We start from the raw sequence: 288,358 nt of genomic DNA, 5'->3' as shown, positions 1-288,358 counted from the left end.
TTGGTTCGACGGCCGGACAAACCCACCTCAGCGGCAGCCCAGTAACAGATGCGGGCCCGGGGAAGGGGCAGCGGCTGGTCAGAGGGCGAAGCGCCAGGCGCCGCGGGCCCGCTCCCGCCTCAGGTGCGCTCCGGCCGCGCCCGCGCCGCCACCTGCCACCGCCCCGCCCCCGCCTTTCCGGCCGGGCCGCGCCTGCGCAGTGGTCGGTGGCGCGGGGCGGGCGGCGCGGGGGGTGTCGCTGCCGCCGGCCGGTGCTCGGAGCGCGGTCCCGACGGGCGGCGGCGCTGGGCGAGCCGGGGAGCGGCGCGCCCGCCGAGCAGCGTGCGGCGATGAACTCGCGCAAAGGTACCGTGCTGTGCTGTACCGTACCGTGCCGGGCGGCGGGGCGGGAGCGGGGGCTGCGCGGCCGCCGCTCACGCCGGCTCCCGGCTGTTCTCTTCTCCCCGGCAGTGCTGGCCCTGCAGGCCCGTAGGCGGCGGCCCAAGCAGTCCGCGGCGGCCGGCAGGAGGGACAAGCACCCGCCGCCCCACAAAAAGTGAGTACGGGGCTCCGCGACCCGCTGGGACGGAGCGTCCCCCCAGGACAGCTTCGCTGTCTGTCCTTCCGCACGCGTACCTTGCCGCCGCCCGCAGCGTCTGTCAGGGCAGCCCCGCGGCCCGGCCCCCCAGCCCTGCGCTGTCCCGGCCCTACTGCCGGCGTTGGCGGGGGAGCTGCCCCGCCGCCGGGACAGACGGCACCTCCCCGGCAGAGCGGAGCACCCCCCGGCAGAGCGGAGCACCCCCCGGCAGAGCGGAGCACCCCCCGGCAGAGCAGAGCACCCCCGGCTCCTCGCACCGCGCCAGGGCCGGGCCCTCCCATGGGGGTGTCGCCACGTCTCCCCGGGGACCGTCCCCATCTCTGGCCCGGGCTCAGCCTCCTCCGGGCAGGGCCTCTCTCCCCTGCGGAACCCGCTCTGGGCTTGTACCGGGCATCGCTGCGGCTCTTGTCTCGGAGAAACAAACCTCTGTTTGTCGGCGGTCCACACTACTTGGTCTTTGCAGCCCTCGTGTCCTGTTTGATTCACCTTCCAATTCTCTCATCCTCACGATCTTCTTTCTCTCATTGATTTCTTTCTGGTGGCACTGTCCCATCTATAGGCGGTCCTTTTGCTTGCCCTTCTAACAGCCTGATACACTCATCTTGCTCTCTGCCTCCTGCTTGCTGCCGTCAGCTTATTTCACGTTCCCAGATGTGTCAATTTGCCAGCAATGCTAGTACCGGTATTTGTTTTTTGTTAAAATCACTGTTCTTCTTGCTGAAATGGACAGAAATCACAGCCTGTTTGTTGTTTTTTTTCCCCATCTTCTGCTAACCCTTCGTGTTCTTGTCACTGTCCAGTTCACTTTTTTCTCATTCTCATGATACCTCTTTTCACTGAACCATGTAGGAGCATTCTTCCATCTCTATAGTGTTCCCACTTGTAACTCCTCTTTCGTAGGATAATGTGGTTTTGGACTCCTCCCTATTTTTTTTTTTTTTCTCATAGGATTATGTGCTTCTCTCACTAACTTTTACTGTATATTGTTCAGTGAGATTTTATTGGTGACTCATTGAGTCACCAGTAGCCTCTTTGTTTTTGTTGCTTGGGGATCCAGCATGCTTACATTGTTCTGTCAGGGAAACGTACATCCTGATATTCCTCATCTTTTTCTCCTTCTACTTGGTCAGTGTTTAGAACTGGGAAGCAGGGTATGGTGGATGGATGGATTTATATGTGATGGGGTAAAGATGTTACTATGTGCTATAGTAAATGATTCAAGGGGCAAGGTCTTTTCCATTCTAGTTTCTATAGAAGTAAATAATAATGCAACCCTGATCCTGGAGGTTTGTTGTTTGTGGTGTTTTGTTTTTTTTTTCTTCTTAGTTATGATGAATGGGCTTTTTTTCCACTTTGAGATGTGTAAAACCAATGTAGGATGAAATGCTAATGTTGTGGTTGTCAGGCTTTGATAGCTAACTTTTTGTTCACATCCTGTTCTGCTGCTGCTGTTTCCTCCAATGTTGCAGGAAAGCTGCATGATGCTTTCAGTTGTGTGAATTTGGAGTTACTGCAATGGAAACAAATTTTATGTGTAAGATACGCACTCTGATTGGATTGGTGTCCTTGTTTCCCAAAACCTTTTGGAAAGTCAGTTTGTAACATTACATGGATTTGTTTTGCCACTTTGAAAACAAAATTAGCTTAAATTTTATTGTAACTCTAGGTTAGGAATTGTTTTTGTAGCTTTCAGTTGCGTCTTAACCACAAGGTTATTAATAAACTTGTCTTCTACTTGGATGATACAACGTTTAGTAAACCTCTTAACAGGGCTTCCTCGGGATGTCCTGCTGAATGAGTTTGTCAGAAATTTGCTTTCAGGATACCTAGTAAGTGCAGAACTGGCACTGGTTTTGAGTTTGCTGAAGAAACTGGCTACTGTGGCGTCAGGGCGCACAGTCAGTAGCTGGCCTCTTGCCACACTGAGTAGGCATTTCCAGATGCAATGGTCCAATGTGTTCAGTTGCCTCGGGAAACAGTGGTTTTGCTGCGGTAGACAACAGAGCCATCGTTTCTTCTCTGCTACATATGTTTTCTTTTTTCTTCTAACCACTTTTATGCTATGGAGACCTCCTATTCTGTTTTATGCTTCCTTATGAAAGGGAGACTCCTTTCAAGTTTTTAAGTCTCCTTCCGTATGGCTAAATAGTTTAGGCCCCCAAAGTAAAGCCAGCGTCAGACATTATTTCAGAAGCCAATCTCAACAAGAGTATCTGTTTTGTCCTGTTCCTAGCCTTGCTTTAAATTGAACTGCTACAGCATGTACTGCTGTGTTAGAGCCCTACAGTATCTGTGATACACATCAAATGCACAGTAGCTGCAAATGAAAATGTTGATTTGAGGGCTGGAAATTCTATACCATAAGTTCCCTGTAGTGAACTTGTTCACTACATTAAAATTATGATTTGGTTTTGAATCCAAAGCTATTTTTTTGAACTGTGGTTCTTAGGAAGGCTCTCCTCTGTTGGGTCATAGCTTTATGAAGCAGCTTCCATTGTTGCTGGTAACAATACACTTCAAAGGAACTGCAGGATTCCTCTTCTAGAATTGGCTAGGACAGTTATATCGCATTGTAGTTTACTTGCAGGCTTTTGTTTGAAGAGTATTAAGATGATGACACAAGAAGAAGAAAAAATTACAGTGTTCTTTAACTCTGAATAGCTTTTTGTCTGTTTTGACCTTAATTGCCATGGAAGGCTGTGAGATCGGTCCTGTAACTGCTCAGTATTGACCCCTTAAATCAATGGTGAGAACTGGTGGAGGTGAATCCCTATTTTTTTATATAATAGGGTGGAAAAATAAGGAAGTAGAAGCTAAGTAGCTCATGAGATAAAATCTACTTGATATACCCTTATTTTGAATTCAATCATGAAAGCTACTGAAAAAGAATAGTATCTCACTATTTTAAGATAACAGTTATGACTTGATTTTGGTTATAATGCATGGACTTGCATGCAGTGTGTGCAGACTGTCCTGTTTCTGTCAAATATTCAGATTTCATCAAGTTACCCATACAGCAGGGCTGTAACTTTCTGTCTTGGTTACTTGTCCACCTAGTGTATGTGGGCTTCAGGTGCTTAACATTGTGCCTTCTTAAAGAATACAATATACAGAAAGGTTAATCTGAAAGAAAATTGGTTTTACTTGTCTAGATATAATAGTAATAATGCTTCTGTAAGGAAGTAAATAATTGCATGTATTAAGATTATAGATATTCAGTTTAAGTAAGGTGTGATGATATGTTTGATCTTGAATACCCGAGTCAGTCCAATGTTCACCTTTGTGATGTGATAATGAAACACATATCAAAGACTTTTTTGTGGGATCCAATGGAATCTAAAGTAAATTTCAGTGTAAAGTAGCACATGTGTTCGTCTTTCTGTTTTGAGCTCTGTGTCATGTAGTAAGAAAACATCCTGCAGGTCTGATAAACTTAATTTCTGAAATGGGTATGGCTCCAGAATTTCCAATATTCTGTAGAGGTCTAGTTGTAGATTTGTATAATGAAAGTAGTTATTGTCCTGTAGGTATCAGGACACCTGTTCTCAAAGAATTATCTGATCATACAAATTTGTCAAGATTAATGCCATTTTCATAGAACAAAATCATAGAATAGCCCAGATTGGAAGTGACCTTAAAAGACCATCTTGTCCAGCCTTTAGTGGGAAAGGGAGCCTGTGTGTCGTTGTCTTGCACCTTGTCCAGCCACATCTTGAAAACCTCTAGCGTGGAGGCTCCACTATGTCCTTGGGGACATTGTTGCGGTGATCGATTGTTCTCACTGCAAAAAGTTTCTTTCTTATATCAAGATAAAACATGTTCCAGTGCAACTTTTACCAGTTGTCCCTTGTCCTTTTAGTGTGGCTCCTTGTGAAAAGACTCATCCTCTTTGTAGTCCGTTAAGTAGCAGAATATTGTGATGAGGTCCCCGCTGAGCCATCTCTTCTCTGGGGAGAAGAGGCCTAGCTCCTTCAGTCTTTCCTCAGAGGGTTCTCCAGCCCTTTGAGCATCTTCATGGCCCTCCTTGGGGCCCTCTCCAGTCTGTCTGTGGATTGTGGAGACCAGAACTGGACCAGAACTCCAGGTGTGACCCGAGAAGTGAGTGATGCTTACATCTCTACCTCTGCCATGGATGCAGCCCAGGATTGGATTTTCCGGCGTTGCTCCAGCGCTGTGGTGCTGACTGCTGTTCAATGTTGTTGTCACCAGGATCGCCCGGTCCTGTCACCAGGATCGCCCGGTCCTGTCAGCAGGGCTGGGCCACAGCCACCCACGTCCTGGCCTGTGCTGGGCTCCGTGAGTATGTCAGGTTTTGAACAGGCAATGAAGAGACGTGTCATCCTGGGACCTTAATTTCATTTGTAATGATTATATTTGCTGAAATAATGTTGGCATTAGTGTGGTGATTGTTTTATTAAGGACAATACTCTGGTTTGGCACAGTTATGTTAAACAAGAATACCTTGGTTGAGTAGGGAAAATTATTGCTTTTCCTGTTTCAGATAATAGTGACTTGAGCTGTTGGGGTGTAATGTTTATGATGACCAGGCCACTTGTTCTGCAGTGTGTTTTAATTTTTTTAACTCTTTATTTACTGTAGCTACAGAGTAGGATAATAAACTTTTTGGACAAGGGCTGGATATGGATTTTGAAATATAAACATCTCTCTCTCTCTTCCTTTTGTTATCAAGATGATGGTGGACTGTAGAAGCTATTGACTTTATTTTTTCAAAACTACAATGTATATGACAATCTTTACTGAATAAATAAGAATGTCAGGTTGTATAACAAATGTAATTTGTTTTAATGAAGACTAGGCCACATCAAATTATTTTTAGTTTTGGACAACTTCACTGAATTCCCACACATTAACTTGAAGGAAAGAATTCCTTTATTACTTGGTTTCTTGATGGTGTCCTAAAAGTGCTTTGTGACCATTTCAATGATTTAGTGTGCGTGAAAAAACAAGATTGGAAGGCATGCACACAATCTTTTTTGGTGACCGTAGATTATCTAGTCATAGGGCAAAAGTAAAACCTGAAAGAAAACCTCTTCTTCTCATGGAACTTTTTAATTGCTGCCTTACAGCATGAATCTTCTGGAATAAAATTTGTGTTAAATCTTTAGCATTTTCTGGAGCAGTAAGAGTTGTAGAAGTAAATGTGTCTAGCTAAGCTAGAAATTCTTAAAAAAAAATAGAAGTGTGCAACAATGAGAAAATATCAGAAAGTTGCATTGGATTAAACTCTCCCCATTTCCTCATTTAGAGGAGAACTGCTGGTCCTGTTGAGGAACAGAGACAAGACGTTTGTTTTACTAATTTACTCCTAAGAGACAAGGATTTTGTATTTAAAACCCAATTTTTTCTTTTAAATTCCATTCATGTTTATCAAGGGTTACATTATTTAAGGATTGTCGTCTTTTCACCCAGAAAGCTAGAGGCAAAGGTTGGCACAGACTGTTTCCACGTTAACTAGTGGACCATAAAGCAGTAGTGGAAACCGCACATGCTTCTTGTGAGCATACCTGCACTTGGACTGGATTCACTGATTGCTGATCCATTTGGCATCTTAATATCTGTAATAAAAGAGTAAATTTATATCAGTAATGAAAACTGTTTTCGTTTGATCTCTGGCTGTGATTGCATAAGACAATGAGCTTTAGATAATAAGCCTTATTGAGCTTCCTTTTCCTGTCTTCTCATGTGAAAATGCTACTAGATTTGCTGCTACACACAAAAACATAAACACACACATATGTATACATAATAATGTATGTAGAAGTGAAAAATCATTTTAATCCTTGTTTGAAGGAAGCCTGAATCTAGGTATAGATGAGGAAGACCAGAAAGTTAATTGGTGACCAGGAAATTGCGGAAGTCTTTCAGTGCTTCCTCAAGGGTTTGTTATGCTCAGACAAAATAGTTATTTTGCATTGTGACAAGCTGTTTTTCTTAAAAGCTGCATCTGTTAGGTAGTTGCTGTGCCCGTGGGTGTTTGCTAGATGGGTTCTGTTCACTGATCAAAGGCTACAGGTGTGCCACTGGGCTCCCTAAGTGAGAATGACTGTGAACTCTCACAGTCTGAGGTGGTCTGGTATCTGCCTCTCAATTGTAACGCATGCGGGGTGATTGTTGTGTGCTTTTTTTGTTGTTGTTTTTGTTTGTTCTTGGGATGATTTACTGAAGAATGTCAGAGAAGCTAATGTTAATTTTTTTAAGAACCTTTTACAGAAGAGGACTAGGAAAGACTTAGGATAGTACCCAAAGTTATGTCAATATCTAATGGAAGCAAATGAGGTGACCACAGTTCACTACAGAAGAAAGGGATAGGACTGTTAAAAATGAAAACATAACTATATAGCAATTTTGTTCATAATTGTTCCCTTTTCTTATTGATTACTGCTGTAATTCTGCCCAACTCTTGCCTTTGTAATCTAGCCTGTATTTTAATAGTCAATAGTTAATTTGCTTCTAATTGCCTATGGGGACTTAGGGACTGGGCCCAATTTTGCTAGGCTGTTGTTAAAAGAAAGAAAAAATATTTAAAAATTATTTTTATTAATATTTATTGTCTTTCTACCCATCATTACGATTTCCAATATTGTAAAGGACAGGGTTCTTTTGAAAGGTGGCAGAACTTTGGCAGCAGTCTTACTCTTCTGCCCCTCTTTCTACCCCAGTAATACACCATTTAGGATGAGCTCTGCTTTTGGGAGCTGCTGTGTTTGAATGGAACCCTGACCATGTGTAGAAGGTATGTGGAGAAATGGCTAGGAAGATAAATGTGGTGTAATAATGCATATTACTGCGCAGAACTGCAGCAGTGTGTACCTGAGCTTAAAATAACCATAGAAGTTTTGTATTTAACAGAAGACACTATGAACAAGCTTTTTATCTGAAAAAGGTGGTCTAAGTAAGTTTCAAAGTGAATGTCTGTAAAGGTAGTAACTTTTTTTGAGGTATGTATGTACTTTCTTTAATTTAGCCTACACATTTGGAAATCCTGTGATTAAAATAGTGCATATGTCTAAATACTACATATTCTGGTTTTGTTCAGCAAAGCAGCTGGTGGATTTTTGACTTTTATATCAAGGTCCTGGATAATGAAATAATATTCTACTAAGGAGTCTCTTTGAGTGTTAATGCTAGAGGAATCTTATCTTGAACTTGTTGGTTAAAGGCAAATCACTGGTGCCTTACTGTTTTTTCCTCAACTGAAGTTAGTCAATGGAAAGTCAATAATTTGAATGTTGTTGAAGACTAAAATAATCAAGGGCTTCAGTTGCCTTGAGCTATTGTCAATGCTTAGTTTGCAGTTTTCTAAAATGAATGAGAGAATTCCATAGTTAAAGGTTAATTATATTTTCCTATCCCTGAGGAAAAAAGTGAATACCTCTGTTGTTCTTGTTGCAGCGATAAAGGTCAGAGCTATCTAGGTACAATACTGGTACCTTAAATTCTGTTACTAAAATAAATAGTTTACTAAATTTCAAATTGTACTGAAATTATACTGTTCTTGTATTCATGGTTCTAAAGAAAATTCTCTCTTGGAATGTCTTTTTTTTTTTTCTTCCCATTGACCAGTCTCTTCTGTTGTCCCCTGTCACCCCAGTAATTTCTGTTTAATAGTTGTCTCCCACTCACTACCCTCCTGCCACTGCTCACCAATATGTGCTGTTATTCCTTCTTCACAGACTGAGATACATCTGTTTGTATAACATGATTGAGCTGTATCTTCAAGAGGGAAGGTACAGTCTGCAGAGAAGGGCCACTCCTCCCTCTTCCAGAGTGATTAGGAAAGAAGCAACTCCAGATTCCTTTCCAGGACCTTCAGAAGGTTGGGCTTTGGTTGGGGTTGGTCATGCTGAGCTGTGGGCGGCTGCGCCTGCTCCGTTGTGCTACACGAGGCTGTGGGAGCACATTCAAGCAGCTGGTTTTATTCCTTTCTCCTGCCAAAGTGGTCACTTAGCAGTTTTGGTGAGGAACGGGAGGGCAGTTTGAGATCAGGAATCCTGCAGAAGCAAAACAGTAGAATGCTGACCCCTATAAACAAGTAAGGAGTATGTTATCAAAATCCAAGTAGAAAGTAATTAAAAGAATGCCAGTTAAGTGCAACTAAGGCTGTAGTTAAGTACTGTCAAGGGTTTTGATTGCGGGGTGACAATAAAACCCTGGCAGATGTATTGTTAACCCCCTCTCCTCTCCTCCTTCCCCTTTCAGCACCTCCCTCTCCTCTCTTCCCACTCAGGACAGGCGATCGGGAGGGAAAGAAGGACAGAGAGAAGAGAGTTGGAAAAATTAAAAATGTTTTACTAATGGTACTGATAAGAATAGAGAAAATAATACAAAATATACAAAACCAATCTTGAAAGTCTCAGCAACTGCAGAGCTGGCACCCGAAGTCCTGGATTGGACTCTGCAGCCAACCGGAGCTGGATTCAGTCTGTCACTAGGCCTCAGTTTGCAGGGACGACTAGCAAGGTCCTCTCCTAATGTCGGCCATAAGCAAAAGGGGCGAAAAAGGGATGAGATCCTTGTGATCTCCCACTTTTATATGAAGTATTCACGTGAATGGAATGTTATACACAGTTGGTCAGTTTCTTGGTCACCTGTTTCTCGTCGCCCCTCTTGTGAGATGTCCATCCACGCTTATCAATAACTTCACATTTCATTGCTATGTTTACCAAAACATGTATCTGGTTCTCCAGGAAAATACAGCTAATATAACAGTTTTAACTGACAGGCAAATTCACTAAAAGAGAAACTCATTTTTCACAAAACCAGGACAAGTACACAGAGAAAACAACTTTGTTTAAACCAGATATTTAGTGGCTATTTTCATGTTTGAAAACTAATTATAAAATATTTTAAAATAAGTTCTGCTTCTCTATAATTTTTGGTTTGATATGTGCTCACATTACATGGTTCACATCCTACCACCTCAAAAAAGATGATGTAGAACTAGAAATTGCTCCAAGAAGGAGGTAGTAAATGTGATTGAGGGTATTGGGCAGCTTTATTTGTGGCTAGTGCTTTTCAGATCTGTAAAGGTGGTTAAGGAGCATTTTGATGTGCCTGGAGAATCATAACTGGTATAGAAAGGGAGGAAAAAATAACTTGCCTTTTTCATTACAAATCAATGCTATCCAAAGAGTGACTTTAATGCAAAAAAATTACTACTTTTTATACAGTACAAATTGCAGAATGTGGCTTTGCAGTATGTTGTAGAGGCCAAATTGTAAAAAGGCTTAAGGATAAGACTGAACACTAGAACAGCCAGTGCAATTTGACTTTCCAAGCTAGTATTTGCTGAAGCCTTGTCATGTTTGTCCTAATATACAGTGATCTACTTGTACACTCATATCTAAACGTATGTTTCTGGCGCCTAGTGGTACAATACTGGCCGAGGTATGCATTTGATCTAAATTAGTGTGGCAGCTCTTGGATTGGTAAGGCCACCTCAGTAGATCACTTGCAACGTCTGATTTTATGTGTGAGCCTGATGGTAGCTGTGAACGTGGATCCAAACAGGCTCGAGTGATCTGATGTGTGGCCCTCCTGTATTTGGCTGAGGAAGGAGCCGGGAAACCCGGGACAGCTACTAAATGCAAGTCTACAGTGACTCAGTAGAGGTGTGTGTTTGAGAAAAGCTCAGCAAGGACAGTAAGGTAATGAAGAAGGGATGGGGAAGGGACATGCCAAGAAGCGCAAAACAGTGAAGGAATGGGCGTGCCTGAAATGCTACTTTTCCTGCAGACTTTGATGCCATCTGCAGGTCTGAGTTTGATGCCAAAATGAGCCTGGGATTTCAAGTCATGAATTGAAGAATTTGGGTTACTTCCTCTGTTGCTGTGAATGCCTAGTTTTGTTTTGAAGTTTCAGTTCTTATGCTAATGTAGTAGCTTAATAATTCACCCGCCTGTGAAATAAGAGTTAGATGCCTGAGGAATTTCAAGGTTATGATTTCAATGTGCCATGTACAAGTGTGAGTCTCAGGATTATAGGCTTTGGTGTGTAAGGGACAGCCAGTAGCTTTACATCTCTTCCGTGGAGTAATGAAAAACAACAGACTGATGGAGCTAGAAGAAAAGTGACACACTGCTATCAAGTTTCACTAATACACAGGTATTGGCATGCTGGTTGCCTGCAGCCAAGTAACTGAGTTACAAAACAAACACATACGTTGATTTGGTCAGAATGAGGCCATCTGGGTGATTAAAGTGATTTTTCTTTTTAGCATAGCAGTCACAATTCAGCATTTTTATGAAAGAGGGAGCCCTGAGGAGATCAAAGGCTTAAACTTTCTTTCAAGTTCCCTTTCCTGGTGTCACAAGGCACAGTATAACAGATCCCTGTGCCAGAATTTGTTCCCAGGTGAATGTTTTAAAATTTTAGCAGCGTCAGGGAGATTTGGAAAAGACCAGGTACTTCATTATACTATTGTGAGTTCTAGCTCAAAATAATAGGAATCTTCTTTACCAGATAATAGTGAGGTACTTGTAACCCTGGGTCTCTGTCACACTCTGTCACTCTCTAGTCCTCTGCAGTTATTCCATGTCTTCACCCTTTTATGTTGCTTTTTATTCCAGCATATTAAATAGTTCACTTTACACAGAGTAATTGATTGCTCTGTTAGTTCCAGATGTACCTATAACAATATGTGCTATACTGCACAACCGTACAAAGCTAAGCAATCGCTAAAACAAAGTAGGTAATAGTCATTTGATCCATAGACTGTTGCTGCTGAATGCTAAAACAATTCCCTAGGCAGGCCACGACTTGTTCAGGCAAAGCCCAGTAAGTCCTGAGACTGGTGTTATGAGCTTCGCATAAAGCCTGTGGCCCCTCACAAACAATGGCAACACCATATATATGGGCTACAGAGTCTTGCTTCGTGTGGTCTGTGGTGAGGATTGATCACTGCTCTTCATTCAGGTAACCTGGATGCAGATCTGCTGAATTCATGAAGTTGCTGCCATGCTCTGAACCTGACTGCTGCTGCTCGGCTGATTTCAGAGCCTGCGGAGGCAGATGGGCAGCGACAAGGCATAAATGTAGTGCAGTGATGCTGAAGTGAAATGGCTTTCTGGACCTTTTGCCAGGAAAATGGATGGTGTTGGAATTCAAAAGTGGTACAGCACATCTGAGGGCGTATTTGCAAGTAGCTCATTAGCAGAATTTATATCAGAGGAAAAGGCTCTTTCTGTACATTTGACAAATTTTAAGGGGATTAGTTTTGAGTTAAAATTCAAATACAGTCTACTTTGTTTTTGCAGAAAGTCTATATGGCCTTTAACTATTTTATTAACATTTTAAAATTATTTCTGTGCTGCAAGTGCAGTGGTAGATAGTGGGGAAATCCTGGCTAGTGGGATTTTATTTGCAAATTGGCTTTGTAAAGACCTCTTGAGGTTGAATCTTAAAAAAATCTTGAGGTAGTATCTTAAAACAGTGGTAGTTTGCAGAATAGCTTTTGGTTTTATTTACATTTAACATGCAGTTATTCAACACTTCATTAGAAAACTGTTATTTCTTTTCTCAAAAGAACCTTTGCACCTGCTGTCATGAAAGAAGCTCTAGGAGCTTTTTATGTATAAGTGGACAAAGCTACTAGCATTGTGTATTGAATAGGCATTTAAGCTAAAATAGTTGAAAGGGCTTGAATGCATTTTCAGGGTATGATCTTTCTTCATTATAGAAATACTCTATGTGTTCTAAAGTAGATGGAAAATGTACCAGGAAATAATGGAGAGATCTTTTGACTATTTCAGAGAATGATGCCATAAGCAGAAGACCTGGTCTATATATTTCTTCACCTATGACATCAGTAGCATTTTTATATGAAATGTGTTTAAAAAAAAAGGTGCAGTAATAATAACTAATCCCTATATTATGTATATGTGTGTGTAAATACATATGTTTATGAGATATGATATAATAACACCAAATAGATAATGGTTAAAGCAGGTAATACTGATAAAGGAAAGTGAATGTAAAGTGGATAATTCAGTGCTATTACAAATTTCAGTGCTGCATAAGTTAGAGAATCTGTATTAGAGATTTTGTTTCTGTGTGCATTTATATCCCACATCACCTGTAGGTCGCCGCCACAAAGGCCTTGGCTCTCTTCTGCATGTGCTCTGGATGCTCTTCTCTATTCTCCACCACCAGTCCCAAATGTTTTCACAAATGCCCACTAAGTCGAGCCTCAGGGCCTTTGCTCTCTCCCGTTCTTCAGCGGGCTCCTTTCAACAAACAGCCGTTCCTTATCTCTTCAGCCGAGCGAGTCCTGTACCGAACCTCCCTTAGTGAGGGCGATGGCCACCCGCATGGGGATCTGCGCTTCTCATGGAGCTACTGCTCAGCTTTAAAAGCAGATTTAGTAATGAAACTTTTTCTCTGAAATTATGTGTTTGGATGATTGTTCAATATTGGATTATTACATAACATAAAATTATTTGATTATATTGTTTTATTCTGCCCATAGTACATTTTCTTTAAAATAGAATTATTTCTACCTTATGCTTAATTGTATAAGTAGTCCTTGACCATTTCCTTTATTTTGGTGAAGAGCAGTATTACATTTTTCTGTATTGGTGGAAAAAATATCTGATGGGTTTTCTTAAGGTAGACATTGATGTTCTCCTGCTGGCTTTTATGATTATTTAATATTGTTGAAACAAACCACTAGGTGGCAATATCAATTAAAAAAATTCCAAGAAGTGCAATTAAAGTTGTCATCTAAAATGGCACACTAAACAGGAGATTTGACTAAAGTGAAAACATTAAACTTCGTTGTATGTAAAATCGTTCTGGTCTAGAGAGATGTGAGTGATTAGTGACTGAGGACAGGTAGGTGTATTTGCTTGGATAGAGAGGAAATGCTGTTTTCACTTTCATATGTTTGCAACATATATTATGCATTTGAAGAAGTAAATTATTATCATACTACTCGATGAAACTCTTTTTAGCCTGCCAGTTAGAAAGAATTCTGTCAGTGCTACTTGAAAAACAAATCCTCACTGGTGTGAATTTAACACCTTAAAACTAGTCAACGTAAAATCAATATGAATTTACTCATGGCTGTGGATGAACTTATGAAATATCAAATGTGTCTGTTACAAATAGACACTTGTTAATGGATGTGGTTATTAGATATTATTTGGTGTAGGTGCCACAGCACAGGACACAAGCTGGGTTTGCATGTGAGATAGAAGACTGAAGAGACTTGTCATTAAGTGTCTTGTGAACACTGTTTGCTTCCTGCACAGCTTAGCATACATGGAAACCGTGTCCTTATGTCAGAGGACCTGTCTTACCAGAGGTCTCTTGTCCTTTTATTTAGATATGTATAGCCTTTTTCAGCACATTTATTGAACATGCTGCTGCTAATGTTCCTGCTTAGGAACTGTTTAAGTTTATATCACCATTGTGTTTGGGTTATTACTTTGGGAATACATATAATGAAATTCTTGGTGTGCCCTGATAGTGGCATTTCTACTTGCTTGTGGTTTTACTGGAGCTCCTGTCTGCCTGCTCCATCCCACCTGCACCACTCCACATGCATTTTTGAGCCATCGGTGTAGTGTGCTGCTCTTTTGTGAGGTTTAATTGGAGTGTGGTAGACTTTCCCTCTTCCTGGGAGCTTTAGTTCTTGGGGGGTTATCCCCATGCTTTGTGCTGTCACTAATGGGTAGGTCTCTAACCCTGCTGCGGTTCTGAGGTGTTTTTTAGAAGGTAGTGCTTTCCCTTGCTTTAGCATGTAGTATTTATTTTGTGAGGTTTTATAATGATTTCATCAGGCAGTGGCCAGAGGAGCTAATTTATCTTGGCGTGATTTATATTTTGCCTTTCTGTGTTCTTTTGTTTTTCCTTGTCTGCTGTGTATTAAATTGTTGCCGTGACTTTGCTTCTCAGTCCCTGTGCTGTGCTATTTCTCCTAACCTATTTCTGGGGTGGATGATGCAGCAGCAGCATTCCCTTGAAGTACTGTTTTTCAAGTGGAGTAGAAATGCTTAATTTGACGGGTTTTGTGCCCAGTTGACTTGTAGACCAGACTGAACTGCTTGTTAGACAGGTTGAGTGGTGCTTCTTAAAATAAGTGGTTGTGTTCCCATAGGTTGCTGTCTAGGTATGTGAGGTCTCGGCAAATAAGAATCACACATGTTTTGAGGTTGTTTGTTTTACAGGTTTGATTAACTTCAACTCTATGTTTTTTTAAACGTATTTACCTCATACACGGTGATATTACCATTGTAACTTGATTCTGTGCATGCAGTACCTCTCTAAGTGCAGACAGCTGCATCTTACCATATCACAATAGGCATTTAAACACTACTGGGGAAGAAGGAAAAGATTTCCAGAACTTTATTCTATGCTAAGATCTATGTCTGTAGAGTCTGCTGCTATTAAGATTCTTATTAAGTTTAATAATTCATCATTTATGTACTGTATTCTCAGAGGATGTATAGAAAGTGCTTCATGATTCTGGGCTGTCTTAGGCGTGAGGAGCAATAGAGCCACATCAATACTGTATCTGGGATAACTGAGGAGGGAATGTAAATGCTAAAATTCATTCAAGAGGGGAACATGAGGCAAAATGAGTTGGGAAATGCTGTTGAAGGTTTTTAGACTCTAACCCAGAGTTCAGTGCTGACTTTCTTGCCCTGTTTTTCTCGTATTGGTATTCATTGTTGCATGTTCCTACAGATGAAGTATGCTGCTTATGTTTCAGGTGGTCTGTGTTAGTGCAAGGCATAAACTTGCCCGTATTATATATTAGGAAGTAGTTTTCTGTCATTGTATCAATTTTGAATCCTAGTGGTATTTATTCTTCTATTTTAAAGAAACACCTGTAATTCTCTTAGCCATCCTTTCTCTTGGGGCATATTGTAGCCAAAAATATTAATAATGCTGTGTCATTTCTGCTAAACAGCTTTTCTTCTAGGTGTGGCAAGTACTTTGCACAGTGGGTGTCTGTGCCCTCACGGCATTCTTGTTCTGAATGCTTTGCTCTCTGTGACAGCATGGTGTCTGTGTTACCACACACTTTCTGTGTCTGAGCCTTTCCAAATGCTTCTCCTTTAACACTTTTCTGACACTTTTCTCTAATTTGTCTTGCTGATGCTCTCTTGCCTCTTGAGGAAGCTCCTGGTTCTGTAAGGACCAGGACAGATAAGACACGAACTTAACATTCCTAGTGATTCAGTGTCCATTGTGCTTTTCTTGTACTGACTTTTTTCCCCGATGTTTGAACAGTCCTTAATTTTTAAAATTTTTTTTCCCTGGGGATCCCATTAAGAAAGAGTCCTGAATGCCATTGTTCCTGTAAAAGCTGGATATTCTGCTACTGACTTAGTCACTGAGCAGGTCCTCGATCACATTCCTATCAGGGAGAGAATTGTTTTCTTTGGAAACAAGAGTCCTTGAATATGTTGAAAAAACCCACAACAACAAACCAACAGATGGGCTGCTTGAACTACCTGCCTCAGCAAGTATCCCGTCAGGATTAGCGCTCTGTAGATAGGCCCGCGTTTTTGTCCAAGGCACATCAGAAAGTGGGAGGTTTCGTGGGATGTCTGGTTTTTTTTTTATATCTCCCTCACATGTTGCAAATGTTAGCTCTGTTAGCTCCTGCCATTTAATCTAATGTTTTTTTGCTGTGCTTTCCAATTTAAAGCTTATAGACTGCACATCCTTTCAATATTCTTTTCCGTGCAAACAACAAGTTTTTTTATTTTCCCTTCTGTTTCTTGAAGCTAAAGTAAATTCTGTTTATATGTACTTGGTTTATGTCTCCCAGGGATCCAGCAGAACAGTAATGTGGTTGTGTGCCTGGCAGCAGTGCTGCCCTGGGGAGCAGGGTCTGCCGGCTGCTTCTGTGGTGAGGGAGATGGGGGCTTCTGAAGAGGAGAGCCTCTAAAGCAGTAGAGGTTCAACACTCCCTCTCCAAGCAAATTGATCCATTTCTTCTTTAAAATCACCAGAAGTGCTTAAAATAGTTTATTGCTTCTTCCTGTACCGTATTATTTGTGCTGCCAGTATGTGTGTGTTTGTAGACGCCGGTAAATACAAAGACTTTGTGGTTCATCTGTATTCCAGTGACTCCTTGAGCGTGACCTGGCAGGCCGGGAAAAACGATTTGCAGTGACTTTGCAGAACTACAAGAAGTACAAAGCTGACAGGACGTGTTGGTGGCTGGCTGAGAAATTTTGAAAGATGGCAGTGGTCTGGGCATCAAAATCTCCTGAGTCCCTCTGCTGCCTGTGTGGATTTTCATTCTTCAGTACTGCATGCTTTTGAGAAACGGGATCAGCAAAGCCCGGATCTATTTTTGGCAGCTGCAATACAAAAACATTCCTTTGTGTGTAGTAGAGCTATTTTCCTTACTTGCTTTTTCTTTTAAAAAGAAGAGCAAATGCAATGCAGTTTGGCTGCAGGGAATTATATGACTCATTTAGTAAATAGTGAATACAAAGAAAAATAGTGTGTCTATTGTATTGCAGTTTTCTGCTGTATGTTTCTGTTGTTTCAGATTCTAATAAGGAAATTATCCAAGTAGCATAGGCCCACAGTATTGTTTTGAAAAATAACTAAGTCACATGCTACAAAATCAAGGTGTTCCCATTAAGTTAAAATGTCTTTCCATTTGTGTTCAAGTACTTCACAGAATCACAGAATGTCAGGGATGGGAAGGGACCTCGAAAGATCATCCAGTACAATCCCCCTGCTGGAGCAGGAACACCCAGATGAGGTTACACAGGAAGGAGTCCAGGCGGGTTTGAATGTCTGCAGAGAAGGAGACTCCACAACCTCCCTGGGCAGTTTGTTTACAGGATACATGTTGAATTTTACTTAATTTCTACTTCAACAAAAGGTGACTTCTCTGTAGAACATTAATGAAGTTCAAAATATAAAGAGCTGTGTAAATGGTAGGCAATGTCTACAGGGTTAAAATTGAAATTTTACTTGGCAAAACAGCCAGTTATCTGTATGCTATGAATAATTTGAACATAAAGAAACACTCAAATAGTTAAGAGGAGTCAGTTCCAGCCCCTTGCCCCACAGCTGCTTCTTTCTGTACTCTTTAGTATGTTTTTTAAATGTTGGTTTTTTTCTTTCCTGTTTAATCTTTCCACAGAGGTTTGGGAGTCCTGTGGCAGCAAGTGGGACGTTGCCCATCGGTTACCATTGAGTCTCAGCTGCACACTTGGCTTGACTTTTTTGCCTGCTTCTCTTTGCATTGCATGGTCAATAAAATCAGTCAGAAATGCAATGTTGAAAATGCTTCACAGAGGTAGATTTTATTATTTGATATTAGGATCATGGGGAGTATACAAAAAATGAAAGCAACTGTCCTTTTAACTGTCATGATATCGTATCCAGTCTGATTTTTCTCACTTGAAGAATGAGAAACTTAAGTATATTCCACTCTGAAATGGGTGGGGGATTGCAACTATTGTCCTTTTCAGGTTTTCTGTGAGTTCTGCCCCCTTCTACAGTCAGGTTTTCTTTGATTTATTCTTCAGTATATCAATTAAATTTTGTTTTGGTGGATTTAAGTGCTGAGAGCACGTTGGCTTACGTTTTTGTTTAAAATAGTCTGTCAAATAGAAGAGAACTCATTTCTTCATGCTGTGGTATATTCAAAATTCTATTCTAATTTGCTTTAAACTGTATTAGCTAATGAAACTAATCTCCATGTTAGCATGTTGAGGGCCTAAGATGAGCTTTATGTGTTAATAAATCCCCCGGCGTGCGTATGAATCAGGCATAGATAAAAATAGCAGTATGCACTAAAATATATGTTTTATGTAACTACAAGTTACAGGTAGTATTCCAGAGATGTCAAGAGAGCTTCAGGGTCTTCCAGGGACCTGACAGGCTTTGCAAGAAACTACCTTTTTTTGGCTACAGCCCTCAAACAGAACCAGAAAGAGATGCAGGTATCACAGACAAACCTTCAGGAAGATGCTGGGGAATGGTGGGCTGGGCAGGGACTGGTGGGCTGCGCAGCCCTGGTTTGGGCACAGCACCGGGTTTTGCCCTCCTGTGTCAAGAAGGAATATCAGAGATGTATTGGAGAAGCTTGCAGTAACTGCAGTAAGAAAGTCATGGGGAAAACATTCAAGCCATAGGAAACTGGGATCTGTTAACGATGCGATTCATTTGTGACAACTTTCAAATTATTTATGCAAGTATTTCTACCCATTTCAATTTATTTTGGGAATGTACCTGGAATGAAAAAACTTAATTGAAACATTACACTATTTTAATAAATACTATTAATTGTGAAAAGTAGTAAGGGAAGGACAGGGAAAACCGGTGCTTTTCTCTCCTTATTTGAATTGTGGGCATGGTTAAATAAAAAATTGTCCTAAAATCAGCATAAATATTAACCAGAATTGTCATTGGGAGAAAAGCACTCCTGGATGACCTTGTCGTCCCTTTTCCCGCTGAAAATGTGTTTTGTGCATGACATGTTGTGCTTCCTTGTACTTCTGAAATAATGAGGAAAATTGCGGAATTATCTTTCATAGTGTCGAAGGTTTAGATTGCAGAGTGACAATAAAAACCCTGGCAGATGTATTATTAACCTCCTCTTCCCTCCCACTTCCCCCTTTTGCCCCTCCCTCTCCCCTTTACCCACTCAGGACAGGCGATTAGGAGGGAAAGAGGGACAGGGAGAAGAGAGTTGGAAAAATTAACAATGTTTTACTAATACTACTAATAAGAATAGAGAAAATAATACAAAATATACAAACCCAATCTTGAAAGTCTCAGCAACTGCAGAGCTGGCACCCGAAGTCCTGGACTGGACTCTGCAGCCAACCGGAGCTGGATTCAGTCTCTCACTAGGCCTCAGTTTGCAGGGATGACTGGCAAGGTCCTCTCCTAATGTCGGCCATAAGCAGAAGGGAAAAGGCAAAAAAGGGAAAAGGGATGAGATCCTCATGATCTCCCACTTTTATATGAAGTATTAATGTGAATACATGTTATACACAGTTATACACAGTTGGTCAGTTTCTTGGTCACTTGTTTCTCATCGCCCCTCTTGTGAGATGTCCATCTGTGCTTATCAATAACTTCGCATTCCTTTGCTAGGTTTACCAAAACATGCGTCTGGTTCTCCAGGAAAATGCAGCTAATATGAAGCCTTTAGCTGACAGGCAAAATTCACTGAAAGAGAAACTTGTTTTTTAACAAAACCAGGACACATAGCAAGAGTAGATTCCCTGTATTACAGTGCTCTTTATAGTCCTGGTATTGAATTTCTACATTTCAGTTAGGAGATGTGGAAGCTTTTTCATAATATAAATACATAGCTTGAGTATTTGACTGAGCTTTACTGGAATATGAGATTTTTATGATTTTCGTGTTCCTCTAAGCATGAAGGCGATTGAATTGTGCCCAGGCTTTTGTCTCGTAGAACTGCTTTGTGCGTGTAACTGTGTGTGTTAATATTGTTTGGAGAATTTCACAGGCTTTTTTCCTTCCATTTTCAATCTAAAGGGAATTCAGGTGGTGGCTCCTTTAGGCTGCAAGACTTTCCCTAAATTTAGGGCTACCTTGAGGTGCCACCATTTGATTTGCATTTGTTTGCTATTTCATAAACAGAAGCATTTTTTTAGTAATGCACCTATACTACTATGCATTCTTTTAATGGAGAATTTGAATTTAACTTCTACAGAACTGTGGAAGAGAGCTGATTTTGATCAATAGAGGTGGGTCTGCTTGTTGCAGTTTGCACTCAGTTAATTTTTGACCCGGAGTTTTGCAGTCTGGTTGTAGTACAGCTTTGACTCAGCTGTGCTGTAGATTTGCTTTGTGCTTGAAAGGGAGCCATGGATATTATTCTTGAGCTGTACTTGAGATGTGCTCCTTTGGAAAATGTGCTTTTGTGTTCTGCAAACCTGGAATTTCTGTCTGACAGGGATTTGTGACTGCATTTGTGACCCACTATTGGGCTATGGTGGGATGGCTGTAGAAAGAAAAGCTTATGGAAACTCTCATCACGGTGTTTTTAAAACTAAAGCTTAAAGCAAGTATTAGTTATTCCCATACTGCTTTATTTTTGGCTATAGACTACGAGTCTCTCGGAGTATCTCAGTTGCAGTGTTCAGGAGTGTGGATTTGGCTTTATAGACGTGATGTTTCAGGGCTGCAATACATGGTCTGCTGGGGTTATCATTTCAAAGAGAGAACCATAGGTACCAATTTTATGCTGTTCTTTAGCTCGTGCAGTAGTATTTAACAATGCATATAGAAATTACTAGTGTGAGTGAAGCTAATATTGTGTTATTTAATTTTTTGAACACTGTTAGGATGATGTCATTGCCTTAGATGTGGCATTTTGCACTTGCACTGAGATGAGAAGTACGGAGTGGGCAGAAGTGGTTGAAAGGCTCATCTTCAGTTGTGTGAGAAGAGCAATCAAAGTGCTAGTCTTAGTATATCAAATTAAACCACCGAAAAATACAATGGGACACAGCTTAATTTTAATACCAGAAGAACAGGGAGAGAAAGCTAATTTTACTTTAAATAAATTAGATCACTGAGGAGGCTGCTTGGGAATTATTTAAAAAAAGTAATCATAGAAATTGGCATATTAAATTTTTCTGGGTCAGATTTGGGGAGTGAAGTTTTAAACCAGGCATTAGGGAATTTATAAATATTATTTGTGAAGACCTCTATGGAGATATAAAACCAAAGCAACTAGGAATACTTCACTACTTATTTAGGCAATGATTGGGGAAAAGAAATAATCTTGGACTTGTAAAGGAAAACCTTACAGTAGTTTGTAGTGGGCTGAAACATCCATAATTAAAATATTAAGTCATGATGGATTATTCCAGTATGAGCCTACTTCTGAATTTGCTTCGTTATTTGATTGTGATGGTGCTGGTGATGAACTGAAATCAAGACCTTTGGTAATTTAATAAATTCAATATAAGGAGATGAATATGATTAGATTTATAATCTCAGTGTTGTTGTACTGATTTTTAGGTACTTGCAGCAATGCATATATTTGAATCAAGTGTTCTTGAATCACTGTTTTAAAGATATCAGTAAACCAGACTGTTTTCTTTTCCATGAGACCTACATTTTATTTTGGTTTAGATATTTCATGCTGCTCACTTTTTATGTTACTTGTAGCACATTGATATTCTAAATTGAACAAACCATTTTTTGTAATAACACACTAGGTAAATTCCAAACCTTTAGAAAAGGTCACATAGGAATATAACCTCAGATTTACGAAAGCTTTAGGTTCCTACTTTCAATTTAAGTGACATGTCAGAGGTCACATAGAAAAGCGTCTTTTAGGTAGACAAAGGAGACCTTTCATTCCCATCTCAGACCTCAGCTGGTGGGGATCTCAAAACAAATTATTTGTTTATGTGCATCTCATTTACAGTTATTAAATTACCAAATGAAAGTGAAATGCTTAAGCACTCAGAAAATGTGTACAGTCAGATTCTCCATCAGAGAAGGAAACAGTTGTCAGATCTAAATCAGATCAAAATTAAGGGGATGGTTTTAACTTTATCACTTGTGGTGTTTTAAACAGACCCAATATATATATTTTTTTTTATCCCTTCAAGTGGTGTATCTGTGTACTACAGAATTTCCAAAAGTAGAATTGTTTGTCAGACTTATTTGTGGACTGACACATCTTTTATGTATCTTTTATTATATGTTTTAGAAATTATTTGCCTATTTTGCCTACTCTAGATACTTATGTTAGAGATGAATGAGATGATAGAAGTTCTTCTATGCAGCAGTATCGTAACTGTGTAGTTATAGACCTGGAACCCTAATACATCACAGATGAAAGCAATCTTTGGTAAGAAAAAATTAGCTAAGTAATAGGCTACAATTAAAGGGAAAAGATGAATTCCTATAAATGTTCTCAAGATGTTTAAATGTGGAGGAATATTTGATAATTAGTCTGCCTTCCAGGAGAAAAAATATTGTTTTGAGCCTCATTACTTCCAAGTTTTTATCTGAATGATTTCTCTGATATCAGCCTCACCTCCATCCCTGGGAAGGTGATGGAACAACTTATTGTTGGTGCCATCTCAAGGCATATCCAGGATAAGGGGGTCATTAGGGGCAGTCAACATGGCTTCACCAAGGGGAAGTCATGCTTAACCAACCTCATTGACTTTTATGAGGACATAACCAGGTGGATAGATGATGGCAGAGTGGTGGACGTGATCTACCTTGACTTGAGTAAGGCATTTGACACAGTCTCCCACAGCATCCTTACAGCTAAACTGAGGGAGTGTGGTCTGGACAATTGGGTAGTGAGGTGGACTGTGAACTGACTGAAGGGAAGAAGCCAGAGAGTCGTGGTTGATGGGACAGAGTCTAGTTGGAGGCCTGTATCTAGTGGAGTGCCTCAAGGGTCAGTACTGGGACCGGTACTATTCAATATATTGATTAATGACTTGGATGAGAGAATAGAGTGTAGTATCAGCAAGTTTGCTGATGACGCCGAGCTGGGAGGAGTGGCTGACACACCAGAAGGCTGTGCTGCCATCCAGCGAGACCTGGACAGGCTGGAGAGTTGGGTGGGGAAAAATTTAATGAAATATAACAAGGGAAAGTGTAGAGTATTGCATCTGGGTAGGAACAACCCCAGGTTCCAGTATAAGTTGGGGAATGACCTATTAGAGAGCAGCGTAGGGGAAAGGGACCTGGGGGTCCTGGTGGACAGCAGGATGACCATGAGCCAGCACTGTGCCCTTGTGGCCAGGAAGGCCAATGGCATCCTGGGGTGTATTAGAAGGGGGGTGGTTAGTAGGTCGAGAGAGGTTCTCCTGCCCCTCTACTCTGCCCTGGTGAGACCACACCTGGAATATTGTGTCCAGTTCTGAGCCCCTCAGTTCCAGAAGGACAGGGAACTGCTGGAGAGAGTGCAGCGCAGGGCAACGAAGGTGCTGAAGGGAGTGGAGCCTCTCCCTTATGAGGAAAGGCTGAGGGAGCTGTGTCTCTTTAGCTTGGAGAAGAGGAGACTGAGGGGTGACCTCATTAATGTTTATAAATATGTAAAGGGTGAGTGTCAGGAGGATGAAGCCAGGCTCTTCTTGGTGACAATCAAAGATAGGACAAGGGGCAGTAAGTACAAACTGGAACACAGGAGGTTCCACTTATATATGAGAAGAAACTTCTTCACAGTGAGGGTGACAGAGCCTGGAACAGGCTGCCCAGGGGGGTTGTGGAGTCTCCTTCTCTGGAGACATTGAAAAGCTGCCTGGACACATACCTGTGTAACCTCATCTAAGTGTTCCTGCTCTGGCGGGGGGAACGGACTGGATGATCTTTTGAGGTCTCTTCCAACCCCTGACATTCTGTGATTCTGTGATTGATAGCAGCTTTTGGAACACAGGCCGCTAGTACAAGGAAGACTCAGTTGTGCAAGGATTGTGTGTTGTTACACATGCACCTGTAATTCCTTTGGCAAACGGTTATGATGTGTGTTAGTGCTGCTGCATTTTTATCTGCTCTTAACTTCCTCATGCCCCATATTGTGCAATGGCAAAAAAATATGAAAACCAAAAGCCAAAGTAATTCTTAACTGAATTAGCAGGTAGCACTGCAAAGTTGTGTGCACTCTTAGAAATTCTTCATCCTGCTTGTGGCTGAATTGTGAATTGTTCACACTGTGACACTACTGAATGGTGTCTGCAGGCTGGTATTGACTTGACAATTCCTAAGCACAGTTGTAATGATTTGGCCAGGGAACCTTTGAGACTCAGTGTCTTGTCTAGGGACTTTCCTTTCTGCTTCAATCCTTGACTGGTTTCTAGCTTTGTCAAAATCTGTATTGTCATCTTTAAAAACAAACCAAACCAAACAAACCCAAAACAAACAAGAAGAAAAAAAAAATAAGCATGTTCCCAGTTAAGAGATGCATTAAGCTGTTGTACTGTGCATTGTATATATGTTCTTTGTTTTAGCTTTGAGGGTGAGGCCTGTTTTTGTTTCATTTTTCTTCCTATACATGTATTTCATTTTGCAGGAGTTTAAACCTGATGTAGTGACTTATCTTTTAGATCATGATAAGCTCTGTAATTATTTTCTGTAAATAATACAGAACATTGTGATAGCTTATCATCTGCCAGCTCTCCAACAGAGAAAAATACTTTGCATTCTCTTAAATTACCCTCTTAGTAGACTTTATATTATTTTCATTTGCCTCCTCCTGGAAAGTAATTTCGAGCTGGGGGCTCTGGAGGCCCTGTTGGACATTCCTCAGTCATGAACTCCCTCATGAGTAACAGCGGCACTGAATTTAGAGACACGTCTTTCCCACATGGAAAACTACCTTGAGCACAAAGCCAAGTCTAGGGATGGCTTTCTTCAAAGAGAATTATAATTCTTCTACATTATTGTATTCTTTGCTTGTAATGATTAAATGTACAATAGTCCACTTATTTTTAAGGAAAGCAATAGGTGTTGCTTTGAAAATGAATGACGTTAAGAGTGGCCCTGCATGTTTTGATTAGTGATCTACAAATATTAAAGCATTGTCCTGTGAAATCCTGTCTCATTAGGTTTCAGAAGTTATATTTCTGCCTTTTAGTTACCTTCTTTATTTCTAATGGGGTATAGATCAAATACACTGTTCAGTTAAAGAGCTCACTGAAGAGGTAAGACATTCTAAGATTCAGACTCGCATGCAGACTACAAATGAACACAAAGCCAGCAGAACCTGCATAAACTTTTTGAAATAAATATTGCAGGTGTCCCTAAAACTTGGGATATCTCTGGCAGCTGCAGTTAAAATGTAGAGGTTTGAATAATTTCGCTCTACATTGTTTTTCTCACTTCTCGATTTAGTTTTGTGGAACTTGATTTAATTGGTTGCCTTAGTGCTAGAAAAGCAAATGACTTGAACTGTATTGTCCTGATGACAAGGTGAGTTGGAGCCGTCTCATCCCTCTGTTGATGACTATTACAATTTCAAGTCTTCCGAGACGTGTCTCAGTGAGCAGGTAGTGCTTATGACAGTGATAATGCTACAAGATCATTACAGTCAATTAACGTAATTTGATTTAATTTTAAAAAGGGTTTTCTTCTCAAAAATGAGAAAAGAAGCAACTGAGAGACAAAAAAGGTTTTGATCTTTGTTGCTTATTAGCTGGTGTTTGTTTACAGAAAACCATTAGGTGTATGCCCTCTGATTTTTACACACACATATATATGAAAAGCTGCTGTTTACCCTCCTGTCTCTCACATGAATTGGCAAGCCACATGCAGTTAGAAATTATGCATGCTAAGCTTGTCCTTGAAGTGGTGCTTAGAGACCTCTTAGCTTAGGTAGAGGAGTTTATTTTAAAATTGGATGTTGAGAGTAGATTCAGAGTGAAAGCTGTAGTGGGTAAAGGCTACTTTGATTCCTCTTGTCATCAAAGAATCCAGAGAAGAGACCTGTGGCCATCTCTTGGAGAACGCGTTCAGTAACATAGTATCTTTGTGGTTTGGGGAAAGGAAATGTTGACTGGTCGTGTGACATTGTTGATAATTATTAGCAGTCAGTGACACTGCAGTTATTTCATGAAGCAGAAATGTCTCAGTCAAGAAAGATGTTAGAATATAAACATACTGTCACTGTCTCTCCATATTGCTGCATACTTAAGCAAAAAGCAGATATAGGCAGCGTTAACTACATGCACTGGTGTTTTAAAGGTTAATAAAACTGAGATACTGCTAGTAACCTACTATTCAGACATACAGCTCAGTAAATACACAATTAAATTGAGATTTAGAAGAAAATTTATTTAAGAGATCAATGGAGTTTTGCCATGATAATGTCATGCAACAACTAGGAGGAAGGTATTTTAATGTGTATGGTTCTAGAAGACACAGTCATTTAATTCATAATATTTTTCATGTTCCTGCTCTCTGAGGCATCACAGCAAGGAGATTACCAGTCCCTATTCCTTCAAGGTTCTATATTTTGCATAGTATTAGTCCCATATGTTAAAGAACACTGTGCTGCCAAAGATACCATCTTGCAGATGAAATTGTGTTAGACTACCAGTTCATTTTATGTGTAGTTAGTATGGAATCATTAAAGCTCTTCCAAAAAAAAAAAAAGCTAGAGTGCTTGATGTTGTGCTATCTCTTAAAATACAGAATGCAGAACGGCATCTTAATTGAGACTGGGAGCAATAAAATATATTTATATGCTAAAAGGCAGCCTCTCAAGTGGGTAGGACCAATTTATGCAAGAAAGAAAATATGCATGCCTTATCCACCAACTTGGTTACTGTGGGATCATCCCTTCAAGTCCTACTGAGAAGCATGTGGAATATATTCTGTTCCTTATTTTGACCAAAGTATCCTTTTAAAATGTCTTCATCGCATTGGCTGTTAAGCTGATCCAGCTTATTTTTTTTATTATTATCTGCACTTGCCCACTGTGTTCCTCCCTCATGTGCAAATCTGATTGCATCGTCTGTCTCTTCACATCTGTCAACATTGTAAGCCTTGCCCACTCATTCCTTATCTCCTGTAAGTGCTCCATTCTTTCTCTCCTTTTCCTATAAATACCCTCCATCACCAACATTTGTAGCTGCTGCACTCTTCTTTTTCGACCTCCTTAGCCATTTCTGCCATCATACTCTTAAGGAGCTGAAGGGATGATGGATATGGTTGGCAATTGCATTACTCTAATTATAAACATTGTCTGCGTAGATGCATTTATAAACGCTTTCACCTCCCCATGCCTCCCTTCTCTTCCCCCACGGTTATACTCCTTGTATTCCTAGTCTGTAAATTCTTCATTCAGGGAAACAGTCTTCTCCCTCATTTTATATGGAACAACATGTTCTAACCCTAACTGAGGCTAATGTAATGTAAACATTGTATAAGAATACTTTTTATTATGTAAGATGTTCTGGCTGGTGTAAATAGGAGCCTTGGCATTTGGTGTGAACAGAGTGTTGGAGCTGGAATATGGAAAACTGGAGTCTTAGGAGGCTTTGAGGTCTGTCACAAATGCTCCATGGCTACAATGCTGAAGGAGATAAAAATAAGGACTTGGCATGGAAGTGTGTCTTAAAACAGCTTTAATACCATATCGTGGATATGTATTTGGAGCATACTTATCCCTGCATTTCTTTGTAAAGCTATAAAAAATACATACAAAGGAAAAAATCTATGTGATTTTAATTGGAAGGCAATATAACAGTCCTCAAAAGGGTGACTTAGTGTTGGGGTATCTCCGTGACAGTTGACACTCTCCATAGTCTCCGGAAAAAAAATACATTTTGTATTTTGAATGAACTTTTGCTACAATGCTATGTCAATAAAACACAAATGTATATTGATTGGGCATGATCAGAGTTTTCTGAGGAACTGCACACAGTACAGCCGTCTCTGAGGTGAGAGGAAAGCCATGGTTCAACAGCATCTGCACTGCCAAGTGTCCTCTACAGCATTTTGCTTACAAAGAGAGAGAAGGCAGTATTATAATCAGTCTGCCTTGAGCAATGCTGGATGAAAAAGATGATTAATGATATTTTTTTTTTTTTAACAGTGAAGCAAACTGTTAAGTAACAGGGATTACTAGAGGGGTTTAGTGTTAAACATGGATGCAATAAAATATTGATTTCAATGCTTTTTCCACCCCACCATACTACTGAAAGTTTTAATCAAGGGTTAACAGGTACTTTGTCAAGATGAGTCTTACAGGGCAGAACTTAGGTCAGCAATAAACATGTCGTCCTCTTTCAGAGAGCCGATCTAGATCTCTTGGCATAACAAGGCTGAAATGCTTCTTGTCTCAGCATTGGAAAGCTGTGATGAAACCTGCTATGAGACCTTCAAACCTGCAAAACACTGAACCAAGCAAGAGGGTCAGATGCATTGAGATGAATAATACTTAATCAGTAGCAATCTTTTCAGGTAGTTGTGTATGGCTTTGTGTTTAAAAATGGAAAGCACAACTATTTGCCATGTTTATTTTCCCAGTTACTACATGATCATTCACATATTCCTTTCAAATTAGGTAGGTTGCTGGTTTTTGAGCCAGTCCCAGCAATGCCACAGGATAACAAAGCTGTTTGAGAAAATGAACTCAGCCTGGTAGAAGTTGCCATCTGAAAAAAAAAAAAAAAGCTTTGTTTTTAATCACAGAACCATAGAATATCCTGAGTTGAAAGGGACCCACAAGGATCATCAAGTCCAACTCCTGTCCATGCATATGACAACCCCACAGTTCACACCATGTGTCTGAAGGTGTTGTCCAGTCTCTTCTTGAACACTGTCAGGCTTGGGGCTGTGACACCTCCCTGGGGAGCCTGTTCCAGTGCTCCAGCACCCTCTAGGGGAAGAACCTTTTCCTAATGTCCAACCTAAACCTCCCCTGGCACGTCTTCATGCCGTTTGTTCAGGTTCTGTCACTGGCCACCAGAGAGAAGAGATCAGCACCTGTCCCCTCTCCTCCCTTTGTGAGGAAGCTGTAAATGTCATGAGGTCTCCCCTTGGTCTCTTCTCCAAGGTAACAAACCAAGTGACTTTAGCCACTCTTATGGCTTCCTCCCCAAACCCTTCACCAACTTCGTAGCCTTAATCCGTATTTATGATTTTTTTTTCCCAGACTTTACTAAAAGGTTGATCTTCTTCTCTGGTGTCCATATTCAGATTTTGGCAGAAGTGTTTTTATAACTTGATGCTGCTGTCCCTATGTAATCTGTACTGTCTTTGAGGAAAGAAAACATCCTTTAAAAATTCTTTTATTAGTGTTCCCACACAATATAAAGGAGACTAGTAGTCTAAAACATGTTTTCTCTGAGCACGTTCTCTCTGACTGGATCTCAAGAGGTTAACGTGCAGCTTAAAATTTATAGGTAGTCTATCTGGTGTACAAAAATAGCCTAAGGACAAGGAAAAAAAAAAAGGAATCCTTGACATGATTTAAGAACATGTACTCACAACTGAGTAAGGAAAGATGAGTAAAGGCCCTGGAGGGCTTACACCAGGACTCTGGCTAATAACATCACATGTGAGTAATACATGCAGATCACAGGTTTGCTTTTGGTGTGTGTTAGCAGCTAATGATGTGCGTGGTTTTATCTGTCCTTGTGTGCCCTAAGTGTGGTTACATTTTACAGTCTCATATCTGTGTTAGTTTTAGCCTTGCCAGAAATCCTTTAACTAGCAAAGAGGGCCCAATCTTGGCTGTAAACTTTTGAACCTTTAAAGCAAAATTTGTGAAATTAGCATCAGCCTGGAATACTTGATTTTGATGAGTGTTCCAAGGGCACAAAGGAGGAGGAAGGTCCTCTTCAAAGCGTACCAACAAAAGGCAGAGCTTTGTGTGACAAGCGGTATTGAAAAACAGTTGAAGTCAAAAGCTCTCACTTGAGGAGGTACCTTAAAAGAAAAGAAGTATAACTCTAAACAGTTATGGAAAAAATGCCGGTATTGCCCTGGCTTTCAAACAAAGTAATCAATAAAGGAAATCCTCCCAATAAGAGGGGGAAATATAAACTCTGCCCCAGTTGCTTGTACAGTCAGACTGTACAAGTAGGGCAAAATAGTCAAGGTTAACACCTAATCGTCAAGCTTTACACTATGTTGCACTTCTGGTGTTTTATACCCTTGTGATGGTGAAGAATCCCACACCTGTGTGAACCCTCTGGTATACCAGTCCATTTTACAAAGTGCTGATATCCCCATCTCAGAGGAGAAGTTAAAAGCAAAAAAGTGAAGTAGAGGAAGACAAATCTTCTTCCATTTGAGTGTTTTTTGTGGGTGTTGTGCCAGAAATGCACAGAAAGTAGTTGGGGTATGGTTGTATTATATGTGTTTATTTATTTATTTTAAAAGTCCGACTAACAGTATCTCATGCAGCTGTACTTGCTTGGACACTCGGTATGCAGATACAGTTGTCAGGAGTGTAATGCAAAGGTATTTAAGTTTGTGTTGGTACCCAACTGTATATGCATGGCAGTATGCAAGACATGAGCCTGCCCTCCCTGGTGCCATCTCTACACGACCTCTGGTTAGCTGCTTTAAAGATATTTAGGTGTTCTGACACTATAGGTTAATTGACAGAATAAAATAATTTCTACTTTGGACATGGTTTAGTAGTAAAAGCTGCCTACAATTTAGGCAATATTTTCACTTTAATGATCACACTTTGGGCTTGAATTTTAATGATGTATTATCTATATTTTAAACCATCCGCATAACTTATTTCAGTATAAACATTTATAATAGAAGTGATAGGTCAGAATGGAAAGATACCATATCAGCAGTCTGATATAGCACCTTTTGCTGTGTGGCAAAATCTTTGTTCATTGACCTGTTTCAGTTTTGCCTTTTTTTTGGGTTGTGGAAGATTAATTTTTATTCCATCATTCAGCCACCTCCTAGTAGACTTGTTTCAATGAATGGTTACAGGACTAAATTTTCTATCGTTTAACTGTTCAGTCATTTTTCACTTGCTGTTTGCTAAACTGTGCCCTACTGTAACATACTTAAATCTTTCCAGTGAGTAGCAATTTGGGGATCCTGTTTCTCAAACCTTCTGTATGTCTACTGGCATTAATTCACACATTCATACATTTGACTCAATGTGGTATTAGCTTCAAAGTTTACAAAATAAATAAATAAATTATATATATATTTATATATAAAATGTACAACTGAGTTGGAAAGGGTCACTAATGTTTGCTGTAACTGTGGCAATATCCATATTATCTCGGAGACTGGCCCAGGCTACAGAACACAGACCCAACTGTACCCGCTTTGGAGCACTTGGGCTCTGGGAACAAAGTAGTGGCTACATTGGCAGCTCTTTGGTTGTGCTGCCGACAATGACAATATATTTATCCCCACTGAAATTTTAAATTCTCTAAGGCAGTAAATAAAAATACCAATTCTGCCGTGGAGCGTAGTGTATCTATCTATTCCAGGTTTTAAGAGGTTGGTTTGGTAACCAGAAGTTTTATATGTATAGAGATTTGGAGCAATATAGGGCTGAAAATGTTCTTCTAGTCCTGTATGTATCTCTTAATCAACAAATATAACTGCTCAGACTTATAATATGCAACTTTATCAGCCTGAGTGGAGTTACATCGCTACTTAAACTACCCTGTGCTGTTGTGTACTTCATGGTGTATTTTGCCTTAATACTTTTAATTTTTTTTTGTCTGTATTACTTTATACAAACATGGATATAGGAATGAATAAAGGAAATACAGCAGAAGTTTGTTTGTTTTTCCCTTTAAAAAAAAGTACTTTTCTCAGCTGATATGCCTGGGCACTCTTCTTCCAGATTTGGGGTTTTTTTTAAACTTTTATAAGGTAGTCTCCCTGATGTGTTGATCCTTTCCTGTCGTCAAAATTTGTCAGATCTGTGTTCTTTTTCAAGGAAGAATAAATGTTAATATGGTTGATGACTTGCCTCTATATAGGGAGATTTATGTGCTAAGGTAGCCGAATTAGCACCTGTTCCTAACCTATATCATATGTGGATTGCAATGATAATAGCAATTAAAAAACATTTTTGAACATCCGAGTGAATCCACTGTAAAACAAACAAAACTATCAAAGCCATAGCCTTCCTTTCCTGTTTATACTTTATGGAAGGAAAGTGAGCTGGTGTAATTAATACACTAAGAAAGATGACATATGGTATTTTAATCCCACCTTAAATCACAACAGGAATTGGTAAATATATAGGTGAAGATTATATACCTGGATCCAGCTACACAAATCTATAGAGTAAGGATGGGATTCACTGGACCTCACGTATCTGTCTGCAGTGTCAGCATCTACATCCCACCTGCTACCCAGACTTCCTTATCATTGGTGGAGAGACACTGGCACCTGGGGAGATTCATCCTGATTGGGATTAGATTAACCAACTAATGAGGTGAGCTCTGTCCTGAATGTCCCGGTTCCCCATCTCTGGCAACAGGAGCCTCCCGTAACTCAGAGGTGGATACTGACAGGTAGAATTCATGTAATTAATTGTCATCGTGCCTCTTCAGTCAGTGGAACAAGTTACCGCAGGAAGGAAGTTTCTTATCTCTTTAAAAATAATGCTGGTATCCTCAATGATGTCCATAGTATACCGGGGATTTATACAATACAAATGCTGGATCTGGTAGCTTTTGAAAGTGTTCCAGCTAGATATTTAAGAGGATGTTTCATTGTAATGAAATGTAATGTAAAATAACTTAATTTACACTTCTTCTGGATCTGGCCTTTTATTTATCTAGTCACTTTGTGTGCTTTCTGAAGCAGGTTAAAAAAGGAACAAAATAATAGTAATAATTATCTTTGCGGGATAAAGCAAGTCTGAATATTTTATCACATTCAGTCACTTTTCCTGTTGATATTTCTCAGTGAAAATAAACCAGGGTGATGTTAAGTCTTGCCATCTTTTTATTCTTGTTGGCAGAGTGGTTTGATAACTCATGTTGATTGGGAGTCTTTCCAATTTTAACATAGCAATTGGGGGTGTAGCAGATTTTTAAAAAATAAAAAAGCAAGCTCTTCTCAGTCTTCTAGTAATAAGCATGAAAAATAACAGCAAAAATAAACAAAAGTCTGAAAAAAATCCAGTTTTTAAATTCATGATTTACTTTCTCTGTCCATGATATCACTCTACTGACTTATTTTTTATGTGCAAAAGTTCAATTTCTGATGTAAAAGAACCAGATGCTACAGGTGTTCTGAATGTACTTTGTACTTACTTAAAATAGATATAAATTGTACTCAATATATCCTATTTTCCAGCACATAGGAACCTCCAGAACATGGTTTTAAATGCCAGGTGCTGTGTACAACTCCAGACCTGGCACTTCTGCAGCTGCTCTTGTCATTGCTGAGTTGCCTGTTGGAGCAGGGGGAGCAGTGACCTGCTTACTGCTGTGTCCCTTTTTTGGGAGGAAAAGAAGGAAGTATGATTTTCCAGTACATATTCTGGTGGATTGTGTAGACAGTACGTAGAAGAGCACATGTTGATCTTCCTTAAAATGTTCAAAGTGCTCTTGCCCTTTTTCTCCTAAAAAGGCTCATTTAAGTTGGGCACATTTGCTGCATTAGGTGTTTTCCCTTGCAAGATTTAGTCCTCATCTTTTTTTAGTTTGCATTTCTTCCTGCACTCTGCTGAGCTTTCTCATCCTTCTTCTCATCCTGTCTTCAGTTATCTATTCTTGCCTTGGCAACATTCCTTTTCTCTCTCTCCATGTTCTTCCCTTCTCCTTCTCCCAGAATTTTTGCTTAATTTTTCTCGTGCTTGATTTTATTCTGCTCGCAGTAATTTCTGCTGATTTTATTTTGCTCCCTATGTCTCCCCAGCAGTCTCTGCACTCTTTCACATCTCTTTTCCTTCATCTCTAGTTCTTAATTAGCATTTGAAGGTAAATTGGTGATTCTTACAACTGAACAAAATTTCATTATTTAGAATCACCTTGTGAAGTTGGCTCTTCTGTCTCTTATTACTTTTCCTTTTTATGCATGTATAAAGGTGTCTCATGGGTGTTAAATACCAGGAGCAAATAAAGACTATATAAATCTGTGTCTATTCTAGGTTTCCTGTAAGTAGGGTGAAGTAGTAGTGGCCTTTAAAAATACATATACTCTTTGAAGTGTGTTTCTTTCACTGTCAGGGAGCCAGGATGATCATTGTTATGCTTTGTCTGAGCTACACTTGCCAGTCCTGTTGAAACTTGAACGATCTGATTTTCAAGCACTTATCTTATATGACTGTAAACTTAGATATGTTAGGGAATGGTGAAAATGATAATGAAACTGGGAGAGAATCTGGATAACTTAAGTTTCAGTGTTCTTTCATGAGTTTCTAAAATTTTATTTAGCATAGTTTTAAATTTTTCCCATGTTTATAAAAAGGGAAATGCTCCAAGGATGAACCCTTTTTCTGAGCCCTCAGTGAAAGCTAAAGTAGTATGTAGAGGATTACCTGCCAATCTGCCTTTTTTCCCAGTTTTATTTTTCCTTTTGATGTTATTACCTGCATTGGTCTTTTTTTAAAGTAAGTTTCTTCTACCTTCAGTGGGGTTTTATTTTTGTGAAAGACATAATTGACACTTGGCATTATGTTCAACATTGTACATTGTTTGTGTTGCTCTAACAACGGTCAAAATTAGGACTATGTTGTTGAAAACCTAAATTAATAGATGCTTCTTGCCAACAGTCAACTCAAGGTGTCTTGCTCTGCTCATGTATGCAGGAAAAGCCTGAAATGCACAGGATTTCTGACTTGATGGTTTGAAGAAGCAACTGTCTGGGTACAGATGTGTAAATGCTGTTGTCTGCTGACTCATTAGATGCTGCCACCAGGGCTGGGACCTGCAGAGGAGCCGGTGGGGCTGCAGGGGAGGAGGAGGCTGAATGACACGCTTCACTTTTGGCAGCATCACTCAATAAAATCCGCTCCATACAGTGTAGGAGAAGACAGGAGGTAACAAAGGACCATGACTAGCTACTGAGTGATGTCACCACACATTCGCAGAGTGGATGGTGGTGACTTGCCACCTACATCACTGTGTCTTCACTGCAGAAGAAACTATTTGTAGCCAGCTTTTAGACAAGGCAATACCAGGTTTCTCATGTGATTGCTGAATAAGTGATGGAGAAGTCAGATGGAGAAGGGGAGAGGGTGTGAAAAGAAAAAAGGTAGAGCTAAAAAAACCCACCACCTTGGAAGTCTTAATGTTCAAGAGGTGGGCTTACAGACCAGCAAAGCACGCTCTGAATTTTTCACTAGCAATAGCTGATTATGATAGAATTTAGATGAGACATCAATTTAAAAAAAAAAAAGGCAGCAGACATGTAAACAGCTTTACTGATTGCAAGATCAAATCTCATGTCTGGACAGACCTCTGCTTTATATAAATACCTCTGTTATTGTGGTTACATTTAACTCCTTCTTTTCCTCTGGAAATATTTTGTCTCTAGCAGCCACACTTTTTTTCTGATAAGATATATTTTTTAAATTTTTTCTTACACTTCTTTCTTTTCTCAAATCTTGGAGTAAAAGTTTGTAGATATTTTTCCAGATGCCTTTCTAATCAGTTCTTGTTGTTGCGTATGTATACTGTTGCTTTAAAAAAAAAATCGACGTCTCATTTCTTTGAAGAACAGAGCAAAAGCAAAGCAAGGGAGTATTTTGACAGGTATTTGCATGTGTCTGTTGTACATTTTATTTATAAAATTTAAAAAAATATTCCTAATGTGAGTCCTTTAGGACTAGAAGACTTTCATAGCACTCCCTTAACTGCAAGTACCTCACATCTTTTCTTTCCATTTTTGTGACTATAGTCTGTTCATTTCCTACATAGTCAATACTAGATATTCAGTACATGTATGCATTATACTGTAGTTACATTCAGACTTTACAAAGAAAGGCATCTGAAGATTTAAAGGTATTTCTGTTCCTTGCAAAAAAAGGAAGTGTAAGTAGAAGAATGAAGATTTTGGCCGAGTGCGAAGTTAATGGTGTTAAGGTGTTTAACATTTGTATCCGTTTAAATAAACAGAAAAATCCCCAGTATCTTTTCATGTTGCTACATAAATCCAGGGCACTGGCAATTAAAGACTGAAAATGGTATATTTGAGAAACAAACTTGAAAGATGATTAGAAGGTTCCTCCTTTCGTGGGCACTGCATGCATGTTGAAAATTTGTCATCAGTACAGTTTTATCTCTGGTAATAATTTTCAAATTTAGTTTTTCATATAGCTTTACTAGAAATACTGTTTCTAAAAGCTTAAACTTGATTGAGATGCAATTTAAGGATAGGTAGATCTATTTAGTTAGCAAAAATAATATTTTAAAATGAGAGAAAGATGCCATATTAATAGGGAATCATACTTGTTCTCAGGTGTGATTGTTACTGCTTTGTTGCTACTGGTTGTCCATTACAACAGACAAAGATTTCCTTCTGTGCCATGTAACTTATTTGTTCTTTCATTGGCAGTGGTTACGATAGCAGGAGGGCAGACCCAGATGTGAGACACAGATATTATTACAGTTAGCACATGTGCCTTTCAGATGACCAGAAAGTGGTGATGGTTTCACGTTGTTTGTTCTGCCAGCTGTGTGTGCGTCACCCCAGAGATGGCAAAGGCATCGTGTGCTGGTGCCATGGTCCAAAGCCTTCTCCTTGCAGTAACTGATATTGGTCTGACAGGGGTGTTCAGTGTCCTTCGAGAGTTCGTATGGGCCCTTCAGTTGTCTTTTCAACAAGAAAGAAGCTGCAGAGAGCATGCTGAAGGATGGCAAACTGGTCAGATATGGAATTCCGAGGTGTGTTGTAATGTTGGGAAGGTTGCTGTGAGATAAAGCCACAGATTCCCAGAACCTGGACTGCACAGTGGACATGGACAGGCTTATTTACACAGCAGTTGTACAGTGTCCAAATGAAGGAACCATCAGTAAAACCAGCAGGAGAACTGGATGTTACGTGGTGAGTGTTGCATAGTTCAGCTGACATCAGTGTCTTGGTTTGGGCAGTTTTAACGGCCGCCGGGGATGCTTCTCCTGCTGTTGTTCACAGACGCTCTCATTCCTTCTTTATGTAAAAACACTACTTTGTTTCTCTCTTTTTCCCCTTGTCTCCTTCTTTATAAATGCTAAGGAACATCTTAACTGAAGTTTGACAGAGACGACTCTGTAACCTGCCCAGTGTTCCTGAAGAGTTAGGCTTTGGTAAGATGACCACCACGTGGACCCGTGTCCCACCAGGGCACAACTGACCGCTCAAGTGGGGAGGTTTCTGACTTGCTTTGTGCTCAGGATAACATGTACTTTTCTGATGGAGCTTTTTCTGAGAACTGTTAGTCTTCTCATGAGGCCAGAAAAGGTGAAACAAGTCCTGTCTCGCGTTCTAGAGAGACAGAGCTGAGAATGTCCTCTTTAGAGCTGAGAATCCAAGGAATATAGCAGCCTTATGATCTGCTGGATAAGAAATGTTGAAAACCTTGAAGAATATTTGGAAAAGCCGGTTATGTATATGCCATGGTGATGATCACAATATAAAAACTTTGACAGAACATCCTGAAAAACATCCTGTGAATATCCTTTCAAAATATCTCAATTTATAAATATTTCTACTATCAGGATTTCTAACTGTAAAATTTGTAATAAAAAGTAAAAACATAAAGCTTTTTAGAACAGTGAATGATAATAAAAAGTAAGACTAAGGAGAAATTCTAACCTGGAGTTTTAAGATTATAACATGTATTCAATAATTGTGACCCAGTTTAATCCTTTTGGGTAAATCATGTAGCTTTATCTCCTAGGAGAGAGACAGGAATTAGTGTGTGCAAGATTTTATGAGTCATTGCTTTAGACTTTAGAAGGTAACATATGCTTGACTCATTTTGGATGAATAGAAACCTGTTTTTTCATAAGATTGGAATTTAATTTGTCGTTCTGCAACATTAAAGCAATTTTTTTTTTCTTGAATTTTAAGGAAAAAGCACATAACAAATGACTGGAAAAATCATAGTATTTGAACAGCACATGAGGTATTTAGGCAAATTGTAGACCTGAAAGAAAATATTATCAGAAGAATCCCAACACAGTAACAATTGTATGGTAGATTGTAAAATGAATAAATTAGAAATATTTCAGATTAGCAATTGGAAATTATCCATTCTGTCTAGTGAGTTAAGACAGTAAATATACTAGAAGTGATGTGGTTTAAGGGTGTGAAAAAAATTAACACCCTGTTATTATACCAGAGGTTGAATTTCTCTCAGCTTTGGCAGAAAAGCTGCCACCCACACCCAGCCAGCCATTCACCTCGCTCTAGACAAGGTTTAAAAACTGCAGCTGATCACTTATTGTGTTTCAACTAACATAACTTCTTAAATCACTCTGTCTCTAACTGCACAGATGTTCCTCTATGAAAATGTTTTTTACCTAATAAGAGGAAACAATTGGCAGCCGACTTTAAAGGTCAGGAGGATACATTTTAACATACTTGTGTGGCTTTTGTTTTGTTTTGTTTGTTTGTTTTGTTTTCCCCAGAATGGATAAACTTGTAGGAATAAGATTTCAGTTTTCCAGCAACTCTGAGAAATGTTCTCAACTCTGTCCCTCTTCCCTCGATAGAAAACCTTCCTCATGAAGGTTAAATGCATGTAAATAATAAAGTTAATACAATATAAATAATATAAACAATATAAGCCATGTTATACATATAAATAATGTTAAAGACATAAATAATTAGAAAATGACAAGCACAGTCATATTTGGGGTTAATAATGTTTTCTTTGGTGTGCTTTACTGGTACTTAATCTGCCAAGTAGTTATGCAAAAAGAAGTTTAAATTCTGTATTTTTTTTTCTTTGAAGAATGGCTTTTTGTACAACCACAGATTTTCAAACATACGTCGGGCAGAGTTGGTTGTTGGGCTGAGATGCAGGAGAGAGGGAAAAACAACAACTTGGTTCTGGGAGTGCATCTGGGCCAGCAAATGCTGCCAAACCCAGGAGAACTACCAGAGTGAAGAACTTCTCTTAATGTCACCTTTGTGTTTCAGTAAGCACTTCATTAATGAATGCCACAGCCTGGCAAAAGATCAAATGCCTGATTATGTCAACAAGGCTTAGTTAAAGTTACGTAGGTGACTTAAAAGAAATTCAAATGCACAGTTGTATTTAACTGCACTTCTCATTCCCTGCTTATAATGGGTTTATAATGGGCCATTTTTAGAGTAATTGTAGCATATCTTAATGATTTTCTTCTTATATACCTAATACTTCCTCAACTTTATCCACAATCTTCCCTTCAAAAATTTCCATATATAAACATAAACAAGAAGTTTGAGAATTTGGCTGTATTAAAAATTCCTCCAAGGTATTAATTATGTGACTTGGGCTGAATACTTATATATTTGGAAACTAAATATTTAAACAAGTAAAAGGCAAACTCATCTATGTATTTTGTATGTTTTTTTCCCTTTGGGTTTCCCTTTGGTGGAAACCAGAAGCTTGAGAGTGTCCATCATACAGTCAAAGTTTGTTTCTGCTTCTCCAAAAGGTCTCTGCAGTGCGTGTTCCCTTCCTACCATGTTTCATTCCTTTCTGCATCCCGTGCTTTTCTGTGTCCTCCTTATGGTGAAGATTCAGTTAAATTAAGTTTTAAAATTATAGTACTAGTGTTGCTATTTTTCTTGAGTACAAAAACACTGTTCAGTAAGTTCTCAATGAATGGTCTTTCATTTTCCTCTGCAAAAATAAGGTAGCGGCTGCCATTAGAGGTATACACTGTCTTTTAGATTGGCTTTGGCTTCCATAGTGGCAGTGCCATCTGGATGAAAGATGTCTGTCTGTCAGCATTAGAATTGACTTATCTCTTGGGTACTGATGGGGGCCTGGTGACCATTTTGAAGGCAGAATATTTTGTAAAAGTATGGTTTTTCAGCCTCAGCTCAGGTATGGAAAACTTGGCTTGGAAGGATAACTGTTGTATGTGCAAAGCTGCACATGAGTAGGACCCAGCTTTACTTGGTGCTTATGTGTGGACTTGTACAGCTCATACAAATAAGGGATCTGTGCTTCCCTTTGTATCTTTTACATTCAGAGCAATAACATGACTCTTACATAAATGTTTAAAATTCTGTGCTTTTGGTACTACAGACTTTTTTTTGTACACACTTTTAGGAAAGGCAGGGGTTAGCTTTATCAATTTGAAGTAAACAGGTTTTTAAAATGATGATTTTAATATTTCAAGTATGGCATATGATTGTAATTTCCTCATGCCCTGAGCAAAAATATTATTTATGATGCTGAAGAGGAATAATACTAAAAATATTAATGTAATCTCCCCAACAGGAGATTGCAAACAGCTGTTCTTCTGTCACTTGTTCTTCAGTGAGTCAGTCACTGGCTTATGGATCAGCATTGCTGGGAATGTTATGCGTAAGAGACCTGCAGAAGTCCATAGAGCTACTGTTTGTTTTTCTCACTCCAAAGCTTAGTAACATCTGGAAGAACAATTTATTTTAATATTCACATGTTGATCAAATTTAGGCTGGCTCTGCCTTTGTGCCATTTTGAAACCCCTGGTGCCAGAGCCTGTGATTCCAGCAGTGCACTTCATAGAACTGTTTCTTATTTTAAAAGTACTTAATCTAAAAGAGGTCAAGGAGTAAACCTCTGAAGTTGTGTGTAAATCGTTGAATTGTAGAATGGTTTGGGTTGGAAAGGACCTTAAAGATCATCCAGTTCTAACCCCTGCCATGGGCAGGGACACCTTCCACTGGACCAGGTTGCTCAAAGCCCCATCCAGCCTGCCCTTGAACACGGCCAGGGATGCGGCATCCACAGCTTCTCTGGGCAGCCTGTTCCAGTGCCCCACCACCCTCAGGGTGAAAAACCTTTTCCTTACATCTAATCCAAATCTACCCTTTCAGTTTAAAGCCATTCCCCCTTGTCCTATCACTACATGCCCTTGTAAAAAGTCCCTCTCCAGCTTTCTTGTTGGTCCCTTTTAGGTATTGGAAGGCTGGTATATGGTCTCTCCAGAGCCTTCTCCAGGCTGAACAACCCCAACTCTCTCAGCCTGTCTTCATAGGAGGGCTGTTCCATCCCTTTGATCATCTTCATGGTCCTCCTCTGGACTTGCTTCAACAGGTCCATATTCCTCCTGTGTTGGAGGCCCCAGAGCTGGGTGCAGGACTCCAGGTGCATTCTCACCAGAGCAGAGTAGAGGGGGAGAATTGCCTCCCTCAACCTGCTGGTGACACTTCTGATGCAGCTTAGATATGGTTGGCTTTCTGGGCTGTGAGCTCACATCGCTGGGTCATATGGAGCCTCTCATCAACCAACAGCCCCAAATCCTTCTCCTCAGGGCTGCTCTGAATCCATTCTCCACCTAGCCTGTATTTGTGCTTGGGATTGCCCCTGCCCATGTGCAGGACCTTGCCCTTGGCCTTTTGAACTTCATGAAGTTTGCACAGGCCACCTCTCAAGCATGTCAAGGTCCCTCTGGATGGCATCTCTTCCCTCCAGCATGTTGACCCCACCACACAGCTTGGTGTTGTCAGCAAACTTGCTGAGGATGCACTCAGCCCCACTGTCCATGTCGCTGACAAAGACATTAATAGCGCAGGTCCCTATACCGACCCCTGAGGAACGCCCCTTGTCGCTGGTCTCCACTTGGACATTGAGCCATTGACCGCAACTCTTTGGGTGTGGCAATCCAGCCAGTGCCTTGTCCACCAAGTGGTCCATCTGTTAAAGCCATGTCTCTCCAATTTAGAGACAAGGATGTTGTGCGGGACAGTGTCAAATGCTCTGCACAAGTACAGGTAGATATTATAGATATTGATGGGGAAGGAGATGTTTAAATATACTGTAGAAGAAAGGTTAAAAGCATCTTGAGCTTGTGTCCTAATGTATATGCTGCACAGAAAACTGAAGAAAAGCACTGAACCTACTAGATAATGATCAGGCTAAATTAACAATACATGTGGTTGAGCCTACTTATTAGTTTAAAACTGAGTATATTTTTCTTGCATATGTTTAGTATCATGTTTATTTTAGAAAGGGTGTATGGAATTTTGTATGGTGGGGATTTACATCGCAACAAATTGAAGGGAGTATGTTTACCTGCCACTCTGTCTCTTCCCTTGCTCCCAAAAGGCAAACAAACCAGCTGTATTAGTTGAGTTTTGTAACAGTGGTTCTCTGCCCTGGATAAATTGAATACATGCATTGTCAGTAAGATATTTTAATCTTGACTGATGAACGTGTTGTAGACCACTGAGATAATCTGTTTGCAATAGACACGATTAAGTTTTTAGTGAAACAGTGACTTCCCTCAGTTGACTTTAGTGGTGACTCTGTTATCTACCCATATGTCATAGGGAACAGTTTGTGCAGTGTTGAATACCTTGTCCACACTTTTCCATATGTACTTAAGCAGCAGCTAGGGTGTTTTTTTTTCTTTTGTTGTGGAGAACTCTTTTTTTTTGTATTGGCAAAAACAAATAAACAAAACTCCAGGATAGAAGTATTCTCCTGTTCCTTTTTTTTTCCAGATTCTGTGTATATTCCTCAGAATTTCCTAATTCCCATGGCAGATTTTTGTTCCCCTTCTTTCACATTATTGACATAAAATAGCTTAACTTCTTTGGCTTGTCTGGAGAGTTTATTCTTTTATCCTTTCTGAGGTAGTTTGTTCTAGATTCATTATGGAAACTTCAGGTTTCTTGCAGCCTTTGGCATGAAACTGTCCTACAAATTCCCTTTGAATTTAGAAACTGCCAGCCTCTCTTCTCCATTTTTCCAAGCCTGTCGTCTCCTCTTTTTTGGCAGAACAAGTGATTTTTCTCTAAAAGGAGATTCCTTTCCATTTTAACTTTATCTGATGCATTTTTCTCTGACCTGACCCACAATCTACACCTGAACATCTCGGAGGAGGCAGCAACTGGGCAAAAAAGCAAAGTCTGAGCAGAGATTCCTGTAAATACTTTGTCTCTGCTTTGCTTTGGTTAAAAAAAACAAACCAAACCAAGCCATGATGGTTATGAAGCCATGTTGCGCAGTGCAGAGCCTTTCTGAGCTTGTTTTTTGTTTTCATTCAATCACAGCTTGAATAGTATGGCTTTAAAGACTTAGTGTATCTGCTTTGCTCAGGTCTTGGATGGGAGCCAGTTGTCTGCCACTTGATCTGTACACAACATAAAATTACTCAAAGTGGGCTGAAAAAGTGCATGGAATGACTGAGGAGTTGGTTACAATGATACTGCTGCCCATACCTGAATTTATTGTTATTTTGTAGCTTGGGAAATGTATTGTATTAGCTGCTGCTTTGGGATTTGCTGGCATTAATTTTCATTAATTTTCCTATTTTTTCAGCCAGAGTGTTATGATCTATTTCTCTGTATGCGGTTCTACTTATAGTGCCATCTTTTTGTTGCCTCTGAAATTAGGATAGTCCAAAAATCTTCAGTGTGAATATAAGTGCTTGCTTGCTAAGCAGAGTTTCACTGTACAGCTGTGCATTGATCAATATACAGTTATCTAATAAACTCATACAAGCCATTAAAGGTGTTGTTCTTTGCATCTCTAAAGGGTGTTGGTCCTGAATAGCCCAGCATTTACGTCTGTGCCACAGCACTTGAGGTCAACCCAAAGTTGAAGTGTTAGTTCTCTGTGTCAGGTTGGAGAGGATTGAACCAAGAGGCCTTCAGGAAGAGCTGCTCGGCTGTAAAACTTTTCTTCTTTTTTTTTTTTTTTTAAATTAAACTTGAATTTATTACTCCAATTTGCATTCTTTTGGGCTGCGAAGGCTGAATTAGTGGGTGGAAAGGTAACCACCATTTGGAGGGGTTTTTTCTTTTTTATTTAGACTTTGGATACAATTTGTGTGTTCTAATTATTTCTGTAAGGGAGCCCAGATTTCTGGATATGTCATTTATAAATAATCAAAATAAACAAGTGATAACATTGCTGTTTCTGCAGCTGTTTTTCTCTTATGGTTTAAAAGGCACTAAGTGTAAAACTCATCTGTCTTATTTTGGGGATATTATTTCCATGGTGAGTTTTGTATCAGAAGTGATAATGGTGGTATCAGTGTGACCTTGGGAGTGAAGTAGGGATGTGTAAAGCTACAGATTTGCTTTTAAACATGAAGAAAATGGGTCCACTTGCAAAAATCTCAGATAACAGAGGCAAAATATAGGTAAATCCCAAGTAAGAAAATATGTCAGATTAACAGGAGAGAAGCAAAGAAGGGAAAGCAAGAAAAACCCCAAAATGTTGTGGTGGAAGTTTTATCAGCTTGTGGAATGAAACACTCATTAATGATGCTAGATTTTTTTTTTTTCTGGGAAGTCTCATTTTATTTAAATTTTTCCTACCACTGTATTAAATAAATCGTTATTGTGAAACTAAATTATGTGCTGGAGTGCCATTAGGGAGAAATGTCTTTGTGTACCTCTTAGAACATGCAGATTTCACATTTGCAGTGAAGTAACTTATATTTTGGATTTTATTTTTAAAATCTTGTGGTGTGGTGTTAGCGTTATTCTCCTGGAGAATCTGGCAGCTCATGGCCTGGGTGGGTGTGCTCTTTGCTGGGGAAAGAACTGGCTGGAGGGCTGGACCCAAAGAGTTGTGGTGAACGGAGCCAAATTCAGTTGGCAGCTGGTCACGAGTGGTGTTCCCCAGGGCTCAGTATTGGGGCCAGTTTTGTTTAATCTCTTTATCAAAGATCTGGATAAGGGGATTGAGTGCACCCCTAGTAAGTTTGCAGATGTCAACAAGTTGGGTGGAAGTGTTGATCTGCTGGAGGGTAGGAAGGTCATACAGAGGGATCTGGACTGGCTGGATCATTGGGCTGAGGCCAACTGTATGAGGTTCAACAAGGCCAAGTGCTGGGTCCTGCACTTGGGTCACAACAACCCCAGGCAGCGCTACAGGCTCGGGGAACAGTGGCTGGAAACTGCCTGGGGGAAAAGGACCTGGGGGTGTTGATTGACAGCAGCTGAACATGAGCCAGCAGTGTGCCCAGGTGGCCAAGAAGGCCAACAGCATCCTGGCTTGTATCAGGAATAGTGTGGCCAGCAGGAACAGAGAAGTGATTGTCCCCCTGGACTCAGCGTTGGCGAGGCCTCACCTGGAATCCTGGGGTCAGTTTTGGGTCCCTCATGACAAAAAAGACATTGAGGTGCTGGAGAGAGTTCAGAGAAGGGCAACAAAGCTGGGGAGGGGTCTGGAGCTCAAGTGTGATGAGGAGTGGCTGAGGGAACTCAGGTTGTTTGGCCCGGAGAAGGGAGACTTTACCAGTCTCTGCAGTTACCTGAAAGGAGGTTGTACTGAAATGGGTGTCAGTCTCTGTTTGCAGGTAACAAGTGATAGGACAAGAAGAAATGGCCTCAAGTTGCACTGGAGGAGGTTCAGAATGGATATTAGGAACACTTTCTTCACAGAAAGAGTTGTCAGACATTGGAACAGGCTGCCCAGGGAAGTGGTGGAGTCACCATCCTTGGAGGTGTTTAAAAGACACGTAGATGTGGTGCTTAGGGACATGGTTTGGAGGTGGGCTTGGCAGTGTCAGGTTAACGGTTGTACTTGATGATCTTAAAGGTCTTTTCCAACGTAAATGATTTTACAATTCTATAATTCTATATGAAATTAGAAAAAAAAAAAAAGTTGGATTTTGAGATTGAGGAATGTAGTCAGTGTCAAGGATCTGTGGTAGAGGACATGAACTTGGTTTGCACCTCCAAATTGTCAATTCTGTCTCTGTCCAAAAGTGAGGGTAAGCAACTGAGAGAGCTGCTTTCCAACATTCCTTCATACAGAAGGAAAAAAAAAAAAAAAAGAGTAGAGTACTAAAGGGGTAAGTTTTCTCCACAAAATTGTCCAAACCTCTAGTCTACTCCATTCCACAAAAATTTCTGTGGTGTAGCTTTTGTAGCTTTTAGCATTTAGTACTGACAACATAAATGTGTCATCAGAATGTGTAATGAAGCATCCTGTTCTTGTTGAACCATATTGGGTCAGAGGATGAAGAGACAATCCATAAGGAATTGTGGGTGAGCTGGTCCTTAAAAAAACCCCACATATATTTTCTTTTAACCTATATTATATGAAATAGTCTATATTCAGAGACCTCTCAAAGTGATTTTTTTTTTCTGAATGTTGTTAAAGGCCATCTCTTCAGATAAATATTTTTGCAGTGTTCTGAATACCTGATTAAGTGCTGCAGTAGAAGTTTTTGATCTTGCCATGCTACTGGTCTTTGATCTGTTTGATCTTTTGCACTGCCTTCAGACAGTTTAAATGTACATGTGTTGGAAAATACTGTGTTATGCAAACACTAATATTACAGGGTTAGCCTTCCTCCACTTGTTTAAAATAATCTTTTAAATCAGTAACAATGTATGCAGTGCATTGCATAATTTGTATGATCAACACCAATGTCAAATGTTGCACTGAAAATCTGTTATAAAATAACTGTGTGATCGTATAGTTGGAAATGAAGAGCTATTAAAACTGTTCATGGAGCCTTTATGCAGTGCAACATTGTTGTCAGAATTATTTTTTACTATAATATGACTGGACCTTTCAGTGATCAGGTGGATATTTGGTGTTTCAAGTTCTTAGCCACTGTGCAGTTCTAAGTCTTACTTAATAGCTATTTTTCGAAGCTGTAATAGCCATTTTCAAGACCTGGGATGGGCAATATTAAAAGAAGTTTTACATGGGCCTTGTAGTTGTGTGTTGGAGGCAGTTGTGGTCATATGAACATTTCAAAGACACCTCTTGAAAGCTCTGAGGAGCATGTACTTTGGATGCAAGAATGGATATTCTTCTTGTCGGCTTCTCTGGTCTGCATGTTTTGGGAAGAACAAGTCGCATACGCCTAACCAGGTGATGATCGCTGCTAACTTGTAGCCCTTCCACAGGAACGTGAGGGGTGTAAACCCATTCATGTATTAGGAACGATTTTATAACTTATGTGAAAAAAAAATCTGGTTTCTCCTCTTGTGTTTTTAGAAGTTTCTGAGGTTTTTATCTGGAATACATGTAAAAAAAAAAAAGAAAAAGAAGTCAGGTTGAAGCTCTTCTGTTGTGGAATGGTTAATCTCAAAGAGTTGAAGTTTATGTTGGTTGTAAACAAGTGGACATAGTCTTAATGTTGTGCACGGTTTAGTGGTATTTCCACAAGTGGCACTACGGTCTCCGGTGAGGATGTCACATTTGTGACATTATTCTTTGATTTTTTGGGGGTTCGAATGTCTTGATTTCAGAGCTTCTGGTGAATTAATTTTTTGGCAGTGTCTCTATTCTTCTTGGATGGGATCTTATGAGACGAGGGACGGGCGGCATCTGCCCTGGTCCGGGTGTCCATGCGGGGCTGTGCTGGGACCGCAGTGATGGGGAATCAGCCCGGGTTGGGCTGGTGGCTGCTTACACTTGGTCCTTATGAGTGCTAGACTGGTAATTAATATATATTTAAAAAAAATTAAATATTACTTTTCTAAGTATATTTGGAGGAGATTGGAGATAGGGCACTGAAAAATAAAATCCAGGTGTGTGTAGCGCTTCCCATGCCTGATTTCTAACCCATGTGTGAAAGTAGTGATTTAATACTTCATTCTTTGTGACAAGAATGATTCAAAGAGCCATATTTTTGAGGGCTTTTGATCTGAAGGTTTCCGAGGGTGCCCATTGCGGCTCAGACAACTAACCGTGAGAATAATCCGTTACATAAATCCTTTGTTTGGCGCTTTCCCCCCCGCTTAGAAACTCACCTCCGCGCACCCGCGGGCAGCGCTGGCGCTGGGACTCGCCCGGTAACCGCGTCGGCTCCGGCTGGGGAGAGGCGCCCCCCCCCCACCGCCCGCGGAATGGTTCCGCCCGCCGCCGTGCCCGGTCATGTGCGCGGGCCGGCCCGGCCCCGCCGCCTCCCGCCTCGTCCCCTCAGAGCGCGGCTGGGCCGGCCCTCGCACCCGCACCCAGGCTGCTGCGGCCTCCTCCCGAACAAAAGGGCTGAGGGAAACCAAATCCTCCGCTTAATAAGACTTTGGAGAGCGAGGGCCGGGCGGTCTCGGTTGTGAATATTCTCTGATTTTTCCAGAAATCAAGCAGAAGATTGAGCTGCTGATGTCAGTTAACTCTGAGAAGTCGTCCTCTTCAGAAAGGTACGGCTGCATCTCCCGCATGAACGCCAGCAGCGGCGCAGGGCTGCCTCATTTTCCGTGTCAAGTTTGCTGGTATCCTTCACCTATTGCATGCTGGTTATTGTACCGCATCCATTGGCTCTTTTCGGTTAAGCTTTGTGCGTTTTTGCAGAGATTTATTGATTTATTTTAATTTTTTTTTAATGGAAGCCTGCTGGGCTGCAGCATGCACATCACCCTAGAGCAGGCTGCTGGTTTGTGTGTGCTGATGTTGCCAACCCTGCTCCTTTTCACTGTCACGCCAACAGCATCTCGGAATTTTTGAAGAACTCGCGTTTTTTTGTTGTGTTGCAGGAAACCGTTCCGCGGTTGCAAAGGGTTCCTTTCAGTTTAGATGCATAGGAAATATAATAACTTGGTGAAGCGCTTCATGTCCTGTTATGTGGAAAGGGAGTGTCCTTTGCAAAGTAGCTCCTTTGCAAAATCCTCCGATTAGTCACATTCTGTAAGATAGATGTGATCCGTGTTCAAGTCTGTGCTAGGAAATGGAGCAGTCACTGCATGCAGTAATGGTTCATGCCTGCAGGTAAGGACGAAATGACTCAGAAGTGTTTTTAAAGCAATTATTTTATCTGTCAATCAGATTATCACAATTTCCAGTAGCTGTTTCGTTTTAAAGAAGTATTTCGAGGTACTAAATGCACTTTAAGTTTTCTGTGGTGAAATATCACCTTCTGGTGATTATTTTGATGATTTTAAATGGTCCAGCCCTGCACACTTCTGTTTTGCTTGCAAGTGGGTTTTGAGGGAGATTTTTATTTTAAAAATTCCCTAAATCCAGAGCAACATAATATCATGTTTTTGCTTCCAAATTATTTGCAGGAATCATTTTGTCTGCATGCAAACGACCATCTGAATGTTCTGTTTTGCCATTTTAATATTGGATGTTGGGAAAAAAAAATATAATTATTAATTTTAAGCACTAAAACTGTATGCTTAGTTTAAATTATTATCTAAAGTACATTTTATTGCATGGCTTAGCATAGAAAGACATGATAATGTACTGAAAGCTGTCTAAGGGAAACAGACTAAAAGGCATTTTTTCAGAATGAAGAAGTGCTTGTGTGGCATGCATGGTTTTAAAAACCGAAATGAACAGTTTATTTTGATTTATATGTGTAAGATGTAGAAGCAGAATGCATTGCCTTTCACCAGCTGTATAACAAAATATCAACAATGAGAGATACAGAAAATGGTGGGGGGGAATGGGTTGTTAAGTCACCTTTCCAAAATGGAGAAATATAAGAAGAGCTGTGAGATATATTTATTTATATATTCAAAATTAAGAATCATGAAAGAAAATGTTAATGTTTATTTCTTTATCTCTATCCTACCCTGATGCCTGAAATTTTTGAACACAATACTAATAAAATGGTGGTAATAACAGAGGGGATGATGTGGTGAAAATAGTAAAGGAAACAGGTGTTCACTTGGTTTTTTGGAGGGCTTTTGTTGGCATTGCTGTGGGGGAATTAATTATATAATATAGGTATTTATTTTATCTATTTTATGCAGTATGGTAAAGCTGATCAGTCTGGTTTTGAGCAAAACATGCTCATAGTTGAACTGATGGTAGTCCTTAGATGAATACATCCCTGTAAAGGATTATAACATGTAACTGGAAAAGCATCATTTGTCTGAGATACATTCAAATGCTTTTCATTAAAAAGTAACATTTCATAACAGCATGATGTGTTATCTTGCAATAAAGATTAAAATGTGAATGTTGTATATGCATATAGATTTCTTTTGAGGATTTAAATATATGGTACTGTTCACCTGGAGATTGATTTGACACATCAGCTGCACAATGTACGTGGCCAGTTATAAATGGAAACAACTTTATATATTATCTGAGATTTTGTTTTTTTAAATAACCACATTCTTTTTGTCTGTCTAAAAATAGACTGAATTTTTTTTGCAAGCTATTATGAAACAGTGCTGTCTATCCTATTAGATGCCAGTTCCTTTCAAGACCCTTCCAAAATTACTGTACAAGACGTTTTTAAGGAAAAAAAAATATAGTATTGAGTGTTTGAACTGCAAAACTGTCCTCAATCTGCTGCATAGCAAAACTGCAGTGTGTGTTCATACCATGCAGACATGAAAGTATGCATGTTTTTGACAAACACATAAAGGGAATAATCCACACTTGCATATTTTTTTATTATCTGTTTCTACCCTTGCTCCTAGTGGTTGGACTTTTGACAAGCTTGAGTGCTCCGGGTGGAAGTACTGGGTGGAAGATCTGAAAGTGTCCATGTCTTGTTCCTTGTTTTCCACGCTAGCAGAGGCTGCCAGACAGCACTTGCACAGCGGGAAGGGAGGGGAGAGGAGAGGAGAGGAGGTGCTCCCTGCATTTACAGAAACTAGTGAAACGGGAATAGAGGAGGAACAAGAGAGAAGCCCATCACTTGCCTCTTTCTTTGGTCGGTCTTTGTTTTTACAAGAGAGTTCAGTGTTTGTAGGTTTTCCTGCTCACTTGCCAAGTCCAACATGTTGTCCTATTCTAGTGGAAATAAAAAAAGAGAAGTGATCTGAAATATAATGGATGGTTTGGCTTTTATGGAAGCTCAACATTGTAGAAATCATACAGCATTCTCTTAGGATAGTTGGTTGTTATGTTTTTAAGAGGCTTTTAGGAGATGTTGGCAAGAAAGTGAGACATGAACCTTTTTGTTGAGGATCCTCTGAGATGGTAGAGACATTGCCACCTTGAAAAGTAGATCAGCACAAACCTGAAACATTTTTTGTGTAGTGAGATTCATCGTTCCTTTCTCCTCACCTGCCCCCTAGAAAGACTGTAACTGCAGATGGAGGGATAAGATAACAGTGTTTTGGTGTGTTACGGGATATTTAATTAAGCAGACCCAGACAGCATCTGTAAGTCCGAAATTCCTGAGTGGTGAGCGCTGCCTGTGCAGTGCAAGCGTTAGCAGCCTGTGACAAAGTCGTTCCCTGTTGATAAGGTAGCCCGGGTAACGACGATGCACGTGTGCACGTGGAGGTTACGGTGGATCAGGTAACTGACTGGAGCCTGTTACACTGAATTGATTTGTTTGGATGTCTGAGCTTTAGGTATACCGTGGAAACGTCTTCCTCCAACATGCTTATGATGTGACACACGCCTGGTTTCTTTATCTAATAAGCAGTAATTTAACTACCGTGTATCCCTGCGTTCTTTATGTTCCAGGGAAGGCTGCATGAGGTTACTTGTCCAAACCCTGCCATGTCATTAGAAAGCGCGAGTAGCAGCAGCCAGATGGAGGAGGATGATCTTTCAAGACCCCTAAGAAAGCAAAAATATTTTAATTTCTGTTGTATGAGTTACACGCTCTTCTCATATACAGTACAGTCAACCCTTTGAGCTGTACAGATTTTTTTTTTTTTTTTAATTAAAGTTTTTAAGGGCTTTGTGGTTCATTTGTTTTGAGAAAAGTTAGTTCTTCCTCCTGGATCACTTTTTACTTCTTAGACTGCAAACCTAATGTATACAGTATTTTTCTTTTCCGTACTTTAGGACAAAGAAATTGGTATTTTTTTTTAGCTTTGCTTTTGGGTTCTAAATTTATAATATGTCATCTTAGCAATGCAGTTTGACCACAGGATATTTACTGGTAAAGCTTACTAGCAAGGCTGAAAAGTCTGAAGTATCTGATGTGCTCTTTTCCTCTCTTTTTGTAACAGCTGCAAATGCACGTTTCTTTAAAATGAATTTCTGCTTCAGTGTTTTTTTCAAAAAAATAATAGCAGTCACTCATGAGCAGTCTTAAAGTAGATCAGTGATGTGTATATAATTCAATTTTCATGATTTTGAGGGCTTTTATAAATAGCAGTAAAGGGAAGATACTTTCAATAGACAGTAGGACAGCAAAGTTTGTGTTATTCAATGTGTAGAAGTATTTGGGGTGGGGTGGTGCGAGCAAGGTTTAAGGACAGTTGTTATTTTATTTTTTTTTAGCCTTGGGCTATGTATACCTCTCTTTCTTTGTAATTTATCTTTATAGAGCAAATTAATGTATTTTTCAATGCTTTTACATGGTTTCCTCATCAGGTCATTCCAAGAATGCAGTCAGGGTTAAAGGAGAAAGAAATCTAAAATAATGAGGAGGAAGAAAAAAGATGGAGACCGGGTACCCTCTGCTTCATTTTCTAAGAGATCTAATGTTAGTTGATACGAGGCATTGTGAAACAGGTTGTGATGCTGAAAGATTCCATCAGGTTTGAGAATGCAGGGGTTTTTTTCCTGGTGTTGTGTGTTTGTTGTGGGTTTTGTGTGTGTGCGCGCACATGTTTTTTTAATTTTAATTGTGGATGCTCTACTTCTCCCAAAACAGAAATGTCACTTGTAACGAATTACAGAAATGAAACACATGTTTAAAAGTAGACAAACCATCAGCTCACAACATTCAGTATGAGCTGATATTGCTGTGTGTAAGATAAATGTTTTGGAATAATTACTAGATAATAGGGCATTGTAAGATAACAATTCTATTGTTACTTATGTAACGAACATTGAAGCAAAAAATCATTACAAGAGTAATTTCATCATTTCCACTAACTTTTAAACGTATTTTAAAAATATCATCTTGATCTGTCTTCCCTCGTGTCGTTTTTATGGGTGGTGGTGTTTTCTTTTTTTTCTTCTTTTTAGTGTAAAATAAATCTTGCCTAACTTCCATTTCAGGACAGTTCACATTTATTTTTACTAGTCATACAACTTTAGGTTTTTGGTTTTGTTTAAAGTAATACATGTTAACAATGAACTGTGTATGATTTTTTCCTTTTTTTTATTTTTCCCAAATTTCAAGCTAATACTGCTATTTGTTGTATTTTATCTGGGAAATAGGGAGGAAATAATCCTGTCTTAAAGTGGGTCCTGAGATATTTTTCCGAAGAAAGACTTCATTCCACTACCAAACTCTGGTGACAATGTGCATATTTAGCTATCTTAGACTAAATACTTAATTCTAGATTACTAAAGTGGGAACAAAACAAATCCTATGTTTTGTGTATTTTTTGTATTGAAAGTTTCACAAGCTCATTGTTTTAGTGTGCAAAGCCTTTAAGTGAAGTGTGAAAGGGATGTGGAGACAAGGTATGCTGCAAGTTCCTGTTGTGCTTGTGTAGAAGGAAAGAAGGAAAAAATATGGAAATAGTGGATGCAGAAGCAGCCACTTGTGGAGCAGCTTTTTCACTCAAGGTGATGTTTTTAGGGGACACTTTCTTTTTTTTTAGAGCTGGTGGTGTCTGTATCAGTTTATCAGCAGGCTTTGAACAGATTAGAATTTGGAGTGTATTTTATTTTTTAGTGATAGATTTTGTCTGGTTTTGTGTCTGCCTGGAATTTCTGCTATGTGTAAAAAAATAAGGTACTTTGATATTTAATCACATAACTTGAAACTTTTTGCCTAATCGCCGTCTTAATCATTTCTTTGTTAAAATGCCCACTCCAGGCCCCTAGACGGATAGTGAGGGAACATTACCTGATAAATTGCATAAAACAGTATGAACCTATGTTGAGTGACTGCATTTCTTTTGCTGTGCTGTGTTACAGGATAATTTCCATTGTGGTTTTCTTCATCTTCGCATTCTATACTTACAGATGAGTAACAAAATATTTAGACGTTCATGTAAGTCAGCAAACTTACTGTGATGTGAAATGTGTATTTTAGTTGGTCCGCAATTGAGGTAGTTACCAAGAGATGCTAAGCAACAGGTTAAGAAAATGCATACCAATATAAGCATTCCATTTTGTTGCATATTTTCTGCATTATAAGCATATTAGCAGGAATTTGTAGCATCTCTTAGCTTGTGAGTTGCAGTGAATCCTGCCATACGGTTTGGAGGATATCTGTCAGTCTTTCTGTTTGATTAAAAAATACATTTTCTGTCCAAAGGGTGTTGTGACCAGAAGGTCTTTTACTCGTTCTGTTTGTAGGAATTTTACGCTGCTGAGCCAGGATCTGCCCCAGGTGCTTCTGTATTTTCTTCAAGACACTCACCCTTAGGCTTAGGTAAACTCTCTGACAAAATGCAGTCACTGTTACCTTAAAAACAACTATCCAAGTCATCTCATCTAGGATGCCTAACTCATGCTGCTGACTAGATGGGTAGTGAATAGCTGTTTTCTTTTGCTTTGCTTTTTTTCATTTCTTTTTATTCTTTAAAGCTCCAATTACAAACAAATGTGTGCAGCTGCAAGCTCTGCCGTTTATATATGCTACAAACAAAGAAGTGCCAGTTCTTTACCAAGTTTGTCTACACAGCTTTCCTCCTCTGATTATAACTTTAGGTCAGTTAGGCTGGTTGATTGCTTCTCTTACGTGACTGGAGAATGTTGGAGACTAGAACCACATCCCATGTAGATGTTACATTTGTATGAAATTTTGACTGTTGTTTTTAATAAGATGCTCAGAAGGCACTTGAAATAACCTCTCTGTACTGATAAATGTGTCCTAATTCTAACTTTATCTTGTCTTCTGGAACAACAAATTACTGTAAATTGGTGATAGCTCATTTACTAAAAGATCATATTTTCTTCTCTTGAAAGCTTGTGAAACATCTGTATTTTGATGTTGTGCTAGTTAATCTTGAAGACTTTTTTTCTAAAACTTGGAGCAGCATGATTCCATGGAAGAGAATTTCTTAAAGCTAATTCTTATTTGGCAAAATATCATTGGAGTAACATGAAACATTTTAAGAACTCAGTGCTTTGTTTTCATGAAACAACTTCCTGTGCCTCAAATCTACTGGGCTGTTCACAGCCTTACTGAGAAGGGAAGGACGTGTCCTCACTTCTGTTGCTTGGTATTACTGGGCATGAGGATAGAGTGTATCTTATTTATCTTTTTTAGGGGCAAAGAAGGCCCTATGAGTGCAGAAACTCTTCTTAAGCTACATGTTTGTTCTGTATTGTCAAAACTTAAATATTAGCAGTAGTTCTGGCAGAAACTGAGAGAACTGTTTTTGTCATTAACACTACTATCAAGAGACGGTATTATTTAATTTTGGTAACCTCTTTATCAGAATATCCAGCAGTGGGATTATTTTTGTGTGTGTGGAGGTGGAAAAGGGATCTGAAATTTCTACGTGTTTCAGAGGACAGCTGTTTTTTTATTCTGTATCCGGCATCAGGACCTGCATGTTCTTGTTGTCTGTCATCTTCAGCTGCTATGGCCAATGTCCACAGAAGCGTTCAGTTCCTGCTATGCCCACATACCTAACAGACTATCAACCTCTGTTTATTCCATGCCATAAACTAGAATGGAAGATGTTTGGAATTAGCTCTGTTCTTTATGAGTCCTTCTATAAAAGGATTACTTTACCCATAGGAGACCACGTGTAGTGGTTTCCTCAGAGTGGTGCTTTGTCATCCCCAGTATGACAGTGTAAAGCCTTTCTGACAGCTCCTGTTGCGTATGTGACAAGAATCAGGAATTTCCACTGCTGCCTGGTGTCTTAGCTGTGAGTGGTGTCTGCTTCTGAGAAGGCTGTAATACAGCTTTGGACCGGGACTTCTCTACGAGATATGAAAAAGATGGTCAGCCACAATGATTCTGAAGTACATTTTTATCAATTAAAAAATTTAATTCTAATGTAATATAAATAAGAGTGCAAACAGTCTTTATATACTTAGTTTGAAGTCTCACTTGGCTCCTTCCCAAGTAATGAATGTTTCATTATTAGTCTAGAAAGCCAAATAAAAAAAGACACAATCTTCCTCTGAATGCAATAGAAGCAAAAGAATGTAGAACTCACAAAGAAATTATTGGTTATCTTGCAGAGAAATTCTTGGTGATCAAGGAAGAAAAGTCTTCCTTTCTCACAAGTACTCATGATATCTGTGGGTGGATTACTGAGATGATGAATTAATGTAGACCCCATTCCTTGGGCTCCCTGGTGGTAGTGTACTGCTAGAGAACGCATGATACTTTGTGCAGACCACTAGTATTTAAAGGGGCTGTTGCTCTTCATTGGAAATCTGTTTACAAGTTTCTCCAAGGCAAACTTAGTAAATGTGTTCCTGTAATTTAATTTACATCTACTTTGTTTCATCTGTGTTTTTACTTTATTTGTGTTACTCTTCTGTATAACATTACTGTTGTAACGGTGTGCACTTGAGTCCTGACTTGAAAACATGTAGGAAAGAACCAGTTGAGATTCCTTTCAAATGTGTTTAGCACATAGGAATTTCAAGGGCTATTAAAAGAACCACAGGACATCCAATTGAAGTAGAATGGTGCCTGAGAATGCTAATACATTTTTTTGCTATCATATAAATACTCAGTGGCTTACAAAATGCCTTAGCGAAACACAGGCATAGACTACCCCAAACTCAAACGTAAGGCAGCTTTTTACACTTCACCTTCAAAGTGTTACTGGTAGCTTTGCTAAGAAACGTGCTAAAGGTGTGTGTCCTTTTAGCCACGCCAGTTGTCAGAGGTAACCAGATGCAGAGGGCGCTGGGTCCCAGGGGTGTCTCTCCTGTCCCAGCTAAATAGGTGAGTGCAAGGCGGCTGCGGTTCTGTGTCCCGAGGGCCAGCCACTAATGAGACCGAGTGCTTATTCCCTATAGGTGTGCGTGCATGTACACACGCTCCCATGGAGAAAATGAGTACGCAGCTGGCCACACTGATCAACAGAGACTCAAAACAGTGCTTTTATTAGCACCCACATAAACGTACGCAGAACACTCAACTGCACGGACAGCCTAGTCTGGTTCCTAGTTTCCAGCTCCGCAGCATGGAAGTCCACAAGTGGAATTTTCAACACAAACTCACACACACACTATATGGGTCTCCCCAGTAGCCGATTTTAAATGGTCTGTGTAGTTGATGAAGCCTTGACCCATTGGTGTCGCCCAGTTGTTGGCAGCTAGACTTGTGAGCCCCTGGGGTTTGTCTGCTCACTCTAGTTGCTAGTATTAATATTTAGACCTCTTATCTACTTGCTGGACAGTCTAGCTTGAAGTTGGCTTGAGTTCATACATACACAGAATAGAAAGTGTATTCACAAAGAAGGCAGAAATAGGGTTAAAAACAATACAGGATAGACCGTTGTGATCAAGGGCAGGGCTCCAACAAGTGCACTGATCATCCACCCATTTGCGCTTGACCTACTCCATTTATTCTCTTTCGCTGCTGTTTTCCCATGCTTGTTTCTCCCTTATCCACTTTTATCTCTGTCTTTCTCTGCCTCTACTGCCTTCCCCTAAACATTTCATAATGTTTTGTGTATTCTTACAATCCCATGTTAAGTTTTACATAATCACAAAATGTTCTTCCTCTGTGCATCCCATAATAAGTCCTGTACTCCTAAGGCAGTAACCTTTAGTTTTCAAGGTATTTCCTGCTTAACTCTTCTTGGTGGGTTTCACAGTAAGGGAATATGATCTAATTGATGGTTTTGAGGGAAGTTGATTCAGGTGCTCCATTTTCACTGATTAGTTTGTTAGGGTTTCTCTACCTGATGTTTTTCTGCTGATCCTCGCTGGATCTATTTCTATTATGATTAGCCTTTAATCAGATAACCTAACACTGGTCTCCCAGGGGCCTAATAGCACCTGTCAAAACTGGATCTAGGTCTGTTTGGGTTTTTGACGTCTGACAAGGGCATCCAAAAGATTGAGATCAGCGGAGAATACAAAACGTGCAGTTCCTTTACTACTGCTTCTCAGTCTCATAGAAATTTAGCAATGCTGAGTTTTGCCTGCTACTTAACTCCTATTCAGTTTATAGACTTATATTTCTGGAAAGGAAAACTGAGGTATCTTCTTACAATGTGTTAAATTTATACTCTATGCTTTAGACCTACACCTGCTGGAGATGTTAGGCTCATACATCTAATGAAGGCAAAGCTGAGCAGTGACTGCAAGCAAGTAGCGCTACTTACTCTGCTGAACTTGTCCTCTGTGCTTGTTGCAAAACCCATTTGAGGTGAGAAGCACAGGGATGCATAATAATAGTAGGGAGTTCTGGAGCATGAACCAACTCAGACTACAAATCCTGCCTCTGTGCATTCCGGTCTGATAATAGCAATAAAAAGTAGTTCTTGGGCCTGTTTAAGAAAAACGAGAAGCGATTGTATATCCTTGTTTAGAAGGGGAGTGATGTCTCAAGGTGGATAGGAGGGCCAGTTGTTAATTTGATCTGCCAGCATCAAGAGATTGCTCAATTCCTTTGCAAGGTAGCTGAGCAGGCAAAAAACACAGACCCACAATGTATTAGCCAATATTTGGCTGACATCTGTATTCAGAAAATCTGGCGTGTATTATTTCTATTGTAAGAGCCCACAAGCTAGCTAGTACTTGAGGCTTTGCCAAGTTGCTTCTCTCAGGAAGAGAAATAGATTATGTGATTTGAGGGTTGTGAGACTTTTTTGTGTATGTGCAGTCCTGTTTATTTACAAAGAATGTAAACAGAGCTCTGTTTGCATGAGCAGAGTAGAAACAAAGTCCAACAAGCAGCTATTTTGCTGATGTTTTCAAGTCTGCCTGTCTAGCAGGCACTGTACTAAAAAAAAACCAAACCAAAACCCAGTACCCAAAAAACTTCCACACAACTCTTGTTCATGAGGCCGTAGGCACAGCATTTTTGCTCTTTTTTTTCCTGCTTAAAACACAGAGGCATATGTGACTGCAACCATTTTCCCTAACACCTTTAATTTCATAATTGTTATTTATAAGATTCTTAATTCTTCACATGCTTTACAGTTTGACTGACTGGATTTGATTTGTCAGTGCTTTGGACAGTGTGGTTTTGTTTTGGTTTGTGGTGGGGTTTTTTTGTTTTGGTTTTTTGTTTTTTTTTACAGCTGTTGTGTGAAAGACCTAATGTTCCTTTTTTACTTGGACTAAAAGGAGGGTATTCAGTCCAACCGTCAGCCTCGATTGCAGCCAAATACAGAATTCTTCAGAGAGCAGCCTGACCACAGACATTATTTTTTTAGGACAACAATGCCATACCTAAAATATAACTTGGAAAAAAAAAGTCTTTATGCACATTATAACAACTTTATTCGTTTTCTGGGCTCTGCAGTTTTTTCCCAGGTCGCATTGCCTGGCATCTGAAGACTCCTGCCCTTTACTGCAAATAGCTCTGGTCGGGCCTTTCCCTTGGACAGGTGTGAGTTGCTTTAGGATCTGTCTTCCCAGGCTCCTGCCAGCTCCTCACTGGACTTCTCAAGGGCAAGAGTGTTCAGATATGGTCCATCCTCTTTTATTCTCTTCCCCCCCCACCGCCCTCGTCTTCTATATGATTACTTTTCTGTATTACTTCACATGTGACCTAAAATAAGATTTGGATTGGTTGGGTTGTTTACTTATTTATTTATGGTAAATTCATAGCCTTAATTGTGACAAATAAAGCTTTTTACTGAATTATTTAATGATGTGATAATCTTGTCGTGTGCCAAGTAATATCGAAACTTTCCCTTTCCTTGGGCAGTCTCATCTTTATTCATTGCTAACAAAACCATCATTTTGGTTTGTGCAGAAACTGCTGTGAGATAATAACTGGGAAAACTTGAACAGTTTCTCCATAGTTAAACACCTGGAAAGTTATTTTTACTTTTGACTTGTATGTTTTAAGCTGGTACCAGCCCATTCTAAATAATAGAATGCAAACCATAGATACTCAGAATTACAGAAAAAAAATGGAACAATTGACTTATCGAGTAGCTCATTGATAGGAGTTTGGCAATGAAAATTTTTTACAAAAAACAAGGAGGATATGGATTAAGTATTTAAAGTGTTATGTATTTAAAGGAAATGAGAACTATCGTATTTTAATGTAAATAGAGATGGGTAAAAACTAATTCTGAGTTTAATGCAGTTAACTGTCAGCATGGATATCGGGACACAAGGATTTTATTGCAAAACACGTTGCACTGCATTTTTGTTAGGATAGACAAATCATGATAATTAGTGGGCTACAGCTATTTTTATACAGATGTAAACCTCACTGTTTACTGGCATACTGCAAGTGTTCAGTACTATCAACCGGAATGTTTTCTCCATCCATTTTAGCCCCACCTGAATATATTTTGTGTTTCCTGTTGATTTGTTTCTTGCATTAATTGGATAGGAGGATCACAGGCTATAGTACTTCAATTTATGCTGCAGCTTTTCAAGTAGTTCTGGTAGCCTACTGTATGACCCAGATACTGAAGAATCAGTAGGCAATGAAAAAAGAAAGTAATTCGTGCTAAATAAAAGTGATTTTTCTGGAAGCAGGATTATGCAGAATTCTTAGAGAAAGGTATCAACAGGATTTTCATACTCAGTCTGTTGACAGAGTTCAGTCACAGACTGCTTTGGAGGATTATGAAAAGTAGTTTGTATTTTCACTGTAATAAAATGTATGTTGTTTAAAAATAGCTTTGCGATGGTAAACTAAAAATTATATTCTCTAACATACTTTTGCACTAAGGATTTGTTAAAGCCAAATGTAAATGGATCACAGTGAGTGGTTTAATTAATCAGAGAAGGAAGGTATTGATACTTTTTATTTTCCCCCAAATAATGTAGTCCTTTTTAAATCAAGTCTTCCTGATTTTTGAGTCCGAAGTTTCATAATTTAAAGTGTGAAGATTGAAAGTCTTAAAGTTTCTTTATAGTTGGTGGTTTTTTTGGCATGTTTGTCACTGTTGTTAGCCTTCAATCCTGTAATTTCATAGTAATGCAGAAGTCTACTCTCAATTACAGTGTTATTTCACAGCATTTTAATAGAAATTGCTAGAACTTCAGTGAAATACAGACTGGCTTTCTTGTGCCAGATTGGAGGATTTAAATTGCTGTTGTGTAGAGGTGGGGGTGATGTTGATCTAGTGTCAGTGGCGGTGACTGATTTGGAGTGAATCAATTAACTGGATAGGAAGGTGAAAACTTGAGAGTTTGTAAGTCAGCTTTTATTTTATATGTTGACTTGACTTCAAATGCACATCTTAAGAGACAATTGCTGGAAATCATGAAATGCACTATTTATGTTAAATTTAAGGGACAAAACATGTTACGAAATACAAGAAAAAGAGAGTAATAGTATTGTAATAAGTATATCCTCTGTCAGTGTCTTTTTTCTTAGTTTTGTAGGCCTCACACTAGTTACGTTTGGCAGATACATCTAGATATTGCTAAAGACTGTTGCAATGTTGCTGAAATTACTAGTTTAATTTTTCAGAAATCTCTTGAATATACCGTGTTTTGCTTAAGTCGTATTTTGCATTGCTTAGGGTTTGTTGGTTTGTGGTGGGGTTTTTTTGTTTGTTTCTACAAAACAGTTTTAGTTGATTGGACATAATGTATCTGTGCACTTTGGAACAGTCCAAGCTCGTGTTCAACTGGAATCCATAAACATAATTAAAATGGCAGTGCTGGTATGTAATTATGTTTGTTAATGATATAAACACAAAAGGAAAATGTTTTATTCACAGGAGATGCCAATATCTTTTTGATGGTATAATTCTGATTTGTCTATTTAAAAGTTTTCTTTCAAGTGATTTGATTTTTCTTAAAGACTGGCATTGTCAGTGTGAAAGATGTATATATGTTTCTTCTCAACAAAGATGACTAGTGGAAAGACATGACATAAATACCATCTGAAGAGAATGATTTCTGCACCAGGGAAATGAGAATGAGACTTCAGTTTGGAAAAATTATCTTTATTGGTTTCCTGAAAAGCATAAATATAAAGTCAGGCGTAAATGCAATATATCTTGAAAAATTTGTTACATAATTAACTTAGTTGAGTATTTCTTATTTTTTTCGAACAGAAGATACTGAATTTCAAAATTCACCTGGACTTCTCTGGCACTTGCTTTAAGTCAGTCTTAACACTTCAGCATTTTTTTGTTGACTTTTTGGATGGTATTCCCTCCTGTTGCAGTTTGCAAACATTGAAGCACTCACTAAAAGAAACAGGTACTGAATGAAGCTGGTGAAACTTTGATTTCAATGAGCTGTATTAATTTGTACCCAGATTGATTGTAAATACCTGTCTCCATCCTGTACTCCTGTTTCTAGCTCACTTTTACCCAGGCTGATGACGGCAACATCCTTGCCTGAGGAAAGCTTGCTGCATCTCCCTCCAGGGCTCATCAGTAGCTGCATTTGAATTGTCCTCAGGGTTTTCGGCAGAGCACCAGAAGTCGTTGCTCTCCCTCAGGGTCTGATTGTGCTGTGTCTGAAATGATGCCAGCCTGTGACAGTCAGAGCAAAAAGCCTGTGTTTGATTATCAAATGCTGTATATTCATTCTTCTTTAACTTCTAGGCCATTTTGTTCATTCTTGCAACTGGTGTCATTTTTATTTCTGCATGTTGTGTATGAGTTTATGGATCAGAGAGGAACTAAGGCATGGATGTGATGATTCTTTGCTATTTTTCAACATACTTTAATTCATCTTTTTGTGTAGCTTGTGCTTTCTTGCAAATTTTTGATGTTACAGTGGGAAATAGCTGTTGTTCTCAAGCTCCTAGCAGGTGGTGGCATTGTGCATCTGCACACCTGTAATGAGCTGGGCAGGTGAGTGTGGGGGGCTCAGTTAGTGGCAGTGCTGCTGCCCTGCTTGGGTCTGTGTGGGCTTAGTAGGGAATTGCTCTCAGGCAGCACCTCGATTAAAGAGCGATTACTTTTGGGTATGATATTAGTTGAACACATCTCTATTCACTTTCCTACAGGAAAGCAGCTTCCTGGCACAGAAACAAGTATTTAGAGAGCTAGTGATACCTTATGTTGCCCCAGCTGCCTTCTAGGTGGATATTTCCTGCTGGCAAATTCTGTAACAGGATTTTGGGACTGGTGATATGATAAGCTTACCCAGGTTCCTTATGCTTCTCGCTGAACCGCATGGGATAAATACCTCTTGTGTATGGTTCTGTGAGAAGGGCTGACCTCAGCCCAAGAGTTTTGCAGCTGAAACGAGTGGTCCTGCCACAGTTTTTTCACTTGTTCCGGTCTTCTTTATTTTATGCAGTAAGAATATGGCATGTCTTTCAATATACACAGTAATCAAATGGCTAATAGAGTTAATGCATAATTCCATAACTAAATTATTTACTAATTCTTCTAATGTCTAGCTGCCACCTAGGCAGACATTTCTTTCCTCTTGACAATTAGTGAAATTTTTGAGACTAGCATACTGCTTAATTATTTGGGGCTTAATGTATATTAAAATTAAACAATAATAGGAAAAAGTCATCAAGTATTTTTTGGGTATATGGTTGCCACTCAAAAATTAGAGTCAGTCATTACTTGAAGGTCAATGTGGAAGAAGAGCTCATGTACAAAGCACAGACTCCTTTGCTCTTGTAGAGCCTGATCACCCAACTCCTTCCAGTTTGAGATGATGAAAGTTGAGATATTGGGGATTTTTTGCTGGATCCTGGATGTCTGACAAGAACATCATAAGCATGACATTTTATCACCTGTCCTTAAAAGTAGCTAGGGTAGCTGACTATCCTTGCATTTTGACAGTTTCTGATTTTACAGTCTTGAGCATTAATTAGTCCAACATCTTTCTTATCTTCTATTTCACAAATCAACAGTAACGATTAATCTGTGGAGTATAAGGCGTTTAATTTCTTGTCTCAGAAGTTCTTACTAACAGCAGTGGAACTGTATGGCTTTTAAAGCATTCTGGTTGTTTGACAAAGAATGAGAATGTGGGCATTGATATTTTAAAAACCAGTGCAACAGTGCCATCACTGTTTGGGGACACATCGTGTATTTGGGGAACAATAATTATTAATCCTCCAGAGTAGGGACTTCATTCTTGAAAGGGGAAGTGGGGAAGCAGGCTGATGGTAACATCCGTGATCCCATGTTGGCTGTGGAATTTAAATGAGATTTCCAGTGGTATTTAGTTTAACTGTAGGTTAGTTACTAGCGTAGCATTTTAACCTATGAAGATTGCACATGCAGCATACCTTCTGTCGTGCATTGCCTCTGTATTTCTAAAAACGAAAATACTGCTCAGGCACGGCATTGGCAGTCCTGTTAGAATTCATGTCAAGTAATGATGTGTTCCCATTCTAACATCCTGCTTAGTGTATTATGCATGGCAACAAATAGTTACTTGTGGAATGTGAAAAGGTGTTATCTGTAATCAATACCACAGCTTCCTTAGACCAATCCTGGAATGGAAAATTCTTGCAAATACTAGCCCTAGTTCAACAGTAACATTTTAGGAAAAGTTTTCTGAATTGAAAGGAGAAGACAAAACACCAAAAAAACCCTAGAAACTTATCTTAGTGTTTGATTGCCCATTTCAGTGATCTGGGTACATTGGCTGGGAGCTAGAGGTCTAAATGCCATCAAAGACTCATTTGAAACATGAAAGAACCCATTATTGACCATAATAAATGTTTCAGTTTCACCCTGCCTAAAACCTGTTATGTTTTTGTTGCAGGAAAGATTTTTAAGCTTTCAAGTTAGAACAGTACGTAACTACATCATGCTAGTAGGAAAAGACATTTGATCTAAGGATTAGTAACCCCAGGAGGCCTGGCTGCCTTATTGATAGTCCTGTTTGGAGGTAGGAAGAGTATTTGCAATTCGAGTTTTTGACGAGGTGACTTAGGGAGGGTGATGGCATTTGCTTTCTCTGGAACAGTTTAAAAGAAGGAGAGACCTGAGAAATTATAGTTCAAATATCAGTGGCTAAAAATATTGCACGATTCAGTTTCATTCTGAGAAGAAAGGCAACACCTGGCAGAGGAACTCTGTTAATACAGTAAAAACGAGTGAGCTTTCTACCTCTGGCAAACTATCTCAACTCAAAATAGAGATAATACCTATATTTTTAAAATTTTCACTTATTTATAGATTCTCTACATTAATTAAGTCAACATCTGTTCAAAAATGCTTCGTTTCTTTATCATAAGAATGTCAAATTAATCAGGTCAGTCAGGCTTAGTTAAGATGATGCTGAAACCTACATAGAATAGCAATGGTTTTTCAGTACAAGGCCAACAGTACTGCACAGACTGAGAGTATAAAATGATTCGTGTTTGTATGTGTATATATATATTTCAGTATCATTACAGGATAAATGTTGGGGTGCATAACCCAGCCTTATGGTAACCTCAGAGTTTTATTCTTTGTGAAGAGTCCACAACGAACCACGTGTATTTATCCTTTAAGCCCTTTGTGCTATATGTGTTGCTGCATGGTTTTTAAGGTGCTGTGTGAAATTTCCTGGAGGAGATGCTTCATGTTGAAGATACACATCAAGCGCTGAATTTCGCAGTTGGCTTAAGCCTACGTTTAAAATGTCATCCCCAGTACTTGCTTCTGCTGTTCTCTAACGCTGGGACTGGTGCTTTTGATGCAGTCAGTTGGATGAAGGTTTGATCAGCCTGAAAATTGCCAGAGAGGATGGAGGGAGGTTTTCAGCTGGATTAGGGATACGTGGGATAGCAGTGTGAGCACAAATGCAGGCAGAAGAAATGCCTGAATATAAGCAGAAGGCAGGACAGTCCCTTGCACTGGAAACATCAACTTGGATCAGCCTAAGTCAGTTGTAAAGCTTCACTCTGACAGTTTCTAAAGAGATAATTCTAATAAAAATCACTCAGAAGATATATTGAATAATAGCAAGCCCAAGAGCTCATTACCATTGAAATAACTGAGTGATATTCTGTGCTGTCTTGTCTGCACCATCATGCATTTGGCACTGGAGTCTTCTCTTTACTGATGGATGACAGAACCTGAGGGAATGGCAGGAAGATGTGCTGGGGGTGTTTAGGTTGGACGTTTGGAAAATGTTCTTCACCCAGAGGGTGCTGGAGCTCTGGAACAGGCTCCCCAGGGAGGTGTCACGGCCCCAAGCCTGACAGTGTTCACAAAGAGACTGGACAACATCCTCAGACACATGGTATGAACTGTGGGGTTGTCATACGCAGGGACAGGAGTTGGACTCGATGGTCCTTGTGGTTCCCTTCCAACTGAGGACATTCTATGATTCTGTGATTATCCCTGCATTTGCACTTAGTTTGCAATGTGCCTGTTAGGCTTCGGCTTGTTGGAACAAACTCCTGAAGAAGTGAATAAACGAGTGAGAGAGCTGGTAGAAAGGAGAGGGCAGGACTATGTGACCGTGACTATGAGAGAGAAGAGCAGGACTGACTCACAGCGACAGGGAGCCATCAAGTTGACTGTACATATGAGTGAACCACAGATCCACGTGTAGCCCCAGGAAAGGGAGATGCAGGAAGATCTGCCACCAAAAAAAAAAAAGGAAAGAAGGGAAGGTAGTGATTTATTCCTTCTTCTGCTGTGCATATTCTTCTGCTGTTTATTCCGTGCCCTATCTTGCATCAGTGGTATCACTTGTGGCTCTTCTGTGCACTACTTTTAACTGGTGAAACAAAAACATTAACCAGTTTGATCTGCTTTAGGGATTTTGTTTTTTCCTGAATTTAGCAAGAGAGTGGTGTGCAGCTGGAGGCAGGTGACAAAAAATTGGAGAGGGTGAGCTCCTGCTTTTGTAATGTTAATACTGATCATACTGATTTGTTCTTGATAGTAAAATGGAGGGATTACTGAAAACTTACGGAAGAAACTCTACAAGAGGGAGATAATGTACATAAAAGTATAATAAATGTAAAATGAAGCTCATGGGGGAAAAACCTTTACATCTAGTGATGGGATCTAGTGCAATTGTCAGTATTGCAGGAGCAGTGGATCCATGAATGTCTCAGCTCAGTGCTGTAATAGGACTGTAAGTAGGATGTCAGGGGACTACCAGGAAAGGAATTGTGATCAGTGGATAAATACGCAGTGTCTTGTGCCTTAAATATAGCACTCTGCCTGCTCATCATCTCAGAAAGAATGTAAGAAAAGATTGAGAGGATTGACATGGGATTTGTGAAATTGTGAGTGACATGAAAAAAAGCAAATAAATTTTTTTTCACTGTTTCTTCCAATACAGGGAGCTTGCAGACAGTTTCTAAAACCAAACAAGGAAATTATTCTTCAAACATGGGCAGTTAAGTGTGTGGGAGTCTTTACTACAGGATGTTAATGTTAAATTTTCATCGGTTCTAGAGGTGACTGAACAAGTTCTTAGAAAAATACTTCACTGAAGAGCGTTGAATACAAAGATCCCATTTGTGGCCCAGGAAGCCCCTATGGCAAGTTGTTGCAGACTGGGCTGGTGTTTGGATCTTGTTGCATGTTTGATCATTCCTGTGCTTTTCCCAAGGTGTCCACCTCCAGCCACCATCAGAAATAGGACAACGAACTAGACGCAACCTTGATTTGACTTGTGTCACTGTTCTGCTAGCAGAGCTCAAAGTAGTTCCCTCTATTTCAAGATAAGTTTTATTTTTGAGAAGATTAAGTTGTAATATGAAAATGGCCCAAGTAGATCTGGACTTTTTATTACTGAGTACTCATGGGTCATTCTTGACACTGATAGTTTCTGAACTCTTCAGGTTAAGAAAAATATTTTTTTGAAGATAAAAATATGCAACTGCTGGTTATTGTTTCTTTACAGGTAGAAAACCAGTTCTGTTCTTCTGTATTACAAATGCAGGACTTTGGTTCAATTGCATATACAAGTTTGGGGTGTTGAAATTTCATAGGATGTTTTTAAAGAACTTGGTCAATGTAGATCGCTGAATAAAGTCTCGGGTCTGTAGATATGAAAAAATGAATGTGTGTGGGTTTGGAAGTGATTAGTAGTATATAGTAAAAATCACAAACTCAATATTGTTCTAGAAATAATTCTGTAATTGTCCTTTATTGTGAAGGCTCTTTTGAAATGGTGACTAGTAAGTTGTTGAAGCCATTTCAGGTGCTCAGAAGAAGACCATGACTATTTCCTTTCTATTTATTATAATTTTGAATATGCCATGCACAGAATAAAGAAGTAGTAAACTTCCTTATTTTTGAAACGTATACAGAAGTTATGAAGGTGTTCTGGACTGTTCCCTTCCCACTCTCCAACATGTTTTTGATAATCTCATCCAGCTTTTTACATCTTTTAAGTAGAATTTATGGTCTGGTATCTTCCCTGTTTTGCTGGAGGTTTTTTGCGTGAGTCAGATGTGCATTAGTAGTTCTCACTGTTTTAATTAAAGTGACAGAGTTGTTGAATCCTTGTAGAGTCAGACTGGGGTGGAGGGGACAAAATGAAATAAAACCTCATATCTCTTCTTGATTCTTAGGTCAATGATCCAGTGTGTCTCTGAAATCATAACCACATAATTCTTTTAGCCATCTAAAACATCTTCTAACATAGATTGTTGTTTAATGTCTGAAGTAAGAAAAATATGTAAATTCCAAAAGGTGTGGTGCTGGGGTATTTTTTTGTGTGTGTGTTTTTTGTTTTGTTTTGTTTGTCTGTTTTTGTTTTGGTGACAGCAGCAAGGTAATTACAGTGTAACTGAGAAAGATGCAAGGTCATGGGGTTCACACAAAACTGGACAAACCTTTTCAGTATTTACCTGTTTTTGCGGTTGCTTAATGTATGCATGGTATAAATTTTATGTGTATTTTTATAGAAACAGAAGGACTGGATGTATATACAGAAACAATGAAGTCATGGCAGTGTTTTGAAGTCTCCTTTTACTGTGTAAGAGGAACCAAAGCCAGAACTTTTTCTCCTAATAAGATTATTAGTTCTGGGAAGATTTCAGTTCTGTTGTCCTCCTAATTTAACAGTTACTGAATTAACCTCAGGGCTTAATATTAGTGGCTTTAGGTTGCAATCCTGATTTTGAGTTGTTTTAAAAATCAAAAAACTTTAGCGATTCTCTTCTACTCTTAATTCAGTGTTTTGCTTCTGTTACAGTTGAGAAGTTTCAAACTATTGTATAGCCTGTTTCTGCAGATAAATGGCATTCACTTTTAATTTAAATAGATTCAGCTGCTGCCTTTCTGTTTTCTTAACTGGTCCATAAATTCCATTCTCTGGTGCTTACATGTGGTAGCTGGCATCACATCCACCTTCCTGTTTGTGTGTGCTTCGGATCTCTGTGATGATTTCCTATGCTAGTTACCATCTCACAGCCATTAGACCCAAGTCTTATATGTTAACTTCAGTCTTCATTTGCCATAGTACTATCATAAAAATTTACAGCCACACACTAATTTAATTACTGAAAGCTACAAGGCTTGTTCAGTGATATTCTGTTTAGCTAGAGCTTTGGAAATAGTTTAAAGTGCTGAAAAACACCCTTGTATAAAAATAAGTTACACCTCTCCCTTTTATGTAGCAAAATGAGGAGGCACTTTTAGAAGGTTAGTCATGAAATTTTGACACAGTTCAGATTAGTGACAGTCTAATAATATTTTCCATGGAAAATGCTGGTTTATTCTACTTGCTCATCTTTTTTGAATTCCTCAAAAAGTTTATTAAAAAAACACATGATTGCTGTAAACTTAAGGAAATGAAAGATTCTTTAAAATCTTCTTTGCAAGTTTTTAATGCTCTTGATACTTTCTTTTTTTTAAAAAAACCCATGGTGTTAATGCAGTCCATTTTATGGTCTGTAAAGGCAAAACCATATCTCAAAAAATTAGGAAGTTGTGACTTTATTAATGCTTTCTTGAATCAAGTCTTGTTTGGGAATATGGGTTTAAAAGACGTATAAATGAAATGTAGTGTAGCTAACTAACAGAAGGCCTCTGTGAGATTGTGTGGAAACTGCCATGCAAAGCTTTGCTATTTGGCATGTCGACTTGGGAAATTGTGTGAATGCCAGCTGTGCCTCTTGCACTCTTTCTCCACACTTAATAGGTACATAGATTATTTGCTTCCTTTTTTTTTTTCCCCGTTCTTTTGGAAAGGGAAGTAAAAGTATAATAAAAGTGCAAAAATCAATTGTAATTAGAAACTAGGAATAAATATTAAGCAAATCTTTGTCTTGTGTGTCACTTCCATTTTTCTCAAGTCTGGATTTTTAGAGATGTTAATAGTTCCTTATAGTCTGCTAAGAATTAGAGTTCCATTTCACCACTATGTACATGTAGCACATGCTGCCTAGAATATGACACCCACTTGTCAGTCTAATTCTTGTATTTTTTTACATCTGAATGACATTTCATGAGCGGTGCTCAAGAGTAAGGCTGTACTTGGCCAGACCAGTTTGCAGTTTTGAAGGCAGGTGGTGTGACTTTGGATTTAGGGTACTCTATAAGTTGTGTAACTCTGGACTGCAGTTTGTTCCTTCTGCCAGAAGGGAGGAAAAAAAATCCTCATAAAAATGTGGGTTAATAAATTGTTTCACTAGACTATTTTTCTCACAAAATTCAAGTTTATTTTTAGCTCAGTTTTTACAAACTGTTCTACAGTGTTGTTACAAAGAGCCTCTTCTCTAAGTCAGCCAGTTGACTGTCAGGCCCTGCAAGTGATGCTCTATTTTAACAAGAACTCTCTTGATTTTGGAGAGAGTACGATATATTGGTAAGTGACTTAAGCTCCAGGCTTTATTGGATATCAGTGTACAGACATACAGTAACTGTGGCCAGAAAATGCAGTGATCTTTTTTCTTATGAGAACATTTCTTTCATCTAAGTACAAAATGAGAGTCTAAATTAGATGCCTTCACATTGTATTTGAGTAATTTTCTTTGCTACAGTAGTTTCTCTCCCCTCATTTCTTAATTTAAGAAAGGCAAAGAATCTGTAATGCAAGCAGTAGGTCCTTCAGAACTGCTCAGCTTTTTATGTTCAAAGGTGTCATCTCCACTTTTCTGCTAAAGCTACCTGGTTAAGCTGACAAGGCTACGACATCTGTGATGGTTTGACCTCACCGCATGGGCAAGGGTGTCATGACAAGAACTCAGAGGGACTCAGCGTGCAGTGAGTTGCGCCCTTACTGTGCTCTCGGTGTGTAGCCCATGCGGGCTGTGCCATCACACCCAAGGACAGCTGTGCCTGCAGCTGGCTGCGCTTGTCAGTGTCTACCCGCTCTGGGCACTTCCACGCATACCATGCTCTTCCAGACTTCCTGGGACCCAGTGCCAGAGGGAGTACAGAGGTCTCACCATGCAGGTAGCTAGGGGCCGTGTTGGTGAGCAGGAAATGAAGCGAAGCCCGAGGGCAGCGGCAGAAGCGAGGCAGCCAGCCTGCTGGAGTGCTCTTCTGGAGAGACGTGGTGCGATTTTGCCGAGGCGGTTGTCACTGAGGAAGTGCTGAAGGGCACCTAATGTGGAAACAGAGATGAAGCCAAATCCCATGAGTCTTGATCTGAATATTTCTGCATTGTGTGTGTGCAGCTCAGTCCGTCATCTGGGCGGATACAGGGTTATCTACAGGGTGATTTTCTGAAATAATTTTGCTATGCAAACAGTCAACATTGCTGAATACCTTATGCTTTTCTTAGACCAAACCAGCTAGAAAAAGTTAACATGTCTTTGGACTTGGAGCATTTTGCTCAGCTCTAACAGGAACCAGCTTATTGTCAGTCTTGATGAAGAACTCTGAGCCTCAATGCTAGTCTGCTCTTCCTTGCCAGTATCAAAACCTCTTTATTAAAAGATTGTTGCTGTTCTTGGTAAGCCTTATTTCCTTATGTCTTTAGGCCTTTACAGTTTTTAAAACCACCATGATGCACTTGGCAGTGAAGGCTGAGCCCTAAAACAAATGCTGGGGGATTTAGATGATTTAGATGTGTTTGGTTCGCAGTGGGGTTTTTCTCATTTTTTGTGGGTTTTTTGTTTTTTTTGACATTTGAGTATCCATTTGAAATTTTTATAATCCTACCATTCAGGATGACTTGTCCTGTTTTAACTAACTAATTATTCGCAACGTTTCTAAAGTACCAAAAATTAGGTGGGAAAAGTAAAGGTTCAGAGCTGTTTGTGTTACAATTTAGATTTAAGTCTTCTTGAAGCATGGCCTACTGTGGCCTTTGAAGTTGAGTTGGCAGAGTAGTGTGCCCACATCTATAAGCTTTCGATCTGGATTAGACCCTGTATTCAGACATGTCTTAACTACAGTCCCTATCCTGGAAGGATTGAGGGCACATTCTGCTGGTTTGAAAGCAACTTGCAAAACTGTCACTTGCTGTTCTATTCATACACTTTTGCAGCAGTAGTTTTCAAAATTTACTGTCCTTTTTGCATGCTTATTTTAGACTCGTTCTGCAAAACATGGCCTCCTTTGGTTTGGGCTGGTTATTGAGCTGTAAAAATGTGATCTGCAGAGTGTATTTTTAAGAAAAGATTTTTTTGGTAGTTGCTGTTTTCAATTTTATTTTATTTTTTTATATTCCTCCAAAGACCTACATTCCAGTTCTACTTTCAGTATCTTGATTTAGAGGGAAAATATTGAAGAACACTTTGTTTGTAGCCACATTGTGTCTTTTTGACCTTTCCTATTTAACTTCTTGCAGGGTAGTTTGTCTAGACTTTGTAGTCACTTATGTAACAATATACTTAATGACACAATTATTAACTGTTCTTTTCGTTTCCATTAGGATGATTTTTAGAGTGTAGAAGAAGATGAAATTACTAGTTTTACTCAAGCTCGTGCAAGTATACGCTAAAGAAAAAAATGCAATAAAAATTCTGTGAAGTTTTAGATTTAGCAAATTTATGTGGGTCATTTGGATGTTCATAATCATTACTTGGTCCTAGGCAGAGGCAGGAAGCAGACAGAAGAACTGTTATTTTATTTCTAGCCATAGGCTAAATAAAATTACTGTGTTTCCATTACCTGTGCTGTTTAGGTAGGTTTCTTGTTAAATTTTGGGGCTTTAGCAAGGATTTTAACAGTTTAGGCAGTCTGTTTATTTTTAGAATTAATTCTTTCCATGAGTGAATTTCTTCCAGTCTCTTTCAAAGAGCAGAGTAATTTAAGTTTTAAAAAAATACAAAACAACAAAACCAAAACATCAGAACATTTCAGGCATTGCAGGGATTTCTCTAAGTCTATATCCATAAAACATTTTTAGGCATGGAATCATATGCTCAGTTTTTTAGCCTTGCAGAACTGTCACAAGCTGAGAAAAAAAAAGAATTCTAGGAACTCATTGAACATATGTTGCTATTCTCCTCTGCATTAAAAAACTCCAAACCAGCGGTTTGGCTTTGCAGGCCGTAGCCCTTCCCTTGCTTCTGTCCTGGCTTTTCTGCCACTGGGGATGGCAATGGGGCAGTTCTGCACCTGCCTTTCAGCTGGTAACTCAGTTTGCAATGCACATATGAGAGGAGAATGCTATAGTTTGAGCTCGCTCTGGGATGTAGTCAAATGGAGCACTATACATGCATTTAAGTTCTGATTTTCTGTAAAGAATTAAAAAAAAAAAACAACTCTAAAAGAACTAATAAAGCTACAGTAAGTAGAGCATGGGAAGTAACAGTGTAACAAGCACTGTGTCAAATTTGGTTTTTGAAATGGAAAAAAAAAAATACCCAAATTCTGTATGTTTTGAAGCATCTGTGTGGTTTCATGTGTGTGCATGCTCCATTGCTTATATACGTGTGTATTCTAACATTTTCGTTTCATTACCGTACTTGGAGTGATACTGTATTCTGATCCTTCCTTTACACATTGTTGATGAAGCTTTTAAGAACTGCATTTTGCAAATTAATTTTCCGTAAGCCATTGTTGAGAAATAATAAGTAAATAAAATGATAAAGGCCAGGTCTGCTATGCACTCACTGTTGTGTTGAATGCAATGGATAGTGCCAAAGTTCAGGAAATGTTTCCTGAAACATTTTATCCATGTTTAGAGTTTACTGACTTCTCATTTGAAGAACTTTGAACCTAATACATGCCACTTACTGTTTTGATTTCTTTTTGATTTCCTGCTCTGATGCAAATGCAAGGAGTGTCTGTGGTGAGGTGACATAGACACAAGCATTAACCTGAGCAAAAAAAGTAGGAGATGGAATCCTGCAAGGGGAAATGCCTCGGCTGTCTTAGGATCTACAAGTCCATTCTCTAGCTATTAAATAGCAGCATCACAGTGAAGGTACTTAGAGAATCCATAATGCTGTAGAGGTTGCCAAAGGAGAACCTCTGCCTGTGGTGACTGTGGCACTGGCTGCTCCCATGTGGTCCTGCTCACAGCCATGTACCTTTGCTTCTGTTGTTTCACTGTCTGAACTTGCAGTAATTGCAACGTGGATGAATTAATGTCAAATTCCATAAGAATAACTTTGTGTGCAATATAACACTGTTCAACAAACCAAACATTCGTATGATTTAAGCAGCCTATACCTTGCAAAAGGGGAGGGAGCGCTTAATTTTTGTCTACTGCTGACACTCCTTTGATAGGAAGATTGTGGTTTACTTTCATAGGGATAATGTGTCACATAACTAAGTATTAAACACTTGACAGAAATAAATGCCTGAAATAAATAGCAAAAAAAGGGGAAGAGGCAAAACAATTTAGGTTTTTTTTGCGTCTCAACCGAGGCAAAATCTTTGGACTTATTATTTGCTTCTTTTGCTGTGATCTCCACTTTTGAACCAAAAGCCTCTCTTTGGGCGGAGGCTGCAGTTCTCATGGCAATTCAAAACCTGGCAGGAAAACATGAGCTAAGTCACATTTCTGACGTCTCTGTTTTCCTTTAATTGATCTTAATACTTTTCTTAGCGGAGTCAGAAAATATACAGGAAATAAATGAATGTATCTTCCTGTTTATATTTCATGACTGTTTTCTGCTCTCATGAGGGTAGGTCAACTGAAGGCTGTGTGTGGAGAGGCTGGAGTTGTCAGTGAGCAAAGCCTTGAAGATGAACAGGAAAGTTTTCCCCTCAGCTCTCTTTCTCCCAGCTTAGCTTTGTATTTTACTCTGCAGATTGAAAAAACACAAACAAACAAAGGACAAAACCAAAACAAACAAACCCACAAAAAACCCCAAAACAAACCACAGGGCTTAAACCACATTTTTTAATAATAATTTTTCTTCTGGTCGTTGAAGATCTGATTATTAAGCAGTACCTTTGGAAACCATTTCAACTACATGTAATTCAGTGCATGTTAGCATGTAAGATAGTATGGTGCTGTTTCCAGGGGATCCCGACAGGCAGAAAAATAAAGGAAAGTGAGAGCAAATTGCTTGAAGTTTACCATGAAATTAAAGTGCAAACTAATATTTTATAGTTAAAAAGCGGTTTTTACTTAAGGATTAATTCCTGTTTATTTTGTTGGATTTATGTATTTATTACAGTTATCTCAGTCTTTTGCTGAGTTGATCTTAAAATTCCTAATACTGTGGAGAAACATGTGTGTTGTCTGTGTGCAGTGGGAGATGCACCTTCTGTGGAAGGTTACAGCTGAGAATCCTGCTGAACGTCAGACTAGCTGAGCAAAGATTGCTCTAGTAGCAGAATTCTTATGTGCTTAAATGAGCAGCTGCTTCCAATCTAGATTTGTTTCATTATTCTTTTTTATATATATCTTAATGATTTGGAGAGATATTTTACTTACTACTTATTTAATGATAGACATAGGTAAATAAGAGGCATCTCTGAGAAGAGCAGTTTGTCTGTACGGAAGTAGCTGAAGGGAAAATGACTTTATGTTACTGGGTTAAGTTACAGCCTGCTACTGTTTCGTAGAGTCTTTATTATATTATTTTTGGTTGAAAAATAATAAATAAATAACATTATAAAGGCCAGATCTCCTATGTGATTGTAATAATGAAATGAAAATGAAACATACTACACTAAAAAATTTAATAAACATTTCAATGTATTGTCTTGCTACAAACATATGGAAGGTTTCTACCAATTTATAAACTGCCTGAAGGAACTACGATCTTCCCTAGGCTGCTTAGCCAAAATCTGCTTTAAGCTTGGAGCTCCTTGGCCTGCAGTGGCTGAGCTGATCTCAGCTTTTGCAAATAGGTAACAATGAAGCCCATGCAATTAATTTTAAAATTATTATAATTTACCTTTACCTGTTGTCGCTACGATATTTTTAGAGCAGGTGTTTCCAGAGAAGCATTGTTTTTCTGATCGAAATTTAATTTTGTAATACACTCAGTTTGTTTTATTCATGTTCTGGGAATGTAAACATTTAGTTATCGCTGAAATTCAAATAGCTCCATCTGTCAATTGTAATCTCCTCCCCTACTGATAAAAAGTAAAATGATTTAAATAAAGTTTATTCGTTTATTAGTATAGCACTCATTCATTTGAAATGAAATACCTGTTGTTACTACATACCTAATGTGTGAATGTGTGCCCCTTTTTTCTGCCATTGCTGTAGGGGGAGTTGAAGTCAACTTAGGTTTCTAATAGTCTCCTCACCTTTCTAAATTAGGTAGGTATGTTTTATCTTCCTACCATATGGCCTCAGAATTGTAATGATGAACACTCTTCTCTTGTAGTTCAGTCTGTACTATCTAGCATTTTCATATTTCTTCCTGTCAATGACAATTATTTCTTCTTCATACTTGAATTTCTATGGGTGGGATGACTATTTTGAAGTCCCAGGTTGTATTGATAAATTGCGTATATTCTTTTCAAGAGAGGTGACACCTGGGTCTATCACATCTTTGAGACAGACCATGTCTTCTCTGCATTATTTTGCAAAGTATATGTTTTATGAAGCTGTCTGGTGTTAACTAAAGCAAAGCAAGAGTCTTTGTGCATGACTTTGGTAAATATTTTTAATTTCAGGTCTCTTCACAATTCTAAAATCTCATTTACTTAGATTTCATGAGATAATTATTTTTATGTAAAATGATATTTTAAAAGGAAATGTCATTTCCTTTTAGAGCTACTGATTAATCCACTTCTATTCAAAGATGTAATAACTCATAGCATAATCACGCTCACATTAGAAAATAATTAGGCAGTTGTGGGGAGTTGCAGTTATATTCACTAGTCATAGGATGTTAAGAAAAACCTGCAATCAAAGCTAGTTCTTTGTTTTCCAGAAGATACAAAGAAGCTTATTTGGTTATATTACCTGTGGAAGCATATGAATTTCTTCTTTTTATTTTTATCTTGGTGATTCTTGGTCAAAAAACTACATCAAGCATTTTGGATGTCAAAACAATAAGAGAGATTCAGCCTAGATAGATGTTAAAGTGATACCCATTGAAAAGCAATCATAACTTTTCATATAAAATAATGGATTCTGAGCTGATAATCATTATTTAGGGAACAACTATTGGAATATGTGTTTCATAAAAGCATCCGCTTTGTGTGCAGTAGTTATTAGAAAGAGGCAAATACATGATTAGGAGTAAAAAAGGAGACAACACAGTAGAAAATCCAACATAGAAATCCATCACGCATCACCTATGGAATACTGCATACAAAGGGTGTGGTGTGCCAGGGTTTGGGGAAGGGGAAAGGGAAGGATCTTGCATTATGGAGCAGCTTCCTTGTGAGGAAGTACAACATTGAGCAGGACTCTTCAAGGCTGGAAAACAGATGGTAGAGGGGATACAGGAGATGTGTATTAACTTCACAGGCACTTTTGATACAAGAGTCAGAGGATACCAGTTGAAGCCATCAGGTGACAGATGCAGGATGAATGCAAGATGATGCTTTGGAAAAAGTGTCAGTATGCTGTGGAATTTCATGTTGTAGTATGTGGATGTTAGAAGTTTCCATGTGCTCAAGGGGAAACCAGATAGATTTGTGGAATTAATATCAGGTGGAGGTTATTGTGCTAAATACACAGGAATCCCATTTGGTGGCCTCTGAGCTGCGATTTGTTGGAGACCAGGAGACTGGTTGGGGAAGAGGGGTCCCTGTGTGCTTAGCTTGCTCTTATACTTTTTCCAGACATTTGCGTATGGGTTCTTGGGTCGGCTCCTTTTCCATGGGATTTCTGTTTCAAGAAAGATAATTTGTTCTAGTTAATGTTTGTAACTTAAAACATTTTGTTTGGAAGTAAGGTTATGTAGGTGAGAAGGAGGGGAGGACTTTTGGGTATAGCCTTATGGCAGAGGAAAGAACTACGGATACTTGAGGTAAAAATTATGTCTCAGATCATGCAGATCAGGAATTTGAACCTGACTTTGAGAGTCTTTCCCAGGCTGTTTACATGTGGAGTGTGTGTGTCTGTGTCTCCCACTCTCTTATTTCTAGCCAGAAATTCTTCCAGACAAAAAAGAAAATACTTAAATAAGTAGTTATTTTCAAAACACGCTACCTTTGAAAGAGTGTTCTGAGAAAGTCTGACAGAGGTGAGGGAAATCAGACTTGAATTTTATCTTCTATGTTTAAGAGTCTTTGCAGCATTTACCACCCCTTTAAATAGACTCAAAAGGTATTATCCATTTTACAGTAAATAAAGTTGGTTTGTTGTTGAAAGCATTTTGGGGGCATTAACCAGTGGGTTGCTTGCACTTCAGGAGTTTGAATGTGTCTCATGATCTCATGCTTGATGTTGAAATCTGAGCACTGGCATGAGTTGGTTGCCCAGAGAGGTGGTAGAATCTCCATCCTTGGAGGTACTCGAAAGAAGCCATCTGGACACAGTCCTGGGCAGCTGGCTCTAGGTGGCCCTGCTGAAGCAAGGGGGTTGGACCAGACGACCTCCAGAGGTCCCTGCCAACTTCAACCCCCCTGTGATTCAGTGAAGGCTGTGTGGGCACACACAGCTTGTGTTCAGAAAACAAACAAACCAAAAAACAATCAAAACCCACCACCAACAAAACTATACACACACAAAACCCCAAGCAAAAACAAAACAAAAACAAGCCCAAACAAATCCCCAAACCAACCAACCGAAACCAACACCCTCACCCCCCACCCCAAAACCCACCAGAATTGCAGGGCAGTATTTTTACTGCAATATTTTTATTGCAGGAAATTTATTTGAAGGGGATGGGGGGAAGAGAAAAAAGACATGCCATGCTATTAAAAGAAGGGCAATACTGAGGGTTAAGCTTGCTTGCTTTTGTTACAAAATCTGTTACAAAAAAATCATCTGTGGTCTTCTATCATGGCTTTTTGAGAATGAGGCAAAGGGGTTATCTTGCTCTTACAGGAACAAATTAAGTTCTAGTTTTTTCACGCTACAATTCAAAACATATTTTATTTACAAACTACGGGGTTTGGCTTTTTGATTGAACACAAGTTGAAGAAAAGAATGCATGGAATTCCACATATGTATTTCCTGTGCTTTGAGGCTGGTAAAATATTACTAATAAATGCTAATAAATATACTTTAAATGTCTGGTAGAAACAGTGTGAGAATTTCTTAAGTCACTTCAGCCAGTCTACAGGCCTCCAGTGAGATAATAAACCTTATATATACGTTCTCTGTTGCATATTATATAAATATTGCTTAAGCTCTTTTCCTGCTTACACAGAACCTATATTGGCAGTAGAAATCGGGGCCAGTTTCCATGGCAACGTGGTGGCACTGGGAGAAAGGCTGATGCTGTGCAGTGGTTGGTATTTTTATGCAAGGGAAGGAAGAGATGCAGACCTACATTTTTAGATAGGAAATGTATTTCAAGGCACTAAAACATCAAAAATTTTTAATATCTCTCTTCAAGAAGCAGATTTGTGTAACAGTGGAAATTGAAACTTGCTGTTTGCAATAGAAAATTAATTTTTATTTTTATCTAACATTACAGAACAGCACTGTTAAATATATACACAATGATTACAGCTATATTTGCATGGAAACAGCAAGGAGTGTTGTGTACTGAGGACAAAGGAAGTTTTGTACTGGGGCGAAACAGGGGTGAAATAGACTGGGTTTTGGCTTAGTCTCATAGCCCTTTCAGTCTAGTTTTCACCTTCTGAACTCCTCAAATCATTTTCACAGAGGTCTTTGAGGAGTTCCAGAAAAATCTTAGTGTGGTGGTGTGTGTGGGTTTGTTTGGGTTTTTTTTTGGGGCAATCCTGTCCCTCTGGTTTGCTGTAGTTTCTCTGGGTTTCATTATTTGTTTGTTCTTTCAGCCCTCTGTGAGCAGTACTTACTATAGCTTTTTCTGCTTTTTATAAGATCATAGGGATGGGGAGAGCTCTGACACTAACTCCTGTACTCCTGTATTTTTAATTCTTCTCACCCTCCTTCTTCCCGCCCCCCCCCCCCCCCCCCCCCATCATCATGTACTACGTGTCATCATTAGTTGTTCCAGAACTGATTGTAGGCAATAAATGGTTGTAGCTGATACACAGATACCTAAGGGGAGTTCAGATGGAATTGTAAGAACTGTGGACATTTTTTTTACAAGCTATCTTCCATGTACTTGTGAAGATTACTGATAGGGATAGGCTGGTACATCAGGTGATGTGTGGTGAGGTGGAGAAGGTGAAAGTTTTGTTTTAAGATAAATAAAAAAGGCTGCTTCTTAGGCTTCCCTAGAAGTTATATTTCTGGAGATTTAGATCTACATTGATGAGGTCTTTATTTTCCTTTGTTACTAATGAAAAAGTTAGGAAGACATAATTTAAAGGTGTTGGGGGGCTTTCTAGAAATGCTACATTTTCTTTTGAGTACCAGGAGTCATTAAAGGAAGAGATTTTTTAAAGCTTGCAGTTTCTTTTTTTTGTCTTTAATGGGATTAAGGTGAAGCTTTGCTCATCTCTTTGCATTTCTCTGTGCCTCCTACACTGCAAAGTACTTGCTCCGCCTCGGTAAAGTGGGATGTTCTTAGAAGTCAGAACCTTCTGGGAAGAAGAACCTGGCTGTTAGCAGTAGTCTTCATAAGTACGAAGGGCTCAGTTCATCTCAGTGACGCATCATCTTTCTTGCCCAACCCTGGCACTCTGCAGCTAGTCTGTATCTGGTGTTGCCTAGCAGAAGTTTGTCAGATATCTAAAGGGAACTGATTGATCCTAACTGGGACTCTTGTAGAAATCCAAGTAGATAAAGAGTTCACAGAGGAATATTAGCCTGTTCCTTTTGTCTGGCACCCACACTTATCAATCAGGATTAAGCTCGCAGACTTGGCTGCCTTGTCATGCTGATGATTTAAACATGCTTCACTTTATAGTGGAATATCTCCATCCCATCCTGCAACCAGCATGTGTTTCAGTTGCCATCTTTTCAGAGGCTTAGCGAATCAAAGCTCTCAGTGATATCCCATGTGCGCAGTGGCACAGACTGCGTATACACATCTTCATTCAGGAGCAGAAAAACAACTTCACTTCTGAGGTAACTGTAGGTACGTAAGGTGAGATGAGCCCAGTACACTTTCAGTTCCTCTCAGCCTTGTCTCTTGAAACACAGTGGTTCAGCTCTAAGTTTCCTTCAGCTCTGTTCCATCCATTGTTGCTCATAGTCTACATAACTTCTTGAAGACTTCTCAAGGGCTTGTCAGATAACTGAGCAAATGCCAGTGTAGACTTCAGCTGGCTTTGGCAGTGACTCAGCAAAAGTCAAGGCAATACATTGCAAACATATGTAGTGTGTCTTAGTTTTAGCACCAGTCAGATCAGAAGCTTTGCCACCACCATAACACTGTAACATTTCCATTTTCAGCAGCAGTAAACTTAAAATGTTCCTTGCACCTCAGTTTCTGCTTGTAGTATGTCATGGGTTTGAACGTCAGTGTCCTTTAATGTCATTAGGATTCAGCAGCAGAGTGCTTCTGACCTTTACTGTGCCATGGCAATTACCCCAGACATCGGACTTTTGAAAGCTGAAATCATAAAGTTCTTCATTTTTGCAGGCAGCTCTGTGTAGTGATCTGGTTGAGACACCATTGTCCTTCCCTAAGAAATCTTCAGATGGGGTTACTCATGGAAAAGAGGTGAAGAACTTGTAAAGAACTTCAGAATTTACAAGATGAGCCTCCTTTCCTGAGGTGTACAGTGTATTGACCTGTTATAGGAAGCTTCAGTTAGAACATTCAGGTATCAAAGCATAGGATATGGAAAGATCTCACTCTAGGAGGCTGATGCACCCTTACAATTGCATCTTCTCTACAAGGGAGAACATTAATCTGGGATACCATGACAGCTGGGATTCCTTGAGTGCTTTTTCACCAGAGATGAGAATCTCTCTTAATGTTAGAAATAGGATTATTCCAACAAGTGAGTCATCCAGCATCCATGCTGTGAGGTAAAGCACGCCAAGGCTGGCATGAGTCAGTTGGTCTGATAACCGTTATTCTTAGACTTACTGACATGAAAGAGTTTCTGAAAACCTCATCAGGAATTGTCACAATATTTAGTGTCTAAAACTGCCTCATCCAAGCCAGCTGAACCAGTTGGACAGGGCTCTAAAATACTGAAGTGACTTCCCTGACTCTCCTGAGTTGGCTGCTGCTTGTTGGATATCCAGTCAAATGAAAGGACCTTCACTTGCAAGCTTCAAACAAAGTGGAGAGCTCCAAAATGGGCTCAGCAACCCACAAGACAAATGCTTGATTGGAATACAGCATTGAAAGGCATTTCCCTGGGAATGTTGAATAAGCAACATGTGCATGGGGGAATCTTACAGGCTGAGGAATAATGACCTCTGCACTGAGGGAACGTGTAACAGGAGAGGACGCTGAATGCAGTGGCTTTTGGAAACATATGTTATGAAATTTTCATTAAATAAATAAAAGATGCCGTGTTCTATAATGTGGTTGGGCAAGAGATCAGCTGTAGATTTTGCTTTAAAAAGTATGCAAAGTGAAGTGAAAAAATACTGAGAGATCTAGGCACTTTAAAAAAAGTTACTTTTTATTCCCTCAGGAACCAAAGTTACTGCTTTATTCTAGATCAATTTATCAAACAATTATCCAAATAAAGAGTGCTTCCATGTCTCTGAACAGTGATAATTGCTACCACCTCTATGAAGACAAGAAGATGGAAAGACCAAATAAAGGGTCATGAATCGCATGGTGTATTACCCGAGAGGACAAAGAAGGCCTCATTGAGTCAGTTTTAATTACAGTACAAAAATCCTCATACTAGAGATGAAAAGCCAGTCTCTTCTGGACTGTAATTCAGAGCTAAGAAGTGGTGATGTTCTTGATTACTTTTCACGTCTATGGAACTCCTGCTCCAAAACGCAGGAAAGCTCAGCAAAGCTGCAGGGCAAATCTAAGCAAACCGGCAAGATAATGCCATGTTTGTGCTTACTGGCAGCCCATTTCTTGGTCCTGGCTTAGCTATGGTCACTGTCCAGGTTTCAAAATTATGTTCTTGCTTATGATAATACCAGATATAGAAGAATGGATGCTAAAATTTTGTTCTCGTCCAGGTATAGGTGCAGCCCTCAAAGTATTTGGGGCCATATTTTAATACAACGCATATTTAAAACCAGCTGCTCACTATTTAGCTGTATTTGGGTGAGAATGAGTTTTCCCGAAAAACACGTGTCTGTAATTTTGCCATTTTCTTGCTTTTGGTGCTGGACTTTGCAATCTGTTTGCTTCTTTTATCTATTTCTGTTACGAAAACGGATGCTTAAATTAACACGAACAGAGAGACAATCAAAGCAGGCATTTCATGTATTGTACTTGTGGCACATGTACCCCAAATGGAAGAATTTTCCTAACTTTTGAACACCAGCAAAATGTTTTTGAATAATACATGTATTTGCAACTTATGCCTAATATTTAAGGAAAAAAGTTTTAAGTTACTCTTGTTCAGCTTTTTATTATTTACTGATACTGCAGTGCAAGCACAGGTGCTTTCATAAAATGTTAGTAGGAGCTGTGAAGACATTTGGTAAAATTGCTGTGAAGTTGTAAAGAGGAGATGTTACTAGCATTTTGAATTTTGGGAGGGGGTGTGTGTTTTTTAGAAGGATCAAGGTCAGTCCATTTTGAAAGAGTCTGTTAGTGAAAAGGAGTGGCAATTGTTAATGTAAGGAGTTCATGTAAAAGGAACTGTGAAACAGTTCATGTGGAACTTCATATGAAATGTTCCAGCTTCTCGAAAGCAAGATTAACAAGATGAAGTTTGGTTTCAATAGAGTTCCAACTGTGGCATTCAGAATTTATTGCTGCAGTGATGCTTTGTATTTGCTGCAGACAGTGAGTTCTTCTAATTGCTGACTTAGTCATGCAAACTTGTTCCTTCAGGCTCTTTTTTTCCTCCTGCCAGTGAAGTCCCCCAGTGTTTGTCCCATCCAAAATGCTTGTCTGCTTACCCTTTTCTCATTGCCCTGTAGAATTCAGTTCCCAGACATAATCCAGAGCATGATTCATTTGCACTAATAGGATGAATGGGTCTTCCAAATGTAACTAAGCATGGAGATGAAAAATGCTTTTTTGCATTGAGGTGATAATGTGAAGTCAGGATTACATTTTAACAGAGTGTCTTGGAGGGAAAATAAAAAAACGAGAGGTGCTCTGCTGCTGACTGCATTTGATATTAAATGCGGGGTCACAATTTCACTGTTCCTATGAAATCTTTTCTACTAGGCTGTTAAATAGATAAGAAGGGGCCATGAAACACTGCAGTTGTTGATTGACTCCTGCTCATTTTGCTTAAGATTATCACAGTTATTTTCATATGGTTTCTAATGCAGAAATGGAATATATACTTCCTTGCAGTGTTTGTATATTTATATTAACTCTAAGGAAGTTATTGGCTTGTACTGATAAAGACTAAATCCCATGTTTCAAAATTGAGTTATGAATTCATATTTTAGTCCATCTTTGACTTCAAAGGGTTGTTGACTTAGTGGATTTTGATGCCAAATTAAGTTAAATCTACTAACTTTTCCAGGGCAGATAGCACTGGTGGAGAGCAGAGGGTGCTGCTTCTTCCGCCCCTTCAAAACTTGCAAATTTGTTGCTATTGGCAACTTTAAGATACCGAAGAAACAACAACATGTTTTCTGATTATATCTTATTAATGGAAAGACTAGAAACACTGTAATTTAACATGCCAAAGAGGAAGTCAGAAATTAAATACTGCAATGTAAGAAGGCCAAAAAGAAGGTAAAAAAACCTAATTTCCATTTTTACACTGTTAGAAGTAATCCAAAAAAGGGAAAAAAGAAGCCAAGGCAAATAGTGGTTTCATCCATTGCTGCGTGCCAGTGGTTCCTGTTGGATTTTCTGAGCGGACGGCACTGGGCCTGCATACACAGGAGACAGAAGAAGGAGTATGCAGCCTGAGAAAGGACTCTGTGCAAGAGGATGTGGAGAACGTGAAGCTTCATATGTGGTTTATGAGACTGGCTTCTTTTTCAGCTAGGTTTTTATCATTGCATTCCTTATCTGACCTACTTCAGGTAGAGGTTTCATTTTGGCATGTTAGGATGCGTATATAAGAAACTTTGTATTCTCTATTGATCAGTACATATTCCACGGGGTTATGACAGCTGTGTTTCTACCCTTTGGGTTTTAGGAATTCGTGCCTTTTTTTCTTCTAGTAACTTTCTCAGCATTCACAACACTGTACTGGTGACTAGAAATATGGGCGAAGTGCAAACTACTGAGTATACATCTCAGTGTTTCCTTTTTGTGTCATCAGCTGGATCCATTGTTTATTTTTAACTGTTGACTTTTTTCCTCTGGAAGTCTGTAATGGATGACTGGTCTGGAAGGTAGAAATCTGCAAGGAAAAACATATTCGAGGAGGAAAACCTAATACCTTGGCAAGTTTGGTTAAGATTGAGGCTTCCTGGATAGATTTGGCTTCTGGTTTGCTGTCTTAAGAACTTTTCAACAGAATTGCTTGTGTTTGAGAACAAAATTTAATTTGGGACTGAATTTCAGAGCTTGAAATCAATTACTTCTGTGAACTTGGTGTTGCTCTGTGTCAGAGAAGGACCAAAAGAGATACCTCCTGGAATGGCTACAGACCCAGCAGACCTCACTGCTTCATGTTCCATGTGATTTGACACACTGGTAGGCGGCTGCTGCTGCTGCTTCCTCCCAGCCATGCGCTTGGTGGTGTGTTCCTTCTGCTTGCCTCACCTCTAATGTGGCTGCAGTGTGAAGGATTCATGGATTCCTTGTCCATCACGGCCGTGTAGTCGGTAGGTCCAGCACAGAGGTGAGGGAGCAGCTCTGTGCTGAGGAGCAGCCCAGAAGGATCTGTCTGCACTAGCGCTCTGCTGCTGGGCTGGGGTGCTGGCCTGGTCAGATGGCAGCACAAGCTGCTTGAAACAGTATTTATTTCTAGTACCCATTGTTTTGAATGAAGAAGGCAGAGTTCCTTGGCATTTGACTTTGACTTTGGGTACACACTGAAGCCCAAGGTTGCCTTCAAAAGACTGGTAGGCAAGGTGGGAATGAAGAATTCATTCTCTGTCTTCTGTTTGAGGTTACAGAAGCTGCTGTGTCTCAGCCTGCTCCGTTCAGGAGGGGTTGCTACTGGTGCTGTGATTGCTGTTTGGTGGTGTATTTCGAAGAAATGTTAACAGTTCCAGGAAGAATGATAATTTTGTTTGATAATGACCAGATGTAGAACATTTTTCATGCTTGTGACATGCCAGTAGTCTCTCTTTTTATGCATGGATTTTCTAGAATTGGAAATTATAGTATGGTTCTGCACTAGTATAAGAACAGAAATGAAGCTTTTCATTTAAAGCCAAGCAGTCTCTGGATGTTCACAATAACAATTGTTTGGAGTTAGCACAAGGAGACATGTCTTTAACTATGTTTACTTCTGGATTTATAGACTTTGTTTCTAAAACAGTTAAGATTAATTCTGGCATAATTAAAATAATTATAATATTAAATGACAAATAATTTATCATAAAAATATTCAAATTAAGCATTATTCAGAATTATAACAGATTTAAACTCAAAATAGGCAACAGAATTGTGTTCCTTCAGCAAGAACTTTGAGGTTGTTTGTTCTTTCTTGTGTTTTTGTTGCGTATTGTATGTGTGTGGATTTATTTAGAAAGCTTTCATTTAAAGCTGCCTACAGTTTGAAGAGCTCACTGTTAGAAGGTACCTGCCTCATTAAATTAAATCTGCATTTGGGAAAAAGAACAGGAAAGAGTCCAATGAGAAAAGCAGACACCATTTGGACAAATGAAAAAGAGATCCAAGTAATTGAGTCCCTAAGCAATCAGTATCAGCTGGAAGAAACTTGTGTGTTGTGGAGATTTTAGACTTTAAGCTCTCTCATACCTGAGAGATCCCCGGGACTATCAAAGATTTGGACTTGTGGAGATGGAGCCACACCCACTCCTGCATTTCTTAAGGCTCACATCTTGGTGTTAGGAGGCTTACAGCACATTTCTTCTGATGTTTACCTTTCCCTGCCTCTCCCCCCCAGCCCCGCTCCCTTTTCAATTCGAAATTCCCCAAAGAGCTTCTATGGACATGACGGGAGGTTTGTAACATTGTTAGAATACAGTTTATTCCAAATTTTATTTTATTAAATACATGAAGGAAACATTTAGCTTCCTTTTAATTGCATTTTCTATTAGCAAGAAAATTCTCTGCATGTATTCAGCTGAAAACGTTAAGGACAGTTTTGTTTTCCCTTCAGAGTCTGCCTGTTCCCAAATTCTTTTCATTTGACTCAGTCTGTTTCCTTTCTGAGACAATGCTCTCCTAAGGGTAGGAGAATCAGGTGCAAGTTTTAGCTACATTCAAGGTAAAGTTCTGTTTATCTAAAAGTAGTCTTTTAACAAATTCAGTCGTTCATCCTGCCTACAGGACATAGAGAGGAACTCCTGTTACATGCCTGATCCCCATGGAGAGCAACAGGAGGATTTCTTCAAGTAATCCTGTTGTAAAGCAGTCTTGCCTGCAGTGCATTCTTATCCATTACTTGATAATAACTATAAAAACATATTTCTTTTTTGTCTTTGAGTATTTTGGTTAAAGATCCCCAGAGTCTGTTTTGGGTTTTAGTAATGGAAGTTATAAATTTGTTGAGGAAAAGGAAGGAATGCCTGAAGAGGCAGTGCCTACACGACATCCATCTGTGCTCCCTCTGCCCAGGAGCAGTTGCCTGGCAGAAGCACAGGGTTGGACCTCAATGTGCTGGACACTTCACCAAATCCACCAATCTCAGGCTGATGGGCTTCATGAGTCAGTGGCAGTTTTGTATTCACTATCAGTTTATTTCCTCCACGAGTTTTTCTGAGCCCTCTTTGAACTTAAGTAAGTTCTCTTACCCATAATGCCCAAGAAAAAAAGGTAACTTTAGTTTTTAACATCATGTTGTATGAGTAATTTTTTTTTTTTTGGTCAGCCTGGCTCAATTTGTGTGGGGAGAGGCACTGAACAGTCATTTCCTATTCGCTTTTTCTGTGTCTCTCAAGATTTCATGGATCTCCGCTGTCTGTTTTCCTGGCTGAACAGTTCTGGTATGTTCAGATGCTTCCCATATGGAAGGCATTTCATGTTTTTAATCACCCTTGCTACTCTTGTTTTACCTTTTCCAAAACAGAAGAATAGCAAACAACCCCACAACATCAACAACAAAAAACCCGAACAGCCCTTCCTGAATTTCTCATGGTATAATTTTCCCAGCATTTTCAGGTTTCACTGTTATGGAGATTGCTTTTATTGTTGGCTGTTCCCCAGTTGGAACATGGAGCAACATGTCCATGACGGAGAGGAGGAAAATTAAGTTGTCAGTAATTTTACTTTTCTTAAAGCGGGCAATTGATTTTCTATAAGACTCCATGTGGTGTTCTGACGTATTGTGCTTCAAGTTCACTGTAGAGGAGAAATGCTTCAGCTGTTGTCTTTTACTATGCATTACCTCTAAGAGCTGGTTTAAAATAGGATTTCATTGTATTTTGATTGGATTTTGGTGTAAATTTGTTTTTGTCTGTTTAATAGAGAGTAATTAAAAAATAAAACATCTTGGCTAGTGTTTATTAATTGATTGTAATGCTACAGTTATAAGGTTTGTTGTTGTAGCCTGTGGGGATGGTCATTTCTCTGGATACATACTGACAGGATACTGCAAGTCTAGAAATGGTGTGTCATCTTCTTTTAATTAAGAGTTTATGCTTAGGTGGTGATGAATAAACTAGTAGTGGTAGACCATAGAGTTCCAAGGTATTACTTCAGAAAAACAAAGAAAAGTAGGTTTAGTATATGCCTCTGCATGCGTGTGTTACCTAATGCATATCATTACATATAACGTTTTAGGAAACGAGGAAGAGTAATAATTTGAAATAATCCAGCTGTTGAATAGCTTGTTATGTTTCTGAAAAGGAAATGGAGGTTAGCATACATGTTTATTACTCAAAGCTTTCTCAATGGCTGGATTTTTAATGCCAAAGGATGCTTTAAAGGCCACTTTGAAGGAAGAATAATTCCCATTTTTACAAACTGTATATTAGAGAAAGTAAATCTAATCTGAGTGAAGTATATTTTCATGCCATACATTGAAAAGGAAGATGTTGTGGGAACATTCATCATAGCTTGTCTTTCCAATTCAATGAAAAGGCTACTAAGAAATAGAAAAACTGGAGTTCTCTCATTGACTGATGTCCCACCTAACACTGTGGCATTGTGTATTGGCAGAAGAGCAAGCACCAGCGATGCCAGGATGAGTTAATCAACTTGTGGGCAGAATTTAAGCAGCCAAGTCAAATGCTGAAGACTTGATCTTAATATGTATGCCAGAAATGTAAAAGCAAACGAAAGTAAAGAACAATGCTAAGAATCCCTTGCTAAGAATCCCAAACTGGAGCAAAATAAAGGGCAAGATAAGCCAATAATGCAGAATTAGCGGTCAGACTGGTGTAACTCAGCAGCCTTCACCCTTCTTCATGTACTAATATTTGCATATAAAAGGTGTAAGGAAAGCTAAAAGGGCAAATCAAAGATCTTCTCCTGTTTAAGTCAGAGTTTTGTTATTTGCAGATAAAATTATAAATAACTCCAGAAGGAAATAAAATAATACCTTTCCTTCCTTTGTGGTCCCCACAAAGGACAGTGAAATAACACTCCTGAATACCATATCCAACTAGAACTGGAGACAGGAAAAAAATAACCCTGTTCAAAATCAAAAATAGTAGCTTGAGAAAGACTCAGAGGCAGCTCTTTTTTCTTTATTTCCCTAGGAATAAATTTAAATATTGTGGTTTTTTTGAAATCTGAGTTGTATACTTTCCTACCTCTCTTGGAGGGAGATTCTTGATATTCGTTGATGTTTATTCCAAAATGAGTACCAAAATGTGTGAATCTCAATTCAAGAAATCCTTCCAGTTCTCTTTAAAGTATTATCTTTAGCATGTGAAGAAATAGAGCAAATAGTTGTTATTTTAAAAGATAAAATCGGCACAACTTTACTGTATTTTTGAACTTACGGCGCCTGTACCTGCACGTCGCCCAAAAACAATGCAGAAACTAGTGGTCGTAATTAAATAAAATGCTGGTACTGTCCAAAAGGAGTCCAAGCACTAAGGGATGTGCCCGTGTTACCTGGCACGCTGCTTTCAGACCTATTGATGAAGTGCAGGCTGTTTTACTGTGCTTTATTTGTCTTGCTCATCATTAGCATTACTAATTTTCTGAGTGTTCATAGTTTTGATCTGTGCATCCCAAATGGTCTCGTGCTCAGCAGAGGTTTCAGGGTTTGCCGTGTAGATCCTTACACTGATTTATTTGATTAAAGCTTTCTGCCAACATCAGAGCCGGCGTGGGGCAGTCAGCTGGCTGGCACCATGAACTGAGCTACTGAAGAGCCATAAATCTAATGTGTAGTAAGATTAACTGCTCAGAGAATGTGCTCTACCTTCCATTCACTGTATCGGTTTGCTCTCCTTGCGGTGTGAAATATAGAGATATCTGTTGGAAACAAAAGATAAAGGCAAAAAAAAAGCGTAAGTTATGTAAGTAGGAGCATATGGAAACATACTTGTTTACAGAATCACAGAATCATTTCGGTTGGAAGAGACCCTCAGGATTATTGAGTCCAACCATAACCTAACTAGCACCAAACCATGTCCCTAAGAACTTTGTCTATGCGCCTTTTAACCTCCTCCAGGGATGGTGACTCCAGCACTCCCCTGGGCAGCCTGTTCCAATGCCTGACAATCCTTTCCATGAATAATTTTTTCCTAACAACATTTATCCAGCAAAAAAATCCCTTATCTCTCTTATATTCTGTCCTACGCGTTATGTGGTTAAAAATTACATATATGTATTTATTCAATTAGTTTTCTTATAATAACTTAAACCATTAATGAAGTAGTTCAAAATATTCCTTTTAAAATCCGACCATTTACTGAATGACTAGAAGAATGTTATTATCTGGAAGGGGTAGCAGGCAGATAAATTTGGTATGTGTGCAGTTTCAGTGATGTCCTTTAAAGCAGAGAAGCAGCTGCTGTGCAGGCGGTGCCTGTTGCCAGTGGAATGTATTTCTGACCAACTGCGTACTCCTCAACTCCAAATGCTCTGTCTGTCTGGAACAATGGCAGTGTGGAAAAAGAAAAAGTGGTGGAGGGATTTATAAGGAGGAGGACTATAGGAATAGGATAAATAAATATAGTTTTTACTCATAATCAAGGCAGTATTTGAATCTACATTTTAGGAGCTGAAAAATTAGCAGATTACAGATTTGTATTTTTTTATTGTATGAATCACAAAATACTGTTAATATGGTGTTTTTCACATATCTTAGATTTGAAGTAGATATAAATGCAAATTATAGTAGCTTTTGGTGGTGCAAATGTTTTAAGTTACTTTGCAAACGTATTTTGCAAATATATTATTTGGCAAGTATACATTTTTTTATTTCTACGAGTATGAATATAAAAAATAACTATGTTTGGAGAAGGCTTTCTTAATTATTTAACAAACAGATATGCTTCAAACCTGCATTTCAGTTTTTAAGTGTATTGAAAATACGCAGAATTTTGAAATGTAATTTGTAGGTGTTCAGAAATACCAGGTACAGCCTTTCTCAGAATAGGGTATAATTCTTTTTATTTTTTTTTTTCTCCTAAACTGGAGATGCAAAACAGTCAGAAAAACATCTCTTAGTTGGCGGCGGTGTTGGGCTTTGGTGGTTTTGTTTGTGTGTGGTTTGTGGTTGGTTGTTTTGTTTTGTTGTGGTTTTTGTTTGTTTGTTTTGTTTTTGTTTGGTGTTTGTGTGTATGTGTTGTTCTTGTTTGGTTTTGGTGTGATTTTGTTGTTGTTTGTTTGTTTTGGTTTTTGTTTGTTTATTTGTTTTGTGGAGGGGTTTTTTTGGTTGTTTTTTTTCCCCAGTTAGTGCATATTGCAGCATGCTGTGTGTGTTCTGGGAGTGCATCATAGTCTACCTAGGAAGTTTAATTTTTCTCTCTTGCTAATAGCTGTTTTCAGTATTTTGTATATTGATACAGCTTTCCATAGTCTTGGTAGGAGCTACAGATGATAAGTGGATTAAGTCATCTGGTGCGGGCCAGTGTTGCTAGAAGAGTGTTTCTTGCTGTGTGCTAATGAGACCTTTATTCCTTCAGCTGGCAGACAGGAGCTTTCGAATAACTTGATATTCTCTGAAAGATATTTCTTCCCAGTCATGCTCAATGAGATAGTTCTAACATCTCATTTACTCATCAGGAAGTCTAGAAGCTTTTCCTCATCTGCTTGTATACTTCATATATCTTTTACAAGCTGTTCCAGCGAGTAAGTCAAGCCCAAATTCACTTGAGACCTGCTTTTGGTCTGGCATCTCTGTCTGTGCCTCCCTGGGGTCCCCAGGTGGTCTGGAACATGACAGTGAGAACATAAGTGAGACATGCTTCACTTCTTTGTTTCCCGAGATGTTTTTTCCCCCACTCCAAAGGTCTGGGTTTCCCCGTATTACTAAATGTGCTCTCTCTTTCATTTTCAGGCCAGAGCCTCAACAGAAAGCTCCTTCTGCACCTCCACCTCCGCCCCCGCCCCCACCTCCGCCCCTGCCGGAGCCGACCCCGCCAGAGCCAGAGGAGGAGATTTTAGGGTCCGACGATGAGGAGCAAGAGGATCCCGCAGATTACTGTAAAGGTTAGTGCAGTTCAGCACTGCCAATGAGGGTGAACATTACTGTGCAAGTCTTAAGTCTGGTTCTTGGGAGGTTTTTAAAGACCTGATCTTTAATTGCGGAATTTATTTATACAAGAATTATGAACTGCTCGTTTCAGGTCCAGATGCGTAGTTGTCTTCAGCTTTATTTTTTCACTTAGCCATAGCTTATTTATACATTTTGCAATAAATATGCAAATATTCTATCCCTGTTTTCTTCCTGATGTCCTGGTTATAAGAGCAGAGAAAAAACTTTTTGTGGTTGATGTTAGTTGCAAGAGAAACAAAAACATCCAAAACAAAGCAAACAAGCCCTCCCACACTCCAAAAGGTTCTAAAATACCTTGATGCCTTTGACAACGTCAACTATATTTATTTTTTAATCTGTATCTTTTTTTCCTTTCCTTGTCTCACCTGCATCAGCCCAAGGTGTTACACGCTTCTTTTTTGCATTTTGTCTTTCATAGCCCTCAGCATTGTTTGAGGCTCTTCTGCATCTTTGTTTTAGCTCTTGATTTCCTTTATTTTTGTGATTATTGATATTAATTTTTAAAATACCATTAAATGCATAAAAACACATGACTGCAGTACAATGGTATCAATACGTAAGTTTGTTTTAATGTCACTGCTAAAGTTCTGAATCTGATCCCATTAGGTTAAAACGTACACTGTACTTACATGAAAACTCATATAGGTCTATCAACTTTGGATTATCTATCATAGTAGATTTCAAGGGTGTGAGTTTTAGGAAAGGTCAAAGTTCTATCACTTCAGATTAATGTTTTTGAACAGCCTAAAAGCACTGTATCCACACTATCTGGTATTCTGTATTCCTCATATCAAGAAACAGCTTCTGTGTCAAATATGATGGTGTCATATAATCAGAAGTTTCTGTGTAAGCCTGGAGATGTGCTTTTTTAAGAATTCTTTCTCTCAGCCTGGAATGAGTTGTTTTGCATTTTCAGATTTAACAATTGAGAGGGCCTATTATTTCATTTTGGTGTAAGAAGTTTTGTTAGTATGTGATATTTGAAATGTTTAAGTGGCTTACAGCTACCAGTAGTGAAAACGAAACAGTAAACTCAAACTAAATGTTGAAGTCTGCAGCAAAGAAGAACATGGCACTAAAGCATCTTTGTATTTTCTTAAAATTGTTTGTTACAACAGATTCATTCCTTAAGATAACTCTTTTGGTATCTGTAACATCTTCCATCAGTGAGTAAGGATTTGTTGTTTAAACATCTGTTTACTTGTAAACATCTGTATTTCCTTGAGGTTAAGCGTTTCAGGGCCCTCACTTAATTCTTCCCTAAAGTAAGGGCTGCATTTAATTTCAAATAATCCATTGTTGTCTGTGTTCCAGTATCTCTTCCAAAATGTCACCATCTGGAGAAGCTAGATCAGAAAACACACAAAGAATAGTGTAAGTTTATAGCCTGCTTCTAAGTTACCTGTGTAACTAGAGTCTCTGTGACTATAGCAAGTCAGTAGTAGGATCTGTATGCTTTTAAAATTAACTACATGTTACACTAACAATACTTGCAGGTTTTCTGAAAAATCAAAGGGAACTTCTGTTCTTCTCAGTTCTTGTGGTCTTGAAGCTCCGAATCGATGGAAGTTTATGGAAGATGGTTCAAGCTTTGGTTCATTTATATGTCATCTCCCAGGATTTTTGAGTGAGGCACAGAGCATACTTCATCTATTCTCAACCCCAATCTGAAATTTCACAGGAGGGCAATTTTGATGAGGGAGTATATAATTAGTTTTTAAAATTCATTCAATATTCTACCTGTTAATGGTACTTCCATTGCAAGGGCATTTTTGTTGTTATTTTTATTTTTTTATTTTTGAGCATATGTGGCTATGTGCTGGGCTCACATCTTCACTACGTTACATGGTGGTTAATAAATAGTCATAATAGTATTATTAATCAGGAAATAGGATTAGTTTGAATTAGCACCTGATGTGAAAGAGACCATAGGAGCCCTCAGTGTGAAGCAGCCTGACCTCTGTTCCCTGGGGGTTTCCTCCAGGGCCTGTTCATAGCTGTGAAATGACTTCACTTGGTGTCTCTGGATTTACATTCAGTTCTCTCCAAATCTTTATTTGTTTAAGGAATGGAGATACTGAAAGTTCAACTACGTGATTTTTTTCAGGGGTACTTAGACAACAAAGCTAATTTCTTCTTATTTTCTGAAAAGCCTTGAAACACTTGGAGATTTTTTTCAAGAGCCTGTTGTGTCATGGATATAATGGGAATTCTTTGCTTCTCTGATCATCTTCTTTTCTCCCTGGAGATGTCTCCCATTCATCCCGTTCACAAAGAGAATAATTCCCTATACAAACATAGAACTAGCCAGCTACAATTACCAATACATTCAGGAGATATTTAGGAATAATGATCTCATTTTTCTGACCCTCTTTCTTGAGTGCATGGAGCTAGCTGGCTGTGAGAGAGACCTTTTCTCTGTGTGTGATGCAGTAAACAGCACGACAGGTTTTTTTTTGTTACATTATCAGCAGTGCCACTTATACATTGTATATTTTCAAATACCAGTATTGTTTTTCCAAAAGTACATAACTTGTCTGAACCAGCTAATTTTGCAAGGATGCTTTCTTGTTACTACTATTTAAAAATACTTTCTGTATCATGAGGAACTTAAGTAATTACATTCATCATGTAACTACATCAGTTTTAAAAATGCATTTAACTAAGCGTGTTGCTACCCAGTTGTCCACAACCTGTAAATGAGTACGTTGCTGACATGAATCATTGGAGAGTAATGTGTACAGGAATGGTAACTGATCGTTTCCAAAGTTGCTTCTGTTGTGGCTTAGGACAGTAGAAAGTACCTTCTGAGGTATAGATACTCAGAGAATGTGCAACCACTGTTGCTATTTGTAACATATGCTGGTGTATTGCTATAATTAGTTATGACGGTGCTGTAGGGAACAAAATAAGATGGCTTTTACATATATAGTATTGTTATTCTTGCATTATGTAGATTTTACTAAAATAACTTCTCAGCCTCCAGTTTATTAACTTGACTTCGGTGTCTTTGGCTGATTTCCTCTGTAGAGTGTTCTCTTTCTTATCTGTGAGTGGAAGAAACTATCCCAAGGTTTTGATTATTTTTGACCCTTTGAAGCACAAGTATGCCAAAAGCTGCCTGCAGAGAGGCAGACTTATATGTCACTTCTTTACCTAAACCATTGTTAGCAACATATGTTTACCTCTCTTTAAATTCTTCGTCTTTCAATGTTATGCTGTTAACGTGTCAAAAAAGCAAATATTCTGTTTAGTGCAAAAAAATGACTTCTGGACATTGTTTGGTACATTTGAAGGCCCGCTTGTATCTTTCTGGCAGTGCAAAAGGCTGCACAAATTACGAGTGTTTTCATATACATCTGGAGCCATGTAACTTCTAAGGAAAGATTTAATAGGACTAGATACTTAGGAAAATTGTAAAACATTCCAGAAATTTTTGTATTGTTGAATTTTAAAATCTGTTTTGCAAATCATAGAGAGGTGTTCAAAGTAGGTGTTAAGTATTTTTCCATTTTTCTAATTACATTTGTTTGCAAAAGGAGTAATGATTATGCAGAGAATGAAGTTTCATACTTCTCTCTGTTTTCATGCAATGGTACATGCAGGACAAAAATAAGAAGAAATGATGCTATGCTAGTGAATTATGTGCAAGTGTTTTACATAATTCTTGCTTTCAGATCAGCAGACTTGAGTCATTTCACAAATGCAAACCTTTTCAGTTATGGAAAGGTAAAGTTGCTGTATGTTCTCTTAATCTTCCAGTCACATCTATCACATCATTGTCCTGGACAGAGTTTTATGGAAAGAATTAACCAGAGAGTAATAATTTTTTGTTTGGTTGTTTTTTTTTAATCAGTCAATACCCATCTTAAAATGGTTATATTTGTTCAGATTTTTAAATATTTTCACCAGCTGTTACTGCAGGGATAGTTTATAGAAAAATTAAAATTTTGTCTTTAATGTTTCTATCCGTATGGATTTGTAAATATGAGTTTATTCAGCAAAACTTCTGTAATAATGAAGCTGCAATAGACTTGTGCTTCATATGTGACTGATACCATCTCTTTTTGCAAATGAAGCAGACAGCATAATAGTCAACACTTACTCTAAGTAAGTCAGTGTCCCCCTGCCTTTCCTGGAGCGTAAATCCCATCAGGTGTTCCAAAACTGATCTGTTTTTTCTTTGAAAAGTAAGGAGTTCCCTCTGGCGATGTTGCACGTTGTTGCTGAGGCTGATACAATTCAGCAGTGGAAACGAGGGGAGCTTTTTAGGGTGGTAGATGAGTTGTCCTGGCAGCTTGTCATGAACATTCCCTTCCCTGTGATGGAGGGGAGGGCAGGTCTCCCCCAAGCAGGGTCCTGGCCTGGTTCCATGTGTCTCAGTCCTGTAATGCCCTGTTATGACTCCTGAACCAGGGCCTTCTTTTTCCTTTGCTCTTTTTAATCTGGAAACATTGGTGTCCACATACCCAATGATTTGTGAAATGAAATATTGCGTGTGATAGTCAGTATACAGTTTTCACAGGTTAAAAGTTTAAAGATTGTTCTTGTATCTGGGTTTTCATAGATTTGTGCAAAGTTTTTGTGGAAAAGGTGAAACTTGGACACCTTACTGCGAGACTAGGGGAGCAGAGACTGAGCTCCGTGTGTCTGTCTGTGCAGCTCAGACTTGTTGCTGTGCCCAGTGAACACAGACTCATTTCTTGACACTCTGCGGTGGTGTAAATCGGGACATGGGGGGTGCGTGAAGCCAGTGCTGCATAACCAGGACTTGTGCTGCCCATCTGAAGTTGTTCTGTCACTGTCACTTGGTTCAGACTGGGCTGGCCGAGGCGAATACTTGTGGAGTTTGGCTTCCCTGGTGCCCAGGTCCAAGCAGATCCAGGCTCTGCCCGCGCAGCCTGGGCAGCTGCGGCCGTGCCTGGTGGGTCGGATTTTGGTTGAGGCTATGAGCAAACCAGCAAGTGCCTGAACTTACACCTTAAAAATGTTGAAGCTATGTGTGTGGTTTTGGAGTTTCACTTTAGACATACCGACATCTAAAGCAATACAGTGGTTAAGCTTTATCATTACATTGAATAGGTGATCTTCATAGTTCTGTCATGTAATTGTGTTAAAATTATTAATCTGCTCTGGAAGCATTTGAGAAAAGTTAGCAAATTGTTGAAATTTCTGCTAAGGCAAAAGATGTTATTAGCAAAGAAATGATGCAAATATATCCAGAATTGATGTTGCTGTTCCACAGATAAAAAGGAGATAAGAGATAGGTCCCTGTTTTAAATCCAAATAATTAAGTGATAAGTTCACATTGTTGTCTTAACTGTGCACCAGTTCTAACAAGACTTTCAGGGGATTTCAAGACAATTATAGCAACTTAGAGAAAATAGTCTGAGGTTTTCCTTATTTTGAGTGGAATAGTCAGTAACTGAGGATCCTGCCAAAGGACAGTGGGGCATGACATTGTGAAGGACGAGAAAGAGCAGAAGAGACAATTCCTTGATAGCTGCTCTGAGGCTGCTGCTGGTGGTGTCCTGGGGGGTTGCACGGTGTAGCTCTATTATTTATTTGCAATTTAGGCAAAATTGTGGATGTTATTATTACTTTGTTAAGATCTAAATAATAATCTTGTGTGGTCACTGTCTTCCCTGGTTTGACTGGGAGGAAGAATGCCTCTTAAAATACAAAGGAAGTAAAAAATTCATTATACCTCCTCACACCACCTAGAAACCTGAGCTGCAGGCTGCTCTGTCCTGTTGGCCTTTCTGCCTAATGGGGCTTTTGAGGACCTGTGTAGTGGTGTGAGGACCACAGACTTTGGTAATTAAAAAGCACTTCAGACAAAGCCCATAGCTACCTGCTGTCTCTTCTTCCTCACTGTGAAAACCCCAGACATGACAAAAATGCGTTGCTGCTGTGGGTCGGGAGCCGAGCAGAAGAGCATCAGTTGAGCCTGTGTAGTTCTTAAGGTTTTCTCAAGAAGTATTTCACTGCTGCCTTTATTACTAGAAAGCAAATGAGAATTAAAACAATCTCTGTTGAGATTCTGCAATCATCAAAAATATGTTGACGGGAGAAGCTTCACATAAGATAAAGAAATAATGTAGATCTTTCCTGTACTCTCTGAAGTGGAAGATAAGCCTGGGGAAATAGCAGATGGTAGTATTACCACAGATAAAAGCCATAAGAGAGAAGGGTGAATAAACTCTACAGTAGTTACAGGACATGAGTGTTTTCCCTCCAGGCCAAGCAAGGCACAATTTTTAACACTGGAGTAAAATTTGCTTTAAATTTCCTATTTATAGTACAGGACAATTTGAAGAGGAAAATTTATACTATAAGAGTTACTTGAAAACCTGGGAATTATTGTTTGTTTGCTGAATGTTCTTTTTGTACTTGTTTTGTTTTATGAAAGGAGGCTATCATCCAGTGAAAATTGGTGATCTTTTCAATGGCCGGTATCATGTTATTAGAAAGTTAGGATGGGGACACTTCTCTACGGTCTGGCTATGCTGGGATATGCAGTAAGACAACCATTTATTTCCATTCTCTTTTTTCTTAATATGTTATTTTGTTTGCAGTAACTTTTGTTACACATGCATGATAAAGTTATGTAAATGTTTGCTATATTATATGTGGAAAGATATCTGCAGGGTTTTTTTTTTGCTCCTGGCTAAGGATGTAGTTTAGAAAAGCTCTCAGAACTAAGCATAAATCTGTTTTCTTTGACAAATTAGCTTTGCTTATTGAATTTGCATGTTGCCTTGAACATACAAGAGTAAGCTCATGTTTTTATTTCTGTTGTGTCTTTAATGAAAAAAATATAATTGTACCTTGACTGAACAATAAAACATGTAACCAGGTTCCTCTTTTAAAGACATTAGCATCATGAAGACAAAATATTCAATAAATCAGGCTGTTAACTGTTAAAAGTTGGTTTTAAGTGTAATTTCAGTGTTTTCTGTCAGAATACATTAGGTTATGAAATATTCTATTTAAAATGTACCAACCTGCAAAGTATGCCTGTTTTAGCTCAGAGCACGTGTTGAAAATGTTTCTGCTCTTTTCAAGGGGGAAAAGGTTTGTTGCAATGAAGGTTGTAAAAAGTGCCCAGCATTATACAGAGACAGCCTTGGATGAAATAAAGTTGCTCAAATGTGTAAGTATCAGTCGTGCAAAACAGTGCTCAATACCAATAATAATAGTAATAATGAATTTTAAAAAAAGGAGTGGAATATTATTTTTAAACTTCTCTTACATTTTTTTTTCTATTATAGATAGCTGGCTTATTATGTGTAACCATGATGTCTGAAGCTCCAAAATATTGTGTAGCTTCATGTGGAAAGCTAACTAATTAGTATTTTAAAGTGATTTTTTTTTTCCTAAAATGTCAATCTTTACATTCACTGTTTAGGTTCGTGAAAGTGACCCTAATGATCCCAACAAGGATATGGTTGTACAGCTAATTGATGACTTCAAAATTTCTGGAATGAATGGAATTCGTATCCTTTTGAAAACGTGGCATCTTCATTAAAAATGACCTACTAAGATAAGTAAGCATTTAGTTCTGGCTTTTTTCTGGTTAGTCTTACTTTAAATAAGTAACATAGAAACACCAGAATAAATGTAGATGCAAAGAGCAATCCAGTGTGTACTGGAGTGAGAGTAGCTTAGCTTTTCTAAACACAATGCAAAAAACCAAAACAAACCCAACAACACCACCACCAGAACAAACCAACCAACCAACCCCAAAACAAAAACAAAACCCAAAAAACTGTTATGAATCCTGTTGTGGTCTGCTAGAACTAGGGATAGTTAGTTTACTTAAGAACTGGAGTTTTACTGAATAATTTATAACAACCAAGGCTTACAGGAAATATGTTTTGCTTTGGACTATTAAAGAGAAAGAAAGCATCAGTGTCATGAAGAAGCTGGTTTCTGTTTTATTGTGGGAAGTGTGAGGTTATGGAGGTTCTTCTCTTGTTTACGTGATCCTCTTTTGACCAGGTGTTAACCTCTTTTTTGGTGAAGGTTTTAAAGCTTTATCTTTAGGTGCTGCCCTTAAACAACAAAAGGAAACAGGGAGAGAGACAAAGTAGAATATGAATGGATATTGTTCTCAAGCAAAATTTTGGGTCTAAGAGTATATTTGATTTTACAAGTTGAGCTAAAATGAGTTATCTTTGCTAATTAGATTTTTTTAGCAGCTTACTCTATTACTATGCTTTCATTTACTCTTACAACTGGTATTTATGTGTGTGCTTATTGTGATTGGAGCCCTAATAGCAGATCTCCTTGTTCGTGGTGTCGTAGTACCAGAGAGTTAAGCTCTGGAGAGCCGAACACTTAAGTTGCTGTTGGTGATGTGGCCTCAGTGTTGAGCAGCTCAGGTTAACATGCCCTTCACAGGCTCTGGTCCTCCAGGAGAGCAGACGAGGAGGTGACTGTGGGGAAATCTGAATGCCCACTGCGCAGTGTGCTTTCAGGGAGAAGTGTGCAAGCCATTTTCATCCCATCCATTTGCCTCTTGACATTAGTTATGAAGCCTTTGGGTTTGTGATAAGTGAGAATGAGAGTGTGAGGACAAGTATTTTCAGTAACAGAACGGCATCTTAACAGCTTTCTCTTTGTCCCGTTTTGATTTGTTTCCTGTTGCTTCAGTGGTCGGCTACCATGGTAGAAAGCTGCTTGAATGTAGGTGAAGTTACCATAGCCTGCTTTTTTCTAGGTTTTATCATCCAATTGAAATTAATTTCAACCCCAATATAAATGGTTTGTGATCAAGGAAATCACTTGACACAAAGAAGCAAAGAACCCTGTTAAGGGTTTCTTGGTGCTGCTGTTGTGCTGAAAAAAAATAGATTTTATTTTATGAGTTGATCTGCTTGTTAAGTATTTTGTAAATATCTCTATTGTCTAAGTATGTTCACAAAAAAAATAACGTGACCAAAGCACTTCACGTCTTCAGCTGACAGCTGTACAATTGAAGAATAATTAAAATTATTTTTAGAAATCGGGAATTTTGACTTACTGTTTTCATTGTAAAACACTGATATGAAATAGAGAATATGAAAATGCATTCATAACTATACACAGAAATAACTCTTACCTGCTTAACAGAGCAGTTTCCCAGTAACGTTCTTAAATTATTGCAAAGATGTACATGTATGTAAACATCTGTATTAAAGGTGGAAGCCGTTTTGAAGCGCAAAGAGTAAATTTCGTTAGTGATAATATTTTGAGAGCATATTCAAACTTTATCTATTTGAAATACAGCACTTAAGTAGACAAAGCCAAGAGAGACCACGTACTAGTGAAAAATAAGGGTTCAGCTAGCTTTGTATTGGGAGATTGAAACTGGACAGCTGATACTGATTTATTCCAGCTTTACCTTCGTGTTGAACTCTGCCAGTACAGAGTTATTTTATGTGGAAGGTGAATGTTCCTGCCTTACTGCAAGTGCAGCTTTCAGAAAGGTGCAGTAGTCAGGATGGGCTGATGCTGGACTTAAATTTAAATTACAGTTGGAAGTCTGTCAAAGTCCTAACCGCCAGCGAGAATACGATATCAGGTATCTTATGCTTTGAGTTTTCTTGTGAACAGGTTGTGCATCCTAATTTGCGTTGCTTGTTTGAGCAGTGTCTGGTTGCATTGATTATTTTATCAACTCCTTTTTATCTTCTAGAAAAAAATAATCTTCGGTGGAGGTTTTGGGAGGGAGCAGGTAACTGATTTTAATGGTTTGCTGCTATTTGTTTCCATTGTAAAAATGCCATGTTAGTGCTATGTTAGTGTTACTGAGTTTAACAGGCTGAGAGAAACACAGTAACTAGAGAGTTTTTCCATGCTCTGCTGTTTTCAGCTTCCTTTGGGCAAGTCACTAAATATCTGTTCCTTGACTGGAAATTAAAACAACATATGCTTCATAGAGGCTTGCTTATTGGTTATGGAATACATTTTAAAGTTAAAGCAAGACAGAAGAGGGGTGGGTGAATCCTCTGGATGTCTTAATATCACAAAATGTCATGGAGCTTCCAAACAGGGAAACTTGTCAAGAGCCATGTAGCAAAGAGCTGGGAATGTGCAGAGTTGTTGGCCTGCACTGCATGTCTGAAAACAGTATTCTTTCTCCCAAGAGCTGTAATAAGTGTGTATATACACAAGGGTTTTAACATTGTGTGCTATGCCACACTAGACTGATAATTTTTAACTACTTCTACATTTTTAAAAGGTTGCAATTATTATTTTTTCAGGAAATAACAGAATACCTGAACTTGAGCACTTCGGTGTTTTCAGTAAGTGTAGATGATGTTTATCTGCACTGGATATTTATTAGAGCCTTAATACATGTTTATTTGAATGCAGCATTTTTAGTAAAAGATTCAGATAAGCACATAATGAAAGAAGTGTTTGGAAAGACAAGTAAAAAAATAAAGAAGAAACGTTCCTGACACAATCAGACATTATAATGATTGTAATAAATTTATGTCCAAAGAATATATGGCATTAATTAAATACCATAGAGCCTAAATGCTGCCAATCCAGAAGCGACTGAGAAACATCCAGAAGTTAGTACCAGAGCCTTGTTTCATTTAGCTTAACTAGCCCTTAACCTTAATCAGATTTCTAAATGCTCCTGTAACGTGTGTTTGTAGGTACATAGATAGTTATATGTAGGATTTTAGTCAAGACAAACAGTTTTAAGTACTGAAGCCTGTCAGCTGATTAATATTGTGTTATGTTTGCTCTCACTTTTGCTTCTCCGTTCAGTTTCCCCCTTTCAGACATTTCCCAAACTGTTTTGAAGAATGTTACCTGTCGTGTCTGCTGGGTGGGCTTCAGGTTTAGTTTTGCTGGAGGACTTTTTGGATGTGCTCAGCTGTGAGGGTGTTAGTCCTGTAGGAAGATCCTGAGGCTTGCAAGGCTGGTTTCCTAACAGTTAATGCACAGCTTTACCCAAACTTTTTGTTGTGGCCAGTCTGGCTTACAGGTAGTTTCCCAGTTCAGGATAGTAAATAAGACAATAGTCCCACTTTCACATACCTACTCCAAACACTGAGCTTCCTGTATGTCTTCTCGCCATCCCAGTTGCCTCCCCAATACTGAACACACTTAGAGTTTCTCCAAGTCCTCCCAGAAAAACATTGCAATCTTTTTCAGGTAGCCATCGCTTCTCTTGGCCTTCCCTGTCTTTGCCTCTGTCATTCCTCCTTGCGCTGCCTTCTCAGTGCTCTCCCCTTCCTTGCTTCTCAGCTATTCTGGTTACTGGCAAGGCTTAATGCTCCTGTAAGTGCAAGGAATGGCAGGAATGTGAATCAGAGAGTCTGCAGCAGCAGTGGTCTGAAGAACTGTGGGCGAGTGTCCTAAATTTCTTTTCTGAATGCTGCAGTGTGTTGCCTTTCTGCAATCTGTGTTGCTGTAATGTTGCAATTTCACTGCGTGGGCTCAGTTAATAAGCCCTGCAGAGCTAATGTGCTCTGCTCATCCTTTTTGATGGCTGCGTGCTTTACTAGTGACTTCTGTTCGTTGGATGGTTGTGTGGTACAGTAACCAAGACTATTTCCTCTTCTGAATGGAACAGAGTTTTATAACATTCTGAGTAGACTTGATTGATATGGTTGGGAAATGACTGTTCACTGTCTCCTCTAATACAGGAATTAAGGAACATGAAGTGAGATGAACAGGTAGCAGCAATCAAAATGTTATGGTTCTTCACAGTGTGCTCTGGACTAGTCTTGAGACCTTTTGAATTTGACCAGTCTTGAGACTGTTTAACTTTGGTCTAACTCCAGCCTAGGGGAGGTAATTTTAAAACTTCAGTTAGTTTTCTGCATATAGACATGTACTTGAGAAGAATATGGATGGTGGACCCATAGACAAAGGTAAGTCTCATTTTGACACAAGACAGTGACTCTAAGATCATTGCTAAGGCTCTAGATAATAAAACTTAGAGAAGGTGGGTAAGATTTCTCCCCTAACAGTGTAGTTCCCTATGAATGATCTCTGAGATACACAGACTGTCTAATTTAATCCACTCAGATTTTCCTGCAGTATCTGTCAATTAATTCATTTTCTATTATTTGTATTTCATTATCCTTTGCAAGGTTATAGTATCATGTAGTTAAGATTTTAACATTCTTTCTGATTTCCAGGGACATTAAGGTCGTTCCAAGCTCATGTCTGAGGATTAATTCAGTATAATCTAATTGTATAATTTCTTGTCAGAATGTTGTGGGTGGTAAAACTTACAATTAGCTTGAATATCTGAATGTTTTCTCAATAGAAAGACAACCTACCCAGGTATATTAAGTGTAGAATCTCTAACTTAGAAAGCCCCTGAACCATAAATCACTGGAAGTTCCAACATCTTGTTTTTTTCCTAATACTCTTCCCTGATCCTCTACTGTTGGCCTCTTTTGGTGGCCAATAATAGGTGCTGTGTAAAATTAAACTTTTTGGCCTTGTGTTTTTTGCATGTTGCTTCCGAGTTCTGCATTTTTGTTGTTTCTGAGTTCTTTGGTGATTACCGTAATTCTCTGTAGTTAAAACAGTAGATGGTAAGAGATCCATTCTGTTACTACTTCAGTCTTTGTTGGCAAATTATTCTTAATTGAACCTAATAAAAAAGATATTTATGATGGTTTATTTTCTAGAACACTGTTATTGCAGTCTTTTGTTGTTAAAACCTTCTATTCATTTAATTTAAAATAGATTAGAAAGTAGAGATGATAGACTAAATCAATACTTCTGTTTCGAAGAAAGAGAAAATAAATTTGTTACTTTTTTACAATTACTTATTTCATTGTCCACCGTAATACTATTGTTAATATTTAGAAGTAACTGACAAAATTTGCATAGTTAATTTTTTAAATTTTAATTTGTTCTACGTTTGCTCACTGTGGTTTTGTATGTGTTTATATGTAATTGAAATGTAGTACCAAAGCATATACTAAGTTTTCCTCGTTTAAGGGGAAACTGTTTTCCCTCTAAACAGGGTGATGATTGCTATAGCCAGTATAAAAACATTTGTGTTGATCTCACCAACAATTTTACTCGGAAATTATCCTTAATTAAATCCCAGATGTCTGTATGGTCTTCGAAGTACTTGGACATCATCTCCTAAAATGGATAATCAAGTCCAATTATCAAGGCCTTCCCATTCGTTGTGTAAAAAGTATAATTCGACAGGTAAGATGTATTAACGTTTTCATTAGGTTTTTTCACCATTGATAACAGTTTGAAGCTTAGAACGACGATATTTCAGCTGAATTCTTACTAACAAATATCTTCAGATATGATCATTTTACTGGTAACCCCAGGGCAGAGTTGTAAGAGCATCTTTCTGGATAGCCTGCATTTCTGAATGCTGGGTTGTTTGGCTGTTTGTTTCTTTTTTATAAAGATTTCCCACTGATGAGGGAGTTTCTTGATCTGCTTTAGAAAATAAAAACTGGAAGCAATGAGTTTTTTTGTAGCTGTAAGGATATTCATATTCAATTGCAGTTTTGGTTGATGTGTCATGCTTTTTAATAAGATCTTCTGGAAAATAAAACATCAGAACAGTGGGTAATAATATATTCTTATAAAACTGAAGAAAAATTGTGTCTCTGAAAAACAGGTTCTCAAGGAAAAAATTGTTCTTTGAAAATTATTGTCTATCTGTATTTAAGTCTTTATGGAGTCAGAGATGAAACCGTTCAAAACATTTCACTGGGCATGTTCTTTCAAAATATATTCTTTAGCTATACTATGAAAATCAAATTGCTGAGAGATGATCTTAAGGAGAAGTAGTGTCTCAGCAGGAAAAATCATCCCTGTCTCTGATTTTGTATGTGCTATTAACTGCACATAGATTAATACCTACAGGTGATGAATAAAATATTGTGGTGCTTAGGTAACTTGTATTGCCTTTCATCAACATTACCTCTGTTTTATTAATAAGTAATCTGTTAATGTAGTTACTTTCTTTGTTAGCGTACAGTTGAAATTTTAGGTCCATTAGTTTCTATACAAGTAGATGGCTCAGATACCAGAAATTAGGAGCTGCAGTAAGGCCGTGCTCCAGCTGAACCGAGCTGCCTACCAAGTAATGGGAATCTGTGTATCAGTATTATCCGTGCATATAAATATCCACTGTTTCCAGTAAGTGTTGCCTTTTTTGTTTGTTTGTTTGGAATAGTTTCACTTTGGTTGCAACATTGTCCTGGAGTTTAGCCAAAACCTGAGAAATTATGATGTAGTTTTTTGATACACTGGGTTTAGCCGCAGAGCCAGGTTTAGGAGCTCCCTGCTGCCGTTCGATCTTACCTCAGTTACGCTGCCTGTTGGCAGAAACAGGCTGGGAGCCAGAGCGCTGAATGTATCCAAGCTGAACACAAGTCCTTTTTGGAAGGAAGATGAGAACTTCTGAACCCAGCTTTCCAGCGTCTTGGCCAACAGGCTCCTGTAACCTAGCAGAGGAGGAATTCCAGGTGGGATCTTCAGGAATGATGACCACAACTCCATGAGAAAGTGGGGTCAGCAAAGGACAGGGGGCTGAAGGACAGAATTAGGGGGAGGCTTTCTCTGATCATTGTGACTGGGAGACCTGACTCAAATGGCATATACAAATACATACAGCATGGGGAGCAAAGAGCAGGAACTGTAAGTCCATACAACCTCATTGTGATAGGAAAGGTGTGGTGAGATAGATGCCTGGGGAGCAGCAGTAGCCTGATAAAGGCACTTGAGAAAGGATGACCAGGGAAAAGGAATTGAGCTTAAATGTTTGAGTCTTTGCTGTAGGGTGAAGTCAGAGGGGAGACCAACAAGGGTGACATCATGCTAGGTATGTGTCTGTTACAGACTGCTGATTTCAGAAATAGATTAAAAGCACCTTTGTTTGACAACTGGAAAAAGCTGGGAGACTTTCAACCATCTTGATAGTTGCTCTGATGAGGCACATGCAGTCAAGACAATTTCTGGAGTGTGTTGAGAACAATTTTTCAGCATGGGGTGAGGTGTGTCTCAGCAAGGAGACAAGTTGGAGCTGCACTTTGCCAGGCTGGTTATGAATAAGGAAGAACTAATTGAAAATGTGAAGGTTGATGACAGGCTTGGCACAAAGGGTCCTGGTAGACAAGCTGAACGTGAGTCAGTGGTGGATCCTGTTGCTGAAGCAAACCACGTAGCAGGCCACATTAGCCAAGGGCATAGGGAGCAGAATGAGGGCTCTGGTTTATTCCTTCAGGACTTCCTACAGTTCTGAACTTCCAAGTGCAAGAGTTGCTTGCTTGCTGAAGTGAGTCCAGTGAAAGGCCACGAAGAGGATGAGGGAGCTGCAGCATATGGTGGATAAGGGGTTTTGGGAGAACTGATTTGTTTGTTTTTAAGAAGAAAAGGCTAATAAAGGGGGAAACTTTTGATCTCTTCAGCACAAAGAGAGAAAATGGAGCTAGACTCCACTTGCAAATACACAGAAATGAGACAAGAAGCAACGTACATGAATTACAAAATGAGAAATTCTGGTTACATATTAGGAAAAATTCTTTGTAGTGAGGGTGGTCAGGCACTTGAACAGGTTATCTACAGTGTTAGGCGGTGTTATGGAGTCATCTTCTTAGGAGACAGAAATCACCTGCGTAAAGGCTCTTTTGGCATTAGGTACAACTTGGAAGCTGGTATGACTTAGAGGGGGCGGTTTGAATCACACAGTCATCCAACCTAAATTACTCTTTGAATGTAAGCAAAGGTAAAAATTTCAAGTAATGAAAACACTTGATACCTGAAAAAAAAAAGTAACGGATTAGTCCTGAAAGTTTAAAAAGGTTTAACTTTTGGAATGAACTGTTTGGACTAGTGAGAGTGGCATTAACTGGTGAGACTTCCATGTTGTTAATCTCATTGAATGTAATACAGATCCTTATTCTTCTACTCAGACAAAACTTGTGCTACACGTTTTAAGAACTTATTTATGAAACTTGAATACGAAACCATTCAATTATTGCACTGGTGTTACTGTACAGCAAACCATTTTGTTTCAGAAAGTACTGTAACTCTATGCTACAGTTGAAAAGGAAATTTTTATGTTCTGATTAGGAAAATATATTTTCAATTTTTGAGTACTTTTGAGTGTTGGAACAACATTAGGTTTATTTTAAAATGCAGCTGAGAGTTGAGTTTCTTAATAAGAAATTTCATTTTGTTTTCAAGCAGTTTTTTCCCCCCTGGGGTAGAGTTATATGACTGTCATGCAAGAGAAGACCTTGTGGAACTGAAAAAAGGACTAGTTGCTGCAGTTCCTTTTTTGCAGTGGAAATGATTGGAAATGTCCATTTATTTAATTCTGGAATCCTTACTTTGGGTTGTAAAATGTGTAGCATCAGTCTCTTTTCAAAAGTTCATTGTCTGAAACTGAGGCAGAAATCGTGTCGATGGCCAATGGAAATTTTAACTGTTATTTTGATCTACAGTACAGTAAATAATCTGTTTCATGGGTCAATGCAGTGTGTCTCCTTGAATGAAAAAGAAAGAAAAATAAGTTAATATTAATTAGAAACTGCAAATTATGAGTTTCTTTATGTGAAGCTGTGTGACATTTACGAGGGAAAAAATACAGCCTTCTGATTTACATTTTTCATTGTGGTAACAGGATGTTTTAATTTTTCAGTCACAATACATTACCCATGTCAATTATTTTCCTTTTTCAGTGGACAAATAAATAAAAACTAGGAGTGTTTTCCCTGTTCTCCATCATCTCAGAGCACAATGCAAAGCATGTCCCTATAGTATACATTTCCTTACTTGGTTAGTGGTGTAATATACCACTATAATGTTTTCAGGATGAAGCAGTCTGATACATATTTTAAGACAGCTAACACCATTCTTTCTAATGATAAAGTTCTAGCAGAATGGTCTTTATGTAAGTCATAGAACTAATTTGGATTCTAAAATGTGTTCTATTTCCTATTATTTTCTTTGAAAAAAGACTCGTCAGCCAAATTAAAAACAAAGCTGGCTCCCTGGCGCTGTTACTTAAAAGGGGGAGAGGCTACCTTTTTGAAGTGGAAGATATCAAATGTACTTTCATGTTAATTCCACTTCTACATATCCCAGTGGAACAGATATTTTCCCTTCTGAATGTTGATGGCTTTCAGTGTACTCTGGAATATTTTTTCCTTGGCCTCAGAATTACACGTATTCAATGGTCTGTAGTGTAGTGGGGGAGGGAAGAGACAATTATAATCCATCTTTATGTTGCTGTTAGTGTTTCTTTTAATATTTGAAGTCACTTAACCACTAACTACCTTCCCAGTATAAACCAACCTTTCTTTAACGTTTCTTACTTTGAGATGTACTGTACGTTCTTTCCATTGCTTTGGCAAGTAGTCAAGCATATTTTGGATCTGCAGGAAAACAATCCAAATCTTCAAGAATGCAACAGTTTTTATCATTGGCACCAACGCTGAGTGCTGCTTAAGTGAACACACAGGTTTTATACAGGCATGTCAAGAAAGCTTTTCCAAACAGTCACTGTTCTGGTCTGGCTCCAGAACTGGCAACGGCAGAGCTGTGCACTGGAGGTGTTTCTAGGACACGTTAACCTGAGTGTTCTTCTCCTGAGCTACCGTGTGTGCTGGATGATGTTCCAGCTCTGGTACTAGCTCAGGATGGGGTGGTAGACTGATGTCTTTGTATTCTGTTACTGGTATTTGAAGCAACACTTTAAAGTTCACCCTAGCTAGTTATGTCTTAAAGGATCCTGAGAACAAGGAGCTTGCCAGTTTATTTATGAAATACCTAGAGTGGGAGGATGCTCTTGTAGCTGGAGCTCGTCAGTCTGGAGGTCTGTTTCCTGCTGGAGAACATTCTCTAAAAATCAAAATAAGTCTTCTAAATAGGGTCAGATAGATTTCTGCCTTTTTTTTCTTTTTCTTGCTGATATTTTTCTGCAGTATTTCAGTAGGTTATCATGACAATAACTTGGTTTACACTGTTACATTATTCTGTACTAAGTAGTTGTAGTAATTGACTTCCACAGTTTATCATACCAAGGTCGTACCTAAAATACTTGTAAAATCATGGAAACGGTTGTATTTCTGTTCCAGTCAGAATTTGAGAAATTTTTTTGTTGTATAAAAATAATATTTTAATTTTTGTCCCAGATGCTTTTTTTAAGACTATGGATATGCAAGTTCGATATGAGCTAGCAGAATTTAGCCTGCAGAGACTATGAAAGACTAGTGGAAAAATACATGTGACAAATACAGGTGGACAAATCCTTATCTGACCTCTTTGTCACATTAAAAGCTGAATTACTATTGGCATTCTTAGGGAAACTATAGTTAGCATTTCATCCCAACAACACATTTGCCTTTTTTTTTTTTAAATAATCAATTGTAAGATGGTTATTTACAAACTAGACTTCAGTTACAGTATGTAGTACTTGAAGTGATTTTTTTCAACTAACTACCTTTCAAATAATGCACCAGTGAGGATCAGCCTTTCTGACTGAGCAGCCAAATTCCTCTCTCGAAGGAAGATGTATCAATTTTTTTTACACATGTGCACATCAACTACAGAGCAGTTGGGAAATGGAAGTCTGAAAGCAGGTTGCTGTCATCAACACAAATCATCCAGCAAAGTGTCTTACTCATGAGCATCTCAGTAACTGCATTTATGAGCTAAATAAATTATCCTATCAGGACGCATATGGAATGCAGGCAATCAGTTGAACATATCTGTATTGCTAATAAATGGATTTAGCTTGGGCTGGGTAATTAAAATAAAATTTTTTACAATCCTTTTGTAATTAGGTACTTCAAGGTCTAGATTATCTACACAGCAAGTGCAAGATCATTCATACGGATATAAAGCCAGAAAACATTTTGATGTGCGTGGACGATGCCTATGTTCGTAGAATGGCTGCTGAAGCGACTGAGTGGCAGAAAGCTGGTGCTCCTCCCCCCTCTGGCTCAGCAGGTATGATAGTGTATTTAAGCGCAGTGTAGTAAAGTTCCATCAGTATATTAATGCTAACAATATTTAATTTCATGAAAACTAACATTTCAAATAGTTGCATGTGAAAAACAGATGTCTAGTTAGTTCTTATTTATGCTCTGGAAACTATCAGGGAAATGCTTTCTTCTCAGTTTTGCACATTCAAGTTTTCAGGGTCTCCAGATACAGAAAAAGATTTATTGGTATAAACTTACTCTGCTCCCACCCCACAAGCTCTAATGGCTGGGTTTTAGTTGCACTGAAGCCTTGCATCTCTAATATTGACAATAATTAATAATCTCATCTAAAATGTGTGTCTGGTTCCATTACAAATTCATCAACATCCTGTGATATTATCTGCCTTCTCATCAATCATAATTTATTCTCAGTGCACAATGAAAAGTCCATAGTTTTTCACCCTTGAAAATTGAATTTGTTGTACCTAACTGAATTAGTGATAAGACCTTCTCACTAGCACCATATGTGAAATGTTTTATGTTAAACTTGCCGAGACTTCAGATAGGAACTGTACATTATGTTTAGCTGGGAGAAACCAAGGTGAAGAAGTTCACAGCAATCAGTAAATGTACATTTATTTGCCAGTCCAGCACATCAGCTACAGGGAGTGGAGAAATAACATTTAAATACCTTTGTAATATTGCCCAAAATATATTACAGATTAAAATCTTTGAGGTATAATAAAATACCTGCTGTATCAGGACCAAACACTGTGGTCAAAATCCATAAATATTTCACAGTATTATATATGTTAAGGTGCAAAATCTTATAAATCATTAATATATTGCATTGAATTTTACATGAAGTGTAATTACATAGCTAAAGACTGTACATTATTTGTGCAGAAAGTAACTTGATTTTGTTCATGCAGCCTTTATATTGCTTCCTGACATTTAAATAAATATAATTTTAAGGAATATATTGATGAAGTTCTTACCACCACACTTTGTTCTTAGTAAATTGTAATTAAATCTATGGCTCTCCACACTGGAGTTGAAGATGTGTTTTCTTTACAGCATTTCAGGAATAGGTTCTGCATGATTTCCTGGTTTAGAACCGTGATGGTGCTCAAATTTAAGAATGTTTTTGAGAACCTTGCCCTTTCAGAGCCATGCAAGCAGGTTTTCCCTGAACTTAGCAGCAGGAGCTGAACCCTATACAAAAATCTCTGAAGTCTCAACTGTCTCAGCTTTTTATTTTGTATTTGTTAATCGCCATATGCCCATGTGTCTGAAGAAGTTCATGAGAGGTTCTCCTCCCCCGTTTAGTTCCTCTTTCTCCCCCTTTGCCTCTGTCTCCCATGTTTGGTTGTTTCCATTGGTTTTGATTATTGGGGGGGAGTGTGGGAGTTGTGTGGCTCCTGTTGCCGTTCTCTGCATTCTCACAGTTAGTGCTGGCATCTCATCACCCCAGTCACTGCTGGTGTCCTTTGGAGAGGTGCTCAGGAAGAGGTGGCCGTGCTTTGCTCTGGTGCTGCGCTTTTTGCCATCGGCACTTCTCTGTTCCTTCACTCCTAGCGACCAAACCACCTCGTGTCAGAACAGAGGAAACATGAATATCTGAATATTCTATTGAGCGCAACACAGTAGTCATCTTTGATATTACCAGAGCTATTTGAAATCTATCTATACCTGTTCAGTCAGATGACTACATACATTTCATCTGTGACAGCTCTGCAGTCATTTAAGATTTTCTGTCCACTCTTTACTGATTCAAACTTTCCTTTCTGACTTTGATTAACTCTCCACCAACCACGAGAGAGTACATAGAAATTGATGCTAGCTCCTTCCATTTCCAGATGCCCTAATGAAGAGATAAAAGTATTTCAGGCAGCAGGTACTTGTAAATACCAATAAAAAAATCTGGCTAAATAAAAAAAGAATTGCTTATATTTTGTTAAGAATATTTTTACATAATTTGTACTACTTTCTGGTTTTATAGAGTTGTTTTTGTAAAAATATAAGTTTAAATTTTTATTTTTTTCTTTTTAGTGAGTACAGCTCCACAACAAAAGCCTGTAAGTATTCTTATATAACTCAAATTAACTATCTTATTTTCTGTATGTCTGTAGGTATTAATAGCTATTAGACTGTTGGTAGTTTCTACCATTTTTAAAAGCTTCCTTTGAATAAAGCTTTTATCTTTCAGAGAACACTTTTCCTTTAATGTCTTTGGCCTTCCCATTTTTAAGCACAGTATTTCTCTGATGGAAACTCTCATAGACTTAGAATTCTATAGCTGTGTCAAAGAAAGTTAAGCATTGCCATTTTCATCTCTCGAGGAATAATCCGTTCCGTTCAAATCCTGGCAAAAATAGGTGCATGCACTAAACATCATGCATTGCAGATAGCTTAAGGACATCAAGGCTTTAAAGGAGGGGGAATTTTATTTGAAAGATTGTTTTGCCGTATACGTATAGCAAATAACCACTGATAATACAGCTGTTTAAAAATATCTAAGGTCAAACCTGCTTTCTGTGTCTATATATACAGAAAGAACGTAATTTCAGTGGGCATACAACAGGGATGAAAATAAATAGGATTGTGAAATTAACTGTCTGTTTTTGACTGTCCCGTAGCTTCTGTTTGGGATAACAGGATTTACAGATAAAACCTTGAGAAAATAATATTTCACTTTGTTCTTTTTATTTTTGAATTATATGAAGATTTCTCACTGTGATATCTAAACAATGAATGAAACCTGGCTAGATCTCATTTATCAATAGTAAAAATAGAAGTCAGAATTCATTTAAAATATAAGTGTTTCAGTCCTAGCTCAGATGTGTTAATTTTTCTGTTCCTTGTTATTGTACCTGAGTTTTTCAATCCTTATGTTATGTAAAATGTGAAACTTTTCATAATGGCCATCTGTTGTTTGTGATTCATATGTTTTGGGCCAAAAGTGAATTATAAAAATGCTTTCCTTTCACAGGGAAATAGCTGAACAACGCAGGATTTATTTAACATTCTTTACCATTTTCAATCCCTTTGGCTTTCTCATATTTTTCTCAGCATACTTTCGCTAATCATTACGTGCATTGTACAGATAGAGAAATCATGTACAAAATTTAAATGTAAATAACTAGATATGATAGTAGACTATTTTATTTTCCTCATGCAATCTCATCTGTTGATCTAGACTTAAGTGTAAGATTATTGTGCCTAGTCAAGATTATAGGAATTTTGCTATGGCGTTGTAGATGTATTTTACCTCTTGTATATAATATACAACCATGTAAAAACATGTATAACTATTTTGATAGCTTTTTTGCATCATATCACCCTACTACATTCTTGATTTGAAGTAAAATGGAAAAAGCGATATATTTACTATACTAATTGCCATCTGGTATTTTCAAATAGAAAGGAATTGTACTGCAATTGAATTTGGTGAGATACCTTGAGAATAATTGTTTAGAGGTGGGTTTTTTTGTTGTTTTTGTCATTTGTATTAATATTTCAGGTGGGAAAAATATCCAAAAACAAAAAGAAAAAACTGAAGAAAAAACAGAAGAGACAAGCTGAGCTGCTAGAAAAACGCCTGCAAGAAATAGAAGAACTAGAGCGAGAAGCCGAAAGGAAAAAAATAGAAGAAAATGTAACCTCTGCTGTGCCATCAAATGAACAAGAAGATGAGTACCACCCAGAGGTGAAACTAAAAACAGCTGATATAGAAGAGGTAGTAGATGAAGAAGCTGGAAATGATGATGGTTAGTATTACCTGCTTTTATTGAGTTTACTGTTTCAGAGGGGGAAGTACTTGCAGCATCGCATCTCATGCAATGAGCAAAGTCTCCCAACTTTCTCAGATCGTTGAGTTTCATTCTCTCCTATAGGTAGAATCATAACTACAAAGTCTAAAAAGGAAAAGTCAAACTTACTATAGAAGTGAAGAAAAATATCAACAGCAGTCTAGCTATCAAATCCCACAAAAGAGCACATAGAAACTTCAAAAGAACAGTCAGTTATCATAGCACATTAAGTGGCATAACCGAATATCTTGGTGAGAAAGAAGAAAAATAAGATGAATTTTTATTCTGTAACATTAATGTAGTTAGAATCATCCTTGCATTCTCCTTTCCTTGTTAAAATGTTGCTTCTACTGATCTACCAGGTAATAATAATTGCAGCTTTTTCACTAAAATTTTTTAAGATGTCCTGTTAAAATTCTTGTTCAGTCCTGGAGTTTTGGAGCATAATTGTTGTGGTCCAGCTCCAGTCTTGCTTCCCTGGTTTTCTTGTCACCTCTCTCCAATTCTGACAAAAATATAACTACTGAGGCTGTTGTTTGGTTTGGTTTAGTTTTGTTCTGCCCTCACTGCGAGTTTACCTACTTGTGTCACGACTCCCTGTTTGACACAGATTGAGTTGCGGATTTGTAAAGTTTGCTTTCAAGACCTCGTATATCTTTCCTTCATAGCATTCTTCTCTTCTGAATTGTTCCCTCTCGGACCACTTCCCATTGTTTATTTTTTCCAACAGCCTTATTCTTTCTTCTGCCTTTAATTTAGATTTTAAAGTCTTTGCGTATTTCAGTGATATTTAGTCTTTTCCTTGTGTGAGATGTCAGAAGTAGTTACTGAAGAGCTAAAAATTAGGAATGCTTAATTTTAAAATGGTATATTGATGTATGATCTACTGTGTTGCTCATTGAAATATCTCAGGTGAAGCAGAAGATCAAGATGAAAAAGAAGACACAGAGAAAGAAAACACTGAAAAAGATGATGACGTTGAGCAGGAACTTGTCAACACTGACCCCACAGACCCTAAGTGGATAGAATCTCCCAAAGCAAATGGCCATATTGTGAACGGCCCATTCCTATTGGAACAACAGATTGAAGATGAAGATGATGAAGAGGAAGAATGTCCAAATCCAGAGGAGTATAATCTTGATGAGCCAAATGCAAAAAGTGATTACTCTTATAGCAGCTCCTATGAACAGTTTAATGGTGAATTGCCAAATGGACGTCATAAAATTCCTGAGTCACAGTTCTCTGAATTTTCAGCTTCAGTGTTCTCTGGGGTTCTAGAGTCTGTAGCTTGTGGTTCTGCAGTTTCTGAAGGTTCAACTTTAACCGAAAGAGAGGAGAGCAGCCCATCTCATGACAGGAGCAGAACAGTTTCAGCTTCAAGCACTGGGGATTTGCCAAAAAGTAAGTATTCCTCTTAGTGGCATATACCATGCTTGAAGTCTCTTGGAGCTGTAGGTGATGTTTTGTGTAAAATGAGTAGTGGGGTTAAACTTCATGTATATGTTTTATCTGTGTTAAGTGACCTGTGCATGCAGATTTTACTTTTTATTTGTTTTGGGTTTTTTTGGCTAACAACTCAGTACCAAGCCTTATGAGCAGGCTGTCACACTTCCTTCAGTAACACAAAACGACTTCTTGATAACAGAAAAGAATTCCATCACACCATTTCTGTGACTTTGCTTGAACACTAGGTCTAGTGCCTCTCAGTGAGGCTGGCTATACCTACAGATGAATTGGTTTTAGTTTCTGGGTTGGTGCCAAACCCACTACTGCCCTGGCCTGCATCGCACTTGGGTCTGAGGAGCACCCACTGGAAAGATGGTGCCTGTGTGCCAGCCTCTGCAGAGAAATCTCTGCAGACTGCTCCCAAATGCTTTTTCCTGGGCAGTCCCCAGACCTGGGGAGAGATGTGGGGTATGGGGTCAGATTAACCATAGCTGGGGTTGAGTTACAGCTCCAGCCCACTGCTGGAAACCTTTTTTTTCATTGCTGGCTTGTTTAATCTTGGTTTCAGCAACACTGAACATTTTGCTCATTGAACTGTACATCATGTGAATGCAAAATCTCCATGATGATTATTTCAAATAGAGTATTTCATCTTAGAAGGTGTTTGGCACAAAGGCAGAGCAGAAGTCTAGAAGTGAAGAGGATGTTTTTAAGTTAACTTGGTCGTAAAGCATTGTGGTGAATTTTGACCTCCTAAGAGCAGGTTTCAAGGAAAAGCAAATGTATTGGTTTTGAATGGCTGTTAGAAATAGAGAGGGGGCAAAAACACTTTTGAGTTGATGGAAGGCTTTTGTCTAGCAGCTTGGGTATGTGTTACATTAGAAAAAGAAGCAGCAAATATATGGAATGTGTGGAATAGAAAGGCAATGGTTAGGTTAAGAAAAAAAAATAATAGTCTTATTAAAGGCAACAGTTTAGCTAAGCTTACTTAAAGTAAATTGGGTTATTTTTCTTGCATTCATACAATGATAGAATAGTTCGGCTCGGAAAGGACCTTCAAGGCTCATCTAGTCTAACCACCTGCCATGAGCAGGGACATCTTCAACCAGATCAGGTTACTCAGAGCTCCATCCAGCCTGGCCTGCGATGTCCCCAGGAATGGGGCATCTACCACCTCTCTGGGCAACCTGGGCCAGTGTTTCACCACCCTTACTGTAAAAAAAAAGTATTCCTTGTATGTAGCCTAAATCTCCCCTTTTTTAGTTTAAAACTATTACCCCTTGTCCTGTGACAACCAGCCCTGCTAAAAAGTCTGTCCCCATCTTTCTTACAGGCCCCTTTTAATTACAGAAAGGCCGCAATAAGGTATTCTTGGAGCCTTCTCTTCTCCTCAGCCTGTCCTCACGGCAGAGCTGCTCCAGCCCTCTGATCATTCAAACCTGGGAGTTCAATAGATGCACTTTGGAACACAATACAAAAGCATTTTTGTTAAATTCAAGCAAATCTACGATCTTACATTTTAAGAAAAAAGCAGAACTGTGATTTTTTTGTTTGTTTTTTTCTGCTGTAGAACTTCTTTCTGAGGATATTAGATGAGTTATTGTAGATTAAATATTTGCATTGATAGGTCAGTCTACACAGGAAAAAGGAAGTTTATAGTTGCAAGTAAGCATTATACCCATAGTTGTAAAGGCAGAAGGTGATCATGACATCATGTAACCTGACTTCCTTTTATAATCTTTATAGCCCGTTAATACACCATCTATTAAGCCCAGCAACTTTTATGTTTGGCATAAAACATATTTTCCAAAAAGATAACACCTGCTCTTGATTTGGACAAATGAAAAGCTAAAAAATTCTGGTGTGGTTGAAGAGTGTTCCACTGGTCAGTACTCAGTTATTTCAGAAGAATTGTAGCAAGCTTGAACTCATCTGGCTTCAGCTTTTGACTGTTATTTCTTGTATCTTTTCTCAGTCATATTCCAAAATTATCTTAATATGCTGTATTTTCATTCATTAATGGTTCTTTTCTGTTTGAAACAGTTCCTCTCTTAACCTTTTATTAAAACTCAACAAGATGAGTTCTGTGTCTCTGTAAAGCATGTTGCCAAGTCTCAACTTGTTATGGCTTTTCTCTATTCTGTGTGGTTTTAGACATTTAAACTGTGGCTGCCAGGGCTGCTCAGATCCGAAACCTTTGCCCGTAAATCCTATTTATTGAAGACATGGAAGGTGAAATCTTGGTGTCATTGCAAAGAGCTGGATTTTTGCCATTGAATTAAATAGCTCCAGGGTATTACACATAGGTTTTATTTATAGTGCCAGTGGCTAAATGACAAATATATGGGTTTCAGCTTTAATAAAGAAAATACTGAGAGACTAAATCTGTAAGCGGATAGAAGAAAATGAGATAGCTCAGGAGAAGATCACCAAGCCTGCATCAACATTGTCCCAGATAAAGTTGCTAAATTTAAATAGACATGTATTGAAAAATACAGTTGAGTGTATTTCTTGGTTTAAGACTTTAAAAGAGCAATTCAGACAGTTCATTACAGAGCTTGACAGGTAAGGTAAACTGCAAGCAGGCAAGAAATATGAAATAAAATACAGCTGAGTAGAGCTGTATTTCTGGAAAATGTCAAGATCCAGGCTGGTAAGACTTCCAGTCCATCTCATGCACTCGCTAGTCCCTTAACAATATACAAGAGGTTCCTTAGATACCTCGTAGCCTCTTCCTTTGTGCTGCTGACAGTATGTAGGCAGAAAGCCTCTACTGCTGTTTTCCTGAGGTAATGTGCAAAATCCTCATGCCTCCAGAGAATAAGGCTGGATTTTGCCATCATAGGAGCAACTTATGTCTACAGCTGTAGAAACAAACCTACTTTATTCCTCGTTGATGTTTTCAGGAGTGATTTACAGACCTCTAAGGGAGGAAAGAAGAAAGGTAGTAAATTCACCCACAGCTCACTTCTCTCACAGAAGGAGGAAAAACTGAGCGTTATTGGTATTAGTTGTCATCAATAATAATGATGAGTTAAACAGCAATAAAACAGATTAAGGTATTTAGAGAAAGATACAACAGCTGCAGGCTATTCAGTATTTTTAAATGGTGCTTTTTTTCCCACTATAACGTCAGTGCCCTTTGCTTGTAGAGAAGCAGACTTCATATGTTCCTCTCTATCTAGACATTGCTATACATTATCAAGTAACACGGTCTCATTTCTTCAGGATACTTGCCTCATTCATTGCACAGACCAATTTGTATTCAGGGATTGAGCAGCTGTTAAGTTTTTACCTTTTTCATGTTTTCAGTGCATGACCAAATGCCCTTAAGATAGATCTATTAATTTCCTCATGACTTTCCTGCTCATTCTAGTGTTTGAATGTTTACTAAGTATACTGCTGTGCTGAGACTGTGAGAAGAGGAGGTGATATTTCTCAGTGTTATGGAACTAGGACACACAAAAGTGAAAATTGGAAATGCTTGCTAATTTGTGCTCAGGGTGAGCTCCTTTGGATTTTTTTTTGAGAGTACTTGCTAAAAAGTACACTGCTTTTGAGTTCACCTTCAGTCGTGAATGATCCATGTTTGTCAAATTCAGAATCCAAGGTCTCATATTCATTTCTCAGAAACTACGGGACATAAACTTCATGAGTTCCTGAGAAAAACACAGAAGTGTTCCCTTGCCTCTAACTGTGTCAGGTCCCTCTGTTAGAAGAAGATTAAAGAAAGCTGGTTTTTAATGTCATATTCAGTCGTCTTACTGATGAGGCTTTTTTCCCCTTCATTTCTCTATATTTACTGCAGTCCTTCTCTTTCAACAAGATGTGTGGGAAAGATTTATTTAGTACTATCTTTATTTTTTGCCAGGGCTACTGAATTGAGAAAGGTCCTGCTATTTCTTGGATAATGTATGTGATTATGTTTTAAAAACTGGACTGTACTATGCAGCATATTCGTAAGGGAAGACTTCAATATAAAGCTTACTAGTTCCTGTCTTCTAAGTGCTGGGTTGCAACCTTGTTCTCTCAGTGTATTTTACTTGAATGCCCTGTATTGGTGCTTTTTTAAATCTTGAGTCTAGGACTCCATTCCAGCTTTTTAAGACTCCTCTGTTGAGGTCACTGCCCCTTTTGTCTTCTGCCATTTAGTCCGGTGTTTTCTTTCCTTCTCTCCCCTGGTGGATCCAGCCACGTTCTGTTCAGTTTGGCCAGTATTTCAGTGCCCTGATGGCCCGTTCAGGCTTGCTGTCTCAGCCAATGAAGATCTGAATCTGACTTCAGTCACTCCTAACCATCAGATATCCTGTGTTTTTACTCCTTGTCCCATGTCTGTTGTGGTTTCCTCTTGCAATTCCTATGCCAGTTTAATGAGTCTTTGTATCCCCATTGGAGTCTGAGGTGCCTTTCGGATCTAGTACCTCTTTCTTACCACTAGTTTCCAATTTAGTCTTGGTAGCTTTGGGACAAGGAAACTGAGATGAACCTCTGCTGCTAGGTGATCTGTGGTATCTCGTTCCATCTTCCACGTTCCAGTCAGTTTGCTTGCTTTCCAATGCAGTTTAGGGGCTGCTAGGTGGTATGTCAGAACAAAGAAAAGCAACAGTCCTCCACTGTCATATGTTAGGGCTGTCAGTGTCCCAAGAGCTTCTGAAGATTGCAGGATTAATTAAAGTTATGCCTTCCAGTCTGGATCATACTCAATGCAAACAGGACCTTCAGAGAACTTTGATTCAACACTGAATTATCTGTGAAATGGGTGACAGTCCCATAGGCTCTCAAATCAGCCAGGTTTTGATGAGTCTTTATTCCCTTGGGATAGGTTAAAAAACAATTAAGCCCATATTTTTTTTACCTTAGCTGGGGATGGAAGTGCAGAATCTGTTTTCTCAACCAAACTGTTCCAAGAACGGATCTTTCTTGTGGATTTCTTGGAATTTAAATTTTAGCGTTTTCTGTCTGAATCTCTTATTGGAAACATATACATCATTTTTGCTTAGAAGTTCCTCTGGATATTCTAATAGCAGTCATTTGGCAGTTAAGAATGCAAAAAATTTGCACTTGAAATGTAAGGTAAGAAATCCTATTTATGTTGCTTCAATTTCGCATAACATTCAGCAAATTATTTTGATGTCTTCAATATATTACAAAACTGGATAAAGAGTCAAGGCAAAACTGCTCAGAGATGATGAATAGTGTGTTCAGAATACTAACTGTTCTGCATTTTGCCTGTGTTAGCAAAAACTCGTGCTGCTGACTTACTGGTGAATCCACTGGACCCAAGAAATGCAGATAAAATTAGAGTTAAAATTGCTGACCTGGGGAATGCCTGCTGGGTGGTAAGTATAACTGATTCTTTTAAGCTATTTAGCCTTCACTGTTTAGAATGGGTCTTTTTATTGTTCATTTTCTCCATTAATGTCATTCTCTCTATTTTAGCATAAACACTTCACGGAAGACATCCAGACAAGACAATATAGATCCATAGAGGTTTTAATAGGAGCAGGTTACAGTACACCTGCTGATATCTGGAGTACAGCATGTATGGTAAGAACAATACCATGTGCATTTTACAAGAGTAAAGCTCCTAAAAACAACTGTTTATTTAGTGAGAAAACCTGATGAGGGTGGTTCTGATATTCGACACAAATACATAATCATAAATTATGTTGTATCAGATAGCTGTTTCAATTTCTCAAGCATTCTTAATCAAATGTTTTGGAGAACACTTCTAATTTTCATTTGATGCATTTTAAACTTGCAATTGAAAAGATACAAGTTTGGAGGGCAATACATGTATAGTTTGAATGTCAGTGTCTAACTGAAATAGTACAACTGCATGTTTCCTTCCCATCTTAGAATCTGTGCAACTGTTTGCTGTGTTTCCTTTCCCTTTTGTTGCATAAAGTAGCCAAATAGTGAAATACTTCAAATTCTTGCCAAGTGCAGTGAAAGCATTCATCAGATTAGGCTTGTAAATCACAGCTTTAGATTCTTAGAACAGAAGGAATTTATTTTATTAGTAAAATATGTGGTAACATTCTGTAGAATCTGTTTTAACACAGTAAAACTGAAATTATAGATTTAAAAAAAAAATCTTTAAATAGGAAAAGTAAAAACCATTCAACTTTCTGAATCACTTACTCTGTTTGTAATATCATTTTGAGGACAAATAAGCTGCATGCATCTTCTCATTAAAGATAGTTTTGGAAATACATTTAGAAATATCTTTGTCTATTTTCAAAGTGAAACTTATTCAGATCTTTGTATTTTACAAATACATGTCTGAAAAGAGAAAGTGTGAGGAGGAGGAGGAGAAGACTCAAATACTAGACACAGTTTGCAGGCGTGGGTGATGAGGAGAATTGCAGAGCTCGGAGAGGAGGAGGATTGAAAGGAACATGAAATCCTACAGATATTATAAGCTCAGCAAGCCATGTGTTGGAAGTAACTAACCCATAAGTAAGATTGCAAGTATGTTTCCTCTGGAGTTTAATACTATAGCTTTTGCTTTAGTACACAGAAAAAACATCCATTTCCAAATTTATTCTTCCATTTGGGGGCAAAATGTAGAATTTTTCTATTACATTGAAAACAAAGCATAGAAAATATTCTGCAGTTTTGATGCTGAATTCTTTGAATAATTCTCTTACCTAACTACAAATTACTATAGAGACCTTTCATGCCTTTTACCTGTTATTTTTTAAACCTTACTTGAACTTAATACCTTTTTGTGGTATTGAATACTCTATATTCGTCATCCTTTAAGGTTGTACTAATTTTGTATACAGTCTTTTAGCTCAAGCCACATGGAAAAGGCTGAAGTCTATCTAGGATTATGTTTAAATAAAGTGAGGTCCTTAATAGCAGCATCACACCCAGGGGGTGTAATATTCTCACAATACTTGGAGTTGTCCAGCCCTTTACACTTTAATAATTTTCCATGTTATGTAAGCGTTACTGCTTTCTTCATGCGAGTCCCTTCTCAAAGTCAAGGGAAAGAAAGCCTAAAGCATCTATCACTAGGGGTATCTTAATTCAGATTTACTATTATTTACAAAATTTCAGTGTTTTCATGAGAAAATTATACTTCTGCTTTTTTGTTATGTCAGCCTTAAAGACAGTAAAGCGTTTGAGGCAGAAACACCAGAATTCTGTCTTCTGCCACAGACTTTGCTTTTTTTCCCCCTTAAAAAATGCTGTAGAAATTTTATAATCTTGCAGCACAGACATACAATTGTTGAATTCAGTTGCTGTCATTACATAGTCCTGTGAAAAATAGAGATCAGTCTCTCAAGGTCACCCCGAAGGTTCAACATTTCACAGCCCCTCAGGATGAGCTTTCATTCCTGTATGGTTGAGAAGATGGGTCGGAGTGCTGTGAGTGCTAATCCTGCATCGGGTGGCAAGCAGCTCCGAGGCAGGGACTGGCTTGAAGACCTTAACAGCTCTTTCTGCAGAGGACTTCTCACAGAGATTAGTGGCCAGGGAGACATTCCTGATGCAGAGCTGCAAACTTGCAATTAACTTATTTAGCTTGTCTGTGGAAATTGTGATTTGATTCTCTCCAGTCCCTAAAGCGGCTGAGAACTGTCAAGTACCAAAGTGTTATAATGCCACGGTAGTCTCACTTACCTTTTCTCAAGTTTGGATTCCTTGTACCTAGATGTAGTGCAGAAAATGCCCTTCTAGGTTACCTTGCTCTTGTTCCGTATTTAATTCACTTTTTACTGTAGTGTTTCCTGTTACATGTGTTTTCAAAAGGATTGTCTACTGGAGCAGGAGCTGAAGGTGTTGTTTATTTTCAGCCAAAATATGGGTCAGGTACCAAGATAGCCGTGTTGTCCAGGACTCTCAAAGAAGAGCAGAGACTTCTTTGTTGTGTTGCTTTGCTTGTACAACAAGTCCAAGTCATTAAGAGCATGTTTGGAAGCCGTACTTACGTGAAATGAGTGGTCAAGCAGCATTGCCACAGGTTTTTTTTCTTGGTGAGTTTTCCATCCTTCTGTACTTTGCCCAGAGTGACAGTACCAAGCACACACGAAAAGGTGTCCTACCAGCTGACTCCATAGTGATTACACATGGTATTTCTCATTCCCTGCTTTTTTAAACTTATAAAAAGGGTTGTCGATTAAGGAGTAGCTGCATGTTAGTAAGTGACCTAAGTTTGAGATTGTGTTCAGGTTAGGCAAGGAATTGCTCTGATTATGTCCACCTGTCAGAAACACTGCATTTGTGAATGGGGAGGAAAGGTGCTGTGTGGCTTTCCAGTGGGAACCGTGTTACATAATTACGGATCCTGTACTTCATTCTGATCATGATTTTGACTTTGGATGAGCTCTTTTGTCTCAGTTTATATGGAATAACACATATTGCAGAAGTGTGTGCCTAATATGAATGATGTGAATGAATGCGAATGCAAAGTATAGAAAAGTAGCATCAGAGCAAAGGCTGGATGCTGGATTCACTAGTGTGTCAGTTATTCTAGAACAGGGATGTCAAACTCATTGTCACCAGGGGCCACATCAGCCTCGCAGTCGCCTTCAAAGGACTGTATAATTGTCAGAGTAGTTAGATTTATACAGTCCTAAAATTACGTTCGGCCATTTAAAGGTGACCACAAGGCTGACGTGGCCCCTGGTGAAAATGAGTTTGACATCCCTGTTCTAGATAATGTCTCAGTGTGAAAAAAAACAAACGACAATAAAACCAGACCTTTCTTTGAATTAGTTTAAGGTTCATAGAATTTCCATGTCAGGTTGACCTCCAGATGTCTACGTAAAACACCTCAATCTTTTCATGTGTCCTGGCTAGATTTTATGAAGGACTACTTGGAATGCATGGGGCCAGGATTCACTGAGATCTTAACTTGCTCTTGTGCTTTTTGAATCTCCATTTGAGCCTGAGGTTTTCCAATGCCTTTTGCTTGCTAGTGCAATAATCCTCCTTGCTGGGAATAGCATTGACTATGAGAATAGCAGAGCTACTGGTTCTTGTATTTACGGCAGCAAGCGTTAAGCACAGAAGTTGTGTTGAATCACAGCAGCAGCAGGCTGTCTTTTTTCATCATACCCTTTGCTCATCAGGTTTTTTTACTTAGTCTTTAGTAGTGCGGATGGAGATGGTGATGATGATGGTTTTAAACAAGTGTCTGATGACGGTACCCTGAGCATGTGAAGCACCCATGTTCATGTATGCACAGCCACTTTGAGCATTCCTCCCTCATCAGACTGGCTTTTAGGATGTTGCATGTTGCATCTACATGGAGTGTTCTCCTCAGTTGGGCTCTGCTAATACAGGTTGGTTTTGTCTAGCCACCAACCCCATGTGTTTGGTGTAGCTTTCAGGAAAGAAAAGTCTTGTTTTATTTGTATTGTCTTTATCATGGAAATAACCAGAGATTCTGATCAGGATGACTTGTGCTGGAAGGCTACGTAGAGCCATGTAAGGACTTTACCCAGATAGCATATAATACAAGAGAAACAGTGCAGAGAGGCAGGAACAACTTGGTGGTAATAACATTACAGTTCTTTTGGTATTATGTCAGTGAATAAGTAGCAGTCTGTGAGCTGAATCTCCTAATGTTAGATGGTTCAACATGACCCAGTTCTTGTGCTCTGAACAGGAGAAGTACCTTTTTGATTCAGATTTAGAGGATGACGGGGAGTATCCTCAGGCCTCTGCTCTGGTGGTCTGAGACACAGAGTCTTTAAAAAAAAAAGAAAAAGTTAAAAAAAAAAAGGTAAAAAAAAAAAGGAAGGGGAAAAAAAGAGGATGATACATCTCTCTGGAGGCTTGTAATCAGTGCACGAATGATGTGCTGTGAAGCCCATGAAAGAAGTTGGATACCAGTGGGCTTTTCCAGACTACAGCAGAGTTGTTTGCTTGCTCTGTGCTCTGCAAAGGTGGCAACAAAAGTGTAACTTAAATTTTTTTCTCAAACTTTTGGTGTCTGAGTGATTTTTTTCTGCTATTGTCTGTTGGACGTTTTTAAGTTTTGCTAAGGAAATCACACAGTGCCCTTTCTTTTTCTTTTGACAATGTGGCCTATTTAAGTGGAATGCTCAGCTGCTGTCATGGAAAGCTAGACAGTGAGGATCTCTCTCCACATTTATTAAACTCTAGAAAATTCTGTGTTCCCTTGCTGTACTAAACCCTATTGTAATGATGCCAACAGGGATATGCATCTCTTGTTTTCACCCAAAAAAAGGAACAGATTTGGAGCCGGCGCTGCCTTTGGCAGGATTGAAACCACCTTTGATCATTTAATTTTATCAGGCTGAATTTCCACATTTGCAGCAATGAGAGAGTTGCTTTCTGTGGAGCAGAATCTGAACAGGCACTGCATGATTTAGCATTTCCTAAATCTCAAAAACCATGGAGCACAGTATTCCAGTGCTGCTGCCAAGCAATCCTGGCAAGATAAGGGAGGTAGCACTGGTGTCCCTTTGTGTTGCTTCTGGAAATTACTGCAAGTTCCAAGATTACTCTGTTTTTCCTTGTTAATGCTCTAGATTGGAGACAGGAAAGGCACCTGAAATGATGAGTCTCATCATCTGACTTCTGTTGTTCATCATGTACAGTCTTGTTTGAGGTGTGGGGAGAAGATGGCTGTGTCACAAGCCAGGACTTTAACAAGACTATGATTTTAACACTTACCTGAGGTGGCTTTTGCAGTGATTTGTGATTCCTGAAACATCTTGTTTTTATAATAAGAACTAGCAAATAGATCATAACTGTATATCGACAGGAAGTCAGAGAAGGAGAAAATTGTAGTTGGTGTTTTATCTACTCAAAGAGAATACAAATTATGAAAGAAAATACTACTGGGATGAGAGGGAAAGGGGGAGGCAAACAGCTTTCAAAGTGAGGGAGATGCTTCTACAAGACAAGCAAGCTTACAGGGTGTGTTTTATTATGAGCATTTCTATTCATGTGAGAGAATGGAGAGGGACAGAATGAAGACTGAGCAGAATATAGTAACTTATGATGTTAAAATTAAACCTACAGGTAGGTGCTTGTAGTTCAGCCCCCAGTTTACTTCTTTCCATAATGGCCTCTAATGTGGAGAGGAGAGATGACCATCCTCAACTACTCTTCCTGTGTTGTAAGTGCGGAATAAAATGATAGTGTCTCCATGGGATCATGAGTATCATCATGCTAGTATGGGCGAGTGGCACATACTGAAGGTGTGATGCCAAGCCTCAGTCTGCACAGAAGCAGTATTTTGAGGAAAAGTAGAAAATTAAAAATCTGGTTGAGGGAAGAGAAGAACTTCAAGTCACTATGCACATATTTTTCAGTAGGCAGACACAGTACAAAATGCTGTTATTAATCACTGTATACCCTTTTTGGAGGTGGTGGGTGGACAACCTGAAACATTCAAAAGAAAATGATTTTCCGAAGAAATTGACTTTTAAAGCAACCACTCAGCATGTGCATGGCTCTGAGGTTGGAGTACAGCAAATAATAGAAACCTGTTTCCTTTTCAAGCTTCCCATGCACGTCTGTGTTTTGTACATCTGGCCTTTCTTAGCAAGCACTAACAGTGCAAAATACCTTTTATGTTGTTTCACTGCCTGGCTCTTCAGAGCGGGGATATCCATGGGAGAGCAAGCCGTCAGCTGGTGTGCGTCTCCAAAAGCTTTTCACTCTTCTTTCCACGCTCCCACTTACCTATGGAACCACGTTCTTAAAACTAAGCCTATTTTTAAAGCAGGTACAATCTTCTTATTCACAGCACTTCTTTTCAGCTGGGGCAGAGAAACCCTGGCCAAGAGCGTGATCCAATCTGTCAAAATAATAATTCTGGCCTATAACTTGTCTTTTTTCAGCTGGGGCTTCATAAGAGGAATTCAGGGAGGCTGATACCGTCCAAGTGAATTGTTCTTGCAGTCCTCTCCCAGACAGCTTTTGCTAGGCATGCATCCATTTTCAGTCACCAGATTGAGTGCACAGCTGTCGCACAGTGAAAATGTAGCTATTTCCAATTGTGCGATTAGACATGGATCCATAATATACAATAGTGATGCCAACAGTTTAGAGTTGTGGTACGGTCATATACAGTCACGTGGCAGGAGAGGTATAATAGCCTCTCTAGAGCCTACAGAAGCAGCAGTGTGACCATTTCTATGAAAGGTTCTCCATCTGCAGATGGAGAAGAGGATTCTAGGCTGTTTTTTTGTGATAACCCTAGGAAAGTGATCAGTAGCGATTGCCAGTACAGTCAGTAAGGATGGATGATTGGCTTGGGCTTTTGTGCCATATGTTGAGTGTGCTGTATCTCATTTGTTATCTCCATGTAATAACTGAAATGCTGATTTCTGTTGAGGGAAATGTCAACATTAAGTAAAAAAAGATCATGGTAATTCAAAGCTTGAGTTTCTGTCAAGAAACTAGTTTTTATAAATGAATACTTTCAAAGGGAAAGTAAGTAAATATGGTTAATCTGTATTTGTAGCATCATAGAAATAATAGCCGAATTTAGTTTGAAAGGAGACTGTGGTACTCCACCTCCTGCTTGAATTAGAGTTGATCTCAAGCTTAGATGAGGTTGCTTAGAACCTCACCCAGCTGAGGTGTACGTATCTGTCAGGACACCATTCCCACAGCCTGGCCCACTGCTCAGCCCATCTTGCCGAACAATTTTTTCCTCATGTCCACTTGGAATTTTCCATCTTGTTGCATGTGTGTGTTCTCTGCTGTCCTTTCACTGGGAAGAGCATATCTTGATCTTCTCTGTTACTGCCTTTCAGGCAGAGTGCAGCAATTGAGTGCCACTTTCTCCTTCCCTTCTCCAACCTGAACAAACAGCCTCACCAGCCTCTCCTCCTGCATCTCCCGCTCAGCCCCCTCAAGTCTTAGAGGTCCTCTCTGGTCTTTCTCCAGTTTGGCAGGGTCTCTCTCGTACTGGTGGCCTTGGTGTGGTGCCAGGTGTGCAGGTGTGGGTGCTGACGGGAAGTCGCCTCCCACCAAGGGCTGGTAACACCCCTGGGTCCAGCCCAGCATGTGGTTAAGCCTGCATTACCATGAGGGTGCTTTGCTGACCTGTCCAACCTGCTGTCAGTCAGAGTCTCCACCTCCTGGTTTTATTACAGAGTGTCAGTGACTTAGGAATTGGAAATGGGGTGGTTTTATATACCTACAGTTGGGTGCAAAGCGTCATTGGGTGCTGAAGAGTGCTGGGTAAGTCCAGAGCAGCGGCGCGTTCCCAGAGTTGGTTCCGAGCCCAGCAGCATAGAGCTCTTCTGGCGGTGGCGCTGACTCGGTAATGGGTGCACGTGCCTTCTGGTGCACCACACCTTTGGACATCAGCTTAAAGAGCAGAGCCCTGACACAGTCCAGAGGTCTCATTGTCCTTCTTGTGGTTTATTACTGTGTTTTTAATGCTGATTATTTTACTTCACGGTAAAAACCTAGGTCAAGGGTTTATTTTTTTTTTTAAATGATTCCCTAGTAGTATCATGTATCTTGTGCTATGTAGCCAGTCCATCCTACAGATCTCTAGGAACTTATCACCAGGTTGCTACAGATGAACCTGTGAGACATTGTCCTGCATGAATGCTAAGATTTATTATTACAGATAATTACGTGGCACCCAAAGGCAAGGCTGTCTCTGGGCTGTCTTATGTGCACCCAAGTCAGAAGTTGGTTTGTTCTCGATGCAGAGTCCTTTAAGGAGAGTCAGGAAATCAAATATCTGAGACACCACAGCTGCAGCCCATACTGGGCATGGAGTCAAAGCTATACAAAAAGGAAAAAGGCAGCAGCAGCATCAATTTTGAAAAGCTTTAGTTTCTCTTCAGCAAAAGGGTGGTATAAATATCCCAAATCTATGAGAGCTTGCAGCTCTTATTATATACAAGCAGATCTAAAATCCAGTGTACTGCTGTGGTATGCTTACCTCTTGTTTCTTTGTGAACAGTTTGCACAGTTTCTCCACTTTATTCCTCTTAGGCCCACACAGACATAACAAGCTATTAAGACTTCATATTTGGGGACAGAAGCTGTATTCTTTTGGAGTCTACCTTTGTGGCTAAATTCAGCTACATTTCCATTGTTGCCCAGGAATACGTTAAATAGAAATGAGTTTGTTGAATGTCCTCAGAAATCAGCCCCATTGGCAGGAGAGCCGACCTGGCTCTTCCAGTGACTACATTCCCATTAGTTACAGAGGGGACACTTGGGACTCTTGTCTCAAGAGAACCACCATGTTCTCCATGTTGTGTTTAGAGATCTCTACCAGTGATCTCCTCTGGCTACTCTAAAAATTTCCTCAGCTTAAATAACTGGTAACTTAAGAAGTCCTTCACATTTTTTTAAACTGTAAAATGAAAATTCAATCTTGAGCTTTAGAATAAGAAGAAAAGTGAATGACTATTAGTGATAGTGACTTCAGAAATTAAATGCCTGTTTGTATGATCAACGGGAATGTCAACAAGGGTCACTCTTGCTTTTTTGGCTGCTATGTATGATTGCAATGAATTATTTTGGCTATAGCCCACTTGGATGACACTGCAGTTCACAGCTTGAAAAAGCCAAGTGCCCTTAAATAAGCTAAATTTAAAGGTGATTTAACAATTCCAGATTACAAATTGGAACAGAAAAGTGTACGCTTTCAGGAGACAAATATTTTGTAGTAAATATTCTGACGGAGCAAAATCCCTTCCTAGAGCTGTGCCAGGAAGTTCTGCCTGATTCTTGGAATTATTTTCTGGATCAGATGTTTTCCCTGGTCTTGGAGATGAAGAGTAGTTTGGTGTTTAAACCACCTGGAAAGAATTACATTCCTGTGGCTGTTTGGGTAATTGGTGATCCAGAGCAGAAGGAGAACTGTTTAACAATTTAGGATAGATGAATCCATGTTTGAACACAGGTGTGGGCTCTCAGAGTTATTCCAGCCCTTTGTGACTTTTTAATATGCATTACACCCATAAACTCAGCTTTGTCCTGCCATGACACAGGGTTAGCATCCCATGGACGGATCGCGATGGCGTGGAGAGATCAGTCATCGTGGTGCCTGCTCGGGATTCCTTCAGCAATGTCAGTCTCAGTATTTTACTCCATGATGGCAGTATTTACTCTGCCAGAGCCCTGGAACAGGCTGCCCAGAGAGGTTGTGGAGTCTCCTTCTCTGGAGACATTCAAACCCACCTGGACACATTCCTGTGTGATCTGCTCTGGTGAACCTGCTTTAGCAGGTGGGTTGGACTAGATGATCTCCAGACGTCCCTCCAACTCCAACCATTCTGTGATTCTGTGACTTTGGATTCAACAAAAATACGTTTTTGAAAACTGTTTTAGATTTGGAGTCACCAAGGAAGCCGTGTTTGCTAGTTTCAAGTGATTAATATATGGATGGACCATATATGGTTTTTATTTCTGATTCAGACCTTTGTATTTCAGTCCACAACATGCAATCTCTGACACATAGTTAGCCTTCAAATACAAGTGTAGCTCTTTATTGAATATTTAGAAATAGCTCTCTCTCAGCTTCATTAACTTATACGTATTTAACATGATCAACAGACAGCACACTGATGTGCTAAACATGTTCAATGTCAGCTTACACGGACAGCCCGTGCAGGTGATGTGTTCAGAACCGCTTCCTCCGCAGCTGGATGCTCTTTGCTGGGAACCAGCACAGGGCTGCTCAACGGTCCCAAATCCTCCCTGCTCAGCACATGGAGCCCCCGAGTCGCTGGCTGGGGAGGGACCGCGGCAGTTCCACATTCTGTGTCCATCTCCTTTGTTCATCCTGGCTGAGTGGGCAGAGCCGCCGGGGTTCGGACGTGCCGCCCGTGGCCAAACGTGGGGCTGTCGGGGGCTCCCGCCACAGCCCGGGCTCCGCTGTCCCGGCGCTGCGGGTGTGATGGTCCCCAGGTAAGTGGCCTCTCCTGAGTCTCGGGTCCAGTTGTCAGCCTTGAGCTTCGAATGTTCGTTCCCGCTTGGTTCTGAGATAGTTGTGATGTTTTGCTGACAACTTAAGATCAAAAATGTTATTTCTGAAATACCCATAAATGTGTATGTTATGTTATAGGCTTTTGAGCTAGCAACTGGAGATTATTTGTTTGAACCACACTCTGGTGAAGACTATTCCAGGGATGAAGGTATGAATCTTTTGACATATTATATTTCTGTGTATTTTCACACTCCTCTGAAATTTCCAGTGAGCTTACAATGGGGTTAAGTTTTGTATTTGAGTGAACTGTTCATCCACATTGTTTTCAGAATATAAATATGATTTTTTTCTTTTTAGTTTTAAGTTCCATCACTAGCAATGGGTGGGCATAAACTGCCTTCTGCAGATACTCATCTACTTAACAACTGCCTGAAGGAATTAAACTGCCCTTCTTGTAAGATTGCATATGTGTGGAAACTTGATTGAGAATAACAACATTTTAGTTTAGAAAAGAAACAAACATTTAAACTTTGTAGTATTTTCTCTTTATAAGAGTGACGCTGGAATAATGTTTACATTGTGTATTTTTATTTGAGTTAGGCAATTACTAATTTTTTTTTAAATCAGAATTAACTCCTGCTTCCATCTGTATACCTGTCCATTTTCATGCTTGTTTGCTTGTAAGTGCTCTTTGCAGTGGTAATGTGGGCATCATTCATGGTTCCTAAATGCTGATGATGATGCCAGAGCTCTGCTGATCCTGGAAACCTCTGCATGGATTTGCTGCAAACATTGTTGATTTGAAACTATTTCTGATTTTTTACTAATTCCAGTTTCTTTCCTCTTCTTTTTATCCCATCCTTTCCCTGCCCCTTCCACTCCCGTATCCTTTTTTCTCTCCCTCATAGACCACATAGCACACATCATAGAGCTGCTAGGCAATATCCCAAGGCACTTTGCTCTATCTGGAAAATATTCTCGGGAATTCTTCAATCGCAGAGGTAGTACCTCTTCTTTTTGAAAGGTGCCGTGATGCAGACAGAAGTGGAATTGCTGTGGCTGGTTGTAGCTTGTCCCACTGAGGAGCATTTCCTGAAACCACACAACAAAAATTTTTGAAAAACAAAATACACAGGAATCTGTGACTTTTTTTTTTGGTTTTTTTTTTTAGCTTAATGTTCTGAAAAATGACTATTGGTACATTTCAAACTGCACAGCAAAACTTATTCGTAGCAGCTGATACTCAGATGCTGTTTTGAGAAGGAAGTTTTGCTGAAAGCATCTTTCCAAATTAGCCACCAAGCCGCTTGCACATCTTTTTTTTACCAAGATCAATCTATTTCTGTCTGTACCGGGCCAGTGTTAGTGTGTGCATGCAATGTACTGATTAAACTGTTGTATGTTTCTGTTTTGCTGGCAATGTTCTCCAATGCAGACCACATAGCATTGATCATTGAACTGCTGGGAAAAATCCCTCGAAAATACGCTATGTTGGGGAAATATTCCAAGGAGTTTTTCACCAAAAAAGGTAACGGTATTTATGCAACACTAATTTAAAGCATAATACTATCCAAAAGGAGAATATGTTCTTTTATGGCTACTGAAGAAATATATCCATTTAAATGGAGAGCTTGTACTAAAGAAGAATTTTGGTGTAAACTTGGCTTTCTGAGAAAAGCCACAATTTGCAGTATTCGTTTCAATATTCCATTTAAAATTCATTTTGGGATGTACTCAACAACGTGTGGATTCTAACATATGTCTGTGTCTATCTGTTGTCCAGTGTTCCTGTAAATGTAAGGAATCAAGTGATGTGTAGCTTGTAAGGTGATGGAAAATCATCTGTGAACTGCTTTTGATCATATATGGTGGTCCAGCACATGCTACTGCTAGAGAATAACGGAGGTGGGGAGGGAGTACGTGGGTGCTGGACACAGAGCTGTGTGCAGGCCGTGCTCACGCTCCCGTAAGTGCCCTGCGGAGAGGGGGTGCAGGGAGGACGGCTGTGACGGGATGGAGCGCGCTGCTCCGCTCTGCGCTGTGTCACGGAAAATGCACCGAGTTACCGTCACGCCTGACACTGCAGGCAGAGCAGGTGACTTGGCTGCGTTTGCAATCAGTTGTTACAAGAAAGTACTTAACCTGAGCAAACGCACTGGGCCTGATGGTTCTGTCTTTCGTACTTTGTCTTTGCTCAGCCCGCTCTTTAAGACGGGTTTTTGACATGTGAGGGAACACGGTGATGCTTCAAGTGTTATTTGTCCCCTCCGTGCACGAGACAGCACTGTGTTGTGTTGAGGGACCGGCTATGTCAGGAGCACCCCGTCACGTGATGGGAGAACATCTGGGGATGCTGGCCACAGCTGGCGAGCGTGCGTCCTGCGGCTCCCCGGAGCCCTGACCCCCCGAGCCGGAGCGCACAGCTTGTTGGCAGCGCCCGCCAGCGGCGTCATGCACGTGTGGCGCTGCAGGCTGAGCTGCGAGGGTCACAGGGCAGGAGGCAGTCCAGTGATTCTTCCTCTTGTTGTATTGGAACTGCCTGTTCCACGTGAGGGTGTTTCTGGTACGACAGGAACCTCTGCGGGAAGGGCACCAGTGCTGATCAGGGAGGTGGAGCAGCTGCCCTTTGGGCGAGTCTAGCGAATCGCTGGGGCTTTTGCTTGTGGAGGGGAGAGGGTTGCTAGAGGAATAATAAAGGTTTACAAAATGGGAAGGTGGTAGATAAGCTTAAAACAGAGCTGTTGTGCATCAGTACCCACCATATGAGAGTTCGGGAACAGCCAGTGGAACTTGCATGGGGTGACTTTAAAACAAGCGCTTCCCGCCACAGCAGGCAGGGAGTGCTGGAGCCCACGGACATGGGGTCATAGAGACAGGCCCTGTCAGCAGCGCGAAACCCGCCTCAGGTTACATGAGATGAACAGACTCAGGGCTGAGAGGCCCATAAGGGTGTTAATCAGTAAAAGGGCTGGGCAGGAGGTACCTGTTTATGGGTTTATGTTTATGGCAATCCCAGGAACAAATACAGGTTGGGTGGAGAATGGGTTGAGAGCAGCCATGAAGAGAAGGATTTGGGGATGTTGATTGATGAGAAGCTCAACATGACCTGGCAATGTGCACTTGCAGCCCAGCAAACCAACCATGTCCTGGGCTGCATCAAAAGAAGTGTGTCCAGCAGGTCAGGGAGGTGATTCTGCCCCTGCACCTCTGCTCTGGTGAGACCCCACCTGCAGTCCTGTGTTCAGCTCTGGGGCCTCCAACACAGGAGGGACGTGGACCTGTTGGAGCAAGTCCAGAGGAGGCCACAAGAATGATCAGAGGGATGGAACAGCTCTGATATGAAGGCAGGCTGAGAGAGTTGGGATTGTCTAACTTGGAGAAGGCTATGGGAAGGCCTTATAGCACCTTCCAGTGCCTAAAGGGACCTACAGGAAAGCTGGAGAGGCACTTTTTACAAGGGCGTGTAGTGATAGGACAAGGGGGAATGGCTTTAAACTGGGAGAGGGTAGATTGGGATTAGATATAAGGAAGAAACTCTTCCCCATGAGGTGGTGGGGCACAGGAACAGACTGCCCAGAGAAGCTGTGGATGCCCCATCCCTGGCAGTGTTCCAGGTCAGGTTGGACGGGGCTTTGAGCAACCTGGTCTAGTGGAAGGTGTCCCTGCCCATGGCAGAGGGGTTGGACTAGGTGAGCTTTAAGGTCCCTTCCAACCCAAACCATTCTATGACTCCATGACAGGAGCTACAGCTGCTGGAGCGAGGGGCAGAGCCTGCAGAACGGCTCCCAGCCCTCCCTGCCCGCCCTGTCTGCACCCGCTGTCAGGAATACGTACTGAAATACAAAGACCCCGCAGCCAGACCCCCCTGAACATGGAGTATCTCACATTCCTGTTTGTCACTTTATACCAGAGAGGCTGATATTTTCCAGTGACTCCATAAAACCTTAAAATGTCCATGATGCTTTGTGGTACACAAAGAGCGTGGTTTCACTTGCCTCCGTGGGCCTGTTCCACTGCAAAGTGTCACTATTGTCCCCTGGGGGGACTTCAGTGACTTCCTTCTGCTGTCTCAAGTCAGGAAAACAAATGCTTTGTGTAGGAAAAATTGGGATGTTGAGTTTTCTGCTCACTTTTTAAAGACTTTTTCATGGAATTGGGCACCAGATACCCATGTCCTCGTCCACCCCAGCACCGCCAGCCTCTCTGGTGCCCGAGAGGGTTTGTGTCTGGTGGGCTGGCAGGGGGTGACCCACTGCACCCCCGGCCAGTGAGCCGCTACGTTCGGGCCTCATCTGCTGTGGCCTGAGCACTTGAGATGAGATGAAAATACACTTTACCAGACACCTGTGTTTAAGGTGGCCTTCCCTGGAGCTTTAGGATGGAAATGGGATGGACCCACCACATTAAATAAAATCTTTGAGCTCCTTAGCCCCCTCAGTTGTTTTTATTGCCTTTTACTTACCCTATTTCAGTTCCATGGTCAGCATCATGATCGCTATTGGAAACTGAAGCAGTAGTTTAATTCTTGGCCTCCACACAGATAATTTTTACTATCTTCCATCTTCTTAAACACTTTTACAATCTTCACAGTGTTTCTTGTGGCAGGATTCAGCCCATAGTGCTAAAATAGTTTGTGCCTCGCCAGAAGGAACCTCCAGAATATTGTGTTGTGTGGGGTGTGCTGGGCTTAGCTTGGCTATTTCAAACTCAGCCTCCACAAAATGAGAAGAGTAGTGGAACAGTATGAACTCGCCTTCCACAGTGACACCAGGAGGCTCATCTTGCAATCTTACTTCATACAGATTGAGGGAGGAAACTGAAACTATATAATTTGAATACAAAGATGAAGACAGTGCATGCACATGCTCTCCCCCAAAGTTAGTCTAATTTGGTAAATAATTATAGCAACCCTTGCAATGAACGCTGTGAGTTGCAGGAGCTGTGGACACAACCTGATGATTCTTTTGTAGCCATTTTTTGCTTGCAGTCCATAACAAGTCACTGTTTTCTGTCACTTTTTGGCAATATTTTGATGCGTTCTTATTAGAAAGTTTACTCCCCGTTCTTGTTAGTAGCCACCGATACACGCTTCTTGAAACCTCCAAAGGCGTTAAGATTTTCAGCACTTAAATTTCAGAGTTGCACAAAGATTTTAAGTGGCTGAGATTGCGCCTGGAAGCGAACGCCCCGCTCCAAATTCACACCGCAGGTCGGTCTGGGACCCAGGCAGCGCTGCGGGGTTTGGCTGGCGGGTTCTGCTGGGACATGGACACGCTTGTGCTGTAAATGACAGACACGGTGCTCTCTGTGTGCGCCCCTCCTGCCCCGCGGGGTGGAAAGAGGACACAGGGCCAGCGGTGGGCAGCACATCCTTACTTTCTGTCATCAGCAGGTCCCTTGCAAGTGGTCAGCCATATGCACGCTTGCTCTTCTGGGGTCTTTATGGCAGCACCCGGAGAGCTGCTTTGTCGTGTTGCGTCCTGCCTAGAACCTTCTGCGGTGGCCCGAGGTAGCAGAACCGTGTCCTGCCGGACCTGTGGCGCATTTAATCTGTTGCATTCAGATGCTCAGGCTCTCTGGGACAGTCTGAAGACATGGGTTTCTTCTCCTGCCCTGAACTTCTGCAGCCACAGGGATGTACAGAAACTCAGACCTGTGAGCTGACATCTGGTGGTGTTTTATGGGCAGTAGATTGTAGCCGGGGACAACAATAAAGTTGCCAAACCACTTTTTGCTTAAAATAGTATGGCCTGCGTGTCCCCATAGCAGATGGTGCAGTGTGTTTGTCAAGCTGTGGGTGGGTTGTGTTCAGCTTCCAGCGTTGGGTGAGAACCCGTCACCCTCCTCAGCAGTTCAGGGCACATCACAGAATCACACAGGGGTCTCCGAGGTGGGTTCTGTAGTGTCACACGGAGGCTGACGGGCTCACATTTATGCCCGAGAAGAAGGGAGGTGGCAATGGAGGAGCAGGGAGCAGCAGAAGAGTCTTCCCATCTTGCCGGATGACCCATGGATAGACCTGGATAATACTGCGGGTTCGAATGGCGGAAGGGTTCTTGCTTCCTGCGTTTGTTTTGGCCTGAAGCACGTTGCCGAGTTGGCCGCGTGTCCCCTCTGGTGGAACTCAAATCCTGCAGCTGCTGCCGCTGCTCGCGCTGGTGGGGCCGAAGGAGACGTGGGCAGCGGTGGCGCTTCCTCCTCAGGAGGGACGGGCCGAGGGGGTGGTGGAGCAAACTGCCAAGCGCCCGACCTCTGCTCCGTGTGCTTGGCAGCGAGCGCTGCTCTGCTGTTACTGGGGCCTCCATCTCAGGACTGGAGCGGGTTTTGTACGATCGGGGGTCGCTGGCTGACAGGACAGGCCCACAGTGTTCTTTGCCACAGCATGAGCGTGTCACTGAGTGACCTTGTGTGCGGGAGACAGAGCGAAGCCAGCAGGAGATCTGAAATGATGCATACGGCGGCGCTTGGGTGTAAATACCGTTTGCTGTGGGAATGACCTCTTGGTTTCGCCGTCGGACATACTCATCTCCTGTAAGGACCTCAAGCAAGCTTGTAAAGTGCTGCCCTTCCTAAGCAGTGATTCTCAGCGCGGTCAAGGTGCTGTGAAAGCAGAGTGGGATTGAAAACAGAGATTAGTTGTTAACAGGGATAATGAGGTATTTTTCTAATGCCAGTGATGTTTCTGTTTGCAGGAGAACTCCGACACATCACCAAGCTGAAACCTTGGAGTCTTTTTGATGTGCTTGTGGAGAAGTATGGTTGGCCTCCTGAAGATGCTGCACAGTTTACAGATTTCCTGATCCCCATGCTCGAAATGGTCCCAGAAAAGCGTGCTTCGGCTGGAGAATGCCTTCGGCACCCGTGGCTCAACTCTTAGCAGAATCTCACAGCTGTTTAAAAATAAATACATAAAAAGCCAGCAACCACTTTCCGGTGCATCGGACCTAAATGGTGACTGTCACAAATTCTTTAGCAGGATCACACGTGAGCTGGCTGCAATCCTCAGACCTTTGTTTTGCTTGAGGTACTGTTTGACATTTTGCTTTTCGTGCACTGTGTTCTTGGGGAAGGGTAGTTTTTTTGTCTTCAGCTGGTAGTTTACTCACCCACTTTCTTCAGAAAACACTTATGGTGTCTTTAAGCATTGTTTCTTGTGTTGTGTGGCATTCAGATGTCGGATTTTTGAACAGAGGAAACTTCCCCCCATGTGTTTTGGCAAGTTTTGTAACTATTTATGAAAAAAAAATAATATTTTAGCTGATGCATATTATATAATTTACGAGCGTAAGAAATTTATCAAGTCAGAACTGAGTTATGGCGAGGAAATGTACAATTTTATCTTCTGGCAAAGGGACATCATTCTTGTATTATAGTGTATGTAAATGCACCCTGTAAATGTTTATTTCCATTTAACTATGGGACTGGGGACTCAATTTCGGAGTAAAGCGATGAAGTTTTAGAGAGCTTTATAGCAAACCAATTGCATGTAGTGGACTTTAAACTGCTTTAAGGAATTGTGTAAGATTTCTATTCTGTAGCAGTTCCCGTTCATTGGATTTTAAACAAAGTGGCTCTGGTTTACAGGATTTCATTCCCCAAACGGCACTTTAAAGGAAGGCTAGACTTCTTTCTAATAAAGTATGCATTATCATTTAGCACTCCCTTTTAGAACTTTTGCCTATTTTAAGTGCTTTTAAGAAAAGAAAAATAGCAATCTCCCTTACAATGTGATAGTGAAGACATGGTACCATATGGTGTTGCCTTTTTATAAGCACTGTAAGTTGTACTATACCTTAAGGAAAAAAAAAATTAAAAGTCAAGCATGAGAACCACTCTCTGTGTAGAATTCCTGCTCTTTTATAATAAAAGTGTGCACTTGGAACCAGTTAAGGAAGGATAGAGCTGCAGATATTTACAGTGCAGTGAGTAAAATAATCCAAGAAGCAAGATCATGCTCATTCCATTCATAGCTTTACATGTTTCTAAACCAAATTGCACTAGCTTTATTTTTTCCCATAACTAGACATACAGTGTGAGCTGCACGCAACGATTACATGTTTCCTAGGAAAAACAAAAGCTGCATAGGCTGAAGCTTATAGGCAATACAGATTTTAGAATGTACAGTATGGAGGTGCGGTTTGGCCTCTTTTAGAAGTCAGTGGGATGAATGTAAGCTTACTTCTGATCTTCGTGTAACGACGGTGCCACTTTTTCTTGACTCTGTCCATATGAAATTTATTCACATGCCTTTGCAATAACTAGATTGTGAGCCGGTAGCCCCATGCTGTAACAATAACCAGTTGTTTGAGGTGCTTGCAGTTGTCTAATTAAAGTGTTTTGTTTTTTCAGACAGTGTTGCTGGTCATTGGACTCTTTGCTGTGACTCCAGCCCTTAGTTGCTAGAGGTCCGTGTCACTGCGGGCCGGGGCGGGAGGAAAAAGTGACAAGCAGCTTTCTGTGTTAATATACAAAATATGTCACCTGCCGTAAATCGGAGCAGCATGGAGGGGGTGGGGGAGGGGGACGTTTAAGTGAAATGTGACAAAACTGAAAAACGGGTGTTGCATAGAATGTGTTTAACTGCTGTAAACGAGCAAATGCTGGTGCAGCCACTCATCCAAAAAAAAAGCTGCAAAGCCACTGCCAAGTGCGACACGTGTACATGGGTCGGCAAGACTTGTCCACGTGCCTTCAGCCTCTGCCGCCTGGGCACCTCACCCTGGAACTTTTACTGGCCGTGAGGATGACAGCGGTGAGAAGGACGATGGGACAGTGGAATCCAGAGCCAGAGGTAAAAAACAATGTTTGGCTTTATAGCTGGGCCGGGCGCTGGTAGAGCCGTGTCATGGCAGCTTGTTCTGTAACACAGAGAAAATACAAGCGGGTGAATGAAGTGGCAACTGCGAGCCCAGGTGTGCAACCTCTGCCTTTTGCTTGGCCAGGGTGACACAAGACACCGTGGAGAACCTCAGTGTGGCCTGTGCTGCAGCCCAGGGTCAGCTCCTTGTGCTTCTCCAAGCCCTGGCCCAACAGTCTGTACCTGACTATGTGTGAGGTGATGGGATGACTGACACGGAGGAGGGTCAGGACACCCAGGTTTGACCTGTGGGCCATAGAGGATGATGCAGATGTTTTCAGGAGAACAATGTGGGGTGGTTTTTTTCCTGTTGTTGATGGTTTAACCGTGTGCTTCTCCTGCTGATGCAAACACGGTCTGTGTTTTGCAAGGCCAGCAGTCGTTCAGGAAACTATTTCTAGTGTATTGGTTTTTACCAACAGAATTTTTTAATTGTTTCAGGCAATTCACAATTTAAAGTAGCCCTGATTTTTTTTTTCCTATTAAAAACAATTACCACCTTTTTTTTCAGTGAGGAGGAACAGCCACTTCCCATCCTGTCCCGTCAGGTTTTCTTCTCTGGTTCTGAGGCAGAGCCATGGAGAACAGTCTGTTGTGTGAGCAGAACAGTGTGGTCACTGCTGACATGCACAAGATCTCATCACACACCAGTTACTGAATAACAGCACCAGCACTGCTGCTCTTCTACAGCAGGAGTAAACTACTTCCTTAAAAATAGCAAAACCACTGCTCCCCCCCTCCGGCCCCCCACAGCTCTCCTTTGGGGAGGGAGGCTGGAGGGCAGGGGGGGCAGTGGTGACCAAGATTGGGCTACAAAAGCAGCAGCGTGTTTGTAAACTTCCTAGGAAGTCTGACAAGGCCTCACTCCCCAGGAACTGCACCCACAGGAGAGAGGAGGCAAACAGGACTGTGGTGCAGGCTGCAGCTGGTGCTGCTGTCAGTACAAATGCTGATTAACCCATCAGCCCCTGCTGTGTTTGGAGTGATTTCTCCTCCCCTCCAGACTCACCAGGGGACGCAACCCCCCTCACACAGCCAGTTCCACCTCTGTCCATGCTACAGCAGCAAAGCCACAGCTGGAACTGCAGGGAACAGCCTCACAGTGTCTGCAAGGGGGTGTTTGTTTTACAGATGTGAGGCCACCTCCCTGAACACACAGCACCCTTTCAGGACAAGCAGTTAAAACTGACATAATTGTGATTTATTAACATGAATTAAAATGCCCAACCAGTGCTGCAATGTGACAGTATATTAAAAAAAAAAAAAATTAAAGATCATATACTGTACTACTTTCACAAAGATCACACTTTCCTTTTTTTTGCAAAAGAGACTTATTATATACAATACTATATCAAATGAAAGCAGCTTTAAGCAATTTTACAAGCAAAAGAAATACAATATTTACAGCACTCCTCTGAGACATTAGAAACAGTCTATACATTAAATTACATTTTCTGCAAATAACTGATGAAACAAAAAGCCATGTCCACACCAAAACTATAAAAAATTTGTATTGCATTGTTTTCTATCTCTATGCACACAAAGAACTGTTGACAGAAGAGAATGGGAAAAAAAAACTGTTAGTGCCATCACTTAGCCTGTGTTGTACTTATTTAATTACACATGTATAAAAGTAATATAGAAAACATTCACTAAATGAATTTAACTGCAACAATAAAATTTTAAAGATTATGCAGCATCAAACCTACTGCCAGAAAAAACAGCTGGAATGTTCACTTACAAAATAAAAAGAAATACCTAATACTGGCTTAACAGCACATTTTCAGGAATTTTAAAAAGCAAAAAATGGAAAGAATACAATGAAAGAGCACTGGTGTTTGCTTTTATACAAAGTATCATGTACAAGCTTTAAAAAGTACCTGGAATAGGTACATATGAAATATATACAGTTTATATTACAGAACACTTTAAAAATGTTGAGAATTAAAGGGATCCTTGTCAATGCCACCCTGACCCATGGTAATTGTTCTGAAAAGTGGGTGGCACCTGTGCTCTGTGAATGGGGATCTGTCCCGGCACCGGCGACGCCTGCTGCGGCCCCTGCACGGCGTGGGGCAGGGACACGGGGCCGGGGTGCGGGCAGAACCCCGAAGCGGTGGGGGTGGCGATGCTGTTTGGTCCTTGAGGTTGGATGTGAGGACCCTGACCAGGGAGCGGGCAATGAGGTCCTGTTCCAGCAGGCTGATGTTGAGGCCCAGGTCCTAATGTTGTGTGGTGGGGGGCTTGTGAGGAATAGGAGGAGACGCTCGTGTGAGCATTTGAAGGAAAGTGGGGGGGTCCTTGATGAGACGGGTGGTGCAACCCTTGTGCTGATGCTGGGTGATGCCCCGAGCCTATAACGTTGGAGGGTGGGGGCGGAGGGGGGGGAGGTGCAGAGTTTACAACATGCTGGTGTTGTGCTTGCAAACCTTGGTGTCCAGTTGAAGGATGGGGAGGTTGGTGGTGGGGGAGAGGACCTGGTGGTGGTGGCGGTGGTGGCAAATGGTGACCAGCAGCTTGAGAATGAATGTGCGATCCAGGAGCTACTGCCACGGCGTGAACCGGACCGACAACGTGTGCTACACAGTGCTGCTGATGAGTACTTTGCTGCTGTACAAGGTGAGGTCCCGGAGCAGGTGGCGGAGGAGGAGGAGGTGGAGCAGCAGACGCCGACGCCTGGTGATGAATACTGGGGTTCTGAGAGGGCAAAAAATGCCCCGCAGTTACGTGGTGTCCCGGCACCGTTTGCTGACCCGCAGTGCCAGGAAGTGCTTGATTTGGTCCGGATGAAAACACAGTCTGTTGGGGGATGCTGCCCTTCAGCTGAGTGTAACTCTGAAAGTTTCCGGAGGGCTGCTGGTTTTGATAGTAAGTAGAAGAAGGGGGTGGAGGGGGCGGGGGAGGTGGGGCACTGCTGTTCAAATTTTGTTGGTTAAACTGGCTGTAAGAAGCTGAAGATTGTCCTGAAGATGTCTGAGTAAAGTGGGGTCCGCTCGCCTGCTGCTGGTTACTGGGCTGAAGGGTCGGTGCTGCCGGATAGAAGTTTCGGTGTGTTTCCCTCTGGGGTGTTCCGACTTGAGGTGACTGCGGGTGATGAGGTCTGTAGGGAGATCCCAGCTGCTGCGAGGGAGGCTTTGGTGAAAGGTAACCGTGCTGCACGGGCGCGTGAGGGGTCGAAGGCTTGGGAGTATTTTCGACATGAGGAGAAGGGGGGCAATGCAGCTTCAAAGGTGCAGAAGGCAACTTCTGTGGGTGAGGAAGTTGCTCAGCAGAACTGCGCAGATGCGACTGAGATGGGTGATTTTTTGAAAGTGCTTGGACGTTATTCGTCAGCTGTTTTTGTTGCAGCTCGGATTTTGGATGATTCGCACATTCGGCCTCAGGTGCATTAGCTGCAGTTTCCCAGTGCGAATCTGTTTTTGTGGGTGTTTTCCCAAGTGACTGCGTTGAAACTACAGGACTCGGTGAAGAGGGCTGGAAGGAAAAGAAAGCAAGTCAGCACAAAACATTCAAAATATCAGACTACACATGCACTAAGCTGAAAAGAACTCCTCAGAATATTATTCTCTCTGCTGATGGTGGAAAGAAGTGTTGAGGCACAGGATATGTATTTGATATAAGAAAAGCAGTGAAAGTACAAAGCCCACGCTTGCCAAGACTGTTTTTAGCAAGTACACATCGATCATTCTTAAGAGCCAAAGACTAGCAAGCATATTTTAAAGCAGTAACAGAAACATGACCCATCAGGTCCAAGTCAGATCTGTTCAAGTTTTAGATTTCTAAGTATAAAAGAAATAATTCCAGACAAGACCATTTACAAAAATAAAGCCATTTTTTAGAGTGATTTAACACTTTTAAACTGGCACAGTGTGCAAGCAAGCATACTAAATGTTACAAGCTGAATTACTTCATTTAATACTGTACAAGCAGCTACTCATCATCCTTCTCCATATCAGTGCCTGACCAACAGAGCCAAGCCCTGACACAGCAAGAGCAAACTCTTGTTCAGAAGTATGTCAATCACATTACTACTGTCAGTTCCACCCGCCTGTTCTTCAGCATTCAACCGGCAGAACTGCACTGATACTGAATCCACTGATACAATCTCTTCTGTGTCTACAGAATGCAAGATCATATGTAAACAGGTATAGCTACTGAAACAACAGAACACTAACCAAATTTTCTAGCATGTATGGACTACCACAAATATTCTCACAAATGTTTACCTATGATAAATTATTGCACAGGAAGGTTATGTGTATAAATGTTGATGTAAAAGTAAGTAATGAGATCAACACTTTTTTAGATAAATCAGAGATGAATGCATATTCTACAACGTGCACGAGCCCACATGCGCCTGCATACACTGAGCTTTACCTTGCTTGCTTTTGAAGGACTCTTGCAAGTCTTTTGTGAACTATCTGGGGACGGACACTCAGAAGTAGGCTCTGGATTTTCAGGATCAGGCTCTATAGATATAAAGCAGAGATACATATAAAAGTGGGAAAACGGTCTTGCAGAGATCACTAAGCACTTTAATGGCTCTTTTAAAAGTCAAATATAAAGTTGTTGTAAGTGACTATTCAATAGGTCAAGTGTCATATGAGGTCATCTGCTTACTGACCTTCCATAAATTCAGTGAAAGAAGGGACCTTAAGCTGCAACTGGGAAATGAGATTTGAATGAGATGAAGGTGGAGACTGAACATGAGACGGTGAGCATGGGCTACAGGGTGATTCTCCCCCTACAGACGAAGCAGACCCAAACACAGTATTAGAATGATTACAGACTGCCACGGGGGAACTGGTTAGATGTATCTGCCTTCCGTGTGATAAAGCAACTCACCACTGTCCTTGTCTTTCCTATGATCACTGAGAAGTAAAGCTCGCTGATAACTTCGTTCTCTCACTTGTTCCACAGAGGTTGATGCAGTCCTGGAAGAGAGCAGCACGTTTTGCATGTAAGAGGATGTACTCCCACTGACCCAATTTAGGAAACGTACGTGCAAACACTGGGTCAGATAAAGCTGACAATGTTGATTGCGTGTGAGAGCCAAATAACTGGCTATACATAAGGAATGCCATTTGTTATTTTGTGTCTGTTTTCTCCTGAAAATATACAGATTTCCTGCAGCCTTGTTACACTCTAAGAATTAACAACTCCTCTTAATATGGAAACAACATCTGTGTATCTGTGGGGTTTTTAATTTTTCTAAACAACTGACAAATCAAAAAAGGAATTTGCTCGTAATAGTGGATCCACAATTGTAAATACTCCACAACTAGACATGTATCTCTGTTTAGGCTTCTACTTGCCAGATAGTGGGTATGACATGACAGACCTATCTTTTGTCTTATAATCAATTACATCTGACAATCACAACTGATCAAAAATGAAACTGACAGTACAAAACGCAATTTTTCCTTCAGGCAAGAACATACGGCATTACTTTACAAAACTGTTGTACTAAAATAAATTTTGGTGCTTTCTGCAGCATTACTGCAAAAACTTAATAAATTCTTCCTTTTTTCGTCTGTTTTCTACATTCTTCACTTACACTATAGTACAACTCACAGCCCCTTTTCTGTGAAATTCTGAAGTCTGCACTCATGTTCTCCCTTCAACTGGCTCTACAAAATCCTTCTATTCTAGGATAGCTGGAGCATCCTAGCAGAAGGATGTTCAGCTCCTCAGCCTACATTCAACCCAACACTGTTAGGCCTTCACTACAGCACAAAGATCATCTGCAGGTTTATTTTGTGCTAATTAACAATTTGGAGACAGCTACCAAAAATGTACTAGAAAATGTTGTGCGATGATTATACAAACTGAAGCCATTCTATCCTACCCCCTTCACACTATCTCTCCCCAGGTTTTTTGGTTGTTGGGAGTATCTGGTATGGCATCCAACAGAGCATATAGTCTGTCCACAGGGGAACCATTTAACAATCATAAACAACGAAGCAGAAGGACCGTTCAGCAGCCTGCGTGCAGCCCTGCACATCGCACTTAAGCCTTAACAGCAAACACCACAAAACGCGTTCCAGCAAGTTGCTGAAAAACAGACTTCCTAAAGTCTTCTAGAAGCTTTTGCTAATCAAAAGCTAATCAATGCTAATCAAAAGCTAATCAATGCTAATCAATATTCTCTTGTTTCACACCTCTTCCCTACAGTATACTTGGGAAACCGTTAAGATGAAAAATATTCTCCTCAGTGCTCAAAGCAGTGGAGATCAAAGGAGCCAGGTGCAGAGCCACAGTCTTGCTGAGAATCGGACTCAAACCTGGGCTGTCACAGCACCCTCGCCATCCTCCTGCTGCTCCCTCAGCCCCGCACCTGGCATGGGCACAGACAGCCCAATTCGTGCCATGGTGCGAGGAGCACCCCTGCTCATCCATGCCGTTCGCTACAGAGGGACAACTGCACTTACCTCTGCAATTTTATAATCTATAGAACTAGGCAACTTATATTGCTCAAACCAATGCCTATTTTACTCTTACAAAATTAAAAAAGCAAAGCAGAATGAAAATAAGTTAAACAGTATCTCATGGGTAACTTCCCGTAATTCTTTATGAGTTTTCTGCTAGCTTTCTGAGGAACTAGGTAAGATGACCCTTTGCTAATCTGAAAGGTGCCTTTCAGCAGTAATCTGCACCTTTATCAATGAAAACAAGATTTCAAATAGAAAAGACTTAGAATTAAGTAAATAATTCCTCAGCACATCAGTCCTCTAGTTTCACAGCTTACCACTGAACTTCTGGTTCATTCTTCTCACTGGAAGAAGATTCCTTCATTGCACAGTTGTTGCCAGTGTCTTCTGGAGCTGCACTGTAAGCAGCAGTTGGCAGTGGTACAGGGAGGCTTGCAGCGTTCTCCGTTTGTTCCCCATTCTCACCACTGTTGTTAAACCCATCGTTAGCACCATTGTTATTACTTGTGTTTCCTCCACCAGCAGCATGAGGAGATACAGTAACCAGGGGGAAGTTTTCTGTCTTTGAGCCACTTTTCCTAGCTTCTCGTTGTCTCTTACGGTATTCTAATAAGGATACCTAGGGAGAAAAAAACAAACCCAAACATTAGAAGGGAAGTTTACCTGTTTCCTGACACTTCTGATTAAATGTATTATTTCAATAAGACACACAATTCACCTGCTTCCGTAAGAAAACAGGGATAGATCAACTGAAGATATCTTACTGTATCTGCAGTGAATTTACAGGTTACTGAGCAACTAATGACTGTGGGGGTGATGTAAGGAAAAGTCCTGCCAAGAGAAGGAGCGTGTGTTTTGCCTCGGGGAAGAAGCAGAGGATGATGCAGGTCGGCAAGAGGTTGGCTGCTGAAGTCACACTGTTGGCTGATGCTACAAGACAGTGCAGTTTTTCCTAGAACTGCAGCATTAGTAAGAGCGCGCTCATCCAGTACAGCTCATTTCAGGAGCTGTCACATCCTGCTCTCAGTCTGATGCCCTCATAAGGAAAACCAACCATTCTTCTGCTTCACTCTACTGTATCAATCAAAGGATTCTCTAAGCTCTTCATACATTTTTCTTAATCTATAGAATCTGCAATTTAGCTTTCTTTTCCCAGTTTATTTGAATTTGTGTATTCACTCTAAGAGACTGATTAAGAACACATTTTAATGCTAAATTCCAAGTAAAGTTCATTAGCAAAAATGATGACACATGAAGGGAAAAGTGGTATCTACTTTATAGACATGTGTATATATATGTATATCCATATAAAATCAGTACACAGAAGCTTCCATAGAAAACAGCTTAAATGTTAGTAAGTTAGCTTCAGTGAGAAAAATAACTTATGAAATGTTTTCACTACATACCCTTCGAGATTTGAAGCAGAAAGCTGAAATATTTCAGACCTACTTTATTCAGTAAGGAAACTAATTTGGTACAAATGACATTTAACGTCTTTGTATCTTTTCTCCTAGTTATCAGCAACCCACTCTGACCTGTACAGCATCCAAAACAACAAACGATGTGCAATAATGAAAAAAAATTCCTGTTTAACTGCCTTAGTCCTCAATACAAGCTCACAGCTGTTTCTACCAAGAGAAAAACGAAGGCAGTCTGCTCTGTTTGCAGTCCTAAGGGGTTTTGCCTGTTTTCAAACAGTTCTGTTCATTAAAGACTCATTTCTATATCAGGGTAAGAACAGTTTTAAGTATTTGAATTTTCATAAAATAAAGTTTAGGTTAAGAACTCAGTCTTATTTTTTTATCAAATGAAGTTTTGTTTAAGAACTGATCTTGCTTTGAAATAATTTACATTATTTCCACATGAGATCCCATGAAGAATATTGCTTTAAAGAAAGCTTAAGGATTAAGAATGGATCAAATCTATGCAGTGTGGCCACTACATACAGGACCATATTGAAATGGGATGAATTTGTACAATGTTGAGACAAAACAGAGGAGCAAATGCCCACAGAAATGTCAAAATATGAAAAAAAACTTCCTTTAACAACTGTATAAGGACACTCCTGTCTTCTGTGATCCTAAGGAAAGGCTTCTATTATTCTCCTACAAAATTCCTGAATTCTCACCTTTTCCTTAGGTGAGACTTTCCCAGCCCCTTTTTCACACTGTAATAAGTTGGTTTTGTGTCCTGGGAAAGCCAAAAACCCCGTTCTTTCAGAGGAACAAACAATTTTCTCTGATTTTTCTGTGATTAGAGCATAAATTAATATAACTTTCAGACAAAAAAAAATGTGAAGCTACACACATTTTGGCTTCATGTTTTTTTGTTTGGTTGGCTTTTTGGGGGGAGGGGGGGTTGTGTTTTTTTTTTTTCTGGTTGTGCCAAACCAGCAGTGCTACAGTAACATGTGTGTGATCTGTAAAATTCCCAGGGTCAGGACCAGGTAAGAAAAGAAAGGTGAGAACAGAGCTCCTACTATCTTGCTTCAGTTACATCTTGGTTTGAAGTCTGAACTTTGGAAGGAAGAACCATGCATGCTCCTGGCAGGAAGAACCACGAGTGCTCCTAGCAGGACGATGCCCCAAGGCACAGGGGAGGCAGCGTGTATAGGGGGGGTGCCATGGAGCCAAAAAACCAAACCCTTATTGTGCACACAGATACATGCACAGAATATGCCCTACCCCCTGATCGTTACTTCCATAAAGAAAATAAATCACATCTTTCAACCAAGAAAGATTACTACCACTTGTTACGAGACAGAACTGGCAAGTTGATGCATCCGAGACTGTTGCCTTCTGTGTCTGTCACCCTTTCTGTGAGGAGCAAAAGAGTTGAACCTGACAGCAAAGTGCAGCCAAAGACAGTGACATGGGTAACTTTCAATTTTGGTTTGAGTTGCCCATGACCACACAACTTACCTACAAGAACTGTTTCGCCAGAGTAGCAAATTTAGACTGTGCTTATTTTTCACACACAGTATTTTATAATAAAAGAAATTAAGCCAAGAAAAAGATTTCCTGAAACTAAGGATTTCTTTGCAGTTCTAACAGTCAAATCAAGGCACCTTAAGTATATAAAAACTGGAATTTTAAAGTCTCAGCATCATAAATCTGTTAGTGCAATTTCTTGTAGTAATTCATAATGTTCACAGTGTATCTTTTCTATGATACTGCTATATATAATAGACTATTGAAATACTTGGTGGCATAAGCAACCATTTTCAAATCTGAAAAGCAATTATTTATTGAGCAATTCATTTAAGACTCATAGGAAACAAAAGTGAATTTGTTTCTGTTACGTGGAAAAAACAAATTCACTAATGGGTGTATGCAACTTTACTCTTTGTTCTTCACTATTTCCTCTGAATAATGTCTCCTACATGGTAGTATCTAAAGATAAGCCATCTGGTTGTTTTTTATTATATTCTGACTTTTCCATTATAGAAATATCATTAGCAGACTATGTGAGACAGACCAAAATGACTCTTAAAATGATAACCTTTTTCTTTTGTGGAGGATTCTGGGGTGTGCAATTTCCATCCATCAAGTTGTCGTTATTGACAGTTCTTCCAAAGCCAGATGCAGTTCCATCTTCTGAAGTACAAAAAACAGATGCTTCCATGAACATGCCTCTAGCATCGTCTTGAATCAGGCACTTTGACTCGCTTATTCTGAATCCACCTCCTACCTCCAACTGATGTGAAGGGGTCAAGTCCCTCAAATTAGAATTCATTGAGAAATTTACACCTGTCCTGTCGGGACTTTTTACCCAGGAAGAATAAATTGTGCCCCGTCCACAATGAGCAGTTTCTAATTGGCTGTTTGAATCAGTCCTATCATGTGTTGGGGCTTCCAGGTTTTTATGCAGTGCACTTTGCTCAATTACTTCGAGTCCCAGCTGGAGGTCTGACACAGATTCCATTTCTCCAGTGCACTGCCGTGTGACATCAGTCCTGTTCCTTGGGCTGGAATATCCAATAGTCTTTATTTCTTGCAGGCCCATTTCTGTCAGGTTGGAATTTCTGAAAGAATTCAGTGCTAGTATTGATGCTCTGTCATATCCCTGTGTGAAGAAAAAGCATGTCAGCTATTTTTCCATACTGCAACAAAATGGCAACTATTCTGACATTCAGTTGTGCCTCTAAGTGGGATTACAGGCCTTCCAGTTCTACAACTTTATCTGTTTTTAAGAAACAGTTCTACAGCCAGACACTTATTTCTACTACTGCCATGTTTTAGGTGAAAGGATTTTAATAAAATGCACATTAACTGAGGTCAGAATAAACTTTAAATGCCAGGCTGGTTTATGACAGGCAGAAGAAGGGGAGGAGCTTTAACAGAAGCAAGTCCCCAGCCAGGACGTTACAAAGCACTCGTTTCAATTCAACACCAAATGGATCCTCGGTGTCAAAACATTTCACAAATGAAATAAAAGCAAAGCATGCTTTTCTAAGACATTAGGATTTTAAGACAATTTAAAAAACATATTCTGTAAAGGGAAACAAAACCTCTTAAGTTACAGAAACTGACTTTTCTACTTCTTAAAACTGTATTAACCATAAAACCACAGCACAGCACTTCCATGGTTGGAAGTTGCTATTCTAAATCAACACGTTTCAAGGTTTTCATGAATCCTTTCAAAATTATTTGTATTACAAAGCAAAAGCTTCTAAGTAAAACCTCTCTTTTTGAGTCAAACACTGAAATTCAATTACTGTAGTTTAGAAGGAATTGTTAAATTCAGTCAACAGCTACAATTGTATGAAAAATTTTGTTATGATTTTGACCAAAAAAAACCCCACATACATGTTTAACTCTCAGAGTGTCTGGATCACTCATTTACATGACTGGCCGTGAAGGACCCCACTGGCAAAAGCTGCTGAATGTTTTGTACCTCCCCACACCCTGGTGTCGTGTGTCCCCCCCCGCGGCGGGCAGCGGGTCCCTCCAGCGCCACGCTGCCCCCTAGCGGCCCACCACCGGCACTCACCCGCCTAAACCCTTTCGTTACCTTCCTGCTCTGCTCTGGTGCTCTGAGCATAATTAGGCTCAACAGAAACAATTAAGAGACACCGGTAACAAGGAGAAATGTTAATTTACATCTGAGCACAGCCTGAAAAGCCCAAGTGTTATTTTTCTGTTCTTATTTATAAATCACGGTAGTTACGCCTTTCCGTGACAGGAATCGGGGTTTTGAAGTGATGCAGAAAAGAGGATAGAGAAACCAGTTTAAAATAGAAAAGGTAAAGTGGAAATAGACAGCAATATGCAAATAAAACCCGTAGGGAAGTCCCTCTTTATGTTCTGGGAATGGTGCAGCCATACAGGTGCAACCACAGTACTATTTGCAGTTTTTGGCAAAGATCCTTACCTCTTGACTGTAAGCTCGCCTCTTTATTTCTGGAGAACTGTCAGGTGAGGAAATATTCTAAACAAGAAGAAATTGCAAGTCAGTTTCTTTTTTAGCCTGGAGAAACACAAACCATCCCCTTGTATCAGGAGAACAAATACTGATTTACACTAGAATGCATACACACATTCCCTGAACACACTGAAATTCATTATAAATCTCACCTCAAAGTGCATGGTATTTCCATGTATACATGGAGTTACAGGAGTAACTGGCGAATATATGGGTTTGTAACCATTTCTACAAGCTTCATCTTCTGTTTTCCCCCTAGGAGGAGTAGCAAACAAGGATGTCTCGGAGGCAGTGATGTCGGCATGAGTTGGTGTGGCATACGGAGAGGGAGTAGGCGTGGAGGTTTCTGAGAACGCAGACTCCAACAGCTGATACAGCCTTCGTTTTTTTAGTGGCGTGGTTAGATCTGTGTGTTAAAATTAGAAAACAGATAGCAGAGATCTAGATACATAAAGCACTTAAACAACTGTGATTTCTGTAACAAAATTAAGAACTGCACCAAAAAAAAAAATAGTAAGATTCCAAAAATCTCTTAAGGGCAGGCTTCCTGAAGAACCAACTCTTTAACAGCCTTACAGACATAGCAGTAACTGAAATTTTTGTGCTAGGATGATGGGAAGAATTCCTTGAGTTTCCATAAAAGAGAAAGTCAACCTTTATGCATTTTTAGGACTGTTCAGCTAAGAAGTGGGAATTCCAAGTTCAGGAGCATACACGGAATCATTTGATACACTCCACATCGTTGCAGAAGTGTGTTTAGTTTTTAGCATGTTCCTATTCTGTATTATGCGTAAAAGATTACACAGCTTTTCCTCTGCGTGCAACACAGGCCCACTGAATTTAACAGGAATTCTGAATATAGAACAGCATGTAAAATAAGTGTTAGTCTTTTGCTGACTGTAAACACTATGAGATTATGGTGGTTACTTATCTAGTAATATTACTTATACATTAATGGGGGAAAAAATCCCAACCACTATGCAGCTAAGCATTTGTTTCAAACCACATATGAGGAAACAGTGCAAATATACCTGGAATTTTCACTAACTCAACACTTTGAAAACCACAGTCCTCCACATTTAACTACTATGACCCAGCTCTTAAGTACTGTTATCAGTAAAAGCCTCTTCACCTGTTAAGGAACAGCTGTCATTCAGTAATAAAGGACTTTTATTTTCACCATTGATGGCTGGACTTCTAGATCTCTCTTGTGATGGTGAATTAAATCTACCAATCATTGTGGAATTTTCTTCTTCCAAAGCCTGCTTCAACCAACGCTGTAATAAAACAAATTCAGATCAGTGATGTAACAGTTTAATGAGACATTTCAAAACACGTTACAGGTGACAGAATTGGTTTGGCCAACCAGCTTTTTTCTGCCTGAATTCATGCTAGCAAATAAAGACTTCTACTTAATATGGGATGGGAAACCATACCGAAGGGAAGCATTACCTTCTTACAAGAGCCAGTAATGTTTTCCACAGGTTCTTTTTTCCTCCTCTTTTCTGAAAGGAATGGTGAAGTAAAACGAATATAGTGCTTTGGAGTTGAATATACATGTGGACTGTAAGTGAGACCTGGTAAAGAGTTCAGTTGAGTAGCCAGAACTTCAGGGTCGGTAGTTATGCGCAGAGGCCTTTCTGATACGCTGTCTGTAGGCTTCCCTGTTTTATCACTCTTTTCACTTAACCATTCACTGACCAAGTGCTGAACAGAGAGAGAAAAAAAAATTGTTTTGTGAGTGTGTTTATTAGTGGTTTTTAGAAATTTCTTAGGCTAATTATTCACTTAGTCAATGGTTACACAAACCAGAAAACAGTTAGTTTCCAGGCTGCAAGTTCAAGAATACCCAGGGTAAGAATGAGTAAAATTTTAGCAAGATAATGGGGACAACAGAAGAAATCCATACAGATTTGCTCTACCTACGGAAGTTTTGGGGATTTTGAGTTTTATTATTTTTTTTTAATTAACATTTAGTTATTTCGTATTTAATTCTCACTGAACATACTATACAAATGCCCAGATCAACTGTACTTATGACGTGAATTTAATAACAGAATTCCAAGACAAATTTTAAACTCGTGCTTGAGCACCTAAGCTGAAGCAAAATAGCATAACATTAACAGAAAAAAAGTACATTCCTCATCAGGTTTCCCTATCATTAAAGACTGGGCTTCAGTCAACATCATGCACACACCTTGAACATTCTTCACTTTTGTAGCTATACTGAATTACAACACGTTTCCTAAGTACACCTGTCAAAAAAGGGTATTCTTTCCTTACTACTTCAGTGTTTTAGAAAAAATGTGCCAGGGGATTTTAGTTCCTATTAACAGACTAACTTCCTAAATTTTACAATGGTTCAACAAAGTTAAGGATGCACAGAAACAGCACATTAAACATTATTATATTAAGGCTTTAACACAGATTATCATAATACATTTAAGTTGCTCATCTTTTACAAACTTATTTATATTTAACTAATTTTTAAAACAGGACTTTCTCTTCACTTAGGGTACAGTGCTATGAGACATTTCACAGACATTTAGCCTTAATACTATGAAACAGCAAAAGTGTAGTAAGATTCAGACTTCTCAGATACCTTCCTTTTTTACTATGCAATATGAGAAGAAGTAAACAGACTCTAGCCTCCCCTCTGACAAGAATTTAATAGTGATGCATTAAGAAAAGTTAGAGGATGACTCAGGTACCTTAAAACAAAACAAAACACCACCACACACACAAAACCCTACAAAATCCCATAAAAGTATGTTTGGTAGTTTAAGACAAAACCATCAGAAAATTGTCATCATTCAACAAGAAGTTTCAGCTTACAACTTCCCCCCCCTTTCCCTCCACCAAATAAAATCTGCAGAACTTGTAAAGCATGCTGAAAAAAGTAACTTTTTAATGCAGTCTATAGAATTTTAAAGCAGAAAGTTTTACTGTTTTTTTCACATTTGCAGGTTTAAGTTTTTTTCCCCACTGTCTTTAAATATTGTGTATATCCTTCAAGATAGTATTTAATGGTAGCAGACAGACTTTCTAAAGCATATGATAAATAAAGTAAGCAAAAGCACATCTGTTTTGTTTGCCTTTTAAATTGTCTTGCTTATGTATATTATTCTAGTCCATTTAGAAAGTACTTCCCTTGGAAAACATTTGTTCCAAAATTGTTCTGAAAGATCTATTTTGGAAGTCTCTCAAAATCCAAAGTAACTTCTACCAAAAGCTGTTACACATAATTGTTAAGATCTCTTAATTTACCACCAGTGAGCGGCTATGTGATTTTCAAACACGAGTCAACTTTTTTTTTTAATCTATAGTTGCAAATTTATTTAGCAGTCTATACTTCTTTACATCTATGCTGAAGTCCATCTCCCCATCCCTTAAGAGACATACCTTCTTTGTTTTAGGATACTTAGTAGGGCATTTATTAAGTGCTGGAACTTCTGTTTCAGTAACCATTTCTGTAACAACAGTTTCTGTTTCAGGCTCAGCTACCAGTGCAGCATTCTCAGTTTCATTATGTTGTGAAGTTACTTCCACATCAGGAGAAGACGGCTGGATATCTGAACACATGCTGACAGTTCTGTGTCGTCTACGTTGCTGTCCAATGTGAGTTCTACTGCGTGAGAAGCTTTTTCTCTGTTTAGCTCTGTTCACTTTGGCTGGGGTAGGCTTGGTGGCAGTTTCTTCTTTTGCTGGTTCCTGGTACAAAATAAAATTCTAGTAAACAGATCCCACACGCATAAAGCTATGCACCTTTCTTAAAACAAGATGTCAGTTCCCCTTCTTTTACAGGTCCAAAAAGCCCCTCTCTCATTTTTGTTAGAACTAAAATACTTCAGAGATAATATCTCTATCCTTCAAGACAAAACACAAGATTTCCTGTATTTTCCTCTCAAGCACCTGATGTATCATTGGCAGAATATTCACGCACACCAGTCACTGGTCAGATCAGTAGAGATTTGTGTAAGAATTGCCAAATACCATGTTCATTCACCCATAAGCTAGAAATTAGCTGCTTACATCATGATGTCTTTCAGTTCAATGTCCTTTTTGCAATTTATAGTTTACTAAGTGTCACAAAAGGTATTTAACAGCATGCTGACATATATCACACAGGGAAACAACCTGAACTGAGAATCTGTAGAGTATTTGCAATGTAAGAAGCATACTAGGATCCAGCAACAGAGTAAAAAAATTTTTATGAAACATTAAGTATCATCTACAAGAATTCCAAACAAACTACACCTTAATAACTCCTTTCCTTTAAAAAAAAATATAGGATTATAATCTGTTCCTGAATAGCCCGCTGCAAAAGTAATTTGAAGGTGCCTAAGGAAAGCCATCTCCTAGGGTTCAAGTCAGCACTGGTAAACATCTCTCTCTCATCCTGAATTTCAAATAGAGACTAAATCATACAGCTGGTGTGCGTGCACATTTGAGTAAACTAATGTAACTAAGTCTTCATAAATGATTTCTATACGTATTTTCTTAAAAAAAAATCAGGAGCCAATATAATGTCAGAACTATTTGGTCAGATATGTTACATAAATCTCAAAGTACAGCTCAACATCTAAACTGATAAAATATGCCATGTTAAAATCCAGCTTTAAAACTTCCAGACAACTACCTGAATAAATTCAGCATCATTGAGAATCTGTGCTTCCTTGCATTCTGATTTAACCTCAGTTTTTGCTGTGCTGATTCTTTCCAAAGCCTGTTCTCTTCTTTTTTCTCTTTTTTCTAGTCTGGCAAAAGCTTGCAGGATAGCTTCCATTTTCCGTTCTTCTCTTGTCTGATGGATTTAATAATAATCATGATCAAGTTTCAGTCATAATCTTTCACATATGTAAATAAATACTTTTTTTTAACTTTTTTTTTTAAGTACTTCAGAACACATTCAGTGTATGTTGACATGCAGATCAATTTCAGCAAAAGCTCAGAGGAAAAGGAGATGTTACAATGACTGGTATCATTACAGACTTCTGAAGAAAGGCTTGCATTCATACCACCCCTGACAAACAGGACGAGAGTCCTGCTTTGGATTCAGGAATACGCTAAAAATATAGTAAACCACTAGCCTAAGAGCATAAAAAGAACACGTAGCTCTGAGCTACTTACTTGCATATATAGTATTTAAAATCAATGAAACACTAGTGACCAGAAAGATATGAAACGCTAATACATGTATGAAACAACAGAAAGCTCCACTACCCTCTGACCACATTTTCCAAGTGTCATGAACTATATCAAAACATACAATCAACATCCAAGAATCATTATAAGATAACACTAGGTCACACAGAGAAGCTGTACTTTTTGTCTATCTGTAATTCAGGTCCTAGTGCTACACAGACATCTTGATCCACAAAGAAATCTGCTTAAGACAATACAGAAAAGGCAGAATTTGGGGTTTCTATTACTTTTTTTTTTTTTTTAATAAAGGCCTGTAGCCCAACAGTGCATTGGTAGCAACAATGTGTTTATAGCAAAGAAAGAAGAACACCCACAAGTATATTGCTCATATGAGTGAGTGAAAAAATTATATTTTGTTTTGTCACTGAACCTGCCCCTGTTTGCTTGGTAAACGTAAGGCAAACTTGCAGTAATTTGCAGTCCTCATACTGGAGCTGGAGTAATCATGACACCTCTAATCACTACAGCAGCTCTGCTGCCCCTAAGTTGCACAGAGAGCTCCACTTCAGTAAGACTAAAATGTAAAGTGTCAAAAAAAAAAAATAGTAGTATGACGAGACACTGTTTTGTATTAAAATATACATTTTTAGTAGATTTTGCTTTCTGATGTCTAATACACAAGTCTCATCAATTTTACTGCGGACAAGAGTTGTAGGAAATACTGACCAAAAGGAACGTATAGCCCCACGCCCCCTCCCTTTTTTTTTTTTAAGGTCAAAACTGCAAACAGCTTTGATGCCACCTTGAACTCCACTTACCAGAAGTTCTATAAGCAATGACAATAAAACTAAAGTTCCAAATACTGGTATTTCATTATGCAACTTAACCAAGATTTTACCTACTAATTTCAAGACTCTCACATTCTGAATGCCCCACAATCAAAGCATCTTTTTAAATGCCGGATTTAAAAAAAAATGTTTACCAACCTCTGAAAACTAGGATTTCTGAGGCTTTGTAAGTTGGAACACAAAAAAATAATTAGGTAAAAAACCTGACTCCCAATACCATCTATAAAATGGCCATTAAAAACAACATGCAATACTGAAGAGCGAAGAAAAAAAACTCTAGATGATTTCTATGATGCCTCTTTTGAAGACAACAGAACATTATATACATTTGAAGATACAAGCAGTTTGTCAGAAAGCAATGATCAAGCTAGATGAAATGCTCTCAGATAGCAAGTCTTGCATTTTAAGTTGAGATTCATCTAAGGATCTGACTTCATATATACCTAGATGCTACAAGCCTACAAAAAGGCAGCAATTAGCAAGGGAAGAGCAGGTGTCACTAAGCGTTAGCGATGGCTTTAGGCAGCTACTTGCTTCCCAACTTACCATCTTCCTTTTCCTTTCTGCAATCTGCTCCTCTGATTCCATTTCTACTTCATTGCTAATAGGAGTTTTTTCTTCTATATCATCAATAAAATCTGGCTCCTGAAAGATGGAAATGACCGCTTTACAGAAGCTCTACTACACTTGCAAACTAGGGAAAACTAAAAGCTACATGGAAGTAAGAACCCTCAGGTCACTACATCAAAAGTAACCAAGCCAACAGATCAAGACAAAAACCTAAAAAAACCTTATTATCCTCTTGTATCTTTGTATGAACTTGTAAATACAATCATGTGGCTAAATACTTCCTATTCTGAACTTCAATACAATACATTTTTCTTTAGTATACTAATATTCTTGACATTTTGGAGTCCCCCACACACTCCCCAACCCACCAAAAAAAAGAGTCCAAATGAAAATCTAGCCATTTTATAACCAGTTAAAGAATTACTTTTACATTATATACCCATTTAAAATCCCACATTTATTTTAGTGAAATAGAATGAATGTCAAAGGATATCTCAACAGTTAAACAAGTTCTTCTCAGCTCAAAAGTATATTCTGTTAAAGTCACACTTTCCATTTAAACTCTCACTACAGAATCAAATGACAGCACCATACCAAGAGGAAACACAAACTGTTTTGAAAAAAAAAAACCCACACCCCAATCAAACACAAACGTGGAACAGTAGCTTTGAAGAGTTAAGAGTTTACTAGTCCCACATCCAATTTCCCTTTTGTATAAAGGATCAAAGTTTTGGTTTAACATTTGTCCTAAAAATACATTTACGTTTCCCCATGCACTCACATTACCTCAGCATTATATATTTCACCCCAGGAAAAAAGCTATTAATTGAATGGCTTATTAACTGAATGTGTTTATTCACACATTTTAACAGCTTTAATCTTCTCACAATTTCTACTGTTTTAAGTTAAATTTTATAAGCACTGTTTATTATGTTAAAGCTCGGCAGAAAGTTCCAAATGGCAGTTATCAGTTGTTAAAAACAAAATACACAAAAAAATCACTTAAGGCAAAAAATTTTAAATGTTGCCTCCGAAGATCATAATTTCTAAGTTACATGCCATGCCTTATGGACTTCCAAGCATTTTTAAGCTATTAAGCTTAAGAACAATATGATCATCTTACGAAAACCAGGGGTAGATATACTAATTTTGACCTTATTTCCTTTACTCCCAAGTGATGTTACAAGACAAAGAACTTAGACATGGCTCCTTCCCAAAATAACTCCTTTCTCTCTGCCCCTAAATCATCATCAAAACCCATCATATTAAAAAAAAAAAAAAATCACCACCACCTTCTCCTCCCAAAAGAAAGAAAAGGTAGTTACTAAGGTAACCATCTTCTCACATTAAATATTTAATAGCTGCTCTGCAAAATTAAGTTGATAATTAATCTCAAAGATCTCTCCCACTAGTTCTTTCAAACTGACACATTAAAAGAAAGACAACTTTAAAATTGACTACTGTGGTATATTACCAGGCAGCTTTACCATCCTATTCACCTATTATCCAGTATTTAGCCCCAAAACACACTTTCCTCCTCTTAAACTCCCCAAATTATATTTCATCTTCTACACAGAGCTGCAGCCAACACTAGATATTCTGGGCTACTTATTGTGTGTTTAAAATGCTATGCTTCTGAGTAACATAAGCAACTAAAAAAGACACTTCAGAATGGACTTGGAGTTCCTGAAAGTGCAACATCAGAGATCCACAAGGAAATTAGAGGAAAAATGTATAGTTAAGACTGGTATGGGAATCAACTTATCTTCAAATACAATCAAGTGTTAAGGAAAACTGAGAACAGTACAAAAACTTCTAAAGAGCTTATCCATTATCACCCCCTTTGCAATGACTTGTTAAAATTCCTGTAGTAGCTGCAAAAGGATAGTATATGTATTTAAAAGCTTTTCTTTCCAATCATCTTCATGTCAATACCTGATTATTAGAAATGGACAGCCTGAGGGGAGAGAGTTTCCTCTGTTTATTATCTGCAATTTTCATTTTGGTGGCTGCTCCTTCACAGTCCAATGTGATGTTCTGGTTTTGAGTCTCCTTTTCTCTTGAACCATCTTTCTCTTTTTTTCCCTTTTTCCTTCTGGTTTCATATCCAGTATTGATGTTTTCTGTAGGTTCGGAACGTCTAAGAACTGGACATTCAGGATTTTCTTTGAGGCAAGCACAATCCACTTTGTATTTACTAAAAGTAATTAAATGCAAGAAGGCGTATTTTGATTAGGCCGTACAACAACGAGACTTTTCAACACTAAATCACGCAAGCTGATACATTTCACATTAAACATCTGCTGTGATGCAAACCAACCATTTAAAAGCAGTTGACTCAAGTTTCCACCAAGACATACAATATTGCTATAATTCAAAAATCTCATCTACTGGTGAAGAGAATTTGTGGCTGTTTGCCACATGGAATTATTTTAAATTCAAGGTTAGTAGTTGGCTTAAAAGACAGAAGACATCCAAAATCTGAGCATATCCTGTGTGAAAATATAAGCACCACACTGAAGAAAATAACAAACAAGTGGAAGATGGAGTTATTGCTTTATGCAAAGACAGCAGACACTTTATAAAACAAGCACACTGGAGAGAACTCAGAGTCACTTTGTCCAATTCTAAATTCCACTTGGGTATGTAGGAACTGTTATTCAAACACATCGAACATACACAGGCTGTCAGCTGCAGGTACTAAACACAACTACTACATGATTTTAACAGGATAAATAGCAAAACGTAAGAAATGTTACGAACCAGTCAATTCCTCAGCTTGTCTTCATTAGAGGGATGTAGTATGTCTACAACGCTTAACAGTGCAAGGCACCATGGGCTGGTCTGGACCCAAGTCAGTTAATGCAGGTAAAGTTAATATTCCATGAACCTAATTGGCTCAGACCAGAAGTGGTGAAAGCACATCTGCACAGCACTGCACCCAAGCTGACTTACAAGCAGACGACAGAACAGTACCTCAGGGCAGAGAAATGTCAAACAGCTGCACTGCTTCTGGACTCAACCAGGTGCACATACAGAAACAGGCTCTTCAGTGCTTCAGTTTCCAAGGTTAGTACTAGCCTAGGTGTTCCTGCACTAAGCACCTACACCCTAGAACATTTCCTACTAGCCAAGAGAAATCATTACTAGATTATCTCACTCAAAAGCCTGTTTTGCCATCAGATTTCAAAGATGTGCTTGAATAACCATTCCTACATACATGAGTGGAAATTAACTGATTATTTTACCATTTAAAAACAATGCTTCCAGGTAAAGGCAAAAGCTTACTAGAGCTTTCCCCAATTCAAAGTAGCAGCAGTTATATACAGGAAAACATAAAATATTTAGAGAATCTAAGGCACTAAGCATTCATTGTATTTGAACATTATTAATTGCATATTAAACAAACATGATTTACAACTAAATTCCACAGACACTGTCCTCCTGAAGTTGCACTACAGAGGCACTCTGAAATAGAGCATTACCAAATAGTTCTATATTTTCTTCCCTCTACTCTCCCCACACTACAGAATACCTATATACACAAATTTTCATAGTATATCTTTATTCATATTCATCTAAGTTTGTATCTTTTCCACATAAATTATAAATAATTGTAACATTGCTGAAATTAGCAACTGATACTCAGTAATAAGAATATAGAAGAAACCCTGCCAACACACACACTGTTCATTGTAAATACAATGCTCAAGGAGCCCTGTTTTATTAAAGCATACAAGAAAGCAAATGTCAGAAAAACTATATAAAAACACAACCACTCTGAATCAGAACATAACTTAATCAGCATTAGACGCATTTTAGAACAGCATGTTCAAATACCTACCAATTTCCATAATCGAAATCAAATGCTATAGTAATTTCTGCTCCCTTTGGAATGTTATGGATGGAATAAATATAAAGATGAATTGTTCCATCTTCAATTACATGCCTCACCTGCATTCAAGAGAATATTATTATATTATCACTTTTTTTTTTTTTCTTTTCTTCCTCCCAGTGTCCGTCCCCCCGCCCCAAAAGGTACTTGTATGGAAGTTGATTAATTGTAGAGATTGCTCAAATTAACAGTCGGGAAGCTCAAGGAGAAGGGGATTTCTAAGTAAACAAAATCTAGCTGAACTTTATGTATATGCTTACCTCCGCATTTGGCGTACAGGAACGCCTGATGAATCGAGCTTCATTTCCAAAAGTCCTTGCATCAACACACATTTCTAGCCCATGGAATTTGGAATAAAACAAAACAAATGGATATGGCCTGAAAAAGATACAAGAAAACCAGAGTTTTATAATTTTTAAAGATGCTAAATATCACTAATTCTTTGCATTAGTTAGCTTTATAACATGATGTTTGGCATGATACGCTGAACTTGTAGGTTAATCTCAGAGCAACACATTTGTATTGAAGTTTAACGATTCTAACTGGTACATTCTCCGAATGTATTCTTAGAATACCTAATGTTTGAGTTACAGCCCTGAATGTAAAGGGAGGAATAGTAACAGGGCAAGCACTAGACATGGAATACACAAGGTTAAGATTCTTAATCTTTCCTTATGGCAAGTCCTATAATGAAGATCTGGTAGAAATTTAGGTGCCTCATAGAATCATCTAAAAAACCAGAATGAAATAACACCTCCACATCCCTGCCTAACACCTGCAGTATCACTAGCACCCAACCCTCCTAAGGAAAGGGGGCATCTAAATACTTTTGCCAAGACACGCTTTAAGTTCTGCTGTTACAAGTGCCAGGGAACCCTTCAATCTTTACTGAGCAAAAGCTTTGTGTTCTCTCCTCTCCAACAGGCCTTTTGCAATTTTCCAAGTAGATGTGTCCACGCAGTTAACGCCACTATTGAAAATGATCCACAGCATAAAGGAAGCAGTCACATATTGCTCAGTAACTTAACCAACTAGACAACCCTGGCACTAAAATGGCCCCAAGTTGACCTGTGTCCAATTCAGTTCTTGGTCTGATAGGTTTAAAACTTATTTCTCTCACAAAGAAAGATCATGTCTTTGCCATTACTTTCTGAATTATTTTAGAATGGTAAAACCTGCTAATCTCTGGTTTAAGGTGCACAACTACCCATCTGAGAATGCAGAATCCTGTAACCAGGGGAGAAAGAGAAAAAAGTAACTTCTGAACAGATCTGTAAGGATATCCAGAAGAAAATGGGGAGACCAGATTCCAGCTGCAATTATTTTTAATCAGACAACAGTAAAATGCAAGACACTTCCACTAACTGAGACCCACTTGTACTTGAGGCAGGAGTTTGGCAAAACAGCATTTTAACAGTCACCTTATTAAAACATTTGGAGTAAACAAACCTTTTAAAGAAGTATCCGTTAGCTTCAAATTGTTCTCTCAGCATGAACTTTCCTCTGTATTCAATTATAAGTGCATCAGGAGGCAAGTCTTTGGCAGCTTTTAAAATTTTCTTGTTTTTTTGCACATAACTCTGTAAAGATACAAGTTAAATTATGAAATATTGTTTTCTACCTTCCATAATTATTAACAGCAGATTATACTTTCACAATTAATAAACAACTCTGTATGAAAAACACTCCTTGTAATTAAACCTCCAAACTGATGTGGTCAAACTGTCCTGCTCCCATACCAATGCAAGGAGATGTGAATTTAGATTCAAGGAATGCTTTAGCCCTGGTTCTCAAATACATGGCTGAAAGCCAACATATTCACGTTCCCACAATTGCAGTACTATATCCCTTTGCACACTTAACTCTCACCACTATTAGGACAAATCGCTGCATTGTTTTGCATAATACTTTCATAGAATCACAGAATCACTTTGGTTGGAAGAAACTCTTAACATCAAGTCCAACCACTGCCTAACTCTAGCACTTCTGAAAAGGCTTTTATTCCTTCAAGTAAAACAAACCATGCAAACATAAAAGGAACTGTAATGTTTCATTTAAGGACAAACAGAACAAGAAAAATAACACAATAATACAGAATCCTGAGAGAGCTTCCAAATTTCTTATTTCCGTGTCTTTAAACGGAGGGATGCCTTTTAATTAAAAACCAATACATACCCTGACAATTAGTGAACTCACACCTCTCATAACTGTCATCACCAATCAAAAAGGAAGTAGCCTCTATGTAGGCAAAAGGCTCTGTAAGCAGGGATATTCCTCTAAGGAGGGTGTCCCATATGCCATGATGGTCTTTGAGGAAAAGAAGCAAAGATGCTTCCATTAATCTGCTACAGTAACTACTCCTCAAGATTTCTGCTACAAAATGCTACGGTCTGTTATATGGCTCTGATTTTAAGCTGATAAGTAACTGATATTAAGGACAGGAGAAGACATTGCACAATTTCTTCATAAACTAGAAATTACAGGATCATAAGAGTTTAAAAAAAAAAAAACAAAAAACCAGTATCAGATTATCAGCTACTATCAGAAACATCCTTCATGAACTAATAATAAATGTAATTCTATTCTGAGTACCTAAATATCCAGAACACTTACTATACCTTAAGAAAAATGTGGACAATTAAACGTAGAACCACAGAGAAAAAAAGGTTACTACTTCAAAGCCTCCATCTACTCTAACTACTCCTGATATTCCTCACAGAGCAGAGAACACCAGCAAAGTTTACTGTGTTATACCTACCACAAAAAGACAGTCTAAGGACAAGCCAGTGTTCAGGCTCAGACTAACACCTTGGCTATTTTTAGGAGAACTGATATGCAAGTGTAAACATAACCAGGGGTGACAGAGGTTGTATAAAAATAAATTGCAAACTCTGAAAAAACAGTTAAAACTCTAGTGTTTAGATCTGGTGAGACAAGATACAGAAACACAATTTATTTTTTTTTCTTTTTTTCAAGGACTCTAAATGGCTCTTTGTCATGGCACAAAATCAACCTGCAATAACACAACATGGTACAATTCATTACCTCTACTGGAGGTTTGAAAATCAGATTGCTGGTGCTGACTTCTTTTTTGTCATTTCCATTTCCTAATCTCAAAGCTATTTTTTGTGCCTCCCTCTGGACACCCTCACTGTACTGGTTATTATTTGCTTCTTCATAACGGTCCATCCATGCCTTGATTTTAGTCTCCCATCCGAAGTTCGAACTGTCAGTAGGATCAATCTCTGGAGCTGAGCCCTAAAAATTAAAGTGACCAGATATTACAAGATGAGATATTAAAACAAAAAAACCAATCAGTTTACAACAAGACACAAAATGAATGGGCAAAGGCATGCCATTGATTTAAAGTTTGGGTTTTTTAGGAAGTCCAGTATAAAATTCTGCATTACTTAAAAGCATTGAGTTGAACTCAGCAGCACCACATTTGCCCTTTCAGGAATTTCATAATTTCACAAATACTGCCCAAGTTCAGGAATGCATTCCCCTTTCAACAGGGATTATAAGTTTTAGTGGGATGAGAATGGAGACTGACAGTTTCCTCCCACAACTGCACTGCATAACAAATCTATGAGTGCAAGAGTTGGAGGATCAGATCTCCCTGCCTACTCAGCTTTTGTGAACATATGCAAATATAAAGAACTCCAGCTTCCATCCTATAATATACAAATTTTTATTTCCCCCTTTCAACTTCCAGGGTCATGCTGTTTGAGTTTTTTTTTTTCCACTTTACATCTTAAACTTTACTCATCCTATACCTACTACATTAAGGTTGCAACCCTAATGTTACAGGCTTTACACAGATCATTTTTCTCCCCTTATCTGTTCCTCACTAAACAATTTTCCTCTGCAGTGCTTCAGATCCTTCCACTTTTAAAGAAAGTGCCATTGTACCTCCAGACCTCACACGCAGCAGCCAGGCTGCAGCCAAGCAATGCTCCTTACGGACAGCAGCAGCCAGCCAACGCTCCCTTTTCTATCCACCTGAGCAGAGACACTATTAAACATTAATACAACAAGCAAGTAGTTCAGCAATTCAATTTACCTGTTACTGATTACATTTCTTTTGTGCATCAAGAGAACCATACATACAAACAACATTAGCAAAAGGTGTGATGCTAAGAAAACCATAAAAAACCACAAGTGAACCTTAAAAAACACCATATGCAAAAAGCACAAAATAGATCCCCCAATTCTGTCTTCGCTATTCAAGTCACATATTATACATTTGAAGTGTAAATTGTGTCCCATTCATTTTTATATATCTCAAGGATGAATAAACTACAGGCAATACCTAGTTTTTCACACCATGTAGATTTTTATCTCACAGAAAATTTAAAGACTGCTTAAACACTTAAATCTTAGAAAGCAGACATCTCAACATGATTCCTTAAACTATGCCAGCACTAGTAAGTAGAGTCCCCCAGGTGAATACATAGAGGTACAACAGAGCAGAACGGCTAGTTTAGCTTTGAAATGCAATATTGCTATTTCACTCCTTTGCTGATTAGAACTATGAAAAGCTGGAGCTACTAAGTTCAACTGAAGTCTGCACTCAACTTTATGCCCTTGCAAAGCACAAACAAGCCCTAATTCCTCCACCAGCTCTTGAAAACCAAGTATTTTCAGAATGAAAAATGACACTACACCATTTCAGTTAACTTAGCAGAACAAAGATGTAGTGCTCATACCTTGATTTAAAACTACTATGATGCATATGTAGTACATTAGTTATCAAAAGTATTTTAGTGCTTAATGAATAGCCCCAATTGCACTCCTGATCCTTCATATTATTTAAGTAATGTACAATTAAGGTTTAAAACAAAACAAAAATCTCATTACCTTTACTCGTGAAGATTTCCTGGATCCTTCTCGAAATGCCTGAAACAAAATCAGATATTTGTATTTTTTGAGAAAATACAGAATCTCTTAAGGAATTCAAAATCTTTTAATGAATTAACAGTTTTTCAGTATGGACCATTCTCAATAAACATGCAAGACGACAACAGAACAAAGTACGTAGAAACCTCAAAGAGGCAAGAGGTTACATCTCTTAAAATATATTTTAAAAACCAATTCAGCATTCCATGCTAAGTGCATACTGGATGTCAGACCTAGCAGCCCAGGTACGCTTACCTTTCTCCCATATTACACCATGACTCTCTAGTATCTCAGAATTCAAGGCAAAGTAACAGAAAAGTTACTTATAGAACGGACCCTACTTATCAGGTAAACCTGTAAATTTCCCACATCCCTCACTAAACTATTTGTGCAGAGGGGACAGGAAGCAGGGGTCACAGATGTCCTATAATGTTAACTTTTGAAATAAGTTTGTCATTCAACAACAAAATCTCATTCATTAAATTATCTCACACAATTTTGGGAGGTAACAGAAGACTATGTGGTAGTAAATTTATGTTCAGACACGTTCATTCAAAAGGAAATATTTTACTCAAGATTTCCAAAAATATATTGGTAACTAATTCTGGTTTCTAGTTTTAAAGGAAAAAATTTCCATCCAAGCCAGTAAAACTGAACTCTAGAAAGGAACTCGTTAGTTTAGGAAATTCCACATACTTTATTTCTTCATATACATTATATTTGTCCTCCCACAGTGTATACTGTTTAGCTACAAGTATAAATGATAACATCAATATCCTGTTTACCAAAGCAGTTTAGTAGCTACCTTTCACACCATTTCAACTCAAATAAATGGACATAAAGTCACATTAGGACAACTGACAGCAAACTTTTCTGAACTTTAAACAACCACAATTGAAGACTTTCAGACAGAGAATTCTTCTTTGAGTATCCAAAGCCTATTCCGTCCCACTGCTACTAGATCAAGTGGTGCAGTAAATGCAATTCTTCCTTACAAATTCTGCCCCAATAATAAAATTGAACTTTCATGGATAGTACATATTAACTTGAATTAAGGGGGAGTGGAGGGTGGGGAAGGGGAGGCAGGGAAGACTGTATCTTCTATTGCAGAGTTTTACATTTCGATCTAAACTTAGGTAGTAAAATATTATTATAACAATAGACACCAGTTTTAAAAATCAGGCTCTTCGTAAGAGACATCACATGGCTATATTGATAACACAGAGTTATAAAAGAGAAATTACATTTGCTTACTTTTTTACATTTTGCTATGTTCTGTTCTTTCTCTCCACTTTTCTTCCTTTTCTTATCATTGATTTTTGTAACTCTTGTAGCAGTTAAAGTAATTGTAGTTGGTGTATGTTGAAAAGCAGTATACAGTTCCACAGGAACCTCATCACCACTCTCGGTTGCGCTGGTATCCCCATCTTGAAAACAAAAAAAGATTGTGTAAAAAAATCAAATACTGTAGAAAGATCATTCACTACTCCACACCTGCTTTTAAAAAATAAAAATGCATACTGACAAATTCTTCAAGCACTCATATGCAAAATTCACCAACAGTTGCAACAGCATGAAAAGGAATGACCAACGAGAAGCTGGTAATTAGCAGATGTTGTAATGTCAGGTAAGAAAAATATAGTTGATTAATTCCATTCTCTGAATGGAATTGTATTCTCATATTCCATTATAAGTAAAATTAGAATCAGAACAAAAATGCTGAAGAAATTTGTTAACTTGTTCACTTGCATATATAGCTTTTACTTGTAATATGGTGTCAGGATTCTCTCAGATGACTATTCTACAGAGGTTTAAAATTAATGACTGCCCAGCATTTCTTGTGCAGCCCTATTAATCAGTCATGTGTAAGCTGTAATCAACTATTTCAGCTGCAATTTGCGGTGTCAAGTGCCTTTCTCAGCATAAATATGTCGATTTAGCCAAACACCTCCTCTTCTCAAAATCCCCCAACAATAACATTCTTCTGCTCAGGGAAGACAAAAGACAAGTGTATTTTACTGATTAAAACAAGACCATACACAAACTGATAGATATTTTTTCTTTGTGCTGTGTACCTGCAGACATAAAAGGCAAACCCTGAAATTTAGCATACATCAGCATTTATGTCAGACAAATACATCTCCTGACCTGAAATAGGATTACCCTAGTTCTGTCAAGATGAAAGGCTGTGAAGTATGGGAAGGATTGCAAGAGAGATGGTGCACATAGGAGATAGCTGTTCACATATGCTCAGTACAGACTTCTTGTATTTTAGCAGCTTTTACAAATATTCTACCTTCAGTACACCTACTTGATGCTAAGCAGGACTTTTTCTGAAACTGCATAGAATCAGGCTTTACATATAATATGAGAGCAGAGAAAGCATCCCCTCTGAGCTCAGAAGGATGTTACCTTGATCAATGCATTCAATAGTCCTAATTCCAGAAACCTTCTTTACTAAATAAAGAACTCCAGCTACTGGTTACTCTGGATTTTTCTTGCTGACAACATTCCTTAATAGGATTCTTCTGTGCATAGTAAGCAATCCAATTTTACCATCTTGGTTGTTCTTTTCAACCATTTATTAGGCACATCATTATACTTTATGTATTAGGAGCTGATGAGGTTTTCTGAATTTATTTACCTCTCTGCTGGTACTATTTTCTGAACTAGCACTAAAAAGCAAAACAACACATCAAGAGATATCTAATCAAAGCATAATGACTAGCAGAATAACCAATGATTGAGAAATGAAAACCCAAGGCCCTCTTGAAACTGTCAATGTTTATAGTCCATACATCAGTAGGTAGAGAATCACTATGTCACAGGCAAACTTCTCCTCCTGCCCACCCTAACCTCCCCCCACAAAACACTGCCTTCCTTACAGAAGCAACATTTCAATATTGTTGTCTACACTGTGCCCTAACTTACTGTAAAGAATAATTACCTCAACCAAACATGTAATTACACAGAGTTGTTTTGAGACACTCCTTCCTAACCTACATAACCAGCTTTCACTTTGAAGAACCTTAGGAAAGCACACTAAGGGAAGATTTAGCATCTTGGAAGGCAAGATATAAACTCTCCAAATTTCACAAGCAGTTACGGGCCCAGACTCATTTCCCCATAAGCAGTAAGTGATTTCATCACCACCAACTTCAAGACCAGACAGCTTGAAGCAACATCCTTGACCAAGTTTTATGTGTCTAGATACTATATCTTAAAATAATCAAAAAAAAACCAACCCAAAACCAAAGCATCCAGGATACAAGTGACATGGGGCTTAACAAAGCTGCTCACTCCACTGGAACGCAGTAAGCAAACCAAAACACAGTAAACTGCACCAGAATTACACTTTTACACCAGAACAACAAAACAAACACCACCACACACAACTACAGGCCCCAGAACAACGGGTTATAATTTTTGCCCAGGAAAAAAGGTGAAGTGGTTATGCCTAAAAGTTCAAGACTCTCACCAAATTTTATATCATTTGAAATGTTCACTTAAAAATCTCTTTTTTTTTTGAGGCAAGCCAACTGACCTACGGCTTGCTCCCCACTGTTTAGCTTTGGATGCAACATGACTAAAGCAGCAACTCTTTAGAATTCTTTAAAAGAAAAAACATTCTACTGTGTTCTCATATCTAAATGAAAAGCCCTATTATATTTAAGACTAAAACAAAAGCCCTAAATATATACTTACTCAAAGAACATCCAAATAATGCAATCTCATATTTAATAAACCACCTGTAACTTATTACTAAGTTGTTCATAAAATTAACATTCTGCTGCTGTTGAATACTTAAAACATGCATTAGATACATTCAAACTGACGTCAGTTTTGCTTTTCTTACTTGGAATCTTCTATGAAAATTGGACATTTTTACTTATGTCTTATAGTAGACAGCTCATATCCAGAATTATTTTAAGTCAGATTGAATCATCTATCATCAGCCAACATACAGAAAGTGCATTTAGTCAAGTGAAAGTTAACTAGAGATGCAAGCATATGTTCAAGTATTATGAATCATAATAATTAATACTGAGTCTTAGACTAAACAGGATTAGAATTTATCTTCGTTTTTACTCTGTTTTGATACTTAAGACCTACCAGTTAGTATTTCTTTACCTATTCAAAGCACAGAACAGATTTAAAAGACTGATCATCAGGATTAAGGAGAGCTGAACACTAACTTAAAGGTAAAATCTCTTCTTCAGCTGCTGCTAAGATTTTGACTCTTCCTTAAAGTTTATATTAAATGATCAGATAGTGTGGCTACAAATCCTAAGAGATGACTTAAAGAGCTCAGACCATCAACTTGCCCTACACTGTATGCAAATTCAAGTTCATTCTCACAATATCATATCACTTAGTGAACTCATTAACTCCAAATGAATTAAAAATGTACTTGTTCTATTATTTTATTAGAATCAGCAAAAATTAATTTAAAATTCTAATTGAAAATCGTACCATCTAGCAGGTCAACCAAAACTTTATAAAGTAAGTATGGTTTTGTTAAAATGAAAACAGACAAAATAAAAAAATTACTGCAGTGTTCAAAGTAAGGCATTAATGGCTTTAAGGAAGTTAAGGCCGCTTAGTGCTAAACAGCAAAGTGTCAACCGTATCAAGAACCACTATTAAGCCACACAAACTTCTAGACCCACATCACACACTTCAGATTTTCTGAAGGCATATGAAGTAGGCAGGAGGACCTTATCTACAGGGTATTTTTTTTTAAGAAATCCTAACACATACTTGCACATACCCCAGTACTTCACAGACATTATTTGAAAGTAAAACATGTAATGTTTAGGAAAACTACTTCCTCCAAGACTATGACTGTTGTAATAGAGCTTGAAGGTATCACCTGTCAACCAAGAAAGCCACAACATGTTTTGGTAATGGCTGGACAGAACTAAGAAGCTAGGCCATCAAAATTCTATAAATGGTAGGAGAGCTAATTTAATAAAATATAGAGACTAAAACAAGCACTTGCACTACAAGCCTCATCTAGTTAAAGACCAAAAAAACCCCAAAACATCATATAATTTATTACCTAAGTTCAGCAATTTTGCTTGTGGTCAAACTGAACTCTCCAAAATACCAATACACACACACAACTCTACAGCCAGCAAATCAGAACTAGGATTCCCTCCCAAAACAATGCAAGATTGTTTTAAATCTCAAAATTATGTAATTCTTAAGAGACAGGAATATCACCTGCAATGGAATGGTTTTGAGAGATTAGTGTGAGGACACAAATATCCCATACTATGAAGGAGAAAATGACATTGCTGTGAATTCCACACACCCCCCCTCCCCCCAAGGAAGTAGACTTATTAATTCTCTCTTATCGCAGAAGAAACCTGAACCTTTTCCATCTTATCTTCAGTAGCTTAATCAAAGTAGTTACTATAAAAGCTACATTAATTATTATGAAACTTCAACAATGTTCAAACATATAGAACCATTCCACAATGATAAGAAAAAAGGCAGTGGTGACAACCTTTAATAAAACATGTGGAACTGCAACAACTCTGATATATCGTTATCTTGGTAACGATAAAGTCAAGTAAAAGACATTGATTTACTGAACCTTACATGCTGAAGGCTATCAAAATTGCACGAACTGTGTATACAACTCTGAAGTCTACACAGTTTTTTATAACCTTTACTGAGGAAACGTTTTTAAGCTTTACTCACCTGACATATTTTCCCTTTTCCTTCGTTGCAACAGCACTGCCCTTTCTTTATCTAAACTCCTGAAATAAAAACATAAATGGTATACTGTTCTTCACACTTACGCATTAATACATCTAAGTATCAAAAGACCTTTCCATAGTTACCATTTCCCATTTACTATTAAACTAATAAACAGTAGACTAGCTGAATGTTTAGATACACAACTGATGCTTTTTCAAGTACTGTTCCTTTCCGCTGTAATGCAAAACACATACAAATATCCAAATCACTTGAAAACATAACAAAACTTCATCGCTCAGAAGAAAGATTGACATTTGGTCCACGGATTACAGATAAGCAGGCATTAAACCATTTTCCTGCAGATTCTTCAAAACAACTGTCATGATTCAAAACACATATTCTCCAACAACAAGTACCAAACTATTTCTCAGAAATAAAAGAATCATTTATTGGTAATTAAAATTATCTGAACATGCATGTCTTTTATTCACAATTTAATTAACAATCTGCAACGTAAGTAGCATTTTATACTCTACATCACCCGATATCTATGATGACAGTCAGATATAATCTACCTACCAGACAGTCAGAACAAAATGCCCTCCTTGTCACATCATATGACTTCAAGTGGAGGGGATACAAATTAATGAGCAAGAAATTCTCCAAGTGAGCAGGGCAGCATATTGGAAGTGGGCCATAAAAACAGAAGACAGTGAGAAATACTGGTGGGGCAGCTGACCTGAAAACACTGCTGTTAAGGGTTCTCAACATATGACAGCCATGAATGAAATATGGAATGGACTATCCACATCAGTCAGCCTGGGAAAGGATCTAGAAATCATTGCTATTTCGATAAGCATTTCAAGGGTTTACCCCTGCCGCCTAGTGAGGTGAAACAATCACTACTGTGAAGCTGAATGGAGACTTGTAAGATCATCTGCACCAGAAATGTAGCTCCTTTAACAAGAATCAGCTGGATTACGCTACCTGGTCTGTGTTTAATCTGTTGGGTGTTTTAGCACCTCCTCTTTTTACATTGTCCACTTATTCTAGTTATCTGGAGTTCAAAAGTTGAAATACTCACCTTGGTTGACAACGTTCACACAGGTATGTGTCAGGAATATGCTGCCTGTCAATCCCCATGCAGTCAATGTGCTGCCAGACACTTAAAAAAAAAAAACCAAAGAGACCTTATTATTTTAAGCACTATTTTTAAAACTGTGTCTATAGTACACACACACGCAGACACAGAGAGAGAGAGGCACATTCTTTTTTTCATCATGACCTTTACTCAGATTGAACACTGCCTAAAACTACATCTCAATTGCTGTCTTCACCACCACTCTGCTAGCTGATTTTCTATTCCACTGATCACTGTAATTCCAATCTCGTGGTTGTCTCCTGGTGTCTCTCTGCTTCTTTAGACTCATTTTCCCACTTGGAATTTTTTCTCTAACACTGGAAATAAAAAATGGTAAATTATCACAATGGAGAACAAGATAAAGGCAAATACCCTCAGTAACAAGACTTCTGCTTTTAAATTATTTCATTTCCTTTTATAAATATATCTATATTATTTCTACTTTTCTATATTAAACATACAAATACATGTTGTACTTATATATGTTTTTATACAAACACCCCATGCACCACTACAGGCTCAGGGAAGAGTGTCTGGAAAGTGCCTGGGGGAAAAGGACCTGGGAGTGTTGACCAACAGCAGCTGAACATGAGCCAGCAGTGTGCCCAGGTGGCCAAGAAGGCCAACAGCATCTTGGCTTGTATCAGGAACAGTGTGGCGAGTAGGACTAGGGCAGTGATTTTTCCCCTGTACTGGGCACTGGTGAGGCCGTACCTCGAATCCTGTGTTCAGTTTTGGGCCTCCTGTGGCAACAAAGACACTGAGGTGCTGGTGCATGTCCAAAGAAGAGCAAGGAAGCTGGTGAAGTGTCTGGAGCACAAGTCTGATGAGGAGCAGCTGAGGGAACTGGGGTTGTTTGGCCTGGAGAACAGGAGGCTGAGGGGAGACCTTACCGCTGTCTACAACTACCTGAAAGGAGGTTGTAGCATGGAGGGTGTTGGTTTCCTCTCCCAGGTAACAAGCAACAGGACAAGACAAAACAGCCTCAATTGCACCGGGGGAAGTTTAGACTGGATATGAAGAAAAACTTAATGGAAAGAGTTGTCAGTCACTGGGACAGGCTGCCCAGGGAAGTTGTTGAGTCACCATCCCTGGAGCTGTTTAAGAGACATGTAGCTGTGGTGCTTAGGAACATGGTTTGGAGGTGGGCTTGGCAGTGCTAGGCTAGCAGTTGGAATCCGTGATCTTAAGGGTCTTTTCCAACCAAAACAATTCTATGACTCTGACTGGTAGCACTGTTGTGCAACATAGGAAGAGCTTCAACTGCTCCCCGCAGTCAGGGCAGCGAGGCTGCTTGCTGGACTGAAGGCTAACTCAGGACAGGAGTTCATGCTCATCCCCACAATGCTAGAAACTACTGGGACACAGAAATCATTATCTTCCCACTTGTGAATTTATCACAACTCTCTCCAGCTCCTCACAGAGAATCATATCTTCAAAAGAAGCAGGTGTTACCTAACTGGTGACTGCCTACAGCTCCACTGCTGAGAGAAGATCAAAATACATTTCAAAATAAGGGAAAGGGTTATTGGAATCAGAGATCATCAAAAATTAATAACAAGCTTGTTACATAAGCAGACAGAAGAATGGAGCTCAAATTCATCTTTGAATTAGCCAAAACAATCATTTTAGAAATACACGAGACTCTTAATAAAATCAGCAGCATTCATTAGGTGTTACGAATGTAAAAATACAGGCTAATACTGAGCAAGTCCAGAAACCTGAGATTTGTGCCCTCTTGTTAAGTATATCGGCTCTAAAAATTTTTTAAGGTTGTTATTCCAAGTATTTAATAGCACCTGCTTATTTTACCATGATCAAGTAGGTCCTTATGCGTGAACACGCAAGTTTAACTTCAGCTTCTCCCCTAAGAATCTAGGTTAGTCTTTTCATAGTTATAAAAATTCTTAAAACTATGTCCTCCGAAAATCAGAAACATCATGCCCACAGAAAGCAATACTTGAGAATTTTCTTGTAGATTGTTTTGCATCCTTCAAGTTACTCAATTTACATATGCATAATTTACCAAAATGCAAATTACCAGTACATGCAGGTTAAGAATCAGCCCGTAGGTCTTTATTTCACCACACTAACAAATAACTTGGACAAAATACCAAAGAGATATCCTTTTTATGGGGGAAAAATATATACCCTTATTAAGCAACAATGCACAAGCAAATGCATGAACAAATTAACATGACAAGTTGAGACAGAATGGAATCAAGTACAAAATTCTCACTGCCCTTAACCAACTACCTTGCCTATTAAAAAGCCATACAACCTTTAAACACTGTTTTGATGGAGGGAAATTTCCTATGACTCAACATAATTAAAACACCATTTAGTTACACTTACTATCAGTGCAGATTGAAGTTTTAAGTAATGTTTATATTTTTAATTACTTTAATATTAATTACCTGCATTTGTCACAACAGATCATATATCCATCATCATGTGTAAAGCCACAAATGCATCTGGTAATATCAGTTCCATAGCTTCCATCCTCTGATGTACTGATGGTGGTAGCACTGGAGGTTTCATCAAAGTTGGGAGTGGTAAATATGCCTACTTCATTCTTGCTTATAAGCACTGATGGAGGAGGAGAAGCCGGAGGCGTTGGAGGAGGCCGAGCACCATAGTTATGGTCCTACATATTTGTTGAAAGAGAAGTTATAGCTCTTAGATATTCATACACTGATGGTTATTTAAGCCAAAGTATAAGAATTCACTTTGTAAAGAACTTCAGAGACTTATTTGTTAGTAATAGTTTAAATGTTGTTTCTGTCATAGTTCATTCTTGTTTATTTACCTTTCCAACTATGTTTTACATCTAAGTGCACTATGTTCTGTATTCTGCTTGTAACCAATCATCTTTAATCAACTTACCCCAACTCCCAGTAAAATATAAAAATGTAAGCATGAATAAGAGTTTTCTAGTTAAGAGCAGCATATTTTACATCTTTTGTACAGAATACTTAGAATGAAACTTACCGCATAGGGCAAACCAATGTAACTGTGTGAATGCGAGCTGCTGGTATACAACTGGTGTGGATAACTGTTCGATTTTTCAACTACCACGGGGCTAGCTTCTACAGATTCTGGTCTGCAAGGCAAAAAACAGAAGAATAAATACAATTAATGTGTAATTTATATTAAGAAATTACAGGTACTCATTGCACAACTTCTAATTAACTGCCTGCTGTTCCTCTTTAAAGGAACAAGCTAAAGTGGGACGTGGGGGTAAAAAACTTGCAACAACCCCCTCACTGCCCGTGTCTCCCCCCCCCCGCCTCACCTCCCCCCCCCCCCCCCAAAAAAAAAAAGAAAAGGAGGGGGGGAACCCAACTTTCCTCTTTCATTTAAAATGAAGCTTCCGAAGTGGCAGAAGTTATACCTCTACAGAGTTACAAAATTTTTCTCAAAAAAAAAAAAAGCGCATGCTGAATCACATGATATAACCTGGAAATCTGTGACAGAAAAGCGTGTTACGCACTTTGTCAGGGATACATCAGCCTGTACACTCAAGTCTAGATAGCTGTACCAAAGCTGCAGAAAGGACTTGAGCTTAATTCTGACGAAAGATAACAGCAGTAATTCAGAGTGCTGCAACCTGTCAGTGCCCCCCACAGCAGCTGTCTTGTCCCATCCACAGAGACATCCCAGCAGCATCATGCACCACCCGCAACCACCCACACCAGCCAGCACATGAGGCAACAGAGCACTGCTTCTACGAACAGAAGTTGTAAAGTAGGACAAATCTACCTAAAAAGGCAGTTTACTAATTTATCTTTAAAGAAAATGATAAAAATTTGCAAGAGAAGGTTTGTGCAGTGAAAGGCAGTGCCGCCTTTACTATACAAATGATGGATTATATGCACTAAACCACAACATGAAAGAAAAGAAAGATAAAGGAATATTGAAATAGAAAGATCTTTGAGCATAAGAAATTGTACCAATTACACTTTCATTACCTCTTCTCAGCAGTGACATTCAGGTGCACATGCAAACACATATATACACTCATGACTTCAACACTCTTAGTCAGTAACTTGTATTTTTTTCATTGCACCATATGATTCAATCACACTTCAACAGATTTCACAAGAACCCAGAGTTAAAGATATTTTTTTAAAAACACTGAAAGGCAGGGCAAAATATCAGTATCTAAAACTGAAATAGCTTTTGACTTGCATCACAAAGCCTGGTTCACTTTTCTCATTTTATTATGCTTGAAGTCTATTTTCCATCACAAATATAACAATAATTCCTTCATTTTTTTCATACACTTGATATTTCTTAAGTTAAAATATACATCAGGGTTTTTTTTTCCTTAGACATTAACACAGTAGAGGCTTTTTTGTTATACCATCAAGTGATATTACTTGGATTTAAAAGGACAGCAGCAACTAATATTTGCTCATAAAAGTTTTTGTAAGAATATAAATAATCATTAGCTTTCAGAAAACAACATACAATATTTTCACATGTACTTGAAAGTGTCCTATTGATGGTTTTGGTGGCCCATTTTTTCCCCATGTGAAGTTACTACATGATAAAACTGTTTAAAAAGAAACACTAGTTAAAAACACTACTGGGTGAAGACTTTTGTTTCTAAAGTCCAAAGAAACAGCGCCTTTTTAAAAAACATCAATGTTTTTAAACATCTCTAATAGTCAACATCTGCATTTTTTTTTAGAGAGTGAACACCTGAGTGCACAAATCAAGTGACATACTAACATCAGAAACACAACTTCTGACTGGCATGGGACAAAAACCAACTCTGACAAACATTTGCACTTCATTACCCCATAAACCCCCAAAAGAATCCTTGTTTACTTTCTTACATGGCTTCTCAACTTGAAAATAGTTTTATCGGAGTCTGTTGGAATTATCTTCTAGAAGCAGCTCAGAATATACCAGGTTCAAAGCCATTATTAAAAACAAGCAAACAAAAAAATCAACTAACAACAACAATAAATAACCCAGACAAAAGCTGGAAAAGCTGTGCCTTTCCAAACAATTTGCCTTCACCCATTTACTGACATAATGCATTTGTACAGTAATCATACACCATTAATGTCATGCAGTCAGTCCTTCCGACAATCTCGCCAACCAAAATCCCAATGAAGGAAGCAGTGATTAGCCATCCGTTGTGACTAGGCCAGAAATCAACTGATCTTTCTCCAGTTCAAGAGCATCTCAACAGGGGAAATTCAGGTACCATCCATCCTTGAGGAATGCCACAGTTAATTTGGGAGAGTTTCCTTCATTTAAAAAAAAAAATTAAAAAAATTACCGTGACCTAAATACCAGCCACTTCAGCATGGGAGCATTCAACAAAAGATATGAGAATGGAACTGTCCTAAAAAGACAGGTAATGTCTATTTCATCAATTGCCTACAAAAATTAAAAAGGTATTCTAAATCTCTTGCAAAATATGAGGCAAGACAACACACCTTACTCCCTAAATCTATTTCTACCTACTCTAGCAATTTATAAACCACTTAACAGAACCAAGTTTAAAATTGAGAGGCATAACAGTTGTGGGAAGCAGAAGCATTTAGCTTCCAAAACAAAATACAGCAAACAAATGCATTTATCCCCAACTATTTTAATACTCATAAACCAGATTCAGAGTACAGGGTTAAAAGGGAAAATGTACACTTTCACTTGAACAAAGCAAAAAAAAAAAAGGGTGGGAGAAAAATCAGGTGAGACACAAAGGCAATTAAAAGTTTTAACATAAACACAAAATTAGAGCAGCATCAGCTTTCAGCAAAGCTTTTTTCAAATGCTTGTCCAGCAGTGCCACAGGTATTTCTTTACATTATAAAAGATGCTCACCAGAGCTCTGAACCTAACTGCTACTGTTTCATTTATCCATTAAATGCTATACTGAGGTGGGGAACAGTGTGGAGAAGACAGAAATATGGGAAGGAAGTGGTGGAGCATTCACTGAAGCCAGAAGTTAATCACTGTAGGCTTCTCTTAACAGTCAATAGAAAAGGGATATTCAACCCACAAGCAGCACCGAATAAGCATCATTTCTCCACAGAGCTACAGACAACCTCTAACTCCGGCAAACAGGTCTGCCAACACTTTAATACACCCTTCACCAAATTCACTTACCCCTCTTCTGCCCACCATGTGCATTACCCTGACCTTAAACAGAAAACACAACCACTATAATACCCATTTGTCCAAAGGTCAAGATGATCTTCTCAAACAGGCATCTCAGAATGTGAGAGTTTTGTAAAGGAATACCTCTCAGTAAAATATATAATTATATAGCTCAAAGCATGAATACCACTTAATTTAAAAATCAATTAAAAAAAATTATTTACTCAAGTAGCAGGGCTCAAAGTCACAAGGCACCCCCTCTCATCTCGCCACTATCTCACATCCTCACGGGCATCCCAAAAAGCAAGTTTCCAGTAAAAAAAAAGCGTAAGCATTCAGATCTGAAAGAACACTATGAAGCTTTCCTTGGTTGTGTTTTTGAACATAAGAAAGTCCTGTAACAAACTGAGGCACTAAGCTTGTCAGTCTTCTATGCACACCACATTTTTCAGCTTCATGTGAAACATCTGCAGCCTTAGTGTCTAAATTCGGGGGAATATTTATGGTATTTTTTAGTTTTCATCAAAATTAAAATGTTAGTATTACAGTGCGTATTTGATGTTACCACGGTATGTATTTGAAGTTACCACGATAAATGTCAGTTACCCTGACCCTTTGCTGAAACATCATACAGATTTGTTAAGTGTGGTTAGCAATTGAAAACTATGCTAGATATTCAAAATGAATGAAATAAAAAGCACCACCAAAAGAACTTCCCTCGTGCTCTTGGGCTGCAATGATTTAAGACATTCCTGTAACCTGGAAACAGGAAACATACTATTTTTGCAAATAAATAAGAAAATCGAAGACATCTGTATTTTTAAAAAACCCTCAAATAATTTTCATTCTGCAAGTGAAACAACTGTCATATTCTGGGTCATCTCCTACTGTTCATGTTTAAAAGTACAATACTAATTGAAACTATTCTGCATGTTGCCACCAGATGGCATTAGTGAGAAATTAAATAAGCAAGACATGAGATTAGATAGTTTACAGAAACTCAATTCCTGCAAGTTTATAGCTAACCTATATTAAGGGAATAAACTATCAACAATTCTAAAAAACAGTCAATTCTTCTTCAAAAAGACCTGTCTCCCTCACCTCATTCCTTTTAAATACTGTTTTGTTTCTGACCATGTAATAGTTTAATTTAAAAAGAGAGAGTTTTTGACCAAACACCCAAAATACAATCAGTCCTTAGAATTTGCAGCCATCAACCATTTCTATAAAAATATAAGTATTCAGATGAAAAATAATATCTCACTAAAGCCAAAATTTTTCAAAGGCAGGTGGGTATACAAGCTTCACGCTATGAAAACTTAGGTAAATACTTTCTGAAAACATTGTTCAGAACTCAAAATGACATCTCCTGCTTCCAAGAACATTTCCACAGCATCAATCTGCCATAGTTTGACAGATCTAATTTTCAAGGAGGTCAGGTTTGTTTCCCCTTTGCACCAGCACACCTAAGCAGTACCTAGCTGAAGGTCAGCTCAGATAAGGAATGTATTTTGCATGAAAACCAGTATTAGAATTCTGTTTCAAGACAATCTAATGGGCTTCACTACCTAAACAAAGAACTGAGTGCTAATTCTCTACCACAGAGTGGGTTCTGCTACCTGAGCATCTTGTAGCAGGCCCTACAAGTATAGGCTGGCTTGACACCATCTGTAGAACTGGCAAGCTTCCCATTGTCCTAAAATACTTAAAAAAAAAAAAAAAAAAAAAAGCCCTGCTTCAACAGTAATGGGAGGGTAGGTTCTCATTTATTTAAGACTACAACAATGTTCATGATCTTTTCTCCTGGATATTGAACTCAATACAATGATCCCCATGCTGTGGTTGTCAGACTCATTATACATGCCTTCTCTCTAAAGAACAGATAGAGATACGAAAAATGGGAGAGCAGTACCATAAACAGAATTTCCCAATGTGTAGTTTATACTCATACTCTAAGCAGGACTAACGCTCTCAAGTCTAGAATCACATTTTGAACCTTTCAAAATGGCTGGCTCCACTTACTATTACAAGGTCTTCAACAGTAAGAAGTCACGGACATTCATTGTTGGTAAGCCTTTTAAAAATAAAGGCAAAGTATGTATGTGTTCTGTCTACTATGGCACTACGAAGATCAATCCACCACTGCTGAGCTCAAGTAACATAAGAAACAGGCTGTTTCACCCAATTTTTAAGGTGTTCAAATCTTTTAATAAGAGTTATTCTCCATATGGCTATTTACTATAATTATTAATACGAGAAACTATTCACCTTTTTAATAGGCTTAGCCACTAGTTTGAAACAGAGGGAAAAATCTCTTGGCGCTAAGAGAGTGCACTAATCCAAGAGTTTTTCCAGGGTCCCTTCTCCTACATAATCAGGTCTGTGATTCCCCCATTCTTGTGTTTGCTCATGCTTCAGCAACTGCTGAAGAAATATTGGACCTGTCAGTCACGGGGAAGAAATTCCAACTCCTCCTTCTTGGGAAAAATCCAGAACTTGCACAAAGACCATCTATGATCGCTATCAATACAATCTATGTCCAACATGTTACTCTCTGGAAGAAAATGTACAAAATCCATGGTAATAACACATATGGTGACAGAACAGGTTTACAACTGTACAATCTGGTAGGTTACAGACACACCTTTCTGTCACACTTTAGAGTGGAACATGGCTTTTAAATCAGCTTATCATGCAACTACACATTTTTCAGCAGAAGTATGGCAGAGGTGACATGAATTAATCTAGCTGGTAAGTCATTTAACATCTGAAAAAAGCAGTTCCTAACTGGGTTGCCATGCCACAGTACCAAGCAAATAGCACAATGTGAACTCTATCTTGTTTATACTGACAACTATATTTATTTATTTTAATTCCAGTATGGCATGCTGCATCTGAAAGGAATGTCAGCAACCTCAGGAATAATGACCTTCTCTAAACATAAAAGAAAACCACAAGAAAAGATAATGAAAAGAGCTGTGAACGGGGTCATTCAAGTTAAAAAAATTTCTGCACCAAGGAAACTAGTCTTCATGATAATTTAAAAAAAATTAATGTGACCAAAATGTGCAAATTCTTAGTTTTCTTCCGGCACAAAATTGTAACGGCCTCATATACCACTGAAAGCACAGAAGAGATACATCCCTTTAAAAAGCTGTTCAACGGTTCTCCTCACAGTACATAACATTTCTTTCAAAACTGGAAGTCATTTGCTTCTTAAATAGTGTAATATCACTGAGCACACACTCCCAAGACTGTGTGTAAGCTATTTAAATTGACAGAATCATAGAATAGTTTGGGTTTGAAGGTCATCTAGTCCAACACCCCTGCAATGAGCAGGGACATCTTCAACCAGATCAGGTTGCTCAGAGCCCTGTGTCCAGCCTGGCCTTGAACGTCCCCAGGAATGGGGCATCTACCACCTCTCTGGGGAACCTGGGCCAGTGTTTCAGCATCCTCATCATAACAAATGTCTTCCTTATATCTAATCTGAATCTCCCCTCTTCCAGTTTAAAACCATTACCCCTTGTCGTATCACAACAAGCTCCACTAAAAAGTCTGTCCCCATCCTTCTTAAAAGCCTCTTTTAAGTACTGAAAGGCCGTGATAAGGTGTCCCTGGAACCTCCTCTTCTCCAGGCTGAACAATCCCAACTCTCTCCGCCTGTCCTCAGAGGAGCGGTGTTTCAGTGCTCTGATCATTTTTGTGGCCTCCTCTGGACCTGCTCCAAGAGGTCCATGTCTGTCCTGTGTTGAGGGCTTCAGAGGTCAACAGAGTACTCCAGGTGGGGCCTCAGGAGAGCAGAGGGGGAGCATCACCTCCCTTGACCTGCTGGCCAGGCTTCTTTTGATGCAGCCCAGGATACAATTGCCCTTTTGGGTTGTGAGTGCAACCGTGTAGAATTCACATCCAGTTTTTCATCCACCAGTACCTCCAAGTCCTTCTCCACAGGGCTGCTCTCAATTCCTTCATCCCCCAGCCTGTTCTCATATTGGGAGTTGCCCCAACCCAGGTGCACAACCTTGCATTTGGCCTTACTGAACCTCATGAGGTTCACACAGGCCCATTTCTCAAGCCTGTTCAGGTCCCTCAGGCGTGTCATCTGAAAACTTGCTGAGGGTGCACTCAATCCCACTGTCTGTATCACCGATGAAGCTAATAAACAGTACTGGTCCCAATACAGACACTTTTCTCCCTTCATTTCCATCTTCTGGTAGCGGAGCAAAAACACTTTTGTGGAAAGAGAGGTTGCCAATAAAGACAGAGGCAAAAATATCACTGAGTACCTCAACCTCCTCCTTGTCCACTGTTACTGGTTTGCCAGTTTTGCTAATCAGGGGGAATACATTTTCTTTGACCTTCCTTTTCTGGCTGACATACTTGAAAAAGCCCTTCTTATTACTCTTTACAACCCTTGCAAAGTTCAGCTCCAGCTGCACCTTGCTCTTCCTGACCTCATCTCTACACAGCAGCATCCTTAAGGTAGCATCCTTATACTCTTCCCAGGATACCTGTCCCTGCTCCCACTGCCCGTGCGTTTCCTTCTTGCCCTTTAGTTTGACCAACGGGTCTTGACTCAGCCACACCAACCTCTTGCCTACCTTAAATTCCTGTTAGTAACTCACTGTGCCTGTTAAATGAAGGACTATATGAAGTTTATTTTCAATTTATGAAAGATTTCAAACGTGTATGCAAAGTCAGTCTAATCCATAGTTTTAACAACTAACAAGCAAATGTATTTTTGTGGTAACCAAAGATAATGAAAGTCTTTAATACTAGTACAGAAAGGCACAGAGGAAGGCAAATAGTAACAGCATGTGAAATGGTAAAAAGCCCCACCATAAACAAAAAACCAAACAAAGACCAAAACCAACTGAATTTAACATAAATAATAAATTCAAAATTTTTTATTAGATCTAAGAAAGGAACTGGGTTTTTTCCCCTATGTATACACAAAGAAGTATACAAGATTCACTGTAACTTACACAAACTCTCTTGATCCTTAACACCATGTTTTGATGCCCAATTCTTTCCAAAAACCTCACCTATCATATACTCTGCTACTGTAAAAGCAACAGAGGAAAAAATTCCAGATACTATTCTGAAATATACAGAGCTCAACAGGTTGATGTACCTTCGTATATTGGTAGAAGTTCTAGCATCACTTGGTCTTTTACCTCTCAAAAGGAAAAAGGTGTCCAAAATGCTATTTCTCCTCGTATAACATCCAACAGCCAGGTCAATACCACACACGGAAAGATGTTCGATGGGAAAAATCTCTAAACTCTTGCCTATTGATATTCAACCACAAACTCAAAAAAAACCCCTAAACAACTCCTCTCCACAAAACAAACACCCCACCCTCCCCCCCCAACCAAAAGAAACTCCACAAACCCTAGAAATTCAGTTTGCTTATTTCATATAAAGGAAGATTTTCTTAAATTCAGGATTTTGTTGACATTTTGTAACCCTTTATACACAGTTATCCACGGTTACTAACTGAAATGAATGATTAACAAGTAAATTTCTGCTATCTTTTCAATACCTAAAGACTTTGTGAAGACATGGTATTAGACAATTATGGTAGGTCTTCAACCTTCAAAAATAAAGGCACCTTTTTCTGATTACTACCACTTTCTTTCAATTTACCACATCAAATGAATTTACCTAACATGCAAAATTAAACTATTTTTTCACATATAGTTAGAAGGACATCGAAATGGGAAAATATTTTAAGTATGAAAAGCAAACCAGGCATCATCTGTATTTCTCAGTCTGACAAACAAGAAAAATATGCATCCATAGAACAGTTTTGCTTCTCTCCTTTGGTCTCCCTGAAGATGAAGAAACTGACTTAACAATAAAGTGACAGTTATTAATTTAAGCAATTAAAGATTCAATAAAACTAAGGAGAGTCCCAAGTCTTCTCCAACTGTATTCAAAAAACCCACTAGAGAAGAAATAAATATAATTAAAAAAAAAATAAATCTAAAACTTACAAATCATGTTCACATACTTACTCTGAGCCTGCAGCCATTTCCAAATAAGTAGTATCTGCTGTGTCAACCCCCAATGGGATCACTATGCTCATGACGTTCGTTTCTGATAAATTCGATTACTACGGAGTCCTATGCATTGGTATCCAAAACACTGGGGCATGCCAGCCACAGTGCTCATTGCAAACATCTAAGTGCATCCACAAACCCTGTTAAAAAAAATAAAAGCAGAAGACTGACTCAGTTAAATTTAAAATCACACAATTTAACATCATGTACTTAAACAACAACAAAAACAAAAATCACTTTTATCTGTCACAATGAATTTCACATTAGTTTAATTTTACACAAGCAAAAGGAAAATCTTCTTTAAAAGCTGTAAACTTCAAATACACTTAAGAGTGTGATGATCTTCAGGCTTGAACTTACAAATATTACAAACTGCCAAAAATATTATCATTTAAACTGGTGATTAAAAAAAAAAACAACAAAACACAACAACAAACCATTCAGCAAGGTGATAAAGGACTCACTTTATGGCAGACTTACTGAATACAATGTACATTTGCTCAGTGCTCTATATTGTCAGAGCCCAGTTGCTGTAACTTCCAACAGAAATCTGGTTACATAATTTTTCAAGTATTTCTTATAAAGCATTGTTCAGTTTGGTTTTGCACTTAAAAACTTTCAGTGTTCACCATACTAACTAATGATGTCAAAAGAAACAATGTTGTAACTTCCATTCTGTATTTTTTAAACTAAAATCATTCTAATGAGTCACAATAATTACATGAAACTATTTGCATTCATTTTAATAAATCACCATCAGAAGATACTGTAGCCATTTAGGGGCACTTCTAGAAGTGTGGGGTTGGTTTGGTGGTGGTTGTGTGTGTGTGGTTTTGCTGTTTGTTTGGGTTTTAAGTAGCAAAAAACCATCAGTAGTACTTTTCAACTGCAGAGCAAAGCTACAATCTGCTTGACTTGCACAAGTCAATACAATGGATGCCACCTGTACACCAGTTACTACCAGCCTCCCACTCCTCTTAGCGAGTACCGCAGAACACCCAACTAAATACAGGAGAGATGTCCACAGCACCTCAGCTGTCTCCACTCACAGATAAGTAAACTAATGCATTTTTATAGCTTAATATAGACAAGGTTTCCCACAAGTGACTAGGTAATTGAAGAAAAATACCCCCATCTTCAATACCATAATGAATAATTGCAAACACCTTCCAAAATGTCAAAATAGTAAGAACAAAGACCACTTTGCAATGAAGCATACAGAGTGCCTTAATAAATACACTCCTCTCATCTGATGAAGTGTAGTATCTTAATTGAAGTCTAGAAAAGCCCAACAGTTTTGAGATCAACATATTTTAACACATTCATCCTTGCCAAACACCACCAGACTGCCACGAAAAAACTAACAAGCCTCCAGTGAAAAATGGTGTACTAATAAAAAGGACTTCTGAAAAGCACTGCAGACTTAAATCTGAATTTGCTCCTTTTACTGATAAAGTCAGTAGCCTTGGGATGATGGAAGTGGGGAGGTGGCATCTACAAGGTACCTCTAAGGTAGGAACTGGCACCAAGTCTTCACCTAACTTCTTAAATTTTATCTCACTACTGAAGTCGGGCAATTACCGTCAAACATCTTGTCATGCTCCCAAGTGTCTAAACCACCTACAGTTCCTTCTCCCTCTAGACAGCAGAAGTTGCGTTTTGGTCCCATTGCATGAGCCACCAAATACGACAAACTGGAAACCAATCAGGCCAACTAGTTGCTGGGGTATCTTGCTTTCCTTGTGTAAACGGCTCAGTATTTTCTTATCAAATATCACAACTGTCAAACTACATCACTAGCTATGCACAAAAATAAAGAAAAACATACTAGTTTCAAGAAAAAGCACCAAGGAAAACCTCTTAAACCAAAAGCAGGAATACAATATTTTAATAGCAGATATAAAAGAAACCCCAAGCCCTTCTCGCAGTTAAGGTAAGTACTCATTCTGCCAACATATAGTTTAACCATAGGGTAGAACCTTGAATGGCCTCATCTACAACTATAGGAAAATTCAGCTTACCATTTAGTACTCTTCTGAAAAAGAAACAAAAAAATATTAATTCCTACTCAATATTTGAAAGGAAACAATCAACTTTTTTAGTCTAGGTAAATCAGCTATCATAGGTTAAGCATTATTCCATTATATCAACTGCAGCTTCACCTATGCTAACAAATCATTACCATAATAGGGATTTTATCATATGCTTGTAATTAGATAGCTCTAAAAAACAGTTTTAGTGTGTTTCAAATAGTGAATAAAAGATGTATCGGAGACTGCTGCCTGGGATCAAGAACTTCACTTAGATGGATATTTCTCACACTTAAAATTGCTTTTGGTAGTAGTGTGGTTTTTGCCTAATTTTCTTTAAATATTTCTGACCAGGTAGAGTAACAAATGGAAATCAATACAGACAAAAATGCCTGGGAGACTGATGGAAGTGAAAAACCTGCATTAGCTGCATCATGGGCTATGGCATCTACAAGTTTACATAAAGCAACTGAGGTTACCCAACCATCATATATTCAAGAGACTTTCACTTTCAACATGGAAAGAAGAGACGTGGTTACCAAATCTGAGAATCAAGTGAAATTCAGGTTGTTGGGGGTATTGTTTGTGTCTGGGTTTTTGGTGTGTGGTGGTGGTGTTGTTTGATTAAGTAATGCAGATAAACACACCAATTAATGTTCTTAAAGCTGCGTATGGATTGAAAATTAATTGCTGACGCATTGTCCAGTTAACATCATAAACTCTGATGAAGCAAATACATCATCACTCTTCTAAAAAAAAAAAAAAAGGTAAGCTGGGGGTGGGACAGATCCAAGAAAAAGTTATTACCTTATGGCACACTATTGAAATATATCTTTAAGCCTTAGCCAGAATTTACTCAAAAATTCTAGAAGACCAATCTACATTGAATAAAATTGGAGACTTGAGTTTTGTTTTTTTTTTGGCCAAACAACACTGAATAGAATTTGTTCCATCTAAAAAAATGCAGAACATTATAGTAATACTATAATACTTCATTGATTTTTATCACCTTAACGTTTCAGGTCTTCACCACACACACAAAATCCTGCAATGCTTTTGCCTCTGCCTATCATTAAGTATATAAGAATGGAGGCAGTCGCCAACTCACAATACGTACACAGACAAGTTAATTCAAACAAATATAGCTCATTATTTATGAGTAGCTATCCTCAGTGAATTTCTGCCATGGGGCAGGGGGACACCCAAGATAAACTCATTACATTATGCCCACTTACTACAGAACTGTGACCTTATAAGCCCTCCAAAGATGAACACCACAGTGATGTCAGACTTGGCATGAGGGAAAATAATTACTTTCCATCATGTCAGAAAGAGAAGTATTGTCATGACACACTAAAATATTCCCATTATTTTTACTGGATTGTACTACAAAAATTGCAAAGATCAGAACAGAAAATAATGTGACTACTGGGGACATTTCTTCCTTATCCATCTTAAAAGTGATTGCTTATCCTTTGAAGCTTGATATGTTAATGAGTCATAAAATACTATCTGCTATCATAATATGGTACTTTCCAATTTCTGCAAGGAGCCATCGTTTTGAAGTCATTATTCTTTCAGAACTCTGACAGTCTTTCAGAGGCAATTCTAAGAAACTGTTTTCATAGGTGCATTTCACTTAAATAATTGGCCAGGAAGAATGGAAAGAATGATGCTAGAGAAGAAGTCTTCCTATAATCCAAGCAGATTATACACAACTTACTATTTAAGAAAACCTTTCTTCAAGCAGTACATGAATTTTCAAGTTAGAAAGACCATACTAGTTCATCCAGTTAATTTCAATCATATAGTTAAAAAGTAGTATACAAAACCTGCTGGTTCAAAGTTCACTGATCAGCTCTTTATTGGGCAAAGTAGCTGACCTACTACACCTTCATCTCAACAGAGGAGCACCTTTGATTTTGCCAGGGCCCATTCTATTCTTTCAGTGATTATACACTACAAGCTTTTTACGAATTTTGACAATTTCTTAGAGTCATCAGATTTTCTTCATTGTCACCCTGCCAGCACAGCTTTATTATATGAAGATGCATTCCTTATTTTACAAATCTTTGCTTTTATTTAACTGCAGTTAAGAAGTTTTTCTTGCCCTAATAATACAATTTTTATCTTAAAAAACAAGACACTTTTTGTTCAGTCTGGTTAAAGCATTTATCTTGTGCAAGATCAACCTCCTGTAAGAAGCTTATTACACTTGACCATTCAATCCCATTGGTTTACATTTTCTGGAGTAGCTGCTCTTCTCTCTAGAGAATATACAGGAGCTTTTTTGACTTAATATCTGAAGCCTCACCACATTTCTCAGGATTCACTTCGCTTATGACACCAGAAACACTATTTTTTTTTTAATGAACTGTGTTGTAATAAGAGAAGTACAAGAGCACAATACATTCCAAAGTATTAATCTGCATGGCTTTGTACAAAGAACATCATTTATGCATTAAACAACAGAAAATAAGTTACATATTATCCCCGAGGTATTCTACTTACACAACGTTATTCTGTGGTCTAACAAAGACCACATGTTTTCTTTCTACCATGTCCTTCTAAGATCAATTGTGTGACAGCAAAAGAAAATCTTCACTTTTTCACTGGTACACAGAGGAGGTAAAAAAACCAAACACACCAACAAAAACAACAAACAAAAACACACACACAAAACCCAAACAAAACACAAAAAAGGAAACAAAAAACAGAGGACTCAACTCTTGACTCAGAAAGTAAATGGGTAACCTTCTCAAATTAAATCAGTATTTCTGAATCTAATCCTACAGGATCCAAACTTTCAAAATGAAAACCAGTTGCTATGATCAGATGTTAGCAGAAAGGATCTCCAGGCCTACTTTATCAGTATGTCTTTTTTCCCCCCTTCGACTTGCTTCTTATAGGACAAACAAAAGCTATACAAAACAGTTGCAGGAAACAAGCAGATGATAGATCACCTAGACAGAAAGTATACTTGAAAAATAAGAACTTGAAGTCTAGCCAAACTGTCCAGATGACTCCAACAAGGTTTCATAATCCCAGCTATCAATCATTCCCTAAGTATCAAGAGTTCAGACAAATTCTTTCATGGCATTTTCCATGTAAGTGTGTTTTTTTTGTTTGCTATTTTTGGTTTTTATGGGTTTTTTTGTTCGTCTGTTTTTTACTTGCATTTTCTTTTATATTCAGACACCAAGTTCCCAGTACTTACATTCGAACAGAAAGTATCAATAAAAAACTGATCGCAGAACTCTGACTTACCTTTATTTTCATTAATAATCAAGTATATTTTTCAAACCAGAAGAAACAAAACAGCACTTGCTGTAATGGGAAAGGTACAAGTCGCATGGTTATATGCTACACTGCAAGCTCACATCTGCAAGACATATAGCCTTTTTTAAGAAGAGAGAGGGAAGAAAAATCTGTACGAAGAAGCCTGCTAGAACCTATACAGCTGGGTGTGCCGATGCAAAACTTTTCATAAAAATCAAAGATAACAGGTGGTGGCAGTACATGTAATAAATCAATGTATCAATATAATATAAATACAAGATAGATTTTTTTTCATATGTTTGCAGGGGTTTTGTTTGTATAATCCACATTTAGCCCTAATGCTACAAAAACCAAGAGGAAAAAAAATTAATGAAATCTGATTTTGCTATTCTTCTTAGTACATCTGTCAGCTTTTTTACACACACACAGTGTCATTATTCCTTGTCTCTCCTTCCCCATAAATCAATTTCCAGATTCTCTTGTCATGTGATAGATGCTAAAGACAAAGAGCATTTAAAAGTTATGGAGAAAATCCACTATAAAAGTTAGGAATAGAATTCAAAGAAAGGTGCAATAATTTTAGTAAATTGATCACTAAATCAGTTCGAGTTCCTTACATAACTAAGCATTACAAAAATTATGAATCTTTTTGTTCCTGTTTTTATGACTTTAATATAAACCTGAAGTTCCTCAATATTTTTTTTCTGGCAATTGCCTCTCTCAGTCACCACCCATCTTCAATTTCAAGACTAAAAAGAAAAAGTAGTTACATAGTTTAGATGTTTCAAGACCTGGGGATTTCACCACCTCTGCTTTTGCAGAGAGAATTACCAAGGCTTCCCTCCCTAAATGCAGACACATTTTAAAAAAAAAAAAAAAAATCTAATTATAGTTAGATTAGCCTATAACTAGGCTGAGTATTTCATGAGAGGAAAGTGTGCTAGTCCTAAGATAATTATTTATTTAGATTTCATACTACTGCATACAACTTTAAAGTCCTTGACTAATGTCACTACAGAAAGATTAATATTCTAACCAAATTATCATCTCTATACTGTGTCTGCTCTGCCTCTTCACAAGGTCTCTATACAAAATATACCTAACTAGAGGGGAAAAAAAGGCAAAACCTTCTAACCTATCCACATACACCAACTGTCTTTCCTTACAGGCAAAAGGATATAATTTAAACTACATATTACAAAATATGTAAAAAGTAAAAGTGATAAATTACCCATATTTAGTAAGCTGAGTAACCGAAGCTTTTGAGAAAAACTCTCACTCCTGAACATCTGACCATTTACAGCATGTGTTTCCCAGCCTATAGAGAAATGGGCAGTTCACCCCATGCTTAAGCCAAGCTTATTTCCCCTGAGCACAAGTACAGAAGAAACTCTCTTTTGCTAAACTAAGAGTACCGGTAAAACAACTACCTCCCTCCCACCCTTTGACTACAGGCAAAAATGTAGTAACAATTTCCTGGAGCAGTATTTAAGTATCAGAATACACACAGTAAACAAAGATTCATTTTTAAATTATGTTCACAAATCTAAGGGAATCAACCTGAAGCTTGCTGGAACAAGCAGATTAAATTGCTGAAACAAAGTGATCTGTACAGTCTATCTTCTACTCATGCAAAGACCAAGGAAGAAGAGGAGGGGTAGAGAACAGTTACCAGACTTACAGGTAAAAATCATTCAGATGTAAAATACACAAACTAGTTGCATGACTGTCTTGAGTCAAGCAAGACCTTTCAGTTCAACCAGCACAAGATGCTAATTCCATTTAGCTTCAAGTCAATCTGAACATAAAAGAAATCTACCTGTACTCCTTCAGCACTAAGCCACACCAAAACTCCAACTTCTATTTGCTCCCAGTAGAAAATTCGTGCTACTGTGGGTCCAGGTTGTCTCCAGAGTTACACAGGATCACTCTGAAACTAACTACAGCTTCCCATCTCAACAGGGTCTTTCAGGCAAGATACAAAGATCTCCAAGATCATACTACTGCTTTCAGACCTCTGCTGACTTCTGCTGATCCTGGTATTAGTTGTTCACACAAATCGTCTCAGGCAAGAGAGACAGATGACCAAAATGTAATATTCTCTTTGATTCTTGCTATACCAGGGAAAATATTCTACCAGGTGTGCCGATACTTTCCTTCCTCCTAAACAGGAGGTGGATAAAAAAAGATTTGAAGTGCTGGTATTCGATGCAGCACACAGGGACATAGTTATGTACCTTGTAATTGAGAGACAACAAATCAAGCCTAATGCATACACTGGAAAAGAAAAAAAAAAAAAAAAAAGAGAGAAAAACAGAATTTAGAACACAAATACCTTAAAAAAATCTTCTATGCATAAGTTGCCTTTTATCAAGCATGCAATCTAAATATTTTCCTCTTCCCTCCCCCTGATTACATCATGTGTGTATAAACATTTTGCAATCATTAGCAAAAGCAATTCTTGTCATGCCTTCCTTCAGATCTACAGGACAACAATTTTAATCTGTGGTCATGGGAACCACCCTTTCTATAAAGAAATTCCAAAGAATGTATGTACCTAAGAAAAGTTGATACACCTATGCCCTAACACGATCTACATAGGATAAATTTCTAAGTAAAAAAGTCCTGTCAATACAGTGTGTTGTAGTCCATAAATCCAGTATATAAACTACTGTACTACACTGTCACAGAGCCAGCAAAATGAGCTTTCCTACTTGGCTTCCCTGCCTACAAGCTTTTTTTCCCTTTTTTTTTTTTTTTTAATTTACTTAATAAATTGAAGGAGCTGTGGGGATTGGTTGTTTGGATTTTGTTGAGTTTTTCTTTTTTGTCTTTTTGTTGTTTGTTTGAGGTTGGTTGTTTAATTGGGAGACAGGAGAAAACATTTAAAGACTTCACTAAAAAAAAATCAAATGTTTTGCTAAATTTCTGCTTTCTGCTACTGCTCTGAGCACTTGCTCTTCTCTATACAACAGTTAGGTTATTTGGAAAACTAGTGATAGAAACTGATCATTTTGATTGTATACTCTAGATAACCTTCAAATAGCAAACTACTCTATGTGAGCGTGTGTGTGTATATACATATGTATTTACACAGAAAGTAATCTGAAAAAATATATGCAGCATATACGTAGGCAGCATAAATACATATAATGAAATCTTTCAACTTATTTATTGCTGTCTGTTTCTAAGCAGATAACACATCTTTAATCAGATCTAGGAGCAGAATATATGACCAAATGACTTATCTTACCCACAGGGAAGTTCTTGCTCATTTCCCCCAACATGCTCCACCACGGTATAGATTTTGCTAAGAGATCAGAAGGGATATCCAACTTCCAAATGTTAAACCACTGCAGTATGATGTATGCAGGCTTAAGACACAGCTATGAGTTCAAATTCAGACCTTTACTGCTCTTTGCTAACCTAATGGTAACCTAACTGAAAAGCTGACAGTCTACTTCAAATTTGTGCAGAGATAAAAAAGGGAGTTGGTAGAAGTGAGACACAGCAGGCACACTCAAATATACAAATTAGGACCAATTAATGACCAACTCCTGCAAATCACATAGAAGAAACTATTTAAAAGAAAAAAAAAAGTTTCCTATGTATTTGTAGTCTGTGCCAAAACACTTCCACTGACCTAAGGTTCCCTACATCCCTCTCATAGCAGTATCTTCACCAACATCTTTGCCATCACAATATTAACTGCTCTTGGCCTCACCTACAAGCCCCTCAGAAACCTCCTATGCCATCCACATTGATCTACGTGTTGTCAGCAGCCAGGTTCACTTCACCTCCTCCTCATATGCCCTGTCGGTCGCGAACCCCAAGACAAGAAAACAAAGCTAAAACCAACCACCTGCTCTGGTGCTATGGCCAGTTTGGAGTTACACACCTGACAGTCGTCAGTACAGAGAACAGATAATTACTGAAGTCATGATTCTTCCTCTCCCTGCTTCTCCCAGGACACTGTGCATACCTGGCCCTTTCCATCCCCTTCTGGATTTTCACTAAGCTTCAGAGATCTCAAGGGTACTAAGTTCCTAACTGTACCAAATTTGGGGTTTTTTTTAAGTTATTGGTTGTACTGACAGAGGCCTACTGGTCATCAGACCAATTCGTGTAAGAAAAACACAGTTATGATAGCCAAACTACAGAGTAAGGCTCCTCCTCCTACATTGCTTTTAATGCAGTGCCAATACAGAGCAAAACTAAGTACAGCAAAGAATTCATTATCATACTTAAGAACATCCTGATACAGTAAGTACAGGACTCCACATTCAACAAAGATCTCAGTCATGTTTGGAATGACAGCCAAACGTCATTAATTGGCTTTGAGTTTGGGATCTAGAACAAATAATAAAACAAACTTTGCCTCCTCCATGGTATTCCAGATTAACGCATAAAAACTTGAGTTTCCACAATGTAACTATCAATTCTTCAGTATACTGGTCATTATATGCATTACACTAATGCCAGTCAGTGGAAAGAAAGCTGCCCTTTTAAGCATAAGCCCAGAATCAGTCTGTCAGTTACCGAAGTTTCCATCATAAAGAACTAGTTTCCACTGGCCACAGACTACCTTCCATTTACTACCTGGCCCAAGAATGCCCTTCTTGTGTGTTCCTGAAGAAGTGATGAAAAGTGAGCTCTCTTCCTCCAATATTTATGCCAGTCCCTTAAAACATGGAACACTTCCCCTTACCTCTTCTCTCTCTTCACTCCTTTTTTTCTTCTCTCAGTAGAAGTTAGACAAAATATCGGACTAGGAAGAGAAAAAGAATGAGTGGTAGAAGGGAAGTAAAGGTAAATGCAGTTACAGAAAGAACAAGAATTATGTTACTGAACAGAAATCTATCAAAGAAAGAGTAAGCAGACATACACAGAAAAACACCATGCTTACAGATTTTAGGTTTTATATTTACAGAAATCGACCCCCACAATTGAAAATCAGCTGCAAATCACTTGATGTCTGTAAAATTACTAAACACCTGCCATACTTCTTTTAAAAGAAACCACCCACAAAATGGCCTATCAATTCAAAAATGATCAATTACTTGAGCTGAAGAGTCAAGGAATTATAAAATACAAAACAAGTACAGTATACGAAGAAGAGCGAGACAAAAAATAACTTTTTGATAGCAATATTGCTTATTGCTTGGAGAAGTATATACTAGCTACCTAACACTAGTATATAATACAACTGAGATATAAAATTCCCTTAAACATAAATTCAAAAGTTAAGATAACAAATAAAGTAGTTTCTCAGTAAAAACATCTTGGCTTTAAGTCATTCCTTGTATCAGCTGGTTTACTGTAAACATTTTTATCTATCAGAAAGTTGTAAGTAACTGTTGATTAAACTTCTACAACACTCCTGTGACTTAGCAATTATTCTCCAAGAAAATATCATTACCTTAAGTTGTTATATTTTGGAAAGTTTGTCAAGAATAATAAAGTGTTTCTGCAAGTACACATAGTCTACACACTGTAAGAATAGTCTCTAAATCTCATCTACAACTTTAAGGGCTCAGTATATTTATTTTTTATTAAAACTAACAGTATACCTCGTGGTGATTCAGTCACTGGAAAGTCTAAATCTTAAGGCCCAACATTCCTTCCAAGGTGGCTTTTTGGCGGGGGGGAGACATATGGCTACAAATACATACTGGTATTGCTTTCAACAATCAACATATTTTGCTGATTTCATGACATCAAAGTAATTCAAGTTTGTTTAATACTGCTAAATAAGACCTTGGAATCTACTGTAAATATTAGATAGCTACTACACAAGAAGCAAATTCTTTTTGACTTAGTTCAAATCTGACATTGAGCAAATTTCTATTTTGACATGTTTTCACTTTGGCAGATTCCAAAAACTAGTTCCCTTGTCTTATCAGTGGCATTTAACTTACATGAATAGTACAACAGCACTTCTACTTGTGGAAGCAGTTTGTATACATTCACCCGATTGCTATGCTTATGCCTAGGAATCTTATCACAAGTAAGAAAGTTGCATTCTTTCAAAGAGAAACTTTAATAATTCTTTAGAGCACTTAGAAGAACTCTTACGTAATTCCAGCTACAGTTCAACTTGGACTATATTTCCCTGTAACAACCTGGCAATTTTTCAATGCTCTTTACTAAGATTTTGGGAAGAAGAGGGCAAGAGACGGTGAAAAAGAGATGGAGGCAACTATGACATGTTCAAGGACAACCAAATAAATACAGAGGTTTAAGATCAAAAGATCTTTCCTACTTTCAAGAAAACAAAAAACATTTGATTTTCAATTGCGATTTTCCTCCAAAACTGTATTGACTGATTTGCATTACGAAATTTAGATTTGTAGCTTCATATCTTTGTGTTTTCAAAGGAGATCTCAGAATGTATTTTTAATTGTAGTAATAAAAATATGGAACACATCATCTTAGAATAAGCACAACAAAGAAATTCTGCCTGGCAATGGAATCATAAAACGCAGCTTTTAACTTTCAATACTACTGCCACACAGAAGGGATCAAAAAAAAAGAAGATGCCGTTTGTCTTTTATTGCTTCGAGTACAGAAGATATGATTAGAAAGAAACAGTAGAGAATGAACATTATAAAAAACCACTACAGCCATTCATTGAAAAAATGCAGAATGATACTGAAGATTCCCAAGAAGCATTTCTACTCTAACCAAAAAAACCCAGCAATTAACTGTATTACATGGCAAAGCATCTGAGGGAGGATCCTTATCCTTATAACCAGCAAAATAACTACTATATTTTTTATCAGTTTTATATAAAAGTGTTCATGTTTCTTTCACAGTTCTAGAAATACAAGTTTGGAAACCAAATGAGAGGTGAAGTCTCCCTACATCTTCCTAAAGATATGTAAGTAAGTGGCTGTAACTCTCAAATCTTCACCTTCAGTTTAAGTAGTACCTACTAAAAGCACTCCTCATTGGAAAAGTTTCTTTAAGCCAACAGTTAAGACAGGATTAACTGTCTAGACTTGGAATATCATCTAACTTGTGCTGTGGTTTTAAACACAGCCCCATTATGACCATACTAATGAGGAGTTAGCTCCTTTTGTCTACTCAAGCCAAGTTAAGAGCATCATCCACTGTTACAGGAAAAAGTATCTTTAGACTCAGCCAAGTTAGAAGAGTTAAAGAGTAATTAACAGCAAAGCCATTTAAATATTCAGAGCTCCTCAAGGTAAAATATCCAAACTTACCATCCTTTATACATTTTAAGCTTTCACTTTGTTAGTATAGGATATTAATTTCATCACTTTCTATGACTGATGAAATAACCAACAAGAGATTATAGATCCTCCTTCTGAAGCTGTAATATGAAGTACAATAAAGTCATTAAAATCTAGTCTTATCGTCTTGTCTTTGAACTTCATGGTAATTTATTTTTGAGATACAGATATAAAAGTGAATGATTACCTAGATGATGATGGCATAAAACAATACACAAAACACAACTATAAATGAGAATAAAATTTCAAAAAGCTTCTCTAAATCTGAGCCTGCACTACAACCTTTAATATCTACACATATTGAAAATGTTAGCTTTAAATTCTAAACTTAGGATCAATACTATTTTGGCATTCCCATACCTAGCCTGATTTGCAAAACTGCTGGTCTCTTGCAAGTCTCACCTAAGTTTTATGACACTGTATCTCCATCTAAGCAGCGCATGAATTATCACGTGAAAGGAGAGATAGCACCCTTTCAACAAAATATGCAAAACAAATACATTTTACTTGCACTGAATGCAATCTGCATGACACTTCAATATATTCTTCATTTATAATTTTGAAACATCTAACTTGAGGGGACATTGTGATTTACCATAGTTCTTACCCATTATTTTAATTAAAAAAATAAATACGAGAAAGCGCTTAGGCATATTAAAAAGTATATATACTTTGTACAACAAAATAATCTTTAAAGGTTTACAGATAACCATTAAAATTTTCTAACAACCAGAAGAGTTTAAAATCTTGCCTGTTTCATTAATACCACATTAATATGTTTTGTAGGAGGAACTAAAAATAATCTCAGTATCTCCCAGCAAGTGTATGGAACCTTGACAAGGTTTCTTTTAAATAACTCATTTGTTATGCCTTAAAGGTAACAACAGTTTTGTCTTTCAACGCAATTATAGCAGGCTTTTTTTGTCGCATGAAGGTCACGAGCAGAATTGTGGATCCTCAAAGAGACTAGGTTATCTTTTGTAGGTACAATTCTTTGGTTGGTAAGAAAATGCGAACCCTGACGTAGTTAGAAATATTCATCTTGCCCATCTTGCCATTCAAAAGCCCACTGCAATCAATATTTCAAATAATCCAAAATTTGAAAGAATGTTTTTTTTTTTAATCCGCATTCTATATATGCCAAAACTTTCCCCCCGCCCCGAGATGCCTTAAGTTTCATTCTTAGCAATAAATCAAAACTACTATTTGCACAGTGGAAACATTTAAACACTGTACCTGTTCCAAAAACACTGTCCAGCAAAATCTGCTTTTGAGAGACTCATAAATGCTCATTTCTATGAAAGTCACAAGGCCAATAACACAGATGGACCTCCTTAGGACATCTCTAGAAGCCCAAATTGAGGTTTATTTTATGTCTTCGCCAATCTACACATCCCCTTAGTCAATTTTGCTAGAATGTTATACAAAAACAGCAAAATACCTTCATCAAACCATCATTTATCTTAATCTATTTAGAACAATGTTACAATTACATACACCACCCCTTAACTAAGTCCCACAAATAGTCCTTACTAAAATTAGTATTACCAAGTATGCAAAATTAAGACTGTCCTTAAATCAAATGGAGAATAGGACTAGAGAGACACCGTAGCCTTCAGTGTGACACTGATTTCTTCTGTATTTCTGTTGATTTCCTGCAGAATATTAACAGTTGTGTGTGTTAGAAACTGTACCAAAGATATGAGGTAATGCAACTCCTGAAAGTAATCTGAATTTTGCTGCTAAGAGAAAGTTTCCCTACATATAGTCTAAAAAGTTAGTATTATTTCCCCTCTGAAATCTCCCATGTGGCAAAAAACATTACCCAAAAGGCTAAGTGACAGTTAAACAGATTATCCCTTCAGATATGTAAAGCTTGAAGATACATAAATGGTTTTAGAACTGTAGTCGTGCATTTGTAACACAATGCTTGTATATCAGAAATGTCTCTTGAAAAAAAAAGAAATTTAGATTTCTATTTCTAACCTTCCCTCTTTCAAGAAGTTTTTATTCGTGTGGAGTATTTCTTTTTTTTTTTTTTACGAATATGCTTTAACACATCGATGTCAGCGTTAAAAAATAAAGGCAGAATTTCCTTTGTAATATTGTCTCTTTAAGATCACAGATCTGTTTTTACAAATGGAGAAACTGAGTCACAAATGCAAACTGACTCACTAGAACTCATACAGGAAAACTCTGGAAGATGTCAAAATTCCCAAGAGGTTTTCAGTGCATAAAATATGCAATCTATAAAGACAAGCTGTAAAATATGACTGTGAGTATTCCAATCTTTGGGTTTATTTTACTTTTCACCTCCAAGAATACTTTTTGTAAAGTGTATGAAATTATTTTATTTTAATCAGATGCCTGCTTGAGAACATGACTGAGGCCATGGAGTTCAGACTGCAGAGCTGTGTAGCACTAAGTCATAACATTAAAAAAAACTACTCTCAAGAGCTTTAAATCTAAGGAAAGGAAAGAAAAAGGCAAAAAGTTTCCAAAAAGTCCTATACATACACTTCTCAGAATCTTATTCATGCACTTTTTACAGAGTAACACACGGCTTATAAGGAAAAAATCTCAAATCTATAAAGAAGGTATGATGGAAGCATGCAGTACTAGACTATTAACGCATCACTTGGTGGGTGAAATCACTCAGCCTCTGGCCTCAAAACACATGAGAGGTACACATTACCAACACTCTAAAACTCTTGTTCAACTTCAGGCATACCTTAAACCACATATCTGTGCTTCTGAACGGTACCTAAGCTAAAATTCTTCAGAGACTGAAGACAGTTTTGCCATTTCAATACCGCGCTTTTGATTGTTTAAATCCAGAAGGTTCCAAAGCTATACTAGAATAGGAATTCATACCTCATTAATCCAAGGACAAGATTAAAAACAGGCATACAAAAAAGCAAAAAAAGTGACTTTTTTTTTTAATTGCTTAAAACATTTAGTTTGCAGCCTCCATAGTTTGTATCAGACTATACTACACCAAGTACCAAATAATAAATCCTTGTGACCTCCCTTCCCCCCACTCGAACATATTTATAGTGGTGATACTAAAAGGTTCATATTTCATTTAGGAAAAAAATTAGAGGTTAGGGACTGCACTTTCCCTCAGTATTTGTATGTGTATTACCACATACACAATTTATACAGCAATATACAAAATAAACTGAAGGAAAAAAATGTAACACCAGGATTGCGTGGTGGCAGAAGAAATTCTGCATCTTAATAAAGTAACAGGTTATAATCTCGTACACATTATTTCTGTAAGTATTAAATTCTTTTAGTATTCACAGACTATGAATACATTGAATTACTACCCCAATGTCCAGCAAAGGTATTTCCTGGAAGGTGAACACGATGGTCACAAACGTGATTCCACAAAGAATTTAGCTGTTTTAGTGATCTTAATTCACTACTTATTTTGATAAATATTACTGCTTTTATGTCATTAACAAGATAGACAGATGTACAGTATCTATGACAAACACAGGAGCTTTTCCAAATCGTTAAACCGACATACATATTACCTTACAGCAACCTATACACACCCCTCCAAAGAAGCTGCTCGAGTCTGTTACCTCTTTCCACCCCCCTCCTCCCCGACAAGAGTGGTCTCGTTCACTTGCCTTTCACACACATAACCAATAAAATTAATCAGCTGGAACACAGCATTTTTAAATTGCAGTAAAGTCAAGAGATGTTTTGTACATTATTTGGAGGGAACAGTCTTTTCATTTAAACCTAATAAGACTCTAATACGCTGCAGACAAACGCACTGCATGGGGTGTGGAGGACCCGAGCTGATTAGATTACCACAACATCAGCCTGAGGCCGCCATTTTTAGAATCTCTAAAGGACAAAAGAGGGAAATTAAAAAATTTGCTTCACATTTTTTGAGAAGCAGCTCTAGAAGTATAGTGATTATAATCAATTAGTCATGCATTAGAAGTACACCCATGGATATCTGTTTCTTTTCTCTGATCTGAGCCCTGAATGACAAAAACGTTTCGTTATTATTCCTTTAACATACTGTAAATAAACGGACGAAAACATTCCTAAATCTAGATGCAGCACTAAACTTCTGCTTTTAATGACACGTAGTACGTACCATTTTGGGGACCTCAGGGATTTTAGCCACTGCACATTCCCTAATGGCTGAGTATGGGGGAATACAGGACCTTTATAAATCAAGCTATATTATGTTTCTCACCCTATTTAGCACTAAACAGTGAACCGTTTGTTTCTCCTCCCTGTGTCTGCAGCAATAGGGTCTGCCCTACCAAAATTTATTTCTTTAAGAAAAAGACTGAAATATGCCGCCCAAGGAACACGGATACCGGCTGCAGGAACTAAAGCAAGAAAGGGATGCACCAATATAACTACTTACAACCTCAAGAAAGGGGGTGGAGAGAATGATCCCCTTTTAAATTGGCAAAGAAACTCCTGAGGACTGCTTTCGTTTGTCCAGGCTACACCATGGAGCAGAGATATTAGCAGGGAGGGAGGAAAGGAGGCGGGGGTGTGGAAGGCAGAGAGATTAGGCCTATAACGAGCCATTTTAGCACCACAAAGCAAAAATATACAGGATGGAGGAAGAGAATGGGTTTCCCTCACCTTCATAAAACTCAATACGCAGCCCCAATAACACACAAACCCGTTCATAAAACCACCAGTCTAACGAAGCATATGCTGTCACATAATAGCCTCTCTTGGCTCTTTTTCCAAGCATAATGCATAAATCTGGCATAACTGCCAAAAAATTCTCCTCAGCTCCTCCAGCTACAGTAACCCGCCATATTCACAAGATATAGCGACAGCCTGCCATTTTTTAACCAAACCTCACAAAAAGAAAAGCAAATTAAAGGCAACTTAAACAGAATTTAAACCCATTTCGGGATGGAAGGGAGCTATACTCGTAGCGGAGGTAAGGAGACGTTCCCGTCGCATTTCACTCCCATTTTGCCACCCCCTCCCCCCCCCAAGCACCCACAGCAGAATACGCTGGTAATAACCGAATACTCACCTGTAATGGTCACAGGCCAGGCAGCAGGACCCCTCAGCTGAGCCCCTTCTCTATCCCAACCAAAACAATGCAACAGCCCCACTGCGGATATCCCTACTCTAGGCAGGACTGAACCCCCAGCAGGCTCTGGTAAAAGAAAGAAAAGGGAAAGAAAGAGGAGACCCCCCCCTCCCCCCAAACCTAGCTCTGTGCTCAGAACCCTACAGGGACCAGCTCGGAAGCGCCTTTGCCTTGGGACCTATGTACAAACCCCACTGCTGCCGCCGCTGCTCCCGTGTCTCCCTCCTTTCAGCCTCCTACGCTCCCTTCTATGTCACTGCCTCTCTCTGGGAAAATGGCGTCGGCTCTCCCCTCCCTCCCACTGCACGGGGCTCACCCGCCCCGCCTGGCAGGGGCAGGGTTACCAAGGCGAAGCCAAACAGCCGCCATTTTGCTTATGGGCTGGAGCGCAGTCTGCGCCCGCCGAGCCCTCAGTGTCCATTTTGCAACAGCGGTTTGCACGTTACGGCGAACGGCGCGGGTCTGGGCGCGGCCGAGACACCAGACTGCGGCACAGGGGCTGAGCAGGGGGGCTGTGAGGAGGTGTGGAGGGAAGTAGGGCAGCGGAGGAGGGGCGGCTGCAGCTGGGGCTGGTGCCGGGGGCGATCCGCAACCCCGGAGGCGCAGACCGCGGGGGAGGGGCAGGGGTTTCGTCCCAGGCTCTTGTGGGGCCGAACGCGGGCGGGAGAACGTCTGACTCAGAACTGCATCCTCTGAGGCGGAAACTCCAGAACTCCCTCCTCAGCTGCTCTCTCCCCCCACCTCGGGCTGCCTCCTCACGACCGTCCTTACTCTCAGCACACCTATTCGTTATGAATCTCAACCCGAAGGGTAAATTTTTGCCACAAAGTACGCGAAAAGCCGGGCAGACCCACTGGATCTCTCACACGCAGAGGAACTTGCTGGAGGGGCGGGGAAGAGGGGGGCGAGAAAGGAGGAGGGAGGGGGAGCTCGGTTGGAGACCGGTTCAGGGCGATGTGGAGGTTTCACAGAATCTCTCCCATCAATAAGGCACTTGCGCCTGGGAATCTTCCCCGAAGCGTTTAAGGCAAGTGAGGGAGGGTTTATTTTCTTAAAGCGAGGGGGACAGCGCTAGCTGAAGGCGTTTCTTTTCTGCAGGGAACGAGACGAGCAGCGAACGAACTTAGTTTTCCCCTTTAGGGAACGGCACTCGGGGAGCAGGTATGGTCTGCTTTTATCCGGACCAGCGGGCGCTGGCGAAGCGAGAGGCTCGCTCAGCGTTCCGGGGAAGACGCAGCCTCCGCCGTTCGTACCGAGCTCCTAGCCGTTCGCCATATTCGTCGCCAGCTCCCGTCTGCCCGCACACCGCCCTGCCTCCCTTGCCCGGCTTCAGCCCCTCCAGCGATACGGCTGATTGAGGGAGGGGAGGCGGCGGCTGGGGTTTCATTCGACGCCCACCAGGGGCTGAGCGAGCCTCCTTCAGTGCGCAAACTCGGGGCACCAGATAAAAGCTGTGCTGGCAGCTCTTACCCTGTCTCGATGGAGCCGCCACAAGCGGGTGACCGGAGAAGCAGTTAGCAGCAGCGCCATAGACTAGCGTCCCCCCACACCTTGGGCAGAGAGAGTTTGGGGCTCTAAACAGCTGCTGCTGCGGCAGGAGGGAGCCGAGGTGAAGGGATCTGCTAGCTGGTTGGACGCAGAGGAGGCGGCTGTAATGGGGCACTGAGTCTGAGGGAGGAGGGGGGAGATTAAACGTCTTGTGATCATGGCGGAGTCTATGGGTATTTTTTCCTGTCTAACTCTTCTGTGCGTGTGTCTCTTGTCTTTCTTTCTCTCTCTCCTTAGGGCGCTTGGCTGGGGCTGCTCGCTCGGGTTCTGCCTGTTGCGCGAAATGGCGGCTGGCGTCTTGGTGGGTTTGGTTGTCGGTTTTCTGTGTTAGGGTTTTTTTTTTTAGTTCCCCTCCTATTCCCCTCCCCCCACTTGTGCCTGGCTGCGGCTCCGCAGCGAACCGCGGCGGAGGCTGAGTCAGGAGTGGGGAGGGGGTTGCGCGGGAGCCAATCGCCAGGCCGGCTGGGGTAGCCTGGCACGCTCTGATTGGCTGGCGCTGACATCATCCTGCAGCAGGGGCAGCCGCAGCTGGGCAGGGTTGGGGAGCTGCCGGGGGAGGCTGGTGCAAAGCGAGAAAACGGGCGCCATGATCTCAGCGCGAGGGAGGACTTCACGGGCGGGGGATCCCCGGAGAGCTGGTGAAAAGGAAAGCAGGACCAGGCATTGGCCTCTCCTTCCCAAACAGAGCCGGGGCTGTGAGGAGAGGACCGGGGGAAGAGCGGGAGAGGAGCAACTCGTGCCTGCTTTTGTAACTGCGTCAGTACAAGATGGCGCAGGGTCTCCCTGGAGAGGGAAGGGAGTTGCACGTCCGCCGGAGGTCATGTGACCGCGTTGCATTCTTGTGGGGTTTGGCTGCAGACCAAGCTGGCTGAGGCGGTGGCTGCCCGGGAGAGTCCGTGTTTCCCTCCCCCTCCCCGCACAATGCTGTCGGTGCTGCGTTCGTTCCCGTTTCCCTTCCCCCATTAACCTTATGCACGAGGGTGTAGCTGCCGCTAAGGAAGGTTCTCGCTTCTCACTCTCCACCCATCTCCAGGGTGTAGCTGCTCTCGGGGGAAAGCTTTCCATTCCGCCCCCTCTCTGCGTGAGGCTCTATCGCCGCCAGGGAAAGTTCCCCCTCGCTCGGCCTGAGCGTGGGAGCGGGCGGTGCGGCTGGGCCTTCCCGCCCGGCTCCCCTGCCCGTGTGTCAGAGCACTGGTGTCTGTAAGTCAGGTTCCCCGGAATCGTTCAATGGTTCGTAATAACTTACCGAAAGAGTCAGTTTAAGCGATGTTTAAAGTAACCTCATTAAAGCGGCTGAGGAAAATGCACGGGCTCTGTGGAGCTGTTCTGACAACCGGGTCGTCGCATTTCCAGTGTTGCTTTGCTGGCGGTTCAGGGTGGGGGGGCTATGGAAAAAACTGCGAGCACTTAATTACTTTATTCTATTTGAACAGAACTTCTGTATGAAGAGACGGATCGATATAATTGTGTATGTTGTTGGATCCTGTTGTAGGCATTGAGGTTTTCCGTGGGGTAATACGATATATATTATAAAGTTAGGCTGTAGATGGCCTGCATCTTTCACACAGGGTTTTAAGTATATACTTGGTGAAAATGAAAACTATGGTACGCAAATATAGTAAAGACGTACCATGTCTTACTTTCTGAGGTTCATAGGAAAATGGACTTGTCATACAAGTCTGGGTAGGCTTGGAAGTTGGGCAGATATATTTTCCGGGTCTCTTTTAATTTCAGTATTCTGACAGGAAGTGAAAAATTTACGTTTTCCAGTTTAACACATTTTTTTCTTTAAAGAATGCAATTCGTGTTACTGTTTGGGTGGGGTTCTCATGTTTTCAAAGCAATTTGGTGCTAGTTCCTGTGTTTTGTTCTTGTATGGCAGGGTGTAAATTTAGCCTCTGCATGTAACCCAACGAACAAACTAACAGTTAATGCTTTAAGGGTGGTGGTTTGTTCCATTTCAAAATGCTTCGTAGCACTTTTTCTGCTTTTAATCTGTCCACAGATGGATGTGAACATTTTTTTTCCTTCACAGTAGTAACCTCGTTGGGGATATAGCTTGAATATTTGGTGAATGTGTTGTGTGAGAACTACGGGAATGAAAGTAACTGAGTATATGACTAACATAGAAGACTCCTGTATAATAGACGCTACTTAATACGTGTTACATAAGTAATATGGTGAGGTGGAGTCTCGTTACATAAGAACCGACTGGGGACTTGGGAGCTTCTGTAAGTAGTCCCTATTAGTTGCAGATACAGCCTGCGGGGCAGCTGTGTGTTGTCGGGGAAGGAGGGGCAGAAGAACAGGATTGGAAGCATCTAATAGTGCTACATTTTTCCTTTGTAGGTTATATAAAGGATACCAGGAAAGAAGTGGAGGAGACAGTAATTAAGGATGACACAGTGTGAAGGTCTTGAAAGTTTGGAGTCTCATTTGAGCCTAGGTTTTAGGGCATAAAGGTTGCTTCCTAAAAGAACAGCTCCCCTGCCCCCCTTTTTTTAGTTGTCAGATGGTGGCTCTCAGCTGAGCATTGCACTGACCAATTTTGTTATGGGCAGACTACTGTAAAGAGCAGTATTCTCGAGTCCTAGAGGTTATGAGGCTTTTTTTTTCCCCCTCACAAAAAAAAAAACAAACCCAAACCTTACTGGAAATGGTATTGTGAGGAAGAAGTTGCTTTGTTGACCAAATATCTAAGTGACTGGATTACTGATTCTTGTTGTGTAGGCATAGTATGACACAAGGTAAATACTGCCTTTGTAATGGAACCTTCCAGAGAGGCTTTCAGTGTACAATGATTCTTTTGATACAGAACAGATTTATTTGGAACTTGACATTGTATTTAGTTGCAGATGTGTTGAATGAAGAACATGAATTTGAACTGAAGATGTGGAAAAAACATATCTATTGTTTTAGTACCTGCATTTGGGCATATATTTCATAATTATAGAATAGGGAGTAGTTTATATAGAATACCTGCAAATCGAAAGCTAAACTATGACAGCTAGAGCTTTAATTTTTAAAGCCCCTTTTTAGGTAGGTTACATTAATACCAGATTTTGCTTTGAAAACCAAGACATGAACTACTTTAAAAATTGTGTGTATAGCTGGTGGCTTATTGTAGCAGTACTTGAACTGAGGTGTCTCTGTGCTTTTATGAACCTATAGAAATAAAGGCAAGTTTTAATGAGCTCACAGGATTTTTTTTGTTTGCTTCAAGGTTATTGCATTAGGTGTTCTCAGGGAAGCTGTGTTGGTTATCTTCAAAGAAGCAGTGACTCCAGTGGTGTTACAGTGCGATCTCAAAACAGTGTCTGATGCATTTTGAATTACTTCTGCTGCAGGAGATGAGTTAAAACAAATGCGCATGCTACTTCAAGACTGAAACCCCAGGGGATGGGATTTGCCCAAGGACCAGTCTGATGCGAGCTGTCTTAATCTGGAAGGTGAGGGGAAGGAAAGGAGCTGTAGGTGAGGGAGACTAGGGAAAGACAGGCATGTAGCTTACCAGGAAAAAAAATTCTACTGAACTACAGTTCTTTTATTAAGGACATTTCAATTGGCTGGACATTGTCCAGCAGTTAAACTTGCGGTTCTGACTTGCCATGGTAGCCTGTATGTGCTTGTTGTATATGTGGTCTTTGCTTTTGGTAAGGCCTGTTATTTAAACACTGTTGTTTACCTTTAGCCTTATAAAGGAACTGACAAGAGTTCAAGGGTATGTAGGGGAGAAAGGAGAGAGATATTAGCAGTGTAATAGATCTGAGCATGCATTAATGCCATAGTTGAAACAGTTGAAGTGGTGCTCATGCTGAAAGATGATCCTGCACCTTTTCCCAGCTGTTCATTCTTGCTTCTGTGCCATCCTTTTTGATGGTGCAAGTGATCATGTGGGAAGAGAAGAATGGCTCTAGCATAAGCCTGATTGTAATGGGTGTTTTTCTGATGTAAATGTTCACTGCCTGGCATCCCAGTCGCTCCTGCCTGAACAGGAGTAGAAAGAAGCAGGTGCAGGGACAATGGAGACTTGCAGGGTTTAACCATTAGTGAAATGAGATGTGTTTTTTCTTAGCAAAGATGCAGTGTTAAAATAATTTTGAGCCAACTCTTACAGGCAGTTGGCTAGTGCAGAGTTACTGCTTCAAGAGTCAAGCATACTAAAAAAAATTCAAAACCTTTTAAGAGTATGCAAAGCACTCCTGGATTGACCTGCAGTTGTAGGTGGCAAGATGATTTTGGATTCACTGAAATGATAACCTAGAAAAATAAGGGAAATGCTAGTTCTTCTCAACTGTAGCTTAGTTAAGTTTTCACAGGATTTTGGACTCAATTAGTTTATTTTTTGGAAGAGGGTAAAACTTTGAATAGGCTTGCTCCTTCCAGAAGTGGCTAACTTAATAGCTGGTGAAGTTAATTTAGTGAAGAATTCCTCTGACTGCAGGAGTTCTGAGTTAAGATTAAATTAAAAAAGAAAAAAGCATCTGTGGGTCATGGTAGTCATTAGTCAAATGAATATGCATTATTTGCATGTAGTAGAGCAAGTTTGGTGACTGCCAGCTGATCAGTGTATCCACCTGCATGTGGCAAGACTGTTCAAGGCTTGAACAGCAGCAGGGGACAGGGCAGGAGCTTCCTTAGCACGTCTCTTCAGGCTTTGTGTTACCATGAGCTTTTCTGAAAAAGTTGAGACTAGTAAGGTTTTTTTCTAGAAGGAAAACAAGTTATTGGCTGGTTCTACAATTCTTAACAGTTGAGTTCTTGACTTAAAGGAGCAAGTTTTAAAGCTGTTGTGTGCCTGCTAATCCCAGGATTAGTGGGAATTTGCACCAAGTCCAGCTCACTGGTATGACCTTTAGGTAGTGAAGTGGGGCGGTGATTTGTTTTCTCCTAAAATGACCTTGTTATTTGAAATAGTCTTTCTGATGAACTTCTGGTTGCTTTGGAGAGCAATATTAAGCTATGTCCTCAGTAAATGTTAAGGTGCAGGCAATATAAGCACAATTAGGATCTCTAGGAAGAAACTGAGGGGAAAACACTGCCACTTTCTGAGAGTTGGGCTGTGCTACAGCGAGGAAGTTACTGAGCCATGGGCTCCAGCATCCCAGAACTGCAGCTAAAGCTGGGCCTGCCTCAGACTAAGCAAGTGTTCATGTTGTGTGCGATCTTAGAAACAAACTTAGCTGCTGTTTTTGTGTGGTTAAGTGTTGGACAAAAAAGGTTCCTTATCTCTGCTGAAACTTACTGTGACTTGTGTGGAGGGAGGTTTATAATAAGAGTAGGGAACAACCACAGGCTCAACGAATTTCCTGCACTCCTGTGGTCAAGTATGGAAGCACTGTCTCCTAGCATGTTAATGATGCGAAGTCATGCAGTTGTTCTTATTCAGGGTAGAAATGCAGCTTGAGTGCAGCAGTATTTCATGTCTCTTCAAACATATATTTTTGAAGACTGTTGTAGCCATACTCAGTGTGCCTTAATAGGACTTAAACAGTTTTGCAAGCCTTAAGGGACAGTGGTATACTCAGAATAAGTAGCTTTCTGACAGTGGGTACCACTGGCTGTAATAAGGAATTAGTTTCCTGCAGATTTCAGTAGCTTGGCAACTAGTGAAGTTTTGTATTGATGGAGTTAAATTCTTAGTATCTGATCCACAGGAATTAGTATGTGTTTTTCTGTCAAGCTGATTGTCATATGTACCGATCTTTGATAGCTGCTTGATCCAGTGTTAGTCCAACTACTGTAGACCACCCAAGTAGCAGTCTAAAACTACCTTGTGTGGCAGATCTGCAGTGTGTCAAAACCAGTGGGGAGGCCACAAGAAGAATTTAAGATGAAGAGCTATCTGGAAAAAAAGCATTAGCATCTCATTCTTGCGCTAAACGCCCTCTTTTCCTTGCCTTTCCTTCTCAAGTTAGAGGGTTGTCATGTAATTTCCGAAATTTAAGTGGAAAAACAAAATGAACTGGAGGTGCAAAGCTGTGCTGCTTTACTAGTGCAAGCAAAGCAGTCCCTTGAAGAGACTGTGAGACTATAGCTGAGATTGAGGTAGTAATTTAGTCTCTAGCCTTAGAGGTTTTGTACCAGCTTTATTCCCCTGTAAGTACTAAACTGTGCAATGGTTGTGCTACTTCATTTGGCGCCACAATGTTTGTAGTCCAGTGTTGTCAGGCTGATGATAGATTGAATGATGTAGTCTTACCTGCTGAGACAGGGTAAGTTGTCTCAAATTGCATCTAGAAGAACCATGGGCCTTCTAATTAGAAAAAGAGCGTCTTACTTAAAATGTCATTGTCACGGCCATCTTGATTTAGAAGACTACTCTGCACAAAATGCAACTATTGCTTTTATCAGAGTGGTGCTACACTTTGAATGCATTTCCAAAGCTATGCTCCATTACCCCAGCATTCATAAGCTGGAGCAATCTCATAAGCTTATAAAGGCATGATAGGTAGTTGTCAGATCCTATTTTTAAACTGTTTCTGAGAAACACTTCTGCCTCCTATCTCAGCACAAGCATAGGAAAGGCTATACTTCATGTAGGAGCCACTGTGTCTGGGCTCAGCTAATAGCAATTTTTGAACTCGAGTGTCTCCTCTTCAGAGATAGTGAAGTTGAATTTGCACTGACTTCTGTTGAGGAGGGGAAATGACAGTAACTAGGAGATAGTGGCAGTAGGCTATTGAGTCCTTGGCTGTAACTACCTTTAATAAAAGATACAGGTCTGGGGTGCTTGAGAGAGTAACCAAACTTTTAATATGAATCCTGATGGCTCGTGTTGAGCACCTGCCTGCTGTACTTAATGGAGTACAAGAAGAGTTGAGAGCTGGAACGCTTTAAATGGTATCTCTTCTGGTGAATATTAAACCTTGTAGCTTTGCTTAATAATCTGCTGCTGATTTGCAGTAACCCATTTACTACAGTTGTGTCATACTACCTTTAAATTTTCACTAACACTGGAAAATTGCATGAAAATGCATCTGTGTTCTATACGCAAGTAGGGCTAGTATTTTAAGGTTTTTCTTCCCTGTGCCCAAGATCATGTACTTCATATTGGTCTTGAAATACAAATACTGAATATGTGTGTTAGCATACTTTTGCTATACTAGAGAGGGAATTACAAAATTTCAGGACCACTTCAGAGTATGTATTTTTGGGCAAAACTAATACTGATAAACCATTTAGACTTCATTTTGTTTGTCTTTTAAAGCTTGCAGGCAGGGATGTTTCAAACTGAGCTAAGTACAGAAAGAAAAAAAATCATGCTACTGTAAGATGAATTATACAGTGCAAAATCAACATACTGAGTTCTACATGTCTTAGAGCTCTTTCAAGAGACTCCTCAAACAGTGCAGTTGCTAGTGTACACCTAATTGATGGTAGGGAATCATAGTTTCAAAGCATTATTAGGAGCATAACCTGAAGGCTGTGGCTAAGCCTGCACTACTTCTAAGAGTTGGCAGTGCAGGGTCTTCTGTTGTGTGGTGTTTGTTGTTTTGTTTTTCCTAGAACAGGCAAGCTTGCTCTCCACACTTTGCAGATTGATGCTACAAATATGATTTGCCTTGGAAGTGCAGCTGTTAGGTAAATTGGTTTGTCTTCTGTTTCAGCGGTGTAACTACTTAATCCTGTTCCCATTTAAGTACATTGTAGTAGTTAACAGATAGGAGGAGCAGAGCAGCTATCTAAATTTTGCCTTGTAGACAAGTGCTAGTGCTTATACGAAGGAGGAAAACTTATAATTGGATCTGTTGTAACCTCATCCTACAGTTAACAAAGCAAGGTAATCTGTTTGAGGGGCATGATGCCTTTTGCACTTGATTTCTTGTTTGTCTGTTTGCTTAACACGCCCTTTAGTTTCAATGCAGTGATACTTCAATGTGTGTTCCAGAACTGCTTCCTCATTTAAAACAAACCCCTCCTCAACTACACATGCTTCTGTAACCTAGCAAGAATATTCATATACTTGGGTCCTCATATACTTGGGTCCTCATCAGTTTAATGGCTCTGCCTTACCGAGTCTGATCAGAACTATAGGCTTAAATTTCTCATATGACTAATCTTCATATACTTTCAGTGTATTTTGTAAATAGCATATCACAAGCAAGGACTGAGCTGTCCACAGGTGCTCCTGTCTAGAAGTGACTTGCTGGAAGGTACTTGTGCATGCTTCATAGATCTTGAATTTTTTTTCCTGTAGACAGCCTATTTATTTAACAGGAAGTGTCTTGCTTTGGGTGTCTTTTTGCTCAAAAAGTGTTGAGCAACAATTACGTACTGATTGCACTCGGCACAAATCAACTCTACATCCTGTTTAGAATAGGATGTACATATTAACAAGTGTAAAACATCTGTTGCATCTTCCTGGAAATAGCATGCTTTAGTCTTCAATATTTCAGCTTCACAGCTGTTCAGAAGCCATTCTGTATTTAAAATCATTTAAGGGATGTCTGAAGTAACAGTTTAAAATAGATTTTTCTTACATGATGCAAGAATGAGTATTGTTTTGAAGTTGGTGCTCTTTACCCTTCTGCATCATCAATTCCCAATATAGTAACAGATCATTAAAGAGAAAAAAAAATTGGTTGTCCAACAAGTCCAATAGACCTTATTCCTTTATTTGCCTTTCTGAGATTCTTAGTTGAATCTGAGCTCCAGCTGGTGCTGGAGTGAAGGAGAGGTTTCTGCTGGAGTGAAGGATAGGTTTCTTTACTGCTTAGAAACACTTTTACCGTATCTCATAAGCTGAAATCTTGCTCTACTTGTCACATGAGATGCTTCATTAAGCTGATTTGCTTTTCCCTTAATACAAGTCTAACATAAGCATTGATTTTTGTTGTTTTGTTTAATATGAGTCCCGTTAAGCAAGAGCATGTCTGACTTGTGATACCTTTTTGAAACTCCTTTTGTATCAAATACTCAAGTGTTCAACTGGAAATGGGTGAAGGGAACTCCTAGCCTTTTTGACTGTAGTAGGAAAAAAGAAAAAAAATAGAATACATTCTTCTGTAAACAAGTTTCACAACATATACCCGAGATCCACTTACCATTTAGCCTTTTAAAAGTAACTGTTCTTCAGTACATTAAGATAAACAGTCAAAGCATGGAATAACAATATATGTGAATGACAATACTTAACAGTTGTGGGTGACCAAAGGAAGGATGATGGAGGCTTTGAAAGGTAACTGCAGCTCTTTAGAGGAAGGGATAAAAGAATGGATGGCTTGAAGCAAAGGATGTATACCTGATGTTAACTGGAGAATAGTTACTGGAAAAGTATTCTCATCAGCATTTGTGGGTTTTCTGAGCTGTTTTTTTTTTTTACCTAAGAAAAAAAAGGCAGGCCCAACCTGTAGTTGTTGGGACAGCATACAACTTTAGGTAGCTCAAGGCTATGTCTAGAGTAGATAATAAAAATTATGAAAACAGAGGCATTGTATGCAACTGCAGAGTTCCTGAGACCAGTTTAGGGGGGGGATTTTCTGCATGAGAATAACATCCCTGTTGCAAGCAGTTGTGCGGCATCCTACATCACATGATTGCTGGCTGTTGTTGTGTAACAGAAAAGCCTTGTTTTTTTTCCATTCATCTTATGGAGCTCGTAGAGGGAAACACAGATTGAACTTGTATTTAACAATAACTTCCTTCCTGTTGGGAACTCATGTCAGAACTATTATGGATTTCTGGTACTTGATCTGCCATGTGGAATACCTTGGTTTCCTGCCCACATGTGAAATTTGAGTAAGCTTTGGACTCTTGGGGTTGAGAGAGTGACTGGTAGCCATCTTTCTGTGTGACTGGAAAGTCATTCCATGATTGTCTCTTCCCCAGATTTCTGGATGGGTACAACTAGGTGGACTGTGGTATATGATAGTCAACTGATAGTATGTATAGGCTAACAATATAGCACGTAAGACCTATTTAAGCATTTTATTCTCAAACTGAAGGATTTGTCCTTTCAAAACTTAAGATTTTTATATCTGAGTGACACCCTGTGTTATTTCTAAACATCAAAAGAAAATTACTGGACTGGAGGCTAGCTCAAAGAATGGCCATTTTATGCCTACATTTCCTCCTGCCTCCCAGACTTCTCCAGAATCAGCTTGTAGGTTTCCTATGCAACAAATGGATACTGTGAAGTACATAAAGAAGCCATGGAAACTGGCTGAAGAATGAGGAAGATTGCTCAAGAATGAACAGCACAGGAAAGGAGGGTGTTCAGTTAGGTCTGCTTTTTACTTGGAAGCCTGTTTTGGAACTAGATGTTCATGCCCAATCTTGTTTTGTAGCTTTCTGAAAGAGTAAAAGCTCTAACCAGCCACATTGGTAGCCTCATTAAATGCAGGAGAGATGGAATGCTGAAGCCTGTGAGCATGCCTCTGAAGTCCTGCAGATCATCTGTATGACTTAAATTTATCTGCATGGTGTAATCAATCTTTCGTTTTTTAAAATTCTAAATTGATAGGATTTTAACTTCCATGTTTATAGATGGAAGTATAAAGAACATAATTTAGTGCAGTCTGATTTCATGCTGTCATTGAAAGTCTGTCTAGTGTCAACTGTCTGCAATTTTTTTCTAAACTTTGTGTATTATATGTGACGTTTTTCTAGCTGTTTATTCATGCTGTTTGTATTAACTTCTGGTTTTCTCCAGAACATTGTACCCAAATTAAATATGAAAGTGTTTTTTCCTTGTTTTCTAATGGGAAAGAGATACTCTGTGAAATCTGGATTGTGTTGTGTTTTTTTTTCCCCCACAATGGAGCAAGAGGTGCTCGATGGTGAGAAGCTAGTGTGTGAGTTTACCAGCCAGAATAGTCTTGTAGCTTTTGCCTAACTTACTTCCAAGGTACTTGTAGGAAAAAAGCTATAGTTGAAAAGCACATCTGGCAACAGGCTCATCTCTGCCCCTCAGAAAAGTAAACTTCCCTGCCCCAATCTCCTGATCTGTTTGGATAATGATAGAGATACTAGGCAAAAACGAAGAGTTGTGTGACTGTTTGCACAGAGTATAAATATTTCAGGCTTTACTGAATACTTGTGTGGCTTAAATGTTGCAGCAATACTGTCTCAGTTATTTTTAGGTTTGGGGAGCAGGAAGAGCGCTTGTTTCCTGTCTTCCCCTCCCCCCAAAAACCTTGGGTACCTTAGACAAGTTGGGGGGGGGGGGGGAACACCACACCGCAGAAACCCTGAGCTAGTTTATCAGCTCCAATTGAACTGTATCAGTATGTTTCCTGACCTTTGTGTAGGGCGGTAGTAGAGCCACTGCAGTCACATTGCAGCACTTCAACAGTAGTATTTCTTTTTAAACAACACAAAGGCATGAAGCCTCTCAACTGAAGAAAGAATACAGCTCACTTGTATATGAATAGTCCCCAAAACATGGCTACTGAAGCTCATAACTAGAATTACTGCTTCTCTGGTTGCCGTCATGGGAACTTTGATGCTGTGCACAGGCACGGCTAATATGAGAAATCAGTGAAACTGAATACTCTAGTGCCTCTTAGTCATTGTAACATGAATATATTTAGGTAATAATCATTAATATCTTCACATCAACTGCTGCTTCTCCTCTTAGCCATAGCTACAAACTACTCTTGCTTGTAGGTTTTGGTACATATCCATGTTATAAAGCAAAGGAATATGATAACAATACCTGTCTGATTTGAGCTATGACAAACTGCTTCTGCTTAACACACACACACCAAAGAAAAAATTATAATAATAATGGAAAAAAAAACAACATCAACAAAACCACACACAAAACAAAAACATACAAACAAAAACCCCCAACAACTACTAACCCACCATACTAAATTGTTCCCTTGATCTGTAAGGGATAAAGAAACCTGTAGCAGTCCCTTGGATTTTCTCCTAATGCAGAAATGCAAAAGATGCATTTGGTCCTGGTTACTGGTACTGTAAAAATTGCCTAAGACCACAGTTTTCTTGTTGCATGAGTTTATTGGCAATAGTACACGGGTGTTTAAATTTGCAAGGAAATGTGTCTGAGGCTATTATGTAGACCTCATATTTGCAATCAGTGTGCACATACCCTTAGTATAAATAATCTTGACAAATCAGTTTGCAGTGATCCACCTAGAAGTATGAAGCCTCTTGGCACTGCAGAGTGTGTGCAGAACAGGCCTGGAATCACTCAGGCGAGAGGCAGATAAATGCATGCAGAAGTGTCCCCATGTGTGGAACAAAGATAGAAACAGCAGGCTTGCCCCAGCATGCTCCTCCAGCAGCTACACAGAAGCATCACTACTGTTTAGAACTGTTTTCTCTCCCTGTGGTCTCCTCTGTATTATCCATTATATATTTTGCACTTACTTAGCAGTGGTGTTTATGCTCCATTCGGGTATGTTGCAGTTTGGTCTGAGTTCTTGTTTCATTTAAAGTTAGGATTTTGGAAACCCCAACAGATCTCAGCTACTGAATTGTGGTTCTTCCTGCTGAAGCAAAACTTCTGCGCTACTATTAGCTGCCTTGGAAAACTAGTTATGTGTGTAAGGATGCTGATTGCGAATACAGTTTTCAGGATCTTGAACTCTGGAAAAAACTGGCTGTCTGCTTACAGAAAGACTTGCAACCTCTTGCATCACTGTTTAGGCACAGACAGTAAATCCTTAATCACATGGTGTCTGAATCATGCAAATTAAATTAAAAAGACATAGCAGTATGGTCCCTGGCCTAGTGAGAAAGTTGAGCAATTCCATTTGCCCTCAAATACATTTTTAGTTTGTAGATGAAAATCAAGAATTTTACTGCTTGTTAAACTTTTTCATTGCAATTCTGTGGCCTTGTTTTGCAGCTTGCTTTGCAACTCCATCCAAGGGATTATAATTTTCTTACAGCAATTTAATAACTGTGTGAACACTTGGATAGTTGGACATTGTTAAAACTACTCCTATAAAAATAAAAAGGAACCATTTTGTATTACATAGTGTATAAACAGAAGCTAAAGCAGTGAAGCACATGAAGGACAGGGGCTTAAGTCAGTGTATGTTCTATTTGAACAGTGGGGTGAGCTAACTGCACACAAGTCCTTTGTGGGTATTGAAAGGTCCCAATGTAAGCAGGGCTGGTAGCACCACCTGTTGTTCTAGGCATGTTTGTAGTCTCTCTTGAGTCCCAGTGTTGAAGTTGTAGATAGTAGAGCTCAGGGCGCTAGGGGAATCATGTTCCAGTTATTAGTTTTTATGCTTTAGAATAAAGCCTCTTGCTGCTTGTATGAGAACTCATCAAAAATCTTGTCTGAGCTGTGGTCCTTTCATGGGAAAAGTGTCTGTAAGTAGTGGGTGGGGTTTAAGAAGCTTATGTTTCAAAATGAGCCTTTCAGAATTTCAGATGCTGGTCAGATTATACATATCTTAGACTTGTATATGTGGCCTGTTCACAAAGATCTCTTGGAGGCTGAGAGTAACAGTAACTACATCTAAATGACTTGGTTGGGTAAATTTCATGTAATGGTCACTCTGGACTACTCTAAGCTGAGTGTATGAGCATGTATTACTGTTAATTGCTTGTAATTACACTAGCATCTGAGCAGAAAAAAACAATAAACCACTTGGTTAAAAATATAAGCATTTTTTGTTGTTGGTGGTGAAAGCTCAATAACAACAGGAAGCAAGGGGCAGATTGATGTATGTACATAGCAAGGCTAAATAGAGTGCATTAAGATTAAATGAAGGGCTTCCAGGAATGAAGGCTAGAGAATGAGAGCTAGAGAAAGGGGAGAGTTGGTGAGATGAGAGGTTATCAAACAGTAAAGTGTGATAAGCAGATCTAAGAGTAAGAGGAGGTCCTATGATGATGAGAGCCACCTTTAACAACAGTGAAAGAAAAGGAAGCCTTACATGAGGACTTGCTGAAACTTAATGGCTGTCAGCACAGAAGTCTGCTGGATCTGGAAGCAAGGGATTGACACAATGGCACTGAGGCAGCTGATGGGTCGTAGCTTGGCCTAGGGGTTCGAGGAGCCATGAAAGTGTTGCGGCTAGTTGGAAGAAGTAATAAGTTAAATAATAACCCAACAAAGTAAAAAGTGATAGATAGCAGTAGGGCTGTGTTGATGGTGACTGAACGAGTTCAACTTGGTGTTGGAACACTGCCAACTTCTGAATGAGCCGTAACTAGGAAGTGGTGTGTCAGGGCCTGCTGTGGGTGCAGGAAGCCCAAGTGGCTTAAGGTGTTATCTCTGGTTGCTCTTTGCCACTCGTATGGGTTATTGTTTGATGCCAGAGCATAGTGCTCTATCACCTCAGTTGTGCTCATTTTTGAGAGTATGCTGTGAACAAGGGATTGATTTGTTTAACCAAGGAGATTACTTTCTACTGTCCCTGAATTTAATTTTTGAGCTGGGGCTCAGCATGGATCTGAGATCCATCAAAATGAAGGGAGAACTCTTTTATAATGTGAAACAGAATTCCTCCAGGCCCATATTGTTGCAGAAACACCTCTTCCTCCTCTTTCACTTATATTTAAACTGTATAAGTGGATTTTCAAAGCACGTCAGGAGCATGGGTAATTAGAAACTAATAACTGGTGATTGGTGAAAAATTTGGTTTGAGGAATTTTGTTACATGGGAAATCTAGGGTAGAGATAGGGGGCAAAGTCTCACAAAAGACATGTTGTTAAATATTACCATTAGATGCTCTTAGCTGTACTCTAGTTTGTCACAATTTAACAAAACTCTTTCTGCAGGAAATGAAGCAGGGATCTTTTACTGATAACATGACAATAAATAAATTAGGCAACAGTATGTGGCCTGTAATTACAAGCTTTATAAAACGAGGGGGCCCAGGCAGTCTGTTCTGACATTTCTCAAGTTTACCCTGTTGGATTTCATAATGTTACAAAACATAATAGAGAAGAGTAGAACTGGATTTTCTGCGAGTTTGTTTCTTCTGACAATCAAACGTTTCTCACTTTCATTTAATGAATTAAAACAATGCAATTAGAACAGTGAGCTTAATGACAGAGCAAGTCTTACTTTAATAGACTTCTCCCACCATCCCCCTTGCCTTTCCATGGTAACTCCGGTACCTCATGAGTTACTAGTGATGCTGGCAGAGACTAATGTTTACAACTCAGTCTGTTTTTTGAATACAAGCTTCAGTCTTCTCTGGCAAATGAAAACCAGATGGGAACTGCAGGGAGCAGAATGGAATTTAATTCTGTTTTGTGGCTTGTGATGTTAACAGAACTCCTTGGGTATTTTCATTGTTATTTTGCCTAGAAAATGGCTTGTACCTTCCTCCTGTCCAGTCATTGTGATGTGCAGTCTCCTTCCAGCGTGTTAGGATAACTGGGGTAAGCCTTCACTCAGATAAGTTGTTTTACTCCCAATATAGGGATATGCTATGGTATAAGCATATTACTTTTTTTTTTCTTCCCAAGTAAAAGGATCAACAGCTAGTAAATCCAGGTGATGGAGGTGAAATGCAATTATTTGCAACATGTAACAATTTTTTTTTCTTTTTTCCCGTACGCTACCCTAGCTGAAAGTACATGGAGCACTGAAGTAATACTCCATGGAATTTGATCAAGGACATAGGCTCAGTCACCCAGAACTTAAGTGGTCTCAGGATCTGTAATGCAGACAGTATAAACATATTTTCATGCTGTTAAAGCTGTGCTTTGTATGCTGGTTGGTGCCATCTCAGAGGAAAAGACTCAACATGTTGAATCACAGGAATGTTGCTTCCTGTTGAGGTTTGGGATTTCCTTGTAGCTTTCCCCTCCGTAGCTGCAGGAGCTGGTTTTGCCTAGTGCATGTGCTCAGGCAGGAACTTGTTGGAGATGAAGACAGAAGCCAAACAGTTCTACGCAGAATGAAATAGTTTCTGACTCAAATTGTGTGGTAATTGTCAAAATATCATAGGGTGTGGTAGGAGCTGCTCTGTCTTAATGTTGCTAAGGATTCATCCCTTCATAATTTGCCTAAACAAATATCATCTGCTCATCTCAATTAACATATGAAAGTGGGGGAAGGATTTATTGATGTTTTCTAGCCATTTGAAACCTGATAGTGTGCAAAAATAAATTTCCGTATGCTTGAGTGTTGGTGTTTTTTTCCAAAGTTGCTCAATCTTCCATTCTTTCTGATTTCCCAGCGAAGGAAAGATAAGCTACTTGCAGAAGAAAAAGCTGTAGCATCCAAAAGATTAGCTCGGAAAACTGTGAGCACTGGAAATAGATAAAACTTCAAATTACTGTCTAGTTTCACTAGGAATTAAAAATATGTAACCCTGGAGTTACAGTAGTAAGTTGATACAGTATTTTTGAAATACATACCTGCATCATACAGCTGTTTACTTCCTGGAAGTATTTCTAACAGTTTGTTACGGTACTGAATTTTATTGTCAGATTTAAGATTTGTGGTTATACTATGAACACAAACTTTAGGAGAATTCATATGACTCTACTTCTTCCGTAATTGTTTGTGAATAACCAGGTCCTACAGCTTCAAGAAACAAACAAGAGTAGTCACATTTTCAGGCAGATAGTTCCGATAAACAATCTTTAAAAGGAAGAACATACCCAGTACCTGTTCCTTTTCTTGGTGATCACCTCAATTAAGTCTAGCACTTCTGTAATGTGGTGATATGCCTTCCAGTGCTCTGAAGTATTAGCCTGCTGTTTACTGGGAAGCATATTCCTCTGAGACCTAGGTTCAAGGACCAATCTAAAGACTCGAGTGCCTTTATTGTGCTGTCTCTATGATATGGCACAGGCGTTCGTGATGGAAATATTTCTGTGGTGGAAGTTATTATTTTCTTTTAAGCAACCTATCAGATAAATGGGAATACCTTTGAAATAAATACAAAAACTCTTGCCTAAGCTTTCTGAGCTTGGAGTAGTGTGAAAAAGTGCATTACTCCTGTATGCACTTTTTTCATGTGCTGCTTCAGATCTGCTGTCTTGTTACCCCGTAGTGCCAGAGGAGAGTTCTGGAGGAAGCTGTTTCTCTCCTACGTTTTTGGCCTCTGCTATACTTGGTCCAGTACTTGTCCAGCAGATAATTTCTTGTGGTGGACCATATTCTGGTGCTGCTTGGAGGAAGGGGGAAGACTTGATCTTAGTGGAGTTTGTTAAGTTTGTTACATCTAGCGTCTTAAAACTAGGGCATCCAGAGAAACCTACTTCATAGGATAATCTGAAAACATTTCAGATTTTAAGTCCTTCCCAGCACATCCCATGAAAATGTTTCCAGCACTTTTGAGTTTGTTTCTGGTTTCTAGTGATCCTAGGACATGAATTAGCACTTAAGCATTTAAATGCAACTCCTCATTCTGTTTTAAATAAGTGAAGCTTCCATCCCTAAGTGTAGTTGTTGCTGGGGTAAAAAAGGCTATATATTTTAATTAGATAGGGTCCGTCTATATTATTTGAGATAGTAAGATTTTTTTTTTCAAGCATTTTTTAATGAAAATTTTCCTTACTGGTGAATGATAGCCGTGTAAACTAATGTTAGAGTCTCTGTGTGTGTGACTATTTGTTGAAGGAAAAGCCTGTTTTCAGAGTGTGGTTTTTGGACTTCCAGACAGATTACACAAGCTCAAGAAGGCCCACCCCACATCCTGTGTAGAAAACCAGCTCACAGAAATGCCCATTGTTCTTCAGGATTATAAGTCACTGTATTTGCTGCCTGCCTTCTTTTTTCAAAGTACTATATGAAACATACTAATGCAAAGGAACCACAGCAGCTTAACAAGTGCTTGGTCCTGCCAGGTACTGAGTGCTCTGCTCTTACTGAAATGGGGGGCTGAGGGGTAGAGGGGATTAAAACATTAGGCTCCCTGGCTGGAGAACAAAGGTGCTGTGTTGGTGAAAAAAGCTGAGAGTGTTTTTTTTTTTAAATGTGAATCAATTGATAACTGACTTTAAGCCTGAAAGTTGTCTGTATGCAGCTTTGCCAGTATTTACTGTCTTTGGGAGTAGGGAAAGTTACAGGGTAAGTGGTTTGCTTCAAGCATGGTGGATTATCCTTGACATTGTTTCACCCCTGCTCAGCCATTCCAGCAAAAAGAGAGAATGGAGTATCTGGGTCTAGTAACTCACCAAAGAAACGGGGTAGTTAGTGTTTCTGAATCTCCACCCGTGCTTATTTTTTAGTTACATGCTATTTCCATCTGGAAGTTAATGGATCTATCCATAAAGAAGGGAGCTCTCAACCCAAATATAGGAAAATTTGTTCACTCTTCCTGTCTTTTTTTTATCTATTTCATCTACATTATCATCTTGGAGCTTATTTTTTAAAAAGCTGAGGTGCTGTTCTTCATGTTCCATTTTCATACCAGAAAAGAGTGTTTCAATGTGAATTTGAAACTCCTCTTATTATAGGTTTCTTACTTTAAAAAACAACTTATATTTCTTACTAGAGTTCAGTACCTATTTAGAATCAAAACATTTGTTATTGGTAATAGAGATGTAGCTAAGCACAAGGCTGCCATGAGACTGTTTGAGGCTGTATCCTGCTTTTCTGCAGTCTTCTGAAAGAAATCACCTCCTTTTAGTCATTGCCAGTCTCCTGACTGCAGCATTCCCAAAACATGTGGCCCATAAAATGGGATTATAAGGAAGGCATTCAAGTAAACAAAAGTTCCCTCAGGATGAGATTTGCTTTTTCATGTGGAGCTCCTGTGTGATTTCACCTGGTGCTGCAGCCTTGTTCTCTAGCCAGGGATGATTTCTCTTCTTGGTGACACCACAGGTTTGAGAGCACCTAGGACATGCCCAGGTTTTGGGAAAGTCTCCTTCAGGGCTGGCTGGCACAATAGAGTCCCCTTGCAGTGTTTTTGGAAGGACACACCCAATTACAAGTTAAGGGAAAATAATCCTTTCTGTGTCTGCGTGTAGCAGTAAATGACCAGTCCCATGATGTCGCTATAGCTGCCAAAAATCTGGAGTGAATGTACAGCTGTGTCCGTCATTAACTGCACAGTATTACTGGAGTGGCCCAGGGCTTTTGTGAATTGCATTCAAGGGTAAGTCGCTGCTTAAAGCTAAAAACCTTTGTGTGTCTGTGAGCACAGTGTTATATTGGTGGATAATAGTGTGTTTCTTCTATGATTGTGTGGTCCCATCTAGCCTGTTCTGTTTAAAGTACACAATTTTGAACAGTCTCAGTCTGCAGTTTCAGTACTTTTGAGTTCTTTGTTTAGAATAAATTACATTTTCAGCTTTGGTGAGGAACATGTCCAGTCCTGGCCTCAGTAGTTCAGGCTGTCACTGCCTCTATGCATGATTATGCTGCATGGGAGAGCCTCTAGAGTCATGTTCCTTTCCCACATCTCTTTTTCTCTTCCATGACTTTAAAAATCTTGTGTCAAACGGCTTTTGCCCTTCTACGTTTCCAGTGGCTGCTAGTCACCAGGGGAATGGTTGTGCCTGTAGTGGTCCTCTTGTGCCAAGAGTGAGGCTTTGGACACTGATGGCCTTGTCTTGGCTTCCTAGAGGTACCGCTGCATACCACAGCATGGAGGCTTTCATCCACAGGGAGAGCTACAATTGTAATTATTCTCCTTAAAAGAACAGGAATCCATAAATTCACATGGCTGCATTCCAGCCTGGCCGGTGTTAGTCACATTATTGATGTGCTTCTGGGTGTTAGTGTGGAGTGTGATAGAGATTGCTACAGGATGGAAGGCTGCCGGGTGCCTTTGAGGAAGCACAGCCCTACACTTACCGCCATTACCTTTCTTTAGAGGCGACTCTGAACAGAAACTGTTAAGCTTCCCATAATTGGTCTTGATGTGAGGCTTTGAACAAATAGCAGCACTGAGAATTTTCAGCTGTCTGAAGAAATGTAGGCCAGGAGCTCTCCTTTTTTTTTTCCACCTGGTACAAAGAAGTAGAGGAAACAGCCCTGGGAATGGGGGATGCCAGCCCAGTTCCTGCCACCCTCAAAAGCAGCATTTTCAATCATTTCTGTACCCCCTATCATCACCACAGCAAAGAACTGTTTGCTATGGGTTCTAAATCAGCAGTTGGCTGTTCTCTTTCTCTTGTTGTTTGATTTCTTTTCAAAGCATTTACAATGAAGAGCCCAGTTAGAAAATTAAGGAAGGCAAATTCATGGCCTGTAGCTCATACCACAAGTGTCTGTACTCGGAAGTAGTGTCATTGTCACAGCTGTACACAGCTTTTGTTTCTAGAGGGTCCAGTTCTTTGCCCTGGACTATAGAGGAGTTATAAATGAGAGAAAGCAGACCACCTTAATTTGATGGTAGTCTGCTGGTAAGACAAGTGGTTATTCTAAAACTGCTTAATCCTATTTAAGGTTGGGATTTTCTTGGAAGGTCTCTGATTTCTGGGGGTATTTTGTACAGAAGCCCATCTTAAAATTGGAGCTGAATAGACCTGTTGTATTCACTACATAAAACAGTGATAGTTTCATCATAATTCAATTGTGAGTTAAAAAAATAGGATTATTGAATCAAATTTTCTGAAGTTTAAGGAGACTAATTATATTTTTAATGCCTCCAGGTTTATAGGATCTGATGCTGACTTATAAGGGGAAGTAATGACATATTTAATTACCGTGTTTTCCAAACATTAGGTAGTTTATATACGTACAACAGCAGGGAATTGAAAATGTCTTGTGAATAACAGTGACACCTGCTTGTATTTCATTTAGTGATTTCTGTGTGGGCTTGTTTATGTTGTAGAAAACGACGTTTTCTGAATAAGCTTTTGGGGGGAATGACACGTTGCTAAGGCTCCACTATTTTGTATTATGTTGTACAGATACTGTATCATAAATCAAAGAAGCAGAGCCATATATCTGTGACCTCAGTTCCAAAAGTCCTGCAACTGGTAGTGATTTAAATTAACATGATTTATACAGGAAAGAGCTTTTAGAAACCGTGGAAAATTGGAGGTGTGCTCTGTGTAGGACCTCTCAGATGCTGCACAGCGCTGAAACACCAACTCTGGCCGCTGTGAGCCGCTCTATCTGCTTTACTATGTCATTAGTCCTGAGGAATTAAAACTGGAACCTGAACACCGAGGCACACTCAGTGGAATCAATATAATTGCTCAGTAATAGAGTTACAGTCTCTAAACAGATGTCCGTATGTGGGTCTCTACCCGTTCACTTCAATCCATTCAGTAATATGGTGCGTCATTCAGTGATTCAGCCAAGAAGGTTGCGTACCCCAGTCCATGTGAGCTTCCTTCCCTCTCCAGTCCACCTAAGTACCAGCACTGGCACCCTGTGAACTTGCAGTGAGCTTGGTCAGCAGAAGAAGCTCACTTTTCTTGTGGTGGTTGACTTGTTGTCAGTGTAGCTCTGTGAACAGCTTGCTGTAGGATTAAATGAGTGTCAGTGCAAGGAAGCAGGAGGGGGAACCTCCCATTTTGGCAACAGTCAGAAGTCACATTGCCTTTATGGTTTCATGAAATCGTATCTGTAAGTTATACACGCATGGATAACTTTCTGGAAAGCAGTGGTCATTGAAGGCATCACTTCCCTTCAGCTGAGTGCCAGTGGGCACTGCTGCTCTGTTCGTCAGCTGCTTGGCGCAAAGGCAGGTAGGGGGTACAAACTCAGCTGACTACGAGCTTCTAAGATCTTTGTAGGATTGATTGAGGAAAGTCTTATAAAATTGTGGTTCAGATGACCACACAAGAACGGATAACTAAGATAATGGGTAATGAACTAGTACAAATATAAAAAAAAAAGGGAGGGGGGATGCGTTGAAGGTTTACAAATCCCAGCCAGTTTATCTGAATCATCAGACTGGTGTCAGAGTACTGACTTAAATTTGTGGACTGGGGTGAGACATCAGAAGGTCACCATCACCTTGGGAAAAGATCTTCATTATTCCATGTAAAAGCTTAAAGTCCCTGAGCAACATCTGTCCAAGGACCTGTTTTTTCTACCTACTGTTATGAGTGATACTAGAGATTAATAAAACTGGAAGAAGTTAAATTAACTAAAGCTCTTTTCTCATTTTCTATGTAGTGCTGTCGTTAGTGTTCTTGGCAGCACTTCATAGATATTCACTTTCAGTGGTTTTTCTGCTTGGTTGCACTTCCTGTCTCGTATATTAGCACAATGATGTCGTTCTTGCACACTGCTGTGGGGGAGCATGGTGGTGTGCTCTGCCCAATGCAAGAAAGTCTTTCTCACTCTTCTATGAGAATACTTTGCCTCTACCCTGGCAGCTGAAATCCAAATGGAATGTCCCTTTTTTGAGCTTCCTCTGTATGGAAGTGGAGAGCAGAGTGGGAGGAAGATGCAGCAGAAGCACCTTCCCCGCTCCATCTTCTGTAGGAAGTTACTTACAGGGCTGTTTGTCTTCACCTGGCATGGGTGAGCAACTGGAGCCTGCAAAACTTTGCCTGTGCCTCCATAACCCCATATGGAGCTGTAAAGGGGAAGAAAAGGCTGGGGAAGTTGTATATCCCTAAAGCAAACAAAGCAGTGGAAAGTGAGAATGGGAGCTTCAAACAGGGCCTTGCTCTTCTGGCCAGGCAGTGCTGGTCCTGGGAGGAAAGCACTGAGAAAGTCCCCATGCTACTTTCATGGACCAGGAGAGCAGGCACCAGCCAAGAGTGCCTCTGGTTCTCCTGCTTGTCCCATGAAGGCACCAAAGATGGAGTGGTTTCTCCTTGGGGATGTTGCTGCAGGAAAAGGAAGAGTTTGGCTTCTGGGACCCCAGCACTTCTGGGGAGCAGCCTGGGCTTGCTCGTCTTCTGCCTGCCAGATCCGTCAGTGTGCACCAGGCCAGACTGCTGTGCAAGCAGCAATTATGAAGAAAGCTTTAAAGTAAGAGAAATCAGCATGTTAAAATGAACTTGGAAAAACTTCTGGAAGACTTAGACCCCTTAACTGTGGCTGAAAGGGGCTCTTCCAGCATGAGTCATGTGCAGCTGCAGAGGAGCCCTGGGCAGAGCCTTCCTCCCCTTTGCTAAACGGAGCTGTCAGAGTGCCTGGAGCCAGGGCAGGGAGAAAGGTACCCGATTTATTTTCCTAACGAGATATACATGGGAGAATTCCCCACGGGGCCACTGGTGGGGTGTTGTGGCTTTATATTTTTCAATCACTCAGCTCCACATAAGCAACATTGTGCAGCTTCCAGCTCTCACCCGGAGGACTGAAACACCCCAAGCCTGTCCCCAGGAAGCAGACAATAGTGTTGATATGCCTGTTGCTGCAGAGGAAGTGGCTTCTGTTTTAACCAACAAGCAATCTGCCAAAGTCCACGGTTTGGGTGGCTGCCGTGCTAAATTTGACATAAAATTATTTAACCTTTTTTGCTGTTGTCTTACTGTTCTCTGGAGATGTTCCTCTTGCTTTCTACTATTTAAATTTTGCATTTTCTGCAAAAAATAATACAGGCTTTTATTTAGAAAACACAGATTTCTTAACAGAGACTCTGGTCTATTTAATAGATGATGAGAATACTTTCAAATGCTATCAGTAGGTTACCACAACTGGGCCTAAACCGTATGTAGCTAAGGTGTTACTCAGGGCTTTGTCACGCCCTTTCACATCCCACCTCACTGTAATCGGTTTTTTATATGAATTTGACATTGAAAATATACTATTGCAGAAAAGATGGTATGTGAAACTCAGGCTTCGGATATTTGAGGCATCAGGCGCCCTCTTGTGCTGTTTCTCCAAGAGCACTGCAAGGCAAGCAGCTTCCCAGGAGCAGTTGTAGTTTGCAGGGAGACTGGTGTGTTCTTGGGCACCTACATCACCATCCACTGTGGTTCTGATGTGTTGGAGTTACTTGTTGATGGGTGTACAAACTTCACCTATACAATGTGGCCATTGAGTATGAAGCTTTGAACAGAAAAAGGTGAGTTTTATCTTCCAAAAGACAAAAATAAGATTTTTAGATTTGCTCCAAAGTAGCGATATTCACTAAGCATTAGTGTTTCTCTGATGGGTGAGATTTTAAGTTGAATTTCAAACTTCACTTACTGTTAATAAGATGATGTAAGTTTAGATTTTCTGTTTTAGACTGCTGTGTGTTTATAATCATTCACCTCCTTGGGCTGCATAATCTCAGGAAGATGTGCTACATCTCCCTGGAAGTGAAACTCTAGGATTAGTTTTGTTAACTCTACTTCATAAATACTTTTTCAGATTGCTCACAGGAAATGTCTGAAAATACCTAATTTTACCAGATACCAGACTATAAGTAAAAGTGCAACTCCACGGTAAAAGAGGTAAATTAATTTACAAAGTTAACTGAATAGCTATGACACCTCTGAAAACATGGGCATTTGGTGGCTTGCTGCCTAAAGAAATAAATTTCATTGAGTTTTATATGTGGAACTCAATCAAAGTTGTTCAAAGGACAACAAATATCATCATAGTTTCTGGCTTGATGTCAAGTCTCAAACTTACTGATACCTTTTAAGATGCAAACACAACTGAGCTTAACATGCACAGTGAGCTCTTCCCCTTGCCAGCATTCTTCTGTCTTCCTGACTCTTTGGGGATTAAAGGTGTTGCTTCTTTCAGGCTTATTGACCCAGAGTGGTTTTAGACTGGGCTGCCTGCCATTCTGTGATGGCATTTCTAGCAAAATAGCAGTCTCTGTCAGTGTACCTCTCAGCCTGAAAGCTCCTGAGGATTACGATCGTTTCATAGAGCAGTAACTAGAATATAAAAGAAGAATAGTTGTGCTGGGCCTGGCTGAGATCCATCAAGCTGATACTGATCCTGTCTCCAGCAGACACCATAAGTGGATGCCTTGATAAAGCCTAAGAACAGAGCGAGAACTGCTCTCCCAGTCTCCAACCATCCTCACATCCTGAGCTGAATATGGGGCTTTGTGCTTTTAGCTAACCTTGACAGATTTAATTTCCAAGATTGTCCAGTATTCCGTTAAGCTAATATTAAACATTAGCATTCACAGCATCCTTATCATGATGTCTGTTAAACACTGAGCTGATACCATGTAGAACTTCTATGACAACCTCAGTATCTTACTTCTGAGTACCACTGGTCTGCTCTGACCACATGTATGAGCACGTGTATGTGAAGTTAGGATTGCTTTTCTGCCTGTGCATCATTTTACATTTATCTATATTGAATTCTGTCTGCTGTTTTATTGCTCACTGACTGATTCTTCGTGCAGTCTGTCACCCCTCATTCTCACCACGCTCAATAACTTCCATCATCGGTAAACTCTGTCATGTTTTTGTTCACTCCCTTTTCCAGGTACAGTGAACCAGACAGCTCCATCACAGATCTCTGGGGAATTACACTGATGAACTGTCTTCTGTTTCCCATCTTTGAACAACTATTTGCCCCTGGATGGATCTTCCCTCTTAAGCCATGACTGTTTGGCTTCTTTAAAAGCGTTGTTGAGGAACATGCTTGAAAGCTTTCTTGAAACTCAAATACACTTATCAACCAAACCGTGCTCATCCTTGTGGCTGCTGAGCCCTTCCATGAATGATAATGCTTGATGTAGATTTCCATTTATTAAAAAAAAAACAAAACAAAACACAACACCAAAAATCTGGGTTCTTCCAAAGTATATGATATTTCTCTGTTTAATAATTCTATTTGTTATTATAGTTTCTACTGTTTGCTCATAGGTGAAGCTTTGTACAGAAATATGCCTGTGCAGGTAATTGTATGACTTAGGCAATGTGCCTATGTTTTGATGTACTTTCCTACATTCTTTGTAGGATGTCATGAAAATATCACAGCATGGTATGTTTCTGTAGAGAGCAAGTAATATCTATGAAGTGTTTTCTAACAAAAGGAAAGTGCTGTGGAAGTGCACAGAATTCATGTTATTATGTAAGTTAAATCTAACAGAAGTTACCATTTATCATCACAACAGAGCAGGTACAACAAAAAAGGATGAAATCAGGGATCTGTACATATTTTGAAGTTACCAAGAGTTATTTGCCCATGCCTGGTGGCATACTTGAATTTCACCCAGGAAAGACTAGAAATTCGTTTAGCCCATAGGTAGAATTTTTTACAGTCTGGGCTGGAAATTTCCCTCTTACACTTGAGCAGGAGCAGTTTCGAGCGACTGAATGTAAGGATTGTTCCTAGCGCCTACGTCCAACCCTTGTAAGTTTTCAGTCTGCTCTGGGGCCATCTATCATGAGTTGTTAGCTACCTTGTTCAGTGTGAGGGACTATCTTATGACTGTGCCTAATGCTATGTGAAAAATAATCCAGACAGGCATTTGGGAACCTGCAGCTTATGAGAGAGGGGTGTGAAAAGTGCCTTTCCTTTGCCCGGTGAAGTCTTTGTGCTTCACTTGTCCTTTCATGAAGGGGAGGGGGAAAGACTCCAGGCAGAAATGAAGAAAGTTTTTCTGAGTAGCAGGGTCTTCAGCAAAGTACTGGGTGAAGCTCTTTGGAAGGCAGCACAGCTTCACTTGTGTGGTTTGCATAGCTGAAATAGCTCATGTAAATGAATTCAGAGACAAATCTCCTTAGCAAACTCAGCCATTCCCAAGCACAGAATGTTGTCATTAATAATTTGAGCAAAGTGTGTGGTCGTTGTTGTTCTTTCGTTAAACTACGTACTTTAGAACATCAACAAAAGGCTCCTTGTGGCTGCACAGCTTAATCTCAGTGTCTGAAAACCTGACAGTGCCAGGTCTGATGCAGCTGCTGCTAAAGGATCGTTTGCAGATTTACTCATAAATTATCCAATGAAAGAAAGCAAAATACGAGAACCAGGGTGGGTGAAATCCTCAAACAAATCCAGCAATTTGGGAGTAAATTATCCTCTCCGTTTTACTGAGCTTCTGAACTACTGCTCGATGAATAATGCTGTGAGAGTTTCTAGAAGACTGGCAGTTTTATTATAATGTTTTGATAAAGCAAGAAGTGCTCATACGAGCATAGGCCTCTTAGGTCTGTGGATTGAAATGTGTGCGCTGGCCGGGTGTAAGAACTGGCATTGCTGAGGTACAAGGGAAGCACATACTTTGCAAAAGGCTGAGTCCAAATTGATGTTTAACATCCCATTCATGTGCTGTTTCACGGGAAGTGTGTGTATGCTTTTCCCTAAAATACACAAGAGGAAGCGGGACATACTTAGAAGGGAGTATGTCTTGCATTTACAGGTAAGAGTGTGTACATGGATGCTCCCTGGAGAGCTGCTGGCTTGTGGTTACTAGCTTGTACATCCATCCTTACTCAGCATCACAGCAGTTAACTCCTGCCTTTTAAAAAATGAATTGTTTAAATCCGTATAAAATCCTAGGTGTGTCTAGGGGCCAGCTCTGAGCTCTGACTATTGCGGCATTCTGCTCCTGTGTGCAAGATTATCTTTATAGTTAAGCCTGAATAGAGTTCATATCAATCTGTCAATAATCAGTGGGAGGGATGTCATAATGCAATGTCTGGTACTGTAAAAAAAATAAATAAATAAATACAAGTCCTTGAAAATGTGTTTGGAAAGGAACTGCCTTATTCTTAACAGCTGCAGGTCTGGCAGCAGTAGCTCATGAAGAGGTGTGGGAATTAGCTGAACAGTGTCCCTGCTGGCAAGGAGAGCTCGGAGGCTGGATGCTACTGATATGAGAGTGACTCCTCATTTGTAAATCCCTTTGCGTAAAGGAAGGTAAATTTTTTTTTTTGTTCTTTGCTGATGAAACACATTGTGAGGCAAAGCCACATTTGAGAAGAGAAGAATAACCATTTGCTGGAAATAAAGTCTTTAAAGTCAAGTGGAATTTGGTGTCTTGTGAGATTTGTGATTTCTTTTAGTTTGTCATAATCTCTTAGATTCATCACAATAAATACAGGTAAGAGAAGAAGATAGATGAACTTAGAGGTGGGGAAAGGAAGATGAAACATACATTTTTAATTATTCAATTGCTAATTCTCAGATTTGGATCTGCCTATAATTAAGTTAAACTATTTTCAGTGAAATGTTTCTTTGTAGCATTTGCTGCAGTGCAGAGTATGTGTGGTACCATACAGAGTCTAAGAGCAAACTCCCATGACTATTAACAGGCACTTTTCCCAAAATCTACTTTTTTACATTATCAGTTTTATGAAACTTACAAAGCTATCTATAATGATGCCCTCTGGTGACTCCAAAAATCTTTACACTAGAAAGAAATAAAAAAACAAGATGGCATTTGGCCTGCTACTGTGAAATTACCCTGGCAAGTTACACTGTTCATTAAAGATTCATAAACAAATGAGGCAAAATACACAAGCTATATACATACAGAAATCCAGAACTAATTCCAAGTGCTGTAGGAGCAGAGCTGTGATGAGTGTACGCTCACCCTGCTCAAGTAATCTCCTGTACATTCACAATAAAATAAACCTGACTTTTGACACTGCAAACTGATATTTTCTAGTGCCTAGAGAAAAGAAAATTAGAAGTTGAAATAACAAAATCTCTTGCCGAGTTTGTCTTGATGCAGGGAATGTGGAGGATGTTAATTGCTTACATGAAATCTTAGAAATAAACCAGCTGTGCAAAAGAATGTCTTTTGTGTGTTCTACAGTTAGTGTGGCTACCACATAGTCTCTGGAAGGCTGATCTCCCTTATGTGCTGGATGTTGTTTTATATATGCACAATCTGTCTGTAGCATATAACATCCCTGCATTTTCTGACCATCGTTTCCCACCATATTGGTGTACGTGACCTTCTTCATTGCACTGACTCTAGTGCTTGTCTGCTTCTCAGGGTTTCCAGAGTTGTGCTGTTTTGCAGCAAGATCCATGGTCATATAAACACCAGAGCCGACAGAAGGAAGTGAAGTGTGCGTGGCTGTGGATGGATGGAATAGATGTGGGCACCCCTTTCAGTATCGCTTCTGTTTTAAATCATGACTACAAAGCTATGTCCTAATCCATATGAATGCAACACTGAGGAGGTATCACAGAATCACAGAATGTCAGGAATTGGAAAGGACCTCAAAAGATCATCCAGTCCAATCCCCCTGCTGGAGCAGGAACAGCCAGATGAGGTTACACAGGAAGGTGTCCAGGCGGGTTTTGAATGTCTCCAGAGAAGGAGACTCCACAACCCCCCTGGGCAGCCTGTTCCAGTGTCTGTCACCCTCACCGAAGAAGTTTCTTCTCATATTTAAGTGGAACCTCTTGTGTTCCAGTTTGTACTCATTGTCCCTTGTCCTACCATTGGTTGTCACCAAGAAGAGCCTGGCTCCATCCTCGTGACACTCACCCTTTATATATTTATAAACATTAATGAGGTCACCCCTCAGTCTCCTCTTCTCCAAGCTAAAGAGCCCCAGCTCCCTCAGCCTTTCCTCATAAGGGAGATGCTCTACTCCATCATCTTTGTTGCCCTATGCTAGAGACTCTCCAGCAGTTCCCTGTCCCTCTGGAACTGAGGGGCCCAGAACTGGACACAATATTCCAGATGCATAGTAGTGAGAGTATCACATTTCCAAGGCAGGCAGTAAACCATCCACAAGCAGATACAAGCAAGTTAATGGATAGGAGGAAAAAATAATAAAATGTGTGTTAATAACTTTGTATGAAGCATGAACTATTATCTAATGATTTAATAGTTATTTACTGAATTTCCAAATTAGGCACATACTCCAAATAACTGCATCAGGCTAAGTAACTCCTCTGCTTTTAAGCGCTATTCCCCCTTGCCATGCCTGGGAGAGGATGCGTCTCCTCCCATTCATGTCCTTTGCAAAACAGCCCCTCAGGCACAGTGTAGATCAGCTGGCATTTATGCATATATTCTGTAAGAAAAGCTAAAGCAGTAAACAAAATATTTGTTTTGACAAGATGCCTACTTTGAATATAATGTTAAGATCAGGAGGTATGATAATTTTTTTTTGCGCTTCCCAAATAATGCAACCTGTAGAACCTTCTCCACTAACTTCTTCGTTAAGTCAGTAATTTCCCTTTCAACTGCAGTCTGTGTTTTAGGAAAATACCTAGTCTTGATTTTACAGGCCATTTAGTATCTGTCAAAGAGCTTGTGCTATCATTTGGAGGTCTAATAACACATCATGGAAGGATGGTTTTTCTGTACTAGCATTTGCAGTGTTTCAGTGCATGTGTCTTGTGCTCACACAGAGCTGCCTCCTGCCCTGAACAGTGAGCTGAGTTCTAGGAGGAGAATAAACACATTGATAAATTCATACATCCTTAATGCAATGCTGTGTCTCTGAATGTTGCAGGAACACACGAAAATCAGTACTTTTCTCGGTGGCCGTGCCCAACTTTGAATTTCTAGCAAAGCTGATGTTTCAAAGAGTCTCTGCTTCCTTCTTGGTTGAAATGATTGCTGCTCACTTTCTGTCTGCTGGCATGCTGATTTTTTCTCAACGACTTGTGTAGCTCAACCAGTTGTCTCCAAGCTCCTGCTATTAATACCATTGCAAATCCATGTCCCACCTGATGTACTTGGGCAGTGACTTCTGTGCCCAACCATCTTCCTCCTTAAAGGAACTTAATTGCTGTTCTATTTAGCCTGAATGAATGGTGACTGGAAGGCTCACTGCCCTGTGCTTCATCAGCCTGTGACTGACCCAAGACACGTGCAATGTCTTGTGCTTCTCATGGTCTGACAGCCTTTGGGTTTATAAAAACAGTGGAAGGAGACATGGCTTTCAATATGGTTGTAGAATACTGTCCATTCATACATGTCTTCTCAGCTGCACAGGAAATTTGTTAAGCACTCTTGTAGCACAACACGAGGAATGCGTAAAATGGAGCCAACACCATTATCATGCCCATTAAAATGGTCTTTGCTATCATTTTTCCAGCTTTCTCCATCCATGATATGTTATTCTGTCATAGTACCTGAAATAACACCTAGGACAGGAACATGTCTTTTGCAAGGATTTGGGGGACAGCTCTGAAGTGCATAAGCAATTGGATGTAAATGTGCTTTTTGCATACTACTTCTTTCCTTATCCTATGCAAAGAGAACTGGAATGCAGCATTTCTAGGACTAGGCCTTCGGGAAAACTACTATAGGAATTGCTGGCGTATAGATAGCTCCTTGTGGGGGGCTGCTGAACTGAGGTGTTTGCCTCTTGTGAATCAAATAATTTCCCTTCTTACCTGTTCTGAAAATTGTTGAAGCTTGTCCTTACTGTGTCAGCCTCCCCTCTCTGCTATTACTCATCTGCTCTACCTGTGGCTTGTATTTTTGTACTTGCTCGTAGCAGAGTTGGGTCAGTTCTTACAACAGTTTCTACCACACTGGAGGATTTTCTTTAACTGGTGAAAGAGCCTCTATTACAGATCGTCATCATGGGCAAGAGCAGTAATAACTTACCCTAGGACAGGACATGGAAACACCTTAGTTTGCCGAAGTTGCTGTGAAAATCAGCTCAACACAATGTACTTCTCTGCTTTGTGGTGGTAGCACTAGGAACTTCGAACAGAAATGTGCTGGCTACAGTAGAAATCTTTTAGAAATACAGAGAACTGTGCAGAGCTACAGAGAAATTTCACACCCCAGGTAGGTGGAGGATTATCCTATCTCATCAATGAGAGGGAGTCTCTGGTCAGACAGCTCCTCCATGGATACGTTGGGACAAGTGACTCAGCTCTGCAGTGGAAAAGAATGTCCCCGGTGCTGCTTTCCTGGAAGCACCTTCACCTGGAGGTTTCTCATTCAGGAATTGAATTGCTTATGAAAACTGATCAGTTCAGGGAGCCTGGGGTGGCACAGCTGCAGGCAGATTGCACTCCCTGGGATGAGGGTGCACAGCTGTAAGCTAATTAAGACCTCTGACGAATTTTCCAGTGTAACTACACCAGTAATTGTCAGGATCTATGAAGTAAATAAAGGTTAGTTGTTCTCTCATTCCTGAGAGTTGCACAAGTTTGTAATCGTTGTATCTTATCAGGAGCGAAATCAGTGAGGTGTGTTACAGCAGGCAGCGGTTGCTGTTCACTGGCGATTTGTTACAAATGAAAGCTTTCAGAAATAGCACAAGACAGGTCTGGCAGCAGTCAGCTAGCCTGTAATTTTAAGACTGGGGGAATCACCAGGAAAAGGAAGCAGAGGACAGCAGAACTCGCAGCCTGGTGGTTCCCATGAGCTTAGCTGGAACTTTGGCTGCTATCACAAGTGAGACTCTGCCTATCTGAATCTCCCGAAATGTCCAGGCTTGCTCCAAAAGTCACCCTTCTGGGAAAAGAAAAGACATGGGTATTTCTGATAGAATAGTTTTGTGAGCTGCTTTGTTCCTTCCAAGACAACCTTATAAATAGCACTGATACTAAGGTCCATTTAGCATCAATAGAGACATTATCTCTCAGCTTCTTATTTTATTTAAGGGTAATTTAGCTGGTTAAATCAGTCGTTGCAGGGAGTGGCTCAGTTATGTAGATACTGGGGCCAAATCCTTTAACTCCTTTAACTTTCGCCCAGTTCTGGCAGCGCAAACCAGTTTTAAGCCTGGTTTGAAATAGCTAGTGTTCCTAGAAGTCATCCGAAGGCATATGGCAATGCACTGAAAAGACAAAAGGCCCCATCCCAACAGGTACGTGCTAGCAGGAGCCCAGCTGGCAAGCATTATGTAGGAGAAGCAGTCTGGAGTCAGCACCTGCAAGGCAACTTTCCACGTGGAACAGGAAATTGTTGAGCATCTGGAGTATCTGCTTTATTTGTTGTCAGCTTTTCAATCTCTGGAACAAGATAAAACAAGTATGGTGACACATGGAGTTCGTGGGTCCCTGCACTGGCGTTGTGAACACTTCTGCATAAATGAGGGTGGAGAAGCAGAGTAATTAAAGCATCTCACCGTGCAGCCAGATGTGGAAATTTATGTCTTAATTTGTTAGCCCCTGACCATCCCAGGTGGGAAGGTCTTTTGGGATTAGTCAAATCCCAGGTTAAATCCAACAAATCCAGGTGGTATATTAACCTTTTCCCTCCAGGGTGGGGTTAACTGCAGAATGGAAGTGCCTCAGGTGAACTACTCTGATCTAGCAAACCTTTAAACTGTTCTGCCTGGATTCATTCAAATTCCTGTACTGCTATAGAAAAATAGGTCTAATCCCATTTATCCTTAGGATGCTGCTTCCCGGGGCTGGTTCTCTTACAGTAATACTTTCAACACATCAACAGCTTCAGAGTGAGGCACAAACCCAATGTCATTTGCTAGTTGTGTGGCTGCAAAGGCACGTTCTGCCATCCTGGCTCTGACATAACTCGGGGAGTATCTGATTTATGCAAATGGTAAGGTATCAGCATGCATTGATTAAGTATATTCAAGAAAGGGTTTTCAATTTCTGTTACATAAGAAAAAATTCAGCTTGTCCTTTTGAAATATTCTGGCACTGTTTGGATGCAAGAATTATTTGTTAGGGAGACTTTAAAGTAGGATGAAAGTAAGAAGTCCTATGAGAAAATGTTCTTTTTGTTTCTTACATTTTCTCCACCCTTCCCTCACCCTAGACTGTTAGAAGGAAAATGTTTTACAAACCGCTTCACTCTAAAATGTCATCCGATGGAGCAAAGAGAAAGCTGAACTTGCCCCAGAAGCATTTCCACACTGGAATGTTTTAGATGCTCCAGCCCCAGAGGTTTGGGTACAAAGTACAAGAAGCAGGATGTCCATGCGGTTTGTGGAGGGTGGATCAGAGAGTGCCTCATGCCTTGAGCGCTGTGTGGAACTATCTGGCAGAGCAGAATTCATCCTGAAATGTGATGATGTGGAGGCTTTGGTGGCAATACCAGCTCACAGACTTCTTTCTGGTTCTCTGTCCCTCTTTGCCCATTTCCATGCCATGGGGCCACCATACTTGTGGCTGGGTGAACACAGCTCCCTACAAACTGCACTTAGGGGAAAGGGTGGGGTTGTCCTTTAAAGCCAGAGAAGTGCAACACTGTTCTGATCTACAGCACAAGCCCACAAGCAACTGGAGAATGACCTTGCCCATTAGCACGCAGTGTGCTGAAGAAGGTCCTTAGTCCGAGCCTCCAGAGATGCTGTGGAAGGTTCTGTGCCAGCTTCGGCTCCATCAAATCATCACCCTGGAGACTGAATGAAGATGTTCTCCAGCATGTTGTTTGCTCTGAGCCATGACTGAAAACTGCAGGGCCCACGGGCAAGACCAGGAGAGGAGCGTGTATTTAGGAAGTGTGTTGGGCCTTAACTACATTCAGTGCTGTCAAGACCAAGGGGAAATGTAGCCTAAGAAAATGTAGTGTCTCTGGTTCAGGGCGACTGAGGATGTCTGAAAGAGTTTTAGATGTAGGTAATCATCTGTTATCTGAACTCCACTGGATGTACAGTGGCACCTCTTCTGTTGGAGTCACAGTCACAACACTGTGTTGTTCAGTAATGGGACTTTGAGAAGTATTGAATGTATTTCCATCTTTGCTAAATTTAAACTAAATGGCTCTAACTTTCTCTTATCATATTGGACAAGCGAGGAGATTATGCATTTCAGGTAGAATAAGACTATGTATGATAAAATTATCTCAAGCTTTGTAACACAAATCTGGATTTTAACAGCTTACTAAAAAATAATTTTTAAGAAAGCACCTTTTTCTCTAACAAGTCAACTGTGAGTAAAAGCAATTACTTGAAAGCTTGCTTTTCTGTGGCATTTATCATTAAAAAGAAGATGAGAGAAACTGCATGCCGGCATTTGTTATAATTTCATTAGGATCCAGATAGATCTAATTTACGTGGGGAGTCTGTTTCCAAGATGAGGAGCAAATGAATCTCATCTGACAGACAATTGAGTTATAAAGGCTTCACATGAGATCTGTGCTCCAACAGAATGTAAATAAGACATGTCACTTAATAAGGTCAAACATACAATAAGGAGCTAAATTATGGCAGGGTTCATCAGTCAGCAACACATACAGCCAGACCTTCTCAAATGGTGCAAGTTACCATGCAGAAAAGCTAAAGGTTTAAATTAACGCCAGGATTTACCCTCTGGGCAGTGGAATTAGCAGTTAGAGGAAATAAGTTTATAAAACATAGGAGTAATACAACCCTGTGCAGCAAGTTATGAAGACTTGAATTTTACCCCAAGATTTACAGATTCTTACAATGTTGAATAAAACCATAATTATGAAATCTTGCATGACACATGTGGGAAAACAAACTATAGTACAAATGTAACATTTCAGACTTAAAATTTATGGTTGGGAACTGAGAAAAACTACACAAGCAGAAGATTAATGCAGAAAAATGGTGAGGGGGCATCCCTGCTGAACGCCTCGTGGAAAGTGCTGAGCAAACTGGAATAGTTCCAAAATATGTACGTGGGATTGTTCTTCACAGTGCCAGGATTTACGCCATGATTGTCCAAGTGACTCAGCTGAAATTGCTACAATATACTAGACATATTTTATTGTCAATACATTTTGCCTTGTCCTTTCCTGTTCCTGGCTACGTGACCTTAAGTCACCTACATTTTTAAAATGGTGGGGTCAGGTGGTTCTTAGGACCGCACTCGCCATATCCAAACATGATGTAGACTCCTCTGCACATTCAGGAGGGCAGCGTGTCATTGCCTTTTATCAACATTTTCCTGGTTAATCTGCCGCTAAGAGGAAGATGCCGCCTTCCCTGCTACTGGACTGAGCTCTTTATCTTCTATACATGAAGCTGCCAGTTACTAAGTGACCTTGAAAGTGATTCCCAAATGCAGAAAAGCACCTATTTGAAGCCATGACACTTAATTCAATCAGTCAGTGAATCCTGTTTGCCCTTGCTCTGGCAGAGCAAATGGACCTTTTTTCATTCAAAAATGGATTAGGGCTGAATGTGTTTTGTGCAGATAAAAACACAAGGTTTCCACATCTGTATCTGGCATCTGTATCTGGCAGGATGACGTCCTCTGGTGCCCTAGTCCGCCACTCTTTTTGACAAAAAACAGGCTGCTGTTTCTGCCTTTTTATCTATAATATTGTTGTCCTTAAATATTGGATCAGGATTTGTTCAATCAATTCACAGGAGTTCCTGTAATCTCAAATGGAGATTAAATTCAGCCCAACACATGGCATTGCAGTGTTTTGCTTTAAGAGCAGCCAGCACCAGCTGTTTCAGAAGAAGGTTTCAGAAGAAGGTCCTTAGAGGTCAAATATGAAATCTTGAATTCTGCCTCCAAGCATGTAGTGAGGGCCTAGGCTCTGAAACATGGTGCTTTATATCTCTAGCAAATCTTCAGTCCTGTCTAAAAAATGTCAAACATCCTCATTACCGGCTTACCTATCCAGTAATGTTTTGGATCCTGAATCTCAAGAATACCCATTGACAAGGAGTTGGTAGGTTAGCTAAAGGTGTCACCCTCCTCTGCTTTTCCAAACCTGCCATTTGCAATTGGCTTGCCTTCAGTTTCACTGATTTTTCCCTTATTCTCTTGTCATGCCAAGGTATGTGCTGCATCTCCTAAGCGCCTTCTGGCTTCCAGTTGTAGCTTTTTATTCCTCGCAGTAAATGAGATGTGTGTGCTCCATGTCCCCCCTCCTCTCTCCTGGCTTCTGAGGGAAGGAAGCCCAAACACCTTTGCCAGGTACCTGCAAATCAGAGCATCCATTTCCCCTAATTCTTTTGCTTTATTCTGTTTAGATAAAATTCTCTGTATAACATGCAATTCCCCTCTTTTGTCTCCATTTTAACCAACGAATTCATTCTCATATAAATACCTTACTATGCTTTTTAAGATGAAGCAAAACATACCATTGCTCTTTATTAAGTCTCCTTATGCACACTGGATATCCTACAATGCCAAAACAGCTGCTTTTATGTTGGACGAGGGCCACAGATCCTAAAAACTATGTAAGCACCTAATTCCTTTAAAAAAAATCAGTGGGATTTAGACACAAAAATAGCTCCTGGAGTCCTTGACCACTTTTACAAATGCAAGCCAAAGTGTCTCCTTGCTAAACAAAGTGTCCTGAAACTTGGTTCTTGGGTTGTGGATTTGCAAGACAAAACAGGACAATCTCTGCGCTGTGCAAGGGTTCCTGTTCCTGGCAGGGATAAGGAAGGGGCCCTCCCTGGGGCAAGGAGCCACGGAGAGACAGGATGGAACAGCTAAAAGGGAAAGAAAACTATAAATTGAACTCCACTAGCGCTAATAAGCCAAATTATAGGGGTTACATGGGGCTGCAGGAGGAAAGCAAGTGGCTGAATTTTGAGCTATGGGAGGAAATTTTTTAAAAATCTGCATTTTAAAGGACACCGAGTGGCACAAAAGAACTATTGGACCTCAGGCTAACACATTTCAAACTACTCATCAACTGTCAGCATGTCAAAACCAGACCAGAACACAACTATAAATAACAGTAGGAAACCTGCCCACATCACGTCAAGACCGTGAGTCAGTGTTAGTCATTTGGTGCTTTTTTTAATAATTGGGGGTTTTGCCCAAATCCTACTGAAAATCACGCTTCTCCCCGCTCTGTAATACCAGGGGATATTTGATTTATATACATGGGGTTTCTCAGATTTCATGCCATGGGTTTGCCTGCTCACAGCATTTAACAGACTTCTTAGCATCCTTATTAAAAATTAAACCTGTTTATTAAAATAACTTCCCTCAGAAGTTTTACAGAAAAATGTCTCAGCCCTATGCAAAGCATAATTAGCACACGGGATAGGAAGCTGTGTGGAGACAAGGGAGAACTTGTGCGCTTTCAGTGATCTTAATTCCCTTCATCTTTATACCTGTGCTATCACTAGTATGCAGAAAGGATGTTTAATACTGACATGGCAGCATCTTTTAGTATTAAAACTATGCTGTGTACAAGACAGTGAAGACTCGCCCTTTGTACATTCTTTGACTATTTTTAAAATTTCAGTCTTTTAATGTATTAAGATTTGTAATGACTGATTAAATAACAATATATTTAATAATTCAACCCATTTTTAAGCTTAAGTGTTTCAGTTTCAGTGATCTGAACATATGTGCTATCATTTGAAGTACAATAGGAATGGATGGCTTGTGCAGAGGATTTTGCTAGGAGACCCATCGGCCAACACTTGTGCTTTATTTCAAAGGATTAATGGTGCCTCAGTTAAAAACAAACTTTCCTAATGGGTAGCTGCTTTCTGCAGAGTTGATCCTCCCTCTTTGGAAAGGAAAGTCACACGTGTGGGAGCTACAGAAGGGATGGAGCAGTGCCCACAGGGAACACGGGGCCCCACGGGCCGCGCTCTGATGTGCTGTGGCAGCTCACAGGGACTGGTTTCTGCAGAAATAAACAAGGTGTAAGTTAATAACATAATTTATAGGTCAGCTGCAAACGTCTTTTGTCCCAAATGTGGAGAAAGCCTGATCAGCTGTTTTGTATATAAAGAAATATCATATGGGAAGTTGTGTCACACTGGTTTATTAAATTTTTTTGTTTATATTTTTAAAGATCCAGATTGGTCTGAGAAAACCACAAATAACATACCGTCATGGGAATGTTTTCTCTGTGTCAAGAACAGTGAACTAACAGGGTCCTCTCCCACTGAACTGAGGGTCAGACCTCGTCTCTGTACGCTTCGCAGTCCAGTAGGGAGGTAAATTTGGGTGGACGTTTGTCCTGTGCCAACACCAGCAAACCAAACAGCATCAGCTTTTTTGGGCAGTAGAGCTAAGCCCTCTATACCAGCACAGTGAGTCCTGGACTGGTCTTGGCCTGAGGCAAACACGGTTTCTCAAACATGCTCAGGTAAGTTTTGGGAATTAGCATGTGCCAGCCCCGCTTCCCGGTGGGCAGCCCCGGTGAAGCCACGCTGGTTTGGAGCCTGAAACTTCAACAGTAAGGGTGGGGGCGTTCTCTGCCAGAGAATGGTCTCAGACAAGTTTAATTTACTTTAATAAGTTGACTTTAATTTGTATACATGAAGCTGTGGAGTGTGGGTGAATCCTCGGAGGGACAGGGCATGCAGCTGCCTGGGCGCTCCTCCTGCCCCAGGGGATCCGCGTCTCCCTGGGGTTCATGGGCGCTCTGCTGGTGCTCGGCAGCAGGGTGTCTGCTGCCCCAAACGCCGCTCTGGGGCCCCCACACTTCAGTGCAACGGGGCAGCAAAGGAGGAGGTGTGAGGAAGCAGGGAGACCGCTGCAAAACCCAAACACGGCAGCGTGTCCGGCGGTCCTGGGTTGCTGCAGGAGGCCCCTGCTGCGGATCAGCTGCTGGGAGGGCAAGGAAACCTTTCTGGGAGGAGGAGGGCCTCCTGTAGAGACCTGCTGTCCTGGCTCCATCTGCTGGTGGGACAAGCTGTAAGACAGACGTCGAAAACCACTCATTAGGCGTATTTCTGTGTCACTGCCGGGCAACGGAGTGGTTACATTTCGGATTTTATTGATAAACCCGCCACTACTGACCCGCACAGGGTGACAGGATGGGGAAGATCGTGGTACCTATGGCTGCACAGCCTGCATGAGCACATGAACCATCTCCCGCCCTCGGCTGCTCCTTTGCAGCAGCTGCTCTGAGGCAGGACTGAGAATTCTGCTGAGGATCAGCATCTCTTGTGTAAACAAACATGCAGGCAGGCGCTGGGGCTCTATCAGAAAACAAGATGATGGGAAAGATAAGGTACCAGCGTGGTCTTGAAAGAGCTGGGTTTGCTTAGCATGTGCAGCTTCATTAAGGAGGTTTTGTGGGATAAAGCATGTTTGAGCTGGTAAAAATAAATGAGGGGTGGGCCCTGATGCCCAGGCAAACACCTGAAATAGCTGAACTCCTGAGGCAAGATCTTGGAGCTGATGGAGCTCCTACGATGCAAAGCTGCTGAGCAGAAATTGCTAACACGCTTTAATTAAAGCACAGAGGGGAGCGGGAGAAGGCAGATGTTTCTCGGGAAGGAGAGCGTCTTGTGGCGGTTCCCCGCAGGACCTGACCACAGCACATCAGAGGGTTGTGGCGGCTCCTTCAGGTGGGAGCTCTCACCCGAGTGCCGGCCCTTGGCACCTTTCTGCAGAGAAAAATAAACATGCAAAGGTGTTACAAAGAAAACCTACCCAGAGGAATGGGGTCGGGAGCGGGTTGCTGCCCCCTCGCCCCATTCCTGCCGTAGCAGGAGCCCAGCCCCTGCTCTCTGTCAAGCATTTTCTATGAACTTACTTTTTTCTTAAGTGTTAATTTGATGTAAAGCAGACATCGAGGAGACACAAAGAGCAAACAAGCTCTCAGTAGAGATCCTGTGAGTTCCCACTCAGCTGCACATTTCTAACCATTCCCTGCTGTGGGCAGGGAGGTGCAAAAAGGGGATTTTTAAAGCTAATTATTTAGTGGTTTATAGACTTTCAGTTACTTCAGCCTGGAAGGTTCGATAAGGAAACCTGGAGCTTCAGTAAAAGCAATTAGCACGGCTTACATGAGGACTTACTGAGTACTTGTGATGTTATTTAGTTCCTGTAAAGCTACAAACTACTAGAGAGGGGTTTATGTTTTCTGCTTTTGGGTTATTTGAGTTGTGGTGGATGCAGTCGTCAGGAGGATGGTGAGCAGGAATGGGAACACTACAAAGACTTGTGCTGTGACAATCCAAGGACATGCATTTCTCATCTTGTCCACTGTCTGGTACATCTTCCCTTGCTTTTATTCTGTGCTATTAATACTGGTGATGATTCTCAGAGCCAGGTTTGTATTGGTATTATCCCTGGCTTGGAAAGACCCCATGAGGGGGACAAGAGTGCCCTGGCTTAATGCCATGAGGGTAGGCAAGGGGACAGACCGTGGGGTGGATTTGTGCATCAGCTCTAGGCTGACAGGTGGGTGGAGATGCTCACATTGATCAGTATTGAAGAAGATAGTGGAAGAAGTAGCAAAGGTTGCGTTTCCCTCTGCTTGCAAATAGGTTTCCTTTTGCAGTTTATATCGCTTCCTGCCAGGCTTGAAATCCTACTCCCTTGTATGCAGGAATAATTCAGTCCACCTCAAACCAATTCCCGTCTGCTCTGAAAGTGAAACATGAGAACTGCTAAAAATAATCAGTAACGGCATGAAATAGATAATCCACCGCATTGTCCGGGGAGAAATGCTTTCTGACTTGGTCATCAGCAAATAATTATCCTTGCTGAACTGGCTAAGAGGTTAATGTATCTGGAGTGCACAGCTGACCCTGTCTTGGGGAAAATGGTGGGCTGGGGTACTTTTGAGGTCCTTAATATCATTCTTAATGATATTAAGAATAATGGGACAGAAGTTATTTAAGAAGCCTCTCCTTTCAGCAGGGAATGACTGATAATTTGGCTTTTTTTGTGGAGCTCCTGAACATCTGGACACTGCAGAAGTTTTCAAGGCCAATGTTGGATTGTTGGAACTCTTGGACGCTTCGTGAAAGACAAAAAACAATGATCAGAGGATGAACAGGAAGCAAACTTTCTAAAATGATTGTCTAAACAAATACTTAAAATCTGTGAGTACCAGTACAGCCAGAAAATTAAATAGAAAGGAAAATTTTACACACAAAGTACTGCTTGGCTTGACATTGGGAATAACTGGTGCACTTTAGAATGAGCAAAAACATCTGAAACAAACAGGTTATTCCTTTGAAAGAATACCTAAAGTCTTTTGTATTGGAAAAAAGGACACTTTAGGTCTTGGGGAAATTATGTAAATAAATATGAACCACTAAAGACATCCCAAGTATGGGATGCAAGGAAAGAAATAAAACCTAGGGCCTCTCAGGACACTGATAAAGTGATTGAAATCTGCACCACTGAAACAACATTGCCACAGGCAGTACTGACCCTGCAGTCCATTTCAACATTGCTCTTAGAGTGACTTGAACCTTGAGTGGACTGAATGGCAAAGAAACAAAGAAAAGAAAAAGAAAAACCAAAAGTATTTTCTGCAGTCCTCTGCTGTGTGACTGAACTTCAGCTGCTTCAGCTTGGCTATTCCTTTGCAGCTGCCCAGGCAGAAAGCCAGACCCTTCAGGTGGTGGGTTATGGGCAGAAGAGGAGAAGGAGTTCTGGCATCCTCACAAACAGGACACCCTTGGGCAGGGGAAAGCCCAGAAAATATCAAAGTGCCCAATGCTGCTCTCCCACAGGGGCGCTGTGAGAGCCAACATAAGGAGCATCCAGAACCGCGGTAGAACATGGTGATGGGCCTGCGGGAGCCAGGCTGTGGGGAGCGAGAAGGGATGTGTCTCAGCTCCGCTCTTTCACCCTGGACACACAGTTTTATGTATCTCACACAGGAGCAGAAGGTAGGGACCTTTGATGTGTACGTACAGTAAAATTAGTGTAGAGGTAAAAAGCCTCTTTTGCCCCACAGCCCTTCCATTCTATGCCATCCCTCCATCGTCCCTCCCTCCCTCATGCTGACTAATCCTCTGCAGTTTGAGTTCTACTCTCCATAAATTTATTTTTTCTATTTGAAAATAGTTGGAACCCTTCTGATTTCTTTGCTTTGTTACTATATTGCTCTTCAGACAAATGGCCTCTGATAGTCAGTCTTTGGCATAGCACTTTCCCTTCCCCTCACAGATTCTGTGTCCCTGTGGGATAGAACCTCTGGTTCTGCACATCTGCTCAGGTGCTGGAGCTCACAGGAAACCCAACACATTTGAAAACTTCTCATCCATCTTACTCATGCCTGCACATCAAGAAATCACCTTTTTCATCAGCACAATGCATCTCTCTAACCGAATAACTTAACTTTTTTTCTGTAGGCCATCTTCAGTATTGTTTCCCAAATGTGTAGAGGGCTCCATGAATCAGATAGGATTAATTCAGCATATTTGATATCTTTACAGTGAAAATAACAAGCTGTATTTGGTTTGCATGGCCAGGTTTTGGTAGTGGGGGGTGGGTACAGGGGTGGCTTTTGTGAGAAGCTTCTAGAAGCTTCCCCCATGTCCAATAGAGCCAATGCCAGCCGGCTGCAAGATGGACCTGCCACTGGCCAAGGCCGAGCCATCAGCAGTGGTGGTAGCGCCCCTGGGATAACACAGCTGAGAAGTGGGGGGGATAATCTGCTCTGCAACAGCAGCTGGAGAGAGGAGTGGGAATATGTGAGAGCAACAGCTCTGCAGACACCAAGGCCAGTGAAGAAGGATGGGGAGAGGGTCAGGAGGTGCTCCAGGCACTGCCGGAGCAGAGATTCCCCTGTGGCCCCTGGTGCAGACCATGGTGAGGGGAAGAGTGTGAGGAGGAAGGAGCAGCAGAGACAACGTGCGATGAACTGACCACAAACCACGTTCCCCATCCCCTGCACTGCTGAGGGGGAGGAGGTGGAGAAATCAGGAGTGAAGTTGAGCCTGGAAAAAAGGGAGGGGTGGGAGGAAAGTATTTTTAAGATTTGGGTTTATTTCTCCTTATCCTATTCTGATTTGATTGGTAATAAATTAAACTATTTTCCCCAAGTTGAGACTGTTTTGCCTGTGGTGGTAATTGCTGAGTGATCTCCCTGACCTTACCTCAACCCACAAGCATTTAATGATATTTTCTCAGCCCTGTCCAGTTGAGGAGGGTGGTGATAGAGTGGCTTTGGTGGGTACCGAGTGTCTAGCCAGGGTTAATCTACCACACAAACTACTGGTAATATCATCCTTAAAATCTAGGGGGCTTCCCTAAAAGATTGTATGTAACATTTTCCCAAACTGAGATAATTATTCTACTCTGTGCTGTTGCGTGTTACATAAAATGTCCAGAAAATCTGAACAAGTATGAGAAATGCAGAGGGTTTAGAAAAGACTGAACAAAAAAACCATTATCTAAGCTGCTGCTGAGCTGCTGGTCTGCCTCTGTTTACCGGGATTCAGCTGGGATAACCTGTCTCCCAGTCTTTTACTCCAGTGGCACCAGGAGAGTGACAGTGGCTCGGAGGGGGTGCTGGTCAGTGCTGGCCGATGCCCAAAGCCAGCCCTGCACAGACAAGCTCCCTGCGCGGGGGCAGGAACGAGCTGGTGACTTTGCAAGCTGCTGTTCAGTTTAAAATGTGCGGCCAAAAAGAGGGGGATTGGGAAAGCAAAGCTCTGGTTGGAAAGTTTCAACTGCCCTTTTATTCTCGTTTCTTACGAAAGAATAAACTTGTCCCTGTCAAGCAAGTGACCTGGAGACTTACGTTTGCACCATCAGGACTGCCTGTCAGCAGTCAAGGTCTCAGTGTTATTTCTTAAATGAAAGCAAAATCCTGTCCTGCTCCCACAGGAGGGTCGACAGTCCCTCCTGCCTCCCGCAGCGGAGCTAAATCCGCCTGCCATTTGGGCAAGGCTGGGCTGGTTTGGAGGAGGTAAGGTCTGCAGGCTTTGGCTGAGGGCTGCAGGGTCAAAAGGACCTCACTGAAAACTGGTCTGCCAAAATCTGACTCTGACAAAACAACCCAGCCCATCCTGTAAAGACTTTTACTGAAAAATCTTAGAGTAATCACAGGGGAAATGACGGGAACTCAGGCCAGGCACTCCCTGGCTCTGTTTCCCTCCAGCCTGCCGGACACGCCGGTGTCCCAGGGGAAGGGACAAGCTGGGGTGGGAGGGAGGAGGGATTGCAGCAACGTGCTCCATGCTGTGCTCCCCTCTTCCACCCTGCAAATGTAGGCTCAAGTTCAGAGACTGCGGCGGCAGGAGCGGGAGGAACAGAGTGATTCCTCTGGTTGTAGTGACATTTCACTTATTTATACCAGCTGCACGTCTTATCTGGAGTCTTGAGAGACTTTAGTGTGGGTTTCCTCGTTTGCATTGAAGAAAGCATTCAATAACAGAAGCTCTGCCTGCTGGAATGTCTGCTTTATGAGGAGGCAGAGCAGAGCAGGTTAAAAATACACAGGACTTCAGATTATATTACTTCCTATGAAACACTTTCCAGCTCTGCTGTCCCAGTCCGTGTATCTCCTCCCTTATTGCTGGATTAGATATAAAGAAACCACTCTCACTGTCTTTATCGAGAAGGTGAGGCTGCTGTGTTTCACTTTTTTACCTTGTGGTTTGTAACGTGTCAGCTCCTGGTGAGACATAGTCTGAACCCAGCGTTGGTTTGTTACCTTTGTGAATTGCTGAACATCACAAGAGGATAATAAGGAATGTGCTGTACATTCCCTATTCTGTCCATCTTCTTGGATGACCCCAAACATTATTTTGCGTGCCACATTCCTCTATTATGCGCCTTTTCTTCAATGCTGGTTTTTTTGGTGTGCACTGATGTACTCCTGTCCTATGGCAGCAACATGTCAGCAAGCTCCAGTGTCCCTCTGTGCACATGCAGCGTTGTCGTCAGTCTGCAGGTACAGCCCTGGTCTGGGGAAGTGATACTCTTGGGAGCTGTGTTCCTAAATCCCTTAGATTCACCTGAAAAAACCCCAACCTTTGATTTGTGGAATTGTACAGACTGGTGACAGCAGGGCACAAGCAAAAAACCTGAGAAAACAAGGTGTCCTCAGCAGAAGTGTTGCAAGATTTGGTGGCCCTCCTCCTCCAGGCTTCCTTCTGGGTGTTGCCACCACCACCTCTCACTTGGTCAGCTTCACAGATGGTCACCCCTCATCCTGGGGATTGGTAGCAGCCAGCGGCATGTTATCTTTACCTTGCATAGCTCTGAGATTCATAAAGCCACTCCAGACTCCAGAGAAAGCATGTGAAGCCTGTTCAGCCTGTATGGAGAAGCTGACATTGCCCCGGGGTAGGGAAGGGAGGAAGAAACCACCAAACGATCTGGCTAGCCATGGGAAGAGTCACAGAAAGGAAGAGGCGAGCAGGGTTTGTCCTGGTCTTTGGGCATCTGCAGTCCCACTGAGGCTGTAAACCACTCATGGCAGGAACTGTCAACTCCTATGAGACACAGTGGGTGGTGTAGGCCACATAAAATACAAATAAATCCCCGTCCAGTCTAGACTGTAAAACTGGCTTAAAGTGAAAACAGATTCAGGCGCTTCCCAAGCTGCGGGCAGACTCAGCCCTGGGATGTCACAGCCAGTGAGTGGCAGCATCTGGGTCGGAGCTCGGTGACCTCCGACTGGGCAGGGACAGCTGGGGCGGGAATGGAACCCTCCGGCTGGCACCGCTCCCCGCAGAGCGCCGCCCCGCCTGCCATGCTTTCGGTGGGTGCCCAGCAAAGACGTGACCCATTCTCAGCTGTTCGCCGTGCCTGCGATGCCAGGGATGCCCTCAGATCTGCTGTCAGGTCAGGGCAGGCCCTGCGGGGACTCGCTAATCCCCTCCAGCAGAGTTCCTACGGCTTATTTCAAATACCCAGTTTAAACTGGTTAATCCGAGCGGGTCGGTGTGTCTGGCACTGCCACATGTGCCGCTGCGGGTGAAGGTCGGCCGCCGCTCCGGGGCAGCGATGAGGAGCGGCTGGTTCTGCCGCTCCAGCCAGACCTCCGCCCGCAGCCCTGGGAGCCTTTTGTCCAAATCCTCTGCAGTTCTGGGCCATTTCCCATGAAGTTTTTACTGCTTTTTGTCCTTCCTTAGTTTAAAACAGGGCTTGTGTTGTTTCCCTGGTGAGGCTAGTAAAAACTAGGAGGATATTTATCTTAAATTTCCCCTTTGCGCCTTACTATACACCTGGGTAACAAAGTAATTGATCCTAAAGAAGCAGATGGGGTGAAAATGTTTCTGTTTGAGACTCCACAGCACAACTAGCAGATGCCATTTCAGCCGTGACCCACCCGTGTTTTGCCGTAGCCTGGTTTATCTTGCTCAGGAGAAATTTCAGGAAGTTGTGCGGAGCGAAAGGGTGCAGCTTGGCTTTTCGTTGTCTGCACTGCTGCTGCTTGTCTACGACACTGGAAAACAAGGGGAACATATCCTTTTTCTGGGACTCAATCCCATGTTTCTTGTGAACCTGGAGTTCAATCAAGCGTTAATAACATGGAAACTGAGGGAACGCAGAACACTTTGAGGGAAACATGGTGTTTGGTGCAGTGCACGTTCTTCACACTCGGCCAAAGTTTGCTTGCTTCTCCTGACTCATTAGCGTTTCAGTAATTTCACTAACATCTATACATAAATAACCTTCCATGGCAAACAACATCAGCCTTGAATCTGCAACTCTTTCTTTGCTCAGGAAGATTCAGTTAGAACTGGGTTTATTTTCATAGAAACCTGGAAATTGAAATACTTTTTTTTTCAGTCACAGAATCACCGAATCGACTGGGTTGGAAAAGACCTCAGAGACCATAAAGTCCAACCCTTGGTCCAACTCCAGCCCATTTACTAGATCATGGCACTAAGTGCCGTGTCCAATCTCAGTTTAAAAACCTCCAGGGACGGCGAGTCCACCACCTCCCTGGGCAGCCATTCCAATGCCTGACCGCTCTCTCTGTAAAGAATTTCTTTCTAATATCCAGCCTAAATTTCCCCTGGCAGAGTTGAAGCCCATGCCCCCTTGTCCTATTGCTGACTGCCTGGGAGAAGAGACCAATCCCCACCTGGCTATAATGCATGTAATGCATGTAATGTTACTTCTCCTGCATTCACATAACATGTCTTATGATGGCTGAAAACCAGACTGATTTGTAAGCTGTATGGAGGGTGCTGATAAAGTAACTCCAATTAGTACCCTTCCTTCAGTTTAAGTGCCTTTTCCCAAGCTGTGACTCCTCTCCTCCCTCCTAATTCTCTGCTGATGACAACGCTCTCAGAGGAGTCGTTAGACGTCCCCCAGACCAGGTCCTGCATGTATACTCATCCTAATTGCCAGTTCATGATGATCACCCAACTGTTTATATGTAAGCAGCACACTCCCTTCTGTGAGCCCCGAGATGGGCTCAGCAGCCCCTGGCAGCGCGGTGGAGGGCAGAGCTAGAGGCAGGCCGTCCTGGAACAACGGCAGGAAGATTTGCTGAAGCCTGTCTGCCAGGGCTGTCTGGGTTTTATGTGCGGAGATACACAGCCTCTATACACCACAAATGCCTCGATCAAGGCCAAATGTTGCTTTGCTGAAGATCTTGATTAAAAACTTCAAGTGGAGGCAGCTTGTCATGTATTAACAATGGACAGCCCTCCTACTTACACATTTTTGTCATATTTCTCTATCTGAATAGCTTTGACGTCTAAGTGTATGGAAGGCTTTGTTGTCAGATTATAAACCTCTGTATTCGAAGTCATGTCTCTTCCCTTTCACAAGTGGCATTTACAGCTGACTCATCTGTGTGTGACTCTCCTGACGCAGCAGCACATTGCTGTCCGGACAGTCCTGAGGGCAGAGTCAGGTAAAGGCAGGAAATTTGGGAACCTGCAGGCGGAAGTATAGATGCAGGTGGTGGTGTCCGAAGTGGAACTGCCCTTCTCATAGATAAAATGAGTGATCCTGCTGTATCTGGGCAGCATTAGGCACATCCAGCATGTCCTGCATAAGTGGCCAGAGTTGTCCAGTGCAGCCTGTGCACAACAGGCAGCCTTAGGGGTCACAGAGAGATGTGTCCTTCAAGTCTGATATGCCTGGGGTTCTTTGGACCTCCTGTGCAAGTGCTGGGTGGGTTGTTCAGATCATAGAATCAATGTCTTGAGTTGGAAGGGACCCACAGGGATCATCGAGTTCAACTCCTGTCCCTGCATATGACAACCCCAAAATTCATACGGTGTGTCTGAGGGTGTTGTCCAATCGCTTATTCAGGCTTGGGGCCGTGACACCTCCCTGTTCCAGTGCTCCAGCACCCCCTGGGGGAAGAACCTTTTCCTAACGTCCAACCTAAACCTCCCCTGGCACATCGTCCTGCCATTCCCTCAGGTTCTGTCATTGGTGACTAAAGAGAAGAGTTCGGTGCCTGCTCCTCCTCTTCCCCTTGTGAGGAAGCTGTAATTGTGATGAGGTCTCCTCTTAGTCTCCTCTTCTCCATGCTGAATAAGCCAAGTGACTTTAGCCACTCCTCTTACAGCTTGTGCTCTAAACCCTTCAATAAGGGTTCAGGGTTGTGCACAGTAAGTGTCATCATGGGATTGGGATGCACCAGATTTACTCTGCACACGCAGTCATGGTACAAGTTTCTTAAACAAAATGCCAATCTACTGTGGGCTTCCCTTTCAGTCCCCATGTTGGTGCTCCCCAATGCATTTTGACACTGGCAATCCTGTGGTCACAGAGTGTGTTGAACCAGCTCAGTGGTGCAGCTGACTGTGCAGACACACAAGCACTAGTACTGACACAGGAGAGGTGATGGGAGCAGGCAGGGGAGGGCAGGACTGCTCCTCTTGACAGCAACACATACTAAGAGTGACATAAGCCACTGCACCCTCAGTGATTTATCTGAGATTTTAACACGTTGGACAGCCCAGACATAATGATGGCTGGTGCCCATACTTTGATGAAGCTGCTGAAGACCTGAGACCAGTGGACAAATTCCTCTGCTTCTGTCTGGTAAAGAGGACATGAGTGGGATACTGGGACAACTGGTATTTTTGATCAACCTGGCCTGGTAATCCCTGTACACCACAGGAAAGAATCAGGACCACAAAGACTACATGGCTGGGCATATATGGAGACAGAAATTGCACCTGGTTTGAGTAACACATCTGCTTATCTTCTCCTAGTTAATATTATTGATCAATCTCAAGAAAAGGATCATACTAATCTTTCATAGCTGTAGTATACTAAGTAAGTATTTTCTTCTAGTAACATGTCTACTCCTTAACGCTGGCGGTGAAGCCCTGGGTCTGGGTGCTTAAGCCCTGTTGATTCTCTGTCCCTTCCTCCTGTGATGACCCCCAAATCTTTACAAAACTGCAGCATATCAGTGTCTTTGACTGGGCCTTCACTTGACATTGACTGGCTCTGGGGGCTTGGAGGTATCATTGGGCTTCTCATCTAGCTACCACAATCTGCAAGTAATTAGTCCTGATCTGGACTGTACGGGGGCTCTTGTCTCCTCTGACTTCATAAATATTTCTCCTCCCTTGACCTTTTGGAACCATCGTTCAGTCTGTAAAGTTTCCCTTCTCTTCCTGTTATATTCAATAAATTCCATTGCTTAAAAAGTCTCTTGTTGATACTAACCATCTGGCATCTGGGGAGAGAAGACAAAGGAAAGACAACAAGTTGACTGCTGGACTGTGGGTCAAAAGTCTCATCTGTAAAATCCTAATGTAGAAACACGCTGAAAAAAGAGGAAACAAGTAAGAACTGGGAAAAATTCTGCTCCTGGCTGTTGTGTCCTGGCATAGAGCCCAGCAGGCCTTGCATCAGGCAGCTCAGACCGGGAGCTTGTTTTTACTGCTGCATGCTACTTCATTTTCTGGCCTGGGACGACATCTGGCTGGCTCGTTCTTGTCTACAGCCCGGGAAGAGTGCTCTTTTTAGCTGGTTACTGCAGTCCTTGGCATTAAAATAGAGTGAATCAGACTACAAAGTAGCATAAGATTGGCTTAAAAATGATGAAGTTTAAATGCAATTGGGCTTTGAGTTCTTTTTGTTTGCCTTCTGTCTTAGAAACATTTGGAATACGTGACGTGCATATTTTCCTGCTTTTCATCATGCCTGTGAGTGCTCAGAAGTCACTTCAAAAATGGAAACCAACCAACCAACCAATGAACCAACAAAAAGAACAAAAGCAACAAAATAAACAGAATACATCCTTACCTTTTATTGAGAAGTCCATAAAAATTATTTGGGCTTTCAGAAGAACACCAGTTATCAAAAACTCTCAATAGAATAATAGGATAATTGGCAATATTCTTGCTAAAGGTAGAAAGGAGATAGTGGGACAAGGAAACTGGAGAAACAAGAAAGAAGACTTATTACCTTCAAGAGGTTGCTTAAGTCCAGGAAGAAATGGGCTGTGGTGGTATAATACCCCACAGTTGCCTCCAGATTTTGAGTGACTGTGATTTTCCCCGTGACTGGAAAGATTCCCCCCACCAGCAGAGAAGAGGCCCTAGATGAAAAAAATTCATGGTCTGTAAACAGACACCGCTGATATTCTACACCTCCAAACCAGCATGTGTTTTCCTACATCCACCAAGTTGCGTCAAATCTCAAGGAACTTGTGCTTGGCTTCTTTCACATCATTCTGGATTTCAGCAACAGCTCTGCATAACAATGTGTTTGAGTTTTCACTGATAACCCATCACAAATCTTCCAATCTACCCCTGCAAAACAGAGCAGTTTTCATAAAACCTGATATTTTTATACAACATGAAACAGAGGTTCTGCTTGCTGGCAGAGTTGTTTAATTTACTGCCCTGGCTGCAGATATAGGTCTGGTAGCCACATGTTAGTTTGACCTGATTCTTTTTGGCTGGGGAGTTCTGCAGAAATAAAAGCTACAAGTATGAGGACTGCAGACCAATAATTTATCTTTTACTCTATATACGTTTGTTACTTCTCAATACAGTAATGAAGCTTTCTGGTTTTAGCTCTTACAGGTAGGCCAGACAAGCTTAGGTGAAATAACATCCAACTACAGCAAGAATAGAATTCAGTGCCAATTACAAGTTAGAACTATATTTATATATATTTAAAATTGACCTCTGTGTACATGTCTAAGAGTTAAAAACGTACTGTAAGAAGATTGGAATGGTTTCCCTTGAGAGGGGAGCCACGCACATAGCAGCTGCTCTGGAATCACGTATCAGTGTCTCCTGGTTGATATTTACTTAATTATTGACTCATTTGTGAGGCTAATTAAGCATTGGAGCAGGTTGCTTAGAAACACTCTTCACCACTGATGCTTATAAGACCAGAATGGGTAGAACCCTGACCCCAAGGAGCAGGAGGCTGGACTGGAGGCCTCCCAAAGCCCCTTTGACCTGAGTGTTCCCGTGATGCTGTGGCTCCAGGTCTCTCAGGTTTTGAGATTTTTCCCTGCATTTTCCAGTCAGTAAAAGTTTAGCTCAGCCTCTTAATCCCACCGAAAAGCAGCAAAATGTGCTGTGTTTGTGAGTTTTTCATGGGCACCAAGTACAGATATTATTAATATTTTGCTCTTCTACTTTGGAGGAGCCTGTAAGGGTAGAAAAGCAGCAAAAAGGGGAAGAAATATAAGCACGTTTTTTTGGTGAGGTGACAGCTGGAGGTGCAGTCTCCCTGTTGGAACAGCAGTACAGTCCAACGACGACTGTCTGGCAAACTAGAACATTGCCTGGTGTGATAGTTCCTCAGGGCTCAAGACAGAGCAGTGACTCCCGTTCTGCAAAAGTAGCAGTAAGAGTCATGCAGTTGGCTTAAACACATGCAATGTCATTTTATTTTATATCTCATTTTGGAGGCCTATTGTCTAAGGCCTCTGAAAAGACTGTCAGGTGCCTTGGTATGAGATGCATGGAATGTACCTGAGTCGTGATAATGTCCGTATCACTTTAGGAACCTCTCTGCTAGGAACTCTGTCCAAACTCCAGTGTTTGCTTTGGATTTTTTCCAGTTCCCTTCCCTGGGCTTTGTCACATCCCCAACCTTTTCCTTCCTCGGGCGATGCCCAAGCAGGATGGCTCTGCCACCAGTTCCTGTTCTCCAGACACTCTCTTGGAGCTACCAGGGAGTGGTAGGGGCCTGGGGACATCACTTTGGGACACTCAGCCTAACCAGGAAGGAAGGGCTTGTTGCTAGTTATCACGGGGCACTCCAAAAATCAATTTAGGCAGGCAATACGCTCCAAACAGACTTTATTCTAAACAGAACTGTTTAGTGGAGAACCAGCCAGAAATGTGGTTTATTCAAAATTATTCATCACTCCGACAACATTATAAAACACAGGTTTGGATGCTGGTTAGGAGTTCATTTACTACATAGCCGATTCAGACTCAAGAGATCCCAAAACTCTAGAATGATGATTCAAAATGCGCATCTTCTCACTCATAAAAAGTGAGGAGGGTACCCAGAAGATCACTACCAGTAAGGCAAGGTATCTCAGTCCTTGAGGAAAGTTCCTTAGATGGCATCCCAGTCTAAGGAGGAGAGCCTTCCACTGCAGACAGATCCACTGCACAGAGGAAGATCAACTTAACGGGTGTCTCCAGCGGGCTCCATTTACACCCTAGTTAAATCTGAGCTGTGGTCATTTATGGCAGTGGTCTAGAAACTTCTCTCAGCTGAGGCATTTCATTGGTTGAGGGCACTGTCTGTTGACCAAGGGGCATGGGCATGACCAAAATGGTCTGTTGGTCTAGAAGTTTCTGGTGCTTTTGGGGTGTGGTGGGAATATGCATCTGCCACACTACTGGTATGCTTGCCATAGCCTGGTGCTCTTGCTACACCCTCACGGCACACTTTTGCTTGTGGTTAATGTATTAATGGCTTCTAGAGTCCTTGCTTTCTTCGTATGGGATTAGGGGTTTGAGCTGCTCACAGGCTTCAGCCTAGTAATCCATAATCTAATCGGATTTTACTATGCTCAGAGCAAATGCTGTCTAGAATGACCTAAATCTAACGTCCTGTTCCTTTAGGGACCATCAATTTTCCATCTTCTGTCACCTTTGAAGAATGAATCTCCTGTTGCATGACCATAGTTCATCAGTGCTATGTTTAGTGTCATCTCAGAGTCATTATTTCAGCAGCCTCATTAACCTCTGGTCTTTCAACATGATCAATTTGGAGGAATGTGACCAGTTATGGTTCTGGTACAGCAATTTGACTTAATCTACCTGACTTTCCCATTCTTTCTGATGTTTCTTCCATCCCTCCATCTCATGCTCCCCAAAACCACTCAGAGCCTTGATAAAAGGCCTCCTGCCCATCTTATGCTGGCAGGTCTGCAAGGCTATACGATTTAGGAAGGACTCTCTAACATGGCAATATGGGACACTTCAGAGCTCCCATTCGGCTCTCCCAGTAATTCCTCTTTTCTGTTATGTATCTCTATAATTTATGTTGCCCTCTGGGTGGATTCAACCCTGAGCTATTTCTATAGCTTCGTTTCTCAGAGCTGGTTTTCACCCTGACGAGTCTTTGTATTCCTTGAGGAGTGGGGCCCTGTAGCCAAATTATTCTGCTCTGCAGAATTTAGGTTTTCAGATATGATTGACGGATTATTTGTTTCTTCTTATCTAGCCAGCATGATAGGTGTCACCTTTTCAGGGGATGGAGAGTTCTCCTACCAGTTTCTTTCTCTTGAACTGTATGATCAATGTAGACCATCCTGTCTCCCCAAAACAGCTTTAAGCATCATGTTTTCTGGGTAAGGAATTCAGTGGGTTGGACAGAGCATTTGAGTAGGGAAAAACTGAGAGAAATAGAGGGCTAGGGAGGAAAACAGTGGAAATTAACAGCTCCTGGGAAAGGGGGTGTAGGAATTCTCTGAGTCCCAAAAGGCAAGTTTCTGGAACAATGATTTTCAGTCTGAGGATGCACAAATGGCTTTTAGGAGATCTATAAAAGCTGACTTGTTGAAAGGTTCATGTGTGCATATGAAATTTAGATAGGAGCCTGGAAAATTTGTAGGTATCTATAAACAGGAAAAAGTAAAAAGTCACTAAAATCTCTCTAATAAAGTGGTGTGATTACAGTGAACTGAGAGAGAAGCCATATATAGAATCACAGAAAACCTGAACTGAAATCATATGCCAGGAGGTAAGACAACGTCATCATCACCCACTTGTTCCCTGAGAGGGTAAGTAGAGGATTAGTGTCTGCTCTAACTGTGAAATGCAGAAACCTGCCCCTGGGAAGTGCTGGGCTGCACGGCCTTGCAAAATGCTTTTTAAGTATCTCTTCTATGTTTACCGAGATGAAGCTTGTTCTCTTCAGTCTTCAGAAATTCAAATGAAAATGTAGAAGTTCTCAAACCTGATAGTCGTTCAGTGCAAGTTAATTCACTGATGATTTCGCCTCACGATTTTTGCCATGTTTCTGGGAGGCACAGGAGGTTACGTGTGTGCTGGTGTTGTTACCTTGATCTCTATGCATACAAATGCAAAGCTGCATTTCAGCGACTCCCGTGTCATAAACCCCCGAAGAGGGGGCGCTGCCATTAGATGGCAGCACAGATATACTCAATATCCATCACTGCCAGGTGCTGCTCTAGGAAAGCCCCTCCATTGCTTTCAGCATCCACAAGGTATCTTGTGGCTGAATAATTTTCACGTTACTTAAAGTAGAATTAATTAAAACTCATAAATGAGGAATTCCCTATTATTATACTCTATTACAGCAGTTAAAAAACAAACAAATAACAACAACAAACCACCACCACCACAACAAAACAGAAAAACACAAAAACCACAGTGGTAACACATTCAGCTGGAAGCATTTTTAGAATTTATGAATTACATTATTCCTTAACCTTCTGAAGCATAGAGGGAATTACGCTATACTGAAAATATCAGCTCCTTTCTCGATGACAAGTGTAGCAGCTGATAGCCTGAAAGCTCTTCCAGAAAACTCCCTCATTTTGATCCCACCAACCATCTCAGCTCATTGCCTGAGGAGCATAATGTTTTACATTATTTTCTGTTGCCATTTGCGAAACCCAGCAAATACAACAGGCACTTAATTGAGCCTCAGAATATTCCGGTGGCACTCCAACTAATTTCATCCTATTAATTGAAAAAAATAGAGGCAAATGAAGAGGAGTGCTAGTTTTCTTTTTCAAACTTTTATGTCTCCCATGTAGCTCATTACTGATTTTGCATTGTGTTGGCATAATATTAGATAAAGCGGAATCAAGGTGCTAATTGCATACCCATAAGACTGATGTTTGTGCTGACAGCCCAGTGCTTCACCTGGTATCTTGGGAGAAGACCATGTTTGAGAATCATCCATGTAATGAGGTGCCTGGTCTCTCTGTCAGACTTTCCTTCTATACACATTGAAACCAGAGCAAAACTCCTACCTTTCTGTGCTAAGACTGAATGGGGAAATCCTGATTCTGTGTAACTGTTAATGTAACTGATATTCTAAGGTATCTTCTGCTACTGAACTGTGGATTTTTTTTTTTAAATATGTGGTAATCATATCAAAGAGACATCAGTCTGGTGTACAGGATTTTGTCAATCTTTACTTCATTTTTTTCCCCCTAAGAAATAGCAAGATAATAGATTAATAATTATTATTAACATTTATTAATGCATAAATAATACTATTCATTAATAATTCTTACAGCTGTACTAGGCTAATACGATGCTAACTTGCACTTGCCAAAATTGGAAGTAATAATCTACAATGTTATGATAAAGCTGGTTTGTGGAGGTAAATTCAGCCGCAGCTCCCAGCTCTTTGAAGCTCTTTCCTGCCAGGCTGTTTTCCCTGGTGGCTGAGCTGCTGTTCAGACCCAGAGGCCAGTCTCGCACCAGTGGTCTTGGGAAGTGTTTTTCAGCAGCTATTGGACCCGCTCCAAGAGGACAGGAGCTTTTCAATGCCTCGTAGGCAATTAGGGGCACAACTCCTTGTGGAACTTGAGCACAGTGTGCCTGCTCATACTTTATTCCCCAGAAATTTGTCTCTCGTACAGGCAATACTTCCCTCGTCACTTCATGAAGTGGAAAAGCTACGTAACTGCCCACAGTGGTGTTACGAGACTCTCTGGAAGAAGGGAAAGAAGGGAAGGTTATATCAGTCTACTTTTTAAAATGCAAAAGGCATTTCAGAAGGCAGTATGAAGTAACAAGTAAGCAAAAATTTAAGAGAAACAGATGGGTAATAGAAAGCATCACAGCAATATCTGATCACTGCAAGCCTTGGCTTTGTGCTTTCTGCAGCATGAGACTTACCATTGTTTGATGTAAAGGGAAGAGCATGAATTTTTAAATTATATATTCTACTTCCTGCAGAATTTTGGGTCTTCCATAGAAGTGTCTTTTCAAAATATTAATATAAGCCAATAAGGATCACAGATCAAGGTGGAATGGCTGCAAGTATGGCTAATGCGTGCAGGTACTGCCAGCTGCTCCAAGAGCAAGCAAAGCCCTTCCCTTCTGTGCAGGGCTCCTTGCAAAGGACAAATGTGTAAACCCCTAGACACAATCATTTCTAGATGTCTCCAAATGCAGATGCCACTGCATCAGCATCATGGAGGCAAATCCAGCCTCTGTTTGACCAGAAAGTACTCACATCTTGTTGGTTCAAGCCCTGGGATGATGTATGTCTGTGACAGCCCCTGATAGCTCCACTGTAACTTCATGCAGCAAAATTAGGGGGAATAAATTTCTGTGTCCTCCAAATCACTTGTTTGAGATGTCTAATCTATTTAGGAATAACAAAAGCGTGTTGCCTATAAAAATAAACAGGACTTCAGCATCCTACAAACCTGGCAGTTCTCTATTTAACTGTAATTAATTTTTAAATAATTTACCCTCTCCTTTCTCTAACTGTAAACTAAGTTGTATACCAAAGAAAGTAATCAGGAATTTCATATTGTTGCCCATATACACATAGTCAGGTACCAGAGGATGGAGATGACTTAGAAACAAGGTTCTTATGCTGTGGATTTGACCCATGCATACAAATCCCTGCACTCATTAAGGGACCCAGTTTTGCTTGGACTTTACATACCTTAGGGACCTGTGTAGGTACAGGTGTGTAGGAGGGGGCCAGGCTTGCATTTAGGAGGAGGACAGTAATCCCAATGACAGCAGCTGTTGCCACGGATGAGCTGAAGAAAAGCACTACCACTCTTTATTTTAGTATGCTACAAAATTCATTGTTGAACTTTATTAGGTACTTTAATACCAAGCATACTTTAAAGTAACAAAAATTATTGTTGTTATTACTTTTTACAGAAAATCAGGTATTTCAACAGTTTTCTTTACAGTTTGTTGACTTAAAAAAAAAATACAGTGGACAAGTTACAATGGAGTGGGATGGGAAGGCGATAACATTTAAGAAGATAAAACATACTATTCATACCGAGTCACCATTTAGTGCTGTACATCGTGGTACGTCTGCCTTTCTGACTGTGTATGAAATGGTACATATTCACTGAGCTGCCCTGGCAGGGTCGCAAGGTCTTGTGGTGACACTTTTTTTTGCAATGTTTGCATACATTTAGAAAGGGCTTTCACATTACACAGTTGCCACGATGCAAAACTTAGTAGTCCATAACAAAACGATATAATACAGAGAAACCCTGTTTCCATGATTTCTGTCACAGCAAAGGTGCCATGACTGCAATAATGTGGGACGGAGGTAAATCTAAGGAGCGAATGAAGATGGTGATAGGGTAGCACACCCAGATGGCAAACCCTTTAGCAGGGTTCTGAGGTGAGAGTGTGGCTGCGAGCCAGGAGAGCAGGGAATGCTGATGGGCTTCACCGAGAGACCGTTTAACAGAGACTCCTGAATGCATCGGGCCTGAGGGGTGTGCGTTCTCCAGCTGATGCTGGTTGGATGAACCACAGATTTAAAATCCTGTCTGAAGCAGGACCTTAATGAATTTATGCAGCCTCATGTGTAAACTACTTGATTTTCACCTTCCATCCCCTTCAGGTCAGTGGCAGGTACTGGGAATATGTTTATTGGGAATACATTGATTGATTTGCATGGGGTTTTTGACCAGTTCTAATGCTGGTCCTGTAGGAGTCAGGAGAGTCTCCTATACACAGGTACAAGTGCAGGTTTGGATTGAAACAACATGTATTTTAAAAAATGCTGCGCAGATTCACACATAAATTTGATTGGCAGACATTCACATCAGCGTTGCCTCTAAGACAAGCAGCGCCACACTGGTACTCAGACTGAGAGTGATCTAATTCCCTGCATTTATTGATTGATTGCTTAAAGATAATTTTTCATTCAAAAATAAAATAAATTTTCTGAGATTCATGCACTAAATTCTGGAACAATTTGTGTTGTGCAGCCAATAGCTGTAAAAATGGTTTAAACTCATGTTTTACTCATATCTTCAGTGTATTGTGTTATTTGGGATCAATACTAGCCATGAATCATTATTTTAGCCATTTCCCCGCGAAAACCAAAGAATGAAGCAACAGGCTTAAAAAAGTCTGAAGAAATGAGCATTGCAGTGTTCATTTTGGGGTGGATTTAGGGTGCTCCTGCCCGGTCTCGAGCCAGGAGAAGGCGTGTGCATGCTGGGGGGTATTGGAGAGGAGCAGAACACAGAGGGTCCCCCCTTTCCTCCATTGCTCCGTGCCTGGCACTTGGCATCCCAGCTTTTCGCTATGAGGCCTTTAGTTAGATTGTTAGATCACCTCTCCCGATTGGCATTAGCATGGGCCAGAGAGCATCGCTCAGCAGTGATGTGGCAGAACAAGCAAAAAGAATAGAAATGCCCTTGCAGTGAGCAGCTGTATATGACATTTATGGGGTAAATGACTTTCTCCTATTAAAAAAAAAAGAAATCAAGTGCTTTTATTTTGTCACTTCAGATAGAAACAATTCTATGTGTCTTGGGAAATTATAGTAGTATGATATTCAGTCAGACATACCTTATAGTATATATGCTTCATAGAACTAGAATATAGGTCAGAAATAATGTTTCAGTCTTAAGTTTGTTACAGACATAGATTAATTTTAACACATATGCAGTAAAAATCGAGAAGCTTTACAGTTTTAGTCAACTTATTATACAGTGAAGTAAATGAAGTGCAGCAATGTAGCAGTAAAAGTTATGCTTTTCCCACTAGGTTATGGAAACATTCAGAGAGTCTATTTATAAATGGTAATTTAAGAGAGATGTTCTATCAGTTTCTTGGCTACTGGGATAGGAATAGTCTGGAGTTAACTGCCTCTCTACTATGAAAGGTTTTAAAGCTTTTTGCTTTCCGTCCGAATAAAAAAAATGACATTTACAAACCTCTTCAATGCATATATATTACATATGTTTATCTAGCAACAACTACACCCCTTTTAATTTATTCCCCAAATGTGACTTTTCATGCATGTCTTCTGGATGCTGTATTCAGCAACAGTTTCTAATGAGCTGGTGTGTAATCCATGATTGCATTTCTCTTCTGAAAAACACTTCCACGTCTGGCTGATCTATGTTTAGAAGGTGGTGCTTACCCATCCAGCATGTTTGCACTCATCAGCATTCTTCTCTGTTGGAGGCCCTTTCCCAAGCTTCTTCCAGTTTTAATGTTGATGTACAAAAGCTGTTATTCGTTTTGTTTTGTGCTCATTCTAGTGAGGATTGGCTTAGTAGGACTGTGCAAAACAGAGAGAAGAGAGAAGCTGGTTTACTGCCAGCAAACATAAAGATGTTCACGCTGTGCTTGGCTCAGGGCAAGCCCCTGATCAATATTCTAATACACTCCAGTATTTGCATTTCCATTTATCATGAAAAATGACAAGTTTAATCTTCAGATACGACAAGGATTTGTAATCTGGAATTCTTAAAAATCAGTTTTCATCAGCTAATCAACACAGGAACTCAAAATAATGGGATTGTTTCATCTAAAGTTTGAACAACATGAAAATAAAGATACAATGTCTATTGGGCAAGAATGACATTTTCTAGATGACTGTCATGAATTGAGTTAAAATCCTGACATTTCTGCTCTGGTTCAATAATTTCTTTCACTCCCCTGAGCACACACTTAACACTTAACACACTGAGCACTCCCCTTAACACTTAACTTGTGTTAAGTTTTGAGAGAGCAGACCCAATGAGGACAGAGCCCAAGCTCTCTCTTAAAAACCAGTTCTCTCCCATCCAGTTTCCATACACTGTAAGGAGAGAGACATGCACAGGAGAGCAGCCATGGGCTGCGGTGGCACTGCCATCAGTCAGGGTGACGAAGGCTCACACTCCTCCTCGCTGGAGGGGACCACCTGAACATCAGCGCTGGGGGGAGCAGAGCACGAGAACAGGGGCTTGGTGAGAAAATCCGTTTACAAATACCCACATACACGCAGGTATAAATACGTGACTGCTCCAGTGTTTGGCAGTGAATGGAAGGTTCTTGTGCTAAATCAGCTCTGCAAAGTCACCATTAGCAAAAACTCTCCTGGATCACTTGGCCCAAAGGGTGAAGTCATAAGGCAGGCAGCCACCTCATTGCCTCCCATGGGAGGGTCACTGGTCAGAGGTCCTACCCACCCTCAGCCTGGGTGAGGACAGCCACCTTCATCACAACCCCACTGCCCTCCTTGGAACGCGGGGCCTCTGCAGGAGACTGCTGGAATGCAGAGCTTGGGGGAAATCACAATTTTTGTGAAAATAAAAGAAACAGAATGGATTTAATTATGAAATTATAGTGAACTAAGAGTTGCTGAATCAGAAACTCTTAAAACTATTACTGTTAGATGGCTGAAATACTTAATCTCTTCCCCATGTTACATGGAACAGCCACCTTCTCCCTTTCCCACCAGTTACTCACACACCTTGACTCTCATGGTCACCTTGACCTGCTGCTAATTGACCACAGATGCCACAGAAGAAGAAGAAGAAATACATTTTGAGGCAATAGGTGATATTCTACCTTCTGGGTCAGCACCAAATGGTGCCCTAATAGGGTAGGAAAGAGAATTAGGCTAAATTTGCTGCTAAAGGAAAGGGTTTCATTGCCTGTAGTCATTACATTAGTTTTATTATTGAAGTAGAATAGGCCACACCTTTAATTTTCTTTGGCCCAATCTGCCCTTCAGCTCCATGAGAAGAGTAGACTCTTGTGTCCTCTAGGATTGCTGTGTACTATATGACAGGTTTTCGAAGTGGCTTTCATTGCATTTCAGAGATGTTTGCAGCTCATTTCTGTTTAAGCATATATAGACATTCTGATCTTTAGGTTATTAATCACAGCCACTGTTATTATATTATTTTGAAAAGAGATAGATTTGTGGTCATACTGTTAGATGGCTGAAATACTTAATCTCTTCCCCATGTTACATGGAACAGCCACCTTCTCCCTTTCCCACCAGTTACTCACACACCTTGACTCTCATGGTCACCTTTACCTGCTGCTAATTGACCACAGATGCCAGGGAGAGTGATGCCCTGGAGTAGGATGCCCAGACCTGGGAGCTCGGGATGGGATGGTGGAACCAGGAAGCGAGGAACCCCGTTGTGGCTACACTGTTGTGCCATGGACCCTGGGTGCCTGCTTCCCCCACCAGCTTCCAACAAAATGACATTTCTCAAGCAAAGTTGGTTTGGAGGAAAAGTCCTTACTTGTTATAGCTCACGTGTATTCAGCATGTATCTGTAGCCCAGATATATTCTACAAAGAAGACACTTAGAAATGATGTTGCTGAGACTAGAAAGTAGCAAATAAGCTATGCAAGAAGCATAAGGCAAGCTAAGGAGGGCCCTGCAGAAGACAAATGGATCTGTTTTGTTTTTGTCAGAAAATGAATACAAAATATAGTGTTTACTGTGGGGATGGTAGCTTCTGATTCTAAAAGAAAATTTGCCATTGATAGCTCCACAAGCTTCCTTTCTCCCTTTAAAACATGTAGCAAAAAATGAAGAACGGATGAGAAATGGATATATTTGTGATAAATAAAACCTACTAAAATGGTCTGAGTTGGGAATTTTGGTGTATTTAATTAATATGGTTACTAATGTAATTAATAAGGTAAATATTAGTATGTGTAAGTGGCACTACTAAATAAAAAACCAAAAAAGTGCTTGACCCTTCAATCTGTTTATTTGCTAAGGGAGATATGTGTTTTTGTGAGCACCTTGAGCAATCCGTAGTTGGTGAAACTGAACTCCAGGGAAAGCCAAAACTGTATGGTGATGAAATTGTATGGTGATGAGCACATGCCCTGATACTCCTAGGAGCAATCTGAGCTCAATAGAATCAGACGAGCCATTTCTTTCAGTTATTTTAAATCATAATTTTGTGTACCTATGTTATTCAAATCCTTAACAGTGCTTACTCCAGCACTACTCAGCATTTCAGCTGTAACATACAAAAACCTTCATTAGTTCTTTTGACAAATTTCACACACAGGTGTTATACACATGGAAATTAAATTCAATAAATGCCAGAGGTGCCCAGGTGATAAAGCAGAAATAAGTCACTCACATCCAGCATCCCTCAGTCTGCTTTGTATCACATCACAGGCTTCTGACTCCTTGAAGTTTCTTGTCTTAGAGCTACCTACAACTCTTTTCTAGTGCTGTTGCCTATAAATCAGTTAATGAAAGCAGTCTTCGTCAAAGCCGTATTACCCTCACCACCTAGGTTCTCTGCTGTTAAACTCTCTATTTAAAGTCTTGAAAGGTTGTTAGGCTGACACCCTGACAACACGGTTGTTGTTCATATTTAACCCACTTAATTAGGGCAGTCACTTCTCTTGACTGCAGTGCTGGGGTACAATCCTGTGGGAGGGATTTACAGCATTTTACTGTCTAGTGTTCAGTGTTCAGAGGGAGGCCACCAATATTTATTTGTTTTGAAGATGAACCATGAGGACACTTTGAGATTGCTCCTTGCCCAAGTATAAAGCACGTACTGAATTTCAGATAACCCCTTACATGCTGTTACTGTAAAGGCAGTCAGATGTATAGTAAAAATACAGAGAAAGGCAGACCTTCTAGGTCTGAATATATATTCTGTCCAACAATCTTAACACTTTACACCATTAATTGCCACCAGCCATATTTATATGATTTTCTCTGCCGTTTATTTCATTGGTGTCTAGAAAATAACACCTTTGCATGAGTTAATCATTTATTGCTGCCCCCAAACACAATTACTGAGCTAAAGAGCAACTGGCATTCATGGTGACACCAAAATCGGTGCTGTCCCAAAACCACATCAGCTGGCAGAAGCCCATGGGCTAATAAATCACGAGAGATTTCCACTGCATTCCTCTAGCTTAGGGAGAAACATTATCTCTCTTGAATGCTGGTGCTGTGTTTGGTGTACAGGAGGAGATGAGGGAGGAAAGAAACATTGCTGCTCAAGGTCTGCAATTGAAAACATGCTGAGGCACCTCAGATAACACTCCTGCCCGGGCAGTAGGTCAAAAAAATTTGGACAAGTTCAGTTTTAATGAGTTCTTGCTTTTCTGCTTATGGGCTGGGTCAGCTCCTTGTAACCACGGGTAAATGGTTTTGTTATTCACATCAGGGTTGGTATGCTGCTAAACGTATTAAAATTCCACTTGTAGCTACTGCACCCCAAAATCCAAATAGTGACATGCATTCAGGGCCTGGGAAATGTATAGATGTGTATAACTAAAAGGCAAGAAAGGCAGCTAGATGCCCAGGTCCAGGGGGCATCTGGTGTCCCATCTTCTTTCTTTGAAGATACTCCCTTTAAAACACATAACTAAAGCTATTTGGGTAGCCCAGGAGAATGATTTCAGTTTTCATGTGATGAGAGAGGAATAGTGGTGTCTTTAGATGTGTGTTCCCATTTGCCTACCTGCTGTGGGTGCCTTTTCCCCCTTGATGCACTGAGCATCCTTTGCCATGGCCTCACTGGGGGGTGTTTATGCCTTGCCCTGAGAAGTTCCCCTTGGCAAATACTGCGCTCTCAATAAACAGCCAGGCACCAGCTAGTGATCCAAGCCAAAACTCTATCATATGTTCTGGAGATGCTACCCACAGATCATCCTGGAAATAGCCGTGTGGCCAGGAGGTGAATGAGTTGTGCTCTCTGGTGCCTACTACCCCTGCATGGCAGTTTAGATAGAGTGAGGAGGGAACAAGGCTGCCCTATGGAGATGGAAGGAAGAATGGACAGAAATTCCCCAATTATTTTGCTAGCAGCCCTCTTTCAGTGTTTGACTGTTCAGTATCTTTTCAACAAAACATGATAAATGACCCATCCACACCAGAGCTACCAAAGCGTGTTTGCTTGGACCGCATAAAAACCAGCAAGGTTTTTACCCATTTGGTATGCAAGCCCTATGAAACCACAGCTGAGGGGAAAGGTATTTGACCTGCTGCTGGGCAGCATTTTGTGCACCCTGTTAGTGGCAGCACCCGAGCCCCAGGGCACAGGCTGCAGGAAGGGTTTCCAAGGCTGTAGGAAATGGTTTCAGGAGCATTCAAGAATTTTCTGAATGTCTGTGGAAAGGAGGGTCCAGGCTGTTTTGCAGGCAGAAGGCTCAGTTCATAGCCACACAAGGGCATTTCCAGCATCTGAAAGGATGGTTCCAGGGCCACAGGGGCAATGATGGTCTGAGTTAAGCACTGAACAGATGATGTTGTTCTTTTTAGACACCCTTTTCCAAGAAGAAACATAAAAATGGCTGAAGGATCCAGTCAGAACAATTTTACCAGGTTGCTGTGTATGGAGTATCTGTGTATAACATACAGCTGTACAGACCTTTGCCATCAACAACTCATGTACTGTCATTCACAATAAAAAACAGTGCATTGCCAGACCTAAAACTACACTCCTTGCACACTTAATGTGCCCAGTGACTGCCCTGCTGGCCAGGTCCTGATCTTCCCTGCCACTTCTTGTAGTTCTATAATCCAATTTATTCTTGCATTGTTTCCTTTTTCTGTTGCTATATGTCGAGACTGACACACGGCAGGAGGAGATGTCTGTCCGTTCAGAGGCTGGTTGTAGACAGTGCTATGGAGGGAAAAGAGCAACACGGCAGGGGAACGTTATTTTCTGGGTTGTTTTATTTCTCCAGACAGAACATTTTTGAAGCTGTTATGACAGTAAGCAAAAATCTCCAGAGAAAATTGTGGTTGTCAAGACAAATTAATTAAAAAAAAAAAAAAAAAGGATGAAGAATTAAGTCTGACCACCTTCTGCCAAAGTATGAAAGGAGAGATATATTGGGAAATTAAGTCTGGAGCCCAGGATGCATCAAGACAGTATACCCATTTGTTGTCTTGACTTCTTCAAGTCCCTTTTCGCTTTCAGGTGGAAATTTTGATAAAGGTGAGGAGATTTTTTGGGAGGAGAGAGAAGATTGAAGGTGAGCTTGGAGATGGATCTCACATAACGTCAGCTCTCTCAGAGTCAAGCGTTGGGTGTGCAGCTCCGGGCAGTCCTTGGAGACGGACAGGGCCCTCCTGGGGTGACTCGCTTCATCTCGAGATGGTTCCAAGGGCGGATCAGTGCCGTTGGCTCCTGTGTGACTGCAGACTTGGATGAGACTGAAGGCCTAAGTCTGAGATGGACAAAGGGAGGTGTGTGAATCCTGGAATTATAATTATCCTGCACAGAGTGATTAACAGCATGCATGGAGACACAAAGGGAGAAGCTCCTGCCCACACATAGAAGATAATCCTCAGCCTGAAATGGTAATTTATTAGGCAGTTGTGGATTAGTTGCTTGTAACAGGCTGTCAAATATCTTGTCTGAGCACAGCTTGAGGACAGGTATTTTCAGTCCTGTTAGGGTGTGTGCAGCTATGTACCAGGACAGCTTTCATGGGTGAGCAAATGGCTTTGCAGAAGGTGGGTCTAAGATTTCACCCCCAGCCCAGGAGGGCTCAGTGAGATAAGCTTAACAGCCTAGGGGCTGGTCTGGGTGTAGGGATCCAAGGAGCAGGCCAGACTGGTGGGAAGGCAGGAGCCAAGCTACGTATGGCAGTCAGCTGTGCTGCTCTTGTCAGTGAGACCTTCCCTGGGGTAGCAGGTGAATTTTCACTGCAAATCCTGAGAAACAGGGCTAGAGCAGCTTAAAGAAGGCACCTCATCAGAACCTGATGGTTTTCTTATTTACAAAGCATCCTCCTTCAACTACACCTAAATATAACCCAGTGGCAGTGACAGGATCTGAAACCCCAAATATGGATGGGCTCCAAGCTTCCCTGCCACCCTGCCTAATCCCTGGGTTGAGCAGCTTTCCTCTGGTTTGAGTGCAGCTCCAAGAACACAACATACGCGTATGTGTTGGTGAGAAAGACAGGAGGAAAGCGACAGGCAGAGGGAAGAGAGACCTATCCAAGGATGGAGCAAGTCCTAGCTGTCATCCCTGTCATCTACCGGCACCAGTCTGGGCTGATGGGAACAGGGCTCCCTTGGGTGATGGCTCTGCCACCCACTCCTGGCTACCAACAGCTTTTGGGTCTCACAGCTTTACAGCATGGTGCTGGCACCGTGGTACCTCCCGAGCAGGCACGATCACCCCTCTCCTGCCATCACACCCAACACAGTGTGCCCTGAACAAGGGAGGAGGTTGTGTGTCCGCTTGAGGTGGGTACCGAAACACTGAGATGTAGTGATCAGACCCCACTGAACACTGGGCAGCATTTTCCTCTCCTTCAATATTTGCTCTGTGCCTGTTGAGAAAAGGAGGATTTTTATCATAATGAACAAACACAGCAAAAAGCCTCCTATTCCTTCTCATAAATAGTTTTCTTTTACTGTGGAGCATCACAGAGATGCTCCTTCCTCTGGTGGTTCTTTTCCAGAAGGCTCATCAATTTGTCTTTTGTACTTGGTGATGTTTCTGGTGAGTTTGGGATGGGAGTCACGTCTCAAGACAGGTTTGCTGGCGCGGGAGATCTAGTATGTTGTTGGAAGGACTGGAGAGAGGCTGAAATGCCTTCATCAATAACCTCTTTCACGTGAAGCAGCTTCCTGCTCTGCAGAGTTGTAGGCTCGAGTCAAGCAAAATCAGTTATTTGTTGTTCATCAATTTTTATTTCCTCTGTGTGGTTTGTTGCAGTCTTTCTTTACCCAGATGGTCAAATAAATTGCTGTCACTAAACAGGAGTCCCTGAACAGTGATTCCTAAACTCTTCCTGTTCCTTAACTATTTAATAAGAAAATATTTTACTTTCTTTATATTCTGCACATTTGCTGGAGTTGTTTTTCAGTTTCTGTCCTGGAACCCAGAGGATCCATTGGTATTTTTGTTTGCTTTGCCAGCCTTCAAGCCGCGTGCTCAGACTACCCAGAAAGCTCTGCATCATCTTTATTTAAAAACTGTTATGAACTTCAATCTGTCCTTGTTTACTGAGTGTCCTTCTGAGGATGCAGCCGTGTCAGTGAAGGTACCTTGATAAGGTCCTGGGCAGATGAGCCAGAAAATGTTTGGATTGTCATCATATACTCTTTAATTTTTTTTTGCTTTCTTCATTTTATTAATAACAGTTTATATCTAGCTTTATTAGCTTTATATCTTCCAGGTGTTTTCTTGTGCTGGGTAACGTTAGAAGTTGACGCTGGTGCATCTTTGGTCTGGGAAATCAAATGATATTGACATTGACATAAAGCTCTACTTGTCCATGCTTGGCCACCAGGAAGGGCAGGAGGCAGTGCCCAGGGCCAGTGTGGGCTGGGAGGCTCTGAGAAGCCCCAGCTCGAGAAGACCCAGTCACCGATTCAAGTGATGCTGAGGCGTCAGGTTGGTTTGAGCCTGCATGTCTCTGCAGCAGAAGACAGTAGGAGTTTGGCCCTGGGAGAAAGCCAAGATATTGAAGCAGATTCTTGGAGGTGCCAGCCAGGACCTCTGCATAAGGAAACTACCATGGGGCTTTTTTTACTGGTGTGAAAGACACGGGGCTCTGCTCTTTTTTTTAACAGACTGTGTTTCTCCAATTGATTTCCTGATTCGTATAATGAGTTTTTCCTCCTAACAGAAAGAAGCAAGGCTGTGATGGTTCTTTGGCTTTTCTGGCATGTTAGAATGATGTTTTTGTGAATGAAATTTCCTTATTTTTAATAGTAACATAATACTTAAAACTTCTACATAAGGTTCATTTTAAGAGTCTCAGAAGACAGTGAAATTATTAATGCTGGTGAATCTTAAATGCTGCAGAATAATAATAAAAAAATTAAACTTTCTTTTGTGTGAAATGAATTTCTCTGTTTTTCAGCCAGCACCAAAGCTGTGTGACCTGGGAGCACAGCACACATCCCACCTGCTCCTCTGCCATGCAAAAACACATCTAGGGTTTTCCAAAAGTTTTCTGAACTTTATGTAGGGACTTACGCTGGTGCGAACAGCAAATTTGATGGGTGTGTTGGGCTGTGGCTGCTGGGGCTCGCTGTGGGTGGGAAGGGTCCTGCAGCTGGAGGGCTTCAGCTGGAGAACCCCTGGGGCAGGGGCTCCCCAAGGCAAGGCTGTGGGTCCTTCACCAAAGCACAAACTCCTCTAGTTTGCTGCTGTAATGTTGTGTCTCAATCGAAACCTGCTAATGAGCTGCGAACATTGATCCCGTTTCTGTCTCAGAGACAGTTCCAGGTGCCAAGCTATATGTTTATGGGAAACAGAAAGATAAGGACCTGAGAAGCTTTAGTCCAAGGTTTCAAAACTGTGGCTTAATGGTTAGCTTACCTGAGCACAGGAACAGTTATTACCTGGCTATATGCTCTCTAGGCAAATAGGAAATATTTGGGATCTTGCCTAAAGCTCACAATCATTTCCAAAAACATGAGATAACAGGTAAAATTACTGAAAATATCTCTATAGGGTTAGGTGATATTCAGCTAGAACAGAAGTTGGATATGGGAGATGGCAAAGCCAGGGTCTAAGAAGAGGGCAAGGTTTTTGTGACCACCATTCATCATGGAAATCTATCTGATGTGCAGCAAGGAGTGTGTTGAATGCTCATGGTCCTGAAGGCATTGTTTCAATCAACTTCCCTTTCCAGATGCCTGCAGAATCGCTGCAAAACCAATTTACACAGGCTTTGGACAATATATTAATATAAGGATTTATTATTACTATTAATTTATATTATTCCCTTAAACATTTTTATGAGTTGCTGTAGGAGTGTGAAATGCACTCTTGCAAAGGAGGAGATTTCTTCCCTGAAGAGCTTTCAGCACAGAAAGCAGACTGTGATTGGCAGTGCAGAGAAAATACCCTTCACAGAGAAGGAAGGGGAGGGCTGTGTTAGGAAGCTGCCAAATGAAAAGCATGCAGGAAGGCAGGCTGGTTTGCAATAGCCCTGAATGACGGGTGTGGTACGGGGTCCTGACCATCCTCCTTCTCCTCTGGTTTGGAGTAGGAAGGTTAACAACCTGGAGTACCCAGTCAGCCCTGCAGTTTTAGGCATACAAGTCTTATCAACTGCTGCACATATGCAATGGTGAGGACAATGAAAAGAGCATCATTCCCAGTGTTGCCTTCCTCCCTTCTGTGGGAGATAATCACTGGAGAGAAGCCGTGTTTTCTAGCCCTGTCCTTGAGGCCTGTCTACATGAAGGCATGAATACAGAAACCTTAACCATATGAACTTCACTTGTAACCTGTGGTATCTCTTGCAGTAGTGAGTAGACCATGAGTGGTCTGAAGGGCAGGTCTTTCTACAAGCTTCCACTCTGCAGTGGAGCCTTCTCTAACACTCAAATGCATCATCCATATGGTGCTGTAAACATCCCACATTATTCCCTCTGGAAGGATCACACTTCATACAGTGTAAGATTGACGCCAGGGCTTAGGGGCCCTGGTGGCTTCTTTCCTCCTTCCCTACACCTGATTCACACACACATGTGGACAATTTGCCATTAGTTCGGCCATTCCCATCAATGACTGTAAAGCAATTCTTGTGTAAATGCCATCTTTCTACATAAGGATGCCATTGTCACAGCAAGAGACAGCAGGATGGTCTCAAGAATCAGCCAGCCTGGCAGAAAACACTAATGGGGAAGGGGAAAAACCCCACCCTACCATCTCAGACCAAAACCCAATTTCACCATGATTCCTCAAAACTCACTCACCCCTTCCTCAGAGACAGTAATAGTTCGGAACAATCCGACAGATAAAGACACTGATATAGATTTGCTCAGAAATTAAGCTCATCTGTAAAAAGGGGGGAAACTTAGACAAAGACAGAAGGAGCCTGGTCTGCACAAGCCACAACTGCTCCTTACAGTGCATTTATCTGCCTGCTATGGAATAGCTGATATTTGTCAGCTGCCTCTCCTGGACAGTCTTTGTGTCCCCATCACCTTTGGGAGGCTGTGATATGGCAACAGAATATTCTGTTTCTCACAGTAAATAAAAATATTTCAAAGATTTCAGGTTGGATCTTGATTGTAACCATTATAAACAAGTGTGTGCTGTTTTCTCCCCACAGCCTCTCTGGGCACAAGCCACACTTACAGGACAAGTATGAGGATGAAGTCAATCTCACCTCAGCCATCTTGAAGTGAGGTATCTTGTCTACACCACATGTTCAGGTAACAGTATGGGAAGTACAGAGATGAGAGCCTCCAGAAGACAATTCAGCCCCACCTCAGCCACCCTTCCCTGCTCTTCCTCCAGGCTCTGACAAGCTGTCAACAGACACCATGCACAGTATTACCCGTGCTTCACTCAGGACCCAAAGAAATGACAAGTGCAAATGACATTGTAAGAACAATAATGTCAGGACTCCTGTGAATATGAGCTGAATTTTCTCACAGCAATAAGGAACAATTTCCAGAGAGGAACCCAGTGTAACAGCCATCAAAGTACAGCTTAATGAGCAGTTTCAGTATCTTTAACCACAAGCCTGTTGCATCCCCAGCATCACTCCCCAAGGAGCTGTGCAGTAATGCCTGGTGCTCCACCTACAGCCTTAAGTGGGGGGGTTAATGCACTGTCCTGCTGTGTAGCTCTAGCAAAGCTATAATTAAGGTTTCCACCCTTCTACTGCCAAAGAAGTGATTTTTGTCCATCCTTCCCACTCATTTTCCTCCACCAGGGTATGGCCTTGCAGCCAGCACTGTGGGCTAGGTCAGCGGTGGGAGCATGGGAGACCCTGTGTGTGCCCTCAGTGCTGGGCCACTTGGGGACCAGTGCCACTGCTGCTGGCCATGCTGGGGCTACTGGGGCTCAGGGTTGTGCCAACAGCCCCTCACCTCCAACAGACCCCAACGGTGATGACTTTTCAGTGCAGGTGCCACCTGCACTTAGTATCCAGCACCAACCGAGACACCTCTTCGGTGTTAAATAATAATGATGGATTTCTGCTCTGGAGTGATAGCTTGTGTTGTGCGGCTGGGTTAATGTATGTCAGCTGTCATCGTCCTTGTCAGTCGCTGCTGTCAGTGAGCAGCAGATAAGTAAATCTGTGATGATGAATATCCCGGAGAGAGCAGGGATTAAATATTTCATTGCTTCAGACACTGAAACATCTCCTCATTTGGAATCCTTTTCTAGCGGTCACATTGTCTCAGATCAACCCAGCCCTGGGGAAGGGCAAAGTTAGCCTGGGTTTCTGAGATCATGGGACAGGGGATTGCCGGCAGCAAAGTCCCGATAGCTGGGGTGAGCCAAGCTCCTTCTTCAGTCCTGGCGAATTTAAAAATAAGGAGAAACTCATGGAAAAATGTAAAAATCTCCTTTCTTTTCTGAAATACCTGACAGGGCATGTGTGCAGAGCTGCAGCACTTGGTGTTTGCTGTGCTGGCCCTCTACCGTTGACTGGGGACAGGTGGCCTAGCAACCATCTTGGGCTGTCTCTGGGACATGCTGCTGAGCCCCCAGTGCCATGGACTGAGCACCCGCCGCAGCGCTTTGCTCACTCCATGTGGGCAACACTATGGAAAGCATCAGCTGTGGTTGTAGTTAGGTAACGGTGACTGGCTCATGGTGGTCCCAAAGTTGTGGGTCACCAAACCCTGGAGATGAGCTTGGTGGTCATTCCTGCAGCCCCCACAGCACTGTGTGTCCCTCCTCTTTTGTCTCCAAGGTGTTTCGCAAAATCCATTACTAGAAAAGTCTCAGATTATAAATTGCTTGGAGACAGAAAAATATTCAGTCATTCAGATTTCTTCACTCTCCCTGGCTTTCCTGGTATTGCCCATAGGAACTTTATATTGAAGGGATTTTCAGTGCAAAATACCAATTTGTTGAGACTGAAGTTTTCTCAGGTGCTTCAATTTTTTATCACATCAAAACAGTTATTGTAGAGGGATGTGGAAAATGAAAGAAAATGCTGTGATAAACAAGGTCTTGGCTACTTTGTAAACCGACTCTTTTCCACTACCTACCTACAGAACCCAATAAAAATGAAAACGTCTCCTTTTTTGTTCCACACCAGAAGAGAAAAAAGAACCATCCTGTCAACACCGCTCATGAAATGAAGCCCTTGTTTTCCAGAAAGCCTTAATGAGCCGCAAACCTTGGCAAACCAGGGAGAAGTACAGTCATGAGCTTCTGAAAAGTCTGATTTCTTTCCTATTTACCTCACATTCCCTGAGAGCTAGGAATTTTCTTTGCAATTATGAGCGAAAGAAGGTGGGTTTTTTTTGAAAGCTGAGATTCAAGCGCCACGTGATTCAAGTTGAAACTTGGGAAAAGAAATAACATGAGCATGCATGACATTTCTAAACCTGTAGGTAACTGCCCAGACATTTCGTCTTAATCCTTCCCTCCCTCCTCTTTATATAATCTAATCTCCTTCCTTTGTTGTGCTTTTTACCTGGACAACAGACAAACAGTATCTTCCAGATGGGTGTATTCATTTATAGGTCTGTGGTTCTACTGACTCTGGTACCTGAGGACTCAGCAGTGGGACCCCAGCAGAGAAAAAGTGTTGAGGCTTTGCAGGTGGATCTTGCTGCTTCCCTGTTATGTAAAGTGCCAAAATCAGTATTCATCTGCACATTGCTTAGTGGCAGCAATAGCTGCATTTCCCTCAGGCCCCAGGGAATGGAATTTGTACTGTAATAAGAGACCAATGTGTTTTAATTGCTTGTTGTAGACAATTACCTGTTAAATTTGTCTGAAAGTATGACGCCAGCAAAAGTTTCTTTTCTGTTTTGCTTCCTTCTACTCTAGAGCTGTCAAATTACTTCAGCCTCTAAGGATAAAACATGACAGATGACTCAAAGATGTGGCAGGTCATAAAATATTGATTCTTCACGTTACCTGCTAATGAAACACATGTCACTGTGGGTAAATCTTAATTGAGATTCCTGACTTCTGATTGTTAGAACCCCATTTAGGTTACAGTCTGGAATTATGAGGTAATGATTTTGGTCCTGGGAAATACTAAAGCCTGTAAATAAGGAATCAGTTTCACTTTTCTTAAACTAGTGCTTTTCATCTAGATTCCCAGCCATGTTTTCTATTGCAATCTACATCAACTGGAAACCCTTTTGGACCTTCCTGGTCCTTTTTGAGTCAGTGGAGCCAACTCAGTGCCTAAATTCATGTGATAATGTGAAGCACTGTGTATCTATCAAGGAATTCCCACTGGGATTTTTTTTTTTTTTCCAAGATAAGAACCTTCTCTTGATTATGTACTAAATAAATCATATTTACTGGATTATTTTCAGGATTTTGGAATTTCCCTGGCTAAACTTTTGATTTTCAGGCTTTTCAGGTGATTTTCAACTAGCAAGGCTCAGCCCAGGCTTTCTTGTCTGGTCCTTCATGAAAACAGGGCCTTTTTTGGCAAATGAAGGCAGCATTTGTTGGCTAGAGCTCCGTGTGTAGGATCTTTTGGCAGCAAGAAGGAGATTTTTCCCTACTTGAATCTACCTTTCAAGTAGAATGCTGGAAAATAATGTGAAAAATTAGATTTGTAATCTCTGTTTAACAGGGATTGTGTCTCACACAAATTTGGGGCCCAGAAAAAACCGCAGTGCTTCTGCAGTGAAATGTCAGCAGCTGCCAGTCTCCTGGCTTGAGTCTGCATGAGAAGACCCATGTCACATCTTCACTCCTAAAGCATTTACCCGTCCGTGACCGAAAACCTCTCTCAGGAAAGTTAACATCATCCCTCCTGAAAGGAGTGTGGTGAGCACCCTTTCTAACAGCGTAACTGTATGCTTTGCATACAAAATCATCCAAGCCAAGAAGAGCCCCAGTGCAAAAAGACCATCAGACGTTCAGCCCTCAGAGCAGGAGGTCTTGGACTCTGCCATGGTCTTTGCTGCTGTTGAGGGGAGATCCCTGCTCTACAGAACTCCCATGCCCAGGAAACCCACCAGCCCACAGGTGCCGAGCTGGGGTCCTGCTCCAGGTGGGCTGAATGCTGTGGAGGAGCAGAGGGGCATTAAGACATTTTATTGGAAGCTGAAGGCCACGTCCTCTGTATGGCTTGGGAGGGATGGGGAAGCTCCTCCATGATGCACCACAAAGCTATTCCCAGGGCAGCTTGGAAGTTTATATCTGTTTTTGACTTACATAAGCCAGTCTACTAAAAGACTTGAACCATCCCTGCAAGTCTTGTCTCTGGTATTCATCATTGAGGCTACAATACGAAGACACTATTTAGATAAACTGTTACGAAAATAAATTCAAAACTTTTTGGAATGTGGAACTTTTAGAATGTGATCAGTGGTTCACTGTCCAGCTGACTACATTTATTACAGTTTCATGGGAATCTGTCTTAAGTCTGATATTGTTAAAATACGTTCATTAACCACTTGAATAATTGAATAAAGGATATCCTCTTCCATTTGCAGGCCACAGGAGTCCAGGAGGGGCTGCAAGTGTGTTGTAGGACAGAATGAGTATTCAACATTTATAATGAATTAGATAAATGGCCTGAAAAAAACCAGGACAGAATTCAATAGCAATATGTGCATGGACAGAAGGAGTTGTACAAAATTTAAGTTAGGAACGAGTGGACTGCATGAGTCCACGAGGCCCTTCTGCTGTGAAAAATGACAAATGTTTCCTAACCAGGATGTGTAGGCAGGAATATTATCTGCAAGATGTGTGAAATGACTCTACCAGGCTACACAGAAGACCTTGGCTGCATGGTTGGCTTTTTGGCACCAGACTGCGAGAGAGCAGTGAACCTACTGGGGAAAGACAAGAGCAGAGCAACAAGAGTGATCAGCAGCCTTGGAAATCTTAATGTAAGAGAAAAAATGGGCAATTGAGCTGTTTAGCCTAGAGGAAAGGAGACTTATCAGACATAACACTCTTAACTATGAAAAAAGCTGGTGCAAAAAGGAAGGGAACAAAACATTCTCTCTAAGGAGGTGGCAAGTAATGGGCTTAAAGTGCAGCCAGGGATATTTCGCTCAGACGTTAGGAAAAGCCTGTTGGCCAGCGGAGCAGCTGCTGAGAGAGGAGGAGCAGGAGGCGGCAATGCCGGGGGAACCCATGGTGGTCTCTCCAACAAAGCATCCCCACTCCCTGCAGCCCAGTGTGGCTGGAGGCACATTAAAAACCCATATTGCATCTGACAGGGAAGAGGGGAAAAGAAAAAGGCACTGTCTCCACCCTGCACCCATTGTCCCTGTAAGAGGTCCAACAGCGCCTGGACTGTAGAGGCTATTTGTAAGCCAGGGCTCAGGTGACAAGTAGTGACTTGCTGTTTGCAGTTTCCCCAGCTGGAGGGACTAACTTCCATCATGCTTTCTCTGCAGATGACTTACACAGAGGGCATTTCCACTGATGAGGGAAAGAAAGATTCCCCAGCCCTTATGTCTGTGCCAGCTCTACTGTCTATTTTTAACAGCAGGCTGCCATTAGCATTTGTTTACTAAAAATAAACATATTTCAAATGCAATTCATTACACAGCACATTAGGGTGAATGCAATTTATGCTTCACTCAAGAAATATTTTTAAGAGATAAATTGGTTCATGCAAATATCCGTGTCTTGCACTCAGTGCACGTGGAACTAGCGGAGACAGTGTTCTGATTTCTGCCGATTGATGGGATAGATCACAAAATTCAGGAAGCTGTTGAGGAGCTAAGTGCAACATCCTATTTTAACTTAATCAAAAACATGACCACAATTATGTAAGAGAAAAATAAAAAAAGAGATGGGGGGTGTTAGAAACAGTTCTCCCTTACAGCTGCAGCACAGCAGAATTGTAACATGGACACACATGGGCTTTGGGGAGGGGATTTTCTTTATCATATTGATCATAATGGCTTCCTGATACCTAAACATCACTGCTGTTTGCTCACAGAACAGGGAAATATTACAAGGCTTAATTTTGAATGAGAAAATATCAGTGTGTAAGGATTTTGGGTGGGTTTATATGAGTTGCTGAACCAGGAGCCTGATGGTGATCGCCAGTGAACCTGTTCTTCATGAGCCGCCCAGTCTCCTTTTGAGTTTTTGAAAAAATACTTTTAGCTTCCAAAATGTTTTGTGGAATTAAAGTATTTCAAGCAGAAATTGCTAGTTTTGGTGACACTTTTAGCAGAAGAATTTCTAGGGCATGGAGGGAATTACTGCTCTGAACCAAGGAGGAACTGAACCTCAGCCTTGCATACGTACTGTGAGAGTCCCTCTCTCCTTCCTGTTATAATTCAGAACAAACCCAGGATACCCTAAGTAAATAACAAGCCATTAAAAGAGAAAATCGACACAGAGGCTTCAGGATACATGGGGGAAAAGCAAAGCTTTCCTTTCCAGGCAGTACTGATGAGCAGGATGCAGCAGGTCCTGCAAAACCAGGACGGTGTGGTTTTACCCACTAGGGGGGAGTGCTGTACCTAAAGTTCCCAGCTCACTCACAGCAGTAGTGGTGATTTCAAAATAAGTAGCATTACTAAGAAAACGAATGAATATTACTTGTAATATAATTCAAATCAAATCTAAAATTGGAATATGCAAAAACCTGTTATTAAATGTTCAAAAATGAAAAAAATAATAAATTCTCCATTAAATAATATTTGGAAGTTACCAGACTTTATTTAAAAAAAGAGTAAAATCTACTATTTCATCTGAAAAATACGGAGTATTTTCTATGTTGTTCTGCAATGCACAGATGAAATACTTTAAATTAAAACACAGTCTCTTTAACCTCAGAAACTGTATCTATAAAATGCTCCTGATGATTCATAACAATTTGTGTTAAAGCTGCAAAAGCCAACACCTTGCTGTCCCAAAATAGTTTGATGGCAGAATCCTTAGCTAATTGCAAACACCTGAAGCAAAATGCAGAGAAGGAGGTAAGAGCCCAGGTGTGTGTCCCATCTTGGACATGCTGCTGGAGGAATGCTACAGCTGGTGGGACAAAGAAGGCTCTGAACTTGAGGGGAAAGAAATCTCTGATTTCTTCTCATGGCATCTTTTCTATACAGTTTTGGCACTTTAGCAGTTGCTTGCTGCCTGTTTCACCAGAAACATCCACTGAAGTAGCACAAGTAACTCCTCTACTCTGCTCTAGTGGGACCCCATCTGCAGTGCTGAGTCCAGCTGTGAAGCCCTCAGCATGGGGAAGACATGGACTTGTTGGAGAGTGGCCAGGGGAGGCCACTAGGATGATCAGAGGGATGGAACACCTGTTCTAGGTGGACAGGTGGGAGAATTGAGGTTGTTCAGCCTGGAGGAGGCTCTGGAAAGACCTTATTGTGGCCTTTCAACACTTAAAGGGGCCTATAAGAAAGATAGGGGCAGACTTTTTAGAAGGGTGTGTTAGGACAGGACAAGGGGTGATGGTTTTAAACTTCAAGAGAGGAGATGCCGTCTTGACATGTGGAAGAAATTTTTTACAATGAGGGCAGTGAGACATTGCCCCAGGTTCCCCAGAGAGGTGGTAGATGCCCCATGCCTGGAGACATTCAAGGCCAGGCTGGATGTGGCTCTGAGCAACCTGATCTGGTTGAAGATGTCCCTACCCATTGCAGGGGAGTTGGACTACATGACCTCTGGAGGTCCCTTCCAACCGAAACTATTCTATGATTCTGAGTTAAAGAACATCTGCAGTTATTGAAGTTTTAGATGCCAGGTGTGGGCAATGTGTTAGCCCTGATGGCCATTGACAAGGGAGGTGCTTTTGGGGTGGGTAGTCCCAAGACTTGGGTTTGAAGCTGGTTGCTCCTGCAACTAGGCTTTATTTTACAGAGCTTTATTTGCATCAGCTCTTACTGACTGACTAAGACAGCATTAGTGAGGGATGCTCCCCTCCCACTGTGATGTAGCTGTAGGTAGGGAGTGCTGCAACGCGTCCCCTGTCGCAGTGGTGTTCCCGAGGGACACACCTATTTGTACCCTGCTCACCACTGCATATCTCTGGCAACTCCAACCCGTTGTTACTTACTGGTCTTTTACTGCAAATCCTTAAACAAAAATTCAGATTTTCCATCTCACAGAATCACAGAATGTCAGGGATTGGAAGGGACCTCGAATGATCGTCCAGTCCAATCCCCCTGCCAGAGCAGGAACACCCAGATGAAGTTACACAGGAAGGTGTCCAGGTGGGTTTGAATGTCTCCAGAGTAGGAGACTCCACAACCCCTCTGGGAAGCCTGTTCCAGTGTTCTGATACCCTTACTGAGAAGAAGTTTCTTCTCAAATTTAAGTGGAACCTCTTGTGTTCCAGTTTGAACCCATTACCCCTTGTCCTATCATTGGTTGTCACCGAGAAGAGCCTGGCTCCATCCTCGTGACACTCACCCTTTATATATTTGTAAACATTAATAAGGTCACCCCTCAACCTCCTCCAAGCTAAAGAGACCCAGCTCCCTCAGCCTTTCCTCATAGGGGAGATGCTCCACTCCCTTAATAATCTGTCAATTCTCTGTTGTTATCTTGTCTCAGTGTCACAGACTCAGAAAACTGTGGAGGTTGGCAGGGATCCCTGGGGTATCTCATTCTACCCCGCTGCTCAGACGAGGTTCAGCTACAGCAGGCTGCTCAAGGCCATGCCCAGTCAGGTATCTCCAAGAATGGAGACTCCACCACCTTCCTGGGCAACCCGCTCCAGTGCTTGACCATGCACCACCAAGAGGAGTTTGGTTCTGTCTTCTTTACTGGCTGCCCATCAGGTATTTATACACACACATAAGGTCCCCCTTGAGCTTTCTCTATTCCAGGTTGAGCAAGCCCAGCTCTCTCAGACTTTCCTTACAGGAGAGATGCTGCAGTCCTTTCATCATCTTAGTGGCCCTTCACTGGACTCTCTCCAGGATGTCCATATTTCTCTTGTACTGAGGAGCCCAACAAAGGACACAACACTCCAGGTGTGGCCTCACCAGTGCTGAGCAGAGGATCCTGTGAACCTATTTTGCCATAAGGACAGGTTACTGGCTCACGGTCAGCTTGGTGTCCATTAGGACCCCAGGTCCTTCCCTACCAAGCCGCTTTCCAGGTAGGTGGCCCCCAGCATATACTGGGTTGTTCCTCCTCAAGTGCAGGACTTGGGGTTTTCCTGTGTTGACCCTCATGAGGTTCCTGTTCACCCATTTCTTGATTCTGTTGAAGTCCCTCTGGATAGCAGCACAACCCTCGGGTGCATTGGCCACTTCTCCCAGCTTTTTGTCTGTCCCATCATCCAGCTGGACTTCATGCCACTGATTTCAGACCTTTAAGCCTGGCACTTAAGCCAGTTTTCAATCCATCTCACTTATCTAGCCCACAGTTCATCAGCTTGGCTGTGAAGTTGTTACAGCAAACACTGTCAAAAGCCTTGCTGAAGTCAAGATAAATGATGACTACTGCTTTCCCCTTGACCACTGAGGTAGCCATGTCGAAGTCCATGCTGACTACTTCCCATCACCTTCTTGTCCTTTGTGTTTGGAAATGGTTTCCAGGATTATTTGCTCCATCACCTCCCTAGGGACTGAGGTGACACTGCCATGTATATTGCTCCCTACATCCTTCCTCTTGCAGACAGAAATGACACTGAATGTCTTGTCTATGCTATGCCCAAACTGACTGAAATGTTTAATGACTTTTTTTGATTCAGCCACTCAATAGGAAAATAATTTCCATGCTCATCTATGGGAAAGGCAGTCTTTTCAGGTGCCCTCTCAAAAGAGGGTTTTCCTTTGCCACTCCCTCTGCCCCCCAACTCTTCTTTTCCTGCTCTCCTCTTTTCAGGGGGGTGACCAGGACACCGGCCCAGGGCAGGTGGATCACTGGGGTGTTTCCTCACTCACTGGGTTGACTCTGGAGGACTGGGCCTCTGTCACAAGCCTGTTTGGCTGCTGAGAGCAGCTCAGAGGATGGTGTGGGAAGTAGGAAGACCGTTTATTGAAGCTGCTTTTCTTCTCTCACACCTCTCCTAATCGATTCTCGACCCTGAAGAAACTCCTATGGGCCCAACCGAATGCCAGAGTGCTGCTGTCAGAAACCCCTCCTTCCTCCCTTTTCCCCTTTATTTCCACTGGTGACAGGCACTTTTTTCCCATTATTAAGGTTTTCTCTTCCTATACCCATCACAAGTTTCAGTCTCCTCTGTCCTCTTCTGCTTTTCATTCTTTCCTTTTTTATTCCAAGAAGAGAAAAGGAGGGAGCGCTGACATCTCAATTATTTACATGTAAATATTTTCTCAACTTTTGTCCTGATTTAGCAAAATTTGGAGTCCTGCGGGAGCAGACAACAGAGTCCCTTCTATTCCCATCAGGCATCCTTGCAGCTTCATTCCTGGCTAGCAAAGCAGTTTACAAGACCACAGAAAAAACGCCATTCTTTTAT

The 288,358-nt window shown here is 40.3% G+C and overlaps 2 protein-coding genes and 1 long non-coding RNA gene across 20 annotated transcripts; 2 read left to right on the top strand and 1 right to left on the bottom strand.

Annotated features, from left to right (window-relative positions):
* Positions 1-48,173: 48,173 nt before the first annotated feature.
* Positions 48,174-140,075, top strand: SRPK2 (SRSF protein kinase 2; the record flags this gene model as incomplete). 4 transcript variants are annotated; one of them, XM_080356025.1, is made up of 16 exons in its annotated part: positions 48,174-48,241; positions 92,864-93,015; positions 99,495-99,603; positions 100,151-100,238; positions 100,494-100,581; positions 106,161-106,267; positions 111,874-112,039; positions 114,067-114,092; positions 115,538-115,784; positions 116,739-117,227; positions 122,511-122,611; positions 122,712-122,819; positions 133,312-133,381; positions 134,082-134,174; positions 134,609-134,701; positions 139,866-140,075. In XM_080356025.1, the coding sequence occupies 16 exons, from the start codon at positions 48,204-48,206 to the stop codon at positions 140,048-140,050; spliced, it is 2,160 nt and encodes a 719-aa protein (XP_080212151.1). In that variant the 3' UTR covers positions 140,051-140,075. The 4 variants fall into 4 exon arrangements, with proteins under 4 accessions (XP_080212151.1, XP_080212152.1, XP_080212150.1 ...); XM_080356026.1 differs by lacking the exon at positions 134,609-134,701 and having other exon boundaries at positions 48,186-48,241; XM_080356024.1 differs by lacking the exon at positions 134,609-134,701 and having other exon boundaries at positions 48,204-48,241; positions 111,874-111,905; positions 114,071-114,092.
* A 3,134-nt stretch (positions 140,076-143,209) lies between these two features.
* On the bottom strand, positions 143,210-206,172 carry KMT2E (lysine methyltransferase 2E (inactive)). 12 transcript variants are annotated; one of them, XM_080345415.1, is made up of 30 exons: positions 205,881-206,122; positions 203,574-203,697; positions 202,391-202,497; positions 200,813-200,922; positions 198,295-198,354; positions 188,233-188,417; positions 179,084-179,195; positions 178,510-178,739; positions 176,036-176,116; positions 174,952-175,010; positions 170,497-170,669; positions 169,204-169,242; positions 167,389-167,601; positions 165,793-165,923; positions 164,604-164,721; positions 164,293-164,402; positions 162,384-162,645; positions 160,425-160,523; positions 158,525-158,689; positions 157,288-157,596; positions 155,338-155,592; positions 155,018-155,162; positions 154,038-154,291; positions 153,835-153,891; positions 151,963-152,526; positions 148,779-149,080; positions 146,876-146,964; positions 146,655-146,774; positions 146,408-146,499; positions 143,210-145,504 (listed from the first exon to the last, which is right to left on the bottom strand). In XM_080345415.1, exons 6-30 carry the CDS (start codon positions 188,301-188,303, stop codon positions 143,990-143,992), a joined length of 5,565 nt encoding a protein of 1,854 aa, XP_080201541.1. In that variant the 5' UTR covers positions 188,304-188,417; positions 198,295-198,354; positions 200,813-200,922; positions 202,391-202,497; positions 203,574-203,697; positions 205,881-206,122; the 3' UTR covers positions 143,210-143,989. The 12 variants fall into 12 exon arrangements, with proteins under 12 accessions (XP_080201541.1, XP_080201542.1, XP_080201544.1 ...); XM_080345416.1 differs by lacking the exon at positions 203,574-203,697; XM_080345418.1 differs by lacking the exons at positions 198,295-198,354; positions 200,813-200,922.
* A 313-nt stretch (positions 206,173-206,485) lies between these two features.
* On the top strand, positions 206,486-232,990 carry LOC308041055. 4 transcript variants are annotated; one of them, XR_013922191.1, is made up of 5 exons: positions 206,486-206,750; positions 207,039-207,549; positions 207,726-207,789; positions 231,605-231,687; positions 232,688-232,990. It is a non-coding gene; the product is annotated as an uncharacterized lncRNA (long non-coding RNA). The 4 variants fall into 4 exon arrangements; XR_013922193.1 differs by lacking the exon at positions 206,486-206,750 and having other exon boundaries at positions 206,796-207,549; XR_013922192.1 differs by lacking the exons at positions 206,486-206,750; positions 231,605-231,687 and having other exon boundaries at positions 206,796-207,549.
* Positions 232,991-288,358: the final 55,368 nt, after the last annotated feature.

Source organism: Nesoenas mayeri (genome assembly GCF_963082525.1).
Source record: "Nesoenas mayeri genome assembly, chromosome: 1".
NCBI lineage: Eukaryota > Metazoa > Chordata > Aves > Columbiformes > Columbidae > Nesoenas > Nesoenas mayeri.
Note: the sequence above shows the minus strand (reverse complement) of the source record. Positions and strands in the feature narration are given on the sequence as shown.

Coding starts and splice junctions, on each gene's coding strand:
- KMT2E (XM_080345420.1), bottom strand. CDS start 188,303: ATGAGCATAGTGATCCCATTGGGGGTTGACACAGCAGATACTACTTAT. Junction 170,670..174,951: donor GAAAAGGGAAAATATGTCAG/GTGAGTAAAGCT, acceptor TTTGTTTTCAAG/ATGGGGATACCAGCGCAACC. Junction 169,243..170,496: donor ACATAGCAAAATGTAAAAAA/GTAAGCAAATGT, acceptor ATTTTGTTTCAG/GCATTTCGAGAAGGATCCAG.